The sequence below is a fragment of the Miniopterus natalensis genome, chromosome 10, assembly GCF_054644295.1.
Source record: "Miniopterus natalensis isolate mMinNat1 chromosome 10, mMinNat1.hap1, whole genome shotgun sequence".
Taxonomy (NCBI): domain Eukaryota; kingdom Metazoa; phylum Chordata; class Mammalia; order Chiroptera; family Miniopteridae; genus Miniopterus; species Miniopterus natalensis.
The window spans coordinates 55,276,677-55,564,687 of NC_142090.1; the positions used below are offsets into that span (position 1 = coordinate 55,276,677).

At 39.5% G+C, this 288,011-nt stretch overlaps 3 protein-coding genes across 5 annotated transcripts; 1 reads left to right on the plus strand and 2 right to left on the minus strand.

Moving 5' to 3' along the window:
* Positions 1-59,633: 59,633 nt before the first annotated feature.
* CROT (carnitine O-octanoyltransferase) lies at positions 59,634-108,588 on the plus strand. 3 transcript variants are annotated; one of them, XR_015715176.1, is made up of 20 exons: positions 59,634-59,694; positions 60,273-60,359; positions 61,762-61,858; positions 63,585-63,720; positions 68,468-68,592; positions 70,132-70,313; positions 70,467-70,591; positions 78,180-78,288; positions 82,950-83,043; positions 83,344-83,469; positions 84,848-84,949; positions 88,952-89,035; positions 89,119-89,226; positions 89,673-89,803; positions 95,629-95,752; positions 96,575-96,653; positions 96,740-96,833; positions 96,957-97,076; positions 106,990-107,060; positions 107,916-108,588. XR_015715176.1 is itself a non-coding variant. In XM_087821128.1 (19 exons), exons 4-19 carry the CDS (start codon positions 63,606-63,608, stop codon positions 106,991-106,993), a joined length of 1,722 nt encoding a protein of 573 aa, XP_087677254.1. In that variant the 5' UTR covers positions 59,634-59,694; positions 60,273-60,359; positions 61,762-61,858; positions 63,585-63,605; the 3' UTR covers positions 106,994-107,097. The 3 variants fall into 3 exon arrangements, 1 of the variants encoding a protein (XP_087677254.1); XM_087821128.1 differs by lacking the exon at positions 107,916-108,588 and having other exon boundaries at positions 106,990-107,097; XR_001603640.2 differs by lacking the exon at positions 59,634-59,694 and having other exon boundaries at positions 60,187-60,359.
* Positions 107,787-178,280, minus strand: ABCB4 (ATP binding cassette subfamily B member 4). Its single transcript, XM_016218867.2, has 27 exons — positions 178,190-178,280; positions 174,644-174,698; positions 171,295-171,445; positions 165,278-165,335; positions 163,879-164,070; positions 162,641-162,812; positions 160,234-160,358; positions 157,540-157,711; positions 155,312-155,425; positions 154,127-154,237; positions 152,578-152,703; positions 146,252-146,455; positions 145,629-145,799; positions 142,913-143,074; positions 139,092-139,268; positions 136,335-136,481; positions 134,393-134,497; positions 132,733-132,810; positions 130,901-130,984; positions 129,708-129,911; positions 125,789-125,889; positions 117,033-117,173; positions 114,379-114,535; positions 113,251-113,448; positions 111,559-111,765; positions 108,589-108,735; positions 107,787-108,056 (listed from the first exon to the last, which is right to left on the minus strand). Exons 1-27 carry the CDS (start codon positions 178,267-178,269, stop codon positions 107,850-107,852), a joined length of 3,846 nt encoding a protein of 1,281 aa, XP_016074353.2. The 5' UTR covers positions 178,270-178,280; the 3' UTR covers positions 107,787-107,849.
* A 26,457-nt stretch (positions 178,281-204,737) lies between these two features.
* On the minus strand, positions 204,738-284,447 carry ABCB1 (ATP binding cassette subfamily B member 1). Its single transcript, XM_087821129.1, has 28 exons — positions 284,344-284,447; positions 283,716-283,786; positions 278,111-278,162; positions 265,859-266,030; positions 256,643-256,694; positions 254,469-254,660; positions 253,868-254,039; positions 248,366-248,490; positions 240,815-240,986; positions 238,795-238,908; positions 238,540-238,650; positions 238,234-238,359; positions 237,915-238,118; positions 237,439-237,609; positions 235,101-235,262; positions 234,154-234,330; positions 233,518-233,664; positions 230,913-231,020; positions 227,547-227,624; positions 224,747-224,830; positions 222,008-222,211; positions 219,518-219,618; positions 218,185-218,325; positions 215,772-215,928; positions 214,846-215,043; positions 208,667-208,873; positions 206,132-206,278; positions 204,738-205,327 (listed from the first exon to the last, which is right to left on the minus strand). The coding sequence occupies exons 2-28, from the start codon at positions 283,778-283,780 to the stop codon at positions 205,121-205,123; spliced, it is 3,846 nt and encodes a 1,281-aa protein (XP_087677255.1). The 5' UTR covers positions 283,781-283,786; positions 284,344-284,447; the 3' UTR covers positions 204,738-205,120.
* Between the last annotated feature and the right edge of the window lie 3,564 nt (positions 284,448-288,011).

Below are 288,011 nucleotides of genomic sequence, written 5' to 3' on the forward strand. Positions count from 1 at the left end.
TTTACAGAAACGGTCGGGAGGTACTGAGTGCTAGGTACTTTTGTCCGCTCAGCCTGCTAGTGCTGGTGCTGACTAAGCATGTCTGCAGCGACGGACAACGCTTGTCTGTCCACCTCCCTCCACTTCTTAGAGCACAGAGGACCGGAGGTGGACAGGCCAAGTGGGCAACTCTGCATTTGGGGTTATTTATAAAGTATACAAAACAAGACAGCCAGGCTAGCTTCCCTGGACACCAGCTTCTAGAGTCAGGGGAGCTCTAACAGTGTCTGTGTTCAGGGAGAGCCAGGCTGGCACGTGTAGCTGCATAACACTGAAGAGTCCAAGCAAAGATTCCAGGTGGTTCCTTAACAGCTTAGGACCAGGGATTTGGACAAGGGATGGGCTAAGAACCACAGAGTTATAGATTTGGAATTTGCAACACTGAGTACAATCAGGTATTGTGCATATCTGATCTACCAGTTATGTGTTTTATAAATTATCTCTTTGTTCAGGACTTTTGGTTGTAACGGGAAGTTTGACCCAGAATCGTTCACCCAGTTCTATTATAAAGTTGATTGGCCCAACAAATTTTTTTTTTTTAACTCATCTTCAGCCACATTCATTCAACAAATACTTTTGAGAACAAACATAAGACAGGCAACCACCAGACAGGATAATACAGTGATCAAGAGACAGGCAAGATCATAGTATTGAGGCTAGAGTGGAAGGTAGACACCTGATTAAAGTCTAGAGGAAGGAGCAGGTACAACGCCTAAGAGCACAAACTTTGAAGTTGATCATGTATGTCCTCAAACGTCAATGCCACAAGCTATGTGATCTTGGGTAAGGTATCTAATCTTGAGCTCCTTCTTATGTAAAAAGGGAAGACTGATAATAAATGAAACTGGAATATCTAACTTCAACCGGATATATATGTATTCCCCCCAAAATGTATACACACTTTAACAGCTGATAGTTCAATTTTGAAAATGAAGTGTATTTTAATAAACACTGCATTTATAATTATTCTTTTTGGGGTCACCCTATATATAATACACACCACATATAATAGAGAATATTTGACACCTGGAAAATAAGTATCCAAATGGTGGTGGTTATAAATGGTGATGAATGCTAAGATCTGGACACTATGGGATGCTGTAGGTATATATGGGAGGGCACCCACAGCTTCAGGTGGCAGGGGAAGCTTTCTGGGGAGCCTTCTAAATCAAGACACACACACCCAAAAAAATGAGTGTGATTTAGCCAAAGTAAGGAGGCTGGCCAGAGAGCTTAGATGTTTGTGTAGGGTATATTTGAGGAGAAAGGTTGTGTCAGGGATAATGACCCTCTCATTCTAGAGCTGCTTAGTCTCTTGTCTCATATCAATTTTGTGCCTCTGCTCCATTTTCCCTAAGAACCGATTTCATCATAATTACTGCTCCCCAAATGTTCAATTTACATAAGACTTTACCTTGTTGTTGGTGCTAAACAGGGAAAATGGATCTTGAAGCTCCACTGCCCACCACTGCTTTGGAGGTTCCCTCTCTACTTTTTAGCTCAGATTTACACGAGAATTTTGATTGTCTGAGTCCAGATTATGAATTGGTTTCTACTTTGTGTCAGGTCTCCCCCCCCCCAACCAACCAACAGATGGGACCAGATAGAACATATCTCTGAGTCTAAGGTCCACCCCTTTCAGCAGAGCAGGGTAGAGAACTTTTAAATAGAGAACAAAGGTTGTGTGGAAGTCAATAATGGGGTTACCCGGGGTCTTGCCACTCAAAGTGTGGCTCCCAGACCACCAAATCAGCATCGCCTGGTAACTTGTTAGAAGTGCAGAGCTTCAGTCCTCCCCTCAGATCTACTGAATCATGATCTGCATTTTAATAAAATCCCCAAGGGATTTGTATGCACTTTGAAGTTTAAAAAGCACTTCTTTCACACATCTCTATTTTTACAAATTGGGTCACAGGCCATATAGATGACACACCCAAATACCATAGCTCATTTTTAGTTTTTTATTATGTTTCAGCCACTCATTTCAATGCAACATTCTGGGCTTTGTCATCATCCAGAATTGCACCATGTTGGAAATATGTCCAGAGAGACTATTTGGTATGCCTTGTCCTCCAACCCTTCCAATTCACTCACTCTCTCACTCTTATTGGTCCTTTGGCAACTTCAATGTCTCTGATCCTTTGGTGTCTTGGCTTTCTCCCCACGGGTCTACTTCCCTATTTTCACTTTCGTCCAACTTAGATTCTGTGTTCTATCACTGCAGTTGCTTTTTTTATAATATCCTGTTCCCTTGTTTCATTTATTTTATCACACTTATGCAGAAACTCCCGAGATATTAATCTGTTTGCCTTCTCAACACCTGTGACCAGGTGTCTAGTGCAGCTGGAGGGGGGAAAAAATCATTCATGCTCCTGATTAGAGTAATTTTAAATTCAGGGCAGCCAACCTCAACTGTGCCTTAAAATCAGCTGGAAATCCTGTGTTGCCTGGGCAACAAACACTTCCTTACCCTCAGCAGGTCACCAGCTCCACAGGAAAGAAACCAAAGCCATCAGGTGGGAATTCCCTCACCTCCCCAGAAACCTACACATTCACCTATATCCACCCTCATTCATTTCTCCTTCCCTCCAATTAGAATGGGAGAGATGTCTGTCCATCTCTCATGTTTTACATCCCATTGCATCCCACAATCACAGGAGTCTCACTATTATGATTATATTTTTCCTATAAAAAGCATTTAAATATGCTCAGTCCCAACCATGTGTGTTTTTTTAAAGTAAAAACTTTGCCTTAAGCTTATGTCTCCCTCTGGCTCCCACACTCTTTTTCTCCATGTCCTCTGTGGAACTCTTGGTTGTCTATATAGACATCTTTCTCCTCCCCTTCTTCCTCAAAAGCAGAGCCTACATCCTAATATAAAGGGGGTGGGGGCAAATGCCAGGTGTTCACTTGCCAAAACTCCCTTGTAGCTGGGGGAGGGGTATGTGAATGTTAAAGCCAAGGAGTCCTTAGGGAATATGTCAGGAAGGTTTGCTTCCTAACACCGCGAGAGGCACATGAGGAGAGCTATCCCTCTGGATGTTGTCATATGAGGATGGAATATTTGGAGATGCTTTTATCATCTTATGACCACAAAGGGTAGCCAAGAGTATCCCCAGAGAAGCCAACCTGTGAACCCCCCACCTCTGGACTGCTGCTTACTATATATATAGTGTGTGTGTTGAATGGGAGGGTCTCTATTGTGTAAGTCACTTTTATTTGGGTTTTCCCATGCTTACAGCTGAAAAGACATTAATACTTTTTTAAAGCCAAAATTTCCATTAAAAGGTCCATATAGATTGAGTCCACTTTCATACCTCCCACACTTGCTTCAATCACTGAAATCTGGGTTACCCACCCCACACTGCTCCACCATGTTGTCCCATGAGGGCCCCAGACAGGACTGACTGCTGAAGCCACTGGACACTTTTTCAGACTTTCTGCTACATGGCCTCTTGGTATTTTTAAATCCTGGAAAAGGCCCTCCTATAACTCTGCTGCTCCTCTGCACATCTCTTCAACATTATCTCCCAGGGCTCTGTTCTTAGCCTTTTTCCCTTCTCACTACATGCTTTGCCAGGGCCAGCTCATCTACCTCCATGGCTTCCATTTATATCTCTATGCCAGTGATTTTCAACCCTTTTCGTCTCATGGCACACATAAACCAATTACTAAAATTCTGCAGCACACCAAAAAATCTATTTTTTGCTGATCTGACAAAAAAAAAAAGGTATAATTTTGATTCATTCACACCAGATGGCTATTGATGGTTGAGTTGGCTGTTGTCATTTTTTTATTTGACAATCTAAGGAAAAAGAGGTCGGTGCCCCTGACTAAATGGTCGTGTTGCATGTTTTAAAAGTTCTTGCCACACACCGGTTGAAAGTTGCTGCCCTGTGCTAATAACTCTGAAACCTACATGACAGACTTCCACAATTTGGCAGGAGGCATATAACTTATGAAAGAAGCCATTTTTGAAGTTAAATAATATTCTCACTCATTTTGAGTAGCATTTAACTGTTTCTCCTCTTTTGTTGTCTCTATAGTAAAGCTGTCATAGAGAGCAGTACTCTCAATTTTCCCTGGACATTAAAATACTTGGGGATGTCCTGGCCAGTGTGGCTCAGATGGCTGAGCATCCTCCCAAAATGTCACCGGTTCGATGCCCAGTCAGGGCACATGCCCAGGTTACAGGCTCGATCCCCAGTAGGGGAGGTGCAGGAGGCAGCCAGTGAGTGTTTCTCTCTCACATCAATGTTCCCCCCCTTCGCCCTTCCTCTCTAAAATCAATAAAAAACATATTTTAAAAATATGGTGGCGTGCAAGAGGCAGCCGATCAATGACGACTCTCTCATCATTGATGTTTCTATCTCTCTGCCTCTCCCTTCCTCCCTCTGAAATAAAAAAAGATATATTTTTAAAAATTAAAAATAAAAATAAAAAATACTTAGGGAGATTTTTTAATATCCTGCTGCGTGGGGCTACACCCCAGACCAATTATATCAGAGCCTCTGAGGTGAGACTCAGGCAGCAGTATTTTTTAAAGCTCCTCAGATGATCCTGGTGTGCAGCCAAGCAGAGAACCACTGGTTTGTGGGAGAGTATTGGGCTACACATCTGGGCCTGGGGTTGGTGGATCCTCAGTCCATTCTCTGACAAATCAATAGCACAGACTTTGGAAGCAGCAGAACTTGATTTGAATCCTGGCTTACCTCCTCACTAGGATGCATGATTTTGAGCAAATTACTTTACACCCCTGAGCCCCAGTTTTGACTTGTGAAATGAGCAGAACAATGCCTGACCTATAGGATTCAGTGGGAATGAAATAAAGTATGTTAAACACCTGACACATAGTTAACACTCTAAATTATGAATATTAGGAATCTACTAAAATGAACATAATGAAGACTGTAGCAAAATGGAAAAAAACATGATTTAATGTTAAAGGGGATATATATATATAAAATAGAATCTCTATAGTGTAATTGTGTAAGATGTCTATGCATGTGAACCAAGCCTGGAAGGGAACATGTAAAATATAAAAACAGGGTTTTAAAAATTGATCTTTGTCTCTTTTCCTGAATGATTTTGAAGTTCTGTGCCTTTGTGAGAAGATAGGAAAACTTTGTGCCTCTTTCTTTTTCTTTCTTCTCCTTAATATATGCTGAGTAGCAACAGTGGCATCATATGATCCTTCAGTAGCCGAGGGCAGTTCTCAGAAACTGAAACTAGATGTTAGGACTGGATGAGGAGAGAGTCAGCATTCAAAGTCAGTCCAGGAAATGAGAACTTGGAAAATCAGAGTCGAATACCCACCAGTGAGGCCAGATGGAAACAATGCTGGTGACCTTTTCAGGTGTAGTTTGAATAATCATGTGATAGAAAAATTGATTCACAGATACAATGAATTTAGACATTGCAACAGACTGTACACATAGGTCTGAATGTGCTCCCAAGAGTAGATATGGTCTGTGGGCCTCCTGACAAATTTTTCTTGAACAGAAGGATGAGATTTCTACATACCTCCTGCAAATCAGGGCATGTGTTGTGAAAGAACCAGCTCAGTAATTAGGGGATCTCTGGTCTGGTCTGAGCTTACGAAAGTCAGCTTGGGCACTGGTATCGTCAGCTGTAAAAGTAAAGATTATATTCTGCCCTGTCATTTCTAAAATGCTTGTAAACTGTGGAATAGAGGTCCTCTTTTTATAATTTTTTATTTTGAAATATGTTTAGATTCACAGAAAAGTTGTAGAGAAGTACAGTTTCAGTATATACCCTTCACCTAGCTTTTCTTACACAACTATAGGGCATTTATCAAACCTAAGACATGAGCATTGGTATACTATTAACTAAACCACACACTTTATTCGGAGTTCCGTATTTTTAAATAGGCTGATGTGTAATACAGAACTACACATTCCTCTTGAGAAATCTCAGAGGTTTAGTTTTATGTGCACTAAAACATAAGGCAAACAAATTCCTCCTCGGGTTGTTGTGAGAATTGAGCTATGGTGGGTGAAGATGATTCTTATATCCTGAAGTGTTATTCATCGAATGAGCCACAACTGATCAACAGTGAACTTTAGGTGTTTTAATAACTGAGTACTGATACTAAAACAGATAAAATCGGAATAAGTGGTCTGTTGCACACAGTTGACACACTGTTCTCAATTTGAAAGTTCAAAATTTGCACAGAGAAACTAAACAAATATGCCACTTAAGCAAACCCTCTCATATAGGAGCAAATAGATTTTTGAGCAGGTAAACAGTTTACTGAAGTTCCTGCAATAACTTCTGGGTTTTAAATTATGTGTGTACACATTGTTTTTAATTAATTTCATGAATTAGAAATTTGAAAATAAAGATTCAAGGACAAGGTAAAGAATTTTTAAGTTTTGAACTATAGTACATTTCTTAAGAAAGCTCAGGGGGAAAAATGATGGGAATGACATCAGTTATTTTTTGTTACCATTTCATTCCAGATCTAGAATATTCCTGAGAACAATTTTGATAAATTGTTTGAAATTCAGGCATTTAGCTTTAGGAGGAGTATGTGCCAGCCCTGGCTTTCTCACTTATTGAGTCACATTCAGTTATTTTTTTAACACTAAGAGTTTCCATTTTCTCACTGTGGAGTAAGAATGATTGAACAGCTAGATAGCTTTGTAAAGATCTCTGGTAGTAAAATAGTGTGACTCTGGCCATAAGAGAGGGAGGCCTAAAGTTAAAGGGGAGAAAGAAAAATATAAATGCAAACGTAGTTCACAGAAGCAGTGTAGTTATATTAGCTTTTGATATAGAAACACTGAATATCTTTTGCTTTCGAGGGAGGGGGTAAGATCTTTCTCATGAAGGTATTTTCTCTGTGATAAGATATTTTTAGTTTTGTAAGCACAGAGCCACGCACACTCAAGCCTAGCCTTGCTCTGGTCCCTCTTTCCATACTACTTAAGTTGTTCTCGAAATAGACATAACAATGGGGTAATCACATGCCTTTTCTTAGAATAATGTCACTTTAATTTTTTGTAAGGGAGACTAGAAAGGAACACAACTATCTTACTGCTTAGAAATCCAGGCTCAAGGGAAAAATAAACGTCTGAAGAAGCAAGTAGTACTGCTTAACAATGTATCTTGATGTCTCTTGTTAATTAAGAAAATTCATCAATTTACCTTTTTAACTGTAAAAATACAGAAAAGTAAAAACACAAAAACAAAAAACCAATCAAGAATGAAAAAGTTAACATTTGTCATTCTTATTTCTGACTTTTTAAATAAACAAATAGAACATGACAGAATGAGGTTTGGGGAAGTTTTTTTTGCTTGTTTTTTGTTTTAGGAAAGACATTGAGAATGGGAAGAAAAATTAAATAACAATTAAGATAAATTATCTTGCAATCTGTCCATCCAACAGCACACATATTCTTCCTCCTTAGAGAGTCATTTCTCTCCTCCCCGGTATATTAGCATGACTTCCCCTTGGCTGGGTTCCTTGACAATCCCTTAGGTAAGAGCAGACGTCTGTTACTGAGCCTCTATTTAGGGACAAGATATTAACTCTCAGAATACACAAAGGAAGAAATCTCATCTATAACACCCAGTATATTTTTTTTCACCCCACCCACTAAAAGAGAGATACGAGCAGATCCTCTTACTACCTAATGTAATTAGCTTCTCCTATCGACAATGTCTTCTCTTGCCTCCTGTAGTGAGTTGAATTGTGGACTCCCTAAAGATGTGTCTACCCCCAAACCAGTGAGGCCTTATTTGGAAAAAAGGTCTCTGAAGGTGTAATTAAGGTAAGATTCTCAAGATGAAATCATCCTGGCTTAGGGAGGGCCCTAAATCCAATGGCAAGTACACTTTTAAGAGACGGCCAAGTGGAAGCACAGAGACCGAGGGCCATGTGGAGACAGAGTCATTGATTGGAGTTAAACAGCCAAGGAATGCCAAGGGTGGCTGGTGGCTACTAGAAGCTAGGAGACAGGTGTGGAATGGATTCTCCCTCACAGCCTCCAAGGCAAAACAACCCTGCTGACACTTTGATTTTGGACTTCTGACCTCCACAACAATGGCTTTCATCATTAATGTTTCTATGAAACATCTGTGAAAGAATAAATTTCTGTTGTTTTAAGCAACCCGGTTTGTGGTAATTTGTTATAACAGTCCTATGACACAAATGCTGGGAACTTCTGCTGAGGGCCACTTACTCCTTCACTGGAGATGTTACAAGAATTTATTAATATAAAGCTTTCTCCTGTGATAAGTGCCCGAGAAGAACCACTTGTCCCAAAGTGAAAAGGGTCTTAAGATAACCATGGAGTAAGAGTACAGAGAAGGAAACCTATCACCTTTCTAGGTTGAAATCTACCTATAAAATAAGGACACTGAATTTTAATAGGCACACAGAACTTTAGTGTCATCCCAAACTGTCATCCTTAGACACTACATCTAAGTAAAATTGCTGCCTTCATCATAGTTTTGAAAGATTTGTTTTGTAACTGACCTTAGAACCAATTGGCAAGTTTTATTAGTCAGGGTCCTCTAGAGAAACAAAACCAATTACTTATATATATGGAGAGAATGAGAGAAAGAGAGAGAGAGTTTGATGAAAAAGAATGGGCTCGTGCGATTATGGAGGTTGAGAAGTCCCATAACCTGGCATCTGCAAATTGGAGATCCAGTAAAGGCTGTGGTGTAATTCATTCTAAATCTAAAGGTCTGAGAACTGGGAGTGCCAAGGGCAGCTCAAGTAATCAGGCAGAAAGGGCTGAATTCTTTTTTTCCTCCACTTTTTTGTTTTATTCAGGCCCTCAACAGATTGGATGATGCCCACTCGCACTGGAGAAGACAAAATGCTTTACTAAGACCACTGATTCAAATACCAGTTGAATCCAGAAATAACCTCACAGACACACCCAGAAATAATGTTTAGCCAAATATCTAGGTACCTTGTGACCCTGTCAAATTGACACATACAATTAGCCCTCATGCACATTAGGCAGGGAAAACAATTTCATTCACTTACGGTGACCACTCCAGGTGTGATTATCTAATCCTTTTTCTTAGACAATTTAAGTTACAGTGACACAGCCCGGCCGGGCGTGGCTCAGCGGTTGAGCATCGACCTAGGATCCAGGCGATAGGGGTTTCAATTCCCGGTCAGGGCACATGCCTGGGTTGTGGGCTCAACCAATGACTCTATCATCATTGATGTTTCTGTCTCTCTCTCTCTCCCTCTCCTTTCTTCTCTCTGAAATCAATAAAGATATATTAAAAAAAAAAAAATTACAGTGACACAAACCAATATTGAACTCAAATCCACACGACTATTATTTATTATTATTGTTATTACTTTTAAGTTTTATACTTCAATTCCAGTGTACGTTTAATATTATTTTGTTTTAGTGTAAGGTGTACAGCACAGTGGTTATACAATCATATACTTTACAAAGTATTCCCCCTGATATTTCCAGTACTCACCTGGCACTATACATAGTTATTACAATAATATTGACTATATCCCCTAGGCTGTACTTTACATCCCTGTGACTATTTTGTAACTACCAATTTGTACTTCTTAATCCTTTCACCTTTTTCACCGATTCCCCCAATACCGCTCCCCTCTGGCAACCATCAGTCTGTTCCTTGTGTCTATGAGTCTGTTTCTTTAAATAATTTTTTAAAAATATGTCTTTATTGATTTCAGAGAGAGGAAGGGAGAGGGGGAGAGAGATGGAAACATCAATGATGAGAGCCATTGATTGGCTGCCTCCTGCGTGCCCTCTAATGAGGATTGAGCCTGAACCCCGAGCATGTACCCTGACAGGGAATTGAACCATGACCTCCTGGATTGTAGGTCGATGCTCAACCACTGAGTCATGCCAGCAGGTCTCTTTAAATAATTTTGTTCTTTAGATTCCACATATAAGTGAAATCATATGGTATTTGTCTTTCTCTGACTGACTTATTTCACTTAGGTCCATCTATGCTGTCAAAAATGGTAAGATTCATTCGTTTTTATGGCTGAGGAATATTCCATTGTATATATATATATACCACACGTTTCTTTACCCACTCGTCTAGTGATGGACACTTAGGTTGCTTCTATATCTTGGCTACTGTAAATAACACTGCAATGAACATAAGGGTGCATATGTTCTTTTGAATGATTCACATGACTTTTAAATTTAAATATATCCTCAAACAGTGAAGAATTTTTACTATTCATAATTTTTACACCTACCAAGTTGGCAAAAAATTAAAAGTCTGACAATACCATTTTTGGGGAAAGATATGAAACATTAAGAAATGTCATACTCTGCTACTGGTACTTCTACTATACTCATGGGATAGTAAAGGTTAAGATGCAAATACTTCCTACCCAATAATTCTAAACCTAGGTGTGTAGGAGTAACTCTTGAACAAATGCAGCAAGAGACTTGTGTGAGACAGTTCAAGGTAACATTATTTGTGATAACAAAAATGTGGAAACAGCTGAAATGTCCTTCAACAAAATAATGGATATCTAAAACTAAATCAGGAAGAATCACAAATCTGAACAGACAGATTGCAACTAGTAAAACTGAAGCAGTAATCAAAAAATGCCCAACAAACAAAAGCCCTGGACCTGATGGCTTTATAAGTGAATTTTACCAAACATTCAAAGAACTAATACCTATCCTTTTCAAACTATTCCAGAAAATTCAAGAGAAAGGAAGACTCTCAAGCTCATTTTATGAGGTCAACATTATACTAATTCCAAAACTAGATAAAGACACGACAAAGAAAGAAAATTATAGGCCAATATCTTCGATGAACAGAGATGCTAAAATCCTCAACAAAATATTAGCAAAATATTAGAATCCAGCAATACACTAAACAAATCATACATATGATCAAGTGGGATTTGTTCCAGGGATGCAAGGTTGGTACAATATCTGCAAGACAATAAACACGATATATCACATAAACAAAATGATGGATGAAAACCATATGCTCATATCAATAAATGCTGAAAAGGCATTTGATAAAATCTAGCACCCTTTTATGATAAAAATTCTCAGCAAAGTGGGAATAGAGGGAACATCCCTCAACATATTAAAGGCCATATATAAGACATGCACAGCCAACATCATACTCAATGTACAAAAACTACACGCATTCCCCTTAAGATAGGGAAAAAGAAGGGGTGTCTACTTTCACCACTCTTATTCAGCATAGGACTGGAAGTCCTGGCCCCAGCAATCAGACAAGAAGAAGAAATAAGAGGCATCCAAACTGGAAAGGAGGAAGTAAAATTGTCATTATTTAGAGATGACATGATATTGTACATAGAAAACCCTAAAGACTCCACCAAAAGCTACTAGAACTGATAAATGAATTCAGTAAAGTAGCAGGATATAAAATAAATATCCAGAAATCAATTGCATTTTCACACACCAATAATGAACTATCAGAAAGGGAAACTACAAAAGCAATCCCACTCACAATTGCTTTGAAAAGAATAAAATACATAGGAATAAATTTAACCAAAGATGCAAAAGACCTGTACTTAAAAAGTTATAAGACACTGAAGAAAGACATTGAGGAAAATATAAATAAGTAGAAGCATACACTGCGTTCATGGATTGGAAGAATTAACGTCATTAAAATGTCCATACTACCCAAAACAATCTACAGATTCAATGCTATTCCTATTAAGATACCAATGGTGTATTTCACAGAACTAGAACAAATGTTTCAAAAATTAATATGGAATCACAAGACCCCGAATAACAATAGCAATCTGGGAAAAAAAGAACAAAGTTGGAGGAATCACAATATATGCACCCCTATGTTCATTCTGCGTTGTTTACAATAGCCAAGATTTGGAAGCAGCCTAAGTGCCCATCAGTAGGTGAGTGGATAAAAAAAGCTGTGGTACGTTTACAAAAGGAAATCTTATCTTTTGCAACAGTATGGCTGGACCTAGAGAGTATTATGTAAAATAAACCAGTCAGAGAAAGACAAGTACCATATGATTTCACTCACATGTGGAATTTAATGAACAAACTGAACTAACAAGCAGCATAGAGACAGACTCATAGATAGATAGCTGGCAGACAGCCCTGGTGGTGGGGGTGGGGAGGAATTGAGCAAAAAAGAAAAAAGAGAACTCATGGACATGGACAACAGTGTGGCGATTGTTGGGGGGTGGGGGATGGATGGTGATAGAAAAAATAAAATAAAATAAAATTTTAAAGGAAGAATGGATAAATGGAGCATATTCAGACCATTCAGACCATGGCATATAGCAGTGAAAATGAATGAACCGCAGTTTTATATACCAATATGACAACATGGGTAAATCTCACAACCATAAGAGCAAGTTGTGAATGCTCGTGGAGTATGCCACAGATACTGGAAGTGCCCACTCCTATCCCCACTGGGCACAGGCCAGACCAGCCCCAGCTGTCACTCATCTCAACCCTTTGCCGGAGGGTTTCTCTGTTGGGGAAGCCTGCTCTGCCTGCACACGCAGCAGGCAAGAAGTGCAGGGAATTAACACCCTCTAGAAGCCTGCCCTCAACCAACGGTCGACAGGAGCTGCTGTAAGTACCCCAGCTCCCTCACCCCTAGGGTGGGACAATTCTAAAGTGTATATTCTGCTCTGGCTCCTCAGTGTGACTAAGATGTAGTTCTCCATGGGGGTAACCTCGTTGTTGCCTGCTTTTCCTTCCCTGTCCTAGTTCTTCACTCCCTTACTGGGTTTTTGTGGCTATGACAGTCGATTTTATGTATGAATTTAACTGAGCTAAAGGATGCCCAAATAGCTGGTAAAACACATCTGGGTGTGTTTGGGAGGCCTCCAGGGAAGAAGTTAGCATTTGAGCAGGTAGACTGAGAAAAGAAGAGCACCCTCGCCAGAGCAGGGGGCCTCATCCCATCTGTTGAGGAGCTACGCAGAACAGAAAGGCTCAGGAAGGGCGAATTGGCTCTCTCTGCGGGAGCTGAGGCACCAACCCATCTTCTCCTGTCTTAGACGCTGGCAACTCTGGTTCTCAGGCTTTCAGACCCAGACCAGGACTTACAGCATTGGGCCCTGATTCCCCGGCCTTCAGGCTGAATCGCACCACCCGCTCTCCTGGTTCTCCAGCCTGCAGACAGCAGATGGCAGGACTTTTAAGCCTCCACAACTATATGAGTCGATTCCTGTAATAAATATAAATCTCCTCAAATATATCTCTATAGGTATCCTATTAGTTCTATTTCTCTGGAGAACCCTGGCTAATACAGTGGCTCACCTTCCAAATAAACCACTTCTATTAGAATCCATATCTCAGGGTGTATTTCTAGACAAACAAAATTAAGACAGTAGGATTCTATCTGAACATGATTAAAAAATAAGTAGAACAACAATATATTGTTAAGAGCAGGTACAGTGGGTAGTTAAGGGTAGAGAAGCTAGAGTGGACTGCCTGGGTTTGAAACCAGGGTCTGCCACTTACTAGCTATGTGACTTTCATTCAGCAAGTCACTTAAACTCTCTGTGCCTCAGTTTCCTCATCTGCTGAATGGGGATGGTAACAATATTTACCTTTCATGGTTGTTGTGAAGATTAGAGTTAAATATATAAAGAATTTAGAGTAATGTCTTACAGGGAGCAAGCACAGAAAGAATGTCAGCTCTTATTATTATTAAGGATTGTTCATTTGCAATAAAACCATGAGGGAAATGTCAAACACGGAATTCAGAAGAGTGGTTACTTTTGGAAGGGAGGGAGCTTGATGGGTTCAGAGAGGGGTATGTGAGGTTCTAAAACATATTAGTCAAGTTCTATTTTTAAATTTGGGTAATGGATATATTCTTGATTTATTATTATGCTTTATAACGTATAAGTTATAGCTTTAAAAATATCTATCAAATAGTGCATCATTTTTACAAGTCTAAAACAATAGAACAATCTCCACCAAATATATTCCATTTCTGTGTCCCTTATAATCTTGGAGTGCTCTCTGCTTCAGCAGTCAGCCCCGCTCCTTTTTCTCAGTATTCCTCAAAGGCACTAGCCTCTGGGACTTTGCTCAGGGGCCCCTACGAGGAAAGTTCCTAGGACACCTGTACCTTGTAAGGCCTCTGGGGCCCAACCCAAATCACATGATCCTTCTGGAGACATTTTGCAACCTGGTACTGTTCTCTTTAAAAGTATCTTGGTTTTAAAAATTCTTTCCTTCTTTTTAATGAAAATTGCACTTAAATGCTTGTTTTAGGAAAAAAGTATTGGTGCAAAGTAAAAATATGCTCATGATATCATCACTGAGCTATAGCTGCTGTTAGTATCTTGATGTTGAAATCAAGGGTCCTTATGACTTCGATTAAATTTAGTTTTAAATCCCAGCTCTCCAGAAATCATCCCTCCCTCTCTCCCTCCCTCCTTCCTTCGGAGACCTAGCCTTTCTCCCATAATCAGCAACCCCTCAGACCAGAAGACAGTACCCTGGACCTGACTAATGATCACAAAGTCTGTACCTCCAGCAAGCTACAATTACATCTTGACCTAAGTTATGTTTCAGCTCCTGAGTCCTAAGGTGGAACAACATTTCAGCCACTTTCCCATGAACCAGATAAAGGGACAAACCTCTGAACTGTCCTCAAGACTGCAAGAAATAGTTTATTATCCTTACCTCACGTCCTACCAATCAGCTCCCAGTATGACCCCAAAGCCCTGATCCACGGTGTCTTGTGATTTTGCCCTATAGAATCTGTAACCTACATGCCATCAGGGAGTTCAGGCTTTTGAGCATTAGCTTCCCGTTCTCCTGGGTGGTGCCATTCATAATAAAATAGCCAACATTTCTCCACTGCAGTTCTCGGTGTTTAGAGTTTGGCTCTGCTACCACGGAGTGGATGAACTCTTCCTGTTCTATAACAATGTATATGCATCCAGATTTTACACTATATTACACATTTTAAAACAAAATTATGGCCCGGCCGGGCGTAGCTCAGCGGTTGAGCGTCAACCTAGGATCCAGGCGATCGGGGCTCGATTCCCGGTCAGGGCACATGCCCAGGTTGTGGGCTGCAGCCGATCAATGACTCTTATCATTGACGTTTCTGTCTGTCTCCCTCTCCTTTCCTCTCTCTGAAATCAATAAAGACAAATTAAAAAAAAGTAAAACAAAATTATGTTGTAAAGAAATGCTATTAAGTGGTATTCTTTTTTAACTTAATGTACTGGGAACATCTTTCTTTTTTGTTTTTGTTTTTTTCAATTAGGCCCCTTTATAGGAATGAAAAGAAGAGACTCAACTGCTGTGACGTGAGCAAGAGGAGGGAGGTTTTCTGTAAGGATACTCTACACTGAGGGATACCCGTATCCATGAAACTCCTAGAAAGGGAATCCACGTGGGACCAGGCCTTACAGAGCTGGGAGCTCCAGGGATGCTGGAGCAGGGGTCTGAGATCCTCCAGGGTTCCACCATTAAAGTGACTGCATTTCTACACAGGTTGCTGCTCTCTCTTCTTTCCATTGACAGGTTTCCCTGCCCTATGTATTTTTTTCAGCTTCTTATCTCTTGTTTTTTCCAGCTTCTCTTTTTTCATAACTTCAACTTACAGAAACCTTTGGCTTATTAGTGACTCATTATTACTCTTCTAGCCTCTCTTCATCTCATGGATTTTGACCTTTACTGTCAACCATTTAAATCTCTCTACAGCTTCTTAAGATTCATAAGACTGAGACTCTGATGGACCCTGATAGGCTCTGGAGGGGTGGGGCTTTTTGTGTCCGGCTTTTAGATAGGATAATGGTCACGAGATTGGCTGTCCTTGGGCCAGGTGCCCACTTCTGGTCCATTTGGTTGTGTGCTACAAAAGACGACATTCCTGCCCTCCTACTTTCCCCAGGGGGAGAGCCTTTGGTATAAAATGTGTCTGGCTAGAGTTGTGGTGCCCTCTTGTGGAAATGTCCAGTATTATAAGCATGGTAATTTTCTTCCAGAATTGTTTTCAAATTATGTGTACCTTAATTTAAGATGATGATAAAGAGTTTCCCAGGCAAGAAAAAGCTAAAGGAGTTCATCACCACCAAACCAGTATTATAACAAATGTTAAAGGTGCTTCTTTAAGAAAAAGAAGAAAAACAAGATGAAGATATTAATAACAAAATGGTAATAACTACATATCTATCAACAATTACTTTAAATATAAGTGGGTTAAATACTCCAATCAAAAGATATATGGTAGCTTAATGGATAAGAAAACAAGACCCTTAACACATGCTGTCTACAAGAGACTCATTTCATTTAGACAAATACACACAGACTGAAAGTAAAGGGATGGAAAAAGATATTTCATGAAACTGGAAACAACAACAAAAAACTGGAAGTTATGGTAACAATACTGTACCAGACAAAATAGACTTTAAAACAAAGGCTATAACAAGAGACAAAGAAGAACCCAACAATTCCACTCTATTTATCCTATGAAACCTAAAATACTAATTCAAAAAAGACATATGCATCCATGTTCATTGCAGCATTATTTACAATAGCCAACATATGGAAGAAACCTAAGTGTCTATCAGTAGATGAGTAGATAAAGAAGCGGTGCATATATACAATGGAATATGACCCAACCATAAAAAAAAGAATGAAATCTTGCCATTTACAACATGGATGGATCTAGAGAGTACTGTGCTGAGTGAAATGAGTCAGACAGAGAAAGACAAATGCCATGATTTCACTTATATGTGGAATCTAAAAAACAAAATAAATGAACAAACAAAACAAACAAACTCATAGAGAACATTTTGATGGTTGCCAGACAGAAGGGGGGTTGGGGGAGCGGGTGAAAAAGCTGAAGGGATTAAGAAGTACAAATTGGTAGTTAGAAAATGGTCATGAAGATTTAAAGTGCAATAAAGGGAATATAGTCGGTAATGTTGTAATAACTATGAATGCTGTCAGATGGGTACTAGATTTATCAGGGTGGTCACTATGTTATATAAACATCTAATCACTATGTTGTACATCTGAAACTATAATACTGTATGTCAACTGTAATTATAAAATAAAGCATTTTTAAAAATTTAGGATGATGAAATCAACTAGAGACTGACAACCAGAATTTTAAGAATGGAATAGAGTGGAATAAAATGAAACATAACGGAACAGAACAGAACAGAAAATAGAAGCATGCATCACATTACTCATATTTAGTATTATTTCATGAAACTTTTGTTTCAGATGTATGTGTGTGTGTGTAAACAATATATATAACATTCAAAAACCCGTAAGAACTGGCATGATGTAGAAATAGGCACTCGTGACAAACAAGTAGCATAGTTGTACTGTGGGAACCAGCTTACTCCCTACCTGTATGGATGTGCATGGATGTGATGCAAAAGGTTTATTGCTTAATATAGGCATATGGAAAGAGTATGAAAGACATGGTTCTAGAACACATCTCAATATAGTTGTGCATCACAACAAAAACCTTGCCGACTTGATCAGGGAATAATGACATTTATTATTATGTAAATGTGCTTGCCTCTGATTACTTGTGAGGTAGAAGAGGTTTTCAAATGCTCACTGGTCATTTACATGTGCCCCTTCAGTAGTGCCCCTTGAGAGTGTATCTCCATGTAGAGTTACTTTTACAAGTGACTCTTCCAATTAACCTGTGAGGCTCTCACTTGAATCACACACTCTGGTTGCACTCGGTCCTTCGTGCAATCGGTCCCAATACACCCTTGCTGAGTTAAGCATCACAGCCACCGCATCTGATCTCTGCAATGAATATTTGAGCAGGATTATCTGGCAGTCAGAAAAGGGAAGACAGGCTGATCTACTCTCCACTGTCTTAAAACAGCCTTGGACAAAGGGAGGCCTTTTCTTGAGCTTCTGAGAATTGTATGACTACATACAACACTTAAACCTATTCCATTTTTATTACTGCTTCTCTCTGGTGGTTATATGTTGAGATGTTCCCCTTCTCAAAGAAAAGAGACTTGTTTTCATATCTGAGACTAAACAAATACTGTAGTTCCAAATGGGACTGTCTTTCCATCATCAACAAGTATTTATAAAGCAACAACTGTGTGCCAGGCCTGGGAAAGGTGTGTGTGTGAGGGAGGAAGGGAACAGGTATGTACACAAAATATAAAATATTCTCTTCCCACAAGCATGCACGGTACTGCCCCCTTATCCTTGGGGGATACATTCTAACAACCAGTGGACACCTGAAGCCCCAGATAGTACTAAACCCTTCACAGTCTTCTGTCGATTAAGGACAGGGTACATTCTGAGAAATCAGTCGTTTGGTAATTTTGTCATTGCGAGACCATCGCAGAGTGCACTCACACAAGCCTAGATAGCCTACTACAGACCTAAGCTATCTGGTGTAGCCTATTACCCCTACTCGTGTTACTGCACTGAATACTGTAGGCCACTGTAACACAATGTAAGTATTTGTGTATCTAAACAATAGAAAAAGTACAGTAAAAATACAGTTTAAAAGATAATGTGTGCATGAGCACCTGTTGGGGGGTAGGGGGAGGGCTGTGGAGGGAGGGACTCTCTGAGGGAGAGTAGAAGTCAGGAGGGGGGAGGGGAGGGGAGGGGAGGGGAGGGGAGGGGAGGGGAGGGGAGGGGAGGGGAGGGGAGGGGAGGGGAGGGGAGGGGAGGGGAGGGGAGGGGAGGGGAGGGGAGGGGAGGGGAGGGGAAGGGGAGCAGAGACCCAGAGAGATAAAGCTTGAAAGGAGAAATAATACAGGGGAGAGGGGTAGGGCAGAGAGGGAAAGAGAGAGAATGGGAGGCAGGGAGGCAGGGCTGCAGGGAGGGAGGGAGGAATGGGACTGGGAGGAAACAAAAAGAAGAAAGGAGGGAACAGTGGCTGGGATATAAGAAAAGTCATCAACTGCCAAGATTATATGCACATTTTCTTTATTTTTACTAAACTGTGGTGGAAGCATGCCCCATATCATAGTCATGTGTTGAAATAGGAATAATGTGTCTATTTCTGCTGGACTACTAAGGAAATTTTAAATTGTTCTGGGGTGAGATTTTTTTTCCTTCAAGCAGCTATCCCCACCCCATGCCAACTCTTGTTCTGGTGGCTTCCTTTGTCCTCAGCTACTGTGTAATCTCTTTAGGCATCTGTAACAAAATACCATAGAGTGGGTGGGTGGCTTGTAAACAACAGAAATTTATTATCCACAGTTGTGGAAGCTGAAAGAATCTGAGGTTGGTTTCTGGCTAGGGCCCTCTTCCTGGCTGCAGACTTCAGACTTCTTGTATCCTCACATGGCAGAAAGATGGCAAGAGAGCTCTTTGGGGCCCCCTTATAAGGGCACTAATACAAGGAGAGGACTCCACCCTCATGACCTAATCACCCCCCTCCCAAAGGCTCCACCTTCTAGTACCATCACATTGGGAGCTAGGATTTCAACATGTGAATTTGGGGGGGAGGGAGAAACTTTCGGTCTGTTACAGGTACCACTGGAAGGTGACTGGTCCAATGGGCTGGCTGCTGACGGTCCTCACTCTGTCACAGCTGGGCACAGGATCCTCCACACGGTTCCCCGCACTTGTGATGGGCCCTCTCTCTCTTCCTCTCCAGGACTCGGGTTCTCCTCTCTTTCCTCTCCCCCCTCCTCCTAGTGTCGCTTTTCACTCATCCGTTCTATTCCCCAGCCTGAGTCTTAGCTAGTTTCTGGATTTGGAAAATTTCGCTTTACAAAATTTGTTTCTAAAAAGAGTGAGTGAGTTAGGTCTACTGATTTTTGTGGTGGTAAGAATTAAAAAGCAGAGTTCAGAAAGAGCAGGAGGGACAATAAACACACAGGACCTATGTTTACATACTTACAGACGTGAACTCACCATACAAGTATTATGCTGAAGATATTTTAAATGTGACTGTGAAAAATAGAAGTATCTTAGTTATTACCTTATCTCATAATTTGGAACTGGAAACTCTGTACTTTTTCCCTTTTCCTAGCTGTCTCACACTTAGTATAAACTTCTTGCCTTGGATTGGATTCTTTCATTGGAAGCAAAAGTTGGCATTATTTAAAATGAAAAATAGTAATTCACAAACATCGGTACTTCTGAACATGAAAATAATTCATGATTTTTGTATTTAACTATTTCAGAGATATTTAAAATGAATTTCGTCTTCCAACAACCTCCTATGAGGTTTTCACTATTGTATTGCACCACAGTTCAGTAGCTTCTGTTTTTAGCTCTTTACTCACATTATCAATATTAATTGCAAAAAAAAAAAAAGACTGAACAACGTTAGTTCATTTTCCTCAACTTTGGAACCAGAGAACTGTTCCTGAAATACATCCTTCAACCCCACAGTTTGAGGAATGCAGCTGCCTTAGAACATCACTTTCATTTCTGGGAACCAACTTCAGCGTAGAAAAGTTGGGATAAATTATTTTTGCCAAATTAGTGCCTCAAATTGTGCATTCATCCAACCATTGTTAATGCCCTGCAGAGAAATATGCTGGCTTTCATGGGAACTTCAAGCCCAAAGACTTTGGTTCATCTTTACTGGTGAACTGAGGTAGGGATTTTCTCTTGGATGACATGAAGAATCTAATTTCTTTAATTTTAATCAATAAAAAAATTACTTTGCATTTTTCTTCTGTTCTCAGTTCCCTAAAAAAGGAAGTGTGTGATAGTTACTTATGTTGTAAATCATCCTTACACAGGACGGGCTTTCATTGGCAGTTTAAACCTGGTAGAACGCAGTGTTATTGTAAATGTTTTATGTTTCTTTTTAAATGTATTCAGCCATTGCCTCAGAAGAAATACATATTCAGTCTGCCTGGCAAGTTTATCTACCAGCTCCTGCTCTTTTCTTAAAAACAGACATTTGCATTTAGATTAGTATTTTTTCCTTTGCTTATTAGTAGCTGAGCAAGGGTTTTTCCTTTTTATCTTTAACATCAAAACAGCATCCCAGATACCTTCTTCACTGTTTAGCAACATATTTGTGTGCTTAAATAGCCAGTTTTTCTAGTGTATCTGGAAATGGTGTTGTAAACCTTGTAATTTTTTTAATATAGTAAATCTACTAGAATATAAAAAGCTTCTAAGAAAAATGCCAAGTGAACATTGGAGTGCCAAACAAGGCATTTGAAACACTTGCAAATTTACTCTTGTGTTTTTATATACATTTAGTGAAAATACTTCTTAAAGTGTGTCACAAATGAAGTAATTTTTTCTAAGAGGTAAAATAAGGTTATTTTTTTGCTGCAGCTATGTCGAACCATTTCCTTCATGGTTTAGTTTCTCAGTAAGGCTGTGGAGTGTTTGATTATTGGTTCTACAGATGAAAGAAAGAGGAGAGACTCAGTCAGGCAGCAAAGAGATTAGTTGAATCCTTAGTGAAGGAAAAAGATGGGGGTATAGAATCTATCAAATAAAATCAGTAGTTAAAAGGAGAAAAAGAGGAGGCTAACATCTCAAGATGACTGAAGCTGAGAGGCGTAGGGGCTCTGCGATGTGTGCAGTTGCACAACTAAGTCCTAGCTGAAATGTGGGTTGGGGATCCCTCATTTACCTTGTTGGCCACGTACAATGGTAAGAGAGGGCTTATAGCAGGATACAAAATTCACATCCAGAAATTGATGGCATTTTTACACACCAATAATGAACTCTCAGAAAGAGACACTAAAAAAATAAAATAAAATAAAAAAATCCCATATACCATCATAAAAACAACAAAAAAGGTACCTAGGAATAAACTTAACCAAGGAGGTAAAAGACCTGTACTCGGAAAACTACAGAACATTGAGAAAAGAGATAGAAGATATAAACAAATGGAAGAATATACCATGCTCATGAATTGGTAGAATTAATACCATTAAAATGTCCATACTACCCAAAGCAATCTATAGATTCAATGCAATTCCTATTAAAATACCAACAGCATATTTCACAGAGCTAGAACAAATACCCTAAAAATTTACATGGAACCAAAAAAGACCCTGAATAGCCTCAGCAATCTGGTACTGGCACAAGAACAGTCATATAGATCAATGGAACACAACAGAGAACTCAGAAATCAACCCACACCATTAATGCTCAATTAATATTTGATAAAGGAGGCAGGAGCATATAATGGAGTAAGGACAGTCTCTTCAATAAATGGTATTGAGATAATTGGACAGGTACATGCAAAAAAATGAAACTATACCACCAACTTACACCATACACAAGAATAAACTCAAAATGGATAAAAGACTTAAATGTAAGTTGTGAAATCATAAAAATCATAGAAGAAACCATAGGCAGCAAAATATCAGACACCTCATGTAGCAGGATTTTCACTGATACAATGCCTAGGGCAAGAGAAACAAAGGAAAAAAATAAACTAATGGGACTATCTCAAAATAAAAAGCTTTTGCACAGCAAAAGAGACCAGCATCAAAACAAAAAGGGAGCCCAGTATATGGGAGAACATATCTGCCAATGATACATTTGATAAGGGGTTAATTTCCAAAATATGTAAAGTACTCATACAACTTAACAAAAAGAAGACAAACAATCCAATTAAAAAATGGGCAAAGGACCTAAATAGACACTTCTCTAAAGAGGACATACAGATGGCCAAGAGACGTAAGAAAAAATGCTCAAAGTCACTATTCATCAGAGAGATGCAAATTAAAACCACAAGGAGGTGTCACTTCACACCTGTCAGAATGGCTCCATCCACAAATCAACAAATGACAAGTGCTGGCGAGGGTGTGGAGAAAGGGGAACCCTAGCACACAGCTGGTGGGAATGCAGACTGGTGCAGCCACTATGGAAAGGAGTATGAAGTTTCCTTAAAAAATTCAAAATGGAACTGCTATTTGACCCAGTGATTCCACTCCTAGGAATATATCCTAAGAATCCTGAAACACCAGGCAGAAAGAATATATGCAGCCCTATGTTCATAGCAGCACAGTTTACAATAGCTAAGATCCGGAAACAGCCCAAGTGCCCATCAGTAGATGAGGGGATAAAAAAGTTGTGGGACATTTACACCATGGAATACTATGCAGCTGTAAAAAAGTAAGACCTCTTACCCTTTGAGGCAGCATGAAGGGACCTGGAGAGTATTATGCTGAGTGAAATAAGCCAGTTAGAGAAAGACAAGCATCACATGATCTCACATGTGGAATCTAATGAACAAAATAAACGGACGAACAAAATAGATCCACAGACATGGAAGCATGGAACAGACTGAGGGATCTCAGAAGGAAGGGACGGGACAGGGGGAAGGGAACTTATATACATATATGAATACCCCATGGACAAAGGTAACTTTTTTAAAAAAGGAAAAGAAAAATTATCATAAAAAAGACTGCAACACACACACACACACACACACACACACAAACACGAAGTAGCCTATGGATAGTTCAGGATAAAAAGGAACTAAGAAGACTAATTAGATACTGTCTTTTTAAAATGTGAAACCAACATTCATGGGAGAGTCAGTTCATTGGCAGTGGGAATAACAGATAAATAAAATATGCCATAAAAACACAGGTTGTAGAGAACCTGAGTAATGGGTCCTTACCGACCCTAGAGGCTGACTGGTCTCTGCCAGAAGCAGAGACATGTGATGAGTCACCCTAAAGGTGAAGCACATTGGAATCACCTGGGGAGCTTTCAAAACTACCCACATCCAGAGCACACAACAAATCAATTATTTCCCAGTCTCTGGCACTGAGACTCAGGCTTCAGATTTGTTTGTGGGTTGTTGTTTTTATGGCTCCCCAGTTGGTCCCATTGTGCAGACAAATTTATATTTAATTATGTCACTGGACTATAATCCAAAAGACCCTAATGTTTCTCAATGCCTAAACTACTTCACAAGCGATATTTGCTTACAGGAACCGAGACAGATGCCTGACCCCAAAGACCAAGGTGCCCGAGTGCAAAAGCTAGAATGGTGATGGGGTGTCGCGTGCAAACGGGATGCAGCGCAAGGCCTAAACAGATTGAATCACTGGGCACCACAGCCTATAAACACACACGGCTCCTCTGAGGGCAAATAAGTTTCCTTCAGCTGCAGGTGGCAATGGGCTAACCAGGTTGTTCACCGAATTCCAAATGGCCTTTCAGCTCTAAACCACATTCTGGTCACTTTAAAGCCTGGCTGAGCTGCAGTAGCTATTGTTTCAATGTGGCTTCACTTTATATTGATATCCTTTAAAAATTTCTATCTATAGCCTCACAATATCTTAAATTCATACAATATTCTATATCCTCACAATAGGCCTTTATTAACGCAGTTAACCAGCATCAGTTGCTGTCCTTATAACCCAAAGAGCACATCCAACACGATAAAAAATCTAAAGCTTTTCTTTCTTTTCACTTCCATTTTCTTTTTTCTTCTCATTTTGAATCTCTAGACCAGTGGTTCGCAAACCGGGGCCTCCCAGGCCTGCAGCATCAGCATTGCCTGAGCTGCAAATTTTCCAGCCACAGAAACTCTAGGGGTAGGGCCCTTCGATTTGTTTTTTAACAAGTCCTTCCAGTGGGCCCGATGCACTTAACATTTGGGAGCCTCTGCTCTAGAGGCACAAACTGAAGGCATTGTTAATTAGAGACAGAGCCTTGGCCTTCTCCTCGTTGAGTCTGTTTCCACATTTGCAAAATAAGACCAGAAGTGCTTGCTGACTAGGACTTTGCCAGAGTCCTATAGGGATATCATTAAAGGATGGAGGGCCTTTCACAGAGGTGGCAGGGTCTCCACCTATTGCTCCCCTCCCATCCCAAAGAGCCTGGTCTATTGTTTTTTTCCCAGATCAACTTTGAGCATCTCCTTCAGGCAGCTAGCCCCTACCCAGAGGTAGCAGTCACAAATCCTGGACCCATTTCCATCCCCACTGTGTGTTACACCTGGCTAAGGCATTCTGTCATGAGGAGTCTGGGCTCTTAGTGATGGTGTGCTCAGTCACATGGCAGGGAGCAGACAAGGACTGCTGCTGCTGTAGGTCTTGAGGTCTATTGTGGGTTTAATATTACCATTGTTACCAAACTCAAGGGCTTCACCACTTGGGATGTTCTATTGAAGAATAATTTAACAACTATTTAAATAATTCAAATTTTATCTGCCTCTCCTATAATTTGGATCTCTTCTTATGTACATAGTACCACCATGAAGACGTTTCTCTGTACTATGTGCAAACAGGGTAACTAAACAAAAGGCATTTTCAATCCTTGAAGGTATATCCAGGTTTATGACAGTAATCGTGTTTACATTTTATGGTGCCTAGTATTGACAAAATGTTAATTTATAAAAAAGAAAAAAGAATGAGATGTTCTTGTCATTAGGCAGTTTTATTTACTTGCAGCAAGTAAAGTAGATAGGTGAGTCACATCCAAAGCTCTGTCACCCTGAAAGGAAGCTTAGACATTGCTTATATACACTATTTGGTTAATGGCATGTTGATTTCTTCTTTGCAGTTGGCTACACTTATCTGGTTGGGTTCCTGACAAGCTCATCCTGTTACAGCTGCCTGTAAAATACTGTGCTACATTTTAACATTTAGCAAGAATAGCATTCAGTAAGAACTGCCCAAACCTTAAGATCCTTTTCTTATCTAACATCACCATTATGACCTGTTGGCATACCTGCACTTTAAGCGTGGAACCTACTAGAATACACACATGCATAGCTCTCATGGACACCTATTACTTTTTGGAGACGAGATTAAGAGAATAAATATTTCCTTAATATTATGGATTGAAATGTATTTCCCCCAAATTTCATATGTTCAAGTCTTAACCCCCAGTACCTCTGAATGTGACCTTATTGGAATTAAGGTCATTGCAGGTGTAATTGGTTTATATGAGGACATATTGGAGTAGGGTGGGTTCCTAACCCAATATGACTGATGTTCTTATAAAAAAAGCCATGTGAAGAGACAGACATGCACAAAGGGAGAACACTACCGAACATAAAGTATGGAAGAGATCCTGCCTTGAGCCCTAAGAACAGGGGTGGGGAACCTTTTTTCTGCCAAGGGCCATTTGGATATTTGTAACATCATTCTTGGGCCATATAAAATTATCAACTTAAAAATTAGCTATGAAAAAAGCTCCTAAATTTATTGAATTTCGAGTCTCACCTGTGGTTGCCTTGGCAGGGCCAGACCAAGTGATTTTGTGGGCGTATATGGTCCATGGGCCGGACGTTCCTCACTCCTGCCTTAGGACCCAACCTCGCAGACACCTTGACCTCAGGCTTCTGGCCTCCGGAACTGTAAGACCTTTCTGTTGGTTAGCTATCTAGTTTATAGTACTTTGTAAAAATACCCTAGCAAACCAACATGGATTCTGTTCTGGGGAATGGGGTGCTGCTCTAACATACCAGAAGTGTGGAAATGGCTTTGAGCTGGGTGATGAGTAGAAACTGGAAGAGTTTTGAGGTGCTTGATTGAAAAGCCTAGACTGCCTTGAGGAAACTGTTGGTAGAAATGTGAACAGTGAAAGCACTTCTAGTGAAGTCTTAGGCAGAAATGAGATAGCTGTTATTGGAAACTGGAGGAAAGGAGATCCACTCTACAAAGTGTCAGAGACTGTAGCTGAATTGTGTTCTTCTGTAAGGTGGAAGGTAGAACTCTAAGCAATGAACTTGGATATTTAGCTGAGCAGCTTTCTAAGCAAAATGTTGAATTTATGGCCCGGTTTCTCCTTGCTGCTTATAGTAAAATGCAACAGGAAAGAAATTAATTGAAGAAGGAATTTTCAAGCAAAAAGGAACCAGAACTTGAAGATTTGGAAAATTCTCATCCTATTCATATGGCAAAAAATGAGAAAGTGTCCTAAAGGGATTAGACATGTGGCTTGTGGATCCAATCAACTATCTCTGCAGAAACATCACAAGCTTGGACTACAAGGGATAGAGATTGGAAGGAATAATGGAAGGCTTCTGGACTTTTGAAATTCTAGAGGCAGGAAACAGAACAATAGACTTACCTGGCTGTGAACATGTGTTATTCTTTTTCAAGAAAAGGAGAGAATGTCCCTGCAGGGGCCAGCTCCTGTCATTCCAGAGGACAGGGCCACCCCCCTCCCCCCCACAGTGGCCCAGAGGACAGAGCATCCACCCAAAAATATTATTTTCAAGCTTCAAAATCTAATGAAATTTTCTGTGCTAGGTTTCTACTTGCTTGGGACCCATGGTCCCTTTTTTTCTTTCCAATTTCTCCCTTTTTTAATAATTAAAAAGTATTTTTATTGTTGAAATTTCTAAATATACTAAAAAATAAAAATAGTCTTTTTTTAATTGATTTTTTTAGAGAGCGAGGAAAGGGGGGAAATAGAGAAAAACATTGATTTCTTGTTCCACTTATTTATGCATTCATTGGTTGCTTTGCTTCTTGTGTGTGCCATGACCAGAGATTGAACCCGAAACCTTGGCGTATTGGGACGACACTCTAACCAACTGAGCTACCTGGCCAGGGCAAGAGAATTATTTTGATGGTTGCCAGGTGGGAGGGGAGTTGGGGGGATGGGTGAAAAAGATGAAGGGATTTAGAAGTAGGACTTGGTAGTTAGAATAGTCATGGGGATGTAAAGTACAGCATAGGGAATACAGTATAGTCAGTAATATTGTAGTAACTATGTATGGTGTCAGATAGGTATAAGATTTATGGGGTGACCAATATGTAAGTTATATAAATGTCCAATCATGGGATTGTACACCTGAAACTAATATAACATTATACTTTAACTGTAATTTTTAAATAAAATTTTTTTTTAAAAGAGAAAACCACAGAATGAAGCCCCATATATCCATCATCCAGCTTCTGTAATCATCAACATATGGCCAATCTTACAGTTTTTAAGATAATACTTTGTTCAAAAGAAGTTCTGATGGCACTGTTTTTGTGCATATATTTATGAGTGTGCATGTGTGTGGCAGGAGAGGGGTGTGGGGCAATAGCACTGAATTTCAAGATGCTACCTCTTTCCAAAGGAATTCAGGAATTGGAGAGTAATGAGCATTTGTATATGGATAACAGGTCAGCAAACCAAAATTTCCATCATTGAGAGAGATTGCTATAGAAACCAAGTAAGATAGAGGACATGGTCAATGTTTTCCAAACATAAATTGCTATGTGAGCAGGTATTGGTAAATGTAATGCTCAAATCCTCCCTTTTTGCATGGTAATGTCTATCCTATGCCTGTCCCTTTATTATTTTTTTGCAAGCAAGAGAACTTGGCTGGTTTCATAGGTTCACAGATGGAGAGGAATTTTCCCAGGATAAATATCTCCCTGCGTCTCACCCATATCTGATTTAGATGAGACTTTGGACTTAGAGTTGATGCTAGAATGAGTTAAGACTTTGACGAATGTTGGAATAAAGTGACTGTATTTTGCATGTGATGACATGAATTTTGGGGGACCAGGAGGCAAACTGTTAAAGGTTGAGTTGTGTCCCCCATGACCATTCATATGCTGAAGTCCTAACTCTCCAGTACCTCAAAGTGTGACCTTATTTGGAAATAGGGTCATTGCAGATGTGATGATGTAAAGTCAGGTCATACCGAGAAGGGTGTACCTCTAATCCAATATGATTAGAATCCTTGTAAAAGAACATCATGCAGAGAAACATACATGCACACAAGAACACCATCCGAACATGAAAACAAAAATTGGGCCGATGTGTCTACAAGTCCAGAAACACTAAAGATTTCCAGAAACCCACAGAAACTGGGAGAGAGGCATGGAACACATTCTTCTGCACAGCTCTTTGATGGAACCAACACTGCTGAGACCTTACCTGGTACTTCTAGCCTTCAGAGCTGTGAGACAATATATTTCTCTTATTCAAACCACCCAGTCTGTGATACTTTGTAATAGCAGCCCTAGCAAACTAATACAGCCATACATTGCAATCCTCCTCTGAAGTTAGGAGCCCCATCATTGTGTTGGGGTTTTTCCCCACTGCCTATCAGAATAATACAAGGTGTGATGCCCTTTAACGACTGGCCAGCTACCTGTGTCATCCAGGAAGGGCTCCATTGAATTTTTGTCTTATGAAGTCTTCTCTTGAGTGGGACATGGAGTGGAGAGTGTGGAGGCTATGGTCTATACTTTCCATAAATCCAGATAATTTGTGTATTTGAGGCTACTTTGTTTCTCTCTAAAAGGTAACAACTTGTAAAATAGAGAAGAGTAAATGATTAACTCTCTAACCAACACTGTCACCTACCTTTGGCGCTGTTGATGAGGCCGAACTTGGTCAGTTGACTGCACTCTTGTCTAAGGCCAACTAGAGAGAGGATTTCCTCAAAAGGGGCCAGCTAGCATGCAGTACTCCAAGTGCGCCAGAAGGTGTCGCTCCACCACAGATAGCACCTGCAGAAGGACCGAATTCACTAAATCCATTTCTTTAAATCTACAACCAAGTCATAGGTACCAGGCTGTGCCCAAGTGCTTATTTTCACCATGTTATTACCCAGAGGAAATTTATCAGGTTTTTAAATTATTTTTAACTTTTTGAAGAACTTTTTCTTTTTTAGCCAGGTATTTTAAGATTCTCAGTAAATGATATAATCACGTGCTAGGAGCTTTCTCAAAAAGGGGGTGAGGGGACAGCGTGTGCTTTGCTTTCTTACAATAAAGCCATTGTAGGAACTCTAGTCTCAATGAATAATTCTGTCAAAATGCTAAGAAGGTAAAGCCTACGCTTGGTATTAAAGGGACTGTTTTGGAGACTGGAGCCACATGGCCTGACCACCTTTGCCAGGTGGTCTGACATGGTCAAAGCAATAGTGCTCAGAGGTGGCAGGACACAGGTTCTAAAGGCACACTGGCTACTGTCTAGGTACATGGCACGTTTTGCCTCAGGTTATCATCTTCCCCTGGGGGGAAGGTTGTCACAGTGAATGGCTTTCATAAATTATACAGTAGTTATACATGCCGAAAGGAGAATACATGTCTCAACCTGGCCCTGTGTGTGTGCTCTGGACAGAGGAAAAGAATTCTGTAATCTTTAAACAGTTCATCCTCTGCTTATTGAGACTAGCATCCAAGAACTTGGTTTGGTCCAAGGGAAAAACAAACTGACAATCAGTGCTTCTGTTCAGACTCTGTATGGCTACAGGGTAGCCAACAGGATTATACTCTATATTGTTGGAAAGATGCTATAAATGGGCCTGATTTCCTTTTATAATATGAAAATATTAATAGGTTCCTGGGCAAAGTCTGGAAGCAGAGAAATGCATGAAGAGGAGCTGATACAGGTGCTCTGCAGAGTGGGGCACTGTGTCCCGAGGGAAGGGGGTCTTCTCGTGAGGCTGCATGCAGAGAAACGGTTCTCTCCCTTCATAAGGATTTAGATGCCACTGTTTCTGACTGTTTATCCTCAGAGGTGCATACGGGGGTGGGGGATGAAATCCACTAGGAGCCTGCAGGGACCATGAAGAAGCACATCCTCGGGGCTCACCTGTAGAGAATTCTCAAAGAAGAACAGAGGACTTGGGAGGTCAAAGCCGTTGAGGGGCCAACCTGACAGAGCTCCTCCCCTCACTCTGCGTTAAGGTTTGGAGAACTGTTCTATGGAAAATCGTCGTGTGCAAGATGCCGCTGGGGAAGAGACGGGGACTCGAACTTCAGCTCTGCTAAGGGGTTTTCCTGAAGGATGGGGTACAATGTACGCTGCGAGACGCTGAAGAAACTCTCTTTCCCTCTTTCTGAGGTGAGTGGACAGACACCCACACAGGGAAATGCATGGTGTCCAGGGAAGGGCTTAACTATGTTTGAAAAACCTGTAATGTGGAAATAGTTGTAATTAGTGTATGTTTTTAAGTTTTCCCTCTGCATGGAATTTTGCTCTAGTCACTCACGGCTCTTCAGCAAAGTCAGTTACAGGAGCTCTGTCTTAGGTTGGCGCTATTACCTTTGCCTCTAAAATTTGGAACAACTGAGAAATACAGCACAGGTGGAGAAGGACAGGTGGAGATCAACTATCAGCTCCATCACTAGAAAGCTGACTTGGAAACTGGGCTTCCCAGAAGGCCCCAGTCAAACCACAGGATCGTGAGAAATAACTTGTTTGTTATATTGAGCCACCAAGTGTGGGTAGTTTGTTATGCAGCAAAAAGTAACTGAGCAATTTGAGGGGGTGTGGGATGGGGAAATGAGCCTAGTTCTTGAGGCACATAAGCTAGTTTTGAAGAGAAATGGGCCTGCGCTGGACCCTGTTCTAATTTTTCTTGAAATATCCTCTTTAACAGGCAGGACACTGTGAAGACTGTCTGGTGTCATTGTTGGCTTGAGCTGATCCTGGGTCCAGTAACTGGCGAGGATCATGGGAATTTCCAGCTTTCTTTACCATGGTTCCCGGCAGGACAGGTGACAAATGACCCCTTTATAAGCGAGTTCTCCTTGGTCTCATATGGTCATTCACTTTCAACTCTCCTCGTTGTGTATGTTCACAAATAAGCGTTGAAGCACAATCCAGAACTTCCGGTTCTCAGTCAAGCTCTGCTGCTTTCAACAGCCAGGTGTAGAGCCAGGAACTGGATTCTCACTGGTTTAATATGCAGGTAGGCAGTGAGGCTACTGCTGTGTTTGTTGGTGTGAAATGAACATTGACTCTAACAATTATTCTAATATTTTTCAAAATACAAGCATAAAACTTCCTCAGATTTGTAACAGTGTATTTTAAGAAGAGTTTAAGGAATTACTTTTTTGGTTTATGTATGTTTGTTGGTTTTTTCCTAATTAAAAAGGGTCAGGGAAAATTCTGGTCTAGATTCATGTACATCACTACAACCCACCAGTAAACAGCATCATTCCTAGTTCACAGAAGATGACAGTAAATTTAAGTAAAGGGTCCCATATTTTCCATAATTCTATACCATTTTTCATTTAGAAGCTCATTTATAAGCTCTTGAAAATATCAGTTCTATAATTTAGACTGAGATCTGATTTCTAAAAATGTGTCAAATTTGGGGTTGAAGTATTTAAGGGAGGGTTTTGTTGTTTTACTGGATAACAGCCTGGGTTTAAGGAAGTAAAGTGACAGCTCTCTCCCAACCCTAATATCACTGAAATAATAAATATTTTTAAATTTTTAAAAATTTATTGATGAGAGAGAGTAACATTGATTTGTTGTTCCACTTATTTATGAATTATTTGGTTGCTTCTTGTATGTGCCCTGACCCTGAATCAAACCTGCAACCTCGGCATATCCAGACTGAGATACCAGGCCAGGGAAAATAAATATTTACATTATAGTATTATGTAACCATGTCCTCAGGGGGAAGTGCACCTGCTGGCCTTGCCTACCCAATCACTTTTCCCAGGATTAATCCTCTGACCTTGAGGATCACTTTAGGCTCCACTCACTATGGCCACTCACCCCACCCCTATTTCCAAAGACCAACCACCATCACCCTCAGCTGCTGTTATCATTTATGTCTGGGCTATTGCACAGAAATCACTTGGCGATCTTGTGAAAATGCAGATTCTGATTCAGTAGGTTTGGGGTGGGGCTTGAGAGTCTAATGAGCTCCCAGGAGACACTAGTGCTATGTGTTTCTGGACCACATGTGGAATAACATGGATCTAGACCAGAATTTTCCCTGACCCTTTTTAATTAGAAAAAACAGCAACGAACATACATAAACTGAAAAAGTAATTCCTAAACCCTTCTTAAAATACACTGCTACAAATCTGAGGAAGTTTCATGCTTGTATCAGTAATTTTCTGTGAACACTATCTTTTCAGGGCTCTCTTACGATAAAAAGTTTCGAATTTCTTATGTAAGAGTATGAATCTAATTACATTCTTTTATGCTCTTAATACAATGCTGATAATTATTTCCTGGCTTGGCACGGATTTAGGTAGGCTCCTCCTGGAGTTCTTGGCATGACAGAACACAAGTTTCATCTTGTCCTTTAACTGTTGAAGAGTTACAATAGCTGCAGCACTTGCTCCAGAATAGATTGTACTTGTTTCCTCACCAAAGAAGAATCCAAATAATAGGACCTATTCATTCATGCTGGGCCCCACTAGAGACACAGAGCTTATCCCAAGGGGTGGGGCACTTTGGAAACTGGTGAGGCGAGTGGGGACCGTTTCTGTCCAGGTAACCTCTTTAGAAGTAGGGGCCACAAGCCTAGGTGAAGAGACAAGTTTAAATCCCTGAACTTGCTTGTGCTCTCTGTTGAAGGTGGACTGGTTGCTAAGAAGCAGCAGTCACAGCCTCTAGGTCCAGTTTCCTGACAGTTGGGGACACTAGACAAAGCTATATGTCATGGGATTTGGGACAAAGCAAATTAGAGAATTTTGGTTTGATAGCTGACTTTCAGCAAGTTACTTCCTAAACCTGTACAATGGCAATCATGCTCTCTTCTGCCTTGGAATGTAGAGAATATTATTTATACAAGGTGATGTAAGTAAAAGACTCAGCGTAGCTGCTGTTTGTGTTGGTGTTAATACTCTCAGGTAGTAATAATTGGGTGCTATTTTTCATATTAGTATTCATATTATCAAGCGCTGTCTCAGCAGGGTCTGTCTCAGCAGTTACTAGCCAGGTGGCCCAGTCTCGGGTCTATACTTTACCACATTCTTCCCTTCTTGTCCATTTGGGTTTAGCACTCAGTTTCCATAGAAACCATATTTCTATATGCTTTCAGAAGCACCTTTGGAAAAATGGCCTGACTGCCTTTATTTTTAAGCTTCCTTTTGGAATGAAAATTTGTTCCAACATGGATTCTAAAGGTTCAGCAAAACTGTTCATGAATGACTAGTTTTACTTATTTTTTTTCTAGCTTTATTGAGGCATAACTGACAAATAAAGTTGTGTATATTTAGAGTGTGCAAGGGTATGATTTAATAATAGTACACATTGTGAATAATTACTACAATCAAGTTAATGGAAACGTCCATCACCTCACAGCTACCTCTTCTGTGTGTGTGTGACACTTAAAATCTACTCTCAGCAAATTTCAAGTATAAGGTACAGTATTATTATCTATAGTCAGCATGCTACATGTAAGATCCCTGGAACTTATTTACCTCATAACTGAAAGTTTCACCAGTTTTATTTTTTTCTTTCTTTTCTTTTTTCCATCACATTTATCCCCCCTACACCACCTCCCACCTCCCCCCGTCAACAATCTGTTGTTTGTGTCCATGATGAGTTCTTTTTCTTTTTCTTTCTTTTTTGCTCAGTTGCTCCAGCCCTGAAAGTTTGACTGGTATTAGAAGCATCTTCTGATGCTTCCGAGATCTCTATTAATTCATTAACTATCTCTGATCTCACGTGTTCAGTTCATGTTCAAATTCCATAAAATTACCTTATTTTTTTCTTTAAGAAACAGAGGCTGCTTTTTTCCTATTTCCTTTGTACCTCCTTTTATTTTATTATTGGAACTGCATCCTCCTATAAATCAGATTGTTTATAGATGTGACTTGATAATTAGCCACTTTCAATTTTCACTCATATTATTCTGTATTTTTAAAACTCAAAAATAAGAATGTTATAAGGAAAAGAAACAAAAATTACACAGATGGTTATATTAAAGAATCATTAATTTTTTTAATTTTAAAAAATTTAGATGTAATTTACATACCATAAAATTTACCTTCTTAATTATACAATTCAGTAGATTAAAAAATATATACATAGGGTTGTACAACCATCAACCAAAAATACAGAGCATTTGTTTTCATGCCCAAAGGAAGCCCTATACCCATTAGCAGTCATATACCATTCCACTCTCCTCCCAGCCCCTGGTAACCACAAGAGTATTTTCTGTCCCTATGGATTTGCCTGTTTTTAAAATGGAATATTTATGGAACTTTATAAATGGAATATTACTTATGTGACCTTTTGTGTTTGGCTTCTTTAACTTAGTGTAATATTTTCAAGGTCCAGCCACATAGTATCAGATACCAAAAGGTAACAAAAGCAAAAAAAATACTAAAGATGAGTTTCAATTAAAAAGCCCACAAAAGATTATAGATTTTAAATCAGACATGTAGGCTTTTACATTCTATGTAAAAGGATTTAATGTTTCAGTTAAGACAAAAATTGTCAGATTGGATCAAAAAAGCACAACTGTATACCATGTATAAGAATCACATTAAACACGCAGAATGCTGAAAGGTAGAAAAAGTTTTACTATGATTATGCTATTAGTAGTTGGCTTAACTGTAATAATATCAGATAAGTAGATCTTAAGGCAAAAAGTATTGCTAGAGAGATAAAAAGGTCACTTCAGGGAGTGACATCAAAACAGCAGAGCAGACAGCTCTAAGCTCCTACCCACCATCAAAAGTCAAGCAGTGATGATCATAACCAACCTTGTTAGAACTCTGGAAAATAGTCAGAAATGTACAGCAACCAAGCAAATGCTGAATAAAAAAGGCAACTTAAAACAATCGGAAAGCCCAGCTGGCATGGCTTGGCAGTTGAGCACCGACCTTTGATCCAGGAGATCACAGTTCGATTCCCGGACAGGGCCCATGCCCAGGTTGCAGGCTTGATCCCCAGTCGAGGGTGTGCAGGAGGCAGCCGATCAACGACTCTCTCTCATCTTTGATGTTTCTATCTCTCTCTCCCTCTCCCTTCCTCTCTCTGAAATCAATAAAGACATATTAAAAAAAAAAAATAGGAAAGCTTTGTGGTATTTTTACTTGCCCTTTCCCTTTCCCTCCCCAGGCCAGAGGTAGTCTTGAAGACAGCACCATGTGTTCCTAGGGTGGGACCTTGGTCCCTGGATCTGAGGGAGCAGAGCAGACCTTATTCAATAATTATTGTATAGTTCTGTTCTAACCTTTCTGGAGGATACCTGGAAGACTGAGGCAGATGCTTGTCTGTTTCACATAATTGGGGACTTACCCAGGCTAGAAAAACAGCAAGCACTGCTCATTAACATCAGATTGCAGGCAAACAATCTGCATGGAACAAAAGATCATGGTTGAAATATACAAAAGATCTACTAAAGACTGAGAGAAAAAGTCAGAAGAAAATTTCTTTGGGAAATTAGGGCATTTAAAAGTACTCATATATACTTAGGAATTTAGAAAGCCCACCATGCAGGGCAAACATGCTCAGAAAAGATCTGAAAAGACCTTAAGCTTTCACGTCAAGCTGATCCCTAGAGTTCAGTGCAAATGTGGCTAAGTGTTGAAGGAGTGCCCTAGCACAGAGCCCATCAGCAAAGAATGGGTTGGGTTTTGTTGTTGTTTTAGTTTTGGGAATCAAGGAATTCCACTCCTGCACATTTATCCCAGAGAAATGAAAACTTACATTCACACAAAAACCTGCATACAAATATTCATAGTAGTTTTATGTTAATATCCTAAATGTAAACAAGCAAAACATTTCTCAATAAATGAATAGTTAAATAAACTGGTACATCAGAACCTTGAAATACTACTCAGTATTAAAAAGGCATAAACTCAACAGAAAGGGAAGACGGCGGCACTCTGACAAGAAGCAGAGCACCGTTGATCCCAGCCACGGACTTCATTTAGTGCTAAAATACTGTGTTGGTTAAAATACTGTGTAACCAGCTTGGAAAAACAAGAGAAACATACCTGAGTGGACATATTTCGAGTAAGGAGCACAGAAGAAATATCACAGAGTCTGGCAAAAGAGGGGGACCATAGAAATGGGAAATCCCCCTGAAGCCTGTTCTGGGCTCTGAGGCCCAAAGGTTAGAGGCTGCAAAGCTCCCTCCCCTTGGGAGTGTGGACTGGCATCCAAAAGCAGGAATCTCAAACCCGGAGCGGAGGAGAAGGAAAGGAGTGCCAGTGCACGCATGCAGAGGGAGCCAGGGGAACAGTGTGTCTGTGAGGAGGGGATGACGCCTTCCCAACCCGTCTAATGGCAGCAGACCAGACAGGACTCTTTCACCCTGGGTGCTGACTCTGGGAAAGGCTGTCCCACAGTGTGTGGCTTCCCAATATAAAGGGGGCCAGAAGGCTGCATTGAGCAGCCACCTACAAGGACCCTCTGCTTTCCTGTAAGACATTGTGTTGAACCCCAGAAAGCATATGAACTGTGTGGCGTGGGGAAGGGGAAGTGAGCCCTCTTGCCACCAGAGAGTGACTGGAGATGCCAGAGCTGCTGGTGGGTGAGGTGGATCTGGACTCCAGCCACCAGAGAGAGATCGGACGGCCAGTGAGGCAGATTGGATCTCCAGCAGCCAGAGCTGCTGCTGCAGCAGCGAATTGGGGATCTTTGATGCGCCCTCAGGGAAGCCGGGATAGCATGCAAGAAGCTGCCCCAGCTTTACTGAGATCAGCTGTGCAGGGGAGCAGTGTGGGACTTACTTTGTGACCCCTCCTGTTTGGTTCTGAGGGCAGGGGCGACGGAACCTCGCAGGGCGGGTTCTCTGCCCGTGTATTGCTTTGTGCGTTTTTGAGTTTCTAATTGCCGAACAGGCATCCACCTTCCTGGCGTGCACTAGGGAGACAGATCAGCAAAAGCTGGGATTTGTGTCTGCATAGTGAGAGTTTAAGATAAGTGCCCTGTGGGATCAGCCAACCAGCTTGGGAAAGGAAAGGCGGAGCAGCCTACCTCTCCCACAGGCTAGAAGCACCACCCCCAACAGGAAAGGGGCTGGTTCATCTAACAGAAGCCCCAGATACCCCGGCAGGGCACAGTCCTGAGGGGGAAGGGAGAACAGCTCACAGGAGGACATTACAAGAATAAGATTCTCAAGGACTATTGTTTGGGAACTGGAGAAAAAGCTTAAAACCCTTGCTGGGGGCTGGGCAGGCAAAGGGCTCACCAGAATGTTTTTTAGTAGAACCCACTGAGCCCAGGCCACTGAAACTGCCCACATAGAAAAGGCAAGAGACTGAATTCAATCTGAAACTGTAGCAGGCCAGTTGGATGGGGAACTAGAATAGGAGGACAGGGTAGACAGAGGAGTTGGCTTTGAAGCAGAGACTAACTTCCCCACAGTGAGTGCCTGAAAGCAATACTTCTAAGTAAGGGGAGCAATATTCCAAGCTACACTAGCGAAACTGCACCCTAACGACTCCTCAGAAGACTCTGCAGTAAGACCAGGCAATCACAAGGGGGAGGCAAAATAGTTGACAAGTGGAGGTGGTCCACAGAGAGAGAAGAAAAAATTTAAAAAATTTTTAATTGTTTTTAATTTTTTAATTAATTTTTAAAACTTTGTTTTCTTTTTCTTGTTTTTGTTTTTTGCTTTGTTTTGTTTTTCTGTCCTATTATCAAGATTTTCTTGATATTCTCTGCTTAATTGCTAGGATATTATCATTATAACCAATAAGTTTACTGCTTTTCTCTATTGTTTCCCCCATATCTCTTATTGGATTCCTTCCCTGCCCTTGCTTTATTTCTCTCTTCTTGTTCCATTGACATAATTTTTTGCCTGTTTCTCTCTTTTCTTTTGCTCCCCTTTTATTCTGTCTTCCTGTTTTGTTTGTTTGTTTGTTTCTATTTGTCTCTTTATTTTTATTTTTCAACTATTTTCCTATTTCTAAGATCTACCCTTAATTTTTTGCTTGCCCTTCTTTCAGAATCTTTTCTCTGCCCTTTTTATCTCCCAGTAGCTTCTCTATTTTTTTACTTTTTATTTTATTATTATTTTGTTTGTTTACTATTAGCAATAATATCCTTCTCTCTCTCTCTCTCTCTTTGTTTTTTGCTTTAGCACTGGTGTTCTCGCTTCGCTCTCCCAATTCTATTTTCTCTTGGGATGTTTTCATTGTGATTGTCAGGATATTTTGTAAGATACTGCTTGTTTCCTGGCAGCTCGGTTTTGTTTTGTTTTGCCTTGCAAGCACCCGTACAACAGCTCAAATGACAGGGTTGGGGCTGAGCTACACAGTTAGCCAGTCTGAGAGGAGGGCCCTCCAAAGAACAGGTCAACAACAATCTAGACCAAGTCACAACAGGAGAGCCCAAAGAACCCACAAAAGAGACACTCAAAAAAAGGACACGCCTAGAGCACATAGCTCAGAAGTATAAGGAAAACACAACTATGGGCTCCACTGGACATACAGTACAAAATCCCACCCCACAAGACTGGGAGACAGCAAATATATCTAATATACAGAAATAAACACTAAGAGTCACTAAAATGGGGAGACAAAGAAACAACCTCCCCCCCCCCCCAAACTAAAGAAAAGGAAAAATCGCCAGAAAAAGACCTTGATGAGATGCATTTAAGCAACTCATCAGAAACAGAGTTCATACTAATGGTTAAAAAGATGCTCAAGGAAATTAATGAGAACAAGGCACTTAATGGAAAGCTCCAGGAACTTAGTGAAAACATGAAAAAGAGATAAATAAAATAAATAAGTATCAGGCAGAAATGAAGAATACTGTATCTGACATCAAGAATACATTGGAAGGAATTAAAAGCAGGCTCAATAAAGCAGAGGGTAGAATAAGTGACCTAGAAGATAAGGTAAAAAAAAAAAATCAGAGCCGTAAAAAGAAAAAACACTTAAAAAGCATGACAGCCCGGCTGGACGTGGCTCAGGAGTTGAGCGTCGACCTAGGATCCAGGCGATCGGGGTTCGGTTCCCAGTCAGGGCACATGCCCGGGTTGTGGGCTCGATCAATGACTCTCTCATCATTGATTTTTCTATCTCTCTCTCTCTCTCCTTTCCTCTCTCTGAAATCAATAAAGATATATTTAAAAAAAAAAAAAAGCATGACAGTCTAAGGGAGCTTTGGGACAACATGAAGCAAAACAACATTCACATCATAGTGAAACAAAGGGGGAGGAAAGTGAGCAAGGGATAGAGAACTTGATGGAGAAAATTATGACGGAAAATTTCCCTATGCTGGTGCAGTAGAAAGCCACACAAGTTCAGGAAGCACAGGGGGTTCCAAGCAAGAGAAACCCAAAGAGACCCACTCCAAGACACATCATAATTAAAATGGCAAATGCTAAAGACAATGAGAGACTATTAAGGGCTGCAAGAGAAAGACAAGCAGTGACCTACAAGGGAACCCCCATAAGGCTGACAGCAGATTTCCCAACAGAAACACTTCAGGCCAGAAGGGAGTGGCATGAAGTTCTCAAAGTAATGAAAAGCAAGAACCTGGACCAAACTGCTTTATCCAGCAATGATATCATTTAAAATTGAAGGTGAAATAAAGAGCTTCCCAAACAAAAGAAGGCTAAAGGAGTTTGGTACCACCAAACCAGCATTGCAAGAAATGCTAAAAGGACTGCTCTAAGAAGAATAATATTGAAAGGTACATTGGCATAAAGGGAGAAAATGGCATTAAATAAGTATATATCAATAGTAACTTAAATGTAAATGGAATGCTCCAATCAAAAGACATAGGGTAGCTGAATGGATAAGAAAACAGGACCCATATATATGATGTCTACAAGAGACCCACTTGAGAGCAAAAGATTCACACAGTGAATCTTAAAGTGAAGGGATGGAAAAAAATAGTCCATGGAAATGGAAGTGAAAAAAAAGCAGGAGTAGCAATACTTATTTCTGACAAAACAGACTTCAAAATAAAGACCATAACAAGAGACAAAGAAGGTCACTACATAATACTAAAGAGATCAATCCAACAGGAGGAAATAACCCTTATAAATATATATGCACCCAATATAGGAGCACCTAAATATATAAAAATTTCTTGGGGGACTTATAGGGAAAGATAGACAGCAATACAATCACAGTGGGGGACATTAACACCCCACTGTAAACACTGGACAGGTCATCAAGACAATCAATAGGGAAACACAGACCTTAAATGACTCACTAGACCCAAGGGATTTAACTGACATTTACAGAACATTTCATCCCAAAGCAGCAGAATACACATTCTTCTCAAGTGCACATGGAACATTCTCAAAAATAGACCACATGTCAGGGCACAAGGCAAGTCTCTACAAAGTCAAGAAAATTGAAATCATATCAAGCATCTTCTTGGATCACAATGGCATGAAACTAGAAATCAACCACTATAAAAAAACTCAAAAATATTCAAACACATGAGGCTAAATAGCATGTTATTAAACAATAAATGTTACAAATGAGACAAAAAAGAAATCAAACACTTCCTGAAAAAAAACACGAAAATGAACAGACAACAACCCCAAATCTATGGGACACAGTGAACGCCATCCTGAGAGTGAAGTTAATAGCAGTACAGGCATACTTCAAGAAACAAGAAGAAGCTCCACTATACCATCTAACACACTAACTAAAAGAATTAGCAGGAGAACAGCAAGAAGAGCTCCAAGGAAGTGGAAGAAAGGAAATAATAAAGATCAGAGCAGAAATTAATGACATAGAGACTAAAAACAAAACAAAACAAAACAAATCAATGAAACCAAGAGCTGGTTCTTTGAAAAGATAAATAAGATTGATGATCCTTTAGCCAGACTCACTAAGAAACACAGAGAGAGGACCCAAATAAATAAAATCAGAAATGAAAGAGGCGATATAAAAACTGACTCAACAGAAATGTAAAAGATCCAAAGAAAATACAATGAGCAACTATATGCCAACAAACTGGACAACATGGGTGAAATGGAATTTTCCTAGAAGCATACAATCTTCCAAGCTGAATCAGGATGAATCAGAAAACCTGAATAGGCCAATAACAACTAATGAAATTGAAGCAGTAATCAAAAAACTCCCAGCAAACAAAAGTCTGGGACCAGGTGGATTTATAGGCGAATTTTACCAAACATTCAAAGAAGAATGAACACCTATTCTCCTCACTCTATTCCAAAAAATTCAAGAGGAGGGAAAACTCCCAAACTTTTTATGAGGCCAGCATCATCCTAATTACAAAATCAGATAAAGACACTACAAAGAAAGAAAATTACAGGTCAATATCCCTGATGAACATAGATGCTAAAATCCTCAACATACTAGCAAACCGGATCCAGCAATATATTAAAAAGATCATACACCATGTCCAAGTGGGATTTATTCTGGGGATGCAAGGCCGGTACGATATTCACAAATCAATAAACGTGATACATCACATAAACAAAATGAAGGGCAAAAATCATATGATCATATCAATAGATGCAGAAAAAGCATTCGACAAAATCCTGCACCCATTTCTGATAAAAACTCTCAGCAAAGTGGGAATAGAGGGATCATACCTCAACATAATAAAGGCCATATACGACAGACCTATAGCCAACATCATACTCAATGGGCAAAAACTAAAACCATTTCCCTAAAAAACAGGAACAAGACAGGGATGTCCACTTTCACCACTCTTATTCAACATAGGACGGGAAGTCCTTGCCACAGCCATCAGACAGGAAGAAAACATAAAAGGTATCCAAATTGGAAAGGAGGAAGTAAAACTGTCATTATTTGCAGATGACATGATATTGTACATAGAAAACCCAAAAGACTCCATCAAAAAACTACTAGATTTAATAAATGAATTCAGCAAGGTAGCAGGATACAAAATTAACACCCAGAAATTAAAGGCATTTTTATACACCAATAATGAACTCTCAGAAAGAGAAACTAAAAAACAATCCCATTTACCATTGCAACTAAAAAAAATAAGATACCTAGGAATAAACTTAACTAAGGATGTAAAACCAACTTAACTAAGGATGGAAAACTACAGGACACTGAAACAAGAAATAGAGGAAGATTTAAACAAGTGGAAGAATATACCATGCTCATGGGTTGGAAGAATTAATATCATCAAAATGTACATACTACCCAAAGCAATCTATAAAGTCAATGCAATTCCTATTAAAATACCAACAGCCTATTTCACAGAGCTACAACAAATATTCCAAAAATTTATATGGAACCAAAAAGGACCACGAATAGCCGCAGCCATCTTGAGAAAGAACAAAGTTGGAGGGATCAATTCACCAAATATCAAATAGTACTACAAAGCCACTGTAATCAAAAGAGCCTGGTACTGGTATAACAACAGACATATAGATCAACGGAAAAGAACAGAGACCCCAAAAATAGACCCATGCTATTATGGTCAGTTAATATTTGACAAATATGCAATGGAGTAAAGACAGTCTCTTCAATAAGTGGTGCTGCAGCAAAAGAAAACAGCCTCAAAATACAAAGGAACCCCACGGTCTGGGAAAACATATTTGCCAAGGATGAATCTGATAAGGGGCTAATTTCCAAAGTGTACAAAGAACTCATAGCACTCAGCAAGAGGAAGACAAACAACCCAGTTAAGAAATGGACAAAGGACTTAAATAGACACTTCTCCAAAGAGGACATGCAGATGGCCAAGAGACACATGAGAAAATGCTCGATGTCGCTAATCATCAGAGAGATGCAAATTAAAACCACAATGAGGTATCACTTCACACCTGCCAGAATGGCTGCTATCAACAAATCAACAAACATGTGCTGGTGAGGGTGTGGAGAAAGGGGAACCCTAGTACACTGCTGGTGGGAATGCAGACTGGTGCAGCCACTATGGAAAACAGTATGGAGGTTCCTCAAAAAATTAAAAATGGAGCTGCCGTTTGACCCAGTGATTCCACTCCTAGGAATGATCCTAAGAATCCTGAAACATTCATCAGAAAGGATATATGTACCCCGATGTTCATAGCAGCACAGTTTACAATAGCTAAGATCTGGAAACAGCCCAAGTGCCCATCAGTAGATGAGTGGATAAAAAAGCTGCGGGACATTTACACCATGGAATACTACGCAGCTGTAAAGAAGAAGAATCTCGTACCCTTTGGGACAGTATGGATGGACCTGGAGAATATTATGCTAAGTGAAATAAGCCAGGCAGCGAAAGACAAATATCACATGATCTCGCTTATACGTGGAATCTAAAGAACTTAATAAACTGATGAACAGAATAGATTCAATGACATGGAAGCATAGATGAGACTGACGAATGTCAGAGGGATGGAGGAGGGCGGGTGGGTGGAGGGGGAGAGAGTAACCAAAGAATTTATGTGCATATATACACAACCCAAGGACATGGACAGTGGTGGGGAGAGGGACTGGGGAGGGGGAAGGAACGGGGTGGAATGGGTCATTGGGGAGAAAAAGGAACATCTGTAATATTTTAAACAATAATAAAATTTTAAAAAATAAATAAATAAAATTTAAAAAAGTGGTGCTGGGAAAATTGGACAGGTACATGCAAAAAAATGAAACTAGATCACTACCTTACTCTACACACAAGAATAAATTCAAAATGGATAAAAGACTTAAATATAAGTCACAAAACCACAAAAATCCTGGAAGAAAACATAGGCAGTAAAGTCACAGACATCCCACGTAGTGGAATTTTCACTGATACATCTCCTAGGGCAAGAAAAACAAAAGAAAAAATAAACAAATGGGACTACATCAAACTAAAAAGCTTCTGCACAGCAAAATAAATCAACCTCAAAATAAACGGAACCCCACAGAATGGGAGAACATATGTACCAAGGATGTACCTGATAAGGGGCTAACTTTCAAAGTGTACAAAGAACTCATACAACTCAGCAAGAGGAAGACAAACAATCCAATTAAAAAATGGGCAAAGGACCTAAATAGACACTTCTTCAAATAGGACATACAGATGGTCAAGAGACACACGAGAAAATGCTCAACATTGCTAATCATCAGAGAGATGCAAATTAAAACCACAATGAGGTATCACTTCACACCTGTCAGAATGGCTCCATCAACAAGTCAACAAATGGCAAGTGCTGGCGAGGGTGTGGAGAAAGGGGACCCTAGTACACTGCTGGTGGGAATGCAGACTTGGTGCAGCCACTATGGAAAACAGTGTAGAGGTTCCTCGAAATATTAAAAATGGAACTGCCCTTTGATCCAGTGATCCCACTTCTAGGAATATATCCTAAGAATCCTGAAACACCAGGCCAAAAGAATATATGCACCCCTAGGTTCATAGCAGCACAATTTACAATAGCTAAGGTCTGGAAACAGCCCAAGTGCCCATCAGTAGATGAGTGGATAAAAAAGCTGTGGGACATTTACACCATGGAATACTACGCAGCTGTAAAGAAGAAGGATCTCGTACCACTTGGGACAGTATGGATGGTCCTGGAGAATATTATGTTAAGCAAAATAAGCCAGGAAGAGAAAGACAAACATCACATTATCTCACTTATGTGTGGAATCTAAAGAACTTAAAAAACTGATGAACAAAATAGGTTCAGTGGAAGCAGGGATCAGACAGATGAATCTCAGAGGGAAGGTGAGGGTGGGTGGGGAAAGATTAACCAAAGAATTTATGTGCATATATGCCTAACCCAAGGACACAAACAATAGTGTGGTAAGAAGGGGCTTGGGAGAGGGCTGAGTAGGTAGGGGTAGAAGGGGTCAATGGGGAGAAAGGGGGACATCTGTAATATTTTGAACAATAAAAAAAAGCCATGAGCTCTTGATACACAGCAATTTGGATGGATATCAACAGCACTTTGGGTGAAATAAGCCAATCTCAAAATGTTACATACTGTATGATCCCATTTATATAGCATTCTTGAAATGACAATTATAGAGATGGAAACAGATTTAGTGGTTGCCAGGGGTTAGGGGATGGTAGGGAGAGGGAAGGAGAAGGGGGTAATTATAAAAGGGTAGCACAGGGGCCTTCTTTGTGGTGAAGGAATAGTTCTGTGATTACACAAATGTACATACTTGATAAAATAATTATGCACACATTGTTCCAATGTCAATTTCCTGGTGTTTATATTACTATAAAAACTATAACATGCTATAAAAACTATAACATGTTATGTTAAATGTTAACTGTTGGGGGAAATTAGAGGAAGGGTACGTGGGACCACTCTGTACTGCTTTTGCAACTTTGTGTGAATCTGTAATTATTTTAAACTAGAAAGTTTTCTTTAAAAGGCCATACCATAATGATAAAAGCTTAATTCTATTTTAAATGTATATAAAATATATTAGATGGCCTCAAGCAATAATACATAGAAAAACTACTCTAGGTCCAGAGGGCTTCTCTGATGTATTCTAGCAAAAACTCAAAGAACAAATAACATCTATTTTACTCCAACTTTTACAGAGAATAGAAAAAGAAGAAACACTGTCTATCTCATTTTATAAGGTAAGCATAATTTTAATATGAAAATCCCACAAGGACATTACTGGAAATTAAAATTTTAGGCCAATATATTAATGAATGTAAATGGAAAAATTCTGAACAATTTATCAGCAAATCAAATCAGCAACATATAAAACAAATATTAAGCACATTGTGACCCAAATTCAAGCACTACAAATAGAAAATTTCTTCTCCCCTTCATTTCTGTCCCTTTATTGTCTTCCCCTATATGGCTTAGAGAAATGTGCTTACATCCTGTCCGCTACCAGGGTTCTTTCCAGATTTCTACTCACTTGATCAGTATTTATTGTCTTTTGTGTTACAGCATAGAAATCAGGAAGACAGTCACACACGCACACAAAAAGCTGATAAAAACTATGATGTAAATAAGACAAAACAAATCAGAGATAGGGTTGGAGATGGGTCGAGGTGAAGGAGGAGAAATGGATTCAGCGGATGACAAACTGAGTCAGCGCCGGGGCCCTTCACCTCCGTAGCCTCACACTTGCCGCCGACAGTGCCCGAGTCAGGGCGGTGCTCGGCATGATTACAGCCGGACTGCGTTAGGCAGTCCTGAACAATCAGCACGCGTCCCACAAGAATCATGTGCAAGAGCAAAGGTTAATCAATTCTTATGGTCGCCAAGAAACTGATACTTTGAAAGAGATTTAATGAACATGAGGGAGATGATTTGAAAAAGTGACCTAAAATGTAGAATTTACATTTAAAAATTATTTCTTTCAAGTTTCAGATTTTATGCGACTAATGGTCCAGACATTTGTACATTTTAACTTAAATTTATATCTACTGCATCTCTTATCGGAATCAATCTTAAGACAGTTTACAACTCAAGACATGAATACTATTAATAAAACGGAGATCAGAAAAATTAGAACCAAGATGAAAAGGGTGCGGCAACAGTTAGCCTTTAAAGATGGTCATGACGAGCAGGGCGTGGCTCTGAGTGTCACCGACAGCCAGGGCATGTCCGCTCATGGGCTGGCACGTATCCCTAAGGCCCTTACTTAAATACTGCACACCCAGCCTTTTGTCTATTTCTTCGGTAGTTGAAAAGGATCTAGTATCCTATTTCTTGGGTAGCAGAGGGATCTTTCTAGCTTGCTTTCCAAAGTAACCTTTCGGATCGCCCTAACTGGACTACTTTTGAAAACTATTCTGCCATGTAAATTCCCAGGGACCATTCCACAGGGAGCTTGGCCACATCTGCCACTCATTTCAGACTTGAGCCTGCTCATTTGACTACACAGAAGGAAGCTGTTCACAGACTCAAACATATCAGAAGCTTCCACTCTTTCCCCTTCTCTCCTCTTTACTCCTTTCATTCACTCCAGTTACACACCATAAAGCTTGAACAGTGATGCGTGTGCTAAAGGTCTTTATTAAAATGTCCACGTGTGTGGCTCTGGCTGGTGTGGCTCGGTTGGTTGGAGCACCATCCTGTGCACCAAAAGGTGGCAGGTTTGAATCCCGGTCGGGGCACATACCCAGGTTTCGGGTTTGATCCCTGGACGGGGCACCTGTGGGAGGTAACGGATTAATGTTTCTCTCTCATATCCATGTTTCTCTCCCTCTCTCCCTTCCTCTCTCTGTGTGGAAAGGATGTGTGAACTTTCTGTACAGAAAGCACATCACATATTGCTAAAAGCGTAAGCACTCAAGAATTGAAAGCAAGTAGGCCACAGTGATGGCAGTAGTAGGCGAAGGGGGAAGAAGATAAGGAATGTTTGGAGAAACAATATTCCTTCTCACTCAAGATTCACTTCTGGCCTTTGTTGCCATCGGTCTTACACACCACTGACGTGGGAAATTATAATCTACAGAAGACTGGTTTGATCCCCAAGCCAACTCAAACTACTGACATATCCTTCTCTCAAATATTTTAGACTTTCAGGATAAATCTCTAACTGAAGTAACTCGACAGATTCTTCTTCCCTTATCTATGTGTAAGTCACATCCCTACTATAGCGTTTTAAGCGTGAGTTCAGGAGTCAGAGAGGGTCTAGGTTTGATTCATGATCTATCACCTCTAGTGATAGGACCTTGGGGAAGAAATCGGATATCTATTTCACATTAACTTCATATTGGTCTGGAAATGAATTACCACAAATTTAGTGGCTTAAAACAACACGTTTTTAAAAATCTTTCGTTCTGGAGATGGGAAGCTCAAAAATGGGTCTAAAATCCAGATGTTGGCAGAACTGCATTCCTTCTGGACGCTCCAGGGGATAATCTGTTTCTTGCCACTTCCAGCTTCTAGAGGAGGCAGGTCGTCTGCATTCCTTGGCCATTTTCAAACCCAGCAATCCCATGACTGATCTCTGCTTCTCTGACTCCCATCCATCTGCTTCTCTCTTACAAGGACACTTGCAATTTCATTAGGACCCCCTGAATAATCCTGGAAAACCTCCTGGCCTCAGGATCCTTAACTACATCTGCAAAATCCCTTTTGCTGTCTGGGGTAACATATTCACAGCCCAAATCTGCACCCATATTGGGTGATATTATTTTTTAAATATTAATTATATAGGTCTAAATAAAATCTTACCTTTTTATACTGTCCCAAACTGAAACATGTTGAATGCTTACAGGAATTTAGTGAGCTTGCCTAATCAAGAAAAGTTTTTGTTTGTTTATTTGTTTTATGAACTCCTGGCTGAAAAATCTTCTAGTCAGGTTATTGTAAAACAACGTTGGACAGTGTCCCTGAAAACATTGCACTCTAGCAAACTGAAGCACCCCTCTCCCAAAACACACTCAGGTAGGTTGGAATGGCTATTTAAAGCAGCAGCTGGGGCTAATATCCCTCCCTCATGCTGGTTGGGACTACGTTAAAATTTCTGCCTGAACTTGTTTCTTTCTGACCTTGTCTCTTGATATACTGCCTCTGGTTCTTGGACCTCCAGCCACATGGGCCTTCTGTGTGTTTCTTCAAAGTCTTTGAACATGATTTCCATCTACCTAGAGGGCTCTTCCAACCATCTTCACCTGGTAACAACCTGGTTACAAAGTTACACCTGGTAATTTATTCACCCTTCAGATCTCAGCTTAATGTTATCTCTTTAGAGGCAGTCCTATTTTAGCACCAAGTATAAATTAAACTATAAATTAAAATATTTTATTTCAATTAGAACTTAATTTAAAACTGAATTTCTATTTATTTATGTGTTTTATTGGCTTGATGGCTGTGTCCTCACCTAACCTTCTCCAGGCTTCTACATGCCACTCCCATAGTCTTGCTCAAGATTTTGTATGAGCCTTCAAACTGTCTTTATTTAATTATTTTCCGGTCCCACCCAGACTTGTTATTAGTATATACTTCTACTGTGCCCATCGGTCCATCTGTCCAACTCTGCCCTTTCCTCAGCTGCATGCCCCCTCCCCTCTTTCTCTTCTTGACAAACTCCCAGATTCCTAATTCTAAGATCTGTCACTGGATATTCTCCATCCTTTTGTTATTCTTACTTAGGATTTTTCATATGAGATCTATAGACCTAGGTCCTGAGATTCTCACACTTGCTATGCCCTCCATTTCCTTTGAGTGTGGGGAAGGGCTCTTGTTACAGAGGCACATTCCTGGGTCCCACTCCTGCCTCCAGTTCAGAAAGTCCCGGGCAAGGCTAGGAATCTGCAAGTCATAGAAGTGTATCAAAGTTGCCCAGTCTACTTAACCAACTTCAGTAACTCAGGCCCTCAGGGTGAAATTGCAGCTGAGAATGGTTTCCAGTTACAAAAGGGTGGACACTGGGAAAGATCTGTGAAGAAACAGGTTGTGTAGTCAGCCTGGGTGAAGACGAGAGAAGAGGAAAAGAAGACTACTAAGAAAGGGGTTTCCTACAGGAGTCTGTGTGTAAGAAAGAGGGGTGGGTAGACCTAAGAGATGGTGGAGTCATTGCGTTTTCTAAGGAAGTCTACAAGTTCCCTGTGGGGATTGCAAATCATACCACACCATGACTATTCCACCTTCCTGTGGGATTTCTATCCAGCAAGAGACATGGTCACAATGAGCCCTGCTTTGGGTCACATTATAAAGCTCATTAGGAGTTTCTCAGAACTATAAAGAAGGTAGGGACCATGGAGTTCAGAGAAGAACCATTTCCCCAAAAATGCTGGGGTCTACCTAGGGTTTAAATGATCAGCTCAAAAATACACGTCTGTTAGCAGCAGAAATAGGTTTCTAGATCTTACTTACCACGAGTACTCTGACTATACTACTCTGCCCTATCCTCACACTATCAGTATTATAATGGCCCTGCTATGGAATCTTGAGGTTCTTCAAGACTATTCTGAAATCGATTTACAATAGTTCATTGTTTATTCAAGGATATTATATTCTCATCTTCAAAATTCTATCTGGAAAAGTGATAGCCCTAAAGTATAAATGGTTCCGTGTATCAAGATAAGTCTCAGAACCCAGAAGAGAGAGGAAACAGGGCAGGCAATCTCAGTACTACACACAAAATGTATTTTCCTCAAAGCAGGAATACAATGTTGAATAAAAGTTGATACATTACTATGTAAACACTAATATGATAATGTATCTTTAACCTTAGCGCTTTAAAATTATTTTATTTTTATTGATCTAAAAGCAGCCTAGGAACATATGGTCTGTAAATCAGCCCCCACTGATGTTTCACTACAGGGCTGACCACAGTACCATTTTTGTAAACTATAGAGTAGTTTTTAAAATGAAACTAAATATTACTGGTTTCCTTTTGAGGATACATACACATCATTTCTCTTATTTTTTGGATGCTATTTGGGAAAATCTCCAGATACACATTAGCATGAATATTATGCAATATGTAGCTTATAAACCTAGTACTATTAATAAATACTCATACTGAATTTTACATTTGTGAATACTTTTTTCCTCATAACTGAGAAAGGGGAGATTTAGCTTCTTCATAGTGAAAAGAACGAAGAACACTGATACTCCCAGTTCACTAACTAGATGAGACTGGTTTCTCAGAAGTAAATGTATATGAAAAGTCAATACTTAGTTACTAAATGTCAATATTTATGCATTCTTGTGCCTCTAGCTATATTGCAAAATACTATGTCTTTGGAAATGCAAGAGTTCCAAAACAGCCAAAAAGATCTTGAAAAAGAAAAATGAAGTTGGAGGACTTGGATGTCCAGATTTTAAAACTACAAAAAAAAAATGCAGTAATCAAGGTAGTGTGGTACGGGCATGGCACACACATATATATGAATCAAACAGAGATAAGAGTGCAGAAATAAACCTCATAGTTTATGGTCCACTGACTTTTGACAAAGGGGCCAAGCCAGTTCAGTGGGGAAAGAAAGGTCTTTTCAACAAATGCTGCTGGGACAACTGGATTTCCACAGACACAAAAATGAATTTGGACCCCTACTTCACACCACACATGAAAAGTAACTTAAGGTGGATCATAGGCATAAGTATAAGGGCAAAAACTAAAACTCTTAGAAGAGAGAGATTAAAGATAGCGGTGGAGTGAGTAAAAGCTACACCAACACTCTCCGGGGACCAAACTGGAATTACAACTAAATATAGAAAAACCATCCTGAAAACCAACTAAAGACCAGCTGGAGAGCACCCTCATAACCAAGGAGGAAAAGTGGAGACCACATGGAGACTGGTAGGAACTGCGGAGGCAGGAGAGGGCTGGCCGGGCTCCCACAGGCAGCAGCTGAAGGTCTAGAGGGAGATCTCAGCTGTGGGGGGTTCCCACTGAGGAGTCTGGGGTCTAAACCCCAGGCTGGGCTTCCCAGTCAAGAGCACCATACCTGAGAAAGGCGCCCACATAACATCTGGCTGTGAAAAGCAGCAGGGTTTCTGTCTGCCAGGGAGAGACAGCTGGAAATGCAGGCACCCTCTTAAAGAGCCAATGTGCAAAGTTTCCTGTGCAGCCACTCACCTTGGGCTCCAGCAGAGGGAGGGCAGAGTGGACTGGAGCTGTGTGAGGAGAGTTTGGGATTGTGGGCTCTGGAGAGTGGTATCAGAGGGCACCTGTCTGGATTCCTGTGCTGAGCAATTCCCCTGGACTGCAGAGGACATCTCAGTCAGACAACTTACTGCTTTTGCCTGGGTGGGGAAGTAATTGCCCCATTCTGCTAGAAAGCCTCTTGCCCTACCCAGAGGAGTTTCTATAGCCTGAGTCTCATTAAGAGAATCAGATTAATCAGCCTGCAGGCAGAGGCAGACTTCAGAGTGCTTTGAGTCTGCCTGATTTGCTTCCAGACCCAGGCCTTGGAAAAGCATACTTCAGCATGCATCTTGGTTCTGTCCAACTGCACCCAACCCCAGCAGAGGAGGCCTCAAGCTGAGGGTTGTTGATAGCTCCAAACAGGGTACTCAGGGCCAGTCACAAACTACTTCTAACAATGGCCTGCACCAGATACCCTCCAACAAGATTGAGAGTCCTAGCAGGCCTACGTAATACACAGAAACAAACCCAAACAGGCAGCGAAAATGGGGAGACAAAAAAACAAGCCCCATGAAAGAAGAGAAGTCTCCAGAAAAAGAGCTAAATGAAATGGAGACAAGCAATCTATCAGATATAGAGTTTAGAATACTGATTGTAAGGATGTTCAACAGCATGAAAAAAGATATGGAAACTATGAAGGAAATTAAGAATGACACATCAGAAATAAAGAATACGTTGGAAGGAATAAACAGAAGATAAGAGGAAGCTGAGGATCGGGTCAGCAAATTAGAAGACAGAGTAGGGAAAAATCACTCAATCAGAGACTCAGAAAGAAAATACAATTAAAAACAGGAGAACAGTCTAAGAGAGCTATGGGACAACATGAAATGTAACAATATTCACATTATAGGAATACCAGAGGAGGTCAAAAGTAAGCAAGGGTTAGAGAACCTGTTTGAAGAAATAATGGCAGAAAACTTCCCTAACATGGTCAAGGAAAAAGTCACACAAGTTCAGGAGGCACAGAGTGCAAAGCAAGAAGAATCCAAAGAGGCCCGTGCCCAGACACATCATAATTAAAATGCCAAGAATTCAAGACAGAGAGAATCTTAAAGGAAGCTAGAGAAAAGCAATATGCTACCTACAGAGGAGCCCCCATAAAACTGTCAGCTGACTTCTCATCAGAGACTTTACAGGCCAGAAGGGAATGGCATGAAGTATTCAAGATAATGCAAAACAAGAATCTGAAACCAAGACTATTCTATCCAACAAGATTATCATTCAAGATAGATGGTGAAATAAAGAGCTTCCAATACAAAAAAAGGCTAAAGGAGTTTATCACCACCAAACCAGCATTGCAGGAAATGTTTGACTATATTGCTGTCAATCTCTCCCTTAAAGTCCTCTAGAAGTTTTTTTTTTACAGATTTAGGTGTTCCTATATTGGGTGCATATATGTTTATCAGGGTTATATTCTCTTGTTGGATTGATTCCTTTATTATTGTGTAATGACCTTTCTTATCTCTCGTTATGGTCTTCATTTTGAAGTCTATTTTGTCCGATATGAGTATTGCTACCCCAGCTTTTTTTTTTTCATTTCAGTTTGCATGGAAAATTTTTTTCCCACTCCTTCACTCTTATTCTGTGAGAGTATTTTGTTTAGAGGCGGGTCTCTTCACTGGATAGGTCTTCCAGGTAAAAAATCAACAAGGAAACAGTGACCCTAAATGACACACTAGATCAGATGTATTTAACTGGCATTTACAGAACATTCTACCTCAAAGCTGCAGAATATACAGTCTTCTCAAGTGCACATAGGACATTCTCACAAAGATAGACCACATGTTAGGACACAAAACAAGTCTCTATAAGTTCAAGATGATCAAAATCATATCAAGCATCTTCTTGGACCACAATGGCATGAAATTAGAAATCAACTACAATAAAAACACTAAAAAACATTCAAACACATGGAGGCTAAATAGTACGTTTTTAAACAATGAATGGGTTACCCTGCTGGTGGAAATGTAGAATGGTGCAGCCACTATGGAAAGCAGTACAGAGGTTCCTCAAAAAATTAAAAATGGAGCTGCCATTTGAACCAGTGATCCCACTTCTATGAATACATCCTAAGAAACCCAAAAAACCAGTCAGAAAGAACTTAAGCACCTCTATGTTCATAGCAGTGCAATTTACAACAGCTAAGATCTGGAACAGCCCAAGTGCCCATCAGTAGATGAGTAGATAAAAAAGTTGTGGTACATCTATACCGTGGAATACTATGCAGCTGGAAAAAAGAAAGCTCTCTTACCCTTTGGGATAGCAAGGAGGGAAGTGGAGAGTATTATGCTAAGTGAAATAAGCCAGTCAGAGAAAGACAAGTTCCATATGATCTCACTTATATGTGGAATGTAATAAACAAAATAAACTGACGAACAAAATAGATCCAGAGACATAGAAGCATGGAACAGACTGAGGGGTCTCAGAGGGAAGGTGGGGATGGAGGAGTGGGTGGGGAGAGATTAATCAAAGAACTTATATGCTTATAAGCATAACCCATGGACACTGACATTAGTATGGGGAAGGCCTGAGGGTGGGGTAGATGCGGGGTGGAGGGGATCAATGGGGGTAAAAAGGGGATATCTGTAATATTTTATCAATAAAGATTAAAAAATTACACACAAAAAAAACCTCTTAGAAGAAAACACAGGGGTAAGTCTTTAAGATCTTAACTTAGGCAATGATTTCTTAGTAAACAACACCAAAATCACAAGTGATAAAAGACACTCATAGAAACAGAGACCACAAGGGAGGCTAGGGGGGATTGGTGAAAAGGGAAAGGGGAATACAGTAATAATATTGTTATAAATTTTCACAGTGACAGATGATTACTAGAATTAGTGGGGTGATTACCACAATTAGTGGGGTGATTACATTGTAAGGTTGAAAAATATCAATCACTATACTGCATACCTGAAACTAATATACTACTGTATACCAGCTATATTTAAAATTGTTAAAAATAAATAAATTTTTTAAAAAGACAAGATTGATTAGTAGGGTATCACTAGAATGAACACCATTTGTTTTTCAAAGGATACTATCAAGAAAGTAAAAAGACAACCCACAGAAGGGGGAAAATACTTGCAAATTATATATCTGAAAGGGATATGTATCCAGAATACATAAAGAACTTTTACAACTCAACAAAAAGACAAATAACCCAATTAAAAATGAGTAAAGAATCTGAACAAACATTTCTCCAAAGAAGATATTATTAGTCTTCACAGAAATTCAAATTAAGACCACAATGAGATAACATTTCACATTTATTACGATGACTATAATAAAAATGATGGACAATAATAACATTGTTATTGTTATATTGTTATTGCTATTAGGGTGAGGAGAAATTGGAACTCTTATATGTTGCTGGTGGGAATGCAATATGCTGCAGCCACTTTGAGGAGCTCTTTGGCAGTTTCTAAAAATGTTAAACATAGAGTTACCATATGACCCAACAATCCCACTCATAGGTATATACCCAACATAACTGAAAACATATGTTCATACAAAAACTTGTACACAAATGATCAGCAGTATTATTTATATAGTCAAAATATGGAAACAATCCAAATGCCCACCCACTCATGAATGGATAAACAAAATGAGGTATATCCATACAATGTGACATGATTAACCCATGAAAAGGAATGAAGTACTGAAAAATGCTACAACATGGATGAATCTTGAAAACATTACACTAAATGAAAGAAGCCAGTTAGAAAAGACTGCATATTGTAAGGAAATAAGCCAGTCAGAGAAAGACAAGTATCACATGATGTCACTCATATGTGGAATCTAAAGAACAAAATAAACTGGTGAACAAAATAGATCCGGGGACATAGAAGCATGGAACAGACTGACGAATCTCAGAGGGAAGGCAGGGGTGGGTGGGAAGAAATTAGCCAAAGAACTTACATGCATATATGCATAACCCATGGACACAGACAATAGTGTGGTGAAGGGCTGGAGTGGAGGGAGGATGGCGGGGTCAACAGGGAAAAAAGAGGACATCTGTAATACTTTCAATAATAAAGATAAATTTTTTAAAAAGACTACATATTGTATAATCCTATTCATCTGAAATAGATTAATGGTTGCATAGGACTGGGAGGTGGGGTCAGAGGTGTGTGAGAAGTGATTGCTAATGGGTACAATGTCTTTTGTTATGGGGTGATAAAAATGTTCTAAAATTAGATTATGGTGAATACATAAGTTATGATTATAGTAAAAGCCATTGATATATACATTTTAAATGGGTGAACTTTCTGTTTGAAAATTATATTTTGATAAAGCTGTTAAATTTTTTAATAATATTATGTTCTGTAAGGAATTTTTCTGAGATATAAAAACATCATAGTTAACTCTTCCCTAGAATTTTGGTAGTCAATTTTTATATACAACAAATATCATCAAAGGCAACCAAAGCAATGATTATTTCTAAAACGAGGCCCTTTGCATGTTCATCTGCTGTTGGCAGTGGAGCTAACCTGTCAATGGCAGGTTGACCTCTTCGCATCCAGCATACTTTAAATTTGCTTTGGCTGCTTCGTAAAATGGCCACCCCTCTACTGTTCCCCCTCCCCCATTAAAAATACGGAAAGATCACATAATTATTTCTTCAATATGTTCATTTTATACATCAGAATGAAAGTAGATTAAAGATCTGTCCCATGGATTAGAGCTATTTATACTACACCTCATTACTTCATTAGAGTCATGTTTTCTGAGTAAGCTAGCTCTGCAGACCAAAATGTAAACCTCTTTTTTATACTTTTTATGGTGGAACTTAAAGAGCTACATAAGACTAAAAATGAAAGATCTTGTAGGGCCCAAAATGAAGGATCTTTTATGGCAACTTAAAAAAAAACATCACTTCTAGTACTTTCAATGTTTTCTCCAGAAAAAATATTTTGACTCCCAATCAATTTTTTCCAGTTATAAAATATTTTTATTTTATAATAAGTATCATATTTATTATGTGTATTATTTTTATAGCTACTGGGATGTAGTGTATAGCACAGGAACTGTAGTCAGTAATATTGTAATAATTTTGCACAGTGATAGATGCTTAATAGACACACCATGGCGATCACATCATATGGTATATAAATGTCAAATCACTGTTGCAGACCTGAAACTAATACAATATTGTATGCCAACTATACTTTAATAAAACAATTTAAAAAACAACAATAGAACAAAAAATTCAGTTTGTTATTTTAACTAGTCACATTTCAAGTGCTCAGAGCAACAGGTTGTTAGAGGCTATAATATTGGATAGCACAACTTTTCCATCATCACAAAAAGGCACATTACCTGGGCTTTTCACCTGGCTTGTAGCTCAATCTTGATGTTGATAAGAGAGGGTTTAGCTGTGTCTGCCAAGTATTATTACCTCAGGGATTCTTGGACTTCCGCCAGCGTTTGTACAGAATACCCTTTGCCTCCAAATGCAGTCATGCATGATGTGCTCATAATGTGAATTTGGCAGAAGACACACTGGAGAGGCCCTGAAAAAGTAGGCCATAGATAAAGAGGGGGGAAAAAAATCATATTATTCTCTGACATAATTCATGGAAAAAATTAGGCTAAACTGAAAGGTATACTTTTATATCCAACATTTAAACTAAGATGCCAGTATGCTAAACTGTCCATATATTTCATATTGTCTATACAGCAAAAACTCACAGTTTTTAACCTCGGGACAAATTATTATCATCAACGTCCTTTATGTGCCTGAAATATCTTCCTCACTAGACAATACCTCCCACTCCATTCAGATGAATGCAGACCAGTTCAAATTTACCCTGAAGAGAATACAATTTGGAATCTACTGTTAGAATGCATATTATGCATTTTGAAGAAAAACAAATCATTTATAAACATATGCTTTGGGGGACTATGGGTACATTTGCTTATTAGTATATTTTAAAAGATTACCTTTTTTTTCTCCTGCACAATCAAGTCTCTGTACAACTCATTTTCATTGTCCCAAAGTTTTTTCTTTTTCCAAGAATCCAGAAATCTTTACAGAAATAGTTTCCCTTTAAATAAATATCAAGACTAGGAGAATGACAGTGAAGCCAAGTGACCCTAAATTCTATGCCACCAACAGGCATTAAACATGCATAAACTTTTTAAGAGGTGCTAAAATTCACTAGAAAGGAGAAAAAAGTTCAATGAAGGTTTTTTGAGTAGCTTTTTATTAAGAATAAGCAAATTTTAACATTATTCACAACATAGCACTTATATACTATGAGGGAAAATTTCCTTATTGCTTCAGAAATTACTAATATAAATTAACAATCCTTTATCTGAACCTTTTTGACCTGGTATATTTCAGAATTTAGAACTTTTACTAGAAAAGTGTGTCTGCCATATATTGTGCAACACCTCCCAGCAAGGTCTGGAACTGCACTGTAATCTGTAGGAAACTTGTGAATATTCACACTGAGTGACTACTCATTTATACATAGCCTCAGTTCCATTCAGGTCAGATTTTACTAAGGGAGTTAGGAAAGATAGATGAAGGACTGGGACCTGAAATGACACGTTCATTTGAAATCTAGTTCTTTATATTTGATATCTAGTTTGGGGCCACTGTAAATTATTGTTGTTTTCTTTCACACAAAAATAAACAGTGTATTTAATATGAAAGTCAATTTTATTTCAGGAGGTAAATGTAAAACAGATTAACCGGTGAAACTAAGTTAACTGCATTACGATCTTCCTCTAGAACTTGCCGAGCTCCACTCTGGTTAAAAAGCTCAATTGTTTGGTCCGATGGAGCCCAGGCTTGAGCGTGAGCATCCCGGGGCGTCGGAGGCCTCAGGCACCTGACGACCTGCGGGAGCGCAGGGGGCCGGGGCGGCGCGGGGCGCTGCGGCGCGTCTCCGCCCGCAAACTTCAGCCTCACAGGATGAAGGTCAAGAGAGGTCAGGTGGGTACGGGCGGGGCTGCTCCCTCACCGGGACACGGGGCGACCCTAACATTCCCGTAGCAGGCGCTGGTGTAGCTTCTTGCTCCGGGGCTTCAGGAAAGGTCGCACCGGGAAGGGGAGGAGCCGCTGGCGCGCCGAGCTGGGGCCGGGGGAGGCAGGTAAACGGGGCACCGCGTCTTTAACAAGTTGGGCAAAAACGGGTCCGAGCCGCCGTTTCCCACGTCGGCCCCAGTTAGGTACCTGTGCGGGCGCAGCGCGGGGGCCCAGACCGCCGCGTCCCGGGCCCGGGCGCCGTGTTCCGCCCGCAGCACGTAGTTCCCCGCCGCCGCACCGCGTTGGGACCGTCCTCCTGGCGCCGTCCGCGCCTTTCCCGGGCCCGCGGGCTAGAGTCCAGCCGGGAGCCGCGGACGCCCGCGGGAGGCGGGGCCCGGCGCGGGCAGAACGCAGGCCCGGCCCCGCCCCGGTACCGAGTGGGGGCGGGACCTTCGCGGTGTCTATCCAATCCCCGCTCCCCGGTCGCCGCGGGGTCCCACCCTCGCCGCTTCCCGTCCAATCCGGGCTCCCCGGTGGCCGCGGGGCTGGCCTCCGCGGGTTTCTGTCCAGTTCCTCGCTCCTCGGCGGCCTTGAGGGAGCGGCTGGCGCGGCTGTCGGCGGCCGCGGAGTGGGCGAAGCTCGCGGGGTGAGGCCCCGAGACAGCGCTCCCTCCCCCCCCAACCCGTGCGGGATGGGAAAGTTAAGTCGTGTAGAGCAGAGTTAAAGAATGCGGGACGGCGGAGGCGCCGGGACTCGGGCGGGGGCTCGGGTCAGCAGCCGGGGTCGGTGGGGCATCCCGGGCGTCGGGCCGGTGGTCGCCGCGCTCGGTGGCCCCCCGGGGAGCGGAGCTGACAGCTGACCTTGGGCTGGGGGAGGAGTCTCCGCGCTTCCGTCTCTAGGGCCGAGCCTTGCACTCCGCGGCTCTGCGACAGATACTCGGGCTCGGGGCTCGGGGGTCGGGGGTCGGGGGTGGGGGGTGGGGGTGGTTCATTGTAGCCCGTGGACCTCAAGGAAGGAAGAGCGGTTGTTTGCAAGCTAGTGAACCCTATAGTAGTTTTTATCCAGCTTTCTAGCAGATGAACTTTTTGCGTGTGTTTGTTGTGCTTTCCCAAAAGTTTGCGCCTTGGGCCTCCCAACCTCTAGATTGTCTGCCACCTTTTTTCACCACCTGTTGTTAATATTACCCCCCCTGCAATTGTTAAGCTTGTTTCTTCCTTCCCACAGTTACCAGCCTAGTTCAGGCACCTGTGATCTCAAAACAGAATTGTTCCAACAGGCTCCTGGAAGTCCTAAACAATTCTTGGTGGACTGGTATGTGGCAATCAGTTTAAAAAATTTTATTTATTTATTTATTGTTCCCGATTCTCCTTTTCTCTTTGAGTTTACATCTTATTGCTCTGATTAAATCCATTGTCATCATTTTCTTAATGCATATATAGGTTCTTTTGGAATTATGTTAAATTTAATCTTTATGGTTGAGAATTCAAAACAATCCTTCATGAAAGAATCTGATAATTCATATTTTAATGTGTACCTCTTGGTTAGTTAAGACTGCAGTGGGTATGGAATTGGTACTCTTGGTCTCAGTTTCTTAATGTCTGTTAAATGGCAGGGAGGTATACAGCGAATACTTCATGTTTTCTATATATGTGTTTTAGTTTCCTATTGCTGCCGTAACAATGTATCACAAACTCAATTAAAAAACACAGATTTATTATCTCACAGTTCCTATAGATCAGAAGTCCAGGTAGATTTAGCTGGGTACTCTGCTTAGGAACTCTCAAAGCTGGAATAAATGTTTCTGTAGTCCTGGGCTCTCCTCCTGGGGGCTCTGGGGGAGAATCCACCTCCAGGAGGCTCATTGAGGTTGTTGGCAGAATTCATTTATGTGCCGTTGTAGAACTGAGGTCCCCATTTCCTTCCTGGCTCTCAGCTGAGGTCTCTCTTAGTCCCTTAAAACCACCTGCATCTTCAAAGCCAGACAACACCTTTTGTGGTTTTAATCTCTCTGACTCTTCTGTCACCAGCAGGAGAAAGCTTTCTGCTTCTAAGGGCTCAAGTGATTAGATTAGGCCCACCTGGATAATCTCCCTATTTTAAGGTCAGTTGTGTTGTGTAAAATAACAGGATCATAGTCTTGGAAATGAAAATCTCATATTCACAGGTTCTGAGGATGTGGTGGGGTGGGGGGAGTCATGGAGGTCATTCATAGAAATTCTGCCTAGCTAGCATAATGTGGTTGTCTTAACCAGATTATTTTTATAATGTGCTTATGTAGGCATTTTAAAAAACCCTAACAACAACTCTATCTGATCATATGATTATACTTTCTACAGTTAACGAAATGTAAAGTTAGTTGTCCAGGGTCACATGTCTAGAAAGTGGCCGAGTTGGTATTTGAGCCCAGATCTACATTTCAGTTAGGTCTGAAGTCATGTTTATGTATGGTTAGAGTGAAGGGCAGCCAAAGTCATCAGGAAGAAGCTGAGACATTATGAAATCTTTGTTGTATCTCATTTTTGGATTATCTCTTTATATTACTGGTTTAGGCCAAGCTCTTCTACCCTAACAAAGGAAGCCCAAAATACAATGGTATAAAAAAGATAAAAGTTTTTTGTTGATGTTTTCATAAATCTAGAGGGAAGAGTCCAGGACTAGTAGGAGGATTATTATAACCTTAATACAGGCATCCCTCATTTTATTTCACTTACAGATTTTTTTACCAATTGAAGGCAAGACCCTCTACCAGCAAAAAGTTTACAACTCACTTGATTGCAGTGGTCTGGAGTCGAACCTGCAATATCTCTGAGGTATGCCTGCACATGGCTTTCATAAATGGGTCCAAGGTTCTGTTCTAGTTGCGACTACCTGCTAGGCAGTGACAAGGAGAGAAAGCACAAGGAGAACACATGTAGTCCTTTATAAGGGCATGACCTGGAGGTGACACATACATCACAAAGCCATACTGAGCTCCAAAGGAGAGAAGGAGAGCTATAGCTGTGTGGCTGTATGCCCAGCAAAAACTCAAGATTCTGTTAAGAAAGAAAAGGAAAATTATATTGACTGAAAAGAGTCTCTGCCATACCACCTTTTTTTTTTATATAATGTTTTATTCTGTAACCTCTGAGTGGAATATTTTGTTTGTCTTTGCTATTAGTTTTAAAACATTGTATTTGAAAGGACAGGAAATTCTTAGTATTAATGTTCCTTGATTTCTCAATTGGTATTTTAATACATAATTTATAAAGACTTTTTTGAGAAATCTCATTTTTCATTTAGCCCTTGTAAAACTCATTTACATTTTGGGTTAGTTTGAATTTTCTGATGAAAATACATTTGTGGGAAATGTTCACGATTGCTTTGGGAAACTTAAAACCATTCTGTGTAGGTCTCACAGCATCTGCACAATTAGAGTACAGCAGCTTGTCATGTGATTTTATGTATTCTAATATTCTTATATATTTGCTCTCCAAAGTTCTCTGTCTGTCAGCCCATTATTCTCTTCTGTACATCTGAATTCTACCTACCCATTTACATCTACTGCAGGTCCCTTCTCCCACTATTACGTAGCCTTTGTATAGGGGGGAAGACTGGAGGCAAACACATCTGGATTTGAGTTGTTGGTTTGATCTGAGGCAAGTTACCAAATCTCTCTGAGTTTTGGTTTCTTTATTTGTAAAATGGTAGTGAATGCCACTCCGGAGATAATATGAAGACTAGGGAGATAATACGTTTTCTGTGGTACCTACTGCAGTATTTGGCAAATAGGAGGTGCTTAATAAATGATAATTATCCTAGTCCCACTGATTATTCCTTGACTTCTAGCACTTTGAGTTGTAGGGGAGGAAAAACACTTTTCCTTCTACCCTCCTAAGTTCTTCTGGTTGGTCCAGTAATCAAATTGACATGAAACAGAGTAACAGGAAAAAATAACCACATATATTACATACGTACATACGGAGGTTCTGTAAGAATGTGGGCCCCTGAGGACAGATCTGGCAGTTAAGGTTTATATGCCATCTTGAGCTAAGAAGAAGTAGGAGGTTGTGATTTGGGCCTTCAAAAGGCAGGGAGGCAATTCACATGGAGAAGGGAAAGCAAATGTTAGGTAAATAGATGGGACACAGAGAGGTCTTTGATCAGATGCTTTGCCAAGTTACTCCCTGTGTATCACATTTAGTTCTTACTAAACTTTCGATTGCTTTCTTCCTGGAGCTGGCCCTCTATCTAAATTCTTTTTGGCTGTTGGAAGGAAAGTCAAAGTTTTTCCTGAGTCTTTTGTTTCTTAAAAATAACAAGCTTAAAATAATCATTGTCCAAAAAAGGCATATTTTGGGGTGGCAAACTCTGCTTCCCCTCAGAGTATATTCTTTTTTAAAATTGGTTTTCTCTCTGACAAGTTTATGAATTTATTAAGGGCTAGCACCAAGTCCTGGATATACTGCGGTCCCTAAATATTGATTTAGTGAGTTGGACCTACCATATATAAGAATACTTATGTGGTTGAAGTTGTTAGGGTTGTCTTTTTTTCTTTAGCTTTCCTATTGTGATTGCATCATGGAAAATCAATTGGCAAAGTCAACTGAAGAACGAACATTTCAGTACCAGGATTCTCTTCCATCACTGCCTGTTCCTTCCCTTGAAGAATCATTAAAAAAATACCTTGAATCAGGTATGTTTGTAATCTTTTAGTATAACTATTGTTAGCAACTTAGAAAATTATGAAATTGTTAGAAGTCAGTGAGGGTCTAATTGCTTTTTCCTTTAGGCTCATGATATTTAAATACCCTTAAAATGTCCAAAATTTTCTCTTATGTTAATTTTTCCATAGTTTAAAAAGCCAGATAGTGTTATTAGGCTTACAATAAAAAGTAATAGTTTTTTGCCCCCACCCCCTACAAATCCCACTCTCTCAAGCAAGTATTTTCAAATAATTTATGTTTCTTGTGTTATCTCCAGGCTTAAACTATTTAAACTTCTTGTGCTACTATTTCTTGGATTTTTCAGTTGTTGCTATTATGAATTAGTTCCTAAAAATATGTGGATTTAGCTCTCTTATACCACCTAACCTTCCTCCCCCCAACATATATGCAATCCAACATATCCACATTTGCCCACTCATTCTTTCAATATAGTTGTACAAATCACCATTTGGGATTAAATTAGTATTGACCTGATTTAATTTAGGGATTCACCTAATATAAATCACTAGTTACCTGAATTGATTTGCCTGACCATTTAGGGTTTATGGTTTTGCAGTTATTCATTCACAAGAGAACCACTTGGTGCATTTTTATCACCTTTTTGTGCATCCCCCCACCCCCACTCCCATTTTTCATTTGCTTAGTTTGTTTTGTATTCACAACTGATTAACCCCCAAATATTTCAATACACTGAGAATCCTTGAATATCTTTAAATACATAAGATATTCTCTCAGTTTCATTTCTTCTTGGAGGCATCCCCCCAACGCCCTTTTTTTCTCTTGCTCCAATCAGCGTTTCTTGAGCTGATGGGGCAGCTGTTGTCCTGCGGCTTTCCTTTGGTCATCTTCCTGGTAATTCCCTTCACCCCTCCTATGTTGGATTCCCTGGTTCTTGGATTCTGTCTTCCTCTTTTTTCCTCTTCTCACATTTTAGTGCAGTACCTCTTCAGTAGTCACTTGAGAAAGGGTATCTGGGACCTAAAAGACATTTATTCTACCTTAGTACTTGATTGATTGGCTGACTATAGAATTCTGGGTTGGAAATTATATTTTTAAAGAGTTTTGAAGGCACTGTTTGTTCCTCTTAAGAAGTCTGATGCTGTTTTGATGTTTAGTCCTTTCTATGTGACCTGTGGTTTTTTACTCTCTGGATGTGTCCGGCAACCTCTTTTTTTTTATTCCTAGCATTCTGAATTTCTCAATGATGTCTCTTAGCCTGTAGGGTTTTTTTTTTTCATTTATTTCTTCGAACATGTTGCGGATTCTCTTAGTTTAAAAAGTCATGTTCTTTAGTTCTAGGACATTTTTGAAATACTGTTTCTTTGATAGTTTTCTCCTCACTTCTTTGCTTCCTGTTTCTGGAACTACTGTTACTTGGATCTGGGTCCTTCTAGGTTAAGCTTTTAATTTAAAAATGTTTCCCTTTCATTATTAGTGTGTTAATTGCTGTTAAGTGAGCTTTGACTCCTGGTGACCCTATGAATGAGTGATGTCCACAATGTCCTGTCCTCAACAGCCCTGCTCGGCTCCTGTAGAAGCCTATGGCTTCTTTTATGCAGTCAGTCCATCTGGTCTTCCTCATTTCCTGGTGTCTTCTATTTTACCCAGTTCTAGTGTCTTTTTCCAGAAAACCTGCCTTTTCATGATATGCCCAAAGTAGGACAGCTTCAGTTTTCTCCTTTTTGCCTCTAGTGATATTTCAGGCAAACTCTAGGACCTGCTTGTTTGTCTTTCTGGTGGTCCAGGTTATCCATAGAGCTCTCCTCCAACACCATGTTTCAAATGAATCAATTTTTTTTCCCTATCAACCTTCACTGTCCAACTTCTGCATCCCTATATAGTTATTGGAAATACAAGGGTGTGGATGATCTAAGCCTTGGTCTCTAATGGCACATCTTTGCTCTTGGTGATCTTTTCTAATTCTTCCATTGTTGCCCTTTCAAGTCTCAGCTTTCTCTTGATTTCTTGGCTGCAGTCTCCATTTGAAATGGTGACTGAATCAAGGTAAGCAAAACCTTAACAATGTTGCTATCTTCATTGTCTATGTTAAAGTTATGTATTTCTTCTGTAGTTATGATTTTTGTCTTGATGGTCAAATTCAGTCCTGCTTTGGCACCTTCTGTCACTTTCATCAGAAGTCATTTCAAATCATTGCAACTTTCTACCAGTAAGATGGTATCATCTGTATATCTTAAGTTATTGATATTTCTTCCACCAGTTTTCACTCCTTCCTTTGAGTCTAGTCCAGCTTTTTGTATGGTACATTCTGTGTGCAGACTAAACAAAAAGGGAGATAGAATACACCCTTGTCTGACACATTTGCTTATAGGAAACTATTCTGTCTCTCCATGTTCTGCCCTGACAGTGGCTTCCTGTCCACAATACAGGTTACATATCAGGATGATCAAATGCTGAGGCACGCCCATTTCTTTCAGAGCAATCCATGCATAGCTTTTCATGATCTGTGCACTCAAAGGCTTTACTGTCACCTATAACATATAGACTAACCTTCTGAAATTCTTTGGAGCACTCCAGTATCCAACAAATGCTTGCAGTTAGGGTGCCTCTTTCTTTTCTGAATCCAGCTTGAACAACCAGTATTTCCTAGAAGGTAAAAGCTTTTGTTGCATCGCCTTGAGTATTACTTTACTTGTGTGGGAAATTAGAGTAAAGGCCTTAGAGTTACCACACATCTTGGCATCTTCTTTCTTGAAGATTGGGATTTAGTCTTGGCTGGTGTGGCTCAGTTGGTTGGGCATCGTCCTGTGCACCAAAAGGTTGCTGGTTCCATTTCCTGGTCAGGGCACATGCCCAGTTGCAGACTCAATCCCCCAGTGGGGGGCTTGCAGGAGGCAGGCGATCAATGTTCCCCTCTCGCATCGAGGTTTCTCTCTCTCCTCCCTTCCTCTCTCTAAAAATAAATAAAAATATATTTTTAAAAAAGATTTGGATGCATATTCGTTGTTAATGCCTTCCCCTTTTTGTTCTGTTACTGTTCAGTATTACCAATCCTTTGTTCTGCTCTCTGATTCGTGAGAGGCTTTCCTCAAATATCTGGCAATCCTTAGACATTCATATTTGAGTCAGACCCTAAAAAGCTGACTAGGAGTTCTGTGTGCATGGGTCCAAGGGCTTGGTGACTAGTGAGCCTTAGAGTGAGCCTTCTAGGGTAATAGGGCAGAGAACTAGCAGTTCTATTAGGTCATACCCAAATACCAGTACTCCTTTCTCTTGTCCTGATCAGTTTCACCAGAGAAGAATCCTCTCATCATTTGGTTAAAAGACGTAAGCCTGACTGCTGGTGTTTTGGGAGCTTAATAGAGGGAAGGGACTGGAGGACTCATTGTTCTGGGTATACACTTTCGGTATAATCCATTCCTCTTTTTTCAGTTTGAGCTAGAATCCAGGTTTTCTGCTTTATCTGGTCCAACTTCTCCTGAGAGTAAACCTCCACATTTCTACTGGCATTGGGAGGAAGTTGCCTGGCTTTCTACACAGAGACAAGTGTGGATGGGGCAATTGTCTGCTGCTTCTAAAGACTTTGAAGCAATCTTCCTGTTTCCAGCCTCACTTTGCCCCCTGCCTTTGGAATTCCATGTGTCTTGAATTCTTGAACCTTTCTGGGATTATACTGTAGGAATTGGCTGGCTTCTTGGTGTGCACCTAATTCTACCCTATCTCCCGCTACCTTCCACTCTCTAGGCTTTAGATACTTTCTCCATTCTACAAAGTCAGTTGCCATTTTTCCATGTGTTTTGTAATTTGTAAAATGTTAGCTTGAGCTGTCTGCTGTCCTCTCTTTGTTCATTTTTTTTCCCTTATGGATTTATACCTTTTTAATTACTGTCATTTTAGTGATTTTCCAGAAGTAGTGGAGGTAAATCTGTATCTTAATTCACTTTACTTAACTGGAAGCCCTCTGTTGTTTTTTTAAAATTCCTTTTCTTCTTTTTTCTCATCTACTTTCATTTGGGAATTCTAGTATTTTTTAAAAAAAATTACTGATTATTCACTTTTTGATTATTCAGGTGTACTCTTTATGAATACAGATATTTAAATTTATTTTGATGTAAGATTCTGAAGAGGCAGAATAGAGCAAAAGGTAGATATTAATGTCCCAAAATTTCTAAAATTTACTTTTATCTATAGTTTAATTTTCTGAGCACTTGGTTTTAATGGATTAAGAATCCTATATCCTTTCTTTTTCTTTTCTTTTCATGCACGTGTGTGTGAAGGAAACCATTATTGGCCACATGGCACCCAACACTGCTCTGGGCAGGCTTTACACTTATATATTGCATGTTTACATGCAGAATGTTCAAGGCTCTCCTTGAACATTAGTGGAAAGATGCTTTAATTTCTCTTATTTGTGGCTAAACAGGATTTACTTTCCTATTGGACTAATAGGACTAATAGCTAGATGATACTCCTGTCTTTGTCATTTTAACTATCATCCAGAATGATTTTTAAAAAATTCTTCAGGAAATGGTTATTAGATTACATAATTTCCACTGTTTTATTTTTTTTTACAGTATTTTGTATTGTTGCTCTTAAGCTATTTTCATGTTGTAAACTCTAATTTATTGGACTGCTGTGATAATTAATATTCCATAATGGTTTTACATAACTGAGTCTCAGGATTTGTGTAAGTAATAATAATTGAGGTGAGTTTGTGGTGCTTCATGTCTAAGCACTTTAATGAATTTTTTTTTATAGTAAAGCCGTTTGCAAATGAAGAAGAATATAAGAAAACTGAAGAAATTGTCCAAAAATTTCAAAATGGTATTGGAGAAAAATTGCACCAAAAATTACTTGAAAGGGCAAAAGGAAAAAGAAATTGGGTAATTATGTTATTGTCCTTAAGATTAGAAAATTGATGATGCTTAAAAAATGAAAATGTTACATAGCTTTCATTTTAAAATTATTACTGTAAAAATTCTTACAATTATTATTGTCATTATTATTCAGAAGAATTTATGAACCTCTTAACTCCGGAGTTTTGAGTGTTATGGGTGGACAACTTTCTTATCATATGGAAAACTTGTTAAAACACAGATTTCCTGGGACCAGTCATTCTGATTCAGTATCTCTGGAATGGAACCCAGAAACCCTTATTTTAACAACTGCTCCATGTAGTTTGTAGACCAAACTTGAGAGAAACATTTTGTCCAGGTAATCGCTGCCTAAAAAGCTCGAAACACTACTAAATAGATGTGTCACATAGGTGGTGTACAAGTATTTAAACAGTGCATGTGAGAAAAAGGGCCATTACAAAAAATTGGAGTGGGGAACAGTTGTGAGTATTCTGTGTTTCAGTTAGATTAACAAGACATTGCTATAGTAATTATTAAGGATATCAATTTTCTACAAGGAGTCTGGCTTCTTCAACTTAACTACTCTACTTCTGTAGTGTAAACCAGAAGATTTAATTAAAATCATTACTTTAGTCTAGAAATAATGATGGCAATATTTGCTTTTAGTTTTAGAAATTAAAAAGCAAGCTTATCTTTTCTTCAGCCATTGATACCTATGATGGAATAATAAAATTTTATACGAATAATAAAATTTTATATTTCCAGATTCCTTTATTCTCAGTCTTGAGCTTTGAACGATTTTTTTTTTTTTTTAAATCTCAGAGAGAGGAAGGGAGGGAGAGAGGGAGAAACATTGATTGGTTACCTCCTGCACGCATCGGGACTGGGATCGAACCCGCAGCCTGGGTGTGTGCCCTGACCCGAAATCAAACTGCCACCTTCTGGTTTACCGGATGATGCTCCAACCAACTGAGCCACACCGGCCAGGGCGAGCCTTGAATGATTTTAATTAAATTAGGGTAAAGGTAAGAAGTTGTTGTTCTGCCTGTATCCTTTTTATTTGTATCTTTTTCTGAATGACTGATTATAATAGAGAACATCAATCTTTTCTAAAATAACTTAAGGTAACTTGATAAGATCTGCTTTCTTATGCATGAAATTAAAGTGCCTATAGTGAAAGAGGGACACACAGAACACTGTGAAAAACCTAAATTTTTTAAACCTACTGAAAAGCTTTTATATTTCTGATTTACTATTTCAGTTTTTGCATGGAAAAGGAAAATTGTAAATCCCTTAATTGAGGATTTATTGACTAGCTAGCGTACCCCTGGTACTCTGAGAAAACACACCTCAGTACTTTGTTGGGTATTTGTGACTTTAATATCATCTGTCTGAAAGTGCTTTTTTGTTTCATGTTTTTGATAACGTAGTTAAACTGAATAGTATTTAAGACCTTATGGCTCCAAAGGAAAGAAGAGAAAAAAATGCAAATAGACAGTAACTTTTTCTTTTTTTTTACACATTCACGTATTATCAGTAGCATTAGGCTGATGTTCTTTATTTTAGCTGGAAGAGTGGTGGCTGAATGTTGCCTACCTGGATGTCCGTATACCATCACAACTGAATGTCAACTTTGGGGGTCCTGCGCCCCATTTTGAACATTACTGGCCTCCAAAGGAAGGCACGCAATTGGAAAGAGGCAGTATAAGTCTTTGGCATAACTTGAACTACTGGCAGCTGTTAAGAAAGTAAGAATACTTATGGGAATTTATAAAGAAATTTACCCAGAGTCTCAGGTTGAGAAGCTTAATTTACTTATTTGGGGATGAATAATATAGTTATGACTATTTGGCTTATAAGTTTTATAGTGACTTCTTAATCAAAAATTTTTTTTTTAATAGAGAAAAAGTGCCTGTTGATAAAGTTGGGAATACTCCTCTAGATATGAGTCAATTCCGCATGCTGTTTTCTACCTGCAAGGTTCCAGGAATTTCTAGAGATTCAATTATGAGTTATTTTAAGACTGGTAAGTATAAAATGTGGGTATTTTCTTTGGTAAAGGCATTGGGATTGGCTAGTTTTGCTGTAGTTTCTATGACACTGTGGAATATACTCTTTTGAAAAATATTTATTGGCTTTTGACTAACCAAAGGCTTCTATGAACCTTTCAGTCATTCTGATTAGTTAAAAGTGACTTATGGGGATGGATTTTCTAAACTGTCTTACATAGTTCTATACAAATCTGATGCTAATGTTGCATCATTTGAAAGTTTAAATTTTAGTTAAAGAGTAGAGTTATGAATCAGAGTGTTAGGAAATCTGGGGAATATGATTTGGATCCTTCTGTTTCTACCCTCCTTCCTTCTTAACTGAAGTCTCTTTTTGAGTGTTTGCTTATATGTGTTCATCATATCCCTCATTGTGAATATGATTTTCTTTCCTCTTATGTGAGGTGAGAGCCTGGTATAAGTCTTCTTAAAGGCACATGAGTTCAGATTCACTCATCAAAGTCTTTGTTTTTACTGTCAGTTTAATAGCAGTGTCTGCTTGGTGGTGTCCCAGCATATCTTGCAATGGAAAATTCTGTTGTAGTAACTGCTAGTTTTGTTACTTGAGGAATTTTGGGGTTTTTATTTTTTATTTTTATTATTTTAATCTTCACCAGAGGATATTTTTTTCCATTGATTTTTAGAGAGAGTGGAAGGGAGTGGGGAGGAAAAAGAGAAACATCAACATGAGACACATCGATTGGTTGCCTCCTTCACACACCATGACCAGTGGCAGGAATTGAACCTGCAACCCAGGTACATGCCCTTGACCGGGAATCAAACCAGAGACCCTCCAGTGTGTAGGCTGATGCTCTAACCACTTAGCCAGGCTGGCCGGGGCAGGAATTTTGGAATTTTTATTTTTTATAAATTTAATGACATAGTTTATAATTACTAAAGAATGTAATTATGAATGGATATTTTTCTTATATACAATTTTATTTAAAAGTAAAATTCCTGTAGCCAACTTTGCTTGTAGTGTGAGAGGTATGAGTTTATTTCCATGTAGAATTTAACTCCTCTTTGTAAACCTCTTTAGATGCTTGAGATAATGTCCTCAAGCCTACACACATTTACCTTGATGTTGCAAGTGAAAGAATTAAGAGAAAGAATTAAGGAATCTGGTTATTTTGGCATGAAGTTTAATGCCTAAGTATGAGTGGAAAAGATGAACAGGAGAAAATTTATATGAGAGCAGCAGTAGCAAAGAGAGAGAATATGTACACCAGTTAAGAACTAATATCTGGCCCTGCTGAGCGTGGCTCAGCAGTTGAGCATTGACCTATGATCCAGGAGATCATGGTTCAATTCCTGGTCAGGGCACATGTGTGGGTTGCAGGCTCTATCCCAGTCAGGGGCATGCAGAAGGCAGATCAGTGACTCTCTCATCATTGATGTTTCTGTCTCTTTCTGTCCCTCTCCCTTCCTCTCCCTGAAATCAATTAAAATATATTAAAAAAATAACTAATATCAGTAGACCTGGTTTTGAATTTAATCTTTATCACCTAATAAAGATTTCTTTAGATAAGGTGACTCCTTTAAGTTACAGTATATAAAACGGGGATTCATTGATTTAATAATGAACTTCTTGATACAGTGGCTCAAGCTGTCACGGTCAGTATATTCTCTAACTTATGGCTATGTGAAGAGGTATAAATAGGGATAAAGCTGAGGTAATAAGTAAACATGAAAAATATCGGAGAGTTGATGACAAATACAATATAGAGAATTCAAATAACGAGTAACTGGGTGGCTATTTTAGACAAGGTGGTCAAGGAAGACCACTCTGAGGATCTGAATGATAAGATAATCCTGCACAGGTTTTTGGTGTTTTTTTGTTTTTGTTTCGTTCAGTTTGTTTCTGTTTTGTTTGGTTTGTGTTGCAGGAGTGAGGGGAATCCCCTGGGCATCATAAACTTGGCATGTTTGAAGGGCATTGTGGATGGACCAAAGTAGGTGGGGGGCGGGGCAGACTGGAAAGGTGACTAGAAGCTAGATCATACAGTACTTTGTAAACCAACTGAGGTGTTTGGCTTTATATTTAAAATGTGAATGGATACTATAAGTGGGTTTTGAGAAAGTGTGATGTCACCGGGTTAATATTTTAAAGATACTTCTATATGCTATGTGAAGAAAAGATTTTAGGAGACAGACAAGTGTAGAAGCAGGGTCAGTTGGAAAGTTGCTTTAATAGTCCAAGTGAGCCATAATAATGATTTGTACTTGGGGGGAAGCATGGACTGGTAAAAAGTGATTAGATTCTGGATATATTTTGAATTTGGGCTTAGCAGAATTATTCATAGATCGGTTATGAGATATAAGAAAAAATAGGAATTATAGATGACTTCAAGATACTTGGCTTGAATAACTAATGGGGTAGGTAGGTGTGTTGATTCACAAGGTGGAGAAAATTGAGAAGCATTTTGGGGGAGGAAAATCAAAAGTTCCCGTAGACTATGTTAAGTTTAAGATGACTTTTAGACTTCTAGTGGAAATGTTAAATAGGCAATTGGATAAAAATTGAGTGTTTGGGGAGAATTCTGGACTGCAGATAAAGATTTAGGGGTCATCATTAGCAGGCATAGAAATTCTTTTTAAAGCCATAGGAGTAGATGAGATTACTTTTGGAACACATAGATGAAGGTACCAGGGAACCAGTAAAAGTACTTGGTGATCAGAGAAGGAGCCAGCAAAAAAGACCAGGGTAGGAAGAAAACAAGGATAGTGGTCTCCCAGAATCCAAGAGAAAGAAGTATTTTATGTTACGCTTTTGAGAGGTCAAATAAGATAAAAATTAAAAGTGACCATTGGAATTGTCAACATGATGTTCACAAAGTCTGCCCTTGACAAGAGCAGCCTTAGTGGAAGTTGGGGAAGGGAGCTCCAGTGGAGGAAGTGAAGGCAGACATGTGGTGACAACATCTGGAAATAATGTTTGTGAAAAAAGTTTTGATGTGCAGTGGGAGATATTTTTGTTTATTTTTTTTAAAAGATGAGTGATATTGCCCATCTGGTGTGGCTCAGTTGGTCGAGCATCGTCCCATGCACCAAGCGGTCACTGGTTCTGTACCTGGTCGGGGCACGTGCCCGGGTTGTGGGCTCGATCTCCAGTAGAGGGCGTGTGGAGGGCAGCCGATAGATGTTTCTTATCAGTGTTTCTCTCTTTCTCTCCCTCTCCCTTCCTCTCTCTCTCAAATCAATAAAAACAGTTTTTAAAAAGATGAGTGATATTATATCATAGGAATGCATAGGAGAGAAGGAAAAATAGTCTTGCAGGGGAAGGGATAGGAGCCAAAGTCACTGAGAAGGTAAGAGCTGAGAGGGTCAAGAGCAGAGGTGGTGGAAGGATTGGTCTTTGGTCTTCAAGAGCAAGGGTGAGAGGTCATGAGGAAAGTGTGCATCTCGATGCAGGCAGATTGGCCAGTTTTGTTACAGGAAGATGTGGAGGTCCTGTGCATTCTTTGTGTTTTCCCTGGTGAAATAAGAACTGAGGTCACCACCTCAGGTGGAAGATTTAAGGAGAGAGGAGAAAGTTTGAAATAGCCACTTTGGAAAGTGGGAAAAGCAGACATGCTGTGGAAATGCGGAGTAGCTGAGCGGTGTCGAGTGACCATTTAAAATGTGTGTTTATGAATTTGAAGTTAGGCTACATGGTGTGTTGTGGTTTTTTCCTTCATCTACAATCAGGGGCAGGTGCAGAGGAGAGGGTGGGAAGGATTGAAGGGCTTTTGCAAGGGGGAGATTATAATGCTGGATGCTGGAATCTATCCTGGACAGGGTGAAAGTTGAAGAAATCGTGTGTGTGTGTGTGTGTGTGTGTGTGTGTGTGTGTGTGTCACGGGGCGGGGGGGGGTGGCATCAGAGGGCAGCATGCGAGCTGCTGTGGCTATGAGGCTAGTCTTAGTAAGGAGGCAATAGTAAGAACTGGTTTCTTTACTTATCACCTAAGAGACCATTAAGACTAATTCAGTCTTACCTCTTATCCTGTTCACCTCATTTTGCGCAAAAAGTTCAGACTTCCTGTGTCGTGTCTTGTCATCAGGATTCATGGGTTTGTTCACAGCCTAATTGATCCAAGTTCCCCACTACTGTGACCCACCCCCCTTCCCCAGACCCTTCCCCAAACCCTTTGCTGTACTTCCTGGAACTCATGGTCACAAAACCCGTTATATCCTCAACATTTTCCCTGAAAGCTCCTGTTTCCTTCTGAAAGGCACTGGTACTGAAGCCTGGTTGTCCTTTGAGCTCACTGCTTTTCATAGAACCATCTCAAGTGGGGATTTCTCTTTTCTCCTTGGGTACTAGAGGGCATGTAGGAGACCTTCCTTGTCCTCTCTATTTCCCATTGCTCTTTCCATTTTTTCTTCTTTCTTACCATTTGAGCTCTTAAAAAAAATGCACTCAGGTTATATCACCACTGCTTATCATTATTTCAGTGACTTTCCTTTTGATCATTTGCCTTAATTTATTGATTGTTTTAGTGCCATGTCACTGCCTTTCCATTATTACTTCAGTCACATTCTTGATGACTTGAGCTTCCAGCTGTAGTTGGTCAATGCTCCTTTTCTTTATTTTCTTTCTCTAGGAATCTGTATCTTCATTCCATCTTAAGCAGCCACCCACTCCTATGGTCATGCCCTAAACCGTGTTATTATCAAAAACTCTATCACCTCTGTCATCACAGTTATAAGCACCTCAGTCTGATATCCACCTTCTCTCCAAGACTCACTTCCTTTAGTTGTCCACCTCAGCTATTTCTTTGACCACATTGTGACTTGCAATTCAGTTACCCCACAGTTCCTCACAGTTCCACCCCTCCCTCCCCCACTCCGAGTCTTAACTCTGTTCTATGGTTCTTCACGGTAATCACTCCCCCGCATATACATTGAGATCTTTGCCCACCCACTTCCTCCCCACTGCCCCCCTACCATAGCAATTAAATTTCAATCTTTAGCTTTACCTCCACCTATCAGAGAGATCTACTTTAGCAATTTACTTAGCCAGAGAAAACCACAAAACCTCACTTTTCTGTCTCTCTTTTTTTTAAACTTAACTTTTCTCAGTTAAGTTTCAAGTGGACCCAGGTTACTATCTTGCCATATTCTTCTGTTAGGTTATCCTCATTTCCAGAAAAGACCATTTTATGCCATTCTCCTTCCTTATTCTCAGCTAACAAACCCTTTTCTTATTTTCAATGTAAAACCAATCTTTGCATTCTCAAATTTACCAGCCTATCTGGCAGGCAGAATTACACCACCTCCCTGCCCCACGCACAGGATGTCCACTTCCTAATCCTTGGAATCTGTTGAATGTGTTAGGTTACATGGTAAAGAGGAATTAAGGTTACAGAGGAAATTAAGGTTGCTAATAAATATAATAAACTGGCTTTTCCTGGATTACCCTGGATTTTTCAGGTGGGCCCAAAGTAATCAAGAGTTCTTATAAGTGGGAGAAAGAGGTAGAAGTGAAAACCGATGAGCTAGCAGCATGAGAAAGTCTTGATTTCCCCTCGATGAGTTGGAAGGTGGAGGAAGGGGGGGGGGGCATGAGCCCAGGAATGTGAGCAGTCTCCAGAAGCTAGAAAAGTGAAGGAGACATTCTCCCACAGGCCTCCAGAAGGAACACAGACCTGCCGACACCTTCATTTTAGCCCAGTAAGACACATTTCAGTCTTCTAAATTAGGGGGAATTTGTTACAGCAATCGTAGAAATATACTCATTTAAGTATTTTCCCATCCTACAACGCCTTTGCAGTACGTTATTGCACAATCACCTGTTTTGCCTTCCCTTCTTAAAAGTGGACAAACTGTTCTGACGCCTTAGCACAACCCCTCTATGTGGTGCACTGGGCGCCGCGGCCTCTTGCATATCAAGAACCTTGCTCAGGATGATCCTTTCTCCCTGTGCTGCATGATCAGTTTTCCCTTCTTACTGGATTCATCCAATCTGTGACATCTTCCTCTCAGAAGAAACAAAAACAAATTCACCTCTTGTCTCCTTCATGTGTCACACCCCATTCAAAGCCACCCTCACCCTCCACTTAGATCGTTTTCGCCTGGACCACTACGGTTACTTCCTAGCTGATCCTGCTGTATTTTCTCTTCTCTCTTACAGTCTCTTCTCCATAGAGCAGCTGAAGTGACCTTCTTAAAGTATTAATTAGGCCACATTGTTACTCTCCTGCTTAAAACCCATCATCCTTAAAGTGGAAAGCCCTTTCTGCAGCCAGCCTGGCCCGGCCCAACCTTGTCTTCCTCTCTGCCCCTCCCTGCCTGCTGCAGCTGCGCTGACCCTGTCTTCCTGTGAGCAGGCCGGTTCGGTTTGTCCTGACGCCTTTGTGCTTGCTGTTTCCTTCACCTGGAACTCTCTTCCCGCAGATGTTTCCATGGTTCTCTCATTCACGTCATTCAGTTCCCTGCTCGAATGTCCCCTCTTCGGCTCATCCTGAGGTGTCGCCCTCCTGTCACCCTCCTCCCAACCATTTATTATTTTTGCATTAAGCTATTTTCTTTGTTCTTTTACAGCCTTACAATTTTGACAGGTTGTGGTCAGTGGATGACAGCAACAGAAGGTCGTAGTGGTAAATGTCAGAGGGAAGGGGGGTTTGAAGGGGAAGAGAGAGGAAACGAGTTGGGAGGAGCCCTGAGGGACAAGGAAAATAACGGGCTTCACCCCCAGGACTCGAGGAAATAGGATTAAAGGAAGACCTAGGAGTCCTTTCAGGAGATGGCCCTGCCTCTTAGTTTACGAATAGAGTTCATGAGATTACCTGTGTAAAGCATTTGGCACAGTTCTTTGTACATAATTTGAACTAGTAAGTGTCCTTCCAGTGGCAGTATATGTCTTTTCTAACTTTTCTTTCACTTTCCCCCCCTTTTCTTAGAGGGAAGGAGCAGGAGTCATACAGGGAGACCCTTGTTAAAGGGACTAGTACTTGAAAAACTAGGGCTAATTCAGAATGGTCTGAGGTTTATGGTAAACAGATAGCTCTTGGGGAGCTCAGGTCTGCCACAGGCAACACAGAATCAGGTATCGGTGACTTACCAGGTAATATCAGAGCCTTAAATAACACTACAGATTGGGCAGAAGTCTTTCTCCTTGACGCTCAGGCATACAATGTCCTTCTTCTACTGAAAACTATTTTATTCAGAAATCACAGCTAGAATATCCAGCAAATAGTCAATATTAAAATAATCCGAAAGAAAAGCTTGTTAATTCAAGTAGCTCTCTTCCAGGATCTCTCTGCCACCCTTCTCTTCCCACTCCTACCCATAAATAAAACGAGAAAGCCCTGCAGTAGCTTGGAATTTATACAAGTCTCCAGGTGTACAAATATTTAGAACTCCCATGGATTTCTAGATGTTTCACATGGACAGGCTTCGAGAAAATGTTATCATAATAACTGGAGTTCTATCACCTTAAAGTTGTTTTGTTCTTATGATGTATTGGATACCTGATAAATATTGGAGTAATTTTTTCTCTCTATTGGATGTAAATATGCAACTTTACTCTTGTTTAACTTTGAGAGATTTGGTCTTTTGTTTTCTGTGTGCTTTTTTTTTCCAGAGAGAGAAGGGTATTCCCCAACTCACATTGCAGTGCTGTGTCGAGGCCGAATTTTTGTCTTTGATGTAATGCACGAAGGATGTTTGATCACCCCACCAGAGATTCTCAGGTTTTCGAACTACTTTCTTGAATCTCATTAGGTCTTAAGCTTTTGTATGAGTTAAAAACAAATGTTCAGAATTGCCTAGTTATAAGATGACAGAAAAATAAGAATTTTATAACTGCTGAATTTTAAAATATCTGTTTTTATTTTATTTTTAATTTAAATTAATTTTTAATTTTACTAGCCTTGTATGAATATATTCTACTTGGAGAAAAGGAAAACATTATAAATACTACTAATTTCATCCCCTCCCCGGAATTCATTACTGTTAACTAGTTGTGTGTGTTCTAACCTTCCATATCTATTTATATGTACATATAGATTTTAAAGTATATATATATTTCATGTATAGTATGTATTACATACATACAAAGATATTGTACCTATAGTAGTATATAGTATGTATTATAGTATTATTTTGTATGTTTGTATTTTTAAAGTGTGTTATGGAAAATTTCAAAATGTAGAGGGAATTATATAATGAAGCTCTTCCATGCACTCTTCCCCTAGCTTCAACAGTTATCAGCTTCTCGCTTCAACAGTGATAAATCCGTAGTCTCGTCTCAACTCTACCTCCTTATGACCCTCTTCTCATTCCCCCGTGGATTAGTTTAAAGAAAATCTCAAACATAATATCCTTTCACTATAAATATTTTAGTATGTCTCTCTAAAATATAGGGGCCCTTAAAAATATACACATATATAGTAGTAAGTACTATTTTCATGTTGAATGACTTGCTGCTTCTAAAAAATTAACTGTCTTTAAATGTCATTATTGTGTAATCAGTTGTTCATATTTCAGACTTATAAATGTTGAGTTGTATATATCTGTATATTTTAAAAATTATTTTTATTAAGTATTTATAACATGTACAAAAGCACACATGGAAGTATACAGCTAAATACTCATGTAACCACCCCCCTGTTCAAGACAGAACATTTTCAGTACTCCAGAAACCCCCTGGTGACACTTCCCAGTTACTGTGCTTTCCCTCCTTCCCAAGGGTAATCATTTAGATTTCTTACAGTTTTTCTTAGTACAAAAAAATGCAGCTGTGAAAATTATTTTGTAAGTCTTTTGGTGCACATATGCCTGCATTTCTGTCTGACCATACCCAGGAGAGGACTTGCTGAATGTTAGGGTATGTGCAAATTTCCTTCAGTAAATAATGCCAGTTTTCCGAAATAATTATACTAATAAGCACTTCCTCTAGTGTATGAGTATTGTAGGAGTTCTTTATTCATTTTTGTTGGTTTTATGTGTTGATATCCACGGAGTAGATGTTTATCACTGCCCTTTTGTTCTATTAAAGGTGCCTGTTTAACCAACAAGAGTTCTTAATTTGAATGTAGTCCAATTAATTAATCTTTTACATATGCATCATACTTCTCATGTCCTGGTTTTTAAAAATTTTCCCTTACCCAATGTCAAGGTATTTTCTTATATTCTGTTCTAGAGTTTTATTGTTTTGACTTTCACATTTACATTAGCATTCCCCCAGATTGATTTTTGTATGTTGCATGAGGAACGGGTAATTTTACACATTTAAAAGAATAGTTTTATTTTTGGCATTTTCTGTAGTTTGCTTCTTTTAGTCCATAATAAGACAGTGATATTTTTATATTCTTTGTAACTGTTGCATAGAATTCTTTTTAACTGTTGCATAGGATTCCATCAAATGGACATACTATAGTTTCTTTTCACCATAAACATATCCATTACTTCCAACAGTTTCCCGCCCTTTTTATTACTACTACTTTTTGTGGTAAGAACACTAACATAAAAGCTACTCTCTTAGCAAATTTTAGGTATCCAATACATTATTGTTAACTCTAGGCACGATGCTGCACAGTAGATCTCTAGGACTTATTCGTCTTGTGTAACTAAAACTTTGTATCCTTTGTATCCTTACCCCAGCCCCTGGCAACCACCATTCTACTCTAGAGCTCCTAGGAGTCTGAATATTTCAGACACCTCATATAAGTGGAACCATGTAGCATTTGTCCTTCTGTGTCTGGCTTATTTCACTTAGCGTTATGTCCTCCAACTTCTTCCATTTTCCTGCAAATGGCAGGAGTTTTTCCTTTTTAAAGCCAGAATAATATTTCATTGTATGTATATGCATTTGGTTATCCATTCATCTGTCAATGGATATGTAAGTTGTTTCCACCTCTTGGCTATTGTGAAAAATGCCGCAATGAACAACGGAGTACAGATGTCTCTTTGAGATCCTCATTTCAATTCCTTTGGATAAGTACCCAGAGCTTGAATTGCTGGAATGTAGAGTAGTTCTACGATTAACTTCTTGAAGAACCTCCGTATTGTTTTCCGTAGTGGCTGCCCCGTTGACATTCCCACCAACAGTGCACAACGGTTCCCTTTTTTCCACTTCCTCACCAACACTTATCTCTTGTCTTTTTGATTATGTAATATCACATCCGAACAGATGTGAGGCATGTACTATAGTTTTGATTTACATTTCCGTGATGATTAGTGATACTGAGCACCTTTTCACTTACCTGTTGGCCATCTGTATATCTTTTTTGGAGAAATGTCTATTCAGTTGCCCATTTAAAAAATCCGATTGTTTCTTTGCTATTAAACTGTAGGGGTTCCTTATATGATTTGGATATTAACCTCTTATCAGATATATGGTTGGCAAATATTTTCTCATAGTCTGTAGGTTGCCGTTTCATTTTGTTGTTTCCTTTACCATGCAGAAGCTGTTATTTTGATATCATCCCACTTCTTTATTTTTACTTTTTTTGTTTGTGCTTTTGTTGTCATATCCAAGAAATACTTGCCAAGTTGATGTCAGAAGCCTTTCCCCCCTTGTGTTTTTCTAGGAGTTTTATTGTTGGAGGTCTTACTGTAAACCTTTAATCCATTTTGAATTGATTTTTGTGTGTGGTATAAGATAGGGGTCCAGGTTCATTCTTTTGTATATGCAATCCAGTTTTCCCAACACCATTTATTTAAGAGACTATCCTTTCTCATTGTGTATTCTTGGCATACTTGGCAACCTCAGTTGACCATAGATAAGTGGATTTATTTGGAAGCTCTGTATGCTGTTCCACTGGTGTATATATGTCTGTTTTTATGCCAATACCATACTGTTTTGATTACTGTAGCTTTGTAATACATTTATTTTGAAATCAGGAAGTGTGATACCTCCAGCTTTGTTCTTGTTCAAAATTGCTTTGGCTATTCATAGTTTTTTTTGTGGTTTCTTGTGAGTTCTGGGATTTCTGTGAAAAATGTCGTTGGGATTTTGATAGGGATTGCATCGAATCAGTAGATTACTTTGGGCAGTATGTACTTCTTAATGGAGAAGATTTAGTTGCTATCTGACCTTTTATTATCAAACTTGTAACACATTTTCCCTAGTAATTTCTCTGTGATAATGACCACCTTATATGAGGTGGTCATTTCCCACTGAATGTGAAAATAGCCATATCAGGGAGCAGGAAAAAGTTTCATAGTCAAAACTGGTGATTTGAGCTGATGAGGGAAGAGCAGCAACCAGTACCATATGAAGAAAAAGATCGAGGTAGATTTTATTACTTTAGCATTCAGAATTCATGCTAGTTACTGTGCTTACCACATAACCACCAACTGTAGAGGCTTTGTTTGTAATTAAAGAAAAATCAGAGTTAGCAACGACAGGTAAGCAGGAAGAGGCAAGGCAAGTTGCTTCCACTGTAGATGCAGATTGTTTGGTGAAGAAGCCTCATGTGCTCCCCAGGACTCCCTTGGTGTTCAAATAAAGAGGGAGGGATTTATTTCTTCATCAGTATTACAGAAATAATTAAGGAACAGAGGAAAACATGCAAATTAAACATTTTATTTTTTCCAGTTTTGAGTGAAAAAAACACAAATAAGGGATGGCTACTAGTGGTGACTTTTGATCACTTATTAAATTACATTAGCTCACTTTCTGAGAAACACCTGGAAGCTTTTAATTGAGGCAATTTCTTAGCATGTGCCATGAGGAAGTAAGGCTGAAACTAAACCTCTCTGGATTTTTGACTGATGAAAATTTATTTACTTATGGAAGAACCCTGTTATTTACCTGCCATATGTTTAAAAATACATGAAATTCACCAAACTGGGAGTATAGAAAACTATGGGGGGAAAGAATTTATTCTTAGCTGATAGAGTCTTTAAAATATGATGATTATAAGTAACAATAACACGTGACTACATGGTACTTAATGTTTTAGGTTAAACGCACATATTAGTTGGCTATAGAGTAAGTCCTCTATTAAGTATATATGTACATAGTTTTCAGTTAGATAAGGTGTGTGTGATATTTGTGAGATTACTTACCAGAATATTACTCAAGTTCTCCATTGTGTAAGAGGTATTTACGTGAACTCCAAAAGCACATGTACATTTTGAAAGTATAAATTATATCAGCCAAACACCAAATTCATTAAGCTACTATCAAATACACTTTTGGTGTTAATTGGTCATATAATCATCTTTTTAAAAAACGATGTGGTATTGGAAATAAATCCATTGCTATTGAGATCATAATCACTTTCTTTGGATAACGTATCGAAACATTTAAACACTGGTAAACATTATGGCCTGTTAAAGGCCAGAATAGGTAGTGATGGTGCCTGTGCTCCTTTTGAATCCTCTCTCTTTAATCTTCTGTAAGGCAATTGACGTACATCCACAAAAAGTGCCATAGCGAACCTGATGGGCCTGGGATAGCAGCATTAACTAGCGAGGAGAGAACTCGATGGGCTAAGGTTAGAATTTACACTTTTTTTTTATTGAGTTGTAATTGACATATAACATTGTTTTCAGGTGTATAACATCATAATGATTCGATATTTGTATATATTGCAAAACAATCACCACAATGTCTAGTTAACCTGTCACAATAGTTACAAATTTCTTTTCTTGTGATGAGAAATTTTAAGATCTACTTCTAGCAAATTTCAAATATCCAATACATTATTATTAATTATATACTTTTCTTAATGAACCTTTTCCCTCCTGGATATATTTAATCTGTAACATTTAATCATTATATCCTTGTCCTTTAGGCACGAGACTATTTGATTAGTCTTGATCCAGAGAACTTGACTATGTTGGAAAAAATTCAGAACAGTTTACTGGTGTATTCCATAGAGGATAGCAGTCCACATGTAACACCAGAAGATTATTCGCAGGTACTCAACTATCTTGTTCTGTTATTTCTTCCCACAAATTTTTCTGGAGAGCTCTTATATATATTGAGCATGAGAAGATTTTTTTGTTATATGAAGGCTCTTAAAATGTTTTCTTAGCTATGATATATACATGTACCAAATTGAAGTTTATAGTAGATAAATAATGCTTCATTAATTCTTTCCACATTGTTCAGGTCCACTTAGATAAATCCTGTATGTTGTTTAAAGAAGTATGACTATCATTTGCATATCACATATCAGTGTTTCTCAGACTTTTTCATTGAATGCATAAACAGAAAATTTGCACAGGTCACTGTGCTAAATGAGCTTCTCGTGCCAAAGGTGACACGAGTACCTATAACCCACACCAGTGTGCCTTGACACCTTAGTTGGTGAGGTCTGTCCTAAGAATTATATCAAACTGTAAGTAATTTATTTTATCATTTGGTTTTTATTGAACAAACTGACTGTAGTGAGTTTAAGGGTAAATGTGGCCTTACTTTTCCCTCCCCAGGATATTATCATTTCCTGGGAAGTAATAAAAGGTAGTCATATTTTTAGAAGTCTCATAGTCTTTTAAAAACACTCAAATTATGTAATAATGCATTCATCTATATTAAATGATAGCAATAAAATAATATAGAATTGAGAAACCTTGTAGCTAGAAACCAACTTTTCCTCTTTTTTAGTTTTATTTTCTTTTTAGCAGAAGAATCACCAGACTTCTTGAGGAAAAATATATTTTAATGCAGTATTGTTCGAACTTTTTTACTGCAATACAGTTAGACATACATTTAGACTGTAGCCCACTACACACACAGACACACACACATACACCATGTGCTTGTGCACACACATGTATGTAATAGAAGTTTCACAAAAAAGTAATTACTTTTACTATCTGTGATGTACTCTGATGTTTATGCTTCATTTGATTCTTTCTTTTTGTAAAGAATGTTTTCTGTGATGCACTAAGTTGATTTCATGACTCACTAATGGGCCAAAACCTACCGTTTAAGAGACAGGTGTGGTGGGATCTGAATTCTTGAAATATTTTTTTCATAACTAATTTTTAATGGCTGAACTTATTAAGGCCTCTTAACACTATTCAAGTTGCAAAAGCCTTGTCCTTTCAATTGTATTGTATGCTCTGTAAACATTTACGCATGTTGTACCAGCATTCTCTTTTATGGAGGATTTCTCGAGATTTTTAAGAAATATCTAAAGTCAGGACCCGAATTACTGTCTCTTGAGTATAATTTATCATTTATTAAATTTGGTTTACCTGAAGGGGAAAAGTGAGAATATATATATCGTATAAATACTTAAAAATAAATGTTAAAATCATTTTAATTTGGAAATATTAAATTTATTTTAGGCAATAGCAATGGTCCTCACTGGAGACCCAACAGTACGCTGGGGTGACAAATCCTATAACTTGATTTCCTTTTCTAATGGAGTATTTGGCTGTAATTGTGATGTAAGTAGAATACTGAAGTTATTTGTTTCTTTTAATCTTTTAGGTTGATTTAAAGGCATAAGCTACAAGACTTATGCTGTGCAGTGGTAGTATGAGTAAATACTTAGTTTTATGGCATCATCATAAAAGGTTTGGTTATGAGTTCTCAGTGAAAGTAGAATGTAGGACAAGTTATTTTCATCTGTGATAAAGCTAATAGTTTGGTGTGTCTGCAAAGGGGAATTTGCATATATTTTCATGTAATATAAGCTCTTTAAAATTCTCTGTTGAAAATTACAACCTATTTAAAAATGTATACATTATGTATATGTTTTATGCACAGAGAAATATATATGGATATATTTCTAGATTTACCTAGTAATTTTGTAACTATTTTCCTAAAATGACCCATGCTCTTTGGAACATTATTTATTTACACTGTGGATATTAAAGTGTCTGGTATTTAATACCATTTTTACCTTCTTTATAAAAAACAACAACAAAAATCTTTTCTTGTTTCTTTTCTGTTCTGCCATGGTCTCTCTCATTAGCTCCACCTTGCCATTTTCTGGTGGACATTCAGGAGGTCTATGGATGAATAAAATTTAAAAATCAACCTAAGTCAAATTTGCAATACATGCTTGTAATCTCATTATAACACTTTTGATAAAGTATGTAATTTGGTAGAAAGAAGTATGAGGTAGATTTTTTTGTTAGTGTTTGGTGGCCTTCCCCTAAAAGCATTTAGTGACTGTAAAATACTAAAAAGACTGTTATGTTGATCTGGGTCCAATGGTTGTATTAATCAGTATTTATTCAGTTTTAGGTGATACAAACCTAAATCAAACTGGCATTAGCTTAAGAAGATATTTGTTGGCATAGGGGTGCAGCTAAATTTGGGTAAGGGTGACTTCCAGTGTTCAAACGCTTCCATTAAAAATTACCCTCTCCATTTTTTGGTGCTACTTTTCTGTTTGGTTCTGTTTTCCACAACCTCGTGTCTTCACAACTCTCCTCACAGATTAGTGTTCCCCATGGAAATAGCGAGCTTTTCCCCCCCAGTGGTCCCATCATAAGTCCTGGGAATAACGCTCATCGGTTGTGATTGGTGTGTGTGAATCATGTGCCCATTCCAGGGAAGCGGGCACCCTTATTTGCTTGGTCTGGGTCACATGACAAACCTTGGAACCGAGGGGTAGAATCACTCTTATTCAAACCACCACAAAGATGTGGTGGTTGCCTAAAGAAAAATAAAGTTGTTATTGTCACATGAAGAGGTGGAGTGGGGGACAAGCAGGTGATGAAACCAGCCGCCTGGTATAGTAGCTCGTTGGGTGAAAGGTTACCGTGAGTCATTTTGAAGTTTTGTTGTCTTTGCTCTTCCTTGGAGTCCAGTGTTGACAAAATATTTCTCGTTAATTTCCTCCGTTTTCTTCCCTTCAAGCTCCTCCTCTGATTCTTCTTCACCTCCGAAGTCTGGTTTATAGCCTCACTGGTCCCTGGGGACTGTCCTTTGTAAAGTAGCTGTCGCCTGGCCTGTGCCTTCCGTTTCTCCCTTACCTGCCTGCAGCAGTTGGTCACCTCTTCACAGGCTCAGACCCTGCCTCCCTCCTCTTCCCAGTCGTTCCCTCTCTGTCTGTTCGAAAACTGACCTTAATATTTGTCATGCTTTTCCCCTGTGCTGCTCTCTTCCCTGGTTTAATACTTCCATTGGCCATTTTTATATAGGTGGCTTGCAGTTAGTTATACTTTTCTGGTTTTTACCTATTCTCATTTTCAGAGTTTTGTTTCACTGTATGTTAAATTGTTCAGACTGGATGTTATATCGTTACATGGGGCTGAGTTTCTCTCATCATCAAGAAGAAATCATCATCTTGGTTTTCTTCCCCTTCCCCTCCCCCCAAAAAACACCCTTGCACTACTTTGATTTTTACCAATAGCACCAACATCCTGCTGTTTGCTCAAATTCACGGTGAAAATAATTTTAATGATCTTTTCTATCTCTGAATAAAGACTATTGGTCCCATTATGAATGTGCATCTCAACACTATTGCAGTGCTTTCCTGTAGTAGGTGTAGACGTGTTTATGTGTGTGCATTAACACACATATATTCATAAAATCAGTCTGATTATCTCTATGATAATTTGCTTTTAAAATTCCATGTAGGTTTCCCTTATAACCTAAGATGTTACAGAAAATGCAATCTAACCTATGCAAAACATCATTAATAAGTATATATACTGTAAAATAAAGCTGTCTTAATTCAAAGCCATGCTGCTGTTTTCTTCCATTAGTGCTTGAGTACATACTTTTGTGATTATGCTAATTAATCACATTTCCCTCTTAGGATTTAAAATCCTGCGTCAACGAGTTTTGTTTTCTCAGCATAGGCTTTGTTACAGGGCTTTGTGAAGGGTACAGAAGAAGCATGTAATAAGCATTAGTTGTTCCTAATCACAGTAGTTACTAATTATTGCTGTGAGCTAGGTTCCGTAGTGAGCACTATATAAGCCTTATTAAAATCGTTTTTCACAGCAGCTGAATGAGAATGGGGATTATTATCCCCACTAACAGATGAGGCGATTTACTTAAAGAATTAAATAAGTTTCTCACAATTGCACAGCCAGCAGATAGTGAGGTTTGGAATCAGAACCAGTCCACATTTTAAACAGTATGTTACACATACTGCCTTCATATAAATGAAATAAAAATGGTCAAACTTATGTGAACAAATAAAGCATCAGGAAAGCATTAGAATTTTTCATATTTTTCTAATTTTTTAAATTGATTATTAGCTTTTTACCAGGAGATGGGTGGGTAGAATTATAAGTTGAGCAGAATTATATCCATCACTCTTGCTCTTTCTAACAGGTTCCAGTAAGAGTTAGAGATTAATACTGTTGTTGTAAATGAAACAATGAATAAGATATCTGTGAAAATTTTTTGTAAAGCCATAAAACACTACACAGTTGTTACAGTTGGAAAAGGGGTTTGTCAGTTACCCATGAGTCTGGTTACATGTGCTGCTGCTGACAGGTGGCAGCAGCTGCTTGGGCATCCTGTGCTGACCTCCCTCCTGAGCCTTTCCTGACACTGTGGCTGCTCCTTTGACAACAGCACACTGTGCTCCTAGGCTCCACTGCGCCATGATACAGGGCACGCGGAGCTGTGTGGCGTTAAGGTGATATTTTAGACACCTACTTACTCCTGAGCCAGGCCCAAGTGGCTGGGTTTATATGCTAAGCATCCCTTCTTTCTCCCCAAGGCTAGCAAGTCACATTCAGTTCACGAATGATAACTTTGTTTAATGTAAAGTAGTAGCAACAACACAGAGAAAAAAGCCATCTAATGTAATTATCATCAAAGGGACATGGGGGAAAATAAGGCAAAAAATTTGTCTTTCAGAATAAACGATGGAAAAATTCACTAGCCTCGATTCCTTTCTCTGAATATAGCTTTCAGACCTATAACACTCTGTTACTCAGCCCATCTTTCCCACACTCCTAAAACCTGAGAATTATTTCTGCCACTTCTGAGCACTTTTGTAGATAAGTGCACAAAGTTGTTATGCTTTTTAATGCTCATCTCGTGGGCCTCTGTCTTTACCTAAAGTTCATACCCATTCTCTATTTAGCCTTCAGAGAGTCTGCCGTCCCCATCTGCTTTTGCACAGTGCTCTTGCAGTTCCAGAGCATCTTAGCACTGCATCCATATGCCTGCTCTGACTTCCAGTACAAATAGCAATTATTTTCTCTAGATGGTTCATGTTTACTTCAGACCCTCCCCATTACCTCAAGAGCCCTGATTAGGTGCTTCCAACTTTAAATATTCTTTCTCAGAAAATAAAATATAGCAATTACTGTGCTGCACAATATCCACCATCTCGGACATTAGGAGGTAAGGGCATTTGAGAATTCTGCACTTTATCATGTGTTAAGAATGGAGGAAAAGTGAAGATAAAATATTGGGTCAGGTTTCAACTTGATATAAGGTATTCAAAATATTGTGTATTTTCGTTTTAGCATGCTCCTTTTGATGCCATGGTTATGGTAAGCATCAGCTATTACGTTGATGAGAAGATTCTGGAGAATGAAGGGAGATGGAAGGTATGCTGCCAGAACAAATACCTCATCCTTTGTTCTCCTCATTTTTTATAAATATAATATTCTTCATCCTTATGTATTTTCAGGGTTCAGAAAAAGTACGGGATATACCACTTCCAGAGGAGCTTGTTTTCACTGTGGATGAGAAAGTATTAAGTGACATCGACCAAGCTAAAGCCCAGCATCTCAAGCAGGCAGGTTTTTCACTTTTCTCCTAGATGGTTGTTATGCTTTCAATCTCTCTCTCTCTAGCCTCACCCAAGGATATATTTTTTATTAATTTTTTTAAAGAGAGGAAGGGAGGGGGGGAGGGAGAATATCATCGATCAGTTGCCTCCCGCGTGTGCCCCAACCAGGCACTGCACCGCAGCCTAGAAGTGCCCTGCCCAGGAGTCAAACCCGCAGCCTTTTGTGCACGAGACGACGCTCCAGCCAACTGAGCCGCCTGGCCAGGGCATGCTGTCTCTTTTAACTACTATATGTAAAGACTTGGGCAGCATCTGAGTGTGACAGCATGAAACACTGAAATTATAGCTGTAATACCTTTAATTATTACTCTGATGCAAATGATAATCTGGTGATCTTTGGGATATTCTCCTTAGGTGATTTTTCACTGTTCCCATTTAATTCTTTTTGTTAGGCATCTGATCTTCAGATTGTGGCATATTCCTTTACACCTTTTGGCAAAAAGCTAACCAAGAAGAAGATGCTTCACCCTGATACATTTATTCAGCTTGCACTTCAGCTGGCCTATTACAGACTTCACGGACGGTGAGGATCGTTCATTTTCCATCGTTGACTCTTGAACTCCAAGGGTATATCTTTATCATAGCTACTTCATTCTAACTCCCAGTGTTTTTTCCTACTTTTTTCCCCAATTGGCACCATGTCCAAATTTGTACTTTCATCAGCAGTAATTGCAAAGAATGACAAACTTTGATCTGTGACAATTTCGTAGTCTTTCCTTGGTTTCCATTTCTTTAATACTTCTAAGAGGTGTTTTGCCATTCTTTGGAATCCAGATCATTTGGTTTTCTTGCAGCCTCAGTTTTCTGATGGGTTCATGAAAAGCTATGATTTGTAGATTATCTTAGTCTTTACTCATTTTTAGGAAAGGAGAGGAGGTATGTTGTGACTTTCTACATCCTAAGCAGAAGTGGAAGCTCCTTGATCTTGCTTGTTTTAATCCAGTCTGAAAATATCTGTCTTTAAACGGGATATTTAATCATTTACATCTAATTATCGGTGTGGTTGGGTTTATGTTTATCACCTTGCTGTATATTTTCTCTTTATTCATCTGTTTTTGTTCCTTCTTTTTTATCTTCTTTTGAATTCATAGCATTTTTTAAATTTTTTCCATTTTATCTCCATAGTCAGCTGTACTTTTTTTTTAGTAATTTACAAAATACATCTTATTTATCTCAGTCTACCTTCATATAATATTTTTTACTTCAAGTATAACATAAGAACCTTAAAATGCTTCAATTTCACTTTTCCATTTTTTAAATTGATTGATTTGAGAGAGAGGAAGGGGGAGAGAGAAACATCAATTTGTTGTTCCATTTATTAATTCATTGGTTGATTCCTTTTTTTAAAATTGATTTTAGAGAGAAGGGAAGGGAGAGGGATTAAAAGATAGAAACAGTGATGAGAGAGAAACATTGATCAGCTACCTCCTGCCAGCCCCCTACTGGGGATGGAGCCCGAAACCTGGGCATGTGCCCTGACCTGGAATCGAACTGGTGACCTCTTGGTGCATGGGACGGCACTCGGCCACGCCAGCTGAGCCGGTGGTTGCTTCTTGGATGTGCCCTCACCAGAGATCAAACCCACAACCTTGGTGTATGGAACGCAGCTCTAACTGACTGAGCCACCCAGGCAGCCAGGGCCACTTCCCCGCTCTTTGTGCTGTTGTTACACATTACACTTCTACATTTGTTATAAACCTCACAATGTACTGTTACCATTTTTGCCTTAAGCAGTTATCTTTTTTTTATTATGGTAAAATATGTATAAAATAAAACTTGCCATTTTAACCATTTTTAAGTGTATAATCCAGTGGCATTAACTACATTCACAATGTTGTGCCACCATCACCACTGTGTATTTCTAAAATTTTTCATCGCCCCAAACAGAATCTGTACCCATTAAGTAATAACTTCCCATTCTACCATCTGTCCCAGGCCCTGCTCATCTCTAATCTACCTTTTGTCGCTATGAATTTGCCTGTTCTAGATATTTCCGATAAGTGGAATTATATATTTGTCCTGTTGTGTCTGGCTTATTTCAGTTGGGTAAGTTTTGAAATCTGGAAGTGTGAGTCCTTCACCTTTGTTCTTCTTTTCAAGATTGTTTTTATTATTCTGGGTCCCTTGAAATTTCATAAGAATTTTAGGATGGGTTTTTTCATTTTTGCAAAACTGTCATTAGGATTTTGATAGAGATTACATTGAATATGGAATTGCTTTGGGTAATACTGTTAACAGTGTTAATCTTCCAGTTCATGAACACATGGTCTCTTTCCATTTATTTAACTCTTTAAATTTCTTTTAGTAATGGTTTTCAATGTACAAGTCTTTTCACCTCCTTGGTTAAGTTTAATCATGAATATTTTATTCTTTTTGATGCTATTGTAAACGGAATTGTTTTTTTGAATTTTCTTTTCAGATTGCTCATTGCTAATATATAGAAATGAAACTGATTTCTGGGTATTTATTTTGTATCTTGAGACTTTGCCAAATTGGTTTATCAGTTTTAACAGCTTTTTTGTGGACTCTTTAGCATTTTCTAAATACAAGATCAGGTATCTGTGATTAGAGATAGTTTTCTTTTTTCTTTCCAATTTTTGGATGCCTTTTACTTCTTTTCCCGCTAGAATAACCAGTACCTTGTTGAGTGGCAGTGGCAAAAGCAGGCATCCTTTCTTATTCATCTAAGGTGGAAAGTTTCAGTCTTTCACCACTGACTGGTGTTAGCTGTGGGTTTTTTCTAAATGCCCTTTGTCATGTTGAGGAAGTTCCCTTCTCTTTGTAGTTTATTGAGTGTTTTTATTATGGGAACAGTGTTGGATTTTGTCACATGCTTTTTCGGTATCAGTTGAGATTATCACATAGATCTTTTCCTTCATTCTGTTAATGTGGTATATTACATTGATTGAATTTCACTTGTTGAACCACGGTTGCATTTCTGGGTTAAATCCCACATGGTGATGCTGTATCATCCTTTTAATGTGCTGCTGAATTCAGTTTGCCAATAATTTGTAGAGGATTTTTCAATCTATATTCATAAGGAATATTGGTTTATAGTGCCTTATCTTGTAGTGTCTGACTGGTTTTGATATCAGAGTAATGCTTGCCTCAATATGAGTTAGGAAATGTTCCCTCCTCTTCTGTTTTTTTTGTTGTTGGAAGAGTTTGAGAAGAATTGATGTTACTTGTTCAAGTGTTAAAATTCACCAAGGAAGCCATCTGGTCTCGCACTTTTCTTTATTGGGAGGTTTTTGATTACCTAGTCATCTTCTTACTTGTTGTAGGTTCAGTCAGATTTCTATTTTTTCTTGAGTCCTATTTGATAGTTTGCAAGGTTCTCAGAATATGTCCATTTCTTTCAGGTTGTCCATCTTTTTAGTATACAGCTGTTCATTGTGTTAATTTACAATCTTTTGTATTCCTGTAAAGTCAGTAGTAATGCTCTCTTTCTTAGCTAATTTTAGTAATTGGAGTCTGCTCTCTTTTTTTCTTAGTCATGTAGCTAAAGGTTTGTCAATTTTGTTGATCTTTTCAAAGAACCAACTTTAGGTTTAGTTAACTTTCTCTATTTTTTTATTTCTGTATTTTATCTTTACTCTGTCAGTTTCTTCTCTTTGCTAACTTTGGATCTAGTTTTCTCTTTTTTTCTAATCTCTTAAGGCGTGCAGTTAGTTTATAGATCTGAGATTTTTTTTTTAACATAGGTGTTTACAACTATAAATTTTCCTCTGAATACTACTTTTGCTTGATCCAGTAAGTTTTGGCATGTTGTGTGTTGTGTTTTCCTTTTCATTTATCTCAGGGTATTTTCTGATTTACCTTGTGATTTCTCCCTGACCAATCAGTTACTTAGGAGTGTGTGATTTAATTTCTACATATTTGTGAATTTTCCAGTTTTCCTTCTTCTATTGATTTCTGGCTTCATTTCATTGTCACTGAAGATGTTACTTGGTATGATTTGAATCTTTTAAAATTTATTGAGACTTATGTGGCCTAATTTATAGTCTGTCCTGGAGAATGTTCCATGTGCACTTGAGAAGAATTTTTATTTTGCTGTTATTGAGTGCCATGTTCTATATATGTCTGTTAGGTCTAGAGGTTTATAGTGTTGTTCAAGCCCTCTGTTTCCTTATTGATCTTCTGTCTGCATGTTCTATCCATTGTTGAAAGTTGGGTATTAAAGCCTCCAACTGTGGCTGTAGAGCAACTGTCAATGTTTGCTTCATATAATTTAGGGTAATGTTGTTTGGTGCATATCTTTTTATAATGCTGTATCTTCTTGATGAATTAAACCCTTTATATACTGTTTTATTTGCCTTTTTTTAACCTTTTGACTTAAAATCTATTTTTCTGACAATAAGATAGTAATCCAACTCTTTTTGTTACTATTTTCATGGAATATCTCTTTTCATTCCTTTACTTTTAACCTCTTAACATCTTTATATCTAAAGTGAATCCCTTGTAGACAGCATATAGTTAGACCATGTTTTTTTAATCCATTCGGCCAATCTGTCTTTGAAGAGTTCAATCTATATACATTTAAAATAATTTTTGATAAGGGTCTTGCTTCTGCCACAAAGCTGTGTTTTCTGCAAGTGTTACATGTTTTTTGTTCCTCAATTCCTCCATTATTGCCCTTTTTGTGTATTTAATTGATTTTTTGCAGTCTACCATTTTGATTGCCTTTTTCTTTCTTTTTCTCTGTATTCTTTAGCTATTTTCTTTGTGGTTATCTTGGAGATTACAGTTACCATAACAAATTTATAACAACCAGCTGAGTTTCAGCAGTATACAAATACTCTGCTTCTGTATATCTCTGTACCGTCCTCTTTTATTGTCACAGATTATATCTTTGTACACTGTGTGCCCATTAATATAAATTTATATTATTGCTTTATGCATTTGCCTTTTAAGTAAAAAACACAGTTAAACATGTTGCTCGGTCTCCTGTGTTTTCTATAACCTGGTAGTTAGATCTAGAGACTTGAGAATAATAATCAGTATTTTTGTTTTTGTTTTTACAACAATAAATCAAATAGTCAGTGTTACTAATTTTCTCTTTTATCATTTCAAATTGAGAGTGGGTTCAGTTGTCGCCAATATCCATTATAAAGCTTCCTCTCTGAGTTTTTTACTTGGTTTTTAGTAGCCATTGATGATCATTACCAAGATCTGTTATTTCATTAGAGGTTGCAGAGTAGTGATATTTTGTCAGTCATTCTTATTACTGCTTTTTATTTTTCATCTGTTTTTAAAATAATGTTATTTTAGTGGTGTTTTAAATTTTTATTTATACTCTCCGGCACATTTTGAAAGGATACGATTTCACCCCAGAGAGACAGCCTTACAGAAACACAGAAGAGGTTCAGTTACTCTGTTTGAGCCCTTGCAGTTGCCCGTGTTCCAACCTTCTACCCTCACTCCACTTGTCTCTTTAACTCTAAATTCCGACCACCAGGAAAGTAAGAGAGCTTTGTATCTAAAATTGTTATGTCATCCTCCAACCCAGGAAAACAGGCATCACTCTGGGGAACTCCTTAAATCATGTTTTTACTTAATTCTACAGTCATTCATGTTCTATATGAAGGAGCTAAAGGCCAAGGACTCTATATTATTACTGCTGTGTAACAAGTTACCCCAAAACTTAGTGGCTTAAAACAACAAACATTTATCATCTTACATTTTCTGTCCATCAGGAATCCAGTTGCATCTCTGACTTCAGGTCTGTTGGGAGGTTGTAGTCAGGGTGTCAGCCAGGACTGTATTCTCATCTGAAGGTACTCTTCAGAGAGGATCTGCTTCCACATGGTTATTAGTGGGGTTCAGTTCCTCCCAAGCTGTTGTCTAAAGGCATCCCTCAGTTTTTCGCCACTTGGGCCTCTCTATAGGGCAACTGGCTTTCCTCAGAGCAAGGTAGTAAGGGCAAGAGAGAGCTCTCTTTGTAACCTAATTTCAGAAGTGACATCCCACCACTTGTCATATATTTCTCATTAGAAGTCATCAAGTCCATCCCAGTTTCAAAGTGAGGGGCATAAATAGCAAGAGGCAAGGATCACTGGGGGGCAGTCATCATAGCGACCACCTACCACAGACTCCAGTGTATGTAACCTGACAGCAGCCAGGCCTTAGAAATATCCCATATCACACCAGGCCCTGTGTGCCAGGGTGGTTTTTGTTCTTTGACATCAGAAATAGCATCTTTGCTGTTGAAAGTCTCAACTGTAGTCTGTATTAATAGAGCTTAGTCTCTGACCAAAGCCAGCTTTATTAGGTAAACTCTCTTTGTAATAACATTAGAGCATTTCCTTTATTATGACACATTCTCTTGTTTTCATTGTTTTCTTGTAGCCCTGGTTGCTGCTACGAAACAGCTATGACAAGGTTTTTTTATCATGGCCGTACAGAGACTGTGCGATCATGTACAGCAGAAGCAGTCAGGTGGTGCCTGTCCATGCAGGATCCTTCTACCAGTGTGAGTATTTGAAAAGAAAAAGTAGCAGAATTTGTCTGTTCTAAGGGAACCTTGGCCCTTAAATAACTAGCTCCTTTATCTCCGTTCCCCTGGATCAGTAAAATACTGTCAGACATTTTTTCCTGAAGTTTTCAAAACATTTATTTGTTCATTTGCCAGTGAAGTACGTCCAGTACTTGAAAAGAATAGGAAACGGGGACCCCCGAGAAGAAGCCCATCGATGTCCTTTTCCAGGCAGAGTACCTTGAGTATTTCACTGCTGCTGTTCTGCCTTCAGAATAACACCAGTAAAATGCAGACATGCCCAGAGTGCCTTGAAAAGGAGGTTTTCCTAATGTGGTGGAATGTTTTTCAAATCACAGATTCTTAACAGTTTTATATGTTTTGTTTTACTTTTTTTTGGAAGCATTTAGGCAACAAGGTAGTTCCTTCCCACGGCTATTTTGGTATTGTATTTGTTTCTTTACTTTTGATAGATATAGTGTATCTTAATTTATTTTAATTTCATAGAACTGCATCACTACCATTTTTGTGTAACTATTCTTTAGTTCTTTCCTTACACTTGATAATGTCACTTCAGTGCTGCCCACAAGTTCTTGTTTACCTGTCCCAGGAAAGACATAACCAAGATGCAGGGCATATAGGAAAGAAAAGGCAGTGGGAGAAGAGATGAACAGACACAGGAGCACATGTCTCAGTGTCTTCCTAGGAAAGCTTTTCTCTCCCAAACTTCCCGAATCCTAATTTCTCTGAGCTCAGGTTTTTTATCTGTTTGTTTTCTGTACAATTGGTTATTGAAGTATCTCTTGATTTTTAACACAGCTTCTTGAGCGGCAGCAAAAGATGTTAGAAGCTTTTGCAAAACATAATAAAATGATGAAAGATTGTTCAACTGGAAAAGGTACTTACGTTGTAATTATTCTGACTTAAAACAGTTCTCTCATGCTGAAAATTTTTCCTAACTTCAGACTTGGGGTTTCGTTGCAGGATTTGACCGCCATCTTTTAGGTCTTTTACTCATAGCAAGAGAGAACGGCCTCCCTATTCCAGAACTCTTTACGGATCCACTTTTCTCCAGAAGGTAATGCAGTGTAGTATCTTACAAGTTTACCAATGAGTTTCTTTTTTCCTGAATGTTAAAAGCTCTTCAGAACAATGTAAACTTCTGTAACTAATATAATGTCTGTTCTTTGTGCCACCACAGCGGAGGAGGTGGAAACTTTGTTCTCTCAACAAGTCTGATTGGCTATTTAAGAGTCCAGGGCGTGGTGGTTCCCATGGTACACAATGGCTACGGATTTTTCTACCACATCAGAGACGACAGGTGAGGCCGCTGTTTTTATTCTTCCTGGGCTGTAGAGTAAGAAAGCTGTCACTTTTGTTGTTTGAATGTCTTTCTGATTGTGTTGTCATCTGTCACTTGCTAATGAGTAATTGTTTTTACCACTTAAATGTTGAATGCATTTGTTTCTCTATCCTGCTTTTGAGGCACTTGTCAAATTGGCCCATTAGGTGTTCTGTGCAGAATACCGTTTAAGGTTGACTCCGTGATTCTGGCATCCTCCTCAAAAGCCAGTACACATGTAAACCTAGGTGTTCCACCCAAAGCATTTATGGGAGTTCAGATAAAATGTGAGCCCGTAAACATGCGGTGGTTCATGTCGTCATAGACAGTACCCATGAGACCAAGACAGGAGACTGCATAAATTAACTTATAATAAAAAATAAGCTTTGCCAATTCAGATGCATTTCATTTGGGTGGTATGGGGGTTTGAGTTAAGTTTGTGGAAAGAGTAAGAAAGAAACTAATAAAAACCTGGCAGGGGAAAGACATTGGGAACAAGGTAACGTGGAATTGACAGAAAGGCTTGAAGGTCCTTGTGCGCACAGTCTGGCAGTTTCTTCACAGGGATCTTTCCAAGCATGGGGGGCTTTATAAAAGATAATGTAGCCACAGGTAGCACCTAAATAAGTGAGCAGGCTTGGAGGCACTTCAGGTGGAATGTAAACATTTGGAATGATAATACATGTGACATTTCAGTTTCTACTATATGTTTTTATACTTGTGTAAAGAATTTACAGTCAGCGTTTTTTTTTTCAAAATTTTATCATCTGCTTTCGTGCCAAGTATGATAGTCTGTTATGCCAGTGATATGAGAATTTGTTGATATCTAAATCCTTGGATTATGTAGTCTCATAGTATTCAATTTGTGTACATGAATCTACCAATTAAAGGTTGAATGATAAAGGTTAAACATGGATCTTATTGTCAGAATAAAGGGTCAGAGGTCTAAAATTTCATCACCATATACAGAGAATAAGCATTCTCACACATCTCCTGACGAGCAGTGGATTTCATATTGCATGCAATCATAAGAGAGTTTTGGTCGTGGGCTCTCTGACTTTTCAAAAAATATATTTTTAATGATCCTGGGGTAGAACTTTGATTTTGTCACTCAAAAATATTTAGTGAGAACTTAGAGTGTGCCAAAGACTGTTTTTGGTGCTGAGAACACAAGACAGACAAGATCCCCTCTCTTACAGATTTTATTTTCTATTTGGGAAAGGGGGGGAAAAACAAATAAATGAGCAGGATAGCTTCCAGTAGTACTGAGCGCTGTGGAGGAAGTAAGCAAGGTGCGGTGGTAACAGGCTCACTGGCAGGGAGATGGGACCCCGCTTTTAGACGGGGTGGGGCAAAGGCAGGTGTACAGTTGTGAGTTTGACAGCTCTTGTATTTGTGAATTACTGTATTATTTTCCATACACACAACTGCACACCTGCCTTTGCCCCACCCTGTAGTATGGTCAGGGACGTCGTCTGGGGAGTGACAGGGAAGCTGAGATGTTAAGGAGAAGGACTTACTCACCTGAAGAGCCGAGGAGGCAGCTCTCCAGGACCCGATCGCGGCTCTGTCAGCAGTGCTGTCGCTCCAGCTGAACTCTCCTCTCCACTTAGCTTATTGCAGCAGGTTCCTATGTGGTCTTCTTGCTTCCACCTTCCCTTCCCTGCAGGTCATTCTCTACCCAGCAGTCCCAATGGTCATTTTAAAACTGTAACTGAAGTCATACCATTCTACTCAAAACCCCCCAAAGGCTTCTCGTTTTACCCACAGTAAACTCCGAAGTCCTCCTGTGAGACCCTGCACGGTCTAGCTCTCACTTACCTCTCTGACTTTATGTCCTGCCACTCTCCTATGTCACCCAGCCACATTGGCCTCCTTGTACCTTGAACATACCAAGCAAGCTCCCTTCCCAAGGCATGCACAGTCATGATTTCCTCGGCCTGGTACTCTCTTCCTTGAAGTATGTGCAAGAATCACTCCCTTACTTCATACAGATATTTGCTGTCACTGAGAGGCCTTCCCTGACCATCTAAAATAGCACTTCCCCCTCCCCCCCCATGTACCTGCTGCATTTTAACACTTAAAACCACCCAGATTGTGTGTGTGCCTTATACATGTTAAAATCTCCCTTCCTAGAATATACACCCACAAGATTTGTCTGCTGTTGTGTCCCCAGCTCTGAAACAATGACTTGAAAATGTGGTGCACTTGGGAATGTTTTCACAGGACAGGCTGAACATAAGTAAACAAGTCCTGGGGTAGGAGGGAAGAGCTTGGCCATTTATAAGGAAAAGGCAGAGGCAGTATTGCTCTGAATTAGCAAGCAAGTGGGAGTGTGGTAGAAGCTGGAGAGAGGCAACAAGAGCTGAATCTTGTAGGGCAGTGTTCTCAGTCTTGAGAGCACATTAGAATCACCTAGAGAGCTTTAAAAACACGGCTCCCGGAGAGACTGATTTGGTCGGGGTGGTCAGTTGGTGTAGGGCCTTGTAACATGGTAAGGAGTTTGGATTTTCTCCTAAGAATAATGGGAAGCATTTTATCAGTGTTAAGCATGAATGTTACATGTTTTATTTACATGTGAAAAGGACCATCGGCTGTTATATGGAATATAAGTTAGGTAGACAGGGGCAAGAGTGAGGTGAGAGCAGTCGGTTAGGAAGCACAGAGGATAAGTCGAACCATGCAGTGGTAATAATGAAGGTGAAGAGAAGTGGAGGGATTTGAGACATGTTTGGAAGTAGAACTAGTAGGACTTACTGATGGGTTGCTGATTCTGATGGTGGCATTTAATGGGATGGACAAAATTAAGGGACAAATGGGTTTGGGAACATGTTAGGGTAGAATCCAAGAATTTTGTTTTGTACATGTTGACTTTGAGATCTCTGCTAATACAGGAATTTATTATATTTATATCCTAGAGAATATGGGTCTATAGGCCATTGGACATACGAGTGTGGAACTCAGAAAAGAGGTCAGGGATAGAGGTCTACACTTATGAGTCATTACTGTGCGTACACCCAAAATAGTTTTCAAATGAAATGCATGGAAACTGTCTGGAAGGTATTTTTTCATTGATTATTAAATGTGAAAATTGTATGAATTAAAGAAAATTGGTTTATTTTTGAAATAGCATTTTGTTTTAAATGTACTACATGCTTATTATAAAAATTTTATAAACTATTGAAAAATTTAGATCACATTATAAATATTTTCATGTCCTTTGTGTGAATTTTAGTCTCAATATTATTTCAAGCAACTTCCAGCACCATTAAATATGCTTTGAGCTATCTTAATGGTTGAATAATGTCTAGTCTTAGGGATTCCTATAATCTAACCTCTTACCTACAATTTCCAGTTTTTCATTATTACAAATAATGATAATATATCCTTCCTTATTTCATCACAGCATTGCTGACTCTGAGCATTATAAAACATTCTTTACCAATTTGTAGGGGAAAATAATACAACTTGAATTCTTTACTTATGAACAAAACATTTTTTCTTTGTTACTGAAACCTATGTACATTCTTTTGTGAAGATAGTTATTTCTTTCCTTAATTTAGAAAGATAACTGAATTTTTGAAAAATTTGACACTTAAATAGGAATTGTTGATCTTTGCAAAGGAATATATTTAGATGTTGATAAGTATTTGAGAATTACATGCAGTGTAGCATGAAAATGACAAGTTATGTGAAATCACTGGGTGAAACAAGGCCTTCCTGTAGGGTCCTGTGTATCTTTCAGCAAATATAATCCACTCAAAGATTACTTCATCATTGTATCCTGGGCCAGAGCATGTTTTTACTTCATTCTGCGTATCTAAAGTACATGTCAAAGATACATAATATACTGAGAATTGCATGGTTGTCTGCAGCTTTACATTACACAATGCTTTGGTTTTTACTTGAGCTTTATGTATGTTTTGCTATAGAAAATTTGAGTGTCTGGAAAGGAGAAGGCTAGTTCCAAGGGAGTTCATAGCCCAGTTTCTGCTCTGAGCCCACGGGAAGCCCAGCTTCTTTCCTATTTCCTTCAGCTTTCAGGGCCACCTACCAGACTGGGATTTCTTCATCAAGAGGACCTACAAGGAGATGGTGGAAGATGGTCCCAAGAGAGTTTCTCCCTGGCTTTCCTAAAATAGCTTTTTTCTCCTCTTATACTTCTCTATTTTATTTTATTTTTTTGCTCTCTTCAAGTGCTATATTCTTCTTTAAAAATAGTTCAAAGTTTCATTGCAAACAATGGCATGAATTCATATTCCACCTCATTCCATTCAGAGCACACTTGGGAAGGTCTATTTTAGGGAGAGGTGGGCTTGTTTCTTTAATACAGTAAGACCTTGCTCCCACCACTCTGACCTCTGGCCAGTGTTTTGTTCCCTTTTGTCCTTAGTCTCCAGTCACATAGTGAATTCAGTGTTCCCAGCATTATGTATAAGTATGCTCCTACTTTCCATGTGTCAGGTTACATTTACCTAATGTCAGCCAGAATTCATGCTTCATATATTAACAGCCAGATAGATAAAGGTCATCATCATTTGGTGCCTTTTGCTTAGTACTTAATCATTTATTGTGCTCCACAGGTTTGTTGTGGCCTGTTCAGCCTGGAAGTCATGTCCAGAGACTGACGCAGAGAAGCTCGTTCGGCAGATTTTCCAGGCTTTCCATGATATGATGCGGCTGATGAACCTTGCTCATTTCTAGAGACTAATTATTGACTAAGCCCTTACCAAAATTTATCATTTAACCTGGGTGCTGGGATTGGGCTGGAGAAGTGAGATAGGAAGGAGTGTTGACTTGAAGGAAATGTAGACATTAATAGAATCATGCTCTCTAAATTTATTCTCACACAGAAAGTAGAAATATTATTTTTAAGCTTCCTCTGATGCAGCAGCAATGCAAATTTTGATATAATGAATTTAGAACTATGCAAAGTTTAAGATAAGCCTCAGCAATGCAAATCTACAAATTTTAACAATGCAAGTCTTACTTTAACTTCTAAATGTCTTGATTGGTACCTGTATAGGTTATAAATTCTCTCCCTGAACATCATTGTAGAGCAGTGTTTTTCAACCCTTTTCATCTCATGGCACACATAAATGAATTACTAAAATTCTGTGGCACACCAAAAAATGTATTTTTTGCCAATCTGACAAAAAACCAAAAAGGTATAATTTTGATTGACTCACGCCAGACAGCTACTGTTGTATTGGCTGTTGTCGTGTTTTTATGTGACAGTCTAAGGGAAAAGAGGTCAGTGCCCATCACTAAATAGTCAGGTATTCCATGTTTTAAAAATTCTTGTGTCATGCCAGTGTGCTGAGCCACACAGATTGAAAATCACTGTTGTAGAGTCTTATCTTTCAAGCACTTTAACATTTTCTAGTTGCCAAATGGTATGAAATGCGTGACTGGATGCTCATTTCCCTGAAATCAGTGTCTTTTACATTCACCACAGAGATACAAGCTTACCATATTTGGGAAAGACCACTACAATTTAATGGTGATCTAACAAAAGTAGTTTCTGTTGCTCTGGCTGGGTCGGCTTAGTTGTTGGCGCATCATCCTGTGCACCTAGAAGGTGTGGGTCTGATTACCAGTCAGGGCCCATGCTTAGGTGTGGGTACCATCCCAGGTTGGGGCACGTACGGAAGTCAAGCCAATCAATGTTCTCTCTCACCATGTTTCTCTCTCTCTCTCCCTCCCTCCCTCCCCCCTCCCTCCCCCTCTCTATAAAATCCGTGAGCGTATCCTTGGGTGAGGATTAAAAGATAAAAGCTTCTGTTAAACTGTCGAAGAAAATTGTAGTAGGGAGACTTACACCCTCTGACACACATGAAAACCCTAAAAAATGAATAGTATATTGTTGTAATTAGTTTTCTGAATATAAAATTAAAGCACTTATATTTAAAATTAGTTGTCAGAATTAATGACTTTAAAAGGATTAAATATTGAATCACATTCTCAGAATTTTACAGTTTTTTCTCTCCTTGGTTCAGTTTTGTAGTTTCTACCCTCAGAAAATAAAACTCGAAATCATATAGCTTCTGGTTTTGTTTGAGTATTTTATTCCTGTTTGACCTTATACTTTCTTTATGTTTTAATTTCTTTTTATTGTTGAAAGTATTACAGATGTCCCCTTTCCTCCCCCCCCCCCCCCCCCCCCCCCCGTTGATCCCCTCAACCCTGCAACCCCCCTCCTGGCCTTCACCACAATGTTGTCTGTGTCCATGGGTTATGCATAGAAGTTCTTAGGTTAATCTCTCTCCACCCACCACCCACCCCTGCCTTCTCCCTGAGATTTGTCAGTCTGTTCCATGCTTCTATGTCTCTGGATCTATTTTGTTCATTAGATTCCACATATGAGTAAGATCATGAGATACTTGTCTTTCTCTAACTGGCTCATTTTGCTTAGCATAATACTCTACATGTCCCACAGTGTTGCCTCAAAGGGTAAGGGATCCTTCTTTTTCACAGCTGCATAGAATTCCATAGTGTAAATATTTGAGAATATGCTTGATATGATTTCAGTCTTTTGAACTTGTAGAAACTTGTTTGTGTCCTAACATGTGGTCTGTCTTTGAGAATGTCCCATGTATATTTGAGGAGAATGCATATTCTGCAGCTTTGGAGTGAATTGTTCTGTAAATGTCAATTAAGTCCATCTGATCTAGTGTGTCATTTAGACTCACTGTTTCCTTGTTGATTTTTTGTCTGGAAGATCTATCCAGTAAAGTCAGTGGGGTGTTAAAGTCCCCTACTATGACTGTATTGCTGTCGATCTGTCCCTTAAAGTCCTCCAGAAGTTTGTTTTTCCGCCTGTGGGAGTCCTTTGTTCTGAGGTGGTCTCTTGTAGACAGCATATATTTGGGTGTGGTTTTCTTATCCATTCAGCTACTCTTAACCTTTTGATTGGACCATTTAACCCATTTTTATTTAAGGTTATTATTGATAGGTCTTTATTTATTGCCATTTTAATTCTTTATGCCAATATTTCTCTATTCTTTTTATTACAGCAGTCCCTTTAACATTTCCTTCAGTGCTGGTTTGGTGGTGATAAATTCCTTTAGCCTTTTTGTGTGTGTCTGGGAAGCTCTTTATTTCACCATCTATTTTGAATGGTAGCCTTGCTGGATAGAATATTCTTGGTTTCAGATCCTTGCTTTTCATTACCTTGAACACTTCATGCTGTTTCCTTCTAGCCTGTAGAGTGTCTGATGAGAAATCAGCTGATAGCCTTATGGGAGCTCCTTTGTAGATAACAGATTGCTTTTCTTTTGCTGCCTTTAAGATTCTCTCTTTGTCTTGAATTTTTGGCATTTATCATGATGTGTCTGGGCATGGGCCTCTTTGGGTTCTTCTTGCTCGGGACTCTCTGTGCCTCCTGAACATGTGTTTTTTCCTTCACCAAATTAGGGAAGTTTTCTGCCATTATTTCTTCAAACAGGCTCTCTAACCCTTCTTTTCTACATCTTCTGGCACTCCTAAGATATGAATATTGTTACATTTCATCTTGTCCCGTAGCACCTTTAAACTGTTTTTTAATTGTTTTTTCTTTTTGGTTCTCTGATTTTTTTTTTCCTACCCTCTCTTCTAATTCACTGATCCAATCCTCAGCTTCCCCTTATCTGCTGTTTATTCCTTCCAGTGTTTTTCTTATTTCTGCTATGTCATTAATTTACTTCATAGTTTCCATTTATTTTCTCATGCTGTTGAGCATCCTTATGATCAGTATTCTGAACTCTGTATCTGATAGATTATTTATCTCCATTTCATTTAGTTCTTCTGGAGAATTCTTTTGTTCTTTCATTTGGGGCTTGTTTTTTTGTCTCCTCATTTTGGCTGCCTGTTTGGATTTGTTTCTGTGTATTAGGTTTATCTACTAGGACTCCCATCTTGGGTGGTCTCTTGTGCAGGCCAATGTCAGATGCTGTTTGTGACCAGCCTTGAGTACCCTGTTTGAAGCTTTCCCCATTCCACAACTTGTGGTTCCCTCTGTTGGGGCTGGGTGCATTTGGAAAGGACCAAGATGGGTACCAAGGTCTGCTTTCCTAAGCAAACCCTGGGTCCAGGCAAAGACTCAAAGCACCCAGAGGCTGTTATTCAGTCTTAATGAGCCTCAGGCTGTAGAAACTCCACTGGGAAGGGGAGAGGTTTTCTAGCAAGGTGGGGCAATTGCTTCTCCCTCAGGCAAAAGCTGCTTGGAAGGTAAATGTCTGCCTCTGCAGTATGGGTGAATGACTCACCACAGAAATCCAGAGGGGTGCCGTCTGAGCTCTATTTCCAGAGCCAACACACCTGGATTGTCCTCACACAGCTCCAGTGTACTGTGCCCTCCCTCCGCTGGAGGCCAAGGTGAGTGGCTTCCCACGAAACTTGATGTATTAGAGCATCGGCCTTTCCAACTGTCTCTTCCTGACAGAAATTCTGCTGCTTTTCACAGCCAGATGTTATGTGGGCACCTTTCTCAGTTCTGGTGCTCTGGGTTGAGCAGCCTAGCTTGGGGTTTAGGCCCCAGAATTCTCTGTGGGAACCCTTCACAGCTGAGATCTCCCTCAGGAACTTCAGCTCTCGAACCTCCACACTTCCTACCAACCTCTATGTGGTCTCAGCTTTACGTCCTGGGTTATGAGGGTGCTCTCCAGCTCATCTTCAGTTGCAGTTGATTATTCAGGATGGTTCTCCTATATTTTAGTTGTAATTCCAGTTTGTTTCTGAGAAAGTGTCAGTGTAGCTTCCACTCAGTCCGTTGCCATTTTGGTATCCCCCCGACCTTACACTTTCTGATCTGTTATATATCGTTATGTAATAAAGTGCCCCAAACTTACTGTCTTCCAACAATATATTATCCTCGATTGTGTCCATTGACCGTGCCCATTTGGAGGCTATGCTTCTGTCTTGCCCAAGTCATTTATGTAGCTGCAGCCACAAGGCTGCTGGACTGTAGCTGGTAAGTCTGAGATAGCTTCACCCACTCTCTGGGGACTGGTGGCTGCGACTCTCTCTCCATAAGGTGTCTGATCATTCAGTATTTAGCTTGGCAGTGGGTGTTCTAAGAGGGAAAGATAGAAATTGCAGGGCCTCTTGAGCCTAGGTTCTGAAGTCACATTGAAGTTGCGTGATGTCACATCTTTTGTATTCTGTTGGTTAAAACAAGTTACAAGGGCAGTCCAGATTTAATGAGTATGGGAAAGTCTCATCTCTAGACAAGAGCAACAAAGTCATTTTGTAAATTACTATAAATGTAAATAAGTGGGCACAGAGGGGACATGATTAATTGGGGCCATTGTAGCAATCTATATCACACAAAGATGACAATGTATTTAGTATACTGGTTGGATGTCCTTTTAGTTCTTATATTTTCATGTCCTGAATTTGATAAAATCGGTATATTTTTGTGTGTGTGAAAACATTCAGAGTTGGCTTCTATAGTATTTGATATCTGAACTGTGGACATTTTCTCACTAGTACAATTTTGCAGATTAAATTTCCAGGGATTTTAGATTCATTTGGTTGATTTTAGATATTATTTAAAAACAAAGTTGAGTATTTCAGAAACCGATCACCTCCTGGAGAGAAGCCTCTTCTTACCCATGCTTTAACACAATTCCCTACATTTCCTAAAGTTAAAAATCACCTGGATTGCTTTTTACAGAAAGGTTCTTGGGCCTCAACCCAGACCAACTGAATGAAAGTTTCCAGGGCAGATGCCCCATGACCCTCATTGGGCAACTTTGGGAATAATTACACAATGGTAGTTTGAATTCTGCTCATGTTGAGTCACTGCTAGTACCCCTTCCCCATTCTTCTCTGGGTTAATCTGAAATTGTCTACTGATACACATGGTCATATCTGTAATATCTTTGGTAATATAGTATATGGTTTATTACAGATAGAAGAACTTGGTTTGAATACTTGACTGACTTAAACAACTTGTCACAGCAATGAACTGATATTGCTGCAGTAAGTTATGGGAAAAACATTTCAATGTGGTTAGTTTCCAAAGGTTGCCTGGGATATTTTTTTGCTCTTCATCTATATATACTTCCTTCTTGTTAGGAGAAGTGGATTGACATTCTGGGAATATTAGAATTACTTGTAAAAAGTAATGCAGTTGCTATAGAAATAGCATTTTATATCTCCAAGGTTACAAATTGCATTAATAGATAGGTGCAATAATTCATGAATTTTAAATTCTTCTTTAAAATACTTAATGATATGTCTCTTTTTGACTTATCAAATGAATGTGTACCTGCAGAGTCACCTTGTCTAAGGGAAATTTCATTTTCTCTTGGACTATCATAAAGCTGGGGATACATTCATTTTTAAAAATCTCAGTGCCCCAATAAGATAATTTGGAAACCTACCAAATTATATGTTTTTGAACAATTTATATTTTCTTTGTACTTGGGAAAACTGTTCCCAAAACATCCTGTCATCTACCCAACTATTCAAGATCATAAGGATTGTCCCTATGTCTCTGGCTTCTACTAATTCTACAGCTTTATATACCTGAACTTTGCTCCTTTTTTCTCTGTTTCTGATAACTCAGGAAGAGCTAAGCTGTTTTCATATTTCATCAAGAAATGTGTCTTAATGATTTATAACTCCAAAGTTTTAAATGCTATAATATCAACCCCCAAATTGGATGTACCTATCTATATTTTACAATGACATTGAAATTTATTTTACAAGTCAGCAAAAGTTGTAGAAGGATTTGAGTTTATTTTTAAGAGATACTATAACAAGAGTTCATAAGTTCTGTGTCCCAGCCTGGACACTGACCATGGAATAATAGATGCCTTTCTGTGCAAGCAGCTGCTGGTGTGTGCCGTGCTCCCGGATTTTGCCGTTCTGAAACACCACTATTAAATCTGCATTCTGGATGGTGGACAGGCGGTGAGCGATCACAATGCAGGTGCGACCTTCTCTGGCTTTGTCCAGGGCTTCTTGGACAATCTAGTGATAAATCAGAACAGAAGCCTTACCTTAAAATTTTTATAAATGGATTTTAGCATTAAAAGAAATTTAAAAATTTTACCATCCAAAAATTGTTCTTATCTCTTTGAATCTTTGCCTTTATTCATGTGCATTTATATAATTTGACATTATATAATAATGGATTCTCGCACTGTAAATAATCTTCACAAGTAGGTAAAATTTCTAACTAGTCACAATATTTTTTACTTAACTAGTTCTCTTTTATTAAGTATTATGTTTTCCAGTTTTTCCATTTGTTAATGTGCTAAAAACTATTTCTGCAGCCTTTTCTTTTGAATGCTTTACTTTTAGTGTGTTCCTAAAACGAAATGATCATTTTAGAAAAATTGGAAAATACTGAAAGGAGTAAGAATATATCCTACCTCAAAATAACCACTGTCTGAATTTATATTTACTTATTTCTGTGCTTACATATTTTTTTTTTCATAGTTAACGGCACAAAAAACTTCTGTTTTATAAATTAAATGGGATGTGAGGTGGGAGGACATACTTTTTCACTTTCAGTGTCCAGAGCTGATGTAGCTTCATCCAGCAGTAGGATTCGAGGTTGTCTGATGAGGGCTCGGGCAATGGCGATCCTCTGCTTTTGACCTCCTGAGAGCTGAGTCCCCTTATCTCCCACTCTTGTGTCATATTTCTGCAAGTCAGTCATTAATAAAATTAATACAGTTCTAACCCAGAAAAATGCTATACTGAATAAACTTTTACTTTAACATATGACAGTGCTACTTATAAGGAAAAAATATTTGGAATCAATATAAAGTTTCTGTAGCAGCTACATAGTTGTCCATTTAATGCATTCCCCCCCCCCCCCATTTAACAAAATGTTTGTTTTCAAAATCAAAATAGAAAACTAATGACTTTAGTTCTCAATTTGTGGTATTCTACAACAAATTCTCGAATTCCCACCATTATCATAATGTCATCTGATGTCACTGGAGTCCTAAAAAGGTTAAATGTTAAGGTTTAATTTTTTTTTTTTAATTTGATGTAGTCATATTACCCACAAGGAACCAAATTTATTCTCTTTTAAACTCATTCGTTTACTTAAATATGCCCAGAACTGTGGGAAATGTAAAAATGACTTTAGATTTTGATTCCTTCAGGGTAGGAATAAAGCTGAAGAGAAAAGAATACATATTCAGCATTCAATGTAAGGCCAAGTAAGCACCAAATGAGTAGTATGCACAACATGCTGTGAAAGATCACAGAGGGAAAGAGAAATTGTGGACATAAGGTGGGAGAGGGGAAAGGGGAGGTAAATTAAAGGTAGCTTTGTAGAGAAGTTGGGAGGCTTGATATTGAGAGAACATTCTAAGCCAAAAAAGCAGAGAATGAATAAAAGTACAGATTGAGTCGGTTCCGTTGACAGTGAACTGAATTCAGTGTACATCATGTGAATTCACGTCCTAAAGTCCCATGTCAGTTAGATAAACGCTGAAGCTTCGTTTTTCTGTTCAGTCACATCCAATACTTGAGGTCAGTGGCTGTGTGTAAAGGGTTGCTGAGGCTACCCAACATGGAGGTTTAAATTTTATTTGTGAATGTGCTTTAGTAATCACAGCAGAATATAACAGTACAAATAAGCTGTACTTCAGTTTAATCCAATGAACCCTCGGGTGCTAGCTGAATGACCCCTGCCCTCAGGTTTAGGGATTTCCAGTCATCTTTCCAGGACTACTCATGTTCACCAGCTGCTGAAATTTTTCACTGAACTCTTACCTCACATATTTTTCAAGTACATGTTGCTAACATTGCACTTTGGCTACATTTATAGCAGCTATAATGAGGTAATAGGGGGCTTAGGGGACCATGGAAATGGGAGAGTACATGTCCTTGCCAAAGGCACAGAATGAATCATTAAAGAAAACAACCTTATACCAAAATTAACTAAAATGGAGCTTGGACTTAAATGTAAAATGTGAAACCATAATGTTTAGGTGGGGCAAAGGTGGAGAAAATCTTTAGGACCTGGGGCTAGACAAAGAATTCTTAGACTTGACACCAAAAGCACAATCTGTAAAAGGAAAAATTGATGAACTGCACCTCATCAAAATTAAAAACTGGCTCCACATAAGACCATGTTTAAAGGGTGAAAAAAAGCAACGGACTGGGAGAAAATATTTGCAAACTGCATATCTGACAGAGGACTAATAACTAGAATATATAAAAATCTATCAAAGCTCAACAGTAGGAAAACAATCAAATTAGGAAATGGGCAAAGGACATGAAGAGACACCTCACCAAAGAGGAGATATAGACGGCAAATAAGCATATAAAAAGATGCTGAGCATCACTTGCCATTAGGAAATGCAAGCTAAAACCACAGTGAGGTATCATTATCCACCTATCAAAACTTGGTAAAAAAAGAAAAGAAAAAGTAACAACAGCAAACACTGGCAAAGATACAGAGAAACTATTACTTATACTTGCTGGTAGGAATGTAAAGCGGCACAGCCACTTTGGAAAACAGTTTAGCAGTTTCTTATACAATTAAACATGCAATTGCCATATGCCTAACAACTGCACTCCTAAGCATTGCTCCCAGAGAAATAAAAAGTTCACACTAAAACTAGCACACAAATATTTATAGCAGCTTTATTTTTAATAGCCCCAAACTGGAAACAGGTGAATGGTTAAACAAGGCACATCCATACCATAGAACACTACTCAGCAATAAAAAGGAATGAACTATAGATAACACACAGCTTCAGGGAATGAGGCTGGGTGAGAAAGAAAAGCTAATCTCAAAAGGTTACTTACTGTATGTTTATATAATATTCTAAAAGTAGAAGTTTACAGAAGTGGACAGTTGGTGGCTGACGGAGGTTGAGGGCCGTGAGGGCAGGAAGAAGGGGCTATAAAAGGGCAGCGTGAGGGATCTCGTGGTGCTAGAAGTTCTGTATCTTGACTGTGATAGTGGAGACATGAATCTACACATGGAGTAAAACTGCAGAGAACTAAACACAGATACAGATGTGTAAACACATGCAAATGCATATACATAAAACTGGGGAAGTCAAAATAAGATCCATGGATTGTATCAATGTCAGCATCATGGTTTTGTTATTTTGTCATTGGAAGAAACTAGGTACATAAAATCTCTCTATTCCTCACAACTGCATGTGAACCTATAATTATCTCAAAGTATTTAATTTTAAAAAAAGTACCGTAAGGGATACTTGGCCACAGTCTGAATGCGGCCCACCAGTTTGCAACCTGAGATATGGTGCATTAACTTAATATCACCTTATTTGCTCCCCACTATATCTGTATGAGGTAGGCATGACATCAGGAAACTTGGTATCATGAAGTTCAGAGACTTGTCCAAGGTCAGAGAGCTGGAAGTAGACACATTCTGATACACGACTGTTCGAGTATGACTTCAGGAACTGTTTTGGGGAGGAAAACAGGGTAGAGGTGATTCTGGTTTCATCCAAGAAGTTGCCAGTTAACTTACATGGGGTAAGGTCTCGATGAAAGGATGTATGTTGGCTGCTTTGGCTGCACTCACAATCTCATCCTGCGATACAACCCGGCTGTTGTCTCCGTAAGCAATATTCTCGGCAATGCTATAGTCAAACAGTACGGGCTCCTGGGACACAATTCCGAGTTGGGCTCTGAGCCATTGGATGTTGAGTTTCTTTGCTTCTTGACCATCTAGGAGCTGAAAACCAAAGTCCACAAACTATAAGAAGGGCTTGAAAAGAAAAAAAAATAACTAAGCAGTAAGTCAGTAAGTTACTAGATAAACCATTGGGAGGATGTTGGGGCATGTGGGCATCAGCAGTCTGTGAAATACCCAGCCTCACAGCCTCGAAGCACTTACACTTTGGGAGGCCAACGTAGGCAACAAAATGATTTTGATGATGGTAATGCCATCCCTTTCTTGGTCTAACTGGCAAATGGTGGCACATTTCGTCCTTTCACATTCCTCTCTTTGTCCTATCTGCCCTCCTCCAGGCAAGTGTACCATCCCCTGCCTTTGGGAAGCCTGAAATTAGGTATTCTACTCATATCTGCCGTCCCCTGAATGACTCCAGCCTTTCAACTTGACTTTATTTCCCTCCTGCAGGCACACCAGAACAAAATGCACATTCTGAAAGTTCGTTACCTCCTGGCCTACTTCCACTCCTCTATCCCCTGAGAACTACCAGCCTCAAACTTTTCCTTTTTTGACAGCACTAAGGACAAAAGTTCAAGGGAAAGTGAACCAAGCTCAAAGGGCAGTGTCCTTGGGAGAATGGTTTTGTTGGTGGTAGTTTTGATTATTTTATTTGTTTGCTGTAAGCAGGAGGCATGATGCTGCTTCTACAGCCTTGTGATATAGTAACTGAAAATGCAGCTTCCTGCGAGGTAACTGACCAGTGAAGGGACAGACGCAAGTCCAATTAGCCTTGACCTCCCAATAAAGAAATTCCCGCCACAGTATTAGCACAGCACACCTACAGGGTGTTGAGCTGATTTGCCTATATTTATAACTGCAGAGTAACTGTAATAGTGGAAGCAGAAGATTTTCCAAAAATAAACAGCTAAACAAGGTTTGACACTTCGGTGACTGTCTAAATGGGGGTGGGCTCCCAGGGCTAGGTCAGTGGGTGCCACCCAAGGCAATGGAAAAGGCAGGCATTATCAGAGCCAAGGCTTCACTTACAGAAGAGAGCCAGGGGCTAGATACCAGAAATCAGTGATGAAAGCCAAACATGAAAGGGCTGAAGATGAGGCTCCAAGTCAGAGCGCCTAGAGTTCAGGGGTGGAGAGAAGGCAAAGCGGAAGGAGGTGGGGAGGAAATCAGCAGGCACTGGCCTGTCCTGGCAGCCTACTTAGAATTCTGGCAGGAGTTTGTACGTACCTTTATAAACCAGGAATTGAGGGTTTATTTAGGAGGGTAAGTCTGGCTCAAAAGGCCCATGGCAGGCAGAGGTCAACTTCAATATTTTCTGAACGACACTAAATTCCAGACATTCTACCCAATTGTCCCAATGTATCTGTCCGACTGTGGGTGCCAGTTTAGGGTTTATAGAATGTGGCCATTGTAGCAAATAGGATTGTGGGTCTTTACTTGTCCAGTTTTTCCCATTTTGGGAATATCGGTTTAGCCACTTGAAATATTGCCTTCAGTCAGGTGACTAATTTAAGGAAGTGTGCTCACCACTGTTCCGGCCATTGGGTCGTAGAACCGCTCAAGGAGCTGGACCACCGTGCTCTTCCCACAGCCGCTGCTGCCCACCAGGGCCAGCGTCTGGCCCTTCTTCACCTCCAGGCTCAGCCCCTGAAGCACGGGCACATCGGGCCGGGTCGGATAGTTGAACACGACTTCATTAAATGTCACATTTCCTTCAAACTTATCCTAAAAGAATGTTTTTAATGTTGCTATTATAATTGGTCTGATAATTATTGTAATAAAAAGTATTATTTCAAGGAAACTTTACCAAAGACTGTAGTAGAAAAACATAGAAGTCATATTCAGTACAAGTGCTAGCACTAGTTAATATTGATAGAAAATTGTTATATAAAATGAAGATGGGAGACGGGGGTACAGGTTACATTAAATAGTCATATTACAAACAGTTGTCTAAACTCAATTGCTGGTTCCTTCAAGACAAATATTAAGCTTTCTCAAAAGGCAGTTTGGAGGCTGGAGCCAACCCGTGGCTAAGGGTTCAAAGACATGAGGATTTAAGGCAGTTTCTACCTGCAGCCTCAGTGGACAGCCCCGTCACAGCAATTTTCTCAGACCATGAAATACCTGGTAAAGTCTGGAAGAGACTAGTTCCTATCTCTTTGCCCACATTGCTTCTCGTGCACTAAAATGGACAGCAGCTTTGTCATGCAAAGAGCCCTCCGATCTAAGTTTGAGTTAACTTTGGAAACAGTGAAGTCTAGGGTCACTCTGAATAAAGCTGCCTTCTTACAAACTGTAATTCAGTCATTACAAGATGTGTTTAAAGCCACATGGCGAATTACATTTACATACAGAATTATACACATACACCTTCATGCAGAAAGGACTAACAGTGTTCATAAAAATTACCTAGTTCTAGTACACCTGGATGTTTGGTGTTTTACTTTTGATTTGCTAAACTTCAGAATCCTTGAAACCCCCTATGAAATTTTAAAATGCCAGGAAAGTTGGCCAGCTATTAACTCTGTAAATATCACCAAGATAAATAAATGTCAGTGTAATCACTACAAATGTACCCTGTGATTACAATCTAGCAGACAGAAAAGTTTTAGGGAAAAAATTAAGCAAGCACTCATGAGGCAACAGGGAACTCACAGGCCTCAGGCCTTCTTCACTGTAGCTGTCAATCAAAGGTTGTCTTTCAAACAGCATGAACAGGTGGGCCGCAGACAGCTTGGCTTTGGCATAGTCTGGAGCAAAGGAACTAGCATGTCCTAGGGCCACTGCGCCAAACACAATTGCTGAAAACACCCTAGACCCGGAACAAGAGGGATTAAAACATTAGCCTGTTTTATTAGCTCCATGATGTTTAAAAGCCCAAAGACATACTGCTCACCGGTACTGATATTTGTTTACTCCCTTACGCCCCCACCCTAGCCCTATGCACACACATTCCCATGAAATTCCAGTAACAAAGGAAATCTAGAGGTGAGGCAGATCACCGTGGAGGGTTTCTTTTTCCTTAGGAGTCTCTAATTTCCTAGAGTTAATGTAACTTCCCAAAGTTCTTCTCTTTTTGGAAGTGGCTCATAACTGAAGCTGATCTGTGATCTCAGGTGATTTTAATAACTAGTTGTACCCTTTTCAGAGTTGAGGGAACTGAAGCAGAGTGCTTATTAAGGGCGTGGTCAGCACCAGCAAGAAGTGATGTTTCCTATTGAATCTACAGCCCTGACTTCCAGTGTGTGATTTCTTCTGTACTTCTACACGAACAATAACCACCGAGTTAAAGATTTTTTATTAGGAAAAGTAAGACTTTACTAGAATTAGCTTTCCTTTTAAAATTAAAATAATTATTGATACTACCCTGAAAAAGGAGTTGTCCTAAGCTAAAGGTCTATTTTCTAATTAACTAGTCTTTAAAGAACGGATATGGATTATAACAACGTTTATGAAGGGCTAACAATTCTGAGGATCTCCATCTCTACAAAGCCATGTATTTCTGACACCAGAGTTCCCCAGAGAGAGGGCAGGGGAAGAAAATCTCTCTCTAGTAATAATGGAGAACTTAATTTTTTTTCTTCTGCCAAGCTTTTAAATCTAAGATATTAAAATGTGTTTTAAATACATGGGGACTGGAATGGTGGGTGTAGTAAGGCTCTGCCTTAAATATGTGGTAAGTTTACCAAAAATTAAGTTTTAAAATAGTGATGAACTCACATGTAGTTGCCTATCTTTCTTATACACCTGTAATCTAGCTTTAGCATGAAAGATTAAAAACTCAATTCCAATTACCCAAAATTTAACATTTTGATGGTAAAAAAAAGAAACAACAAAAAAGCAGGAACAATTTTCTCAGGGATTTTTCTACACAATAAAAATACAACAAGTTGTAAATCCTAGAGTTGAACTGCAAATTTCCATTTAATCTTCCAGAACCACTTTCTATGCTCTACCCGTCTCTATTTTGTACCATCCGGGTCTGTCAGGCTTACTGTTCATGGACTGCACCAATAGGTGTTCTTGTGCTCTGGCGTCTGATGGGGTTTGGCAATGAAGGGGACGAGCAGGGGATGTGAGGGCTGGAGGAGAGTGAGGCCAGGGTATTTGGTTGGTTGCTTTCTTGTTGGATTGTTGTGCTGTTGGTGTCCCCTGACCAAAGAAGGCCCCCACACTGGGTTCTGATAGTCGTCCCCTTCTCTTGCCCCATAGACTTAGGGTTTTAGCAGTCTTAAAATGGGAACCAAGAGGTGTTAACAGCTCCCCTGGGCTCTGTTTTCTTTAACACTTCTCACACCTTTGTAAATAGGCCCTTAATTACTCCATTTGCAGTGTAATTTTTTCCTGCTGGGATCCTGATTGGTGGTACAAAGATTATGTACTTTTTCATGGTTATTTTAATTTTGGATGAAAATAAAAGAACAGCTTTTTAAACACTTTCACTTTCCTTGTTTTTTGACTTTTTTTTTTTTTTTTTTAAAAAAAAGTTTGTTCACTAGTGCTTTAAAATCATTCAGTCAAAGCAGAAATTTGCCAAATGATGTTAAAGAGAATGGCTTCCCTTTGGCCAGACTAGACAGTAACCTAATTAAATGTATTTAGCATATTTTGAAAAGAGGAATGCATCAATTGGAAGGACCATTGGTTATTCTTGGAAACCAAGAAAATAGGAGAGAGAGTAAGGGGCAAATGTTGACAGGGTCACCCCGAATCCTGTTAGGGGACAGAGCCTTTGCCAGACTTCAGTCAAGCATTCCCATCTCACTGACAAGGCCATCTTCGGTGGCTGATAAAGAGCAAGCTATTTAACCCTCTGTTTCAGTCTATGGTCACCAGCAACTTTTTAATTATGATTTCTATCTGCCTACATTATACAATGAGAAAATGTGCTATCCTCCTGTGTGGAGTTCTATGTATTCCTAAAACTCTGGTTTGTGATGATTTTCATAAGCTTGGTTCGTGTTTTGTTTTGTTTTTTAATTTATCTTTATTGTTGAAAGTATTACAGATGTTCCCTTTCCCCCGATTGATCCATTCTACCTCGCCCCCGCCCCTGAGGCCTTCACTGCACTATTGTCTGTGTCCTTAGGTTATGCATATAAGTTATTTGGTTAATCTCTTCCTGCTTCGTTGGTTTTTGCCCAATCCAATGATTAAACTGTCCTTATAGTATTGACAAGATCAGATTTCTGTAGTTGATCCAACTCTCCAACCTCATCTTAGAACAAGAGAATTTTTCTCCTACTGTACACTTTTGCATAGACCTATTGAAACCTTATTATAGAATAATCTTATTTTAAGTTACTTACAGAATAACATCTCTGAAGAGCATATGTCCATTCACGATGAGATAGGCACCAAATCGAAAACAACCGGCATAGGAAAAATACATAAATGCTTGTGAAATACTAAAAGTAATTCCATAGATGTGTGCCTTCCGTATAGAATTTCTGAAAAGCAAATTAGAGTGTTCATAACCATCTCTTCAACAACTCTTAGCACTGTATTGTGGAAAGAGCACAGCTTCTAAGTCTAGTTGACCTGGGTTTAAATTCTGCCTCCAGTTACATTAGTTTAAGTAAGTGACTTAACCTTTTTAGTATCAGTTTTCTGATTTGTACATGGGGATAAGCAATATGATGCAGAACTGTTTTGAGAACTAAACACACAATATAAATGCCTAGCGTAATACCAGCTCTTAGTGGTTGCTCACATGATAGTTGCTGCTACTGCATGTTAATATCTGATGGCCCAGATATTCAACCCCTATGATGTAAACATGATTTTTGGTTTAAAAATGTTGAGGATGTTAAAGTTAGGACTAAAGTTTGAATTGTCTGAATGTGATTTAATATTATTATCTTGTTTTCTGTGACTAGTTATCATCTCTTACGTCAAAATTCATGTTTCAGACTCAGAAAAGTAGGGTCACTGGTTTATATAGAAACACATCAGACAGTCTTTCCTCAGCTAGATCCCACCAGCCCCAATACAGCTTTTGGTACCATTTCTGATTAAATCCCATCCTTGGTATAGCTCCTTAATTATTCTAAATCCTCCAAAAGAACAACTTACTTTTAGAGTAGAAGGAAGATTAGATTTGCCAAGAGGGAAATTCAAAGTATTACTGATTCGGACGAACTTATTTATGTTCTGTGAGCAAGGCCTTACAATACTTAATATTACTGAAAAATTTACAGTGCTGTTGAATCTTTAAATTATAATCCAGTTAGGAATTATTTCCAGCGTTCTATTATTCCTTAATTCTCCTGAAGTTTAAAATAAACCATAAAGTCATAAATAATGGCACATATATATGTCAAATATCAAACAGGCAGAAAAATGTGACTGCATGAAGTACACATAACTAAGGAGATGGAATAAACTAAGAATTTCAAATATCCCTTTGCAAATCTGGAAGTGTTCAAACTATTATAGTCTACAGAGTTGTAACCTAAGTTGTATTCAATTTTGTTAGTGTTAAAATATATTCATTTATAAAAACAGGTCATGGTTGGAAACAAGTGGCGAAAAGTGCCATAGGGAATTTCCTGAATTGTTCAAGTATAAATGAGTGAAACAGGATGTGTGTCTCTGTCCTTAGAGTACCCGAACCCCTGGGAGCTGCATTGAAGAGACAAGTCTCCACAACATCTGACTTAGAAAACCAGTGGGGCTGATGTTGACATTGAAGAGACCCAAAGTGCTCAGGGAAACTGAGACTCCCCATCTAAAGGACCCATGTGCAGTTATACTCAACCTGAGACCCAGCAAAAACTAAACAACAACAACAACAAAACAGTAGTTAAAAAAGCACCCAGACTACATGGGAAAGATTCACTTGCTAACCTAAAACCACTGACTCTCCAGCCAGTTGAAAAGCTCCCCAGAGGCAGAGAAGCTGGTGGAAGCCATTATTTCACTTCCTACCTAACCTGCTAATTCAGTGGGCAAGTGGTCAGAGTCCCAACTGCCTTCCTAAAACCAGATAAAAGTAGGAGTCATTTTGGAACACTTCCCTCCTGCCTGGAAGGGGCAGGTGATTTGGGACCTTCAGCATTCTCCTGCTCCTTAGCTAAAGTCTGCAAGTGCCAGCCCTTGCAAAATCACCCTGCTCCCTGTCAGGGCTGGCAAGCAGTTGCAGCATTCTCCCACCTCCTGCCTAAAGCCTGTGGGCACACAAATAGAGCACTCACCAGCTGTACCACTGTCACCCAAGAGCATGGGTAGTTAAGACACTTTCCCACGCCTTCCTGAAACCAGCTAGTGAGCCCCACTCCTTACATACTACAGCTATCTTGTTAAAGCCAGAGAGTGTACTCAATCCACACAAGGGACACCCCTTGAGGCTTCATCCTGGTGGCCTGAGGGCTGGCATAAATCTCCAAGGGACTGTTAAAATACAAAAGACAGTTTCTTGGCAGGTTGCTACCCCCAGGGCACTGCACAAACAGCAGTGAAAAGGCCTATTTATTTAGCCTGGAGCTTCAGCCTGCAAGACAGGCCTTGGTTTCCTGCATACTTAGAGACTAAGGAGGTGCTCTGAGGGAATGAAAGCAGGAGACTCCATCCTTGCACACGTTCTTGGCCTCACTATGGCTCCAATGAGACTTCCAAGAAAAGCTTAAATGCTAGTCTGGAGTCCCAGTTTTGGCAACTGTCACCCAGGTGTCCTGGTCTGGAGGCCAGCAGGGACAATGATTGCAGTCCCACAGGACTGTATACAGTTGCAAAGTATAAAAGCAGCTGCCTGAGAGTCTGACTTCCAATAAGCCTGAAATGAGGTGCTAAATGAGATTCCTCCCCTTGGAACACTGATGGGGGAGGGCATATCAAGAATAACTCAGGCAGACTAGACAATCACAAAAATTTAAGAGACAAGCAAGAGGTAAATGAGAAGGATCATCACCTACACAAGGCCACTTCTTGAAGACTGAGAAAAGTAGCTGTTTTACCTAATACATAAAAATAAACAGAGAGTCAAGCAAAATGAGAACACTGAGGAATATGTTTCAAATAAGAGAACAAGAAGAAAAACCAGAAAAAGACCTTAAGGATATAGAGATAAGTAATCTACCTGATAAAGAATTCAAAATCATGGTCATAAAGATGCTCACTGATCTCAGGAGAAGAATGAATGCAGAGAAATTTTAACAAAGAGATAGAAATATAAGAAAGTACTAAATAGCCCTAGCTGGTTTGGCTCAGTAGTTAGAGTGTCGGCCCAGGGACTGAAGGGTCCCAGGTTTGATTCCAGCTCAAACGTGCCTTGGTTACAGGCTCAATCCCCAGCCCCAGTTGGGGCAAGTGCAGGAGGCAACCAATTGATGTGTCTCTCTCACATCGATGTTTCTCTCTCTGTCCCCCCCCCCCCCCCCCGGTCCACCCTCTGTAAAGCAATGGAAAAAATATCCTTGGGTGAAGATTTTTAAAAAATGAAAGTACCAAACAGAAGTTATAACTAAACTAAAGAATACACTGGGCGGGGATAGGTCAACAGCAGAATGGATGAAATAGAAGCACAAATCAGTGAGCTGGAAGACAAAGCAATGGGAAACAAACACCCAGACTAAACAGCAAAATTAAAAAATAACTTTAAAAAGTGAAAATCCCTAAGAGCCTCTGGAACAACATCAAGCAGAATAATATTAGCATTATAGGGGTTCTAGAAGAAGAAAGGAAGGGCCAGAAAAATTATTTGAAGAAATAATGACTGAAAACTTCCCTAATATGAGGAAGGAAACAGGCATCCAGGTCCATGAATCCCAGAGAGTTACAAATAAGGTGAACCAAAACAGATACACACAGAGACACATTATAATTAAAGTGGTAAAGTTAAGGATAAACAGAGGATCTTAGAAGCAGCAAGAGTGAAACAACTTATTGCAAACAAAGGAAACCCAAAAAGGCAATTGGGATTTTTCCTTAGAAATGTCACAAGCCAAAAAGGAATGGCATAATATACTCAAAGTGCTAAAAGGAAAAAAATTGCCAACCAAGAAATCTCAACCTAGCAAGATTATTATTCAGAACTGCAGGAGAGAGGAGAAGTTTCCCAGGTAGGCAAAAGTTAAAGGAGTTCATGACCATTAAACCAGCAATGTTAAAGGTAGTTCTCTAAGCTAAAAAGAAAAGGCATTAATTAATAATAAGAAAACATGCAAAAGAAAAGACCACACAGGAAAAACTAAATAAATAATAAAGGTAGTGGGTCAATCACTTGTAAACCAAGTACGAAGAGTAAACAATAAAAGTCATAAAATTAATTTAAAAATACAATTAGTTAAGAGATACATAAAATGATAAGATATAAATGTGTCATAAATATATAAAATATGGGGGGAGGAGTAAAAATGTAAAGCATTAGAATGTGTTCAAGTTACTATCAAAAGACACTGTTATATATGTAGAATGTTATATGTGAACCTCACAGTAACCACAAAGAAAAAACTTACAGTAAATACACAAAAGGAAGTGAAAAAGGAATCAAACATAATACTAAAGAAACCCATCAAACCACAAGGGAAGAAATAAAGAGAAGATAAAAGTAACAGAGAAGAACTACATTAACATCCAGCAAAGACACACAGACTAAAAGTGAAGGGATGGGAAAAGATATTCCATGAAAATGGAAGTGAAAAGAAAGATGGGGTAGCAATGCTTACATCAGAAAAAAAACCCCACAAAAAAAACCTTTAAAACAAAGACCAACAAAAAACAAAGAAAAGCATTACACAATGGTAGTGGAATCAATCGAAGAGGATATAACATCTGTAAATATTTATGCACCCAACATAGGAACACCTAAATATAATGTTTGGCAAAAGTAGGTTTACAGTTGTGAGTACGTGAAACACAGAGTTTATTCTTTTATTATTGTTTATTAATTATTGTATTATGTTCCACAGGAACAACTGTAAACCTACTTTTGCTCCACCCTGTATATAAAGCAAGGAAACATTGGCCTTACACAAAACAATAGATCACATGTATTTAATTGATATATAAAGAACAGTCTATCAAAAACCAGCAGAATACACATTCTTGTCAAGTGTACATTGAACATTTTCCAGGAAGATCACATAACATGTCTCAATATATTGAGACATGGCCACAAAACAAGTCTCAATATATTTAAGAAGATGAAATAATGTCAAGTATTTTTTCAACAACAATGAATGGTTGTGAAATTGGAAATCATTTATAAGAAGAAACCTGGAAAAGATACAAACACATGGAGACTAAACAACATGCTATTAACCAATGGGTCAACGGAGAAATCAAAGAGAAATTTTTAAAAATATCTTGAGACAAATGAAAGTGGAAACACAACTTTCTAAAATCTTTGGCATGCAGCAAAAGCAGTTCCAAGAGGGAAATTCATAACAACACAGGCCTACCTCAAGGAACAAGAGAAAGCTAAATCAATCTAATGTTATAAGTAAAGGAACTAGAAAAAGAAGAAACAACAAAGCCTAAATTTAGTAGAAAAAAGGAAATTATAAAGATCAGAGTAGAAATAAATGAATTAGAGGCTAAAAAATACACAAGAAAATATCAATAAACATAGGAACTGATTCTTTGAAAAGGTAAACAAAATTGATGAACTCTTCGGAGGACTCATCAAAAAAAAAAAAAGAGAGGCCAAATAAAATCAGAAATGAAAAAGGGAAAATGACAAAGGATATCACAGAAATACAAAAGATAAGAGAATACTATCAACAATTATATGGCAACAAATTGGACAATCTAGAAGAAATGAATAAATTTCTAGAAACATACAATCTTCCAAGACTGAATCATGAAGAAACAGAAAATCTATGTAGACCAATTACTAGTAATGAAATTGAATCAGTAATCAAAAAACTCCCAACAAACAAAAGTTCAGGTCCACATGGCTTCACAGATGAATTCTACCAAACATCTAAAGAAGAGTTACTACCTAGCCTTCTCAAATTATTCCAAAAAAATGAAGAGGAAGAAGCACTTCCAACTCATTTTACAAGGTCAGCATTACCCTGATACTAAAAGCAGATGAAGATACTACAAAAAAAATTACAGTCCAGTATCACTGATGAACATTGATAATAAAAATCCTCAACAAAATATTACAAATCTAATTAAAACAATACATAAAAGCATCATTCACCATGATCAAGTGAGATTTATTCCAGGGATGGCTTAACATCCACAAATGAATCAATGTGATACACCACATTAACAGAATGAAGGATGGAAACCATATGATTGTCTCAATCAATGTAGGAAAAGCATTGGACAAAATTCAACATCCGTTACTGATAAAAACTCTCAATAAAGTGTATATAGAAGGAACATACCTCAACGTAATAAAGGCTACATATGACAAACCCGCAGCTAGAATCATAGTCAATGGTAAAAAGCTGAAAGCTGTAAGATCAGGAACAAGACATGTATCCCACTCTTGCCTCTTTTATTCAACAGGTCCTAGCCACAGAAATTAGGCAAGAAGAGAAAATCAAAGCCATTCATATTGGAAAGAAAAAAGTGGAACTGTCATTATTTGCAGATGGCATGATACTGTACGTACACAATCCTAAAGACTCCACCAAAATATCCCTAGAACTAATAAATGAATTCAGTACAGTTGCAGTATAAAATATTAATATACAGAAATATGTTGCATTTCTAGACACTAATAACAAATGAAGAAAGAAATTAAGAAAGCATTCCCATTTACAACTTCATCAATAAAACCAAAATACTTAAGAATAAATTTAACCAAGGAGGTGAAAGACCTATACTCTGAAAACTGTAAAACATTGAAGAAATGGAAGATGACAAATAAATGGACGGATATTCTGTGCTCATGGATTGGAAGAATTAATATTGTCAAAAATGACTATACTACTCAAAGCTATAAACAAATTCAAAGCAATACCTATCATAACACTAATGGCATTTTTTACAAATAATCTAGAACAAATAATCCTAAAATTTATATAGACCCACAAAAAACACTGCATAGCCAAAGCAACATTGAGAAAGAACAAAGCTGGAGGTATCATGCTCCCTGGTTTCAAACTGTACTACAAAACCATAATAATCGAAACTATGCTACTAGCCCCAAAACAGACACATAGATCAATAGAATGGAATAGAGAGTCCAGAAATAAACCCACACATATACAGTCAATCTACAACAAAGGAGGCAAGGGCACACAAAGGGGAGAAGACAGTCTCTTCACAAATGTTCGCAAACTGAATACGTGAAAGAATGAAACTGGACCACTATCTTACACCATATACAAAAATAAACTCAAAATGGATTAAAGATTTGAATATAAGACCTGAATCCATAAAAATTCTAGAAGAACACATTGGAAATAAGCTTTTGACATCCCTCTTAGCAGTATCATTTTGGATATATCTCCTCAAGGAAAGGGCAACAAAAGCAAAAATAAACCATTGGGACTACATCAAACTCAAAAGCTTTTGCACAGCAAAGAAAAACATCAATAAAATGAAAAAGCAACCTACCAAATGGAAGAAGACATTTGCAAATGATTCATCCAATAAGTGGTTAATATCCAAATATGTAAAGAACTTATACAACTAAATATCAGAAAAACAAATAAGTTTGTTAAAAAATGGGCAGAGGACTTGAATAGACACTTTTCCAAAGAGGACACACAGGTGGGCAACAGGCGCATGAAAGGATGCTCAGCATCACTAATCATCACGGAAATACAAATCAAAACCACAATGAGACACCACCTCGCACCAGTCAGAATGGCTATTACCAAAAAGTCAGAAAATAGCAAATGTTGGTGACAATGTAGAGAAAAAGGAACCCTCATACACTGTTGGTGGGAAGGTAAACTGGTGCAGCAATTGTGTAAAACAGTATGGAAGTTCCTCAAAAACTTAAAAATAGAGCTACCAACCATGTGACCAAGCAATTCTATTTCTGGGTATTTATCTGAAGAAAATGAAAACACTAATTTGAAAAGACCTATGCATCCCTACGTTCATTAGAGCATTATTTACAACAGCCAAGATATGGAAGCAACTTAAGTGTCCATCAGTAGATGAATGGATAAAGAAGATGGGATACACACACAGAGGAATATTACTTAGCTATAAAAAATGAAATCTTGCCATTTGCTACAACATGGATAGAACTGGAGGGTATTATGCTAAGTGAAATAAGTAAGGGAAAGACAAATACCATATTATTTCACTTCCGTGTGAAATATAAAAACAAACAAAATAGGAAGAGACTCATAGATATAGAGAACAAAGTGGTGGTTGCCAGAGGGACACGATATGAGTAGGGAGCTGGGTGAAATAGGTGAAGGGGGTTAAAGGGAACAAATTTGCAGTTATAAAATAAATGAGTCATGGGGATATAACAAACAGCACGTAAAATAGAGTCAATAATGCTATAATAACTTTGTATGGTGTCAGAAGGTAACTAGACTTATGGCAATCATTTCATAATATATGCAAATATCAAATCACTATGTTTTACATCTGAAATTAATATAACATTGTAATTCAATTATACTTCAATACACAATAAAATAAAACTTATAAATTGTTTATTTCTGGAATTTTCCATGTAGCATTTCAACCGTGTTTGCCTGGGCTACTGAAACTAGGGAAGGTGAAACTGGATAAGTGGGGACTACTGTACTTTAATTAACTAAATAACAAATCTCTTCTTTGGTTCAGCCTACACAATCCAAAGAAAATAAATATTCGAGCAATTCCCTAAAAGAATGTTTATCCTGAATCATGCAGATGGCTTATGTTGCCTGCACTGGTGAACAAAAACTTACACAGTCCTCTGTATCATCCAGTTCTTGGAAGCCCAATCTATTGTTTTTACAGAAAATATGAAAATTCAATCCTGTGGCCCAGCAGCATCTAAAAGCTACTTATTTTCAGTGAGATAATTAGCGAAAATGTCATCCTTCCTGTCACAGTGTTTGGAGCAGCAGAGTTTTTTTTAATCTTTTGGGAACCATAACTCAGCCTCAGGAAGGCACTAGGTGCTTAGTGACAATCACATGCTCATTACCTGTAAGCTCCATATAATTTTTCGACGTACATTGATTCAAATTTTTTTTCCTGGGTCAAGGACACAACTGTCCTAATATTTTCTATTGCCTCTGTTGCAATCTGCAATGTAGAACAGATCTTGATTAGAAATGGGGCTTTTCCTTCCAAAATAATGAAAAATATAAACCTTAGGGCACTCTCAAAAGAATCCTGAAGGGTTTTAAATTCCTTCGGTTTTGAAAGCAAAAGCATAATAATGTGTTCTTTACGACAAGCCCTATGACACAACTGACCATCTTGAAAGCACATCTGGCCCGCTGGGCGTGGCTCAGCAGCTGAGCATCGACCTAAGATCCGGGGGATCACGGTTCGATTCCCGGTCAGGGCATGTGCCTGGTTGCAGGCTTGACCCCCGGTTAGGGGTGGGCAGGAGGCGGCTGATTGATGACTCTCATCATTGATGTTTCTCTCTCTCTCCCTCTCCCTTCCTCTCTCTCGAATCAATAAAGATATATTAAAAAAAAAAAACACCTCTGGTTGTACCAAGTATAATGGGCAGGTTTTTGTATTTATTCCCAGGGAAACTGACAAGCTTAGGGCAAGAATGGTGGCCTGAGCACCAGAGCCTGACTCTATTCCCAGCCCTGCCACAGGGCAACTACTTGACTGGCTTTAGTCATACCCCTCTGTGGCTTTGCTTCCTCCAGAGGGTCGAGTCCTAGAGAGTTAGGCTAAGTGGTTTCTAAGGGCCCACTAGAGGTGTCAATCATTTCCTCCATGAGCATATCCCACATAGAGGAACCGCTCACCCATACTTGGAGAGAACATCCAAATTGTAAACAACATGATGCTAACGTAAGTCCCCAATTAAACCAGAGACAGACACCTGACTGATGCAGGTCAATCAGATTCTGTTTCCCGGACTTGGAGGCAACTGCTTGAACTGAGAAGTCCTTGGAGTCTGAGGCTAAGGTCACCAGGGTATGTACAGGAAGCTGGTCTGAATAATATACAGCAATTGAGGAGGGGAGCAAATGTGTAGGGAGCCTCAAAGACAATGGAGCTTATGGCTCTAAACGCGTAGTGGCTGGTGACCTTACAGTAACATAAACCAGGGGTGTTCCCTGAACTGCTGTGTGTCCTTACATCACACCCCTTTCACCCAAACCAGCTACAGCAGTTTTCTGATGACAGCCAAACCACCCTTGACCAATGTTCATTGCCTGTGATAGCTTATCAGTCTAAATCGTAGATCTACAGCTGTCATCTAAATCATTAGCACAAGGGACCTACGATTATAATTTTAGGTTTTTGTTTTACTAGTTTTACAACTTTTACCTCAGTTCTCAGCTTCTGTAACCAGATGAAAACAAGATATTTAATACTTCAGACTGAATAACCTTATATCTCTATTATAAATGAAAAAGTCAATAGTAATAATGGCTGGAGTAGAGAATACTTATTGAACTTTTACTATGTGCCAGGTATTATTACCTCATTGAACTGACATGATGCCATTTAGTCTCACAATAACCCTGTGAGGTAAATATTATTATTCCTGTTTTCACAGGTGAGGAGCTGATGCACAGAGAAGTTACATGACTTGCCTAAAGCTCTCGAGTTGAGTAGGCAAGCAAAGATCCGCATCAGTCTACCTGAGGCCATGCCCATGTTCTTAACCCATTATGCTATTTGGCTCCCTGCTTTGTCATTTACACCAGGAGGAACCAGTTGTTAATGACTAGGTATACTCAACTCTTGATTTTCTGGTCATGGATTAACTGCTTAGAGGGTTATTTCTGATTCAGCAGGTCCCTAAACTTAGTAATCAGGCAGGACCTGAGTTAAGAGGGTTACTATTCAGCCTCCTTTGTCCCTACCGAGCCCAGCAATCAACACCCTCATACCAAGCCCTTTATCAAAAATGAAAATGGAAAGATATCCCAAGTTCCAATGTACTTTAACCAGGAATAATCTGCACCCAGATAAATGGGTGCAGATTTTCATTTTGAAAAAACAGTGATGGAGTTTTCAAAGACATCTTTCTAACCCTCATTCTGTGTTAATCAAGAGTTGACTAAGTAAACAAAATTGAACTATTATTAAATTGCTGATAATAAACATTTAAAATTTCCAACTCTCATATTTTCTTTAAAAAAAAAAACCTATTAGGTTAAAGTAACTGCTAAAAATAATTTCAGATTGGTCATTGTGAGTTATTCATTCTCTTTTCCCTAGAATGATAGAGTATTTATTAGCTGAAAGAAACTTGGAACATTATCTGGTACAATTTCTCATTTCATAAAAGTGGAGAGTGAAGACCGGATGAGTTGGGGACCTTCTCCAGTATCACACACTGTGAGCAGCAAGGCCAAGACCACTGAGCCCAGGTGCTGTGTTTTGTTTGCCATACTGCTCAATCCTAACTGCCCTACGCCTGCCCGAATTCTAGCAACTTTCAGTGTTTTTAGCCATTTATAACAGAGTCAAGACTATTAACTAGATTCAATATGTTTTCTTTCATGTAACTAGTCTAAGAAAAATGTACCTTCATTCTACCTACTGGCAATTTTCCCTTCTGAAATGTGAAAGGAAACAGGGTTCCAAAGGAGGAAGGAAACAGAACTACCTGCAGGGTGTTTTTCAGCAATTAGCTATGGCAACAGGAGTCAAGGAAATGATGCCCTAAAGGACCCACAGCCAGCGGCCAAGAGGATCTTCAAGAACTTTGGACACCCTGGGCTTCCTAAGTTTGAAAACCATGCACAGTGCTAGAGATCTGACTCCTGGAGAGACTGCAGGATGAACAGGAGAAGGAAGCATTCTGATGAGAACCTGGGGGTGAGGCCAATGCTGCTTGGATCTCAGCTGATGCCGGTTATGAGAGAAAGGGCAAGGGTTTCATTGGATAGAATTGGTTTAGTGGAAATACGCTTGGATGGAATCCTAATCTCACCCCTTACATGCCACACATCTGGAGCAAGTCACTGGACCTCTGAATGCTTTCTTCCCTGTGGAGTGGAGACACTATCTGCCCCACCTCACATAACCGTAGCCAAGGCCGGTTGCAATAATGTTTGTGAAAGTGCTGTAGAAACTATCACAGTTTATATTCATGACCTGCTTCACCTCCTAACGTTTCAATAAAGGATAATACTTATATAAATAAGAGTAAAAAAAAAATCCTGACTGTAATCTCCATTTAAATATTTAAATGTATGTGCCTGTAAATAAAATGTTTATATGTAGATTTAGGTACACTGAAACACCTATAAAGGGGCTGTGTAATAAAGAGCTTCGAAATTAGACCCGGATGTGAATCCCAGCTATGCCTTTAACTTGTCTGATTCTCAGGTTCCACGTCTGTAAAATTGGGGCAACACTAGTACCTGCCTCATAGGATTATTGTGAGGATATAATGAGCTGGTGCACATAAATACAAACTTAGAATACATAGTAAAGACCGAGGGTTTGCTCAGTTGCCATTATAGTTAGAACGCAAATCGAAGCATTACTGCCATCTGGTGGCGGCCCACCCCAATTACAGCCAAGAAGAAACAGGTCTTGAACAATTCACTTACATTCTGTTTTAAGGACTACTTATCTGTAAAATAGGGGTGACATTTGTCCTAAAAATGGCATCAGGATATGAAGTAAAAGGTAAAATAAACTTTGAAAATTCATAAATTCTTTCTAATTACAGGCTAAAAGCTTTTCATTATTCCAAGTTCCAGTTCTGGGCATTCTTAAAACAGTAAACTATTTCACGTACCATGCTGACAATTATTAGTTGTAGTGAGGACAAACTTTTAATTAAACATTCATATTGTAATAAATAATTCAAATAAGACATGTCAAAAAACAATACTTATACTAACAAATAAAATATATGTCATAAAACAATACTTATATACTAACTGAAGCCTTATTTGACTCACCTTTCCAGCAGTTTCCAGTTCCTTTTTATCTCTTTTGGCATTTCCAGCCAGCATTTTCATTTCAACAATTCCTGACACAGCAATAATTGGAACAACCGATAACAGCAGAAGAGTTAGTTGCCAACCATAGATAAATGATATGATAATGCCAGTCCCAAGGTTGGCTGTGTTCTGTGCAATTAAAGCCAACCTGGTCCCAGTGGCCTGGAAGGAGAGAAGCAGTTGGGTTTTAAGTTGCAAATCCAAGAGCTGCAGCCTTGGCTTCCTGGTCAGAATGATGACAGGGTTTTGCGCCTGTGCTAACATTTGCTCCCTTTCATTACAATAAATCCAAGCCACCTGTGCTTAACTGATGAGGCTCTGCAGGTTTTTCTCTGTTCATGCCTTTCAACTCTCATTCCTCTCCTGCCCACACGAGTCCAGCGCTACAGCACCGAGTCATCAGCTGCTCTGCTTTGGGGATGGGCTGCCGGGCACACACAGTTCTCCATGAGGGCTATGTTTATCGAGGAAGCTAACCCCAGTGTACTCTGGTCATTTTAAAGACTATTTGCTTTAAATGTGTAAGCGGGAAATTTATATACTTTGAGAGACCACCTGTTACAAAGTGTGCACATCCTAAGAGACCATCCACTGAAGAGCAGACACAGAAGTGAATTACTGTTTGTACTGCTCAGGAAGCAGGGCTGACTCTCCCCACTCTCCTGAGCTATGCGGACACAGTGAGCTTCACAGTGACAGACCTCAGCTCCAGGGCTGGGGACCCAGAGAGAGTTACTGGTTCAGGGTCCGGTGTTTGACCCAAATTAGCCCAAATCATATTAAGGGAAGGGTGTTTGGTGGTTGAGGTACAGGTGTGCGCTCTTTTGCTTGGTGGGAAACAAGGAAGCTTGTTGCCCTGAGTCCTACTGGCAGCCATCCTCAGGCCGTGAGGGACAGAGCCATAGGATGAAGTCAATGCTGAGGACCGAGAGCCACTCAGAGCCACACAAAGGGAACGTGGGTCCTTCGTGACATGTTTGAGCCAGTGGCTCAATCAACCCTGAAGTCAACTTTCCTCTTTATTGTTCAGGCCAGTTTAAGCTGAGTTTTCTATTAATTTCAGCTGACAGCAACTTAACAGATGCAGCTATGCCATGTGTTTATTCAAAACTACGTTAAAGAAAAATAATATTAGAGTTCAGTCTACATACTCCTTGTACTTGGGAGGCGTCGGTTGCGAGTCTTGTAGAAAGTGCACCAGTGCTATTTTTATGATCATCAAACCAGCTCATGTCCTACGGCACAAAATACACCTTTAAATTAGTTTGAGATTAAAACAAGCGAAGAAAATCAGATGAAATACTGCAAACCTTCAATGCTGAGGCAAGATCCACACTTATCTTGGGTACTGGAGTTCAGGGGAGCCTCACATGCAGCAGAGCCCTGGTCCCTGCCCTGGGCACACACCCTGAGCCCGCTCTGCTGTGACAGGAATGGCACCACTGATGGGGCAGGTGTGTGTGCGGACTTATCCAGATGGCAGGGGTGCTCCCTGCCAGCTTCACCTGAGGTGCAGGTGCTGTGGGTGGTCCATCACCCAATGCTCACAACTAGCACTACGAACACTTCCTCCTATGGTGTCTCTCAGAAAGGTTCCCAGCTGAGCTGGGCTGGACATGGCTTTCCTGTAAATTCTAGGCATGAGAAAATCAGCCCTGGTTTCTCACCATCTTTTTTTTTTTAAGACCTCTCTCTCTTTTTTTCTCCTCACCTGATGATATGTTTTTTTAAAAATTGCTTTTTGGAGAGAGAGGAAAGGAGAGAGAGAGAGAGAGACACTGATTGGTTGCCTCCTATACTCAGCCTGAAGGGGAATTGAACCTGCCCCCCTTTTGGTGTTCAGGTTGACGCTCCAAGCCACCGAGCCACCCAGCCAGGGCTTGTTTTTGTTTCTTTAAAGACAAAAAATAGTGTATCTTAGATATGATTTTAATGATAAGCTACTCATCCTCAGCATCTTTTAGTTTCATATAAAATAATTTTCCCACCTGGCCAGGCATGGCTCAGCGGTTGAGCACCGACCTAGGATTCAGGAGATTGGGGTTCGATTCCTGGTCGGGGCACTTGCCTGGGTTGCAGGCTCGATCCCCAGTTGGCGGTGTGCAGGAGGCAGCCGATCAGTGACTCTCTCATCATTGATGTTTCTATCTCTCCCTCTCCCTTCCTCTCTCTGAAATCAATAAAGACATTTTTAAAATAATAATAATAATTTTCCCTATATAGTAACAGTTTAAAACACACTGAAGAAAGGTTTGTAAACTCAAATTTGCTAAAATAAGATTCATGCTATATGCCCTTTTATGAATAGGAAGGTAATTAGTAACCAATTTCTGTCAATTGAATTAATAATATTCTGGCCCTCTCCTAAGACTTTTTTATAAAAATAGAGAATTTGTGTTCACATTTTCCCACATGTCCTGCCTGCCCTGGACTGTGAACTCCCCAAGAGGGCAGATCATGCATGTAGTCCCAGCTACCAGCACACCGTCTGGGACAGAGTAGGTAATAGTTTAGTGAATTAACGAGTGAACTAATATGAATACAGAGTTTAAATAAGACAGAAACAAAAGAATTACCAACATTTGGGGAAACCTATAGTTAGTATGGTCGATTGTGGTGCATGAATTCTACCAACCTCTTTTCCTTTGCTTAAAGGTGTCCTGGAGTCTCAAATGACTCACCAGGGCTTATGTAGAATCCAGAGAAGAGATACAGGTCCTTGAAATGACAGTATCCTCATGGATAGAGATAGTTACAAAATAAGCCAGAAAAGCTCCCTAAAGTAAGCCTACTCCAGTGAAAACCCTGAGAGGTCTTTGGGTATTGAAGGATCAGGACAATTTGCAGGACCCTAGCCAGTCCTTGTATGAACACCCAGTTGCGGGGGGGGGGGGGGCGGGGGAGCACAAAATGAAATAAGAACAGGAAAAGAAGCTGAACAGAGGAAACTGAACAGAAGGCATTCTCCAGGGCACATGCCTACCTGTCTCAGCATCGCCTTAAAAGCCATTGACCGCAGCCTGGTGGTAAGGATCTCGCCAGCTTTCCCAAACGTGAAGCCCTGGTTGAGGGGGAAAAAAAGGCTCCTGTCCATTTTGATCATCAGTGGTATTCTGACACAAGTAGGTAAATGCTCATTGATTTTTATATTACTTATATAGCAGGTAAATGCTCATTGATTTTTACATTACTTATATATAGCAGTCAATGATTCAATTAACAAAAATCTGTGACCAAATATTAACTCAAAGTCCCAACTTAAAATTCATGTACTGCTAAATCATTACTATGTAATTGAGGTGAAAAACCTTAAAAGTGTCTAGTTCTGGCTTCTGAACCATTCTAAACAGGTTTCCTTTTCAAAACTCTCAAGGACAACATCTCAGTGAGAACAATACTATGTTTAGTAACAACTTTCAGTGTGTTCCTAATACTTTAAACAAAACAGTCAAAATAGAAGTCACAAAATTCTGTGCAGGTACACATTTGGGTCACGTAGGGTGGAGGGAGGGAGGAGGCCTGTAGCAAGATGCTCCAGATGAGCTTGCTGGTTCTTGGCCACATCTCCGCCTGCTCTCAGATTGAGGAACAGGCCCTTCTTCCTCCCCAAGCATGCTTGCCAGACAATTTCCACTTTTCTAATCATATCATGTCCAGTGTCCACAGACGGGCCTGATTCTGGGGTGCCTGGGTGGGTGGAGCCTCCAGGCACACTGAGCACTGCTGCAGGCATGTGCAGGGGCCTCCTGGGAGGACACTAAGCCAGGAGGGTGGTGTCCAGGACTAGACTGCCCTGATCTCCTCCCTTTGCTGGGAGATTGCTCAAAGCCACTGTGGGCACCACAGTTCTATCCATCAGCCCACTGCTGGTGCAGCCTCCAAAACACATTTATGTAACTAGCTCCACTCCCTAACATACCAGGGCTAGCAGCTGGGTGGGACCACTGATTTCTAAATAAATGATTTCTAAATAAAAATCTTGGCTTACTTTTACCACTGGTTCAACAATGATAACCGAGAAGCATGTTGGACCTGACTAGGAAACTTTTGCTGACTTAATGGATTGCATTGGAAAGGCCTGTGTGGTGCTCACTGAGCTAAAGAGACAAAAGATATTTGGTAAAAATCTAGGTAGAAGAAATACAATCAGAGTAATGTTTGCTAGTTCATTCTGGCCAAATCTATAATATCTAAATGCAGTATAATGGATGTTCTTTTAAAGAGTTCAACAATTAAGGAGGAAAAGCTCAGAGATGTCATTGATATTGTGTAAAGAGTGGCAACAAAAAAGAGAATGCTACTGTACTGGACTTTTCCAGTTTTTAACAGGTTGAGTTTAACTGGTTCTTATGTCCTCCTGTGAACTCGGCTGTCTTTTCCCTTGGTAGTGAATGTTTGCTGAGGGCAAACCTATTACATGACCTAATTTAGCACATGGGGAAGTCACGATTCCTCCTGCTAAGGTCTCTCCTCTAAAAACACCGGTGCCAACTGTGTTTGCCATTCATTTCAGTCTAAGATTTGGAAACTCCATTAGGTCTTAATTAATTGATAGTTAATCAATCTATATTAATAAATGGTCAACATCTAATAATGAATCAATATCCTAGACTCTATGAGAAGACCAAATCATAGGTACCCACCTGGAGAAAGAAGGTAAAAAAAGAAGTAATGCCCAGACCTAAAAACAGCAGCGCGATCATGTTGCACTTCTGCTGCTTCACATCGTTGTCGCCCGGCCCAAAAATCTACGAGAGAACATTTAAAATACCCACCTGGGTTACAGGGCCCTTGTTTGTTCCTCCCATAAACAGTGGCTAGAGCATCACATTTTAAAAACTAGGCTTTGAACTATGGGGTTTTTTTATTGTGGTAAAATATGCATCCCATACAATGTAGCATTCCACCAGTTTTATGTGTACAATTCAGTGGCACTAAGTACAGTCAGTGTTGTGCAACCTTTGCCCCTATCGGTTTCCAGAACTTATTCATCATCGCAAATGGAGACGCTGTCCCCGTTAAACAATAACCCCCCTTCCCCTCTCCCTAGACCCCTGGGAACAGACTTCTACTTTCTGTCTCTCTGGATTTGAGGAATATGTGGTTATTAACATGGGTTGGAACGCTGCACCTGGATCGTGTGTGGCGGCACATTTTGGTCGTTGTTCCTCTTACTCTTCGCTTGCTGTTCCCTCGGGCCCAGCCCTCCACCCCTCACGTCACAGGGCCTCTGCCCAGAGAGGCCTCTCCTGACCAGCCTACGGGAAACAGTAACCCTATCTCCAGCCCCTCCACTGCCAGGTCCTACTTTTAAAACACTCGTCATCCCTTGACACATTATGTATCTTGTTTTGTTTTGCATATATAATAAGCTGTTTGAGATCAGGTCTTGGCTAATTTTGTTTCCTGCTATATCTCCAGTGCCTCAGAGAGACCCCAAAACAGAGATACAGTCCACATAGCTCTTGAATTGCAAGAGACTTGGGGGTTGCTTTATTGTTAATATAAAAACATTTGGAGGGTCCTTTCTCATGTATTTATTTTTTGGCTTGAGGTCTTAATTGTAGACCAACATCCAATGTCACAAGCATAACGAACTTAACACGATGGAGAATAATTCATCTTTAACAAAAAAGTTTCTCCAAAAATGTTAGTGGTTGACTGAGGTTATACAACATAAATCCTGGCATGGAGCCTTAGATATTTCTGACAACTTCCTATAAATATCTCCTTAGTGAAATTAACAGTTGGATAGTATGAGTTTTCTTTTTTTAGTCTCAGACTCCCCAGGCCTTGGAAGGATTGCTAAAATAATGATGTGGTGGCTATCACTTTTTTTTATTGATTTGACAGAGAGAGAGACACATCGATTTGTTGTTCCACTCATTTATGCATTTGTTGGTTGATTCTTATATGTGCCGTGACCAAGGATCAAAGCCACAACCTTACTGTATCAGGATGACACTCCAACCAACTGGGCTACCTGGTGGCCAGGGCCGGTGGCTATCACTTTTTAAATACTTACTATGAGGCAGACACTTTTAAATGATTTCCATATAGTTACTTATATAATAATCTCTTTTCATCCTCAGCTATCTTATGTGGTGAATTTATTTTATGGATGAAGAAACTGAGGTACAGAGAGGGAAAGCATCTTGTCCAAGTTTGCACAGCTATTATGTGATGAGGCCGGTCTGTGCCCAGAGCCTGGCATCTTAAATGCTATGGCTTGAACTCTGCCCTCCTCCAGCCCCTCCCAGCCTTCCCTGTGAGACCTGCGTCTCCTTCCCACAGATGGGATGGAGATCATTGCCAGACACCAGTTTGACCGAAATGAGGAGAGCTCATTAGAATGCCTCTTTCATGGATTTTACAGTTTATAATTTCATTAATATCATAACTTGGAATGGTTCATACTTTTTCTTTGGCCTCACATTCTTCCTCAAAAGGGAATTAAAAATTTTGGCTTAGTTTAATTTGAGGCCGCTTTATTCCAAAATGGACCCAGGGGTAAGGCTGGCATGAGCACAGATTTAATGCTACAGTGATTTAATTCAAGTTATTAAGTGATGTTTTCAAACTTACTGTTATCATCTCTGAGAATATGACCGAAAATGCCGGCTGAAGCGCTCCGTTAGCAATGGCACACAGTGTTCCCACCACGAAGTAGGGCCATTCTGTTTTATTCAGTTTCAGGACCTTCAGAAAAGATACTGGTGGCACGTTTTCATCCTAGAATATATCAAGATAGACTGGTGATCACACAGCAGCTATCAGAGTTTGCAGACATAGAAAAGGCAGCATTGCCCTTAAGGAACTTGCAAACTAGGTGTAGAGAACCACTGTCTACAGCAAACAGTGTGCTAGAGCATAGGACAGCGTGTTGTAAATGTCAACAGTGTTCACTGATGACACAGCATAAGCTCGGTATGAGCTGTCCACCCAAGAAGCAACCTTCATGCTGTGATCAGTCCATTTCTATTCCAGCCTCAGCACAGTGCGCAGAAGCAGGGTCTGCGCACAAAATGCCCTAGAATTCAAGTCCCAACTCAACTCAGGGGTGATGCTGGGGCCAAGTGAGACAACACCTGTGACTAGAAGGATAAACATCCACACAAATGTAGGGCACCATGATGAACTGGAGAACCTGGGCCTGCTCTCCTCACCCCCAGAACCCAGCCCAGTGCTGCCTTTTCTGTGACACGTTCCCAACTCACAAAACCGAATTCATTACGCCCCTTTTCTCTCACCACTGTTCCCTGGGCAGACTTCTCATAGCTTAGCTTGTGTTTGTTTGTGGTGGGGGGTGGGGGAGGGGGGTGTTTTTCTTTTGTTTGCTTTCATGTCTCCTTTTCTTTTTTTTCTTTTTTTTTCTTTTCAGACCTACCCTGTAGGATTGTTGTGAGGATTAATCTGTGCATGAAATTAAAGTGTCTGCCCCCCATTAGTAGCCATGTAAACAGAAGTCATGTCTCCTTTTCTATGTGAACTTTTTAAAGGTGAAGACTAGGTCTTCATAATCCCAGAAGAGACTAGCCCCATGCCTGGCACATGTCAGGTTCTCAGTAAACACTGAACTTAAGGTCTGGTCAAGCATGAAGGATTTAGGTCACATAAAGGAGAATATTCTGACTATAGAGGTAGTTTAACATTGAACTAGGTACTAAAGCTGCCTATGGAATCCCACAGCCTTATGTTTAAATAGGTCATGTTGGTCTCTATGAAACAGAATGTAGGAGTCAGTTCTATCAACCACCATAGGAGTAGGTTCTAGCAGCTCTCTTTTTTCAAACCACCCATTTTCTCATTTTCGTGTTTAGTTTTCCTTCCTAGTTAACATTACTTTCAAGTCCTGGTCTCTAGCCTGAAAAATGAGCCATTTTCTCAGGTTGCCATTCAACACAAACAGGTCTTCCAAGGTCCCTGTAATCAGACTTAATTTCTCCCTCCCCTGGGACACACTGTCTATCCCACTATGATGGTACTTGTGAAAATCTTATTGACTGTGGCATTTTGTCTCCCCTCTGAGTATTTCTCCAGGAGAAGTTCTAATCTATAATACCAGACTCCAAAAACTGTTTATCTTACTTGTGATAATTTAGCTCTACAATAGCACAATTGTTATTCTTCTTTCTATAAACACACCAAGATCAAGGCCTCTAGAGAGCCCTTGAAATTTCTGCAGTAAATAATATGTGGGCAGAGAAAGCCAGATGCAATGAGCTCTCAGTAGGCTTAATTTCTTCAGGCCAACACTAGAGTAAAAATAAACTCATCCTTCATCAAGAATAACATTGAAATGTATTCTCAAACCATTTCTTGAAATAAGAAAATATCTTTCTTAGGAATGAATTCCCTCACTATTATAAAAGTTTCTGTTAACTTGAATTAATAATATCCCAAGTCTACAGATGAGAGATGTTAAAGAATGCACAGTTTTGCTATTTCTGGCCATGCTCCCCATTTTCTTTGTAAGAGAAACCCAATCTAATTCAGAGTGGCAATACATGTATAGCAAAAAGATGCAACTTTCTACCCTTCCTTGCAGCTAGGTATGAAAGTGTAATTAAGTTACTGCCAATGGCAGGTAAGTAAAAGTACTGTGTGGAACTTTTGGAAATTCTTTGTTTCTTCCTGCTGCTTGGAATTCGGATGAAATGGCTGGAGCTTCAGGAGCCATGTTACATCATTGAAGATGAAAGCCAATGCGAGGACAATGAAGGAAAAGATGAAAGGACCCTGAATCCACGGTACCTGTGGAGCCACCGTTCTAGCCCTGGGTTTTATTTTTTTAATGTGCAAAAGAAAGAACTCTTAACTTGCTTAACTGGTGCTATTCTGGATTCCCTAGTACAGGTAATCAAGTGTGATCCTGCCTCATAGAGTATGCAACTGCTGGGCCTTACTCCAAACTAGCCTTACAGGCAGACTTCATTTTATTGTACTTCACAGATGTTGTGTGTTTTTTTACAAATTGAAGGCAAAACCCTCCCCCCCACAAAAGATTACTACTTGCTTTATTGTGGTGACCTGGAACCAAACCTGCAATATCTCTGAGGTAGGCCTATATTTATCCCTATAACTCAAAGATGAATGGAATATCTGATTTTAATTTTAAGCATTTAAGCACAAATTAACGGGTGTTTTTTTTCCCATCGGAAGTTCATTTTTCATTGGAATTGATTTCAATTCATTGTTGAATACATTTAACATCTGAAATTTCCTTTTTTCAGGAAGAGCATGTCTCATAGTAGGAATCATCTGTGCCTGCACTGTGTGTGCAATGCTAAGAATTTCCCCAGCAAAACTACACAGTGAAAGGCTGAAGTGAAACCAACTTACGAGTTCATTGGCTTCCACATCAAGGCCATTCTGATACCTTCGTGAGTTCCTAAGGCTTTTATGAGTAGAGTTCCTAAGCGTGCGAGATTTCCAGCCATTTGGGGCCATACCCGTGGCAGCCTTTTCATCGGCTAGTTCAACTTCAAATTCTTCTGACTGGACCTGGCTTCCTGATGTCTGAAAGAACAAAATGTTAAATTGTGTGTGTGTGTGTGTGTGTGTGTGTGTGCACGCCCAAACCTATGTAACCTCCAAGTTTAGAACCATAAAGACATTTTCAATACTACTTGTGTCAAGATAGATTCTGTAACAGCTTCACAATTGGCAGGAAAACTGTAAAGAAGTGTATTAATGCATGGAAGTTAAAAAGGTTAAAAGGACAGAAAAGCTAAATTCAACTTGACCAATATGAAACTTGGAGTATACAAGTATCTTCTAAGAACTAAGAGGCACATTTTTCATCATCCAGCAGGTATGTAGGAATTTCCTCAATATGTAAGAATCCAGAGGACAGGGCACAACCACCACGAGAGGGAAGGAAATAAAGAGAAACATTACCAAGGGCTGACTTTTAAAGCCACAGACAAGGGAAAGCTGGTCACGCTCTCACATGAGGTTATTAAACAGTTTTCCTTGACTGGCTGAGTGCAATCAGCTCTCTTCCTCACAGTCCTGCTCAGCATCACAGCTCACCCCAGGTGACCCAACCTGCAGGCTTTGGGATTAATTCTCTCCTTAAAGGGGCGAGGAGGGGGTTAGATAAGGACCCTTATCTACCCTTAATGCCAGGTGAGAGAACATCAAGCCAACCTTGCCAGCGCCTACTAACTCTGGCCTGGCTCCCTGTTTGCTTCCTCCCTGCCCGAGTAGCCCAAATACACATCTTCATGGTTTGTCCATGGTTTGACTAGGTGATAAAAAGTATATTTAAAACCAACAGCCCTGCCCGGCCGGGCGTGGCTCAGCGATTGATCGTCGACCTAGGATCCAGGAGATCGAGGTTCGATTCCCACTCAGGGCACACACCAAGGCTGCGGGCTCAACCCCCAACGACTCTCATCATTGATGTTTCTCTCTCTCTCTCTCCCTCTCCCTTCCTCTCTCTAAAATCAGTAAAGACATATTTAAAAATAAAAATAATAAAACAAATAGCCCTCATTTCTTACACCTGAATATGCTTCAGCTGGCTCAAATATTTAATTGTAAAAAGCAAGACAGCAGTCTGGCTGGGTGGCTCAGTTGGTTGGAGAGTCGTCCCATACACCAAAAGGTTGTGGGTTCGATTTGAAAACATGCTCAATCTCATGAATAACTGAGGAAATATGGAGTTACTATTTAGCTCTTTTAGGCTACCAAGATGAAAAATAAATACCAAATAGCTGTCAGCAGAAGTTTGGGTTATGGGGGACTTCCAAATTTCTAAGATACTCATGTTGGAATTTTTTTAAATGCTTGGATTTAAAAAAAATAAGAATGCATTACATTTATAATTTGAAAAATTAAGGTACAGTTAAAAGAAACAACTAAGAACCAACAGCCTACCCAATAGAAAAGCATGGTTATTCTAGTTAGAAACAAAACCAAGACAAGGATGTATTCACACTCGGTTGGTCTTTGGGGCTTGAGGAAAAGAAAGCAGCGTTAGTGGGAACAGTTAGTAAATCCTCAGGCTCACCGTGGCTCTTTCCTCCATCTCTCCAACAGCACCAACAAGTCAAAGGTAAGGCAAACCCAAGAAGTGGGAAAGGTGTGGATGTCATGGTGGGAAAGTTCAAAGGGCCTGAGAGTTGCAGAATGCCAGAGCCGGTCATCAACGGTCATCTCAGTGCAGGCTCTGCTCATTTAACAAGTGCAGACACCAAAACCCAAGGACTTGCCCTAGCCATTGCTTAGTTGGTGGCAGGCCTTTTCAGTCACATCAGGCTACTATTCAGGCGTGGATCATATGACTTTTCCTAGGAAAGAAAGCTTAGGGAATATGATATAGAAAGGTCCGAGCTGTCCTATTCTTTTGGCTCCCAGCCTAAGTCCTGGTGGGAGTGGAGGGCCATCCTTTCAGGAACACAGAAATAAGCCAGCCAGAGGAGAAAGGGGTTATCAGCAATGAGCAAAGACACCATGATTAATCCCTTCCTGCTGGAGAACATTCTCTGGCAAAATGAAGCAAGAGTTATAAAACTTTGTCATTTCACTGGATATTTTCACTTTCGGGGACTTTATAAATTTCAGTAACTATCATTTCTCATGCATCTATTTTGTGTCAGGTGCTTCTTTTAAACAATTAAATAACAGCCTAATTGAGACATAATTTACATACCATAAAATTCATCCTACTACTTCAAGTAGTTTTTTATAGTATATTCAGGTGCTTATTTCTTAACCTTATAACAATGTTGCATGGTAGGTTTAGTGTTTCAAATGTGGAAACAGGCTCAGAGGAGTTGAGTTACTTGTCAGAAAACAAAGCAAATTTTTGACTTTTTTTTTTAAACATATCTTTATTGATTTCAGAGAGAGGAAAGGAAGGGGCAGAGAGAGGAATAGAAACATCAATGATGAGAGAGTCATTGATCGGCTGCCTAGCCTGCAACCCGGGCATGTGCCCTGACCGGGAATCGAACCCTGATCGCCTGGATCCTAGGTCGATGCTCAACCTCTGAGTCACGCCCGGCCAGGCTTGACTTAACTTTTTTGACCCACATGCTTCAAGGGCAATATTTAGAACAGAGAAATACTGGAAACAAAGCAAGTATCCAGCTTTCGAGAAATGACTAAGCAATTAATTTAATGGACTGCTAAGTACACATTAAAATGACAGTATTTGGATGATGTATATATGAAATGCAAGGAAAAGGAACAAAAATATGTATGTGCATGCTAGTCCCAGTTATAGCAAAGCAAATGCATGTACTTTGACAAATTTAAAAATCATGTTTATAAGATAAAATATTTTTAGGGTATTTATTTTGCAAAGTTGCTCAAGTGAGGAAGCACAAGAAAATGTCTTGTTCAATAAGACAAACCAGTAATTACCAATATCATCTGTTTTAGGACTCAGAGTGAATTTTTTTTTAACAAAAAAAACTACAGGCATAAATCATTTCATCACACTTCACTTTATTGTGCTTCACAAATGGTGCATTTTTTTTTTTACAAATTGAAAGCAAACAGGTTATGATCCTTTCTTTGTGATACTCTCTACATCGCTGGTGTGGAACTAAACCCTCAAATCTCTGAGGTATGCCTGTATTCACTTCCTAGAGATATGAATCTTGCTATCAGTTTTATTAGGATCATCTGGGAAGCATTTAAAAATATGTTTTTATTGCTTTTTCGAGAGTGAGTAAGGAAGGAGAAAGAAACACCCGTCGGCTGCCTCCTGCACGCCCCCTACTGGGGATCGAGCCCGAAACCCAGGCGTGTGCCCTGACCTGGAGTCAAACCTGCAGCCTCTCAGTTCATGGGACAACGCTCAACCTACTGAGCCACACTGGCCAGGGCGGGGAAGCATTTTAAAATCACGAAAGACGCCCCTCACAACCACTAGAGATCCTGACGCTGCCCTGTTACTCCTCCCACCGCAATGAGCCTCCCTAATCTTATGGCGGAAAGGACCTGTTAGTTTGAGCACAGTCCCCAGGCAACTAAGAACCTCTGTCCTAAGGAATAAGTTCAAAATGTTTTGGGCATTTTCCCTTATGTTCTTCCTCCCTCCCCTTTCTCTCATTCCTCAGTGTGGCACTGGCTCTGTGATGTCTCAATCACGTAGGAATACTATGCTGAGGAGCAAGCAGCAGAAACGGTTCGTGGGGAGCAGGTACCTGCATGTTAACAAGCTTGAAGTACAGCCCCTCCTTCTTCATCAGCTCGCTGTGGCTTCCTTGCTCCACGATGACCCCATCCTCAAACCCGGCGATGACATCTGCATTTCGGATCGTGGACAGTCGGTGTGCGATCACAATGGTGGTCCGGCCCTCTCTGGCCTGAAAGGGAAATATTATTGCTCCGTAAGAAGGAATGATAGTCTGGTGCATGTTTCAACAGGGATGGCCTTGCAAACATGATGCTAAGTGAAAAAAGCTAGTCAAAAAGATCACACATTGTATGATCCCATTTATATGAAATGTCAACAATAGGCAAATCCATAGAGACAGAAAGTAGATTAGTGGTTGCCAAAGGCTAGGGTGAGCGTGGAATGGTGGCTGCTAATGGGTACAAGGTTTCCTTTTGGGATGATGAATATATTCCGCAATTAGACAGTGATGAAGGTTGCAAAATCTTGCGAATATACTAAAATCCAATGAATTGCACATATTAAGAGGGTGAACTTTATGGTGTATGAATTATATTTCAAATTTTTAAAAAAGAGCAGCCATGAAAATACTGAAAAATTTTCCTGACAAGGGAATATCTCTACCAGATATTAAAACATAAAAAGCTACAGTGATTAAAATAGTAAAATACAGGGGAACCTATCACATGAATAGGCAATTTAATCAACGGAACATATTAGAGTCCAGAAATAGATATAAAACATGTAAGAATTAGCATATGATAAATATGGCATCATCTATCAATAGGGAAAAGATGGGTTATAAAATAAATGGTATTCAGCCAATTGTGTAGCCATCTGGAAAAAAAGTAATGTGATCTTTCTACTTCAGTCCTTACTCTAAAATAACTAGGTAAATCAACTGTGTTTAAATAAATATAAAAGAGTTAAACCGTAAAAAAAGAGAGACTAGAGCACAGCTCTACTGGACAATGTTTTAGAGATGATTCTTTGATTTTTTGTAATATAGGTCCCAAAGAGGCATTCATAAATACCCGGTGTCCAAAAAAATGTATACACATTTTGAATAACTATAAAGACAGAATACATTTCATTTTCAAAATGTAATAGAATCTACAGCTATCAGCTGTTAAAGTGTGTATACATTTTTAGGGGGACACTCTGTATTTACTGATGCAGAAGTTGCATGGCTTGGTCCACGCATCATAAGGCATATAGGAAATAACTTGATCATTCTAATTATATTCATGATACTAATAGTGATGAGTAAATGTCTAACAGTGGCTACGTTATCATTATGATAACAATAGGTTGATGCTATGTCAATACAAAGAAACACACAGAGAAATTGGAATCAGAATTGTAAGTGACTGACTGGCGTGCAGGAGAAACAAAGCATTTATTTGTGAATTTAAAAGTTAGTAACTGTCACCCTTGACCAAGAAATTTTGGTCAGAGTAGAGATGTGACACAAAGAGATTTTTTTTCAGGCTTCTCAGACACACCAATGATGACAAGGCACTGGCAAATAAACATCCTAGAGTCAAAGACACTAACTATTAAGAAATTTGGACCTTGTACTAGTTTGGGATGTGCAGGGATGAAAGGCAGGCCCACACAAAGGGAGTACTATCCATTAACCTTTCTGGAACTTCTGGAAAAAAAGTATCAAATGAAACCTTTTGGAATCATTTCATAAAACCACCGTGGAGGCAAACTTTTAGTTATTTTCATGTCTGTCTGTATGGTAACGCTATGAGCAGGAGAATGCATGTAGGTACGAAACGTTATGATTATTGACTTACTTTTTAAAAATCAAGATATCAAATCTGCTTTTGTATTCTTTAAAATCGTGTATTGAAAAACCTATTATTTATTTTAACAGATAGTTGCTATCCATTGAGTCAAAAGCTGATATGGCCATGAAATTTTTTTACTGTAAACATGTATTGTCTCAATGAGCTGGACCATGATAATATTCACTTAGGCTCTACAATGTGCAAAGCACTGGATGAACAGTTATAGAGATACAAATATGAACCATTTACTAATGCTGCCTCTTAAGGGGTTTATTCTTTCTGGGAGAGAGAAAGCATATAAATAAACAGCTAACTATAATAAGTTGGTGCCACACAAATCTGACTCTGGTTTTTACACTGTGCTGTTATTACCAACGACATCAGCACTGATGCCAAAAGTGTCCTAAGATAAGGTTCTCTTTGTGAAGCTTCAGCTTAAAGATGACAGTGGAAAACTTAGAATATCCGAGCCAGAAACATGATTCAGTATCCTTAAGATGTATTGCTTATTTATTTGCTTAAACAAATCGAAGTTGAACTTTATTTCCAGGAAATCATCTATTTGCCTTCGTGAATAGATAAAGATGATGTTACTACTTATGAAATAAGGCAAGTATTTTGACTGTTTTTCAGCTGGACCAGTGTCTAGGTAACCAGATTTGTTTGTAGATTTTTACACAACTACTTTGACCTCTGTCCAAGTAAAAAACAAAGATGAGTAGCTCATTGCCTAGGCCTGGATTTCAGCTCACTGTACTTGGTCAAAGCAAGCCAGATAATGGGCCATCCACCTCTGCAATGGGACCTGACAGAAAGGGGAAGTCAGTAAAGCCTGATGAGAGGACTTCACTTGCCCTCATGTTTTTCAATCTCAACTTGCAAAACAGCAAGAATTTTCAAAAAGTTTCAATTTGCTGGTCCTTCAGGTGTTCGGTGTCTACCCACCTTATCCAGAGCCGCCTGCACCTCAGCTTCGCTTTCCGTGTCCAAGGCCGAGGTGGCCTCATCCAGCAGCAGGATCTTGGGGTTGCGAACCAGGGCCCGAGCGATGGCGATTCTCTGTTTCTGTCCGCCACTCAGCTGCGCCCCTCTATCTCCAACCAGAGTGTTAAATTTCTACACCAGAAAACGTGGAGGAGCTGTTAAAGCTTTTGTTTTTCTTTTACAGAATTTTTATAAGAATTTATTTGAGGCAAACTGACATGCACTGGGCAGCAAGATCTCAAATGTTCCCTGAGTATTTTAAGTAGGAAAGGCCATGGAGTCTAGAAATTCTTGAAGACAACATGGAGCTTCATTTTGACTATTGCAATGAGTCATAAATTATAATAAAACAAATGGACACTGAATCCTAAAAACTACTAATAAATGCTTTGTATAAAGTTTTATATGAGCTGTGTACCGGGCTATACTCCTTAAACCTCCAACTGAATAATTCCAGGGACTTACCTAGCAAAGTTGGACAACCTAGTATCTCAAACGTTATTAGCATATCCTTTGAAGAAAGAACTCAGGTGCATGAGGTGAGGCTCTAATTTTGAGGACAACTACATTAACAGAGCCTTTACCTGTGGTAATTTCATGATAAACTCATAGGCGTTGGCTTCTTTGACAGCTTTCTCTATCTCATCCATGGTGACATTTCCACGGCCATAGCGGATATTCTCAGCAATTGTGGTAGAAAACAGCACTGGCTCCTGACTCACCACTCCAATCATTTCCCTCAGATACCTTACATTAAAGGTCCTGATATCTTTCCCATCAATGTTAATCTGAAAAAAAGGAACATTTTCATTAAATATTTTGAACCATTTATGGTATCTAAAACATCAAGACTCTTTCATTTGTTAGCTAATATTGAACTTATTTCAGTGGTTAGAAATGAGACTGGAAATAAAGAGCAATGTGCAAGAATAAAAATAAAAAGTATCTGCTCTCTTTTGATATTTATCACCTTCCATATATAGTTGTTGTTTTTCACAGATGGATAATTCTCCATAAACGATTTGGGTTAGATATTTTTGGCATACTATTATTTTTGCTTACCACTGTTAAATTTGAATTAAAATGTCCACTTTCCTACCCAGCCTACATATCATTTTGATGGCATTATGATGTTTTGCTAGATGTGATACACCATAATTTTCTTTAGCATTTCCCACCTGCTGGACATTTGGTTTCCTTCAGGGAACACTGAAGGACAATCATTGTAGAAGCAGGGAATTACCAGGCTGAAGAGTATGACTTATTTTTTCCTCTCTAACAACAACTGCTTACCTGTACAATTAGGAGTGTATGTTGGACATTTATTATTTGCTGAATAAAGGTTGAACAAACAAGCCTCTAAAAGGATTTTAGGAGAAGGATGGTGTCTGTGCTGTGGGAGAGGGACTCAGCACAGGGGTCCTGGCGGCTGTCCCTGGGCTCTCTCCTCAGAGCCACAGGCCCCGGTCTCTTCTCACATGGCTCCAGTCCCCTCTGCCCTCCCTCCACCAGAGCCTGGGTATTAGCAGCTGAAGGTCAATCTTTTTCAGGTGCTTCTGCAGTTTCCCTGGGACCTCATCTGAAACCCCATGTGTAACTTGATAACAGAATCAGCCCCACAGCCTCCACAAGAGCAAGCAGTTCATGCAGAGAGCAACGAGAAATTTTCTGATCTGATCAAAACATTCCTTGTCTAAGCATGCAAACACCATCATGTACTGAAAAGTCTAATGAAGCTGCATATAAAATGAGTATGTGGTAGTTGTGAATAGCTTTTGAAGACAGGAACAATGAGCCTGATTTAAACCTGATATCCTCTAACTTACTAATTAAAAAGGAGGAAAGTTTAGTAAATGTAGAATAAAGATGATAGTCCCTAATGAATTGTAAAGCAAATATTAATTGAACCACTCCCTCTATTGTTATCTAGATATTATTTGCTAGATAATGTTGCTACAGTTAAAGATATTTTCAAGTACTGGACAACGTATTTGCTAAAACTTGCCTTTTTCAAATTGTTGATTGGTTGGTATAAAAAGTGTAAATGAATACAAATCTCTTTCCTAGTGTAACACATTTAATGAAGGAAATTAAAGAAGACAGGTAAATGGAAGGATATTCTTGTTTATGTCCTGGAGGAATTAATATTTTTAAAATATCCATATTACTAAACATGTTCTAGAGATTCAATGCAATCCCTGTTAAAATTCCAACGGCATTTTTCACAGAAATAGAAAAAAAAATCCTAAAATTCATATGGAATCATAAAAGACCCTGAATAGTCACAGCAATCTTGAGAAAGGCAAGCAAAACTGAAGGCATTATATTTCTTGACTTCAAAGTGATACTGTTGTAATTAAGCTAGTTATTAATAATAGGAAAGGAGCAAAGGGAAAGCCAAATATTATAGGCATGTCATTTGGGCAGTTTTGCCAGGAAGCTGCAGCTTTATACATCCCAGGGAGCCACCCCTCTATTCCCCACAGGTTGCTGGGGGAAGAGACTGGACAGGGAGGAATAGGGGCATGCCCAGTAAAGTTGAGGGGACTCGTAAAGGTGCTTGCTGTCAGTCACACCTGAGAACAGAGGTCATTGGCCAGAATGGGAGTGGCCACTGCAAGCACAGGAAGATTTGGGATGCTTAGTTCCCTGAACAAAGGAATTCACTCTCTTGGTTCCTCTTGGTTAACTCCTGGCTTGCGGGGCTCTCGCTCCTGCTTCCCTGCATTCATCCACACAATGGACTAATGGACTGCAACTAGCCTGATGCTGAACTGGACCTGGCTCCAACATGGAAAGGAAACCCTGGACACTGGCTTTGCTTTTAGCTCTACTGAATCCGCAGTTGCACTTCTTCCAAGACTGGACTAAGGGAAATGGGACTTTGGAAACCCAGGGATATAATTCCACAAAAGTAAAAATCACTCATCCTCCTGTGCAAGTCTCAGAAAATTCTTTTCTCAAGATATCACAAGGAATCCACCTCCAGCATTCAGTGGGGAAAGGGATACCTCAACTTCCCTGATGTCAAAAGTATATTACAAAGCTGTAGTAATCAAAACAGTATGGTACTGGTATAAAAACACACATAGCAATAAGACTGGAAAACAACCCCCAAAACAGACACATAGACCAATGTAACAGAATAGAGATCCCAGAAATAAACACACAAACATGCTCAACTAGTATTTGATATGGGTGCCATGAATACACAATGGGGAAAGGATAATCTCTCCAAAAAAATGGTTTTTGGGAAAAGAAAACTGCATATTCTTGCAAAAGAATAAACTTGGAACCTTATTTTATATCATACACAAAAATTAACTTGAAATGAATTGAAGACTTACATATAGATCCTGATACTATAAAACTCCTAGAATAAAACATAGGGAGAAAGCTCCTTCACACTGATCTTGGTAATAACTTTTTTGGATCTGACACCAATAGCACCAGCAACAAAAGGAAAAATAAACAAGTAGGACTATATTAAACCATGAAGCTTTTGCACATAAAAGGAAATCATTAAAAAATAAAACAACCTTATGGAATAGAAGAAAATATTTGCAAATCACATATTGCTAAGGAGTTCAAATCCAAAATATATATGGAACTCAAACAATTCAATAGAAAAATAAACAATCTGATTAAAAAATCAACAGAGAAACTAAATAATCCCCTCCCCCAAAGAAGACATTCAAAAGATCAACAGGTACATGAAAAGTTACTCAATATCACACTAATCATCAAGGAAATGCAAATCAATACCACAATGAGATATTGCCTCACATCTGTTAGGATGTTTATTATGAAAAAGACAAGAGATAACAAGTGTTGGTGAGGGTGTGGAGAAAAGGCTATTCTTACACGCTGTTGACTGGAATGTAAATTGGTACTGCCATTAAGAAAAATAGTATGAAGTTTCTTCAAAAAATTAAACCTAGAACTACTATATGATCCAGCAATTCTCCTTCTAAATAATATCTAAAATAAATAAAATCAGGAGCTCAAAGAGATATCTGCACCTCACCCCCATGTTTAGTGCAGTATTATTCACAATAGACAAGACATTGAAATGAACTAAGTGTCCATGAATGGAAGAGCTAGTAATGTGGTATACATGTAGAACAGAATATTACTCAGCCATTAAAAAAGGAAATCCTGCCACTTGTGACAACATGAATGAACCTGGAGGACATTCTGCCAAATGAAATACGTATGAGCTCATTTAGACATGGAATCTAAAAACGTTGAACTCATGGAAGCAGAGGGTAGAACGGTGTTTGCCTAGGGCTTGGGTGTAGGGGGAAGTGGTATGTGTTGGTCAAAGGGTACAAACTTTCAGTGATAAGATGAATACATTCTCAAGATGTAATGTTCAGCATAGTGACTATAGCTAATAATATTGTATTGTATACTTAAAATTTGCCAAAAGAGTAGATCTTAAGTATTCTTACCACAAACAAAAAAATTGTGAGGTGACAGATATGTTAATTAACTTGATTGTGGTAATCATTTCACAATGTCTATAATATCAAATCATCATATTGTACTGTTTAAACATACCCAGTTTTTGTCATTTGTACTTCAATAAAGCTGAAAAAATATGAAAAAAGATTTTAATAATTTATAATGTTGGCAGGAATATATAAATATATCTGCTTCATTACAGTTTACTAACCCTGGGTTTTATCACTTTAATCTGTTTTTTCTAATTAATGGATATGAGGTGTAGCCCATACTTGTTTAAACTTGTATATATTTATATTCAAGGCTTACCATTTCTGAAACTTTTTACAAATTTATGTTTATTCTAGAAAGATTTGCATGTTCACATCCTATTTTAGATTCTTATTATTACAGTTGGCCCTTGAACAATGTGGGAGTTAGGGGAACCGATCCCCCATGCAGTCGAAAGTCTGCCTATAACTTTTGACTCCCCAAAACCTTAACTACTAATAGTCTCCGGCTGACCAGAAGCCTTACCCATTCATAAACAGTTGATTAACACGTATTTTGTATGTTATGTGTATTATATACTGTATTCTTACAATAAAGCAAGCTAGAAAAATAAATTACTAGGAAAATTATAAGAAAGAGAAAATACATTTATCAGTATTTATTGAAAGTTATCTGCATACAAATGAACCTACATAGGTCAAACCTGTGTTGTTCAAAGGTCAACTGTAATTTCTTAAATATTAAATAAAATATTTTCCCATATATATCATAGATCAATTGTTCCAATGTGTTGCTTTATTTTATTAAAGTTTTACTGATTTTTATTGGAGAGAGCTTTAAGGAAAAATTAAATTTATCAGCTATAACACTGCACATTTCTTCTATTGTTTTAATAGTAGAAAGTTAATATCTCTGAGTTACTGAATTTCCGAAGACTTCTTTTTCCTGCTGACATGTATATTTTCTTAAAAAAATACGTAACACTCCAGGAATAGTTTAAAAAATAAGATATTTTCAAATGTTTATCCTCAAAGGTTAGCATTTTGCTAGATTATTTTTTGAATATAAAGAAAAATGTTTACACTTGAACCAACTTAGTTTGCTTTAGTAAATGAGGCTGGGCCTATGTTCCTCCTTAGTAATATCAGATATTTCCAGGAACATTTATTACTTTTATTAAATAAATAAATAATTCGTGTAACCTGGAAAACTTCGTATTCATCCCTATGATCTCTGTTCTACCTCCATGCTTTTTTAAAAAATATTTTTCTTTGTAATTTGCAGTCTTCTGTTTTCATAATAATACTCTAATATTAAGTAAACCCAATGTATTACAGTTGGTACAACTGAGGAAATTGTAATATATACTGTGGGCTAGTATTATATTAGTGTTAAATTACTGATTTTGACTATTGTTTTGCAGTTGTGTAAAAGAATGTACTCCCTCTTATAAAATAGATTCTGAAGTATGAAGGGGTCAGGGAGCATCATGCCCTTACCTTCCTTTCAAAGGTTCAGAAAAGAAAATGCATGTGTATGTGTGTATATGTGTGTGTGTCTTACATACACATACATGCAAAGAGAGAAAGGGCAATAAAGCAAGTGGGTCAAAATATAAACAATTAGTAAATCTGGGTGAAGGATATAGTGAGTTCTCTGCTTACGACTTTTCTGTAAGTTTGAATTTATAACACAATTTTTAAGAGGCAAAAAGATACATGCCCTAGGCTATTACTGTAACCCATATCCCCAGAAGTTCTTTAAGAGACTATCCCATTTTCCCCTTCAGATATTCCAACATTTAAGAAAACTCAACTATCTTTGATAAATTTAATTACTATCCTAAGATTTCTTGTGACCCTGATTACCAAATTGTTAATAATTGTGATATAAATTTTTTAAATTCTATTTTAAAAAATTTTTTTTATTGATTTCAAAGAGAGGAAGGAAGAGGAAGAGAAAGAGACATAGAAACATCAATGATGAGAGAAAATCATTGATCAGTTACCTCCTGTACGCCCCCTCCTGGGGGATCGAGCCCAAAACCCAGGCATGCGCCCTGACGGGGAATGGAACTGTGACCTCCTGGTTCATGGGTCCACACTCAACCACTGAGTCACACCAGCCAGGCATGATATGAAATATTTTTGACCAAATCCAATAATTCATTGAAAATAATTACCTCAGTGGTTTGGATGACTGTTTCTAGTGATTTAGTGGGTTATGAAGAGCATAGTTGGAACTGAAAAGAATGTTGTCTAGCTTCCTTGGCTTTTATCATCTTGAATACTTTTGTTAAACCAGCCCAAAAGTTTGAATGCATTTTCCAGATACACTGCAATTCCCTTTTAGCAAAATTGCATTCACATGCAAATTTGTTACTGAAAATAACTTCAAAGGGCTAATTGGTACCCAGCTTCCCACTTTGGAGAACTAGGCTCTTCCCACTCACCATGCCCTCATCGGGGTCGTAGAGCCTCTGCATCAGCTGGACGGTCGTGCTCTTCCCACAACCGCTGTTCCCAACCAGGGCCACAGTCTGCCCACTCTGAACCTGCAGGTTGAGGCCCTTCAAGATCTTGAGGAAAGAGAGAAAAAGAGCACACTTCACAACAAAATCCTAATAGAGGAGTAATTTGATTCAATTTTAAATCTGAAAAACTATCAAATAGGTCTCACTCCCTCCAGGCCTGAGGAGCTGGGCTGCCACCTGCCAGGCGCCCTGCTCTGAGCAGCACAGAGCCTTCAGACTGTGGCCCTGGGGCCTGAGGGTGGGTGCCATCAGGAGGCTGTGCACCTGCCCCAGTCTGCTCTCAGTGAACAGCATGAATGGATACACAAGTGGATGACTACAGAGAATGGTGTCGGAACAGTGGGAATCAGCAGTTTTGCACAGGAAGCTTTGGGAGATGTTGTTTACAGTAGTCTGCCTGAAATTGGGACAAAATTGAGCAAACAAGATGAATGTGGTGCTTTGGAAAGTGTGAAAGCCGCTAGTGATCTCTCTTCTCCTCTATCAGGAGAAGTAACTGAAATTAATGAAGCTCTTGCAGAAGATCCAGGACTTGTCAGCAAATTTTGTCATGAAGATGGTTGGCTGACCAAGATGACACTGAGTAACCCTGCAGAACTAGATGAACTATGAGTGAAGAAGCAGATGAGAGATGCCTCAAACCTACTGAAGAGTGGAAATGGAACCCCCCCGGAATCTAATATAGTTGGCTTAAATTAGTGGTAGACAGAAGATTTAAAATAGCAACTTTTAGAGATACCAATGGAAAAAGAAACTACTTACAACAATGCTACTGGAAGAAAATACCCCTTAACTTTCTAATAATTGCAGATAAACACAGAACTCACTTTTTCCCAACACCCTATGATTTTTAGGCTAGGTTACCGTTACAATATTCAGAACTCCTGAAATTATCTGTGGTAAAAATCTAGCCATAAAAATTATAATTCAAAGATAACACTGTTATCTTAAGCCTTATATAACATAGGGTAGGGCAAAAGTAGATTTCCAGTTGTTCGTGTGGCAACTAATACAATAATTAGTAAATAATAATACAAGAATAAACTCTGTGTTTGTCATACTCACAACTGTAAACTTACTTTTGTCCCACCTTGTATTGTAACTTGTTTGCATCTGTGTCTGGATTTGGGGCAAAATACTTAATGATCCATCCATTGGAAATAACTGGCAGTGGAGAAGTTTTGGTTAGTTGTTACAGTGTCAGATGATGAGCGACACTATCTTAATTTTGCAATATACCATGCTCACTGGTGCTATTTTTATACAGTGATACAACAGCCTTGCAGGAAAACAAGAAACAGTTTAATAATAAAACTTGCAACTTCTTCATTAAAAAAACTATCAAATAAAGGAATATAACTCCCAAAAGAATAAGCACATAAATATCAAAATCTTAGAGGCTTTAGGTTCTTTAAGATGATTAAACAATCGGTCTGTTAGGAATTCCTATAGATACTATGCACAGTACCTTGACATTAGCGCGAGCTGGATAAGAAAAATGAACATCATTGAACTCCAAATCCCCTTTGATGTTGTCTGGTTTGTGTCCTCTCTCTGAAAAACTGTCAATTTTAGGATTCTAAATAAAACAAAATTCAATGACTGTTCTATCATACAATAAACAATTGCACTTTTAAGGAATATAATTCAGCAAATTCTAAAAATAAGACCTGGAATAGCACAGTCTCCCTCACCCGAGACAGAACCCAAGGGAGAGAGTGTGTGTGCTAAAGGAAATATTCATTCTCAAAAAACAGACATTTCCTTAAGAGAACATAGGGATATACTCATTTTATTTTGTACAATATTTCACTTTCAGAATTTGGCACACCCTTATAAATTTTCTAAATGGTCAGATTTGCCTGTTTATACAACTGCATTAACAAAAACATACTATAATTGATATAGCCAGGTATTTCATTTAGTGAAAATCAGCTTACTCCTAAATAATAAGTGTAATGGATGGGGCTGAGAAGACTGACTGAACAATTGGTTAGAGCCAAGCTATTTAGGGACAATGTAAGCTTTCAATCTATTTGGAAGCTGAGCAATTTTCTCATGACTTAGATCAATGAAACAGGAGGAATTGCTTGGATTAAATGATCAAATTTCAGTCACCTTCTTTGCATTTTACTTGTGTATAAACAGTGACACATTTTAATATGTCAAAACTATTTTCTTTATTCTACTGCAATCAGTACAACTTATTCAACATAGTTGATTCAAAATTATATCAAACATGCAGTGGTCATTTTTTTGTGTGTGAAGGGGGCAACCCAGCAAAACATACTGTGAATTTTGGTCCCACCAATAATTTTTCCACCCATTCATCCTATATTGAAATCATAATATTCTCAGTCTGGCAACAAAATTTAAGAGCATAAGAGGAAAAGCCAGGGAGACAAACATCTTTGCTCTAATCTCTAATAATAACACAGGGGCAGTTATACTTTTCCAAAATAAAATCAGGGTTATTATTTTATTTAAAGATAAACTTTTAGAAATATTAATGAGAAGCATTTTGTTTCACTCATTACGAAGAAGAGCTTGTTAATTTTACATAATTAATTTTCACATGACATTTTCCCTAAAGCCACATTTAATGACCCGCTCTTCAAGGAACTTTTCAGCATCAAAATAATAAATGACTCACATTATCTATAATATCAAAGATCACATATGCTGCTCCTCTGGCATTGGCAAAAGCATCGATACATGGAGCAGCCTGTCCAACGCTGAAAGCTCCAATCAGAATTGAAAAGAAGACCTGAGTGAAAGAACATGAGAAACAGTTATAAGCCCCATTCTGGGGTCCATTATCTCAAATATGATTTGTGTGAAACACACACTATACAAAGGGTTGAGCTTAGGTTTATCCTATATCATTGTTTTAGCAAAAGAGAAAAATGTACAAGGTTACTACAGCATTTCATTGCACAAATGGGTTTCTTCAACTGCAAAAATATTTGTCTAGCTCATCAAACGATTTATTGCTCTTCTCCTGAACTTATACAAAAATCCAAAAAATTTTTCAAACCTATTTCTTTGACTCTGAAGCAAATACCACCAAAGGGAAGCATTTTCCATCAGTATTATTATTCTGATTTTCTCTAACTAAATATATTCTCTAACTAACTATATGTAACTAGTTAGTTAGTTAGTCTGTATAATATATATACAGAATTTTCAAGATGAAACCTGGTAGATTTGGACCCCATGGAATTTTCCTTTAAAAGTACCATTTTACATACATATTTTAATATGATTTTCAATATAAGAATTAGTTCACACATAATGAAATACTAAATCACACCTGTGTGCATGGATTAATAATTCCTTTGCATAATCATTCTATACTATACCACACAAAACTTAACACATTTTCCTTTATATATTTTTTACTAAATAAATTGATATAGAAAAGCCAAGAATATAGCTTTAGGAATCCAAGTTATTAGCATAGCTCAACTGAGGAAAACACAAATGAATAGAACTTACTCTTTCTCTCTGGGCATGGTGAAATTTCTACACATATTTCTGCTTTTCTTGGGAGACAAGAACAATCACACTTCATACAACCTGAACTCAAACATCCCTCACTGTCTCTCCATAGTCTGTAGTCCAGATAAGGACCAGTAAGAAAGCAAAGGTGTTTCTACCAAAATAGGTGTTATAAAGTTAATCCAATAGAGCCCCTTACACAGGGCTCCCTGTACCATGGGCAGATACTACTCTCCAGCCCCACTGGGAGCTGTCACTGTCCCCGAACTACAAACCAGAAGACAAGGCCGGAGAGACACACTCATCACAGAAGGTGAATTGGAAAGTCAAGATTCAGTCTCCCTTCTTCATAAAATTTAGCAAGCAAGGAACTGAAGCAAAGTGGAGAGCTTCTAAGCTAACAATCAGAGAGGAGATCAAAATGAGAAAAAAGTTTCAAAAAGGCATAGCAATTATGAAAGTTCATCCAGCCAAACAGCCTCAGTGGAGCCTGAAGATACCACTCTAGAAAACATTTTGAAGTGATGAATTTTCAAAATGGCCCTAAGTCATCCACAAAGGGACAAATTATGTTCAGCATTTTTTTGTTTAGAAAGATAGGGAAGTTCAGGTCTTCAAAGATCACTACTTGGATGGTTACATGTTGTTCTGATTGTCACTGACATGGAAAGATGGTCACAAAATTATTTCTGGTTTAAAAAATGGTTACAGAATGATATCCATAACACAATACCAGTTTTGAAAGAAAAAAAAAACGTGTATATATAGAAAATGATCTGGAAGATATATACCAAAAGCTATCTTTAAATGCACATGGGTTTTTAGATTACAAGTAATTCTAAGAAATTCTTAATTTTTAAAATTCTATATTCTAATCCTTTCATTAACTAGTATACACTATTTTTATAATCCTAAAATAAAGCTATTTTTCATTTTGAAAAAAAGAAACTAAAATAACTTTTCATCTCATATTCCAGATAACTGCTGTTTTATATTATATAAATTTAACATTCCCTCACTATATGACCTATCTATAATAATGTTTACTTTCTTATATAGTGAAAATCAAGGGCAGAATGAGGGTGGCTCCAATCTATATCTGTTCATTCATAAATTTATTCAATTTTTATTTCCTTTTACACATTGTATATGTTTCTCAATTGGTCTTACTACATGCTATTTTCTTGCCCCCATTCATAATTATACCTTGTGTATTCTAGAAGGTCAACTCTGCCCACAGGACAGACCAGAGATTCACCAAAAGATAAAAGCCTATAATCATGGCTCATCCTTCACAATGGAAGAATATGAAAGTAAAGAAAAGGTAGATGGAGAAACAATATTTTTAGAGTCTTCATCAATATCGGGAAAACCACTTACTGTCATTGCATTTCCCAGAGTATATTCTTTTGCTATGACCAGAGTGGATCCATACCAGAAGGCCAGGGCATACGATGCATATATTAGCAGGAAGGCAATGCCCATGGAAATGTTTGCTGAGATGGCTTTTTTAATTCCAATCTTTTTGGCATTTTCTAGATGTTTCTGATACCTACCAGAAATGAGGGGGAAACATTATAATAAGTAAACAATCCATAATCTGAGCGGTATTCACCTCCTGAATAGTTGGAGGTTTAAGAATCAAAACCATCAGAGTAAGAAATCCCTGGGGAGACCCAGCTTCCTGGAAACTGAATCAACTCAGGACCAGCCAGATAGGGACAGAGAGGGCTGGAACCTATCTGAGCCTTCTCTTTACTGGCCTGGACCTGTCACCCTTGGTCTTCACCAGTCCAACCAATGTTCCCGTAGCTGTCCCAGAATCAATCTCTCACCCCGGGATATGGGAGAGCTTTATCATCACCTTCATGGCCAGCATCACAAGTCAAGGTTAAGGTGGAAGGAGAGAAACCAAGCCAATCAAGAATGACACCAAAATGTAAATATTATTCAGGACTCTTAAAATAGATTCTTAACACAGCTTAATTTCTCTTCTCTAGAGAAAAGAAAATCCTTCCTCTATTGCCCCACTGGGTGAGGGAGAGGAATTTTACATGTTCTTATATTTAGGCCTTTGCTTTTTGGTTGTTGTTGCTTTGTTTCTTGTTAGTTTGTTTTTTTGATCAATTGACCTTCAACTGTCAAGACAAGGTACAGGTTATAAAGTGGTCAGTACTTGTGGGATTTGGGTTCTTCCTCAATTTTTCTAGATTTTAGTTTCATCATCTGTAAAATGAAATTAATAATGCCTACCTCGCAAGATGATTGTGAGGCTGACCAATACATATAGAAAATAGTTAGTACACGGTGCTGGCACACAGCTGGCAAAACCTGACAATTTCTATTCCCACTATTACTACTATTGCTCTTGAGTTTAATCGCTTTCTGAATATTGCTCATTCTATTATTATCATATTTTTGAATAGTAATTAAAATTCATATTACTGGCTTCTAGCATTGACAGAAAAGTACAAATGTCTAGAATGGTTCTGATAAATTGCAATTTTTTTTTTTACATCAATTTAAATTAAACCTACCTTTCTACGCTAGACACAGAGAGCATATAAATTTTAATTTTGGCTCCTTAAATTTAGGAGAAGAAAAAAACAATGGATATACAATGAGACTTTGGACAAAATAGCATGTAAAATAGGGCATTTCTGTTTCTAACAAAAGACAAACATCATATTTTTTTAGTTTAACCCTATGAGATGTTGAGAATTTATTAGTTTGTAAAGAATGTATGCTGCCACCAAAAAGTGTTTGTCTTTTTAATTATTTGGAGCACCCAGCTCTTCAGTGTACTTTCCGCAGTGCTGGGAGCTGCACTCACATAGCAGAGCTGGGTCCCTGGGGAGACAGCAGCAGGCCAGGTCCAGCACCGGGATTAGTCATGGGCTGGGCCTTGAGGCCTGTGCAGAAGATTTACATTGGCCCCAATGTGACACATTGTGACACGGTGACACTGGTGGACATGCTGTAGTTACCTTAGCTTAGGCGGCTTGCTTACTGCAGCTAATGGAGCAGCATTGATTACACTCACATCCTGAGGTCCAACTGAGGGTTAGTGTGGTCTGTGTGGGCTATTGTGTACAGGAAGCAGCAGTAAGAGAGAAAAAGGAAGAAGTTAGAGAACCAAAAACGTGGTGCTTTGGAAGAGGGCTTAAGGAATAGAAAAACTGAAAATGAGATGGAGGAAATTAGGGAAACTTGGCTTTTAATGCTGGAGAATTTCCAAAAACTTCTGTCTCAGAGTTGTGGGTATCATGAGTCCCACAGAACGACAAAAGAAAATACTTTACACAGAATTACAATTTGGCTATATTAGGGGATATTATTATTTAGAGAAAACTGGTTGGGGGCATTTAAATAAAGTGGAAGGAGTACCCTTCATCAGTGGGCTTTGTTCTGACATTTAGATGTTTTATACATCAAGTTCCTTTAGAGCAGGAATACTTGACCTGGGATCCAAGGTCAAGGAGCTTGAAAGGGGGAAGAATTACATATTTATTTTCACTAATCTCTAACTGAAATTTAGCATTTCCTTTCATGATCAATGCAGGCAACAAACCACGGTAGTATTAGCAGTAACTGTGACTCTGTTGCCAATAGAAATCCCAGATCATTTTCACATCATATCACAATTGCTACAAATATCTTTAAATATCTTTTACTCACATCCCTACTTCGGAACTACAGTAGCTAGAAGACCACAGTTAGCTCTTATTATTTAATATGTTAACAAAAGAGACAATATCACAATTTAAAAATACTCTGATCATTGGACTTCGGTATAATTGGTTTCCTCTGTTATTCTATGTATTTTATTTTATGCCTTTGAAATCATTATTCTAAGGAGGGAGTCCATGGGCTTCGTCCGACTGGGACCTAACAGGGTAAGAACCCTGTTTTAGAGTCTGATGTTCAACTCTAGCCATCAGTGAAGGGTGCTTATATTTTGTGAGGGAGTTTTAATATTAGGAAAAGGAAAGCAGTGAACACACATCACAGAAGAATGAGCAACAAAATGTAAAAGTGGGTTCTTTTAACCAGTGGACAAAGAAACTTCCTGACCTTTCCAGCTCTTTGTTCTGGCCCCCAAAAGCTATCACGGTCCGGATGGCGCCCAGAGCCTCTTCTGCCACAGCGCCTGCTTTCGCATATGCAGCTAGCTCTTTGTCAGTAAATGCCGAGAGTATCTGTACAGAAGAGAAACATTCGTGACTTCTGCATGGGGAGGAAAGTTAAAAGGCAGTCTGGTCAACCCTTAAAGTTACTTTTTCTCCCCCTTAGTACAGCCCTTTCCTGTGCTAAACATGGAAGTCACGCAGCAAGCGACACTGGGCGTGCCAGCTCCGGCGGCTGCCTCCACGCTGCACAGGCTACCTCGGATCCACCTTCGGGACACGCTCCCCGAGAGCAGCCAGGAAAAGGGAATCCGCGCATAATTCCCTAAATGCCGTTTTGGGGAACAGTTTAAGTTCCACATCTACTCTTTTTCTCTGTTGATTGCAAAATAAACAAAAATAAAACCTTACTGCTTTGAAAGGATTGCCCAGCCTTTTATTTATTTGTTTGTTTGTTTATTTATCCTCACCTGAAGATATGTTTTCCATTGATTTTTCAGAGAGTGGAGGGGAAGGGAAGAGGGAGAGAGAGAAAGAGAGAGAGAGGGAGACATCGATGTGATAGACACATTCATTGGTTGCCTCCCGCAGGGGCCCCAGGGCCAGGGATCGAGCCTGCAACCAAGGTAAGTGCTCTTGACCAGACAGGGCTTTTTTAAAAATTTATTCTCATTGGAGGATATTTTTTCCATTGCTTTTCAAAGAGAGTAAAAGGGAAAGAGAGAGAGAGAAACATCAATCGTTTGGTTGCCTCCCACCCGTGCCCCAGGGCCAGGGATCGAGCATGCAACCAAGGTACATGCCTTTGGCCAGAATCGAACCCAGGACCCTACAGTCCACAGGCTGATGCCCTAACCACTGAGGCAAACTGGCTAGGGCCCTTTCTTTTATTGTGTCATTTTTAATTACTATGAAAGATTTTTAATTACTATGAAAGAATACTTCCAGATCTGCTGAGGGCCTTCTACTAAATAATAAGATGCTGCGGGAGAAAGGTAAAGGAAGGTCAAAACAAGATACAAGCAATTTATAAACTTAAGCATCAACCCTGGAGTGAGCAAAAATTGCCAGTAAAATTTCTCAACTCTACAGTGTTGGCTGAAGTAGAGCAGGTTATGTGAATTTTCCTGTGAGGCAAAACTGGCAGAGTGCCACTCAACTGTCAAAGTAACAATTAAAAATAAATAGAATAAATCCAAACTTTAAAAAAATGTGTATTCACACAATAGCTTGGAAGAGTGCTGTATTTTAAAAACTGTGTTTCCTTAAATAAGGATATAACCGTATACAGGGTGTCCCAAAAACATGGATACACACTTTGACAGCTGATAGCTCAATTGATGTTTCTTTCTTTTCAGTCAGACTAAGCTTTGAACAAAGGAAATTCACCCTAAAATGCCAATGGAAGTTTGAAAATGCAGTTGACGTACAAACACTGCCATTATAATTATTCAAAGTGCATATACATGTATGCATACTTTAACAGCTGATAACTCACTTAATTTTCACTCTTTTTCAGGCTTAACTGATTTGGAATAATGGATGAAGCTAGACTAAGCTTTGAACAAAGAAAATTTATCCACTAGACTTTTTAATGGGTGTATATATAAAAGATAAAATTTACCTTTCAAAACTGGTAACAGTTGACCAGTGAGCACAAATTGAGGGAGCACAAATACCGACTGAAACGATTCTTGGTGTTAGAGATCTCATTGCTTCAGGTTATCAGCAGTGCTTGGACCAGAACGGTCATCGGTTTGAAAACAGGTGTTGATAAAAAAAATGAGTCATTTCTGTAGATTCTTTTAAATTTTGAAAATGAACTGTACTTTATAATCCTTCAAGGTGTGTATACATTTTTGGGGGACACCCTATATATAATTTAAACTATTACATCAGAAGATTTACCCAAAGAAATAGCAGTGTAAAAAAATCTATAATTGAGGTAATAACTGTGCCTTTTTAAATTTTAATCTTCACCCAGGGATATTGCTTCTATTGGTTTTGAGAGAGAGAGAGAAAGAGAGAGACATTAATCGTTAGCCTCCAAACATGCCCCAACTGAGGATCAAAACCTCAACCTAGGTATGTGCTCTGACCAGCAATCAAACCCACAACCTTTCGGTGTAAGAGATGACCGTCCAATGGACTAAGTCACCTGGCCAGGGCAACTGTGACATTTTCATCACATTTAAAGTAAATTTCCTCATTAACCATATTAACAACATGCTTCTAAGTGTGGTTTCAACTGGCACTTAACACCTATCTGCACAATTACAGGTACTAGGACCCTGCATCTTCAGAACAGCTCTGTGTATGTGGTTAGCACATGAAGATGCCCCAGTTTCACGCACCTTTGCCCAAACAGCTGCAGAGAGTCCCAGGATAGGGCTGATGGCCATTATCACAAGGGTGAGCTTCCATCCTCTCATGAACCCCACTATGAATCCTGCAAAAAACGTGGCTACTGCTTGAAAGAACATTCCAACCTTGTCACCAATTCCTTCACTGATTTTGGAGATGTCACTAAAAAAGATCACACCTAAGTGGTTACAGGCAGGAGGTCTTCAGTTAGAAAGGTGAAGCAGACATCTAACGAGACACAGACTTGTTCACACACGGCAAGCCTCTCTCAGAGTCTTTGCCTCTTGAATGGTATTTCCCCCACCTAAATACAGTACAAAGGAAGAAATTCAGGATTAGTTCATGCTTCTAAGAAGTTAATATCATTAAAGTTCATGCTATTAAATTCATTAATCCTATTAGCGAAGCATTAACATTTTGAAGTTGAGTCCATTTGTCTGTGAGCAGAAGCTACGCAGGGCATGACAACCACAACAGGGAAGCGCTCCTTCCTCTACCGTTGGCCCTGCTTTCACTCCACTTTATTCTCAATGCAGCAGCCTGAGTGATCCTTTGAAAATGCAAGTCTGAACCAGGCCACTCCTCAGATCAAAAAATGCGTCATCACTGCCAATCTCACTCAGAGGGAACAGTGAAGTCCTTATGGAGGCCAACCAGGTCCTAAATGCCTTGCCCTTGCCCCTTTTTTGACCTCATTTGCTCACTACACTCTTGCCAGGACCTCAGGTAAGAAAAAGTTTATCATCTATCTCCCCCTGTTGGAATGTACTCAACAAGACGACAGAGATCTCTGTTTTGGTCACTGGTATGTCACAAACATCTAGACCAGTGCTTGGCACATCATAAGCCCTCAATCTGATGAATAAATGAAGAGTCAGCAATTACTAAGGCAAGTCTCTTTGTGAATTCATTCACTCATGGATTCATTCATTCAACCATCTTAACATCTGCCAGGCCTGTGGTAAGACCCATGAGAGATAAACAAGTAGGTAAGACGTGAGCTCAGTTCTCAAATAAACCTGCTATCTCACTGAGGAGGAAACCTAACAGAGAAGGAAAACACGCTGTGGCACAGGCTGCAAGTGCTAGAAATCGCTGTCAGATCATCTATTCTTGATACATATCAAATGCTTAATGTAGTAACTTGTTTCATTTAAAATCTTCCCGTGACAAATTTCAGTTAGTGGTTAATTTCTTTAAGCAAGTGTAATACTAACAATACACTTACTCTGTTAGCCGTGTGTTGAGTTCCGTGGTGTCGTTGACGTCAAACCAGCCTATTTCTTGTCGGAGAACAGCATGGAAAAACTCTTTCCTAATTTTCCTAATCTGTCGGCCGGCTGCCAAAGTCCAAAATGAAACTTGTATATAGGCAGCAATGAGCACCCCAGCACCTAGTCCTGAGTAATAGTATGCATATCTGGAAAATAGAGGGTTTCTTTTACATATTGTTCCTTATTCATCTCTTTCAGGGATAATCTTCAGAAGTGGGAATAAATAAGCTTATTGAACTGATCATAAAGATTGTGGAGAACATTATAACAAATATACATTAAAATTTTTTCTCTTTTTTTTTAAATTTATCTTTATTGTTGAAAGTATTACACATGTCCCCCTTTTTCCCCCATTGACCCCCTCCACCTGCACCCCCCCAGGCCTTCCCCACACTATTGTCTGCGTCCATGGGTTATGCATATATGCATATAAATTCTTTGGTGAATCTCTTCCCCTCCACACCCCCTCACATCCCCTCACACCCTGTTACTTGAATTATCAGCCAAAGAAAACAGATACATTTTTGTGGCTAACTGCAAAAAATAGTGGTGTTAACGAATCATATTTTAAACTGATATTGACAATTTGTACATACAATTTGAATCTTCTTTCATAATTAATATTCTAGACTTGCATATCTTACACTGAAAAAGTTTACCATTATTCATCATATTGCAAATGTAAGAATAAACAAATTGAATATGTTAAATGTTTCTTAGTTACGTTTTCTCATATTGTTTACACAAAGAACCAAAAAAACCCTCTTCCTATTTGTCAGAATTTGAAAAAAAAAATTAATAGTATGCTAAAATGTTATGAATTCAAACTAATTTGGAGTGAGGGCTTAACTAAATTAGATGAAAGTTAGTATCTTTAAAAGTAATACATTCTGTTTCAATACTTTCAAGTATACTTTTTATATACTTTTACAAGCTTCCAGACAGAAGCCGTTCAGGCCTGCTATAGCGTACAGGCAGTTCTCATTTATATCAGCAACATTAATTTCTATGTAAACACACAAACATTATGTTATAGGCTTTTGAGATTTCCATTAAGAAGGCTAAAGTAGGGAGGAAATGCCATAAATGACATTATTGGATCAGTTGACAAAATTGGAATACAGGTGGTAAGTTAGATCAGAGTAGTGTATCAATATTCAATTGACTTAAGTTGATAACTGTACTGTGGTTATGAAGAAAATATCCTACTCTTAAGAACCACACTGAAGTATTTATTAGTAAAGGGCCCTGATGTATGCTACCTACTTCAAATGGCAGGGTGGGGGTGGTATAAATTATAACAATATGTTAAAGAATATAACAAAAGGTAGAGTACATATATTAGCCAATTACCTAGTCATTTCTTCTTCCAGAATTCTGCCTGGATTTAACATTGACAATGAAAAATTCACTAAACAAAAACAAAACAAAACAAAAATAAGACATTTTTGAAAGGTTGAACTATTAATAGATATTGCAAGTTTTAAAAAATCTTCTCTCTTTTCTTTCCACTTTCGAGTGCATTCTTTTCACTTTACTCAAGTAAAGAGCCCAAGGGTTCAGGTGCAAACATTGAGGGTCCAGATGGGGGACAATAAGGTCCTTCCCCCATCCTATCAGCCTGGGCCTTAAGCAAAGCAGCTTCCGAAGGCAGTAGAGAGGGGCTACAGAAGGCAGAGGAGGAAAGAAGAAATGGTCCAGACAGCAAATGCAGGATTTAAGGGGCACTCTTTTTCTTAGTGGCTCAAAACACTTGACAGATACTTGCTTCTGTACATTATATTTTAATATATGTATGTTTTCCCTGACATGCTTCCTTACGACCTAAGTAACAGAAAGGCTGAATTACACCCATTGTAAAGGAAGGAAAATTAAAGATGAAGAAGATAATTGAGTTGCTCAGAGGGAGGTTGGTGGATCACTGTGTTCCATGTCTTGTTTACTAGCAAAACTGTACTCTGGCATTTTTAAAGCAGTATTAATTGGAAGGAAATATATTATCTATTAATTTGAGCTAATTTGATAAAAATGTCAGTGTGCCTTTCCTGGTTTTCATTATAGCTAGCATTTATTAAGAACACTTCACATGTATTCATTTAATTTTCACAAGCCTATGAGGTAGGACTTTTCAGAAACCCCCATTTTAGAGATGAGGAAATTGAGGCACAGAGAGATAAAGTAACTTACCCAAAGTCACACAGCTAGCAAATGACTGAGAATCCTAACACTATACTATACAGCTCCTAACGCTGTAATATAATGATTCTTCATGTGGTAATCACCTATTCTCACTTTTTTAAAAAACAGAAAGTGAAAAAATAAAAAGGAAACAGCCCATATCTACTGCATTCATAAAATAATAGGGTGAGGTATCCTCACAGTATTTGTGAGAAAACATAGCAGGGTAGGCATTTCCCATTTACTGTGATGCTAGGAGAGAGACTAGTTAATCTTTGGTCCTTTATCACATGCAAATAACCCAGAGGTCATGTTTTCTGAGTGCCGTGTGTCCTCTTTATCTTCTTCCAAAGGGAGATAAGATTGACATTTATTTAAAACTTGAACTACTAAAAGGATTGATTACCAGGCATAATTTTCCCTCCAGTTTGTAATTTCTACTGATGCTCACAGTAAAGTGCTTATGAATCGAGCTCTTCACCAGCTCTCAGATTTAGCTATCAGATATTTGAGGAATCATAGCCTATTTTACGTCCATTCTTACAGTTCAGCTCTGTGTGTGCTCATTTCCTTCTGAGTTCTTACATGTTCACTTTTGATATGCCAAATTGGAACTGTGTTTGGAATTAGAGGCAGACGAGCTATCCTAAAGCTGTGCTATTTGTAGAAATTCATCGTTCAAAACCCTGGGAAACCTCCAGCTATATGTGCACAGGGCTAGTGTTTCTCTTGAACTCAGAAACCTTAAATGAGTTTCACTCTCCTCCAACACCTCCCTCAAACTTTTAAATTCTCTCAAAGAGGATATTATAATTCGGATTGATTCTCCCTCTTAGGAAAGAAGAATTTACGCACATGCCAAATTTGCTCCTTTCTCAGAGTCCCAGGCCAAGAATGGCAATCGAGTTCTGGGTGAGTAACCCAAGGAGCTCCAGAACCCCCAGGAAACCAAGAGTTTCAGCTGCCTGGGGACAAAGGTGGGACAAATGTGTGTCGCCTGTGTTCATGAGACTCTAGACCTGGAATTCTAGATCTGGAATATGGGGCTCTAGATATGGAAACATGGGGTTCGAGATCTGGTATTCTAGATCTAAAATTCTCATGGGATTCTAGATCTAGAAAGGGCGTAAACTGGTCTTCTCAGATGCTACCTATTATACTTCAGTCTCATAAATAATCTCCCAATATTCTCTGGTTTGGGAGTTCTTAGTGCTATCTGCCTGTTAGAATCACAGGGGGAGCTTGAAAAAACACAGATGCCCAGGTTCCACCCAACACCATGCATCAGAACCTTTGACTGAGTCTAGAGATCATATGTCTAAAAATACCCCCGCTTGATTCGAATGCACCATGAGAGAAAACTCTCACTCCATCTTCCTGAATGCCTCCCATAACAAGGAAACGGGGAGTTCTTGAAGCTGCCTGTTCATCCGGGAGAGCTCCCAGAGAATTCATCCATCTGACAGATGAACAAACAGAATTTTAGAGTTGTCGTTTCATTTCCAAGTTCTCATGGCTAGTTTTCCCCAAGATTTACTGATTATTTACTACGTTCCAGACACTTTACATAAATCATCTCATTTAACAGTTTACATAAAACATCTCATTTAATTCTCTCTGTAAATCTATGATTACCTTAAAAGAGGGGAACAGTAAGAATTCTAGAGGTTAGGTAACTTTCCCACGGTCGTACAGCTGGTGAGTGAAGGGTCTAAATAATGACTGTATACTTTAAGGATTACTCAAGGAGACATTACATAGGAGTCCTGACTGTCACTTTTGAGTCTCACAGTAAATCAATGTCTGTCTTCCTCAATTCTGCCTAAAATTTCTTTTGTCACATGGAAATATTCAGCACAAAACAAAGAGGTGCTATTTGTCCAGGTAGCTTAGGCAGCATGAGCAGCTAATTAAGGGGACAAGGGCTCAAAAATGCATTTTCCTCTCAATCCCAAGGCAATGCAAGGACATGCAGGGTATATAGATTTCCCCACAGAATAGCCTAAATTATTACTGTCACATAGACTTGGCATAAAATACATGAAGTTCTTGATACTCTGCAGAAAAACTGTTTCTTATGACTCTGTCCTTAAGGTTTTGGATGCAGAATGTTTTATGCACAGTTTCTGCACAACTGAGTCATTGTGAGGGAATGACCTTGTCACGGAGTGGCTTCATTCAGTTGACAAGGACAGGTTCTGTGCACAATAAATCATTGTCAGACCCTCTTGTAACTTAAACCATTTTTTCTTCTAACATTCCCTTCTCATTTGGCTGTCCAAGAATCCAACAATTCTAAAGAATGGACTCTAAATAAACATGATCTCTATGGGATGAGCTAGAGAGCTCAGCTAAGTACAGCTATGGACTCTGTCTTCTCTCAGCTTCCATGATTGCTGCTAAACTCTATGACTCTAAACATTAAGAAGTTTCCTGCAGTACTAACACACCAATGATCTCTCTGGATTTAGAATGAGTATAAAATTTAAATATTTCATTTTCTCCAAAGAAGAATGAGAATCTTACTTTTACAAACTACAAAAGAGTGGACATTGGAAATTAATAACATTGGAGGACATCCCCTTCCAAGTCCTCTAAGACAGCCAATAGGCCTAATGACAAACGTGGCTCTAGAAGACCAAGGGTCATATCATTTGGAGGCTACTGAAAATAAGTTGCCAACTCTGGTGAGTTTAGCACTCCAGCAATCACAAGTGTGTAAGTGACTTGCTTGTGACATTCCCCAGAGAGACCTTGAATTTGGCCCTGGGCACAGCACTTGGCACCTGTCTGCCACGTCCAGCTTCAAAGCAATCCAGTTGCATAATTAGAAACAACTAAAAAAACAAGCAAACTGCTTCAAGCAAAAAAGGTGTAGAATTATTCTGGTACTCTAAAGACAAGCCTAATAAAATTGGTACAAATGCTAACTTCTCTGTGATGAGTGTGTTGCGTTGTTTTAATCTGATGTTTTTAAAGTTTAATTATGATAAAATACACACAATATAAAATTAACCATCTTAATCATCTTTGAGTGTACAATTCAATAGTGTTAAGTATATTCACATGGTTGTACAACCAATCTCCAGAACTTCTCATGTTCCAAAACTGAAACTCTATGAGTTAAACAACAACTCCCCATTTCCTCCTTCCCGCAGTGCCTGGCAACCACTATTCTACTTTTTGTTTCAATGAATTTGACTACTCTATATACCTCATATGAATGAAATCATACAACATTTGTCTTTTTGTTACTGGCTTATTTCACTTAGCATAATGTCTTCAAGGTTCATTCACGTTGTAGCATGTGCCAGAATTTCCTTCCTTTTTAAGGCTGAATATTATTCCACTGCATGGTATACCACATTTTGTTTATCCATTTGATCTACTAATATTATTTTTAAAACCCTGTATTGAAACCAATTTTTGATTAATGTACTTGAATATGGGCATCATATACATATATATAACCAATGCATAATAGATCTATAGAATTTCTTTAAAAAGTAATAAATAAATAAGTAAGTAAATAAATAAATAAAGCCCAAATAGAAAACTTCTACCACTTAAAGACTTTTAAAACTATCCTATATTACTCCAATTTTACCTTTCTGGTATTTATGTTAAGATTTTGGTCACTGGTTGAACATGAGTAATTCATTTAACTTTCACAAACACATTTCTTTTTAAAAGAGAAAGAAAATTATTTACGTTGGCAGTATAATGTATTTATATGGACATGAGCATGGTTTGGATGGCAGAAAGACCTGGATTCGAATTCTGTCCTAATGCTCACCAGCTATGTAACTTTGACAAATTAGCCTCTCTAAGCCTCAGTTGCCTCATATGTCACAGAGGATAATATTACCTACTTTGTAGGATCGTTCTTGTGAGGGTTAAATGAAATAGGACCTAGTAGATAAGAAATACAATAAAAGATTGCTATTATTGTTATTTATATTATAAAGAGGTTCTTCTCAGAGACAACAGGGTAGAATACTTGAGAACAAATAAATAAACTGGTTTTGTAGGAGCTTTTTCTTTTTTTAATTCAAAGGACACTTTTGCTTTTGAAAAGGCATTCATGTTTATCAGTATTTACGTAAATAGATCCTATTATATAAATCAAGCAATCACATTCTCTTAGGTAATTACACTTGGGTCCTACAGTGCTAACCAAGTGTGTAGTGCTCAATCAGGGGACACTGAAAACTCTTACTGAATATTTTCTAATGATAGGGTCCACTTTTTCTCAGGTATCTTTGCTATGAAAGCTACCTTCCCTTTACCAGTATGTTGTCCTTATATTCTACCATCTGTGTATCAATGAAGCGCCATTCCATCTTCTCCAGTCGTGCCCACAAGGTCTCTTAGGAGGAACTGAGTCTCAGGCTTGGAACAAAGCATGGAACTCTTCCTTTCCATGTGGAATTTGGTTAATACAAAAATGACTATGTCCACTGGAACCTCACTCCAATGCTGTTGCCACAGCCCCTGTTTAGATGACATGAACTTATGGGACGCCTCTGGCTCTTCAGTAATTGCCGTCCTTTGGGTGCATTCGCACCATTCTCCTATTGAATCCATTCACCCTTCAGTGAAGTGTCATATCAAGTTCCAGCCAACCTGGCTGATCCAAAACTTATACACAAAAAAATGCCTGTAATTTTAACAAAAAGGGTGGGGAAGAGACTAAAGAAAAGCAGAAACAGATCTGCAAGCCGAGCACAGCTAAGAAGTATTGCCGTGCTAACTGGTGTATCCTGAAGTTCACGAGTGACCACTAACGGGATGGATGCGCACAGACATACTCTGTTACAGTTCCATGGTCCTCAAGTATAAGGTGTTCCCAAAAAGGTATACACACACTTATAAAGGCAGTGCTTATTAAAATACATTTCATTTTCAAAATTATGCTATTAGCTGTTAAAGTGTATATACTTGTTTTGGGGGCACCCTGTAGAGTCACTGCCCTACTTTGTTTAGAGGCAAAGCTTTCTGTATATTTCCTTATCTTTTCAAACAGCATACACCTACTTCTTAAAATTTAAATGAGTACTTGATATCTAAAGTCACCCAGAGGGCTATGTCATTAAACAAACACACAATGAATAGCAAAGTCAACCTCTAATCCTTCACCTACTCAAAGGAGCACAATGCATTAAAACAAAAAAAAGTAGAGAAATGCTTACCTGGAAAGGAGAAGTTTCCTGCAGTATTAACAAATCTGTCAGTCATTTCTCCAAATACTATCATCATGAGGGGGAGACCTGATCCGTGAGCTATGGCCATGATTGTGCCCAGGGACATAAATAATTTATCCTGCCAATCGGAGTACCGAAACTAAAAAAGAAAAGAGAGATAAATAAAATAATACTTATTTTACTTTGTGGGTTAGAATTTCTCTTTTTAGCAATTACATGTTTTTTGGATTTTTTTTTTTTAAAGGTTGATATGTTTGTAATAGCTGCAAGTAAATGTAATAGGGAAGGAGAATTTCAATCCAAATCATTGACAGATTAATTTAATAATTCTATTTATTTTGTATTCTGTGAAGAAATCAATCTGATTCTGTTTAATCAATACCTTATTTGGTTGAGTGACTGCAATATAATCAGAAAGGATAAAGGTTTGGTTCTACTTCCAGAACTCCTGAGGTAGTGAATTAAGAATAGCTAGGAGTAGGCATTAAGTAAACACACACACACACACACACCACATCCTTTAAAATGTCATTCAGAATATTTCAGAGAGAGAATTACAAACAGGAGGGAACTAGACCCTCTGAGTTTTGAGGATAAGATCCCTTTCAGAGGTTTAAGTTAGCTTTTAAAAGGCACTTCGTAGTGAAGTGCAGCATACATCATGGGGTGCCTGTCTGTGTATTTGGGGAAGTCTTGCTCATGGAAATAATGCTCATTTTGCAAGATCGTGAAGGATAAGGAGGAGGGTAGCTGAAGAAGAATTGGAGATTCAGAGAAAATAGGGGACCTTTAGGCCTAGAACAGCAAGGTGACTCGAAACTGCATGAAGTGCTCAGGTAGCTCCAGGGAGTAGAAGCCCTGAAGGACTCAGTGCCAAACGTGGGAGATGACATTGGAGAGCGGGAGAAAGGCCACAGGCCACGCCAAGGACCCTGGTCTTCCTACTATCCACGTACAGGGTACTTAGTACTATCACTTAGAGGGGTGGCACCACTTGTCACAGTGGAGTGCACAACCCCCGAGAACTAAGCCTAGTCAGTGTCATAACACTCCAAAGGCTTTCCCCTCTGTCTCTTTAGCCCTCTCCAGTTCCTCAACTTTTCTCCCCGTTTTGGATCCACTCTTCCATGGCTCACTCTTTATTCTTCTCTCCTCTTCTGCCTTCCAGGCTACCTCTTGGTTCTCTTATTTTTCCATTTCTATACCTTCCCTCTGTCCCTTGCATCTCCCCCCCACTTTTAAATCTTTTCCTTCTACCCATTTTCTTCATCCCACCCTCCCCTTTGGGGGACCAGGAACAGTCACTGGGAGAATGGATGCTGAGGCAGATCTGGCAGAATGGGGTCCTTGAGAGTTGAGTCAGAGACAGACAGGGTCAATACGATGGGCTGGCTGAGGTCAGGCACACACGGTGGGGAGAAGGGGGTGGGTGCAAAATGTTCTCCGAGAGTTCCCGAAGCTCAGTGTTGGAAGGCCAAATTCCATCACCAAACACACAGACAAGCAAGAGTGCCAACAGAGGCAAAGGGTCAGAGCCAGGTGGAGCCTGGAGCGGAACCAGGGAGGAGGTAAAGTCAAGAGCAAATGGGGAAGGGGCCCTAAAATTGCTACAAGAGGGGCCCATGTCCCCAAGGTTCTCTTTAGTGGCTCCTGGGGAGGGAGATAGAGCACCTGGATCTATGAGCTACAGTTACAAGCCCAGGATGGGGTTGTGGTGTAATATGTTTTCTTTACTGAACATTTATATGACATTGAAGAGCGGTGTAAGTGCTTTTCAAATTACTAAATAAAATTTTTTTGCCCTTAAGCTTAAATTTAAAATAACATGAATTTCATAGCAACATCCTAAGTAAACCTAGATTTTTTTTTTCCAGTGATTTTCAACAAAACAATGCATTTCGGACGCCTTTAGAGTACAGTTTTGTGAATGTCTAGTCGCTATGTTGTACAACTGAAACTAATATAATATTGTATGTCAATTGTAATTGAAAAATAAAAGAGAGAGAGAGAGGGAAAAGAACACCATTCTGACCTTGGCCTCTTTCAGCACAAAAAAAATATCTATTCAGAGTTTGAAAAAGATTACATTTAAATTTAATTTCAATTTTAATTTTTAAATTCAGGTGAAATTTTCCATGTTTCCGCTTTAAGGTTTTAGGTATTCTATTTTCTGTAGGAGGCAGATTTAAAACCTGTGCATTAAAACCAGATCTAGTTTTACAATTTATTCTCTAATGCACTAAATTAAAAAAACCCAAAAAACTCTTACTGAGACTTTTAAACAAAAACGTCATGAGAATAAGGAGGAGAGAATGAATAGGGGCTTTGTACATGAGAAATCTGCAGCGAGGCTCAAAACCTAGGATGTTTTGATATCTTTTTGCCATTTACTTATTAAGGTGGAGATTTCAGCTGATGCCACTTAATACCAACTTCTTTGTTAACAAATAATGGTTGTCATAGTTTGAAACACATATTTACCAAAAGCGGGCAAACATTTTCTTGGGCTGCTTCTCTGAGACATGGTACAAATGGAAAACAGAATAGACTTCTTCCAAAAACATGTTGGCTTGCTTTGTGCCAGCAGAAAACCACTAAGAATTGTGTTGCACATAATCTAAATCCCTAATAGTTACTCTATATTTAATCAGTTTTCTTGGATGCCAAATGTGAACACAGATTTCTAATAACTTTAAATTTCTATGATTAGCAATCACTCTTATGCAAGCCTATTTAAGCTAAAGTTGTGGGGGTTTGTGAAACAAAAGTAGAGATTTTTTTCCCCCTGAAATTGGTTAGTTTGTCTGGTCCTACAAACACAAGTCCTTTTCAGTTTCCCTGTGAATCAGCTCTGCTCTATTTCACAGCCGGCCTATCCCTGCCTTTTTTGTCATCCACCTTGAGAATGTGGGCCATGACTGCAATGAACCAACCTAAGACAGCACAGGTGCAGCAGGGTAAATCTATCCCTGCCTGCAGACAATATTTATTTATTTTTTAAATTATTATTTTTTTAATCCTCACCAGAGAATATTTTTTCCATTGCTTTTTCAGAGAGAGTGGAAGGAAGAGAGAGAGAAACATTGATGTGAGAGAGAGACATTGAGTGGTTGCCTCCTGCTGGCGACCCTGGTCGGGGCCAAGCCTGCAACCAAGGTACGTGCCCTTGGCTGGAATCGAACCCAGGACCCTTCGGTCCATGGGCCGATGCTCTAACCATTGAGCCAAACTGGCTAGGGCTGCAGACAATCTTAAAGTCCTGGCTCGGTAACTATTGCTTCAAGAACCAAATCTGAATAAAGGATAGAATGATCACATTTACTATTTCGCAGCTTACCAATGTTAATGGTCCAATTAAATTCACTTTCTTCATTTTTTCCTTGTCTTGGTTGCTGAAAAAAAATATAATTGTTTGAATTTAAAACCGTTGCAAAATGTTTCACAGTCAATGAATATAAATTTGAGTAGTTATCATATTCAACTATTACAATATTTCAAATATAAAACAGTGATGTCCACAAATTGTCAAAAATCTCCAGTTTAACAAAGACGGCAAGGTGAATCGCCCTTTTAACTAAGGTAACTGTCCAAGGTACTACAGGGATAACTGGATAAACATAAATGGTCGCCTGCCTTGCAGAGCTCATGCACAGGGGGGATGAGAATGTCAACAACATCTGCCAAATCAACTGCGACAGTCGCCCCTCCCTGTCCACAGTTTTGCTATCTGCAGTGTCAGTTACTCGCAGCCAACTGTGAACTGAAAATATTAAATAGAAAATTCCAGAAATAAAGAATTCATAAGTTTTCCATTGTAAACTTATGAGTAGTGTGACGAAATCTCACGCTGTCCCACTGCTTCCTGCCCAGGACGAGAATCATCACTTTGTCCGGTGTATCTACACTATAGATAGTACCCACCTGTTAGTCACTTAGCAGTCGTCTCAGTTACCAAATTGACTGTCGATATCACAGTGCTTGTGTTCAAGTAACCCTTATTTTACTTAATAACGGCCCCAAGAGCAAGAGTAGTGATGCTGGCAATTTGAATATACCAAAGAGAAGCTGTAAAGTGATTCCTTTAAGTGAAAAGGTGAAAGCTCTTGACTTAATTTGGCATTTAATCTTATCACATCATCACAAGAAGGGGAAAGGCAAGTACAGTACAATAAGATATTTTGACAGAGAGAGAGAGATACTGAAAGAGACAGAGAGAGACAGAGACAGAGACAGAGTGAGATCACTACTAGGGTGGGGGGCAAAAGTAGGTTTACAGTTGTGAGTACTCAAAACACAGTTTATTCTTGTATTATTATTTATTAATTATTGTATTATTTTCCATATAAAAACGATAAACCTACTTTTGCTCTACCCTGTATAACTTTCATTACAGTATATTGTTATAATTGTTCTATTTTATTATTAGTTACTGTGCCTAATTTATAAATTAAACTTTATCATAGGTATGTATATAGAGAAAAAAAGCATAATATATATAGGGTTTAGAACTATCTGAGGTTTTAGGCATACACTGGAGGGTCTTGGAACATATTCCTTGTGGATAAAGGGGGACTACTATAAACTCTTCTTTGGCTAAAAAATAGTATTTATCTAAAAATAATAAAGGCCATTCTTCGGAAGGATTGTGGAAAGTGGTGTCAGGAAATCTTGCTTGTTCTACATTCAAAATGCATCTAGAATTCAACCACTGCTCACCACTTTTATTGCTATCCCATTAGCCCAGGAGAACGCCTGCCTAGTCTCTCTACTTCCAAGTATGCCCACTTTAGTGGATCCTCAACATAGCAGTCAAAGCAGTCATTTAAAAACTCAAGTCACACCATGCTGCTCCTCTGCTCAAAAGCCTACAGTGGCTCCCACTTTTCTCAAGTATAAAATCCAAAACCCTACATTGGCCTCTAGGGCCCTACGCGATCAGTTTCCTGTTGCCTCTCTGGCCACACTTCCCACCACCACCTGTTTCCTCTGCTCCAACCACCCTGGCCCCTCTGCTGTTCTGTGAACACAGCAAACATTATCCCATCGCAGGGTCTTTACACTGTCAGATAATTCTGCCAGGAATGCTCTCTTCAGACACCCACACTGCCCTCTCCTCTCATTTCTTTCACATCTGTGTTCAAATATTGCCTTCTAAATAAGACCTACCTTAACCACTGTCTTTAAAATTGCAAACTGACTTCCTTAGCCATAATTAGTGGTTTTTTCCCTGTAGCATTCATCACCTTCTAAAGTTTGCTGTAGTTTACTTATTTAGCATGTGTATTGCTTATGTCTGTCGGCCATACAATAATGTAAATTCTGTGAGGGTGGAGATTTTCTTTTTTAACCTAAAATTCACTTACTTAGCTTAAATTTCCAGGTAGATGATAAAGTTAATTCATAAAACTTGATCTCAAATTATTTAGCTAAAATCAAAGGACAGACATCCCCCACTCAATATGTCTAAAAGAATGTGCCACAGGCAATAGCATGATTGGAAGAAGCATATAACTAAGTTTCCATTTCCCCTAGAAAACTGAGGTGAGCTTAACTTCCTCCGCATGTAGGAGCTTTGGTCTGCCTTTTATAAAAATTAGTCTCATTACATTTAATCTCAGAATCTTACAGTCTTATTGTATAATTAACTTTCTGTATTTCTCTTCTGCATAGTTTTCCGCAAACCCCATTTCTGAGAACCTCCTTAGGTTCCCGAGCGTTACTGCATTTTTTATTTTTTGCGTTTTTTGCAGGGACAGCTCCTTTGTACACGTATCAGATGTTCAGCCAAGGCAACACATAAATAGCCTTCCTGGCGAGAACGCCGTCTATTTATAGATTCACAGTCGGTCCCAGGCTAAACTGCGGGCTGGTGAACACCACGCCTTTGGGGAGAAATCCCCGCGCCCCTGGGCTCCCCACTCCGCGGCCGGCTAAGCCGTCTGCGAAGGAGCGTCACGGTGCTCACAGGGAGCGGGGCGGCGTCACCGTAGGCAGCTAACGGGCTGACACTCGCTCGGGTTTCAGCATCAGATAGGCGCCTTTCCGTTGGCTAATCAGGCCCCGGACAGCTGGAGGGCAGCGCGGGGCCTGATAAATCTGCCCGGGCGATGGCTCCGCGGCGCGGGGCAGTTCCTTCTGGGCGGCCCGGCGTGAACTCAGAGGCCGCAGAAACCCCACCGGCTACACATGTGAGGCTGAGGGGAAATGATTCACTGTCCCCGCAGGGAAAGAGGAAGCAAAGGCGGGACCCGCCGACTGCCCGCTTCGGCCCCCGCGAAGGCCCGTGCGGGGCGCGTAACAGGCCCCGGGGGCCACGGCGCGGCAGAAGGACCCCGAGCGCCCCCTTGCACCGGAGCCGAGCACGGACCGGGAGGCGCAGGTTGCGGGGAATGAGGCTGCGCAGGCCCCCGCCCCGAGCTGCGAGCGCCGAGCCCGCCGGCCCCGGGAGGAGGGGGAGGGGCGGGACGGGAGCAGCCGGCGCCGCGCGGGGAGGGAGCCGCCGCCCAGCCCCGCTCCCGGGCACCGCCGCCCGCCGCAAATGCCCGATGCTCCCGGCGTGAAGAGCCAGGCGGCGTTCGGGAAAGTAGTTTGTAAAAGTTTTGAGTTATATAACACAAGGAACGTTATACAACCCAGATATTCACCGAATCGCCCTGCACAAAAGGAAGCGGCCACTTTTAAGGACCCCCCACCCCCCCAGCCTGCTGCAAAGGGAGCCTCCGCGACATTCCTTGAGAAAGGTCAGAGCCTCAGCCAGACCCTCCAACGTAGCCGCAGAACAAAGGCCAGAGGCATCAAGCAGATTTTCTCAGCCTCTGCCCGAGGCCGGCTGTGGCGCGGCGGGTTCGCGAGTAACGGAAAAGCGCTGCCCGCGGGGAGGTACCTGCTGCCGCTCAGCTCAAAGTCGCCTTCTGGTCGCCTGGGGCGCCGGGCCGTCCCGTTCCTTCCCGCCTCCAGATCCATCTCAGCCTGCGGAGAAACCACAGCTTCAGGTCCAAGCGCGCCCGCGCCGGCTCGGGGAGGACGGCCAGCCTCCCCGCAGCCCCGCCCGAGGCGCCCGAGCCGAGCGCGCGGGTCGCGGGGCCCGGGGCGCCGGCCGGAGGTCCCGCCGCCCCGCTCGCGCCCGCAGCCCCGGGTTTCCCCGCGCGCCGGGGCCTCCCTCACCTCGGACCTCGCGCGTCTCGGGTCCAGCCGCCGGGCGCGCGGGGCGCTGCGACCCAGGGGCCTGGACTTTGCTCGCGCGACTTGGCCCCCGCCCCCCGCGCGCGTCCCGGCCCAGCGACGCCTCCCGCCGCCGCCGGGGCTAAGGCCCCGGCCCGCAGGAGCAGCTCCCGCCGCCCGCCGCGCGCAACGCCGGCCGGGCGCGGGTGCGGGGCGCAGAGCGCCGCCCTGGTCGCCGGGGGCCGGGCGCCGCCGCCACCCACCCGGGCGAGCCGCCAGCCCCTGGCGGCCCCGCCAGCTGCGGGCGATAAGCCCGGGGGCAGCCTGGTGCCGCCCGGTGCCCCGAGAGCCGCGCCTGCGGGCCGCCGGCGCCCCGAAAAGTGACTCGCTCTCTCTCGGCGCTCGGTTTCCCTGTTAGACCCACGAGGGGACCCTTTATGGAGGCTCCACAACCACGGGGAGGGGCAGGGCGAGGACCAGGAGAGCCCCGGACTTGCCTCCCATTTCTGCGCCTCCGGGTCTGGCCCCCCTGGCACCGAGCCCAACCATCTCCAGGCGCCGCGGGGTGCACAGGGCCCGACGCATCCAGTGACGGTCCTTGGAGAAGAGGGACGTTCTGGTTCCCCTTTGAATACGGAGAGAGGCAGAACTTTAGGGTTGCAAGGGACTTCAGAGATCGTCCGATCAAAACCCGCATTTTTTTTCTCCCCAGGAAGAGACTGATGCCCAGAGAGATTAAGTCCTGCCTGAGGCAGCGTCAGCGGGCCCAGGGCCCAGGCTCCAGTGCCATCCCCTGGCGCCCTGCTCTGAGCTTGGACTTCCTATCCTAAATTGTCTCTACACCGAGCGCCCACTCGAGTCCCCTGAATGGCTTTCTTGTCCCTTCTGATTAATTTCTCTGCGCTCATCTGAAAAGGAAGGGTCTAACACACCGAGCAGTGCGTGACGGAGGCCATGACGCCAGTGGGATTCAAACTCAGGCCTTTACTTATTAGCTCTGTGGCCTTGGACACTAAGCTCACTTCTGAAGGCCTCAGTTCCCTCATATGTAAAAATAGGGTAAAAACACCTCCCTTGTTAGGTGATTTTGAGGAATAAATGAATTAAGAAGGTTCAAGGACCTAGTACTGTGTCTAAAATATAGTAGGTGCTCAACAAAATATGGCTTTCCTTCCTAATCAAGCAAGGGGATTGCTTGCTGGTCCTTGCTCCTGCTATGTCTTACTAACACAGAAGTCATCCCAAGGTTTTCTTGGGTTTCCAGAAAACCTGAAAGCAGAGCATGGTATAAGAGCAGATGTTGTTGGGCAGGCCCTGGGATGAATCTCACCTCTGCCATCCATTAGCTGTCTGGCTTGGGGCAGTTTATTTAATTCTCACTTGAGTCTCTGAAAACCAGGGGTGTTATTAAGATTAGATATAATGTGTGTACAGTGCCCGGCACACAAGAGGCACTTAATAAATGATAACTAGAATTATAGTTAAAAGATCAGAAGAAGCGATGAGGAAAGACTAGAATAGGAGCCATTTACTCTTAAATGTGCCACATATCTCCATCCACCCCACCCATTACCTTGAGCTAGGCCGAACCTGACTTGAAGAATATGCAGGGAGTTGATTGAAACTATGGCATGATCTGGAATTCTGTGATAGAAATGAATTTACTTAAGTATTTTTCTTCAAAATGCTTTTCTTCTCCAGTCTACCATAACCATGAGGGTTGTCTCCTCTGATCAACCAGAATTCCTCCTCCTCACGAGTCTAGCAGGTGGTCAGGGACTGAAGATACTCTGGGATTAAAGCAGCTGGAATTGTTTAGTTTGAAAAAAGGCTTGGTGAGTGGAAGACATAATAAAACTCAGTAGCCTGTAAGGAGATGACAGCCTCCACAGTTTCTATAAAAGAAATCTTGGGAGACTAAAAAGACAGATACTTGAGGAAGTAGGAAGCTTCTGAACTAAAAACAAAAACAAACAAAAAGCATCCAGAAATAGGACATGTTTGCCTATCTGTCTGTCTAAGTCAATTCACAGAGATGTCCCTCTGACCAGTGCTGGTGTTTTCTGCATCTGAGGGCAGAAGAGTGTCCGACAGGCAGGTGCTGGTGGAGAGAGAGGAGCCATGCCTACATGACTGTGTGTGTGTGTTTCCCCGTGTTAGAGACAAATCAAGGGGCCCCTTTATATGTTTGACAACAACGAAGCAGCTCTATCAGTTATTCCTTCATTCAGGAAGCAATATGTAAGCCACCCTGGATTTCTTGATGACATTCTGTAAGAAATCTTAGCTTTCTCTTTGGGGTGGGATACCGGGATATTCTGTTGTTGTTGTTCTCATTGACGTAGAGTTAATATTTCCACCACTGTGTTATCTTAACTTTTTCTATTTCTTCCATTAGTTCTATCTTTCGTTTTTAATTTTAACTTTTGCCTTTTGGGGGGCTCAATCAAATATTTTTATTATGTAGGTTTCCTTCCTCTTAACTTACTAAGTATACATTCTTTTACTATCTACTTAATAGTTAACTCCTTATTAGAGATTGACTAATCACTGGTACTGATTTCTCTTCCAGGACAATGCAAGGATTTTAAAACTTTCAAATCACACTTACCCACCTGACTTATATAGTATTGTCATGCACAGCAGCGCTTTAATTTTCTCTATTTATGACCCTTATCGTAATATTATTACTTTATGGAGTTGATATTCATTTAGATTTATCTCTATATTTATCACCTTATTGCTCTTTATTTTTTCCTACATCTCAGAGCCCAATATCTTGGATCATTTTCCTGTTAGAGGAAGAACACTCCTTTGCGTTTCCTTTAGTTGGTGACTAATTTTATCAGCTTTTTTTCCCCTGAAAATTTATTTCATCTTTATTTTGAAAAATTATTTGGATTCACCTTACTGGTTATCAAGATTTTTATTATGAAACTATAGTAATTAAGGCAATGTGTTTTGCACAGGGATAAACAAAATTAAAATGGAACAGAATAGAGAACTCATAAGGGACAGAGCTGGAGATCTAATGCAAGCAGTGTTCTTAGCCACCACCTTAAATAGGCCGGAAAGTAGGGGTAGGGAACATGGGTCAACTGTCTCAGATGGTTAGATACAGTCATCCCCAGCCATTGATCTTACTACCTTTTAACTCTTCTTCACCTCCTTGATGTGCTCTCTTCCTTTATGACCCATCTTGCAAACATCTGCAACCCCCTTGCCCTCTCTCTTTATCAGGCTCACTTGGTAAAACCACAACCCTGGCTAATTTAAATTACCCAGCCACTGCAAGCCTACATCACGTAGTACAACATGGTTAAAGAAAAACACCAAACCATCTGACTGGTCTCACCATGAAGTTAAATGGCCCTTGACTATACACTTAATGTAATAAGTATGCTTATTGTTTATTGTCTACTCTGTGGGATGCAAGGCTCATAAGCATAAAGATTTTTTTTCTGGTGCATCCCAACATTTGCTGCCCAGGAGTCATAGGTGTTTCCTTAGTTCATTCACTCTTCCAATTTCCCAGATAATTACTTTATACCTTCTCTCTCCTCAAACTTTGATAATTCTTTCCCAATCTTCACATTCTGCTGAAATATTGTGCTTCTGTTTTCACTGATAAGATGGAAATTTCCAGAAGGGAACTGCCATAACCTCCTGCTGTGACATTTGCCCACTTACCAGCATCTGCAACCAGCACTCTGCCTTCCCACCTGTTTCTCTAAATGAACTATCCATACCCCTATTTGCAGCCAGTTCTGTTTGTACTTCTATATTACGGATCCCTCCCCTGCAAATAACTTCTAAAGGAGCCGTTATTTTCTGTCTTCTGCTGCAGCAACTCCTTTGTCCCCGCTGGTTCGTTCCTGTTGGCATACATACATGCTGTATTTCTTCCATCTTAACAACAACAAAAACCTCTCTTGACTCACTCCCTCCACCAACTACCATCCTTTTTGCAGCTAAATGTCATAAAAGAATTATCTCTCTACTTTCTTCATTTCCTGTCCTCCTGTTCTCCCTTAAACACACTCTAATCAGGAGTTTGACCCTTTCGCACCACCCAAACTGCTCCTGTAAGGGTCACTGATACCCAAAGGTCTGTTCTTTGTCCGTATCATATGTGGCAAATTCAAGCGGTGGACAAATTTACTTCCTTTCATACACTTTCTCCTTGGATTCCAGGACACCACATTTCTTGGATTTTCTTATACTTTAATGGTCACTATTTCTCAGTTTCCTTCGATGTTCTTCCTCTTCTGAATTTCAGCTTCATAATGTTTGAGTGCCCCCGGCTCACTCATTGGACTCTTCTGCCAATTCTCACTCCCTCCGTAACCTCAGCCAGTCTCGTGGCTTTAAATACCATCCATATGCAACAATTTGTACATTCTTATTTCTAGCCTCGACCTTCTTCCTGAATTCCCAACCAATATATACAATTGCATCCTGACATCTCTGTTTGGATGTTTAATGTGCCCAACCATGACGCCTGGCCTTTTCCCCAAAACGGCCCCTCCAGCAGGCCTCCCCTTCTCAGCTGGCAGCCCCAGCCTTCCAATTGTTCAGGGTCATCGGCATTCTTCTCTGTCTTCCTTACCCCGTGCTCAGTCTGGCAGGAAATCCTGTTGGCTCTACCTTCAAAATATATCCAGAACCTGACCACTTCTGTCTCCAGTTCCACCACTGTCCTGCAAGCCACTGTCATCTCTCACCTGAATTACTACAATAGCTCCTCAGCAGCCTGTCTGCTTCTGCCTTTGTCCCCTCTCCTGCGTTGTTCACTCTCAAAGCAGCAGCGAGAGTGAAGCCAGATCCTTTCAGCCCTCCCCTCGCCATTCCCCAGTGGCCCCCAATTCATCCTGAGCCGTGGCCTGCAGTGGTTCGCCCTCTCCGCGACCTGACCTTGTTTTCTGCTTCTCTCCCTGCCTCACTCCACACCAGCCACACTAGCTTCTTGGGTGCTCCTCAGACGAGAGAGGCAGAGCTAGTTGTCCCTCTGCCCTAAATTCTCTTTCCCCAAACATCCACATGGCTGAAACCCTCATGCCTACAAGTCTCTCTTTAATTACCATCTTTTCAATGAAACCGACCCTGAACTCCTTTTTAAAAATCGCATCCCATGCCCTCTCACTCTCAGTTCCCCTCGTTCTACTTTGATTTTTCTTCCCGCAGCATTTACCAACTCCTAGTGTACTATATAATGTATGAATTTACAACGCTTGTTTACTGTCACCCCCACCTTTGCCTCCTTTCTGCTGAAAGACCCTGTCCTTTAGGTCTCACTCTTCTTTTGCTCATCATGAAATTCATCTAATTAATTTGGATCCAGCACATTGGAAGGCATTCAGAGTATGTAAGACCCATGACAGCAAATATATTTTTCTGCTTTATTCACTGAGCTATCCAGCATTTGCTGCCCAGACTTCCTATGTGCCAGACCCTGTGTTAGGGTTTGTGGATATAAAGAAAACAGGATATAGTTTCTGTCTCATGATGGACTAAGAATAAACCAGTACAAAAATCACTCCGAAATATATAGTGCTTTATAAAGTTACAGAGCCCATCACACACATATGCCATTCTCTTCCACCCCCAAAACAAGAAGCACGTCTAAGGTAAACAAGCGAGGAGCTATTATTCTCAGTTGAAAGGTGTGGAAATTGGGATTCCTGAAGAGTCAGTTTCCACAAAGCTAGGACACAATGGAATTAGGGCTCCAATCCTGGCTGTGTGACTCCTGGATGCTCCTTCAGTATCCCTGGGGAAGACTATTGCCAGGCAGAGGCCATGCTTATCTATATTTCTAGTCCCCACAGCACTAGAAGTCTCATTAAATGTGTATTGAGTAGATCAATATTTGTAATCTATAGGATAAAAAATTAATATTGTTAAAAAGTTTCCTATAAGCGCCAAAGGGAAAAACAAACTCCATCTATCAAAGTAGTTAAAATATAGTATATATTTAATATAATATTATAATTATAGTTAATATATTATATTTCAATATAAATTAATTTGCAGCAGTTTTCCCAGAAGAGAGATTAACAGGCTCAGCTCTCACTCCAGTTGGTCTTTAGCTGGATGATAATATGCTTTGTGGTCTTTTCCCATTATATCGTACTCATGGCTAACAATTCTTCAACTTTTTATCTCTGAAGATAGGCAGTTAGATGCTATCTTCTACAATTTGTGCATGGCCACACCTAGATTCTGTTCCCAAATTTTCCGCTACCAATACTTTTCAACCTCTGCCTGAATGTTCCATCTTCTCAGAGTTTATAAATCTTGATTTCTCCTGTCTTTACTTCTTTCAAATCATGTAATCTCTTAAACTTTTCTCCCAAAATTCTTTTTTAAATACTTCTCACTGCTTGAAAAACAAAACAAAAATCCCTCTCCACCTTTGACCTCTTTTTTCCTAAAAAATCACTTCCTTTTGGTCTCCCTCCTCTTTTGCTCCTTATAAAATTCATGTAACTAATCTGGCCCCAGCACTTGGCAGGCATTCATAAAACATTGACGATGAGGGTAGTGCTGATTCAGCACTCTCTTTTCCAATGATCTCTTTCTTATATCCTTTTAAACCAGGGTGGGCTTGGAAAGGTGCCATGGCCAAATTTAAAGAAGCAGTTGGGAAGAGTTTGCTATCAATCACAGTGTCATATCCTTTCCACCAGCATAGACTAATGACACATTGAGAGTTCAAAAGTCACATTGCCTAATGGAACTTTTGTGCTCCATGAGGGTCATGGGAACTGTAGGGTAGACAGGGAGGGCTTCAGGGTGCCAAGGTCAGAGATTAAGCAAGGGCTAGGGTCACTGTGCTTTAGGTCATTCATGTTGACTTACTCTTAAGGTTCTATTTTTCTCCAAATTAAAATACTAGTTTTATTCAATTTTCAACTTTGGATGATTGCAAAGAACACTCTTTTTTTTTTTTTTCTCCAATTTTATTTTGTACTGGTTTCAGGTGTGCAGTTTAGTGGTTAGATAATCATATACTTTTATAGTGTTCCCCTCAATATTTCCAGTACCCACTTGGTACCACACATAGTTATTGCAATATTATTGACTATATTTTCTATGCTTTACCTGCATCCTCGTGACTATTTTGTAACTACCAATTTGTGCTTATTAATCCCTTCACCTTAAGACTATTCTAAAATCATAACTTTTCAAAATATTGTACTTTACTTTGCTACAGATTTAAATATTTGCTAACGCCATATCGAAGTATCTTTAAATAATATAACACAAAAGAACAGTAATATCAGGTTTGCATTTGATGTCAGTTCTGAGTTACTCATAGTACTATTTCTTAGCCCTAGAATTGTGGCATCCTAAGAGTCCTTCACATACAAGGGTGTTGTTAAATGTTCAGGAATCTACTGAAGCAAAATTAACTTGGTTTTATAATCATCTGTTTTGAAACTCTACTAATATAGATAAAATTTATGAGTCTCTTTATCTCCCTTCTTTGCTGTCTTTATTTTTTAATTAAATGTTTTCTTTTGAGGCACTTATAATTTACATACAGTTAAAAGAGTAATTCAGTAATGCCTGTATCCTTTACTTAGTGTCTCCACTGCTAACATATTGTATTTGTGTCTAAATTCTAGGTCTTTTGCCTTTCCATGTAAACTTTAGGATCAGTTTGTCTATATCTACAAAATAATTTGTTACTGCCTATTACAACCGTGTAGTTACTGTTGGGATTTTTACTGGGATTGCATTGAATCTATTGATCAAGTTGGGAAGAACTGACATCTTGACATTATTGAACCTTCCTATCATGAACATGGAATAGCTCTCCATTTATTTAGTTATTCTTTGATGCCATTCATCTGAATTTTATAGTTTTCCTCATACAGACCTTGTACATATTTTGTTAGACTTATATCTAAATATTTCATTTTGTAGGATGCTAATGTACATGTTACTGTGTTTTTAAGTTCATATTTCATTTGTTCATTCTGCTCTATTAACCTTGTATCGATCTCTTTTTTTTAATTTGTATTTATTGTTGAAAGTATTACAGGTGTCCCATTTTCCCCCCTAATTGACCCCCTCCACCTTGCTCCCACCTCCTCTCCATGCCTTCACCCCATTATTGACTGTGTCCATGGATTATGCATATATGCATATAACTTCTTTGGTTAATTTCTTCCCACCCTCCATCCCCCTTCCCTCTTTCCTCTGAAATATGATCATCTGTTGCATGCGTCATTGTCTCTGGATCTATTTAGTTTGTCAGATTCTTTTGTTCATTAGCTTCTTCTTAAAGAAGACCCTTCAACATTTCCTATAGTGCTGGTCTGGTGGTGATGAACTCCTTTAGCTTTTTCTTCTCTGTGAAGCTCTTTATCTGGCCTTCAGTTCTAAATGATAGCTTTGCTGGGTAGAGCAATCTTGGTTGTAGGTCCTTGTTTTTCATCACTTTGAATATTTCTTGCCACTCCCTTCTGGCCTGCAAAGTTTCTGTTGAGAAATCAGCTGACAGTCATATGGGTGCTCCCTTGTAGGTAACTAATTGCTTTTCTTTTGCTGCTTTTAAGATTCTCTCTTTGTCTTTAACCTTTGGCATTTTAATTATGATGTGTCTTGGTGTGGGCCTCTTTGGGTTCCTCTTGTTTGGGACCCTCTGTGCTTCCTGGACTTGTAAATCTATTTCTTTCCTCAGGTAGGGGAAGTTTTCTGTAATTATTTTTCAAATAGGTTTTCAATTTCTTGCTCTCTTTTTTCTCCTTCTGGAACCCCAAGAATATGAATGTTGGGCCTCTTGAAGTTGTCCCAGAGGCTCCTTATACTACCTTTATGTTTCTAGATTCTCTTTTCTTTTTGCTCTTCTGGTTGGGTGTTTTTTGTTACTTCCTGTTCCAAATTGCTGATTTGATTCTCAGCATCCTCTACTCTACTTTTGATTCCCTGTAAATTATTCTTCCTTTCGGTTCATGTAATCTTCATTTCAAATTGGTACTTTATTATGTCATTGATGGTCTCAGCTGTTTTTGTAATACTCTTACTAATATGGTTGAGCATCCTTATAAACAAAATTCTGAACTCTGTATCTGTTAGCTTGCTTGGTTCTATTTCAGTTCCTCTTCTAGAGATTTCTTCTGTTCTTTCCTTTGTGACATGTTTCTTTGCCTCCACATTTTGGCTGCTTCCAGGTGTTTGTATTAGGTAGAGCTGCTATGTCTCCTGGAATTGGTAGAGTGGCTTTTTGTAGTAGGTGTCTGGTAGGGTCCAGTGGCTCAGCCTCCCCAGTCACCTGAGCTGGGCCTTCTAGGTGCTCCCCTGTGTGGGCTGTGTGCACTGACCTGTCGTAGTTGAGCCTTGGTTGCTGTTGGCGTCCCTGGGAGGAATTGACCCCCAGACCAATCAGCTGTGAGGACCAGCTGCAACTACAGCCAGAGAGCTGCTGTGCTGGAGACACCCCTATGGAGCAGGATTTACTTCAGTGGAGCTTTGGTGTTCACCAAGTGCACCCCTTGAGTGTGTCACTCGTGGATGTGGTAGGGTTGTAATCCAGCATGGTCGAGTCTGACCACCAGGTGCACTGTCTCTGGGGCCTCCTGAGAGGTGCAAAGTTAGCCTCTGCCAGTGCCTTGCCCAGGGCCACCCAGCATGAGCTACACAGTAAACCATAGGTGGCTGCTCCTTGTGCTGGGCTTGGAGGTGCCCAGGAGAGGCCAAGCTATGAGCCAATGCAGGCTGTGGCCAGTGCCAGGCATGGGGCCGCTTATCAAGACATATGGGGCCCGCTGCTGCTTGTTTGAGAGATTTTAGGAAAGTCCTAAGCATGAGGCTGGAGAGGCCACTTGCATAGAAAAGCCCCTGGAAATGGCCTGGATGAGCTGCAGGTGGGGGGGGGCGGGGCCTCCAGGAATCACAGGGCGGGGCCAAAGGTGTGGGTCAGGTGCTGGCGATTCAAACATGGCGCCTGCCTGCCGGCTGTGTGCGGGGAGGACTCGCCAAGGGAGCCACGGCCTCTGCCAGCCCTTCTGCCTGGGAGGAAGCCGCCCCTCCGCCTCTCGCCCGGATTCCAGGCAGGTTAGTTCCCCCCGAGTGTCCCGGGTCCTTTCAAGCTGCTGCCCGGTGCTGGGCTCAGAGGAGCGTGTCTGAGTGAGTCCGTGCCGGGCCCTTTAGGAGGAGCTGCTGGGGCTCCTGCAGCCCCCCGGAGCCCCCTCAGAGATAGACCCCGCTGGTTTCACAGCCCGGAGTTGTGGGGATTTCTCCTCCCGGCCCCGGAGCCCTGGGCTGGGGGCCTGCAGTGGCGCTGGGCCCCCTCTCTCCTCCGGGAAACCCCCACCCCTGAGATGTCCTCCCGGGTTTCAACCTCGGCACCGGGTGTGGGCCTGCGGCTGTGTCTCCAAGATTCAGCCCCAATCCGCCCGCGTCCCCGCCCCTCCTCCCGGTCTCGGTGCTCCTTCAGCTCCCGGGTTGTGGGGCTTCTGTTCAGCCGGATCTCAGGAGGCTCTGAGTGACGGTGGTTCTGTATTTTAGTTGTGATTTTGATGTGGTTGCGGAGGCGGCGGGGACAGCTGTTACTACGCCACCATCTTGCTTCCTCTCCAACCTTGTATCAATCTTGTTATAATCACTTATTAGCTCCAGGAGTTTGCGGGGGGATGTGTATGTGTCGTTTCTTTAGGATTTTCTACATGTACCATTATATCTGTGAACAAAAACAGTGTATTTCTTCTTTCCAAATTTGTCTACCTTTTTAATCTTATTTCATTAGCTAGGACTTCCAGCATAATGCTAAAAAGGAGTGGTGAGGGGAGATATCTTTGCCTTGTTCCAAAACTTAAAAGCTTCATGTTTCTCACCATTAAGTATGTGCAAGCTGTAGAGGTTTCTTTGTAGATATTCCTTATCAAGTTGAGGACGTTCCCTTCTATTCCCAGTTTATTTTGGAGTTTTTATCATGAATGGGTGTTGGATTTTGTCAAATGCTTTTTCTGCATCCATTGATCTGATCATATGATTTTTTATTTGTATCCTGTTCATGTAATGGATCACATTAATTGATTTTTGAATGTTGAAACAGCCTTACATACCTGGGCTAAGTCCCATTTGGTCATAGTGCATAATTCTTGATCACAGTGTTGGATTTGCTTTGCTAATATTTTGCTGAGGATTTTTGCATTTATTTCACAAGAGCGATTGGTCTGCAGTTTTCTTTTCTTCTAATGTCTCTGTCTGGTTTTAGTATTAGAGAAATGCTACCCTCACAGAATGAGTTAGGAAGAATTCTCTCTGCTTCTATTCTCAAAAGAGATTGTAGAGAATTGATACAATTTTTTTCTTAATGTTTTGTAGAATTCACCAGTGAACCCAGCTGGTCCTGGTGCTTTCTGTTTACAAGGTTATAAATTATTGATTCAATTTATTTGTATTTAGTTTTCAGAAGTCTGGTTATAATTTGTCTTAGCATGAATTTCTTTAGGTTTATTTTGTTTGGGGTTTGCTTATGTTCTTGAATGTGTAACTTTGTGTGTTTTGCCAAATTTAGGACGTTTTCAGCCATTATTTCTTCAAATACTTTTTCAGATCTACTCTATTCCTCCTCTCATTATGGCACTCTGATGTCACTAGTGTTAAGTCTTTGTTGTAGTTCCACAGATACCTGAGGCCCTGTTAAATTTTTTTTTCAGCCTGTTATCCTCACTGTTATTCAGATTGGGCATTTTCTATTGTTCTGTCTTCCATTCTGCTGTTGAGCCCATCCACTGAGTTCATTTCAGTAATTGTATTTTTGAGTTCAAAAATTTCCATTTGGTCCATCGTTATAAGTTCTATTTATCTGTTAATATTTTCTATGTTTTTCATTTGTTTCAAGCATGCTCATAATTGTTCTTTGAAGGCTTTTTACAATAGTAGCTTTGAAACTTTTGTCAGATAATTCTAACATCTCTGTCATCTTGGTGCTGGCATCTATGAATTGCCTTTTTTTCCCCATTTAATTTGAGATCCTCCCAGTTCTTGGTCTGTTGAGTGACATTGGTTGAAAATAGGACATTTGAGGTATTATGTTATGAGATTCTGGATCTTATTTAAACCTCTGTTTTCCTTGATTTTTGGACATTGCTCTAGCAGGGAAAGGGGTGTCATTATCGGCTTATTGCTGCAAGTTGGGGTAGAAGTCCAGGTTCCCCACTTGGTCTCTATTGACACCTGAGGTAGAAGGGGGTCCTTGTTCCTGCTGGGCAGAGGCAGGAGTTCTGACTCCCACTAAGCTTCTACTGATACCTTCCTGGATGGGAGGAGTAGGAGTGTATCATTACCACTCTCCACATGGTCTCCACCAACACCACACGGGTCCGAGGTGGCCCTGTTACTGCTGTGCAGTGGTGAAAGTCCTGATTCTCCACTAAGCCCCCTCTTACACCCTTCTGGAGGTGAGGGAGAAAGCTGCCTCATTCCTAACGGTTGGGGATGAAAAGACAGCCCCCTAGTTAGCTTCCTCTGACACCACCCTGGTGGGAGGAAGACAGTGAGGTTGGGGTGCCTTGTTACAACCTAGCAAATGTGTAAGTCAAGGCTTGCCATGCAGCTTTTGCGCATGGGCCTGGGTGGTGCCACAGTCTTTTTGTGTTGCTGCTGCTGTTGTCTTGTGTGGGTTTTTTGTTTGTTTGTTTGTTTGATAATGTTTGGCTAGAGTAGAGAAGCTGTTTTCTAACCACTGACTATCTTGCTAGGTGTCCCTTCCTGGTTTTTTTGCTTGTTTGCTTTTTGTTTTGTTTGTTTGTTTGGCTAGAGAGAGCGAGGTTTTGCCTGGGCTCCTTTTCATCTGTGTACACTGACATTTCTGGGTTTTTGCCTTCTGCAGCTCCAAGCCTGAGGTGTATGAGGCAAGAATACAGCAGCACAAAGCAAAGGCAAAGGCACAAATGGGAGACTCACCACTGTCATTTTCTGGGTTCCCAGGTCCTTCGCTCGTTTGGCTATCTCCACTTTTCAATCTTCTTATGCTTGTTTTATACATAATGTTCAGTGTTTTTAGCTGCACTGAGCAGGAGGAATGGGAAAAAAATGTATCTATTCCAGTGTATCTATTCCATCTTCTTGGAAGTTGGTGCTTGATTTTTCATGTCCATCTCCTCTAAGAGGTGCAGAGGCAGAGGAAGGAGATTCTAAAACCCAATTAGCTAATCTTTATTCGTCAATGGAAGACAAAAAGGTTTCTCTAACTTATTTGCTCATTTCCCTCCTCCACACTCTCCCACTTTCTTAGTAACATCCAGTCCATTATGACTACTTGTAAAAATCTGTATATTTTTCTACGTAATACACGAGGGTAAGTGGACATTGTCTCTGTCCGGCATTAAGCTTACTCCATAATAAAAAACAAAGTCAAATGCCAATAATTATAGACCTTGCCACAAAAGAGTATGAGGCAGCATTAAAGAAACCGAAGTACAAGCTAGTTATTCATGTAGCCTTACGTTGTTTGTTATGTTACATTATATTAATTACATTTATTTTTATATCTTTTCCTACCCTCTAGACTATGAGCTCCTTCAGGAATGGGGATGATCCAAATATAGTACCTGCCACGTTGCAAGCACCTGATAAATACTAGTCTCCCTTTCTTCCCCACTCCTTTCCACCGCCAGCTAGTTCAGGAATCAAGGCAGGCAGTCCAGAGGAGAAACAGCTCCTACAATTAATCCAGGCTTAAAGGGTTGGAGAAAACCTCTGAATCAATAGCCAGGTACTATCAATCAGTGCCTCAGACTAGATCTTGCGGGAAGTCCTGGCCACCCCCCATGCCACCCCACACATCTCTGAAGATGCTGACACAGCAGGCACCAAGGGATTCAAAGGAAGGGGTTGTGGGACCCTGTCTTCTACTTCTCTTCTCTTCTCTGAGTCCTGACCAATGTTGTTAATATTTTTTCATTTGTTCAATAAGTATTTAAGAAGGAAGAGAAGGATGGAGTTAAAAGTACACTCCTAGAGCAAGGTTTTCCAAACTGTGCCCTCAGGAATGCCAGCAGGTGCTTGGTAGATACCGAGGGTTCTGTGGTCAAAAAAGTTTTTGAAATGCTGGTTACCACGCTGCTCTCTCAGAGGGTCACAATGCACAAGATGCATTTTGAGAGTTCTACAGTAAAAAATCATTTAACTTTGCTTACCCATGTTTCCTCCCTACCCTCTCCCCACAATACCCATTGAAAACACAATGTTCGTATTCTCTTTAACCTTATACAGGAAGCTACTTTCAAGAGAAGTAATTCTAAAAGTTCCAAGAGCAGGAAAATAGTGCAAAAAACAGACTGGAGTGAAGAGTGGAGCCCTGGAATAAACATATGATCTTAATTTGACTGAGGCATAAGGCAGATAAAAATGTGGTGGGATATGTAAGAGGTTTTAAACATTAAGTAGGAATTTAGATGTACAGAGTTTGTTGAGAGGTTTTTAGAAAGCAATCACTACACTTGTCAAGAATGGTGGATTCCTTTTGAAATAATTTGAACTGTCTTTTGTCACTCAAAGTCCCAGAAGGAGAGAAATGTCACACTGAAATTAGGATATTCAAGAGGATTTATGCAAAAGTATGGGCAGACCATAAGGTATAGTGTCTATCCAGTGAAGTATGTTGGGGCCACAAAAATGTGGGGCCATTGCTTTCCCTAGGCCTATATGGTGAGGGGAGAAAGCAGTTAGCAGGACCCATATTGAGTGTCACATAGAGCAAATTGCTTTGAGAAGGACAGGGATCCCCTCCAACTGTCTCCCAGGCTCCCCTCAGCTGAACCCACAGAAGTCAACCTCCTAGAACATACAGCAATGTGGAGAGAAATGTAATGAGTAAACATGGAAGGGCAAAAGGAAGATATTTGGCACCTGTCTCAAGGTGGAAAAATCTGGAAACTGGCAAAAGAGATTTTAACTCCACCATTTCTTGCCTCGTTGTGTCTGTTCCTGATTCCTGAAACACTTTTGAAGAGAACACCTACTGTGTCAAGATATTGCATAAAGACTATATGATAGAGATCCCACCTTCAGGTATGCAAAATAGCTATAAACAGAGAGAAAGTTAACAAATAATTAGAATACAGTGTGAAACATAAACATGAACTGTAGAGCATATGGGAGTTTGGTGCAAAGAATTTGTGTAGCTAACTTATGACCTTAGCTTTGATATGCAATACTAGTATGTAAAACAGTTAGCTAAAGTAGCCTTTCTGGTATAAATGTAAATTTTGAGAATTTAAAATGCACTTGCAATTTAATTTCATCTATTAATAGCCAGTAATAACCCATAATAAAAATTTAGCTGCACAAAAATTTAGTTTCAGAATAGAAGTATATGCAAAAGACTAATTTATGAATCCTAAGTTTTGTGAAATGCCCAGCATTTTATATTTAACCTTCAACACTTTTTTTATTACAATATTATTGACTATATTCCTTCTGCTGTACTTTTTTCTTTTCTTTTTCCCCCAATTACGTCTGACATTCAATATTGTATTAGTTTCAGGTGTATGGTATTGTGGTTAGGCACATATAATTTACAAAGTGATCACCCCTGTAAGTGTGGTACCCATCTGGCACCATGCATAGTTATTACAATATTATTGTCTCTGTTCCCTATGCTGTACTTTATATCCCTGTGACTATTTTGTAACTGCCAGTTTGTGCTTCTTAATCCCTTCACCCTTTTCACCCAGCCCCCCAAACCCATTCCCATCTGGCAACCATCAGTTTGTTCACTGTATCTATAAGTCTGTTTCTGTTTCTGTTTTGTTTATTTTGTTTTTTATATTCCATATATAAGTGAAATCATATAGTATTTGTCTCCCTTAGTCTGATTTATTTCACTTAGCATAATATTCTCTAGGTCCATCCATGTTATTCCAAATGGTAAGACTGCATTCTTTATGATGGAGTAATATTCCATTGTATATATGTACCACTCTTTCTTTCTCCCTCTTTCTCTCTCCCTTTCTCTCTCTATGTATGTGTGTGTGTGTGTGTGTGTGTGTGTGTGTGTGTGTGTATTTCAGAGAGAGGAAGGGAGAGGAAGAGAGATAGAAACATCAGTGATGAGAGTCATTGATCCGCTGCCTCCTGCACGCCCCCTGCTGGGGATCGAGCCTGCAACTGGGGCAACTGAACTGTAATCTCCTGGATCATAGGTCAATGCTAAACTGCTGAGCCACAGCACTCCGGCTGTGCTGTACCACTCTTCTGTATCCAACTGTTTATTGATGGACACTTATGTTGCTTCCATATCTTGGCTATTGTAAATAATGCTGGCATGAACATAGAGATACATGTATCTTTTTGAATTAGTGTTTTGGATTTTTCCATATAAATACCCAGAAGTGGAATTGCTGGGTCATAAAATAGTTCTGTTTTTAATTTTTTTAGGAACCTCCATACTGTTTCATAGGGGCTGCACCAATTTGCACTCCCACCAACAGTGCATGAGGGTTCCCTTTTCTCCATATCCTTGCCAACAAGTTCTTTGCTGATTTATTGATAGTAGCCATTCTGACAAATGTGAGGGGATATCTCACTGTGGTCTTAATTTGCATTTCTCTGATGCTTAGTGACTTTGAACATCTTTTCATATGTCTATTTAGCCTTCAACAGTCTTAAATACCCTTTTAGGTAGTTGTTCTCATAGAGGAAATCCATAATTTTTTTTTTCCACTTTAACCCAACCATTGCCATTTTGGCATATTTCTCTTCAGGTTTTGTCTATATGCACATGTTCCAGGCAGACCTGGGCTCCGTGACCCCAAAGAATTTTACATCTTTTTTTGTTTAGGGAGGTAGAATATTGTGGCCATAGGATTTTTCAAACAATTTAGGTAGTCTCAGCCATACTTGAGGTGGAACTGGTGCTTTCCTAAAGCAAAGTAATGTAGAAAATCCATGGATAAATCCTGTCTGAGTCACCTATTTAAACTCTAAAGAGTGGGAGCAATGAGGCCATTGCCCACTCTGATAGACATATTTTGCATAAGAGAGAATTGAAGAGGGACAATGAACTCTTTTGGAAGTGAAGAAATTGTCATATTCAAATTCCGATAGAATAAGAAAGCCACAACTGCAAACTGATTATAGAAACAAAATATGAGAATTATGCCCTTGATAATATAGTTTAGTTTTCTCTTTCTATCTCTTGACTGAAAAAATCCTCCTTCCCTCACCTTGCCTTTTCCCCTCATCGCCCCAAAAAAGAGTAATTTCCTGCCTAAGATGATAGGATACTGTGTGTCTCGCTCAGGGTTGAAATGCAATAGCCACTGAAACTCTCTTGTGGGTTACCCACAGGCTTGGGAGTTGCAAGGAAGGTTTCTAAACTGTTCTAGTCTTCCTTTACTTATGGAGCTTGTAGAAGGGTTATATTTTTATCTTTATAATGAACATTAAAATTTTAAATGTGGTTTCTTTTATAAAATCTCACTGCACATATACCTTTTTAGGAATGTGGACATTCTTGGGTAAGGTATATCTCAACACTCACTATTTCAAATAAACAGCTGCAAGAATGAAAACAAATCTATTCTAGTACACCAGGCCTTTTAGGCCCAGGTCCTACTCGGCCTCCCAGGTTCGTTACTGTGGTGGCCACCACCCAATTCTCCCCATATCCAACACCTGAAACTCAAACCACCCTGAGTCACTTCCGATTCTAGCCTTCCAGGCTCTTCTATACCGTTCTCCACATTCATACCCTTTCTCTACTGCCCATCTGACAAGTAGATACTCAGTTCTCCAGGAAGTTTTTTTTAACCCTTAAACTGCTCTCAGAAGTGATGGATATCTTCTTGATTCCCCAAGAAGTCTCACATCATGGCACCAGTACACATTACTAAAAGTATTTCCTGTCTCCTAAACTGTGAGCTTCTTGTCTTATCATCAGGCTCCCAGTATCTAGTCCAGTAGGCACTTAAGATAATTGTTAAATGAATAAATACAAAATAAAACTTTCTTTTCATGCAAGAGAATTGGTGGCCTAGAAGAGCAAGAAAAACATGGAGTGAAGGCAATCAACATTTTTCTTTGCTTATGTTCTGTGTATTGAGAAGCATCCTAAAAACTTTATTATAATATTTAGTACTCAAGTAATCCAAAGAGGAAGTAAAGTCTTAAAGAAAATAAGTAACTTGCCCAAAGAATCATACATGCTAGCAAACCCAAACCAAAAAGAGAAACCCAGGCTCTTCTGATTGGAGAACCTAGGTGCTTCTCCCCACACCAAGTGGCAATCAGTAAGTTACCTTCAAGTGGCTGCCCAGTGGAGAGTGAAAACGTTGGCTTTCCAACTCAAAGGCCACTTTTCCTTGTAACTCAAACTGATCCTTTTGAAAGAATACAGGTGAAAATCATACAGGATATCTTTGCCTCTTGCACATATCTGTATGCATTCCTGCTTTTCTCTTTGATAGTCTGATTACTCCAGAATCCAAGGGCAGAGGCCTTTCACCTTGGTGTTAGACGTTCCATGTGAAACAGAGGAAGTCAGTTGCAGAAGGTGCTCCCTGACATCCTTTGTTTGATCTTTTTAAAAGAGCAACAAACCCCTTTTTTCCCATTTAACATATGTTTTTATTGAGGACTTTCAATGTGCTAGGAATGGATAGAGGTATTGGAGTACAACGGTGAACCAGTGCCCACCGAGATACTGCAGCCTAAGGGAATGCTTTGAAGACCAAGAGTGTTTTAAGGTAAGTGAAAGCCCATTATAGGCTCTGAAACTAAGAAGGGCTATTGCCTGTTCTAGTTATCAATTGGCTTAAAGCAATGGTGTTTAGGATCTTGCACAGTTCTGTGGATTCTCTGGACTCAGCTGAGGGATGAGAGCACAGGCAGATGCTGACTGGAACTGGAACTGACTGAAAGCTGATTGGGCTGGATGTCTGGGGTACCCACTCATATGGCTGGCACTTGATGCTGGTTGTGAGATGGGGGCGAGACTCAGTTGAGCCAAGTCGCATGGGCTTCCCCATGTGTTGAGAGAAAGAAACACGGATGTGAAAGAGAAACATCGATCAGTTGCCTCCCACACACATCCCGAGCAGGGATCTAACCCACAACCTGGATATGTGCCCTGACCGGGAATTGAACCCGCCACCTTTTGGTGTACAGGATGATGCTCCCCCCAACTGAGCCACACCATCCAGGGTATGTTGGGCTTCTTATGGCATGGTGGCTGGGTTCTGAGAGAGAAGAGTGATTGTAGCTCAGGATCTGGTGCTCAGGTTAAAACTCTCCCAAACTCCATTTTGTCAGGATGGCTCTCAGAGGAAAGCAGGCATCTCCACTTTCCCCACCAGCTGTCTCAGCCACTATTCCTTGCTCAGCCGGGCCCAACCACAACTTCTTTCTGTATTTCAAATGCTCTTTCAAATCTATTTCCTATACCTGAAATGCTGTCCCTCCTTCCCTTATAGCCTGTCTTCTCCATTCCCACAACTTCCTGGATAACTCCCTCTCATTTGTCAGATTTCAGCCCAAATTATCCTTTCAAGGGAAGCAAATATTTCAGTAAAGTTTAACATTCTATTCTCCTATTTCTTTTTTTCTTAATGCTTTGTTGTGAGATAATATACACTCACAGGAAACTGCAAAAATTGTAGTCGTATGTACCCTTCCTCCAGCTTCCCTGAATGATAGGAGGTAGTAACTGCAGTACAGTATCAAACCTAGGACACTGACATTGGTACAATACTCTTACCAGACTACTCTAATTTCTTAAAAACATACTTTTTTCTTTTACAAAATTATGAATATAATTCCCTAAGGCTTTCCCTTTTATTTTGTTGAGTAGGTAAAGCTGGGTCACAGGTCTTATGGTAATGATGGGTACATAAAATTATATGGCCTTACATAAGGATCACTTTAATGTACCATATTAACAAAAGACTTTTCAGATGTTAATTTGTGATAAGACAAAACTGACCCAGAAGAAGGTACATACTAGATCAAAAACTGGGCAAAAGAGTAAACACTTATTGAATCTCTGCTATATGTTAAGGACTTTGCCAAACATAAGAACAAAGTGATGCAAAGACATAGTCCTTTGCTCAAATGGTTCACAGATGGGAGCAAGCATCTGAAACAGAGATGTGAGTAAGGAAAATGAATAAAAAAGACATTATTGAAACCTGGGAACAAATGGCTGCTTTGTGTGTTGCAAAATAGGTTGAAACACATTTTGGCTAAATTCAGAAGTTGATTCTTGTGAACCAAAGAGAAAGGTCATCATTGTTTAGAATTGGATATAGCCAAATAATCGTAGGATGGAACTAAGAAAATAAAAGAGAGTTGAACTCAAGCAAACAGCACACACTGGGACCCATCTGTGTTTGGTTAGTACCTGAGGCCACACTTTAAAATGCCTTCTACTATAATGTCACCGTCAAGCCATATAAACAAATCACCTCCCTCCTAAAACCGTTCATCTCCATCATGTCAGAGAATTTTACTACCAATTTTAACCATCCCTCCACCTTTCATGTCTAAGCTTTGGATGTTTCTCACAGACACTTGTTCAGCCCAACTCAGGGCCTCATTACCCTCACACCTAACAAAAAATAAAAGCATCTCATTTAGCTTCCCTGATTTGAGGCTTGTGTCAGTTTCCCAAAGGCTATTGTAACAAATTACCATAAAATTGGTGGCTTAACGTTATGGAAAACAGAATAGAGGTTATAGATCCAAAGGAAACTAAATTAGCAACACCATGTTCATTGCAGCATTACTCACAATAGCCAAGATATGCAAACAACCTGTGTTCATTGACAGATGAATGCATAAAGAAAATGTGATACACACACACTGGAATAATATTCATCCATAAAAAAGAAGGAAATTCTCCCATTTGTGACAATACAGATGAATCTGGAGGACATGGTACTAAGTGAAATAAGCCAGACAGAGCGCACACACACACACACACACACACACACACACACACACACACACACACACACACACACACACACAATTAGCATTGGCAAAGATAATTTTACTTCTTCCTTTCTGGTTGTGACGCTTTTTCTTTTTCTTGCCTGGTTGTTCCAGCTATGATTCCAGCACTAGGTTGACTAGAACTGGTGAGAGCAAGAACCCTTGTCTTGTTCCTGATCATACAGGAGAATCTTCCAACCTCTCACCATTGAGGATGACGTTAGCTGTGGGCTTGTCTACATGGGCTTTATTGTGTTGAAGTATGTTCCCTCTATACCCAATTTGTTGTTTTCATCATGAAAGGATGTTGTATCTTTGTGAACTGCTTTTTCTGTATCTATTAAGGTCATGTGATTTCTATCTTTCAATCTATTAATATGGTATTTCACATTTGTCGATTTGCATATGTTGAACCACCCTTACATCCCAGGAATACACCCCCTTAATCGTAGTGTATGATACAATGTGCTTTAAATTCAGTCTGCTAGCATTCTTTTGAGAATTTTTACACCTATATTCATTAGAGATACTGGTCTGCAGTTTCCTTGTACTGTCTTTATCTGGCGTGGGTACCAGGACAAGACTGGCCTCTTAAAATGAGTTTGGGAGTGTTCTCTCCTCTTCAATTTTTTGGAAGTGTGAGGATTGGCATTAATTCTTCTTTAAATGGTAGAATTCACCAGTGAAATAATCTGTTCCTGGGCTTTTCTTTGTTAGGAGGTTTTTGATTACTGAGTCAATCTCCTTACTCATTTTGGTCTATTCAGATTTTATATTTCTTCGTGTGTCAGCCTTGGTAGGGTGTATGTGTAATCTTATTTAAAATTATATAATGACCTTTTTTTTGTCTCCTTAACCATTTTTTTAATCCTTACCTGAGGATATGTTTCTATTGATTTGAGAGAGAGAGAGAGAAACATTTTTCGGTTGCCTCCTCTACATGCCCTGATCGGGGCTTGAACCCGAAACCTAGGTATGTGCCCTGACCAGGAATTGAACCCACAACCTTTTCGTGTATGGGACAGTGCTCCAACCAACTGAGCCATCCAGCCAGGGCTATCCTTAACCACTTTTGACTTAAAGTCTATTTTGTCTAATATAAGCATTGCTGCCCTTGCTCTCTTTGGGTTTCCATTCGCGTGGAATATCTTTTTCCACCCCTTGACTTTGAGCCTATGTGTGTACTTAAAGCTGAAGTGAGTCTCTTGTAGGCAGCATATAGCTGGGCCTTGCTTTGTTACCCATCCTATGTCTTTAGAGAATTTAATAATTTCCATTTAGAGTAAGTATTGATAGGTAAGGACTTACTAGTGTCATCTGATTCATAGTTCTTTGGCTATTTTACAGTTCCCTTGTTCCTTTCTTCCTCTCTCGCTGCCTTTCCTTCATGAATTGATGATACTCTGTAGTTTTATACTTTGATTCTCTTTTTATTTTGTGAATCGACTGTCAGTTTTTGCTTTGTGGTTACGATGAAGGTTACATAAAACATTTTACTGATTTTACAGTCTATTTTACACTGATAAAAACTTCAATTTCATACAAAAACTGTAACCTTTTACATCTTTCTTTTTTTGATGTCACAATTTACCTTTTATATTGTGTATTTATTAACAAATTATTATAGTTATATTTATTTTTAATACTTTTGTCCTTTAAACTTTAGTTAAATGATTAATATACCATCATATTACAGTATTCTGGATTTGACTATGTACTTAGCTTTACCAGTTGTATATTTTCCTATGTCGTAATGTTACTAATTAGCACCCTTCCATTTCAGCTTGCAGAACTCCTTTTGGCATTTCTTGGAAGGCAGGTCTAGTGGTGATGAATGCCCTCAGCTTTTGTTCTTCATTTCTCTTTTCATTCCTGAAGGACAACTTTGCCAAACAGATTTCTTGGTTGGCAGTTTTCTTCTCCTTCAGCACTTTAAATATATCATCCCACCCTCTCTTGGCCTGTAAGGTTTCTGCAGAGAAATCCACTGATATCTTTATGGGGGTTGCCCTGTAAGTTATATGCTTTCCTCCCATGTGTTGCTTTTAAGACTCCTTGTCTTTAATTTTTGACAGTTTTATTATAATGTGTGTTGAAGAGGAGCGCTCTAAGTTGATTTTGTTTGGTGACTTATGAGCTTCATGAACTTGGATATCCAAATCTCCCTCCATGTTTGGGATCTTCTCAGCTGTTAAAAATAAATAAATAACCATTCTGCCCTCTCTTCTCCTTCTGGAACTCTAATAATTCACAAATTGGTTCTTCTGATGGTATTCCATAAATCACATAGGCTTTCTTGACTATTTTCCATTCTTTTTCTTTTGTTTTCCTCAGGTTTCTGTCTTCAGATTGATCTCTTCTGCTGTTGATGCTATTACACTTTTCATTTCATTCATTGTATTCTTCAGCTCTAGAATTTTTTTTTTATATTTTCCATCTCTTTATTAAACTTCTCATTTTGTTTCCCTGATTTTGTTGAATTTTCTTTCTATGTCTTCTTGTAGCTCACTGAGTTTCCTTAAAACAGCTATTTTAAATTATTTATCAAATAAATCACAGGTCTCCATGTCTTGAGGTTGGATACTGGAAGATTATTGTGATCCTTTGGTAGTATCACGTGTCATTGATTTATCATGTTCCTTGAAGTTTTGCATTGCTGTTGAATCATTTGAAGTAACAGTCATCTCCTTCTGGCTTTAACAACTGGCTTCTGGAGAGAAATATTTTCCATCACCCTACTACTGATCATGAGGTTTCCCAGGACTATGGGTACACCTGATCCACGCTTCTTACTTCTTGTGGCAGAATCCTCAAGCTTGTATGCCTTCTCTTGATCCCACTGTGCACCAGGCCATGTACTGACTGCTTCCCTTTTATTTTTCCAAATTTGGTATTAAAGCTTAAGTTTGTGATCTCTTCCTGGCCTGCAGACTTGGGATCGCTTCCTGTGAATGCTCACTAACTGTCTGCTAGATCTTGCTCTTGCTACCACCATTGGGAGCACACACAGAGATCCAGTCACAGGGTCAGAAGTGTGTGTGGGTGAGGCACACTGAGCACTGGGGGTTCCCGTGGGTCAGCTGGGAAGATCTACAGGTAAGGTGTTCTCAGCAGCTTGTGGATAGGCTTCTAGATAAGAGTCCACAATGTAGTTAGTAGGCTCCACATAGCTTTAATGCCCTCTAAGAGATCTATCTGCCACTCTCCCAGTTTTTCCCTGCCCCTCCCAGTCATACAACTCACAAATCAGTACTCTAGGTGGGGTGAGAGAACAATGAGCTTCTTTTTTTAAAAAATATGTCTTTACTGATTTCAGAGAGAGGAAGGGAGAGATAGAGAGATAGAAATATCAGTGATGAGAGTAATTGACTGGCTGCCTCCTGCATGCCCCCTAATAGTGATCAAGCCTGCAACACGGGCATGTGCCCTGACCAGGAATAGAATTGCAGTGTCCAGGATCATAGGTTGATGCTCAACCACTGAGCCACACCGGCAGGGCACAACTGAGCTGCTTTAGCAGTGTCCCCCACAGTTGGGGAGGCCAGGTGCTCACTTACACACTTGTACTTTCCCCCATGAGGGCAATCACAGACTGAGATCTCTTTTGGCTCTAAGCTGTGTCACCTTAAGGGAGGAGTGATGTAAGTCAAACAGTTTCTCTTACCCTCTCCTGTTTTTCTGCTCCAGTGATAAGCTGGAGCTTCTCTTCTGAAACTTGGACTTCTACAAACACTCTCATCCGTGGGTGATTTTCTAAGACAGTGAATTTCAGGGACTCCTGGAGCTAGGCCAAGAGGGGCTGAAGGCAGTTCATAGGCCACAACAGGGTCCACAGCCAGGGCCAAGGTCTATATGCCGATTACCTGACACACATCGGGTAAGACTCCTCTCAGGTGCCTCAGCATATGGTACCAGATCCCACAATTCCCCCAAAGGCACTTTTGTCTGTGGAGGATGCCCAATTATTGTTGTTAAGGGTAAAACAAGGGATATCTTATTCTATCATGAGGCTGACGTTACTTCTAAAGGATATGTCGTTTTAATCTGCATTTCTTTGAGATTGTGCACATATTTTTTGGTCATGTATTTCTTCTTTGGGAATAAGCTGACCATGTTCTTTGTCCATTTTTCCATGAGATGATGGCACTTTTCCTTTTAAAATTCTTCATATATTAAGGATATCAACTGTTTATAATAAATAGGGCAAATATTGCTCCCAGATTCTGCTCTCCAATCTTGTTTATACTGCTTTTTGGCTTTTCTTTCTTTTTTTTTTTTTTTGTAGTCAGAGTATCATTCTTTGATATTTTATTTTTTCATCATGTTTGCATGATAATGTATTTAAACTTATGAGACCTTTTATTTTTTTATTACTATTTTTTTTTTTCAGAGAAAGGGGAAAGGGGAGAGAAAGAGAGAGAAACAATAGGAGAGAGAAACATTGATCGATTGCCTCCAGTATGCTCCCCCACTAGGGATTGAACCCACCACCTAGGTATGTGCCTCGACCAGGAATCAAACCAGCAACCTTTTGGTCCACGGGAAGGCGTTCCAACCAACTGAATCACACTGGCTAGGGCTTATGCAACATTTTAAACATCTGCCATCAAAAGATCAACTTTGGGAGAGACCAACTACTGGGAAAAGTGATTAATTATTGAAACAGAAAGAGTAATTGTATTTTTTTAAGTACAAAAATATTAAAATCCTGTAAGAGTCCTTTATAAGAGCAATGCAAAATACTTAATGTACATCAGAGTATACATGTCATAATTGTACATCCTCTGCTCCACCCGAGGCCCAAATCTTTATTGATCTGTGTGTTTAGTTTGAGAGCCCTCCATTATGTGGAAATGCAAGAATCAGCAGGGTCAATTTCAAGAAGAATGAAGGGAGATGGTTCTTTAGGACTCAATGTGAAAAGACATATAGAGCCCAGCCGGTGTGGCTCAGTGGTTGAGCATCAACCTATGAACCAGGAGATCAGGGTTCGATTCCCAGTCAGGGCACATGCCCAGGTGCAGGCTCGATCCCCAGTGGGAGGCGTGCAGGAGGCAGCAGATCAATGACTCTCTCATCACTGATGTCTCTCTCTCTCCCTCTCTCCTTTCCCCTCTCTGAAATCAATAAAGATATATTTTAAAAAAACAAAAAACGGGCATGTAGAATAGGAATTATTTGCATTATTTAACCATTATCACAAAATTTAATGGAAATTTTTAAAGGACTCTTTTTAAGAAAATACTGATGGGGTCTTCAATATTCCAAATGGGAGATAATAAATATATTTACAAGTGTTTTAGACAAGATGACTCCAGTCATATAAAAGCTTAGTTTTATTATAGGCACTTTATGCAAACAGTCAACAGTTTTTGCTTCTTCTATAATAATTATAGCAAGGCAGTCAGTTACAGTCCAAATAAGAAAATATAAACAAAAGTTACACGTTTTATTAACAAAATCTACTTTGAATTATATAAATTCCTAATGCAATTAAAACCATCACTTTATTCTATCTGATGATGTTTCTTCCAATTCTTTTAATTATAAAGTCTTTGACGACTGAACTTGGTGGAATGATCTTGCGTCAGGAAATATTAAACAGCTAACTCTACATAGTTTTTCCACTTTTTAACTTTGATTAAATGCCATATTTTAACACAAACATTAGAAAATATTTAACAGCTTATCTGGGCACAGTTCACTGGCGCTTGGCACCAGCCTGGACACTGACCATGGAATAATAGATGCCTTTCTGTGCAAGCAGCTGTTGATGTGTGCCATGCTCCTGGATTTTGCCGTTCTGAAACACCACTATTAAATCTGCATTCTGGATGGTGGACAGGCGGTGAGCGATCACAATGCAGGTGCGGCCTTCTCTGGCTTTGTCCAGGGCTTCTTGGACAACCTATTCAATAATCATGTAAATTAATTCTGGTAATACAGTCCTCTCCTTTTAATTCTTCTTCCATAATCTCAAATTTAATTTATCCAAAAATAGTCCTTCTTTAACAACGGTATCAGTGAAATATAACAGATTTTACAAAGCACGGGATTTGGCATATCAGAAGGTAATTGAATACTAGTTTGGATTAGTTCTGAGGCTACAAGTGATCTATTCTCAAAGTTATGATGATAAATACAGCCCATTCGATCATTTAAAAACGTTTACTGCTGTGCATGGCCACACAACATCCTTCAAAGCAGCCCTCTGGTCCAGCTCTCCAGCAAATTCAGGAAGACTGAGCATGAAGACAGCTTCCTTGCATTTGGTATTTTTAAGACAGGAAACATTAACTTGTCTTCCAGGTGCCTGAATACTCAACTTTTCTCAAGCTGAAAATGATTACTAATTTCATCTTAAGGTACCATCAACTTTTAACATTGTAGTGCTCTCCCACTTCTTTTTATAGTTGCTGAGGAAATGCTGCCAGTGGAAACAAAAATATGTCTTCTGAATGAAGCTTCTTAGGTCAGTACAAAGTGATCCAGGGCTTTTTTTGGAACATAAGCATGAAGAGACTAATTTGCCTGGTTTTATCTTAGTTCTCTTTAATAAAAGCTACAGAAAGCGTTTAAATTCCACTGAAAGGTAACATAAGTATCAATCAATATATGTGGCTGAATTTTGTTCTCTACTGTGGAAGTTAGCATAAATTATATCTTACATACAATAGATACAAGTGTAAATAAGTCCAATTTAAAGTCTTACCTTTTCACTTTCTGTATCCAGAGCTGATGTAGCTTCATCCAGAAGCAAAATCCGAGGCTGTCTAACGAGGGCACGTGCTATTGCAATGCGCTGTTTCTGGCCACCAGAGAGCTGAGTTCCTTTGTCTCCTACTTTGGTGTCATATTTCTGTAAATAGGGTTGAGTTATTATGAAAAGTAGAACTGAGATTCTAAAAAAAAAGTTTGCTTACAGAAAATAAGATAACCATTCCCATATGTACAAAAAAGTTTAGGTTCAGAATAAGAATGGGTTACTAGAGAATTAAACAAAGACAGGCACAGCTCTAAATGGCAGGTTTGATCTCTCTTCTTGAAAACAGACTTGTGTCTTAAAAAATACGTTTTAGTATAAACAGGTCAGCACGTTTAGGGGAGAATATTGCCACAATGTTCGTCTTTTCCAGTCTTCTGATTTCATTATATTTGGGACAAAGATTGGTAGGAGGAAGGAAATTTGATTTCAATGGGCTGTGAATAAAATAACTGAAACTCATTTTATTTGTAACCAGCAGGTGACGCTCTCTGCATTATTTTAATGTGAGGAAAGGAAGAAATTCTTGGGATGCTAGCCTTTTGGTGTCTGTTTTTATAAAACTATTTCCAATGTTTCAGTAATTTTAATGGATGCTAAGGAATTCTATTTTGATACCTAACTCTGAAAGCTGAAATCTCCTTTTTTAATTTTTGTTTTTAGAATTCTCCCCAAATTTTTCACATATTTATTGCCCATATTAGATAACTGTCACTATTTAATATGATGATAGGGTTAGGAGTTAGAAGGGTACATAGAGCAGAGCCAAAACAGGATGTGATAGCATGTGTAAGCTAGAAAACAATACTATCTTACTGTTTACAGGCCCTCGCCAGGCTAAAATTTTAGTCAGACTGTAGGCTCTGATTCTGACACCCAGAGTATGTTCTATATAGCATTTCCTATTTTTATTTGCTATATCTGGCACCCCTACTCAGAACGAGGACTCTACCTGCAGATGGAATAAGACTCCAGGTGAGGTTCCGGCAGATGCTTGGGGCTGGCTCCACCCCAGGGCTACATCTGCCTGACAGGCAGGAGCACTGTGTCCCATGTGAATGTAGGGGTGAGCAGGTTGTACTGATAAAGTATTGAGCCTGTTGAGGCAGGTAAAACCTGAAGGAAGGAGGTAATTAAACCAGCCTCCCGCAGGGCGAGGTAAATCCTAGTACAAATCACTCGGGGACAAGTGCTCCTTAGACAGCGGACTTAAGGGATTTGCCTTCTCCTTCCTTGTCTGATACAAAGAATCATACGGTCCACAGGTGCGCTCAGTGTGACAGATGGAGCCCAGGAGCCTGGAAAGGTGGGGTCCTAGTGGCAAGCTAAGTAATAGCTACTCTCTGTGTTTGTCTTTGTCAATCCCTAGCCCAGTGGTTCCCAAACTTGAGCCTGCATCAGTATTACCTGGGCTACTAAAACACTGATGGCAGGACTCCACCTTCAGAGTTTTTGACTCAGCAGGTCTGGGTTAGGGCCTGAAAAATCTTCATTTCTTACAAGTTCCCAGGGGATGCTGATGTGCTGGTCCATGCCCATAATGTTGAGAACCCTGACCTTGTCATTAGTAAAGGGGATTGAAACTATATTTTAAAATGTGCAAGCCTTGGAATGGGCCAATTATTCACAGCTGGGCTAGAAGGTTAAAGGCTGGAAGGGAGATAATGCCCCTTCCTGGGGTCTATGATGTGGTGGCAGCAGTTATCCAAAGAGCCTCAGGAAAAGAAAATCTTGGGAAAGAGGGCCACCTGGTATTGCCATCCTTCCCCATGAAGAGACTGCCTTCTCTGATGGTTTGAGGCTACTGAGCATTAATTTTTAGGGGATACTTCCTTACAGTAAAGAGGGAGGAGGGTGAGATGAGTTACATCAAGATGCACTTTAAAATATAGGACGTAAGGGGCTTAAAGAGGGTGAGAAGTTCTGTTTATCTAGCTTCCTAGGAGGAATTCAGACAACAGTCATAGGACAACAGCCCAGGGGAGGTTGCAGTAAGCAACCCTATAAGCAGAGCTTGGGGCCCATGAAATGTGCAATGGTGAGAGATTACAAGACACCGCTGCCATCCCAATGGTTCAGCCCTATTCAGAGAGAACCTTCTTTCTGGCGTGGGTCCTGTTCCCTAGTCTGACTCCACAGGGAGGCTTGAGGCTTGGGAAGAGCTTCAAGGAGGCCGAAGGAAGGCTGGGAGAGGAGTGGGGAAGGAGGGTCATGCCTGCTTCTTTGGGCACTGCACTTAGACTTGAAGGAAAAGGCCTCCCAGACATATGTACTCAGGCTTGTTCACAGGGAAAGTCAGGAGGTGATCCAGTTAATGTAACATCGAATGGGGATAGGAAGTGTGGCCAGATGCTTGTATATAGGTGTGTGTGTTACAGTTGTTCATTTTTCTTCACTTTTGTGAAACCAGCCCTTTAGAAATCAAACTATAGGTCAGGGAGGCTACCACAGGCTCCTGGAAGCCTACTTCAGAGGGAGACTTACATCAGGCAGTGTCTCAATGAAGTGGTGGATGTTGGCCTCCTTGGCGGCCTGCACAATCTCTTCCTGTGACACGACCCGGCTGTTGTCTCCGTAGGCAATGTTCTCACCGATGCTGCAGTCGAACAGCACAGGCTCCTGGGACACGATGCCCATTTGTGCTCGGAGCCACTGGACATTCAGCTGCTTTACTTCTTTGCTGTCAATGAGCTGAAATCAGGAGTTCACAGATCAACTTCAGGGCCAGCACATTTTGAATTTAGCAAAATTAGTATCATTACTTCACATATTAAAATGGCCAAATTACTGAGACTAAATTTTTGTTGTTGTTTTTTGGATTACCAAGGATAATTAAGGTCATAATTGTATGCTTTGAGGAGCTGTCATGTTCTGTTTTAACCCTAGTAATGATACACGCATGTGGTAGGTAAAATAATGCCCCCTCCCCCAAACTCCCAGGATCCTGATGCTCTAATCCATGAAACCTGTGAATGTTGTCACAAGGCAAAGGGGAACTATATAAGGTTGCTCATCAGCTGATCTCAAAATAAAGAAATTATCTTGGATTATCCAGGTGGGCCTAATGTCACCATAAGGGTCCCTAACTATGGAAGAGGGAGGCAGGAGAGTGTCAGAGTGATGCAACAGGAGAAAGACTCGGTCATTGTTGGCTTTGAAGATGCGGAAGGGGCCAGGAGCTAGAAAGGTTAGAAAAAGATTCCCCCTTAGAGCCTCCAGAAGGAGCCCAGCCCTTCTGACCCCTTGATTTTATTAGCCCAGTGAGGTCCACTTTGGACGTCTGACCTCCAGAATTTGTAAGATAATAAATTTGTGTTGTTTTTACACCATTAAATTTGCTGAAACTTGCTACAGCAGTCACAGGAAACTAACACAATGCTTTATATTTCTGGAATGTTTCCTGGCATCTTTACTCTTAAAGTATCAATTTTTCATAGGAAAGTAGCTGAGATTATATTGGAAATAAATAACTACTATGACCACATAATAGGTTTGCAGGTCAGGTTCTGATCTGCACTGAGTTCATTAGGATCAGGTTTTTGAGGAATGGGCTGCAGCAGTTAAATGGAGTAGAAGTGAGTGTGGGAGGAGGGTGGCTGCTATACTTAGTAGTTGTTGATGTTGCGAAGATGATGTAATTTCTTGAGAGTTTCCTTGTGGGTAAAACTGGAATTGTTATAATTCTTAAGCTCATAGAATTAAGGATTAAACAAGATCATGTATGGACCCGTTAGCACAGTTGCTGGGCACAGAGGATGCACACAAGGACTGCCAGCATTTGTGTCTCTGTGTGTGTGTTGTACTTGGAACTACAAAGGATGGGTAGACGGCTGATAGATCAAAGGATGGACGGACATCTACAATGTTGAGCCAAAGGAGCAGGAGAGAGAAGCTGGCCTTTCTCTAGTCACTTGGCTCCCTGAATTATGCTGCAGGAGCCCAGGGTGGTGCCCCTTACAGCTTTGCTGATAAAAATCCTTACTCTCTGATGTGGATATGTCTGCGCAGAAGATCTACTTTGCAAGAGAATTCTGGCATTCAAGTGAGAGAACTGTTCATCCCTCTGAAGAAGACATGAGTGACTCAGCTTCAAGCTTTTCTATTAACGGTGGTGAGTGTATACCGAGCCATCTATACTCTGTATCCTGTGTGCCTGGGTGGGTGCCTCTTGCAGACCAGGGTAGGCTACAATCTCTGCTGCAGGAAGACAGCTTCTGTTTGTGAAGCGTGCAGATGCAGAATGGAAAACAGCCATGACCTTATTGGTACCAAGCCCAGTTGCCATGGAGACTATTCCGAGCATCTATGCCCCAGGCTTCCTTATAGTGGGAAGTAAAGGTGGAGAAAGGCAGGAAAAACCATACAAACGTGTGGTGAAACAGCAGATGTTGTTAAACGGAACACTGTACTCGAGAAATGGAAACCTAAGGAAAGAAGGGGTAGTTGTGTTTATTTAAAAAAATTTTTCCAGGTGCATGCCCCTGGAAGGAAAATAGACACTGCCCAGTATAATCAGACAAATCTGAACAATCCCAGCAAGCTTAAATGAACACAATAACACTCTTGTGCCTCCCCCTCCCCACACGATACACCAGAATTGCAAACTATTTAAAATCTGTGTTAGCTGAAGAATCCTTTTTTAAGGAAAACATGTTTAGAAGCCCAAATGTACAACAGATGAATGTGGAGCTTCTTTGGCTGAGGTCTGGGTGGAGGTCTCAGGGAAGACCAAGGAATTCTGGGAAATCAGTGAGCACTGTTCAAAAGATACTGTTTTAAATAAAAACTTAATTAGGACATTAAACACAATGGTAATAATGATGTAAGGCCAAACTAAAATGACTGGCTATCTCTATTTAGATTGTTAAATCTACTGCTTGCTTTCATTAGCACAAATAATTAAATTTTAAATATGTATTATTCCGCTATATGTATTTACTCTGAAATAACAATTATAGATAAAATATTGACCACTGACTATACTATCGGTCCTGTTTAATAAGCATGTCTCATGAATTCTCATTTAATCTTCACAACAACCCTTGCAAGGGAGGTGTCATTTTAAGCCCCATTTTATGGACAAAGAAATGAGCAAAGTTAAGTAACTTGTGCAAGGTCACATAGTAATTGAGGGAGCTAGGATTGGAATATACATACTACAGGTTGGGTTTTGGTAATACAAGTGTCTCATAATTAAAAGACATTTCTGTCCTGCCTCAAAAGAAGAATACCCCCCATCTTAGCCCAGGCACCCACTGGGTAATACCCAATGACAACAGGCTTCTAACTGTATCCTAAGAAGTATAGAGGACTCAGATGGGGGTCTGTGGGATGGACCAGAAAGGAAAGGAAAGGTGAGGGGAAGACACAAACCAGAGGCAATTTAATAGTGAAGCTAATGAACTTAAGCTTCAAAGGCCCTCAACTGTAGGTAAATGCTGGGTCTTGAACAGTGCTCTGGGTGGGAGGAAGGCCAGGCTATAGTCAGGAAGCTCTTCCAGGTAAATATTGTATTTATGATAACTTGCCTAAAGAAGGTACCAGAATCTTTAAGTTTTTAGTATTTTATTGTGATTTTTTTCATTTCAAACAAATATTCACCTCTGTGCCTAATTTTGTATTCATAACTTTGTATTCTTTTAAGAAGAGTCCATAAAATTGTATAACCTTCAGGCTTCACAGAACAATTCTGTAGCTTCATTATTCAACACTCCACAATTTAACCAAAATCTTTCAAATGCATCAGTTCAGTGGTTCTCAAACTGTAATTGGCATTTGGGAATTATTTGGGAAAATTGTAAAAATTAAAAGGCCAGGCCCTAACTTACTTCAATGAGCTGTGTTCTTTATTAGCTCTCTAGGCCATTCTGATACACACCAGTTTGAGAACCACCACTCAGGTCAATGTTTCTCAAAATATAATACAATGCCCACTGATGGTAATGAGGATTTCCTGATCTCAGGGTCAAGGCTTTCTTCAGCTCTATGATCAAATGATGCTTAAATTCACATATGCATTTTTACATAGTAATAAGAGCTAATTACTAGGAACCTACTAACTGAGTTATTAAGGGTTACTAATTGATATTCATAAGTAAAGCTTGGCACGTTTACTAGTGTTTACTGGTGACACTTCCACTAAGTCTGGCTGTTATGCACCACTTGGCAGTATTTCAAAGTTCTAGTGCAAATGCATAGGAGCAGATAATAGCATCCCTACAATAGATGAGGACACTTTGCTTTCATTGCATTATCAGTGTCATCTTGAGATGGCTACTGTCTTACGCACTCAGCATTCATTGCCATATTATTCTGTGTCTGCCCTTCCATAAATCAAGGGACTGGAAGGCTAAAAATTATTTCCCAGACTCTCTTCTGGCTCTGGAAGTAACTGAGGTTCTACCATTGAGGTGCCCTGTGCAAAATCTGGAAGGCAGAGACCAATTCTCTTTAGCAGCAGTGGTAAGCTAACACATGTGTTCCAGCAGACGCGAGTTTTTGCAAAACCCACACTCTGATCTTATGTCTTCCAGTTTAGAGTAGCTGTGACATTGGCACCATTTGTACAACTTCCTGGCCACATGATCCCAGCTGCAGTGCTGTGATTTGACTGTCTTAGAGCACTTACTTACTTTCACTTTTTATTTATACTCTTCCAGCCCTTCCAATGATTTTATAAGCACCCAATTCCCTTTATGAAATATTTATCTGCTTGAAATACCTAAAGCAGTTTCTGTTTCCTACACTGAATCATCACTGATACGGTCCATGTTTGTAATTATGCTCCCTTTTGTTTCTGTATGTGTAGAATAATTATTAATGTCTTTACTTTCTTCTTATTTAACTATTGTACTGTTTACCATAATTGTTGTTTTCAACTCAACTCTGTTATCAAGTGCTTCTTCCACTACAGTGACTATAAGTGCAGTGCTAAGGCCATGAGAATTTCTGTCCTTCCTAAATGGATTATAATTTTAAAAAGTATGAGAATCACAACTCTGGTTAAATCCACTATTTTAGCCAAACTGGCCTATACGGGCGTTGGGAACAAATCCCTTATCAACCACAGCTCACACAATCTCTTGCACCAAGTGGCATCTGACGGACAGCTCACCCCCACACTGATATGCAACCAGCTCTACTTATCCCTTAAGAACCAGCTCAAACCTATCTCCTCCTTTAATCTACCTCAGGGGAGAATATGCCCCATTTTTGCAGCTGAGGGCAGACACCATATACTATAACTCGTTAGAGCTCAACATTTAACACACTGCTGAATGAACGTCCATTAATGGCCATAATCAGTGTCTGCTAGCTAGCAATCCCTCCTCCGATTGCCTCATTTGTCAGCTAGGTCTTCATTTAGAGTCCTTTGTTCAACTTTAACCACAGAATTGAAGCACAAAGTCAGAATTCACAAAAAACATAAAACAAGGTAGTAAAAATAAGAAACAAGGCTTATGGGGCTGTGAAAGAATAGACTAAATAAAGGCATACCTGTCTTTGAATACAAAACATATTATTGAGTAACCATGAATGCTGTGGGGAAGTAAAAATGCCCTGGACTACAGGTTGAAAATTCTGTTTTCATGTCAGTCATTAATACAAGTAGGGCCCATATGGGGCTGATGGGCATCAATCTGACTGCATGGAACAGGTGTCCATTCTGGTTGGTCAGTGCCATGCCATCCCAGTTGTTAAGTATTTTTAATATCACCTCTGAGTGCAACCAATAATTAAATGCCTACATAATGAACATTTCTTGGCTATAAATTCTATTCCTCCCTAATCTGATTCATTTCCTATTCTCCATTATAATCTTTTAAAATTTTACTACTCTCTTCAAGACCTCTATCTCATTCTCGGTACCTAAGATAGTCCCTGACAGGTACTCAGTAAGGTTTGATGAATGTTGAATAAGTAAATATGATTATTCACTTATTCTTATAGTTCAGGAAACAAAAGGGAATCCCTTTATCCTCTTTATCCATATCCAGAATCTTACCTTTTTTTTTCCCCCTTAGAAAATGCTTCAATGCTCTTTCTCCATCAACGGCTTTATTTCACCCTCAGTCATAAAAATGCTGAAGATTCCCCCTCACCATTTTCCCTGGACTCTGCCTCCCCACTCAAGCTGCCATTCCTACTTGCCCTTCCTTTATCTTTGATCTTCTTGATAGTCTCTGTTTCCCCTCCCAACCATACCCCAGCCCTGCTCAACTGCCTTCTAGCACCACCTCTTCAAGGAGAATACCTTAGGTCAGAAGTAGCCCATTGATCGCCAAATCCTTACCCTACCTCCCCATCATCTTTGTCATTGCTGACTACCTTCCTCTTCTTGAAACACTCCCCATCCTTGGCTCCCACCTTGTCTCTCCTAGCACCCCTCCTCTCTCTTTATAGCACCTTAAATTGTTGCTGGATCTTCTCATGTAAGCTGAAACCTAATTGAGGGAAGGGAGAGGGGCAGTGTTGACAGAGAGGCTGGAGATGTTGGTTGGGGCAGATGACACAGCTTGGAGACTGTATCTAGGATGTCAGAATTTAAGTGGGGCTGTTGTTTAAAGGTTTGAAAAACCATGGCTTACAGTGAAGAATTAAATACATCCAGGCTTTTAGATGATGAAAAACTTCAAGTGAGCTGAATACAGAAGTGTACTTACCACTGTTCCGGCCATTGGGTCGTAGAACCGCTCAAGGAGCTGGACCACCGTGCTCTTCCCACAGCCGCTGCTGCCCACCAGGGCCAGCGTCTGGCCCTTCTTCACCTCCAGGCTCAGCCCTTGAAGCACGGGCACATCGGGCCGGGTCGGATAGTTGAACATGACTTCATTAAATGTCACATTTCCTTCCAGTGTGTTCTAAAATCAGAACAATACCAATAAACTTGATTGCTGTGATCCTGGAAACACATTGTATAGCCAACCCCCTCTAGCCCAGGTGTCAAAGGTAGTGAACTTGTATTATAATTTGGTTTTATTTGTAACTGCTAGAATTTAACAAACAAAATCTCCAAGGGTCAGTGTTTTTATAACCTGTACTGTTAACACAATACAAATGTGACAACTCAATCTGCTCCCCAGGAATAACCTACATATAATAAAAACTGATTAACAGGGTTTGCTTATAAAGTGGGCAGTATTCCTATCTCCCTGCAACTTTGTCATACAAAGTACTGGATGTTAATATATATTGTTAACATTTATTAAAATGAACCCATGATCTAGAAAGTTTCATTTTATCATCGGCAAATTTTAAAACGCACAGATTTTATTAAATTTCCTCTTAGAATACTTTCTTTTTTATTTTTTAATCCTCACCTGCTAACTGATTTTAGATAGAGAGGAAGCGGGAGGGAGAGAGAAAGAGAGAGAGAGAGATAAACATCAATCAGTTGCCTCCTGTACCACCCTTGACCTGGAATTGAACCTGCAGCCTAGGTATGTGCCCTGACTGGCAATTGAACCCGCAACCTTTTGGTGTACAGGACAACGCTCCAATTAACTGGGTCACACAGGCCAGGGCTCCTCTCAGAATACTTTCATTTATCAGTTAGGCACAGATCATATAATCAAAACATCAAACTCACCAGCTTTAGGCCTTCTGTGCTATAGCTGTCAATCAGAGGGGTTTTTTCAATGATCATGATGACGTGGGCTGCTGACACTTTGGCTTTGGCATAATCAGGAGCAAATGAACTGACCTGCCCCACGGCCATGGCACCAAAGACAATAGCTGAGAATACCCTATAAAAAAACAAAGACAAAATGTGTGCAAATAATTATAACTGCAAAGCTCGAAAGCTGGCACTTCTACAACCAGAGAGCATTCCATCAAAACATTACAAACAGAAGTTAAAAACCCACTTTTCTTTGTAAGTTCATGTAAGTGTAACAGACTGACTGTAATAAAACAGCCCCATTTTCCATCTCTTTCTGTACCCTCATCTTGCAACGTGACTTTGCAGCTCCATTTAAGAAGTCAAATTTGTTTTCCTACCCTTTAAATCTGGGTTGGGCTTATGACTTACTTTGGTCAACAGGATGTGGTGGAAGTGACTGTTACCAGTTCCAAGCCTATGACTCAGGGAGCCTTGTATGTCTGTTTGTCTGTCTGTCTCTCTCCCCATTTCTCTCCCCATCTCTCCCTCTGAACTCTGCCACTACCACAAGCCCAGCTAGCTTGTTGGAGGAGAAGGCGCAGATGAAGGGAAGCATGTAGGTCCTGGCCAACTAGCTCACTATAAACATGAGTGAGCCTAGCTGAGCTCTGTCATGCCCAATGTAGATCAGCAAAACTGCAAAGCTGGCTCATAGACTTGTGGGAGAAAATAAATGGCTATCATTGTACACCACTGTAATGGTTGGTTGGTATGCAGCATTACTGTGGCAGTCAATAATGGATATAGGCAGTGATGCTGGAATAATATCAGTCTTAGAAAACCTATGAGCTGTACAGTAAAGAAAGAGTTCCTTCCAGACCCAGATATCATGCTGCTCCCAAATGCATCAACCTTCTTCATCTATGACATGGGAATCACAACAGCTTCAAGTTCAGGAGGACTTGGCAGAATATCAAGTCCAGCTCTCAATGTTTATGCCCAAGCACTTCCCCTAAATTGATTTCTGTCCTCTGCTTTAACAAGTAGCAAGTCTGATTAAGTCTACTGTTAAAAAGTTCAAATTGAAGAAAAATCCATATCCTTTTGCTTAAGACAGTCCTTCAAGTATTAGAATATTGTGAAAAAGAAGAGCAGTAAAAGGTAAGAGCTGGAGAATTTTAGAAAATGACAAGGGAAAGCCAGATTGGGATTTCTGCTACAACACAGGTACAGTGTAGACAATCTGCTTCTTTGATAACTCCTTTCACTCTCAACATCCCAGCTGCCTTCCTCTGGACACATTTATCAACATGCCTTTTTAAACAGCGTGCCTGAACTGACCTAAAACTTGGGAAGTGATGGGCTCACAGATTAATACAGTGAGCCATCACTGCCTCTCCTCCAGAGTCCAGCCTCTATGCCTGTGTTACTGTAGTACACGGCATCTTTTTTTATAATAGCTCTAAATAAATCACACAGATGGTTAATCGTAGGCTTGTTCTCATTTAGACCTGAGGATCTTTTCAAAATGGCCTGCTCTCTGATCAGACAGGTCTCCCTTTCCCTTTACTTGGGAGACAGATTTTATGAATCTAAAAGCACAAGTGTTAGCAACTTTCATCAATTCAATGCCTTACTGTGAAGTAAAGCAATATGTCAAATGATTATCTAATCAAAGCCCCAATGCCAATGATGCCTCTCCTGGTCATGGTCATAAATAGCACCGGCATATCATTTGCCTGATGGAAATTTTGAATCTTCTATTGGGGTCATCCTAAGAAAACTATACACTCAGAAAGACACACACTTTTCAATACCAAACTGCATATCTGAGTAATTTAGAAGTTTAATGAAGTTCAGGCCCATATCCTCTGACCGAGGTACAATTTTCTACATTCAGAGAGAGGTAGCAGAAATCCCAGTCTAGCTTTCCTTTGTCTTTTCTGAAATTCTCCAGCTCTTACCTTCTAACTTCTCTTCTGTATCAAAGACAGCAAATTTACCCTGGAGCGTGCGAGGGCTAGCAGGACTCAGCGCTCCACAGCTGTTCTTTAGCTGCCCTGTTCAGAGTCCTTTCAAAGGAGCCAGATCCTTGGTTCAGGGTTAGGTTTCTTCCCAAATGCCAAGGTCTCTGAACAGCCCTTGTTGAATCACCACCCCAACTAGCCACAGAAAAGGTCAAATGTGTGAGTCAGCACTGTGGTGAGGGGAAGTCATGATTCCCCAAATGAAACGGTGCTTCAGTGACAATACATGGAGACCCAGAGGCAAAATGACACCTCCCGAATCACTCAAATCTCATCCTGAAGCTTCACAGTAAAGGTTTTCCATGCAGGCATGAAGCATGCTCACCTCAGCTTTATTTCTAGAGTTTATGTGTAAATATTAATCCAATACTTACAATAGAACATCCTCAAAGTCCATCACCCTATGTGCCACCAAATAGGCACCAAACCGGAAACAGGCAGCATAGGAAAAATACATCATTGCCTGGGTGAAGGAAAACGTGATTCCAAAGATGTGTGCTTTCCTCAAGGCGTTTCTGAAAAGAAGACATTTGGAAACTTACTTGGCTTTCATTTCTCAGTCCTTAAAACATAATCTTTGGTAAGTTAGTGGTGGGGCATGAAGCACAGCAGGCAAAAATGGGTTTAGTCTCCAGAAAACTAACTTTGGTCCTCACTTTACCACTTGTGAGAATTTAGGAAACTGCCTAATCCCAGATCCTCAGTGTCTTTATCTTTAATGAAGGATTAACCACACTTTCAAGTATTGAGGAAAAGTTGAAATAGGCCAAGGACCTGTTAGGGATTCATAAATGGAAGTCCCTTCCCTTTCCCCCCACTCTTGGACATATAACATATGTACACTATGGTAAACATTCACACAACACACATTTATCCAACACCTACAAGCTGCAGGGACCATGTGGGCAACCAGGCATGTTCTTGCCCTCAGAGACCCAGGAGTCGGTTGGATTAGAGTTTATGCAATAGAGGTACCTTATGAATAACATGTTATGGGCAGTTAGACGTTTCACAAAGGAGTTAACATTTTCTGAACCACCTGGAACTGGGCAATGGTAACAGCAGGCTGAGAAGTGGACAGCCCTCTGGGCCTCCCACTCCTGCTTCAACCAGATCAACTCTGCTTTTATCTACTTCATATATTGGGATATCAAATGAAACTTTTTCCACAAAAAAAGGCTCTCCTATTGTAAAAGAAAAGTTTGAAAACCCATTGATAAGGTCGAGGTCTCTCCTTTTACCATAGAAGAAACTGAGACTCAGAAGGTGGGCTTACTTATGCTTAGATGGCTCTTAGAGCTCTCACTGGATGAGCTCATTAGAGGAAGAACAGACGCTTCCCCTGGAGCAGAGTAAAGAGAAAAAAAGGCCTCCTTCAGGAAGCACCACCTGGATACTTCAAATTTCATGTTCCTCAAAGAATGAATTTCCAACGAGAGCAAATAGTATCCAAACTTGGCATCAGACAGTCATTCTCAATATCCTCCCTCCCACCCCTTTGCATCAGTCATCTGTTCTTACAGCTTCTACCTCAGAGATGCAAGTCTTAGGTCAGGGTCTTGTGATTTCTCTCCTGGGTAATTACAAGTACTTCCCAAATGGATCCCTTCTAGTAGCTTCTCTACTTGTTCCCTACCTTTGGCCAAAGTAATCCTCCTGAAAACCACTCTGATGATTGAAAAATTCCCACTCTTCAGTGGCTATTACCTGTATGGTACCTGCAAACTCTGTGCATACATATATTCAAACTTCTGCTCCCGAGTCAAAGAAACAACAGTTCGGAAGTTTTCAATTGCTTCGGTAGCGATCTGTAACAGAGAGCACCCAGTCACCAAGGGGCACAAAGACAAACGATGGCAAATAGTTTGAATTCCATAAAAGAGATAAAGAATATGTGATAATAAAATTACCATTATTAACTTATTATGACCTATGAGCTTCTTTGCTGTGGAAAAGGAAACTAAATTTATCAGACTGGGTTTTAGATCTGGAAGACAGGTCCACTAATTCAATCTCCTTTTTACAGAAAGACAGGCTAAGGCTTAAACAGATAAAGGCATTTACCTAAAGCCACATAGTTTTACAGTGACAAAATTAATCTGAGAACTCAGTATTTTACACCTATTGCAGTGCCATTTCTTCTATGATGGTCACATTTTAAGTTTATAGTAATTTTATATTTTTTTAAATGTGAAGTTCATATTTTTCTCTTTATATTTATCATTCAGGACAACTGAATATTTGGAAAATATTAAAAAGGCATAGAAATAATACAAAGTTACATATTGGTGTCTTTTACATATCAGCTTACAGGTTTTTTTCCTAAGCATATACATATTTAATAAAATTGGGATATAATTCTATATTTGGTCTTATAGCATTATTTTTTACCTTAACAAATATCAAGAGCAGTTTCTAAGGTCATTAAATATACATTAATAGTAGGATATGTAAAGGGCCACTTAATATCCCAGCCACTTAAGAATTTTTTACTATTGAACAAGGTTTTCTATATATTTTTTAAAAGTAAAAATAATGCTGTGATAATCATCCTTGTACATAAATGTTTGTCCATGATTATTTTCTTCAAAGTGAAATTCCTAGGTCAAAGAGAATAAACTAATTTGTAAGAAACATGGCGCATATTATCAATTTGTTTTCCAGAGAGTTTCTATCATTTTATTATTTAAAAAATTTTTTTAAATTAATTATAGGTGACATACAACATTATATTAGTTTCAGGTGTATAACATAGTGATTAGATATTTATATAACTTACTAAGTGATCACCCTAAGTCTAGTACCCACCTGGCACCATACATAGTTATTACAATATTATTGACTATGTTCCCCATGCTATACTTTACATCCCATTGACTATATTTATAACTGGCAATTTGTACTTCTTAATTCCTTTACCCTTTTCACTCATTCCCCCACCCCCCTCCCATCTGGCAACCATCAGTTTATTCTCTGTATCTGTGAGTTTGTTTTTCTTTTGTTTGTTCATTTGTTTTGTTTCTTTGATTCCACATATAAGTGAAATCATATGTATTTGACTTATTTCACTTAGCATAACAACCTCTATGGCCATCCATGCTGTCACAAATGGCAAGATTTCATTTTTTGCCCGGCTGGTGTGGCTCAGTAGTTGAGCATCGACCTATGAACCAGGGAGTCACAGTTCAATTCCCAGTCAGGGCACATGGCTCGGGTTTTGGGCTCAATCCCCAGTATGGGGCATGCAGGAGGCAGCCGATCAGGAAGCCGATCAATGACGACTGTCTCATCATTGATGTTTCTATCTCTCTCTCTCCCTCTCCCTTCCTCTCTCTGAAATCAATAAAAACATCTTTGTTTTAAAACAAAGTTTTCTTTCTTTTTTTTTATGGCTGAGTAATGTTCTATTGTAAATGTGTACCACCTCTTCTTTATCCCATCATCTATCAATAACTAGTTAAGTGCTTCCATATCTTGGCTGTTATAAATAATGCTGCAATGAACATATGAATGCATATATCTTTTTGAATTAGTGTTTTGGATTTCTTTGGCTAAATAACCAGAAGTGGAATTACTGGGTCAGATGGGAGTCCTATTTTTAACTTGTTGAGAACCCTCCACACTGCTTTCCATAGTGGATGCACCACTTTACATTGCCTTCAGCAGTGAAGAGGCTAACAGGTATAAGGTGATATCTCATTTTGTGGTTCAATTTGCATTTCCCTGGTGATTAGTGATGTTGAGCATCTTTTCATGTCTATTGGTCATCTGTACGTCCTCTTTGGAGAAATGTCTTTTCATGTCCTCTGCCCATTAAAACAAATTTGTTTTAATCCCCACCTGAGGATATGGTTTTATGGATTTTGAGAGAGAAACTAAAGGGGGAAGGAGAGAGAGAGAGAGAGAGAAACACCGACTGGTTACCAAATTTGCAATACAGGTATGTACCCTAACAGGGAATTGAACCCACAACCTTTTGTGTGTAGGACGACTCTCCAATCAACTGAGCCACCCAGCCAGGACCCTCTGTCCATATTGTTGTTGTTTTTTTGTTATTGAGAGTTATAGGATTGCTTTGAGGAATGCTTATAAAAACATTCTTTGAGCTTATAAGTAGTAATGAGTTATAGTAACAGAATAACACTGATTAGAATATTTTACTCTACTTAGGTAGGCAATTAACTTAGTTGGACTCACCTTCCCAGAACCTTCTAGCTCTTTCTTATCTTTTAGTGCATGTCCAGATAACATTTTCATTTCAATAACTCCTGCTATTGCGATGATGGGTACAATTGCTAAGAGTAAAAGCGTCAATTGCCAGCCATAGATTAAGGAAATAATAATGCCTGTCCCAAGATTTGCTATGTTCTGGGCAATTATAGCGAGTCTGGAACCTGTTGCCTGCAAAACAAACAAAATAAATTAGATGGACACTTACATTATCTTTAAAATTCATGCTTACATTTTCATTAGGAGTGTGACAATTCGGCCTCATGAAAACCTATAATTATCTTCTCAGTAATAGAATAAAAAATTTAAGGTTTACTTGTAAGTTTATTTGGTTTGTAAAATGAAGATTTTCATGACTTCAGAATAAATACTGAAAGTACAAGGTCAATAATGCAGGATTCAATTGCATATTTCTATTTCCTCTGATTTTTTAATACCAATAAAGTTTTCATGAATCAAATCATGATCACTAAAGCGAGCTCTGCAAATTAACAAGATAAAGGAGCCTAACAATTACATCAACCTGGGAATGTTGGAAATTTCCAATGTTAGATGCAGAATTACTTATAATTTAAGCCTAACATTTGTCATTGAGGATATTCAAATGTACGTCAGCATACCTGGGATGCTTACTGTGTTCAATTTAATTTGCATTTGATTTGGAAAAAATAAAGAGAGATGAAAGTTATGGAATTCAATTCAGGATATTAGGCAGGCATCAGATCCTTCTACTTGAATGCCAGAGGGGGCCTGAAGCATGACTTTCAGTAGCATGCAGTGATTTCCAACTCTCAAACCAGAAGACAAACTGGAAAGCCAGTTCAGTCCACCCCTCCATACTTCTCTTCCTCTGCCCGGGAAACAACCCGTGCCCTCCAGCCATTCCAAATTCCTCCTCTGGCCCCCAGATCTGCTTTGTCCGGAAAGGGCCCATGCTCTTTCCCACTCCCAGAATTCCATCTGCTTGAGTGGGGCTGGTCTCAGGTAAAAATTATGGTGGAGTACAGTCCAGGGTGGTCACCGCCACCTCTGTGACTTTGGACAACTTTCTCCCTACCCCGAAGTGAGCAGGTACATTGGTTAATAACTAAAGCTTCTCTCAGCTGTGAATCTAGGACAGAATCCTTTGCAGCACCCCCTTCCCCAATACTGGCCCTCTAAATTCATTCGACACTTATGTGATATAAACAATAGACCAGTAATTTGGGGGAAACGGTGCTACAACTACCAAGCAGCCTCTACTCATTAAACTCCACACCAGGGAACTGCTCCAGGGGTGCAAGAGACAGCATAAATAATAGAACATTTATTTGTATTTGATGCAGTCATTGAGCTTCCAGCAAAGGGGTGCTTAGATAAATTTGGCGTAAGTCAGAGTGGAGTGGCCTTCAAAGCCAGCTCTCTGTATTTACACATTTTTGCTTTGCAAGTCAAAAGTTCCAACCCGGAGAGAGCCTGCAGCACAGGGAGGATGTGGATTGCTCCTGTTCTCAGTATCTGCAGGTCCTACTCGGAACTCATTCCCACAGCAACTGACTGAGAGGAGCACTCAGATGATCCCCCAAGTTCAGGGCCAATGAGTTATCTGGGCATATAACCTTTCACACATACCAATATTTAGCTTTGGATATTAGTCAAGGCCACAGAAATAAGTAAAATGGATCAAAGATGATGAAGTCGTCTGTTATGCACATGAAAGACGAAGTAAAAGATCTAGATCCTTCAGTTGGGAAAGATGGGGGGAGATTGAGCCCCTTGGCCTAATTTAATTTAATTTCAAAACGCACGGCTGAGAGGAGGCAACACTCTGGACACCACAGCCCAAGTGTGAAGCAAGGGAAGACAAAAATGCTTGACCACTTGAAACCCACAGACCCCTCACAATCTCTCCACTGTGCTTACTACATGTATTTGTATCTCACTTCCTCTCCTTATTTTTCTCCTCACCTTTCCCTGTTTTTCCCTCTCCTGATTGATATTTATTTCCTCCTCAAAACACCATCGTATTGCTTGCAATCCAGTTTTAAAATATTTGTGCTTACTGAATAAAAGCATATTTTTGCTATAAACAGTTATAGATGTAAAAGAAGAAATTGTCACTTCATCCATAAATCAAAACGTCCTGGTTCAAGTTTCTAGTTATGTCAATTAAAGAGATTCATACAGTAGCAAAATTTAGCTTTATAATCTGTTAATGTTGTTTCTTCTATCCTTGCTTTCATTTTTTAATGTGCTTCCAATTCATTTGTTTCAACCTTTTTTAAGGTTTTCTTCCCTGCCCTCTGAACTATAGTGCCCCTAAATTTTCTTACAGCAACTACACACATTCCTTTTTTTTTCCTGGAGGCAATTAAAATTTTGTTGATTAACTGAACATTAAAACAGACTGATCCTGCGTGACATGCTGATAAATACTTCCTTTGCTAAATAATTATCTTTCCACAGGTACACTGTTAATAGCATAAACAAGATAGCAAATAACAAAAGAAAGCTTGTAAGTTATCAATACACTAAACAATATATGATATTTAAATAGTTAGCATTCTTGCTATAAGGCACATGATATACAGTACTGTGTAGGTTATATGGTTATGTAACACTTCCTTAAATATAATAGGAACTAACACCTGTAATGAGAAAATTAGTTTCACGCTAAGATTTAAAATGGACAATTAAGACAAACACTAACAGAAAGAAGGCACTTACCCCTTTAACTTGAGCAGCGTCATTGGCCAGCCTGGTCGTCAATGCTCCAGTGGTGTTTTTGGGGTCATCAAACCAGCTCACATCCTGTGGCACCAAAAATGATATTATTACCTTAAACCCCTATTTATAAGACTCTTAGCTCCAAAGACAATGAGAGGGTCAGTTCTGTTTATCATTTATATCTCCTGTACTAAGCACTCAGGATTTGACACTCAACAGAGAAGGGGCTTGATAGACAAACACATAAATTTGTCAGATTTTTTTTGAATGCCCCATTTGCTCCAAACATGATTTCTAAGTGTTCAATCCATACAATAGTGAACAAAAAAAGACAAAGTTGCTGCTTTCATGAAGCCTGGGTGCTAGAGATGAAAGCCACAAATAAATAAATACAAACCATGCCAGGTGGTAATAATACTATGAAGAAAAATAGAGCAAGGTAAGAAGAATAAAAATGAGGAAAGGTGCTATTTTATAGACTAGGGAGGCAACAGAGAAGGCCTCTCTAAGGTGACATTTGAGAATAGATTTGAATAAACAGAAGAATGAGAATATCTGAGAGAATGGACAACTGACATGTGCAAAGGCCCTGTGGCAAGGACATACTTTATCTGTTCATGCACTAGCAAGAAAGTCTTAAGGGCAGCCACTGGCCTTAAAAGCACCTTTGTGTGAATTTGTACAAGTTGCCACTTCCTCTAGACAGATTTCCTTTCTCATTTGTCTCTCTGAGACCCTCCTCTACTCTCTCATACCTTTGTTCAGAGAGTCAGTGCTTTATTAACTATGTAGCAAAAAATAGGAGAAGCTGTGGGTGATGAGGTCTGAGAGGTAAGGGGGTGAGGCAGGGAGGATGACACCATGTGTGACCTTACAGGCAACTATAAAGATTCCACATTTTTATCCTGAGAGATATGGATAGCTTTCCAGTAGGTTGGGGCAGAAGGCTGTGACCTGACTTTCATTTTAGAAGAATGACTCTGGCTCTTGGGAGGTGAACCTACTGGGTTGCAATAAGAATGTGTGAAAGCAGTTAGGAGGCTATTGTAATGTTAAACAGAAAGATAGGAGTCAAGGATGATTCTGAGGTTTTTAGCCTAAACAACTGGTGGAATGAAGATGCTATTTACTAACATGGAGGAAGACTAGACAAGGAATGGACCCTGTGGGGAGGGGAGAGTCTGAAGTTCAATTCTGGAAATAAGTATGAAACGTTTATTAGACATCCAAATAGAGAACTGCTATTCAGCTAGATAACTGTAATTCAGGGCAGAACAAATGAATTGGGTCTTTAAAAACGCAACAAAAGAAGTCTAGAGTAAAAATTCACATTCAACATAAGATTTTCTTTGTAAAACCACGTTTTAAAATACACAAATATTAAAGTAATTGTATGTTTGAGGTATGCATTTATGTCTGTAACAAAAATAACTATGGTCTTAAGAAGTTATCTGAACTGGTGATTTGTATTAAAGCAGTATCTATCATTTTCCCCCAAAATATTTAAGAAAAAAAACACAGCATTATAACATTATAACATGTATCAATTTGCTTTTTAAAACTATTAAGTCCCTAAGTGCCTCCCTCACTGGAATATAACTTCTTTGAAGACAGGATCCACTTGTGTTTGAATGACTTATAATCCTACGTATTGTAAGCAGAGGCACTTAAATGTATGATATCTGGATTTAATCATTTATGGATAGGGCTTTACACAAACTATCTGCTCAGCTTCCAAACTGTAATGGACCTAGGAGTAGGCCTGGGGGCTGGTGGGGTAATGTGGCACTTGGCCCTAGACCAAGGTCAGCCTCGTGCCTAAGAGGAATCTCAGCTATCAAAATCTGACTGAGAGCCCTAGGTCAGGGCCCTCCTTCGAATAGTGTTCTGTCACTCATTAGATTCAGCCCTGGCTCTGTTGGTCACTAACTAACAATTCCGATAACTGTGTCTTTTTAAGCAGCATTGAGTGGTAGGAGTGGGAGAGGACTGAGGAACCCGAGGCAGCTGGGAAAATGTGAATGTCATCCAGAGATACTAACACAGCAAACGGATGCTTCTCAGCCAGGGTTCAAGTGCCCCGGCATGTCTGGGGCATCCTTTGCAGCATCATTTTATTTACTGACAACGATCAGTGGGAAATTATATTACAAAGTCAGGTACAAAATTTTTATGACTGTTAAAGAAACTTTCCTGTTTGAACTGGGCGCTTTGGGCTACATTCCCTGAATCTCCTGTCCCCGTTTCCTCAGGAAAACAGCGCACCTGTCTGTGAGGGTTTTGAAGATGTAAAATGCGAGCAGCATTAAATTAAGTCACTGTCAGCTAGTAACACTCAGCTTAAATTAGTCTTATCAGTCTAGCCCCAGCAAACAAACTGGGCAGTGAATAAATGGGCTGTGGCGATGCATTTTTATTTGTGGAAAGAAAGGTCAAAGAGGGCATCATCCGTTGGTGGGAAGAAACACCAGTATCCTGGGTTTCCCAGGGGAAAGGAGGAAAGAAAGAGAGGAAAGGGATGAAGGGTACCGATGGTCACCTCTGCCCACTCTGCTTACAGCTGCTTACAGCTGACTAAGGCTGGAGGCGAGTGTGCCCTGGAGACCGTCCCACCGCCACCCTGTGCCCACCCACAGCAGACAGGGGCACGGCCTCTGCGCATTCAGCCTCATCTTTGCGATGAGGCCCAGGGGAGAGCAACGCAGGAGCTTCTCTGAGAAGCCTGGCGTCGCTCCCAGCCCTGGGTCCACAGAGCCCGGGTGTCCTGCACATCCCGGGGCACAGTCCTCAATAGAAATACCTGTCTCAGCATGGAACTGAAAACCATGTAGCGAAGCCGCTTGGTGAGGATCTCTCCAGCCTTGCCAAATGTGAATCCCTGTGAAGAATGAGAACACACCGTAAGGAAGGGGACTCGTCAGAGCCTGAGGCACCCGTTACACAAAAGGAGGGGGACTGGATGTCACTGCTACAGAGGACACGCGGCAAAGACAGACAGCCTGACTTCAAGAGCTGACTATGGCTCGGCCGGCGTGGCTCAGCGGTTGAGCATCGGCCTGGGATCCAGCAGATCGCTGTTTGACTCCCCATCAGGGCACATGCCCGGTTGTGGGCTCCATCCCCAGTGGGGGGCGTGCAGGAGGCAGCGGATCAATGACTCTCTCATCATTGATGTTTCTCTCTCTCTCTCTCTCCCTCTCCCTTCCTCTCTCTGAAATAAAAAAAGATACATTTTTTAACAAAAATTTTTTAAATAAAAAATTAAAAAGTAAAGAGTTGGCTATGTTTTGAGTACTGTATACTATGATGGCACCGCCAGGGGAGCCCAGTTTTGAAGTTGACACTGCGCTCCCCAGCTAGCTGGCAGGCCACCCCTGCTTCTTTCTCCCAGTGAACCGGGGTCTGTCACTCAGGAAGCTGGAGTTGTTCCCAAGGTAGGGGCACTCTAAACAGGGTGGCTATATAATGTATCATCCAAACCAGGACACTTTTGAGAGTGAAAAGGGGTACTGTTAATAATTAAACCAGGACCTGAGGTGTAAAAAGGGAATATAAGGTCATCCCAGCCATAAAGGATGCAGAAAATAAAGATATCAAATTCAAATTCTTGGTTTCTAAGTTTAAAAAAGTCAAAGCCTTGGAGAAAAATAGGTTGGGGAAGAAGCCTTACTGAGAATTTTCTATACTATTCTTCTGCATTCCCCAAAAATATAAGCTTCTGTATCTGGGAAGAAGGAAGGAAGTTACTGGGAGAGAATAGAGTAAGCTGTGACTGTGCAGCCATGCTGGGCCACATCTGGGGGCAGGGCAACAGAACTCTCACCCCAATGAGTTTGGGGGTACAGGACTAAAAGGAGGCAGTGCTCCCCTGTCTTTCTGGAGTGCTGGGAAGTGGCAGGTTACAGATGACGCCTGCCACATGATGGCATGGCGAAAGCAGAGTGCAAATGGCTGGATGGGGCATCAGGAGAGGAGAGGCCCTACTAACAGCCCGTATCGCCTGCAGAATTAGAAAAGTGGAGGAAGGCAACCACGTCTCCACTGTGCTCCCAAGTAGCGTTTTGGACACTATTGAGGGAGAGGGAAGAAACAGATGCAAAGAACACAAGCGAAGAAAGAACCAATTCTTCTAAGTGGTCCTGATGAAGGGGACAGCCAGGCTGGGCCGTGTAACTGAAGGACAGATGGGGCCATGCACCCCTCCGGCTCGCAGCCTGAAGCAGGCCATTGCCCTCCACCCTGCGCTGCGATGTTGCATGACCCCTCTGCCAGCAGATGCCAACCCAGGGAGAAGGAGGGTAGGGAGAATTAGGTTATTTGAATGTAAGCCTGAAGTTACTAAAATGGTTACATTTACTTGGAAATGAGCAGGGTAAGGTTTCTGCTATGAGACTGAGTGAACTGTGAAATGCCTCACCCACCACAGGAACATCACTTTTCTCACATGGAGACAATATAACAACGGAGAGTAGCTGTTGTTAAGTGCTTCCTCCAACACTATGCATGTTACCTCATTAAGTTCTCATGACAACCCTATAATCACCACCTTACAGAAGCAGCTGAGATTTAGAGAGGCTGCTTAATTGCCAGAGGCCACAGTTCTAAGGTGGAACAGTGACATCTGAATCGGGGTCTACGAGAATCCTTACCAGAGTGGGAACCAGAGCCTGAGATTTCATCACCCACGGAGCTCCTCCTCATGTTTCTAAATGGGTGGGCATTCTAACATTATGCTTGGCGCCATATCTACAATTCTGAGGCCCTATAATTCAGAGCCTCATTCCCGTCTTGGTTTGCCAGGCAAGCCAGGCTCGTTTCCCCATGCATCATAATGTTACAAAGGTACTGCTTCAACTGCCTTGGTTTCGCTGATCCCAATCTCTCATGTTTAAGGCATCAAAGCCTACCTCCCTCCAAATTCCTTAACCAACTTCACTCCCAGCAATCTTTACCTTCTCCCTACTCCTATGGCATTAAGACTTGCTATGGCAATCTTGCATATAGCCAGAATGTCACATCTACGTATAGCATGGTCGAATTCCTCAGTGAGACTCGAAGTACTTAGCAATGACAGAGTTCGGTCTTTTTTTCATACCCCCGACACAATGTCCAGAACAATGTTCTATTAAAAATATCAATACAGCCCAACTGGCGTGGCTCGGTGGTTGAGCATCGACCTGTGATCCAGGAGATCAAGGTCTGATTCCAGGGCAGGGCACATGCCCGGGTTGCGGGCTCGATTCCCACTAGGGGACGTGCAGGAGGCAGCCGATCAATGACTCTCTCATCATTGATGTTGCTATCTGTCTCTCTCCTTCTCCCTTCCTCTCTCTGAAAATCAATAAAGACATATTAATATATATATATATATATATATATATATATATCAATACAGGCTTACAACATGTTAAATAAAGAGACCTATTCAAAATTCCGTCTTTAAAAAGTCACATGTGTTGCCCGGCCGGGCATGGCTCAGCGGTTGAGCATCGACCTGGGATCCAGGCGATCGGGGTTTGATTCCCGGTCAGGGCACATGCCCAGGTTGAGGGCTCGATCAATGACTCTCTCATCAGTGATGTTTCTATCTCTCTCTCTCCCTCTCCTTTCCTCCTCTGAAATCAATAAAGATATATGTTTAAAAAATAAATTAATTAAAAAAAATAAAAAGTCACATGCGGCTAATAATTTATTCATTCAACAAGTGATTTGAGTGTTTGCAAGTGCCTCACACAGGCCTGGGCACTTAGTCACATTATCTCTTTTAATCATCTACAGGCAGATAATGATCCCTATTTTACAGATGGGGAATGTTTTAATTACTTATTTGCCCAAGGATACAAAATTAAAAACTGGTTCAACTTGTACTCGACCTAGGTCTAACACGAAAACCCGTAACGCCTTACCACACTAATCTCTCAGAGCATCTAATTCCTCTGCCCTGTTCCCTCTGATTTCACTAACATCCCAGCTGAAGAGGTAAGCACGAGAGCCAGAAGAAGCAAAACATTTTTTAAAAAATATCCAACGAAATTTGGCTGCTAATAGCCCAGTTAATATAGGAGCAATTCTACTAAAAAGGAAATTACAGAGATGTTTATAAATTCCTACAGTGGAATCGTGATGCATTTCTCAAAATCAATAAAGTAAAAATATAAACATTTACCTGAAGGAAAAATGTAATAAAAGAAATAATTCCAAGGACTAGAAACAACAGCGAGAACAAGTTACTGTTCTGTCGTTTTGTTATAGGATCACCGTCTCTGGTAAAAATCTGTTAAGAAAATAATTAAAGGGTTTTGAAGTCAATCGCTGAAGAAGTGATTCGGGGTCAGACCCATTTCCCATCTAGCACACTATTCAGGGGTCAAGACAGCCTCCGTATAATGGAGGTCGGGTTGGCTTCTTAACCCCTAGCTTAAAGGTGTAAGTAGATTCCCTTCCTGAGGCTGATAATGGGGCTGCCATTCCCGAAGGGACCCAACACTCCCTGCTCACGCTCCCTCTTGGAGCAATGAGTGCCACACCCACTAGGTCAAGGAGAACCCATCACAAACACTCTGTTCCTCCTTCGGTGGGAAACGACACTGTACTGCAGTTCACTGCTTTCCAATTTGGACATTTCAAATTGTCCCAAGGTGTCTGGAGACAAGTCTGCTGATGGGATTTTGATACAACCAGAGAAAAGTGGTCATTCACTCAGCACAAAAACAGAGAGGTACCGCCCTGGCCGGTTTGGCTCAGTGGTTTGAGCATTGGCCTTCGGACTAAAGGGTCCCAGGTTTGATTCCAGCCTCAGTTGCAGGCAAGATCCCTGGCCCTGGGGCACATGCAGGAGGCAACCAATCGATTTCTCTCTCTCTCCCCTTATCTCCCTTCCACTGTCTCTGAAAAGCAATGGAAAAAATATCCTCATGTGAGAATTTAAAAAAAAAAAGAGAGGTGCTTCCTTGACCCAGCCTTCTTCGTCGGATGGCTAGTTAGAAAGCCTGTGGGGAACTACAGCCAGCTGACCCAACACCACACACGGAGACATTTCCAGAGATGGTCAGAAGAGCTACTAGGATGTATCGGGCTCTAGGAACACAGAATAACCGCTCCATGGGGAAAGAAAGCCAACCACCCTAAACAGTGAGCTGAAACCAGTGTTGTAACAGTCACATTCCTAAGCCAACCCAGACAACTTTACCCTTTGTAAAGACAAAAGCTTTTTAGAAAAAATTAATTTTTCTTGATTAGTCATTCCAACAAAAATAACAGCTACCAATCAGTGAGCTCTTACTCTGTGCCAGGTACTATTCTAAGCAAAGCCATGTATACTATTCCTTTTATCCTCACAACCATCTCTTGAAGTTTGTCTTATTATCACTATTTTACACAGAGGAAGACTGAAGCACAGAGAGGTTAATTACCTTGTTCAAGGTAACACAGCCAAGCAAGTGACGATCCAAGGCTATAAACCCAAGCAATCTAACTCTGAGCCTACAACCTTAAATTCTGTGTTACAAACCTTCAATGAGGCAGATGGCTGGTTCCCTACCTAATATCTAGGAGCTAATGTGTCAATCCTGGACCACCTGCTTTTAGATCTATTGTTATGTAAGGAATGAGAGAAACAAAAAAATTCTGAAGTTGAGTTTTTGTTATGCACAGCTAAACCCATTCCTGACTAATCCAATTTCATTTTTTCCTAATGATGCCACTGTCTCCCTCTCAGCCTGCAAGACAATGTTAGAAGAGGAATTGGCAAAATGTGGGCCACCAGCCAAATGTTTATGTAACGTTTTAACATGATTACTTTTGCATTACAATGACAAGGTTGAGTATTTGCCACAGAGACCACATGGCCTACAAAGCCTAAAATATTCACTCTCTTATCCTTTATAGAAAATATTTGCTAACCCCTGACCTAGAACATATGCTCCATGCAACTGGACACTATCTCCTTCCTGCTACTTTTTCAGCCCCTAGAACAGTAGCTGGCACAAGGCTGACACTGAAAAAATATTTTTTGAATGAATATATTAAACATATGAATATCAACCAGGCAGGGGTAAACCTGAATATTTTTGGTGTTTTGTGATTCAATCAAAAGTTAGTGTTTTGGCCTATGTTTTACGTAGTGATTAATCTCTTTTCCCACAGTATTTCTAGAAGTTAGGGGAAGGGTATCCTCAGCTTGAGGTTTGAATATCTGTCACTAAACAGAAAGCATTCCTGCCTGGACTGTAACTTTATTGTTGAAAATGCCGTCATTAAAAGCAGGTGCAACCAATGTATGTCAATCTCAATCTTTAGGAAGCCCGTTCCATTTGTTTGCATCTTAACAAGTGAGATGGGCAGCTTATGAGGCAGCAAGCTAGGCCTGCTCACGTCCTGATAAGTGGGTATGTGGGAGAAGAGCTCCCTCTCAAGCCAGTATGACAAATACACAAGGAACTCTCTCTGCACAGTGGTGATATGACAGCTCATGAGGTTTACTCAGAGCCTAGTGATGGCAGGTAAGGGACAGTCACCTAGGCAGTTTCACTGACTCTTTCAGGGATCTGGTCTCCTGGGCCCTAGTAGAAACCGACTGCCAGAACAAAGGGAGATTAAAAAAATGAGCTTTCCTATCCCAAACCAGTCTTCTATTCTTACATCTCCAAGCTGCTTAGTTTCATATGAAGGTACATGTTTTTTGTGGCTTTTGTATACCGTTACAAACACAAACAATTCATTCTTTTGTCAGGACTCACAAGTAAATCCAGAAAGTAAATGTAAACACTCACCCCTATGATCTTTGAAAATATTATTGAAAATGATGGTTGCAGGCCTCCATTTACAATGGCACAAAATATACCCACCACAAAATAAGGCCATTCAGTAGCATTCAGCTTCAGAATCCTCCAAAAGGAAACTGGAGGGACATCTTCACCCTGGCAAACACAAAACATTACAACAGGCTTGTTGGAAAAAGAATTGATACTTAATTGATTTAATGATGAACAGTTCTCCCATATGCAAAAAAAAAAAAAAAAATTTTTAATGAATATATCTAATTCTTATCAATTGATGGCTCTTTAGCTTTAAAAAATAATAATAAAACACCAAAAGATTCTGCTACATTACTCCTCTATTTTTAAAGAAATAAATGATATTTCCACAAAAATGACAAAAATATTTGCAAGTAGGGATAAAAGAATAGATTTATATTTGAAGACCGGTTATAATCTGTTTCTTCACATTATAAATTTTAATTCTATAATTCTTGACCAATAAATTATCATTCATAAATTCTAACCCAAGTCTAAAATGCTGAGATTTTCGTTTGTGGAATGCTCTGGGGGATAGGACAGGAGAATTCTGGATAACCTTTTCTTGTTCTCACTCCTACCCCAGTCCTAGCCCTCAATCCCGCTCCGTACCAAGGCCTCTTTTTCACTAAGTTTTCTGTCTTGGCTTTTTGGTGCACTGATACTCTTGCAAGATGATCTTCTTCTTATTAGACTGGATCCTGAATCTTTTGGAGACATTTCCAAGGCATCCATTTCACCTTTGGATTCACTAATTTCATTTTCTAATTCAATTTCATTTCCTCCTGTCTAAAATAAACAAGGTACATGCATAAGCTGGTTAGGCTCAGTTAACCAATGAAAATTAATCACTGACTATCAGACATCAAGGAAAATGGTAATCTGAGTAAATATGCAGGAAAGGATGAAGTTAAACTGCTATTTTTTTTTTTTTGTAATATAGTATATTTGAAAATTAAAACCACTAAATAAGAAGGATTCCCACTAAACATGCTGAAATAACATGACATCCACTCCACGTAGCTGATCTAGTGCTGTCAACAGTAACACACTACAAGCCATACTGTGAACCACAGTTGTCATTTAAAATTTTCTCAGTGGCCACATTAAAAATAAAATCAAATTTAATTATCTATTTTACCTAATGTATCCAAGACATCAGCATTTTAACATGTAATTGATGAAAAAGTTTACTGAGATATTTTGCATTCTTTTCTGGTACTGTCTTCAGAATCTGGTATGCATTTCCTACTAACAAACACTTCAATTCAGATTAACCACTGTTCTGCTCAATAGCCACATGTGGCCACCACAGCGTATGGCTCACCTTTAAACCTTTTAAAACTTTTCTTTAACTTTCTTTAATTATCCTTCTTCATTTCCCCTCCTTTAAAGAGAAAATAAAATATCCACAACAGTGGTCTAATCCTGAATCCCTCAAGTATTTTTTTCCCACTTCTCAAGATAATCAAGTAAACTAACATTTATTTATAGTACTAAACACAGCAAAATTAGTGTATACCTGAGATGCTTTAGGAAAATCCAGAGTTAAACTATACCTGCATTGTGACAAGTTTGAAGTAAATGCCTTTCTCTTTCATGAGTTCATCATGGTTTCCTTTTTCCACAATGACTCCATTATCAAAACCAGCAATGACGTCAGCATTACGAACTGTAGACAACCGATGAGCTATCACAATGGTGGTCCGGCCTCTTCTGGCCTAAAGGGAGAAAAATCTGACTTTTGAACACATGAATAATTGAATGCAAAAATTCATTCATTCAACTTGTATTTACGGAGTATCAATGCCTTGGGCATTGTAAAACCATCTAAGCTACATAAAGTAGTCTCTGGCTTTAATAAATATTCAACTGATAATAGTTTAAATGCTATTTTATTATATTAAAGGTAAGTACAAATATGACAGTCACTATTATGTACACCTCTAAGCATTTCACTTAACCTCTATCAATCTAAGTTTACAGTAATAATCAGGGGCTTATACAAAGTGAAAAACCTTAGAGCCCAGGCACTGGCCAGTCAGAGCAGACACAGGCCAGTGTGACACACTGGCGCACAGTAGCTGTTTCACAGGATATTTGAATGATCAAGACAGACAGACAGTAGGGGGCAGCACAGTCCAGACAGGCTCCAGCAGCACATTAATCTTAGTTCTGGCATTTATGAATTCCAGGGTTGTATCTTTTAACCAGTGTGAGGCTCAATTTATTCAAACATAAAATGGTACAAAGTAAAAAACCTTAGAGCCCAGGCATTGGCCAAATGAGTATAACAATAGTACTTATTTCTTTGAGTAACTGTGATGACCAAATAAAATAATGCACAGGAAGCATTGTGCCGTACGCACAGGAAGTACTAAATAAATGGCACTTTGCCTAGGTGAAGAGCTATATCAATGTTTTTCAATGCCAATCTCATTTTTATTTTAATATGAAACACACCCAGATAACCAGAACTTGTCGGAAAGCTCTTTAGGCTCTGTAACTTTCCCAAGGCTTATGGTTTTTGTTATTCCATATTTTTCTCCAGGAACTAGCAATACAATTCTCAAAACAAACAAATAAAAGAAGGTATCAGAAGCAATATGAGAAAAAGTGGAAAACTCTACGGGAAAAAAATACATGTAGAAAAATTAGCAGGTGGCAACTAGAAAGCAGAGAAGACAATGGCTCAGTTCTTTCGATGCTTTCAAGAAAAAGATAACGAAAAGTATTTTTAAATGCACCCTTTTAAAATAGTTTTTATTTATAATTTAATACATAGTTCTATTGTAGACTAATAAGAAAACACAGATGTGAAATTACAGATAAGCATAGTGAAGGAGGAAAACGCCACAATTTTGGATCACACGATTTTTATAACCTTTTTCCTCCCTCAACAATCTATTAAGCACAATGACAGGATGTTTAAAGGAACACGCAGTGTTGTTTTATTATTAGACAGGGGAAGACTTGGAACAAATATGAGTTCATCTTTGAATTCCACTGTGACACTTCAACTCAGAGCACTTTCGGGTTAAAAGGTCTCCACGTTCCTGGTCCTCACAGAGCTGGCCTGGTTACCATCATATGCCAGGGACGCAGCACCTGGTGCCCCGGCACAGAAAAAGTGCTCAAATCTGATTTGGTGAATGAGTCGCATGGACTCAGAATTGCAAGAAGGTCAAACCCTGTTGATAGTTAAGGACATTTCATGGCCCCTCTCCTGGGGATAAGCGGTTTCTCATGTCCCAGAGTCTTCAACAGGTGTTTAACATCTTAGAAATTAAATGTGAACCTTCAGATTATATTTTCCTCTTGTCAACAAAAGTAAAAACTCACAAAACCTCAAGAGAGGGGTTGGTTATCTGTAAAGCTATGTTTTCAAGGTTACAATGAAGACGAATTTTCCTTTGAGTCTATATGTCTCATTGTTTAATTTTAAAAATTTGCAAGTAACCTTTCAATGAAAGTTTATTCATCTCTACTTAAAAAAAAAAAAAGAAATAAACGGAACTTAAACAAACAGATCCAGAGGCTTGATTATTTTATTTTGATAGTGGAAGGAATCACTTTAGAAGAGACTGGAAATTTCCTTTTTTTAAAATAATACTAAGGCCCTGGCTGGGTTGCTCAGTTGGTTAGAGCATCGTCTTGATAAAGCCAAGGTTATGGGTTCAATCCCCAGTCAGGGCACATGAAAGAATCAACCAATGAATGCATAAATAAGTGGAACAACAAATCGATGTTTTTTTGTCTTTCTCTCTCTCCCCCTTGTTCTCTCTCTCAAAAAAACAAAAACAAAAAACAAAACAATAAAAGTAATACTAGGAACAATTTATGGTGCAATGTTCTCATGCTTATAAATCACGTTGGTTTGAATAGAGGCTCACAGACCTTATCCAGGGCCACCTGAACCACTGCTTCGCTTTCCGTGTCCAAGGCTGAGGTGGCCTCATCCAGCAGCAGGATCTTGGGGTTGCGAACCAGGGCCCGAGCGATGGCGATTCTCTGTTTCTGTCCCCCACTCAGCTGCGCCCCTCTCTCTCCAACCAGAGTGTCAAATTTCTACAACAGAAAACATAGGAGGGTTTAGTGAAAGAAACGCTATCTCAGCTCCCATGTAAAGATGGGAAGGAATCCCCTAAACAATGCCACCCTTACGAGTAATATGATCCAAGTTCCTTAAAGCTTAGCAAAAACCAACTCTAATTTTTAAAAATATGATTGCAGCTATAGCTTAAAAATTTGAAGTAATCTAGATTTCCCTTCTTCGGGGCTTTCTCTAGTTTCAAGTTTCCTGACTTGTTATGCCTTAGATCAGCATTCTATTCTCTGAACCTCTAGCATGGCAAAGATCAAGAAGGACTTACATTAGGCAGTTTCATGATAAAGTCATAGGCGTTGGCTTCCTTGACAGCTTTCTCAATCTCATCCATGGTGACATTTTCACGGCCATAGCGAATATTTTCAGCTATCGTGGTGGCAAACAGCACAGGTTCCTGACTCACCACTCCAATAATTTCCCGCAGATACCTTACGTTTATGGTCCTGATGTCCTGTCCGTCAATACTGACCTGAAATAAAAAGTAAGTGTGAATCTCATACACTGCGGAGCTGCAGTGTGTCTGCAATGGCACTGCGGGTGACTGCGGGTCCCTGCAGCGTCTAGGTCAGCAAGCGCCCTCTCACCATGCCCTCTGTGGGGTCATAGAGCCTCTGCATCAGCTGGACGGTCGTGCTCTTCCCACAGCCGCTGTTCCCAACCAGGGCCACCGTCTGCCCACTCTGAACCTGCAGGTTGAGGCCGTTCAAGACCTACCAGGATGAATGAGAAAGAAACTTAAAAGCAATGCACAGATCCTGGGGCTATGAAATGGCAGCTGAATTCAAAGCAGGGTTTAAATAACCATATTCTTTCACAGTTGCTAAAGGAAAGTATCAGAAACTCTTTGTCCAATACATCGTTGAATCGTTGATTAACCATTTATCATGTACCTTAACTTCTTTTCGAGATGGGTAACTGAAGTGAACATCTGTGAATTCCAAATTTCCCTTAATGTTATCTGGTTTGTGGCCGTTCTTCGAATAGCTGTCAATGCTTGGCTTCTAAACAGAATAAAATTTCAGAAGATTACTAGGTTACAACTACTTTCAGTGATGTTTGTAGAAAGCTGGAACAAGTAATAAAGAAATCTACTTTAAACTAGAAAAACTTTTAGGCAGCTGAATAAATAGCCAGCTTAGACTTACATTATCAATGATCTTGAAGATTTCATATGCTGCTCCTCTTGCATTAGCAAATGCTTCAATGCTTGGAGATGCCTGTCCAATACTAAAAGCCCCAATTAATACAGAGAAGAAGACCTGAGGAATGTGAAGGAAACCATCTAGTTATTAAGGTAGTGTTTAATACAATTGTTTCATACTTCTTTTTCTTTTAATAAAACTGATTAAATTTTAAAATGGCAAGGCAACATATGAATACTGGGTGTTAAAAATATTTTTAAAAATTTAAGTACTTTTCCACTTAGAATGCAAAATTAGTCTTATTTCCTCAGTGAAACAATGTTGCAAGTTCTACAGGACCAAACTACTATAACAAAATATCAGCAGAGGATAGTGGAAATAAACCCTAGTAGGAGACACAGAAGGTCCAGGTCTGAATCCTGGATTAAGCCCTAACTGGCTATATGTCTTCAGGTAATTCTTCTAGAGTTTCTGGGCTTTAATTTCTCTATTTGCAAAAACAGGCAAGATTCTGCTTTCCCTACCCAGCAACCTTAGAGGTGGTGTATCAAGTGGAACAGTACATATAACAATATTTTGTAAATTATAAAGCACATACCCCTAAAGCTTATTTTCCTTTATCAGGTTGTCTTTTTATCCCTTCTACCAAACTGTGTTCTCTTTGAGGTCTGATAAACAGGTTTTTATTTTTTTCATTTTGCCCAAATCAGTTTCTTATTGATAAAAGATTTGGTTTTCACTTTGTTTCTCATCTGGGTTAGAGAGAACTAATGTCACTATTCTTTCCTGTCTAAACCACACAGTCATTTTAGAACCCAGTAATTTACATAAAAGGAATTTTGCTAAGTGATTCTATATTCATTTTTATCAACATGAATATAGTCCTTACAACACTGCCATTTCTATTTGGTAAAAAAGGTATGACCGCTTGAAAAGTCTAGATGGCCACCGTCCCAAATCATGCAGATAAAAGCTGTGCGGCTGGAATTTGGACCAGGTAGGCCTGATATCAAACCCTGTGCTTGTTCACTCACTATTCTGGATGCTTCCCGTATGTAGGGCAGATCTGAGCTCAGTGAACGCTGGATTTAAAACTGCTTATCTACGTCATGGTTAAGCAGAATACTTCTCTTATCACAACCTAGGTTCACCCACAGTATCACTATCCTAATAAAAGCTTTTTGATTAAAACCATTCGTAACATAAATAAACAAACAAACAAATAAATAAAACCATTCGTAACTAAATAGCCCCATACATTGTGGGTGAGGCAACAGTCTGAAAAAACAAGAGACACAATGCTCGGACCCACACTACCAATCTCTTTCCTGAAAAAGGAAACTGTTTTAAGGGACTCAACCAAATACGGCTTGTCATTAACTGAATATACTTAAGCTTGGCCTATGATAGAGGAACCGAGTGACACTTCTGACAATAGGTACTTTATTAGATCAAGATGTAGACTGAGCTTGATTAGTGAATTATGTCCTTGTATTTAAATACGAAAGGACAGCATCAAATGGCAAGCCTTCTATACTTGTACAAAGACCTATCAGGCAGAAAACCTCCAAACAGCACATTCTTTTAGGAGGAGAAGCACTTTAACGCTTCCATAAATTGGTGAGGTGTACTAGGTGTCATTCAAAAGATTTTGAAAAGAAGTTAAAGCGGACTTTGCCATTTATTGTTATGAATAGTAAATCAGAAAATAAAAGTAATATGCTCAGCATAGTGTCTGGCACAAAGAAATAATCACAACTAATGAAAAGTTGACACTATAGAGCCTGGTGATGTTAATATTATTTAGGCCACAGGATAAATGTTGCAAGGGGGATTATAAAAAAGACAAAAACTAGTTGCTGCATACATCTAATTTCCTTACCACTTTTTAACCTAGTAATGCATGTCTCTTTGTTATTCATTCATTCTTCAAAATACATTCTCCAACAGTCAAGCCAACACCATACTGTGATTTCATTGGCGTTTTTAATAGTGATTCTTTTCTTAATATAATATCACTTACAGTGAGTACTTTTCCAATTGAATACTGTCCTGAGAGCACCAAGGAGGTCCCATACCAGAATGCCAGAGCATATGATGCATAGATCAGCAGGAAAGCGGCACCCATGGAAATGTTGGCCGTGATAGCTTTCCTTATCCCAATTCTTTTAGCTTCTTCTAAATTTTTGTTGTACCTGGGAGGAGTAACAAAAATTATCACATGTACTCATAAACTTGTGAAATGGGTCAATACAGCATGATGCTTACTGAGGACTTACAATGTGCCCAGCCCCATGGTAGGTGTTTTACACATATTTTCTCCTTTTGTTCATACACTGACCCTATGACGTTAGTACTATTTAATCCCTTCCTGTAGAACAAGAAACTGAGGCTTACAGAGATTAAGTAAAAGCCTCTTCTCTGGCCTCAGCAATAGTGAAATAAGTGGAGTAATATTTAGCAAACTTCTAAAACTGGCATTGTTTCATACACAAGACAAAATAGATGCTATGAACACTATGCTTTCCCTTTAAAAACTGCATGCTTTTTAAATTTATTAATAAAACAAAGGTATAATGCTAGAAAGTGTCCAACATAGATAAGTCCTTTAAATTTCGGAATATTCCAGAAGCTTTGGAGACAGTGTGCACCCCGTCCTGCATCCCTCTGGGACTACTGGAAGGATCAGCTGAAAGGAGACAAGTGAGGAAAAGAGTGAAGTAACAATGGAGTCACTATGGTCAAGCTGCTAAATTACTGAAATCAAGTAGGCTGAGGCTTCAGGAAATGCTTCTGTTCTTGCTTTAACTAGCTGGGAAACTTAAACTTTTGAACTTCCCAGTCTTGCATCAATGCCCAGACATTTATTTACCTGTAGGTAACCCTGTGACTATCCCCTAAAGAACTCAAGCCATGACCAGACCTCCTGGTGCCAATCCTCCACACCAGCTGGCATCCATCATCCACACCCCTGACATCTGACTGATAACCGTTCTGGAACAATCCTAGGGCTAAGAATGCAGGACTGCCCGGCCGGGCCTGGCTCAGCGGTGGAGCGTCAATCTAGGATCCAGGAGATCATGGCTCGATTCCCGGTTGGGGCACATGTCCGGGTTGCGGGCTCCATCCCCAGTTGCGGGTGTGCAGGAGGCAGCCGATCAATGACACTCTCATCATTGATGTTTCTATCTCTCTCTCTCCCTCTTCCTCTTTCTGAAATCAATAAAGATATATTAAAAAAAAAAGAAAAAAAGAATGCAGGACTGATTATCCTCAAGCATGTGACTTTTATTTTAAGAACCCTTAACTTTTCTTTCCTCTTCAGAACACTTCTGGTTTTTTGCCTAGCTGTGTTTCTAGTTTGCATACTCTAAGACCCTTGAGTAAATCTTTGTCATTTATTTCTAGTAAAGCCCCCCGACTCTTTGAGTTGGTTCAACCCATGTGTAAGAGCGTTTTGAGAGCTGTGAATTGCTATGTAATACAATTTACATTTAAATACACTGTATAGTTTATCTTATTTCCATAGACATTTATTTTAAATATCACTGACCTGAAAAAATTATCAGGCTTAAAAATATACAATAATCCCTCATTATGTCTCAGTGTCCCCTTCCTTAGTCTCGCCACACATTGCCTACATCCTGTTCCCTCTGTCAGTGTCTCCAACGTGGTCACGTAACGCTGCCCACTGCTGGAGGAAGGGGCTCTGGCCACCCAAGGCTTTCTGGCTGCCTCAAGAACTGAGAAAATAAAAATCTCAGCACTTCTAGAACCCTGTAACCTGCTCACAGCACAAAGGTCTCTACTATATTAGCCAAACTTGGAGAATACCTATTAATACTTCTCACAGAAAATACAGCAAATTTCAAGTCAGTGACTTTTAAAATAAATATCTATGGAAATAAGATAAACTATACAGTTTCTTTCGATGTAAAAAGTGTTACATAGCACTTCAAATTACATAAAAGGGAGCAAAAACAAGGAAGCAAACAAAAAACTAAAGCAATGTTGGGGTCCACTAACAGATTTTCTCTCTCCAGTTCTAATGACTTAAAGCTCACTCCCAAATGTTAATTCCAGTACTTTTTAAACCCTCGGAGAGCAATTCATTTCTGATGCTGAAGTTAAAGGACATGGTGTCTGTAACTTTATCTTTATTTGAAAGGAACACAGAAGGCAATTTTGCTCAAGAAGACAGATGTAGAGATAAGATAATGGGACGAAATTTAAAGAAAAAGAAGGATCTTTGGAAATACAGAATCAAGGTAATATTAGGGAAATAGGACAAATTATAATTACGTTTTAAATCTGTCTTCATCCTCTTAATCACAGAACCTTATAGAACTTAGAACATTGCCTTATAGAAAGTTGTTCATAATTGTTGAGATAAAAGAGCTTACTTCCATTTAAAATTCATATTTTGAGGTCTTTAAACCACAAAACACGACTATATAAATATTATATTAATATTCTTTGGAGGTTTGTTCTATTAGTATGTACAGCAGAGTTCAAGCCCCGCTCAGATGTGAGCACGCATTCCTTTCTGGCTTCATGACTTTTTTTAACTAGCTACTTTAGGGTTCTAGAAGTGCTGAGATTTACATGAAATTTACATGAATCCCATATTTGCTGAAGACCAAACTTAAACAGAACTTTATAGTGATAAAATAGTAACATATTATTAGAGTTTTTTTCCTCCAAAGTTGTCAATCTCCAACTTGCCAGTTATAATCTTTGAAAAATTAGTTTTGAGAAACATGTTTCAATGGTTAAATATATATATATATATATATATATATATATATAATTTCCCACTTCATGAGTTGATCTGAGGTACTACTAGGCATAAATTACACATGATTACATTTAAGGAACTTGAACAGTTATGACTCAAACCCTGTTATCTCCTTTATTTCAGTTCTTGCTTACCGAGACTAATGTAGAAATCATTTCACTGACAAGCTGTTGTCCCATGCAGCCAGAGGAAACATTTGCACAGGAAGAAGCAACAAGGAGGAAAATCATTTAGAACCAGAAAAGATAAATGAAGAAAAGAAGGGCGTAAAGAGGGGGAAATATGAACAATACTGCTTTTACTTTTTGATTAGCATTTCCATAAAAATGTCACAGTACAAAATCATCTATTAAATTCACTAAAAGCATTAGTATGAAAGTGGTAATTAAAGTAGGAGTTCCTAAAATGGACTAATGTCACATAACAAAAACATTGATATTTAGAAAATTATTCTTCATAAATATTACAAAAGTATTTATCAGTGATGCAACTGCCATTTCCAAGAGCAAGGAACAATTTTAATTAAGCAAATAAAAATCAATACCAATAGGTAAACATTTACAAGACTCACAGAAAATTTTTAATTAAGGAGAATAACATACTCTATTATTAATTAAATTCACTTTAAATTCTGGTTAATTTTCATTTTAAGAAAGCCAGTTTCCTCATGCACCTGCTAATCTGAAGAGAAAGACTGAGAGACCTTAAATGTTGCTCTCTTTGGAAGTAGAGAATGGAAGGGGAAGGAGCTGGAAAGAAAACTGAAGGGTTATATTTGGTCTCACAATAGTTTTTTCAATTCTACTTCCAAATTCTCTCCCAAATCTATGTACTTGTCACCCATCTCCTGCCAGCAGCCTGGACCAGGCCACAATAAGCCCTCTCACCTGGACACTACTGCAGCCTGTCTCTAACTGCTCTCATCTACTCACCAGACCAATTACAGACAGAGAAATAATCTTAAACATAATGTGGACACTTATTCCCTTATTTAAGATCCTCAACCCCTTCCCTATGCCCTTGGAATAAAATTCCAACTCCTCACCATAGCCTGCAATTCCCCCCACGTGACAGCCCGACCCACCTTCAACAGCCTCTCTTCACCTCAATCTCACCTCACTCAGGCCTTATACTTCCTAGAACATACCAAAGTCATTGCCACCTCAGGAAATCCAGAAGACTCTTCTATCCCTCCCTGCACCCTGGAAGGCCATTTCTCATCCCTCAAGTCTCAGCCTAGATGAAACCTCCTTAGTTACTTGTATATTTGAAAGCAGAGAGGAAAGGGAAGGTGCCTTCCTCACCTTCACCAGCACACTCTTTGATTCTTTCATAGTATGTTTTAAAAATCTATAATTTAATTCATTTCTTTGATGTCTTTCTTAAATTTTTCTTACTTTCCTCCCTTCCCTCTTCCAGTTTTTTCTACCTTACTATTTTGATTAAGGATTACACGAGGGCAAATATCCTCTATTTCTGATTTACAGAGAATCCAAAGGCTAGCACAGTGCTTGTCATATGGTAGATGCTGGCTAAATTTGTTGAATAAATGAAACTTCCAGAAATGGCCAAGGTGGAAAGAACCTTAAGCCTTCAGGTTGCAGTCCTAAGTCAACTCTTAATCTCCAGGCAAAACTAATTTCCAATTTTCCAGGGGAGAGTGTCCTCTCAGATACATTTCAGGGACTGTTATCTTCTGAGGAAATGATTCCACACATAAAATAAATCTTTGAATAGAGCTATGTAGGCCCACTTGTTTATTCTTATAATAAAAAGTTGATCACCACCTTCTCTAGGAAAAAATCATTCTGTACCTACAAATTAAAGCACTCCATTTAAAAAATATCTTGCCTGGCTGGCGTGGCTCAGTGGTTGAGCATTGACCTATGAACCAGGAGGTCACGGTTCGATTCCCAGTCAGGGCACATGCCTGGGTTTCGGGCTCGATCCCCAGGAAGGGGGAGTGCAGGAGGCAGCCCATCAATGACTCTCTCTCATCATTGATGTTTCTATCTCTCTCTCCCTCTTTCTTCCTCTCTCTGAAATCAACTAAAACATATTTAAAATAATTTTTAAAAATATCTTAATTCCTTTATACTTTTAGTGAACTAAAATGATCAGATTCATTTAATTTCTAAATATTGGACTTGACTCCCATAATGCCCTTTCCCTTCTACCCAGGTTACGTCCCATATCTCGTTATAGTTTTGTTGCTAATAATAATATCTTTCAGAAGTATCATACTTCTCAAATTTAGGATGTCATTAATTGTAAGAAGTATTGTTATTCTGTGATTTTATGTACCATCAAGAAAGGATTTTAATAGGACACTTCTTACACAGCTGGGACCCAAAGGGCTGGAGCCTCAGAGTAATTGGCATATGCCCCATGGAAAGTGACAGCAGGAGAACATGTGTGTCTCAGCCTTGGCACCAGGTAAAGGCTGGAAAAAACAACCTCCCCTGGGAATTTGAACCATAAGGCAGTATCCATGCAGGTAGTATGCATTCATACTACCAGTGTAGACATAGAATTTAATGGAAGGTGGTCTCAGGTTAGTAGTGCTTCCAGTGAATGGTGCAAACCCAAATCCCACCTGGAAGAATTGGCTTCCATCCAGATCGATAGCAATTGTAAGAAGGCACTGCTTGTAGGATGTATCTCAATGTCAGAGATGAGTTGTAACAGAAAAATGTGCACCTTGGAACTGATGCAATACTATCTATTTCCTAATTGGTCACTGCTGGTTCACAGGAATGCCATTTTTTCTGAATCATGACCAGGTACTCAGATCTTGTGTTACGTTGTTAGTCTGCTGAGTCTACAGGAATTCCAATGCCTACAATCATATCATCTGTGAATAATGAAAATTTTGCTTCTTATTTTCCAACCATTATAGATTTTATTTCTTTTATTTTTGTTTATTATTCTCTCTTTATTTGTTTCCTTGGCCTGCAGAGTACTACAAATTCAGACCCGAACTGCACATAAGGCATAGGCCTCAGATTTTGATTTCTATGGGAGATGCTTTCCCCCAGCTCAGAAACTAGGTAGAAGCAGGTAAGCGATGCTTGCCTCCCTAGGTTGGTGGACATTATTTTTCTGGTCCATCTTTCCATTGAGAAAAACTGGAAAGAATCCCAAGTCTAAAACTTCACTCTGTGCCTGCTGAAGCAATGATTAATCAGAAAGGACTTTCTGAATAATATCTCTACATAGAATTCCCTATAACTCTAAAAAAGTATTTTATTTCCCAATAATATTTACCCCACCTAGTATGTTAGGTATTTTGTTTTCTGTGGTTGTCTATGCCTTTCCACTGCCCCTGTTAGAATTTAAGCTCCAAGAGAGGCGGATGTTTGCCTGGTCATTAAGGAAGACTTCTTAGATTAGTAGTCAGACATATTTTAAGGGAAGAGCAAAAACCTTAACAAAAAAATCAAGATACGTCTTCCCTTTGGACTATAGTATATCATCATCACAAATCATTCACAGAAGACATCTCTGTGGGGTAAAATATAGCATATGAACAAAAGAGTGCTCCAAACACATATGTACAGTTTAAAAGATAATTATATAGTGAACAACCATGTAACCATGACTGTGGTCAAGAAATGAAACACCTCCAGCTCTGCAGAAACTCCCTGCTCTGTTCCCACTCATAACCCACAATTCTTCATCTCCTGAACAGGTAATCATTATTCTGGCTTACAAAAATTCCCTTGTTTTTCTTTACAGCTTTACCAAACAATGTATAATCTCCCTAACAATATAGTTTAGTTTTTCCTATTTTCAAAAAAATATATATTTATAACCTAAAATACTATAATATCAGATGTTATTTTAAGTAAATTCTGTTGCTGCTCAGAAATCAATGGATCTGATATTACAAATTTCAACAAATTACTATCTATACTCACGGAAATCTAATAAAGGAAATAGCTGCAAGGAAAATATTAAACAACACACAGTAAAAAAGATTCTGAGCTTCTGCACAAATATGCTTTTTAGTTATATTTTTATTTTCTAAATCATGGAGCATAACTACCGATTAGGGGTCAGGCAAGAGGGGAAATGAACCACAGATTAACATGTCCCCATAGATCTTACGCAAAATACTCCTTCAATCTGAGAGAATCAAGGATGGTATATGTCAATTATAGCTAATAAATAAATAAATAATTTACTTGATGGAAAAATTATCATCAGGGATATAAAATATGTTTCAGCACTACGAAACTATTTTTATGTCACTACCCACCTAGAAAACTCTAGAAAATGCTTTGAATTAGCAGATATAAGAGACTCATAGATACAGAGAACAGACTGATGGTTGCCAGAGGGAAGGAGGTAACAGAACAGTCACAGGGATGTAAATTACAGCACAGGGAATATAGTCAGTAATACTGTAATAACTATGCGTGGCGCCAGGTGGGTACTTAAAGTCTCGGGAGAAACACTTATAACGTATATAATTGTCTAACCGCTATCCTGTATGCCTGAAACTAATACAGAATAATACTGAATGCAAACTGCAACTGAAAATTTTTTTAAATGGTCAAAAAAGCCCAAGTGCATGACATTAACAAAAAAAAGAACAGTACAACTGGAGTTACAGCTTCTCCAGAATACTAGACATGCTGTAACGTGCATGAAGCTATTTAGAGAAACACATATATTGGAGAAAGCCCTTATAATCAACACTGTCAACCTGAAGGGCATAAGAGAGGACACAGAACTTAATGTTTCTATCAAGTTAAAAACAGAGAGTCAAACCTTTCAAGTTCTTTCTTTTGCCCTCCAAAAGCAATCACAGTTCGAATGGCTGCTAAGACCTCCTCAGCCACTGCTCCGGCTTTTGCGTACGCCAAGAGTTCTTTATCAGTAAATGAGGACAGTATCTGTTGAAAAATGCAATTTCAGATCGTGTAAATTTTGCACCAAGTTAACTTTATCCTTTGTAAAACAAAAATAAATATATACACAAATGCTGCTTGTATGTTAATATATGCATAGAACAAAATCTTTTACTTGTTTTTGGTCATGATGTTCTGATTTTTAGCATATATATATATATGTATGTGTGTGTGTGTATATATATATATATTTTTTTTTTTCACTCTGTAAGCTGCTTCACTTCTTTTGGACTGAACTGACAGATAATAAATTCAATCAAAAATTTTATTTTCTCACCCTGACCTGTGTGGCTCAGTTGGTTGAGCATCATCCTGTGCACTGAAAGGTCACAGGTTGGGTTCCCAGTGGGGGCACTTGCCTGAGTTTTGGGCAGGGCAAGTGCAGGAGGCAACAGATCTGTTTCTTTCATATGGATGTTTCTCTCTCTCCCTTCCTCTCTCTCTCAAATCAATAAAAACATATTAATTTTTTTCTTTATTTTCTCACTGAATGCTTCATGGATCCTCATCTGAATAAATAAAACTAGGAGCTTTGGGAGATCTTAAATTACACAAAAGAAGGTATATACTATAAACAAATGTAGAAAAAAGGCATTATGCCAAGGAAACACAGCAATTGCTCATGCTACTCTGGTCCAGAAGTGTCAACGTGGAAGCCAGAAAAATGCTGAGGACGAAGTGCTGTGCGGTGAAAGTACATCAGGAAAGTTGCACATGTCAGGGGAAGCTGGAGCTGCTGAGCAAAACAATACACGCAGCCACCAGGGAGGGCTTTGTTTTCTGAATATTCTTTGATCCTTCTGTCTGGTTCCTGAGCATTTTTCTGCAGGAGAAACAGTACTGGGCACTTTATATACACAGGATCTCATTTATTCTTCTCAACTGCACAGTGAAGTAGGTACTATTTCCCCCACTTTATATGTGAGAAAATGGAGAGATGAAGAGGTTACATAATTTTACAAATAAATAAAATATCCAGGATTCGAGCCTGATTCCATATGGCTTCAAAGCCTGAATTAACAGCCACTGGAGGGATTCTCTCTGAAATCAGCCACTGACAAGTGAACTCTGGTCCCAGAGGGCACTATGATGAAAATCAAATCACCTGGCACGGGCATAAAACTAAGGTTACTCTTTATACCTGGAATGCCTCAGTAGTCAACCATCTAACTAAAGATTACACACAAGCAGTTCATAATACAATACTGATTAACCACATTACACTGTTTCATAAATAATTTACAGGCACTTGTGGACTCACTTGCGTAAGTACTATTAGTCTACTCCTTCTTGTCATAAAGAGCTCAAAGTTGTTTTCATTTTAACAATGCACTTCTTCCTTTGCTGTGTGTCGGAGTTAAAGGAGAGCTGCCCACTGCACCTGCCTGAATCATTCACAACACTGGGTCTGAGCCAGGGTGCTCACTGCCGTCCCCGAACAAACACGTCTGCATAATATGAGAGGTACGAGCAATCTGCTTCAGCTCTTTCTCTCTGCTTTTCTTAAAATATCATTCCACAACAATCATCCACACCTGACACAGCCATCAACAGGAAGATTACCAGAAATATTTTTGAATTAGGAGTTTCAAAATATGCTATTTTAAGACACTGTTAAATATATCAAGTACCATATCAAATTCAATAAACTTGGCTCTTTTTCCCCCTCTATGACCTTCCATAATTATAAGCATATGTGTAGGCAAAACTATGGTAGAATTTTCATTAAGTGCTTTGTTTTTTAAGTAACCATGTCTGTTAAAAGAAAAAAAAAAATCCTACCAAACTATTCTTAGGGATATGAAAAGGCAACTTCTCCACTGTTAGTCTAAAGTAATAAAATGGTGATAATTCCAATTACCCACATAAACTATACGAAGAATCACTAGCCCATCCCTTCTTCCAAAGGCTGACGGTTTCTTAACAAACCTTAATTGGTATTAGTTTGACACATATGAAATTGTTATTTCTGTAAGTTAAAAACTGTCTAATATAGGCAGTTTTATATTACTCAAACTAATATATTTGAAAGCAATATTTTCTTTCCACTGTGGATAGTCTGACTTCATTTTTGTTCCATTTCTCAATGAAGGTTTTCATTTTGAGATAATTTATACATTTTTTTTTTTTACCTTTTCTTTTTTTTTTTTTTTTAAGATAACTATAGATTCACATGCAGTAAGAATAAGACAGTGGCCTGGCCGGGCGTGGCTCAGTGGTTGAGCGTCGACCTAGGATCCAGGCGATCGGGGTTCGATTCCCAGTCAGGGCACATGCCCGGGTTGTGGGCTAGGCAGCCGATCAATGACTCTCTCATCATGGATGTTTCTATCTCTCTCCTTCCCTCTCCCTTCCTCTCTCTGAAATCAATAAAGATATATTTTAAAAAAAGAAAGAATAAGACAGTGAAATTCCATGTGCCCTTCACCTAGTGCCCCTAATAATAACATCTGGAAAACTACAGAACAATGTCCCAACTAGGAATTTAACATTGATATTAGCCACCACTGTTATTCAGATTTACCAGTTTTACATGCATTTGTGTGTGTGTGTGTATGTATTTAGATCTAAGCAATGGTATCACCTGTGTAGATTCATGTGACTACAGCCCTGACACAGAACAATTTCATTACAAGGATCCCTTACCCTAGTTTTTATAGCCATAGCCACCGCTTAGCCTACCCCTTACCTCTCCTCCTCTCCCCCATCATCTCTGACCCCAAGAAACCACTAATCTGTTCTCTGTCTATAATTGTGTCATTCCACGAATGCTACAAAAATGGAATCAAGTGGTATGCAACTTGTTTTGATTGGCTTTTTTCACACAGTATAATTCTCTGGAGATTCATCTGGGTGGTTAAGTACATCAAGAGTTCTTTCCATTTTATTGATCGGTAGTAATCCAAGGTTTCCATGCACCATAGTTTGTTTAACAATCAGTTTTTGAAGGATAGCCTGCTGTTGTTGGGTAGACATTTTCAGCCATTATTTCTTCCAATACTCCTTCAGTCCCACTCTCTTTCTCCTCTTTTGCGGGGACTCCAAAGGTAACAAACGTTACTGTCTTTTGGATCTTGTTATTGTCCCACAGGTCCCCGCGTCTTTTTATTTTCTCTGTTTCAGAATACATGAATTCTACTGTTCTGTCTCCAGACATGCAGATCCTGCCCTATTATCTCCACCCACTGAGATAGAGCTGTCGTATCTTTCAGTTCTCTAATGTCATTTTCTTTTTTCAAAACTATTCCATCGCTGATGTTTTCTATTTTTTCTGTTTCAAGGGAATTTGTAACGGCTTAGTGAAGCATTTTTCTGATAGCTTTTTTCAAATTCATGTCAAATCATTCTAGCATATGATTTATATCAATATTGGTGTCAGTTAATTGGTCTTTCACTCAAGTTGTGGTTTTCTTGGTCCTTAGAGTGACAAGTACATTTTTATTGTATCCTGAACATTTTGTCTACTATTATAGGAGACTCTGAGTCCTATTTAAACCTTTATTTTACCAAACAGTAACCATCTTTGGGTTTAGCATGCAACTTTTGACCTACTATTTGTAAAAAGAACTTTCAATTGCAGTTCACATTCATCATTATTTCGTATTAGTTTTGGCCTACTTTTGTGAGCTGTGGTTCTAATGGCAGTTTAATATGCAGAGCCTTTGTGGTATTATTTTGGTCAACGTGGTTTATCTGGAGGTGCTGGGGCTCCTATGGGCCTCTGCTTCTGCTACCTAAGGGAGTGAAAGTGGCTTATCAAGGTCACACCACCAGGTATCTCTTGCTGGGGGCAGAGTATGGTGATGCTCCTACCTTTGCCCTCCAGCTGCTCCAGTGTCTCTGGGCGGGGAAAAGAGTTGCCAGCGCCCATCTAAAAGGCTTCCTGGACCAGAAAGTTTGCTGTGACTGGGTCCCTTCCTATTCTGCTTCTTGCCCTGGTGTCTCTGGGTTGAGTAGGAGAGCTTCAGGCTCACAGGGACAAAGAGGCTTCCCAGACTGGACCACATTTCTTTTAAAGTGGGTGACAACCAGAGAATTTAAGAAATTTGTTTGAAATCACATCAAAGTTTATGTGAGGATGAAAGCTTATGTCTCCAGGAATAAGCCTAGGGCTCCATTTATCAAATAAATAGTATCTGAAGCAATGCATAAGTAAGTAATAAATATGAACTTACTGTTGGTTTCCCAACTTAACTGGAATGGAAATCAATACATTTTAAACAGTTTATCAACAAACGCTGATATGAAGAATTGGCCACCTGACTTGCTTGATATTCTAATACATAAAAAATTAATTAATTAATGGAAAGCTTTTGCCAAATATTTCAGCTGACTGATACAGAGGTGCAATTTCACCACCAAGAACACCATTTAAACCCTGTGGTACTCTGAGCAACAAATTAACAGAATCCTCAAAACTTCCATTTCTTCCTCTGTAAAATGACCTAATAATAGCTATACCTCAGAAAAGATAACACATGCATTTGCCTGACGTAGTACATGCCCAATAAATGGTAGTTACTGTTTGCAATAACAAAACAATATCCATCCTACAGAATAAAAATCTAAAACTTCTTAATGCTTACAGCCTGATTAATTTTGTTAGCCTCAGCTTTGTTTGGCTCCCCTCTTTGATATCCTTTTGCCACACAAATTTGTAATATCTTCTTTAACTTGTGTTGAACCCAACAGAAATTACATACTGGGCCAGTCTCTCCACCAAAACCCTCTCTTACATCTAATCAGTTTAAAACAAATACCACGCCCAGCCTTCAAAGGGAAAATAAGTTTTATTCTGCCCTTGATTGGAAGAGAGAACTGCAGTTTTAGGATTTGTATGCAGGTGGGACTAGGAAGTATTTTTTAAAACCATTTTCATACCAATGGTTTAAATATATATAAACATAGAACCATTTAGAATGCTGATAAAACCGTAAAACTGATTTACAAATTAAACAAAAATCTACAAAACCAAAAACATTAAAACCAATCAGGCTAATTGAGTGGGACATGTGGGTGGTTCACTGAACTTGGGTCTCTATTTGCTGTGTGATTATAAGATTGTCAACTAGAGAACACAGCTCTTTAAGAGTTGAGCATGCCTTTTCATAGAAGGCAGAGGGTGAGATATGAGAGTTACTCCTTTCTTTCTCAGCTCTTCCCCAAATAACCCTATGGCTCAGGACAGCATGGAGTCCTGGCAGGGGTAGAACTCAATGAGTTGGCACCTGCTGTTTCCCACTGGTTTTAAACAGAAGATTTAAAACCAAGTATCAAGTACAGAGTCAGGGTAAAAACAGCCTTCCACAGGTAGGGGTGGGGCAGGAACAGTCAAGGGTCAGGATTCACAGGCTTCACCTACCTTTGCCCAGATGGCTGCTGAGAGTCCAAGAACAGGACTGACGGCCAAAATCACAAGAGTTAGCTCCCAACCACGTGTAAATCCTACTATAAAGCCAGTGATAAACGCTGCTATTGACTGAAAGAACATTCCAATTTTGTCACCGATTCCTTCATTAATTTTGGAGACATCACTAAAAGAACAAATAGTGTTAGAGAGAAACATTAGAACTGTGAACACAGAATTTTTCTCCTGAATCCAGTTGTTTGTTCGTTTGTCTGGACGGGGGGTAAACTAGTTTACATCTAGGATCTTGCTCAGCTGTATCTCCAGGAAGTACCATGCTCTGATCTACTGAACGCTCTCAGAGGACTTTTTGTCTCTGAGGCAGTGCAGTTCCTCATTCAGCGCCAGTCAAGCAGGTCCCCCTCATGTCCTACCTCATGTGCTGGGAACAAAAAAGATGCACAAGCCATGGTCGCTGCTCAGAAGGAATTTAGTCTCCTAATTACTTCTAAGTGATGTTCTAACATCTCCTAACAGAGCTCATGACATTTCTTTCATCCTCATAAGAATAAGAACCATGTCTGAGTCTGAGTTCAACATAAAACTAGGTACTTACTCTGTGAGCCGAGTGTTGAGCTCCCCAACGTCATGCACATCAAACCAGCCTATCTCCTGTCGCATGATAGCGTGAAAAAATTGTTTTCTAATTTTAAATATTTGTCTTCCAGCTGCCAGGCACCAGAATGAAACCTGAATGTAAGCAGCAATGAGCACTCCAGCCCCAATTCCGCTGTAATAATAGGCATACCTGAAAAGCAACAAAAATGCTGCAGATACTGTTTTCTGATTAATGCATCTTTCCCAAACATACCACTCATTTTTACTTTTTCAGCTATCTGGCTATCTTGCCATCCTTAAAAAATAAGAAGGGGCTGTAAAGAGCAGAGTGGATGGTCGACACCCAACTATGTTTGTGCCAGTACAGTGCGGGATGGTTAAGAGTGTGCTTTCTGCTTTGGCCCCAATTCCAGCTCTTCACTTACCTGATGTGTAATCTTAGGTGAGCTGCTTCACCTTCCTAAGTCTCAGTTTTCTAATTGGTAAAATGGAGATAAGAACAGTAATGCAGTAATGCATGTGATATACTTGGGCGGGTGCTGGGCACATAGTAGGCACATAGAGTGTGAGAGACTCGTGTGGCACCCTGGAGCATCACAGCATCAGGTAAGATCTCCCATGGTTGTCCTATCTGCTTGTATTACCTCAGTATCAATCGATGAGCACGCTGAGGTGCTGTTTTCTGCACACTGGCAAATGGAAAGAAGTGACAGAGCTTGCCAGAAAGTGAAATCAAGAGATGGAAATGGTCCCCTGGCCTTTTTGCTATTAATCTGGCAGGGCTAGGATGCCAAGAGACAACTGAAAATAAATATTTTTACATCATCTGCCCAACTGGCCTTCATGAGTTATCCTAAAATGCTTAATGAATGAAACGGTAGTCCTTCCAGTTTAAACTCTAACAATAAAAACCATGAGCATCTTCTAAAGCCAGGCCCTTGAACGTCTAAAAATGCTGAAGTTATGGTTCCTCAGTTTGAGTCTTCCTGTTTAAGAATGCAAATAACTATTGGGTTTTACCAAGCAATTCATTTTTGTCAAAGAAAAGCATTCTAAAATGAAATATAACAATATTCCCATCTTTTTAAAGTTCATTACTTGCCTTCTTCAAATAAACATGTTTGTTTGAACCATACGAAAGGTATAAAAATGGTTATATAATAACCAGATACTCTCTGATTGCACTGTTCACAACTCAGCAGGAATCCTGGTAAACAGATCTTCACAGAGCTACACCTTGTCATTTACAACGTTTATCAGGGAAGATGTAATTGGAGTATTAAATTTCAGTTAATAGATAACTCAATAATTAATCATTATCCAAGTGTTAACGACCTAGCAAGACACAGCTAAAAAGAAATCCTATTTAACAAGTAGAACTCATGATTTGAAAATCAATGAATATATTTTTAACCATCAGTCTATGATTACTGAAAACATATTTATGTTTAAGCATTTATAAGATGATTATAGGACAGTTTTATTTTCCCCAATATTAAATTTTTTAAAAGCATTTCCATATAAATATTGGAAGTACTTGCTTCTCATTTTTCAAAAACTGATCAAGTGTCTCCATTCTCTTCAAATCTATAGGATAATGTGGAATTAGTCTCTTCTGATTCGCCAACTCATACTTTGGACATTTTCTATAAACTATTCTTGGGTACAAACTTCAAGATACGTAAGTCATTACCGAAAGCTTCCCTGAGGTGAGTTAAGGTTAGAGTGACTATATTTATTCTGGGATGCTTTGTTTCATTGTTTAGAATTACATGCTGTGTTTAAAAAAATCCTGTTGACTGATCTCATTTTCGAAATCATTATTGAAAACATCCAGGAAGCAAACTAATAATTACAAAGCCATTGAAAATACTGTGATCCTTCATTAATTCTACAGTTTAAAAGACCACTTTGAAATCTAATTTCCCTGTATCTGATATTCTGTATTTACCAATGCATACACAAATCTAACCTAGACTTAACCCTAACTTAAGTACATCTCTATGCAGCACATTATTTTCTTTAAAAAATTCTACGTTCTATCTTCCTAGAAAACAACAGTATTGTTCTCCTCAAAACTTTAAATCTTTATTACATGCAAAATTTTAAACATTGCCACAATCAATCTAGATACAGAAAAGCTTAAGAACAGTAAGGAAAATGTCAAATTACGTGGTCATGTCCTCCTCCAGCTTTTTGAAGGGATCTGTGATGTTGATCAGACCTAGAACACCACACACAAAAAAAATAGACCATTATGTCTCTTTGTTCTCCATTAAAAATAAGCATACAGAAATGGATCACATTTGTGTCACTTAACAATTTACATAGAAATAGCTCAAACTGATTCAGTTTTAACTGTGTGTAAACATTACAGCATCCATTCAAATCCTTCACTGCTGGCCATGTGCAATCAACCACACACACACTAAATTCCATGGAGCTTATTTACAAGAAGAAACCCACATTTACTTAGAAGCAGTCTGTTGGCAGGAATATCGATATCCTTGAATTAAAGTATTTTATGAAATATCACTCAAAGATGACTGGGAAAAATCTTTTCCAGGGTCTCTGTCCTGATAAATATCAGTGCATACTTGACACTAAAGCACTTAGTATTTAAAATCTAACAATGCATTTCTCCAGTTTTCATTTTTATTCAAAATATATATAATACAAAGGATAATGTAATAAACACCAGAGAGCTTATCACATAGTATTAGCAAATGTGAACATTGTTGGATAAAGTACATTAAACCTTTAATACTCCTTCATCAACACACATGATAATCACTGTTCAATATTTTGATGTATAGTTTTTCATATTTCCTTTTCTGCATACATGTATACAAATACACAAATACATATTCATGCTTATTTTTAAAAATAGAATTACAGTCCATATTCAGTGGCCAATTTTTCATGTCAGTATATGTGTTTATATGTGTACTCTATTTTTTCAAAATTACATCTATTTCAGTTGGTTCCAATATTTTACTGTTACAAACAATGCTGCACTAAACACACCTTATATACACATATAAGAATATATGGTAAATATTTTTATAGACTAAATTATCATAATCAAGTTTGCTGGAACACTGGGGAGGCACACTTTTAATCTTTAATCATTTAAAAAGTTATGTTATAATATAATATGAGGGCCTAGTTCTGATGAGTCTGATTTTGACAGGTGTGGGAAAGGGGGAGAAAACTTTTTCTGGCAAAGGGAACACCACAGACAAAAGTCCACAGCAAGTGTAAAGAGTGAGTGAGCCAGTTCAGCTGGGGTGTGAACTGTGTTGTGAGGGTGGGAAGAGGTGGATATGTAGCTAGAAAGATAATCTAGGCCCCACAGGTATGGTGTTTAAAAACTAGTACACAGTCATTTAGCGGTCGGTCTGAGCAGGAAAAAACAAAATCACAGGTGTGGTCTCAGATGACTTAGCTGCCAGCAAGGTATAAGATTAACTAAAACAGGGAGAGACTGAGAGGCTTGAGCTACTGCAATTACGTAAGGAAAGCGGATCTAAGTGACAACAGAAAAGACAGATAGTGCCCATAAGATTTACAGAGGGAGATGTTACAGGTCCTAGCAACTGACAGAAGTTGAGAGTAAAAACAAAAACCAATCAAGACCTCAAACGGGAACATCTGGAGAGTGGTGATGTCACAGTGGGAAGTCAGTCAGTCAAAACAGCAGGTCTGCTCAGATGTTAGTTTTGAAGATTTTTACTCTGTGGTCCCTGGGCCATTCAACTGAAGACTTCCAATAAGTAGGCATAAAGACTTAGGAGGAGTCATGTGCTAGTGGCCATAGCTAAATTTCGGGGCGGGGGGAGCTATCCCTCCATAATTACCAGTGAGGGCAGGATGACAGGTAAGGAGAAAATGGCAACCAAGCACAGGACCCTGGGGAAAGCCACACTTAGGGTAATACAGAAAGTAAGGAACTAACAAAGAGACACAGAGACAGCAAATGCTGCAAAGGAACTTGACTGCTTCATGTTATGTCAATGCAACAATAAATGTGTCTAGATTCATTTTTTTCTTTACCAGTTATGAGGCTATTTCTGCTCCATATTTTTAAAAATAAAACAGGATATGAAGTACCTGGGTAAGGATTTTTCTTCTAATGAGTCCTGGAAGATCTCTCATTAGGGATTTCCTATCTTGTCTAGCTAGCCAGGAAGTGTTTCTAAATGGTATTGTCACTAGTGTGTATCACTACCAAATCAAGACAAACTTGTTATTTGTTGATTTGCTGGTTAACAAACCAGCACTTATTTGATTTATTGACAGTAGCCATTCTGACAGATGTGAGGTGATATCTCATTGTGGTTTTAGTTTGCATTTTCCTGATTAGTGATGTTGAACATCTTTTCATATGTCTGTTGGCCTTGTATATGTTCTCTTTGGAGAAATGTTTATTCAGGTCCTCTGCCCATTTTTAAAATAAGATTGGTTTTTTTTGGTGCTAAGTTGTATAAATTCCTTATATATTTTGGATATTAACTTCTTATGGAATGTATCGTTGGCGAATATCTTCTCCCATTGAGTAGGTTGTCTTTTTATTTTGTTGATAGTTTCCTTTGCTGTGCAAAACCTTTATAGGTTGATGTAGTCCCATTTGTTTATTTTTTCTTTTGTTTTCCTTGCCCAAGGAGACATATCCAAAAAGATATTGCTAAGAGTAATATCTTAGAGTTTATTGCCTATGTTTTCTTCTAGGAGTTTTATGGTTTCAGGTCTTACATTTAAGTCTTTAATCCCTTTTGAGTTCGTTTTTGCATAGGGTGTAAGAAAGTGGTGCAACTTTTTTTTTTTTTTCATTATCTCTCCAGTTTTCCCAGCACCGCTTATTGAAGAGACTATCTTTAGCCCTTGTATATCCTTGCCTAACCTGTCATAAATTAATTGACCATATAAGCGAGGATTTATTCCTGGGCTCTCTATTATATTCCATTGATCTATACATCTGTTTTTATGCCAGGACCATACTACACTGCTTTATTGTAGCTTTACAGTATAGTTTGATGTCAGGGATCACGATATCTCTGACTTTGTTCCTTTGCAAAATTACTTTGGCTATTCAGGGTCTTTTGTGGTTCCATATAAATTTTAAGATTAGTTGTTCTAATTCTGAGAAGAATGTCACTTGTATTTTAATAGCAATCACATTGAATCTTTAGGTAGTAAGGACATTTCAACAATATTAATCCTTCCAATCCATGAGCAAGTTACATCCTTCCATTTATTTGCATCTTCTTCAATTTATTTCTTCAGTGTCTTATAGTTTTCAAAATACAGGTCTTTTACCTCTTTCTAAGTTCCAATCTTTTAGACTAAAAATATTTTCCACATACTGAGAAGAGATGCAGTAGAGAACTGATGAGAACTTTCTTCCTCCAAGCCTTTATTCATTCTGCTGTCTCCACCTGGAGTGCCTCTACCGTATTTTTCTCCTGGAAAACACTCCTCCTTCCATGAAGGGGCTCAAATATGACCTCCTCTCAAATGGCTTACCCCTGGCAGAAGGACTAACCTTGTCACAGAATTCCATCGTAACTGACACATGACTCAACTTACTAAGTCAATACTAGAAGTATGATGGTTTATATCTATCTCCTCCTTCCACTCCCATAGCCTGCTCTCTCTGCTGTAACCTAGCCTGTCCCAAAGATTTACAAGTGGTTTCACAGAGCCACTACACATGTAGACCATATATCAAAATATTTGTATATAAGTGTCTCACATATTTTAAGACTGAAAAAAAAAAAGATACAGTAGACCACTACCTTACTACCTGATAAGGAAAGCCTTTTCTAAAACCAAGCAAGACTTCAAAGAAACTACTAAACAGTGCCCATCACTATGACTAAGACTCCATACCATTTATGGATCACATTACATTACATTTTTATATGGCCCAAACACTTCAGTTTAGTAGTTTTAACTACTAAATCAGTAGTTTTACTGATTTCCTAATCAGATTATATTATAAACGTGGCTTTCAAACCATCTTTCACATAGCCTTCGTGCTAGGAACTGTTCTGGGCAGTGGGGATACAACCTAATTTTTTCTAATACCATTGGTTTCAGGCCCCAAACCTTATGTACAAGGTACCACTGCTGAAATACCTAAAATAGTTTTCCCCAGGAACTTCTCTTTTTCCCCCTTATGCCTTTCTGCCTATTTGAGAAGCTACAATAAACACGTAAACCAATAAATTAATAAGGTCATTTTCGCGTAATAACTCTTAGTAAGTAAACAACGATGCTAGAGTGACTCTGGGGTTGGTTGGGGCAAAAGGTCTTCTTTCTGAGGGAGAAGTGAATGATAAGAAGCCATTACTGCAAGACAGGGCAGGTTGTGCATGGCCCCAAGGCAGGAAGGAGAAGGGAGTGTTCATGGAACGGAAAGGAGGCCAGTGTGGAGAGGGACTGGGGAGGGGGAGGGAACGGGGTGGAATGGGTCATTGGGGAGAAAATGGGACATCTGTAATATTTTAAACAAAAATTTTAAAAAATAATAATAATAAAAAGGAGCCCAGTGTGAGTGGGGCTGTACTGAGTGCCTATTAAACAATGCAAGTGACAGGATGGGGGGAGGCCACGTGGGCCACATAGGCCAAAGCAAGGAATTTGTATTCATTCCACACTATGAAATGTGACCTGACTTGCTTGTAAATGCTCAGTGGGACAGTGTGTGGAGAAATGGATACAGGTGGGCAAGAGTGGAAGCAGAGAGAAGACTTAGGAATTAAAGTTGTGTAGGCAAGACATGAGGATGGCCCTAGGCGCAGGTGTAGCCAAGGACATAAGTGGTGGCTACCTGAGGAGTGGCCTTGGCACTGCCAGCTGGCAGGAGAGACACTATCAGTGAATATTTTTGCTCTAGGCTCCCCTCTACCACTTTCAACCAAGGAAGCCTCTCTTTCAGCTATTTACCTGGTGAGCTTCCATGACAAGCATTATTTACATAGGGTGGTTCTCTGATTAAAGAAGATAGTAAACCCCTGACTTTTCAATCTACAAGGTCCGTTCTAACTCAGGAATATTATGATTCCAATTTTTCCAGTCTTCCTGTGCAGGAATTTAGACCGTTTGCCTAGATGAGCAATCCTGGTGGCATTTGCTCAGGCTAGTGCCTGACACTCAGTGTGGCTGGGCCTACCGCAGGTGGCAAACATGACTCCAGAAGCCACGATCTCCTCGTGTGTGTTGCTTCACACCTCTGGCCTGAGGAACTGTGCCCCAGGGCTGACCTACCCGATTTACTAATAAGCAGATCTACCTAAGTCAGGACGGCATCTCAGGGAGAGGAAAGACCGAGTGAAAATGCTAATGTCTGCTACAATTTTAGGCCGAGTTTGAAACCAATAGTAGAGTAGAAAAAAAAAAAACAGACTAAAAGGGAAGATTTCCTGGCCCAGGAACTCAGCTCTGTCAACGAGCAGGCAATTCCATCGTGGCCACATTGTTTCAAGTTCCTGGACATCAGTTTCTACATCAAAAAATTCTGGATTTGGGCCAGATCATTTCTAGGCTCTTTTTCACCTACAAAATTCTATAATTCAGGCATTATTCATCCCACTTTTAAGCACCTGGAATGAATCTGGTTCTACTGCTTTTATTTTTTTGATGTTTTTATAATGTACTAAAGAGATTATGTTGTAACTACTCTACTTTTTGGCTGAAAAAGCATTCTCTCAATAGCAACCAAAAAAGAAAATCTGACTATATTATACTGATTCTAGAAAAATCAGCCATATTTTAAGTTTTAACTCAAACTTAAATTCTAGTTTGGAGCATACTTGTAATGCTGGCCTTGAGGGCACACAGGGCAATGTTTTCTTTGTTTCCAACACCAAAGTCCTGAAATACACATTCAAGATCTGCACTCGATCTATGCACTCACAGTTTAAGCAGCAAAATATAAATGATATTTTGAGAAATGGCATTTTACGAATAGTTTTCATGTTCCTCATGTGAGTTTTAGACCAGCTAGAGTAGGAATTGTAAGTATAATAATAAATATAAAAATAGATTCTTTCCACTCTATCCCTTTTTATCGGAATTATTAACTCATATTAAAATCTGAGTCTCTCAGTTTCTCCTTTTCTCAGCCCACAGTCTGGTAGGAGACTGAACAGAAACAACCATAATATAGTTATGGATTAAGAAAGGCCATCAATGTGGATGTGCCAGAAACTGAATCATTAGAGAAAATAAATAATCAAGAACTTATGTAAAGAGTATCCCTGACTGCTAACCACTATGAGACTTGGCAAATCTCCCCCATCTCCTTTAATTTCTGGATTAGCATGTTATCCTCAGTGTCCACCTTTGCTCAGTGTCCACCTGTCCCTCTGCTTCCTTCAGTGTATACACCTGGGGCAAGTCTGCATGGGTTCAAATACTGACTAATTGCTAACTCTATGAACTCAGGCAATTTAAATGTACTCAACCCCTTGGGCCCAGTTTCCTCACATGTAAAGAACAGATAATAGTATCAACCTCCTGAACATGAAAGGAATAAAGGAGGTAATAGATGTAAAGCACTAAAAACAGTGCTCAGCCCATATTTAATGCTCAGTAAATGTCAGCTGTAGTTACTGTTAACTGAGTTTTTCCTCAAGGCTTAGGGCTCCCATTCCTTCTACTTTTCTCCATATCCTATCCCAGGAGATTTAATATCCCTTCAACTCAAATATCGCCAAATCTCTAGTCCTACTCTTTATACCAAGATTCAGTCCTATTTCTTTAACTGCCTGAATGTCATTTACACTTGTATCCAACCTGTCACCTTGAACACAAAATGCCTAAAATCACTATCACCTTTATTTTGGCTCATTTCCAGTTAGTGGACAGTCTCATAAGGAAGACAAGAGTCCTACAGAAATTCAACAGTGGTTACTTTCCGTTCACACAAGTGCAGTTCCCTAGGCCCAAGTCATCAGAGATTTTAAGGCAAAGGCAAATGCTAGAAACAGACAGAAACAGTTGGGAGTCAGGTATCAGGAAATCAGGTCCACAACAAAAAGAGCAGGAAAAACGCTGGTGTCTGATAGTGTGAGGCATTAGAGCAAGCTAAGGGGGGGCCTAGTGCACAGCAAAGGAGGATCTGCTATCAAAAAGATTTTAGAGCTGTCTAGTTAAATCCTATGTTTAGCTTAAAACTCTCAGACTCTCATGAGCCTTAGCAAATCCAAATTTCCTTAAGAAGGAATACTTCTTGTCCAACAAGGAGGCTCTGGTACCTAGTCTACCCTCCACAGATAAGTTATAAGGTCCCACCTAGGGAAGGTCAAGAAGAAAAAAGGTCTGAGAGTGCCTGGGGCGCCAGTAGACTGATTCTCCCTCCAGAAGCATCAGAGAATTCATTTGCCCTCATCTCTAGGACCAGCATCAAATCTTTGATGCCATCCCTGCCTTTTGGTGAAAGGAAACGTGCCAGTTCAAAGGTGGCACAATTCTTTTGGCAGGTCCCTTTGGATTCTATGAAGGGATGTAATAAATAAGGATTTTACATAGCTCAACATGCAATAAAGCTTTCTGGCCTAACTCATTACCTGCATTCACAAAATTGAAGTAGTCCTGCTTTAGGGTAAACAATGCGCTCTTCAGGATCACAAAGAAGGGGTTCTTAGGATATACAGACAGGTATCAAAGGATCCATAAATACCCCAAATTGTTATAAATATTATGTGCTTGTTTCTGGGGAAAGGATTCATGACATTCATCAGCGACTTAAAGATTGAAAGGTTGAAGGGTCACTATAAAAGCTACTTGGTATCACTGTATTCTCAAGTGTATTTTCAAACACCCATTTTCAACATTTCTACCACTTAAGTGCACACCAGGTTTTAAACCTTTGGGTAGCTTAGTTTAAATTAATCTATTCTTGACCAAAGTTGAAGTGGAAGCTCAGAGCTATCAACAAGCTCCTCCTCAATCAAGTGTGAGAGAGTGTATCTGTTGACACCCAAAGTATCCTAACAATCTCATTCACTTTCCCAGTCTCCTAGAGCAGTGATTTTCAACCTTTTTCATCTCAACGCACACATAAACTAATTACTAAAATTCTGTGGCACACCCAAAAATATACTTTTTGCCAATCCGACCAAAAAATAGGGATAATTTTGATTTACAAAAAATAAATAATAGTAATTACCTATTCTTTTTGTTCCAAAGTGACTTTTTAAAAAATCAGGTGCCTATACTTGTATATAAGGATTTCTGGTACCAATAATTAATCTATCAGACGCAACCTTTTTATGCGACATGACCAATAAGATGCAACTTTACTATATGACCTATATATTTATGGTTCAAGACAGGACATTCATACCAGATGGCTATTGCTGTGTTGGCTGTTGTCATTTTTTATTTGACAATCTACGGAAAAAGAGGTCAGTGTCCCTGACTCAAGTCATGTTTTACATGTTTTAAAAATTCTTGTGGCACATCGGTTGAAAATTACTGTCTTAGAAGATTGTCTTAGATCTCCTTTCTTTATCAGCCAAATGCCTTGCTTCTTACCTCACTGAGCAAAGTGAATTTGTTCACAGATTCTCACCTCCTCACCTACCCAACCTTTAGGCACTGGCACTCAAATACTCTCTCTTCCCACCTAGTATTGTAGATGAGCTACCTGTGCTCCTACCTAAAGCAAATACTTCTTGAGCACTAGATCCCATCCTTTCTCATGGATATCACTGAAGCAAGCAAATCTCTTCCCTCTCTCTCAAAGCATCACACTCTCCTCTCTTTGAAGTCATTTCCATTAGCACACAAACGAGCTATTATTTCTCCCATCCCAAATACACAAACACACACACACACACACACACACACACACCTTCTCTTGGCTCCATTTCTCCATTTTAGCATGTTTCCAAAGAACCCAATCTGTGACAATGTCTTAAGTTAAATTTCTGTTATTTACTGCCCAAACCTACTCTCCCCCTACCTTCTTCATCGTAGTTGATGGTAACTGCATCCAGTTTATCAGGCTATAAACTTTAGAACCATCCTGGACTCCTGTCTCTTACACCCATAACCAATATGTCAGAGAATTTTACTGATTCTTAATTATCACTCAAGGTCCAGATTAGGTTCCTATACCTCTTCCTGAAACTTCCTGGCATATTCCTGACTTCAGAGAACTCTCTCTTTTTCTACACAGCTCTGCCAGCACTTCCACTGTGCATTCTAATGCTCATGAATATTACCTTACCAAACTCATTACAAATATGAACTACAGCTCAGACCCCTCCACCTCTCACTACACTAAACACACTAGTGCATATTTAGTAATATCATTCCAAGTGATTGATTTTTTTCCAAGCTTCCAATAAAACCAGTACCACAAATAATACTTACTTAGATTAGTTATGTTTTCAAAAGTTATGTTTTCAAACCTTCCTACGTTTGCAAAGCTATCCGTCATCTCTCCAAAAATCAGCATCAGGAGGGGGAGTGCAGCTCCGTGGATGACGGCGGCCGTAGTTCCCAGCAACATATACAATATATCAAGCCAATTTGAGTAGCGAAACTAAAAAAAGAGAAAATGTAGAGAATAAGAACAACTAGCAGTTTCACCGATGGTTGGTTTTGCTTTCCATACATACCCAAATCCAAACATTTTTCATACTACTACTGCTACAACCCTGGTCCAAGCCAAACTATTGCAATAGCCTAATTAGAAATGGGTGTTTGTGCCCCGGCCAGGGTTGCTCAGTGCTTAGAGCATTGGCCCAAACACCAAAGGGTCACAGGTTTGATTCCCGGTCAAGGGCACATACCTGGGTTGCAGATTTGATCTCAGGCCCCTGTTGGGGTGCGTGTGGGACCAATCTATGTGTCTCTCTTACATCAATGTTTCTCTATGTTTCTCTCTCCTCCCTCTCTTTTTCTCTCTCTCCCCACCTCTTCCCTCCCTTCCACTCTCTCTAAAAATCAATGGAAAAAATATCCTCGGGTGAGGATTAATAAAAAAAAAAGAAAAAAAAGAAATGGGCACTTGATTCTTCTATTGAGCTCTGACCTACTTCTTCATATTGAATTCAGTATGTCTTCTTTTCTTATGCATGAAGTTTGATGAGAGGGATGGGACATTCCTCTGGGAAGTTGTAAAAATTTTTAATGGTATAGTAATAGACATATAGTATTTGTTGCTCTGATTTCCATGAATAGAAGCCATTTTTTTAACTCAAATTTTTTTACTCAAGAAAAATCTTGACTGCCAAAGGTCCCTCTGAGGGCCCCATTGAGCAAACACTTTTTTTGCTCTAAGAAAGTGGCTTGGGTCACAGACCTGCTGCATAATAGCATTAGCATAAATGCAAAAATGATTTTAATGTAATTAGGCCTCAATAGTGAGGAAAAAGAGGGAAATAATGAATTAAAATGTATGCCTGTCAAAGAACAGATTTCTTGAGAAGACAAAACATGGCCATAATGACTGACAAGCGTAGACCTGCACAATCTCTTTAATTGTAGGCCAGTCACAAGAAGAAAAGAAAGACTTCTCTGGATCTAAAAAGTGACAAAAAGAGGGCACAGTAAGGGAAATGGGCTCGGGGCTCTTTGAACGGCCCACTTGGGAAACAATTAATATTTCAGCTGCATAATTCAAGGAACTAGTTAAGGACCGAAAGAAAACCAAGTGAAAGAAAATGAAAACAGAAACAGGAGGAAACCAGCTGTGGGCGTTCGTGGCGGGTGGTGGTTGTGCGGATTCAGGTTGTAGATATAATTATCAGGTTTGTAGGGTGGAAACAGAGTAAAAAGTCATAGGTCTAGGCAGGTCATATAAACCAAAAGAAAGATCAAGATCAAGATCGAGATAAAAGACACAGCATCAGAAACTGAAATTTTAGAACTCACATATACTCCACAAAGAAACAGAAACCAATCCTAAAGTTAACTACCAAGAACCTTACAGTAGCTAGAAATGGGAATAAGTATTGAATTGGTAAGTGGAGAAATAAAGAGCAGAATAGTTCTTGGAGATAGTGAATGGCAGTCCATAAAGCAGAAAAGAAAAAGTGAAGCTGAGTTATAAAATCAGGCAAAACTGAAGTCTAGGGTAAGAATATTCAACATATACTTAGGTATTCACATTTAAAATTCTTCTAGCTCTTAAAAATGTAATCGAGTGAGGTTAAGTTTGGATTAATGACATATACTCTATATAATCTAAAAACGGCATCTGCTTTACAAATTAAAACCTTTAAAGGAGATTGTTTTGAGCATTTTTTCATATTTCTTTGAAACATAGGCTACATTTTACCATTATTTACTTTGTCTTAACTAAGCATTCATCCACCTCCTTAAATAAATTAAAAAACACAAACAAGGAGGAAGCAATGGGCAGAAGCCACGAATCTTTTCTCAGTGGCTTTATTAAAGTGGATAAAATATTAAACTCCTCAGTAGAGGAAGGCAAGATGGTTGCCATGCAAGGATTTCTCTCACCACCGCCCCCACAAGACATTTTACCTCCAAAACTATCACTGGCCATAATAAAAACAAGCAGGCCATGAATATAAACATTTACTAAATGCCTGCTCAGTGACTGATAAAAGCCAGAGATAAAGAGAAAAGATAGAACTCTCGCCTTCGGTGTTCAAACAGAAGGAGGAAGGCAAAGAAAAAAGTAAATACAGCCCAGCCGGGCGTGGCTCAGTGTTGAACATTAACCTAGGATCCAGGAGATCTCGGTTCGATTCCCGGTCAGGGCACATGCCCGGGTTACTGGCTCGATCCCCAGTAGGGGGCATGCAGGAGGCAGGCGATCCATGACTCTCCCATCATTGATGTTTCTCTCTCTCTCTTCCTCCCTCTTCCTCTCTCTGAAATCAATAAAACTATAAAAAATAAAATAAAAAAAGTAAACACAGTATATCTTGCCCATGCTTCAACAGCACGGTATACAGAGCAGAGCAGACACAAAATTAAGAAAATAGTCATTTCCTCCTTTGTGGAGAAGCTACTTCCTCCCAGCTTTGAAAGTTCAGCAAGTGTTTCAAAGCAATAAAGGAGGCACTCCAGCCAGAAAGAACATCAAGCAGAGCAGGAACAATAACAGTGTGCTTTGAGAGGATTGTGGTCTCCTAAACTTGGGGTGTGAAGAGTGAAAGCAGCAAGAAAAAGCTGACAGGCACCCTTCACTGAATCAGGGCAAATCAGAAGAGGCAGGGTTTAGGGGGAAAGAGGGCAGAGAAATCTCAGTCGGTCCTGTTTGATTGCCCAAGCTGGAAGTTATGTCTAGCAAGTGTGACGGAGAGAATTCAGAGTCTGAGGTATAGTTCTGTGACGCTACTATATGTATGTAAAAGAAATCATGGGAGTAGATAAAATCATCCAGGAAGAGATTAAGAGTGAGTGGGATTAAGAGTAATTTGAGAATAAAGTAAGAGAGAGAGAGCATGTTGAATGTCCTTTTGATGATCTTGGGGGGAAAGGAAGAAGAGAGAGGATGGTTACTAGAGGGAGATGCAATGTCCAGGGATATCTATTTGAGTTACTATATTTATAGGTAAATCACCCAAAGAGATGATTGGTGAAAATACAGGAAGGAAACTGAGATGGACCAATGTCCTGGAGAATAAAGGAAACAATTGTTTCAAGAACCTGCGGTGAGGGATCATCAGTGGATTCTAAAACTATTAAGTGAAACAAGATATCCTGTTTCAAATTCCCTCACAGGTGCAAGGAGATAAGAGATTCTTCTACAATGGAGAGATCCAATCTGTCATCACCTAAACTAAGTGATCAAACTCAGTATCATAAAAAAATAGAATTCCCCGAAATTTGGTGTTTTTAGATGTGATGAGACATGAAGTAAACAGCATCCCTTAGGCAATTTTCTTAACCAAAATATTTACCATGAATGTCTTAAAATCTTTAGAACTAACTTTCAGGATATAAGAAATGCAAGGCATGGAAGAACAAGATAAATGACTCCATAAAGAACCAATAAAAATAGTCCAGAAGGTGAAACGGTCTACAGGACAACTAGTACAGTCTTTTCAACATATCAATGACACTTAAAAAGAGGAGAAAACTGTCTAGACTCAGAAGACACAATATCCAAATGTCATCAATGACTGGATCTTGTTTTGAACAAATTAACTGTAAGACATGTTGGGGGATAAAACTGAAAAAATTTGCATATGAACTGAACATTACATAATATTAAGGAGTTATGTATATTTTGTTAACTATGATCATTTATTATGTTTTATACGAAAATGTTTTGAAGGAAATTTTTTGAGAGCTATAAACTGAGGTAGTTATGTATGAAACATCATGAAATCTATAAATTCAGGTGAAATGTGTAGCAAAATGTTAATAAGTATTTGATACAGACAATAGGCATATGAATGTGAATTTTACTATTCTACCTTTCTATATGTTTAGAAATTTTCATAATAAGACTTAGTAAAGGGAGGATGGTTCTCAAATAGGCAAAGGTATATCTCTCCATCTCAAGCTAGAAGGAACAAGCTAAGAAGGAGCACAGATACAAACAAGTTTCAAGAATTTTAGAAATTCTGAACAAAGCTAAGGGAGTTCAGAACCTCATATTTATTTGTGACTTGAGGCAAGACTGGTGTCTGGAGAGAAAGTGATAAGATTTGAGGAAAGTGGTAACATAATGCTGAGTAGGACAAAAGCCTCAGTGGAATGTTCTAGCTCTATCACTTACAAGGAAGGAGACTTTGGAGGGAAAAAAATCTCTTAATAACCTTCAGCCTCAGTTTCTACATTTGAGGACAACATTCATATGCACAGTAAGCTTCAGACAGTTGTTATGAGGATAAAAATAAGACTTAAACTTTAATTAGGCATATAATATAATAACATACAATATAAGCAAGTACTGTTATTGGTTTTAGAAATGTAAAAGTTAATAAGATTTTTCAGGGGGGCTTACAGTGAAGGAGCAGGTAGATTTAAAAAAAGTTGTAACATAGGTGAAATGTAAGACAGAGGTATAAACTAATTATAATCTGAGCCCTTTAAATACAAGGAAATGGAAAATGTTTGGTTAGATGCTGATCAGGAAGATAGGGGGGTTGACCCAGAACCACACAGGAGGAAGGTTGATCAGCACTGAAAGACAAGGGTTGGGCTTCCCAGGGGCAAAAAAAAATTAGAAAGTGCTGGCAGGAGACTGGCTTAGGTAATATTCAGCAGCCTAGATGGCAAATATGTCCTTGCCATGTGCCTGGGTTGGAGAGGGTGAATCCATACATTCACTCACTCATTTAACATTCAAAAAGGTACTTATTAAGCACCTAAGAAGGGTCATGTTTGGTTCTAGGTACTGGCAACAGTGAATAAGACAAGATACCTACCATCATAAACCTTGCATTCTAGTGAGGTAAAATATCCAAGTACTTATTAAAGTTCCAGGCACTGTTCTAGGCACTTAGGGTATATCAATGAAGAACACATACAAAACCCCTGCCTTCATGGAGCTTGGACCACAGTGATAGCCACTGGCTTAGACTGGTTGATCAGGGACATCTCTCTGAGAAGGCAACATCTGAGCTGAGACCTCAGTGACAGGAAGGATATAGTTAGTCATTTGACAATCTGGAGACAGCATTCCAGGCAGAAAGAGCAAATGCAAAGCTTTGTCCTGGGATGAATATAAGTTTGGTGTGTTTCAAGGACCAAAGATAATTATCACTGTGTGACAAGAGCAGAGTGAAGGAAAAGAGTCCATAGTGAAATCAGAGATGCAACAGAGGTCAGATGGAGGGCCTTTTATAGTCACAGGAAGGAGCTCAGGTCCTACTCTAAACTTCCCATCTAAGTGTAAAGAGAAGACATTAGAGCATTTTAAAGATGGAACTGAGGTGATCTGATGTGGTTCTATGGATGAAATAGTTTTTAGAACAGCAGAAATGGAAGAGGGAGACTAGCAGTAAAGAGAGTGGTTAAGAGAGCAAACAAAGTCTTGACCAGGTGTGGGATGCAGAATAATGCCCTCCTCCCCCCAAACATGTCCACATCTTCACCCCAGGAACCTGGGAATATGTTTCCTTACATGGGAAAAGGAACTTTGCAGATGTAAGGATCTTGAGATTGGCAGGTTATCCTGGATTATCCAAGTGGTCCTAATGCAATCACAAAGGTCCTTATAAGAGGGGCCAAGGAGGTCAAAGTCAGTAGAAAGAGAAATGAATGATGACTGAAGTTAAGAGGCTGGAGTGATCCAAGGAAGGGGCCATGAGTTTAGAAATGTAGGCAGCCTCTAGAAGCTGCAAAAGGGAAGGAAACAGATTCTCTCTTAGAGCCTGCAGAAGGAAGTCAGCCTTGCTGGCACCTTGATTTTAGCCCAGTAGAACTTCTGGCCCCAGAACTCTAAGGCAATGAATGTGTGTTGTTTAAAGTCACAACATTAGTGGCATTTTGTTCCAGCAGCATTAGGAAGTGAATGCACAATGTTGAAGAGAAAAAGGATAATGAGGAATGGCTAAGCTAGAAGGAATCAGGGTGAAGACACCCACTTGAGTTTACAGCTTCAGAGATGGGAGTCCGCCCCAGTGATAAATCCATGGTTCTTGTCCACAAGTGTAAATTACTAAAGCAGAGTAGAGGTGGAGGTTGTTGGAACTGAAGAAGTCAAAGAATGTTGAGCCTGGGAGTCATTAACAAGGTTACCACAATAGAAGAATAATGAGAGCACAAGTAAACGAACAAGTAGGGGCAACCAAGTGCCAATGTTCTCCAAGGAGGAACACAGTAACCAGAAATCAGTAGGACACCACTGGAAATGGATAGAAGATACTATAATTGTGCAGGAGTTCTGCATGAAAACAATCAGGAAATAGCTGTGTGAAACTAGAGAAATGCCAACACCATCCCTGACTCCTGGGATAAGGGGTTGAGGAACTCTTAACTTCACAGGCAAAGATGACACAAGAAAAAATTGAAGAGCAGAGAGGAAAAATCAGCAGACTGCAGCCTTAGAGAAGCAAACCAAAGAAAGAATATGGTGGACAGTGTTAAGTGCTTACAGGTCAGGACAGAATCAAATCATGTCCACAGAATCCGGTGAGTGGTGGAGACGAAGCCAAATTATGTTAAGAAGTGACTGTAAGGTGAAACTGAAACAGAAAGTAAAAGCAACTTTTGTGTAGAAAGCAAGCAAGAGTGGAATGATGATTAAAATCCACTGAGATACATTAAAAAGATCATACACCATGATTAAGTGGTATTTATTCCAGAGGTGCAAGGTTGGTACAACATCTGCAAATCAATAAACATGATACATCACAAACAAAATGAAGGATAAAAACCACTTGATCATATCAATAGATGCAGAAAAAGCATCTGATAAAATCCAGCACTCATTTATGATAAAATCTCTCAGCAGAGTGGGACTAGAAGGAACATACCTCAACATAATAAAGGCTATATATGACAAACCCACAGCCAACATCATACTCAATGGGCAAAAACTAAAAGTGCTTCCCTTAAAATCAGGCACAAAGAGGGATGTCCGCTTTCACCACTCTTCTTCAACATAGTACTGGAATTCTTAGCCACAGCAATCAGACAACAGGAAGAAATAAAAGGCATCAAATTGTAAAGGAAGAAGTAAAACTGTCATTATTCGCAGATGAAATGACATTGTACATAGAAAACCCTAAAGGCTCCACCACAAAAACTACTAGATCTAATAAATGAATTTGGCAAAGTAGCAGAATACAAAATTAATATTCACAAATTGGTGGCATTTCTATACACCAATAATGAACTATCAGAAAGAGAAATTAAGAAAACAATCCCATTTACTATTGCAAAAATATATGTAAGATATCTAGGAATAAATTTAACCAAGGAGGTAAAAGATCTGTATTTGTAAAACTACAGGACATTGAAGAAAGAAATTGAGGAAGATACAAATAAATGGAAGCAGATACCATGTTTATGGACTGGAATAACTAACATCATTAAAATGTCCATACTACCCAAAGCAATCCATAGATTGAACTCAATTCCTATTAAACTACCAATGGCATATTTCACAGATCTAGAACAAATATTCCAAAAATTTATATGAAACTAAAAAAGACCCCAGATAGCCTCAGCAATCTTGAGAAAGAAGGACAAAGTTGGAAGGATCATGATATCAAATATCAGACTATACTACAAGGCCATTGTAATCAAAACAGCCTGGTACTGGCATAAGAAAAGGCATACAGATCAGTGGAACAGAGAGCCCAGAAATCAACCCACACCATATGGTCAATTAATATTTGACAAAGGAGGCAAGAGCATACAATGAGATAAAGAAGTCCTTTCAGTAAATGGTGTTGGGAAAATTGGACAGGTACATGCAAAAAAATGAAACTAGACCACCAACTTACACCATACGCAAGAATAAACTCAAAGTGGATAAAAGACTTAAATGTAAGTCATGAAAAGCATAAAAATCCTAGAAAACATAGGCAGAAAAATATCAGACATTTCTCGTAGCAATATTTTTGCCAATGTCTCCTAGGGCAAGGGAAACAAAGGGGAAAATAAACAAATGGGACTATATCAAACTATAAAGCTTCTGCACATCAAAGGGAACCATCCACACAATGAAAAGGGAACCTACTCTATAAAAGAACACATTTGCCAATGATACATCTGATAAGGGATTAATTTCCAAAATATATAAAGAACTTCTACAACTCAACACCAGGAAGACAAACAATCCAATTTAAAAATGGGCAAAGGACCTGAATAGACATTTCTCCAAAGAGGACATCCAGATGGCCAATAGACATATAACAAAATGCTCAACATCACTAATCATCAGAGAGATGTAAATTAAAACCACAATGAGATATCACCTTATACCTGCCAGAATGGCTACCATCAAGAAATCAACAAACAAGTGCTAGCTAGGATGTGCACTGTTGGTGGGAATGCATACTGGTGCAGCCACTGTGGAAAACAGTGTGAAGTTTCCTCAAAAAAATTTAAAATGGAACTGCCTTTTGACTCAGCAATCCCACTTCTGGGAATATATCCTAAGAATTCCAAAACACCAATCAGAAAGAATATATGCACCCCTATGTTCATAGCGGCATTATTTACAATAGCCAAGATCTGAAAACAGTCAAAATGCCCATCAGTAAATGAGTGGATAAAAAAGCTATGGTACATTCACACAATGGAATACTACTTGGCCACAAAAAGAAAAAAAATCTTACCTTTTGCAACAGCATGGATGGACCTGAAGATTATTACGCTGAGTGAAATAAGCCGCTCAGAGAAAGCCAAATACCATATGATCTCATTTATATGTGGAATATAATGAACAAAATAAACTGACAAACAAAATAGAAATAGGGGCATGGATACATGGAACAGAATGACAGCTGTCAGAGGGGAAGGGGGAGGAGGGACTGGATGAAAGAAGGTGAACAGATTAGCCAAAGGACACATATGCATAACCCATAAACACAGACAATAGTGTGATGATAGCCAGAGGGAAGGGGATGAGGGGACTGGGTGGAGGCAGGCAAAGGTAGAGAAAATGGGAACATCTGTAATAGTGTCAACAATAAAAATAAACAATCCATTGAGGAGGGCACTAATAAAATTAAAGACACCTGATGTGTAAATGCCAATGGAAAAGACCCAGTTGAGAGGGAGAGATTGAAGATACAGAAAAGAAATAATAATAAATAATATAAGGTTCTTGAGAAGGCAGAGGATATGGGAGCCCAAGTTCAAGTGAGTAGTGAGTTTTAAGGACCAGATGCTTCCTCTGTTATAACAGGGGGGTGAAGGAAGAGGGACCAGGTAGGTATGTCTGTAGATTGGAAGAGAAGAGCTGAGAAACTTCTGTCATGTGGCTTCCATTTTGTCTGTGAAATAAAAGAAGAGGTTATCCACCAAGGATGAGAGGAGGTGTTGAGGATGAGGGAGGAAGAACTGGAAATTGGAAGAGTAGAGGTTTGACATGATGAAAAGAACAGGAGAAAAACAGTGCCCAGTCGGTGCTGGGTACATCCTGTTGGGATATTTTCTCCAGCACCCATCAGATGTAGGGGTTCAGGCACCAAGAAAGCAGATGGCTGAGTTTGCCTGGGCTGTATACGACAAACGACAGGTAAAAGGAGGTTTATAGTTCGGGCAGGAGAATAACTAGAATCATTACTTTAAGCTGGGTAAGAAAAAAGGCAGGAAGGGGCTGAGAGAAACTGATGGGTCAGTGGACTCAAGATCCAGAGAGAACAGGGAGCAGATTGAAAAGAGAGGAGATGGCTGGCTAATTCAAGCTGGCTGCTTCAGTGGGTCACTTTGGAGATAGAACAGTTTCAAATAACAAAATCCAGGATGTGAGTATATGAGTGGATGGCTGGGGTGAAGGGGAGGAAAAGATTATTGCAGCTGTGACAGTCGAGGAGTGGTTATCCATAACACCATAAGGGTCACCCAAGCTAGTAGGGGCACCAGGGGTGAAAAGGAAGACACTAAGCCAGGTGGTCTTCAATGACTGAGAAATGACCAGGTGATCAGAAGATAACAGTATCAACAAAGGACTCTTTAATTCTAGGCAGATAATAGTTTACCCAGTGATAAACTATCATAAATAATTAAAGTTGTTAAAAGCTCTGACTCTAGTGTATGGAGATCTGGGCAAAATTCTAGTCTTGCCCCCTTACTAGCTTTGTGATTTTGAATGTATTGCTTAACCTTTCTGAGTCTGTGTCATCATTGGGAGCATAAGGGTAACACAAGCGCCTACATCATCAAGTTACTTTGAGGATTAAATAAAATTATATGGAGTGCTTCACAAATGCCTAGCAGAGAGGAAACACTTAACATTGTTAGCTATGAGCTATTTAGAAAGGCCTGCATACAAGATTGGCCCTTAGCTGGCATCTAAAACTTGGATTTGGGGAGGGTTATGACCACCCTAACTGATAAAGAGGCCAGAACTATTTGTACAATGTGGTGTATCCTGAAAATCTTCCTTCCTTCTGTGAGTTTGGAATTTTAGTATGTGTTGTGCCTCCAGGATCAGCCCCCAGTAAAAATCTTGCTCACTGAGTCTCTGAGTTTCTCTGATAGACAGCCTTTCACATGTGTTGTCACAACTCATTGCTGGGGGAATGAAGTGTGACTCCACTGGGAGAGGACTGTGGGAGCTTGTGCCTGGTTTCTCCTAGATGTCACTCTATGTGCCTTTTCCCACGGCTGATTCTGCTTTGTATCCTGCGGTAATAAATCTTAACCATGAGTATAACTATATCCTGAGTCCTGTGAATTCTTCTAGAGAATCATCAAACCTGGGGTTCTTGGAAACCCCCTGACACACATGAGTTTTTGTCTTAGCTGGACACTGTTATTAATAAGCAAGGGCAATAACATCAGCATTTTACTGTTAAACTTTCTTAATGTGTCGTTGTGTTTATAGGTTTTACATACAAGTTAAGTTTGCAGTTTTCATGTCAACTCTTCAGGAAAAAGACAGAAGAAAACATCACATTAGTAGTATAGCACTTTGTCCAAAGGCTTAGAATACATTCTTTCTATGCCATCCTGAGTACTGATTTAGAACATGAATTTCCCAGGTCTGAATCCTGGCCCTACTATGTATTCCTTGGGCAAGTTAATATGTCTGGCCTCAGTTTCTTCATCTGTCGAATTAGAATAATAATAATATCTAGCTCAAAAGAACAGTATCTATCTCTGTAAGGAAGAAATGAGGTTATATATAAAGTGCTTAGGAAAATACATGGCATATAGAGCTTTATGTGTGTTATTATTATTACCTCACATTGAAATTCTACATTTTTATTCTTTTGTGGCTTGAATTGTATTGATAGTGTTACCTCTGTGTATTAGGTCTGTTAAATTTTCTAAAATGTAAGATTTATTCTAAAACTTAAGCTACAAATAATAAAAACTAAACTACAAAAGACAGAAATGTTTTGGTCTCAAAATGAACTTAATTTCAATTCAGGTAAAGAGAGACCATCAACCAGCCATATCTATAAAACCCGTCTTATTCCCAATTGATGAAAAAAGAGTTTCTAAGCAACCACTGTGCAACCAGAAAATGAGACAAAGAATTATATTAAGGTTTCCAAATTCTAGAATTGTCAGCTGTTCAGAACAGAGGAATGACTACATGTACTAAGTCACAGTAATAAACAATTCATTGTAAGCTTTTATTATTTGAGTACCTGGGACTTTGACCTCAAACCTGCCAGGATTCTGACCAGAGCCAATGATGACAGGGAATCTTGTGTCCTATCTGAATCATACTCTATGTGGCTGGTCTCACCCAGGTAGTTGAGAGATCTGCTATCTATGGCAAGCACCTCTCCCAGTGCTCACCGAAGATAACAATCACTGGTGACATAACTAAGTAAGAGAATACTGAAATCTAGGACTAGAGGGGTGGCTATTGAGGCTCAACTCACATGGCAAGTCATGATCGGCATTATCCTGAAAATAAGCTAAATTAAACCAATACATTTTACCTCTCCATTAAAATACTCTCCAAGAAATAATTATACAAGGTAAAATATTTCTTCTCCAGGTAAGGAGAAGTCAATTTCCTAAGTATTCTGAATAGTAAATAAATTCAAAACTCACCATTGCAAATACACTGACAGTTGGTTTCTTTTCTTTCTTCTCTTTTTTTTTACTGAAAAACATAGCAATAGAATTACACAAAACTTTTAAAATTATATAAATTTTAAGTTACTAAATTAGCATAGAGCTTATAACGTGTCTACAATATATTATTCAGTAAAAAATCAGGTTAATAGTATGATCCCATTTATGAAGTTTAAACATGTTTATATGTATCTTAGAAATCTATATGTGTGGTTACCACTGGCTGTTGAGATATTTATCAATATATTTTCTTCCTTATACCTTTGGTATTTCCTAATTTTCTATGATAAACACATACACAGACACAGAACTTTTGCAACTAGAAAAAAAATACTGAAAAAGGAGAGCTTCCTATTTTTACTCTAATTAGAAAATTGTTCATGCTCTCCCAAGCTAATCCCCTTAATTATCATCTAAGTGATTCTACAAGTAGATATTCTATCTACTTAATCATTCTCTCTACTAATGGAGGATAGTGGGAATCAGATGCAGGGTATAAAATAACCTAAAAAGAAAAGTAATTAAATCACCATGAGCAAATCTAATTCTGAAAGGATATCTGGAGCCCTAAATGGACCATTATGGCAATAAATACAACCTAGAAAACTACAGTCAAGGTCAAGGAAGATAGTTTGTAAACTGAAAAAAAAAAAAAAAAAAAAAATCTGCCTTCTCCTTAGGCATAATAAGAAAGTCAATTATTATCTTGAGCCTAGATTCAAATGAATCTAACTGCAACCCATTTCCCACTCTACATAACTGCCACCCAGGACATGCAGGCAAACACACCATCACCAGCCACTGCATCTATATTTTCAAATGTACAAAAGAAAGACTATTTCAGAGAAGAATGGCATTATTTTTACACAGAGTTTCATGGTCAAAAAGAAAATTCATCTTTGTCTTTGTACTTTACACTAAGCAAGGTCAAAGACTGGAAGAGGTTTCTAAAGAAAAAAATCTTCTAAAGAAAAAATTCCCCTAATTTGGCTTTGGAGTGATGTTAGACAGACATAAACAGACAAAATACACAAACATAACTCTTCCAATGTGGTCCCACGCTATTCCCAGTAGACGCCCAGTTTCAGTAACCCTGGAACCAGGATGAGAGGAAAAAAGTAGCCACACATAATTGAATTTGAGCTCTTAGCTTTTAACTTTTATTTTTACCTCTCTAAAACTGCTGCTGCTTTGAAGAAGTTACAGAATAATGTTCCTGAGGCTCTGGCTAAGTAAACACTTCCCATCCATAATCTTATTTAATATATTTTTTAATTGTATTAAACTTATTGGGGTGACATTGGTTAATAAAATTATACAGGTTTCAGCATACAATTTTATAACACGTTATCTGTATATTGCATTGCGTGCTCACCATCCAAAGTCATTTAATTTTAATCTGTCAGGCAGGCACATTTTTGTCCTTTTAAAGATAAGGAAACTGTAGGTGAGAGGAGTTAACTAGCTTGTCCAAGGTCACAGGGCTAGAACAAATCCAAGATTTAAACTGAAAAGTCTAGCCCCTCAACACCAGATATTCAGTGCAACCTCAGCCTTCTGAGTTACTGCATTGCGAGGACATGTAATTCCACGATGATTCTCACCACTACCAGATTGCTCAACTTGAAACACAGTGCTGACCAAAGGCAGATCACTCATCAAACCTCATTTTAATGAAGAATCTTTATAAATACAGATATTCCAAATGGTACGATCTACCAAGCGTTATACCTACTAACAAAGCTACAAGCTTCTTTTTCATTACAAATTAGAATATATAGTTTAAAAGAAACAAAAACCCAAACTCAGAAAAAGAGATCAGATTTGTAGTTACAGGGTGGGGAGTAGGGTTAGAAAGGTGGCCCAAAGATACAAACTTCGCGTTGTAAGATGAAGTACCAGGGGTGTAGTATACAATACAATGACTATAGTTAACAATGATACTTAGAAAAGTTGTTAAGAAAGTAGGTCCTAAGAGTCAAAAGAAAAACTGTATGTTTTGCTTTTTCTTTTCATTGCACCTGTATGAGATGATGGATGTTAATTAAACTTATAAATTTATTGTGGTAATCATTTCATAATATATGTAAGTTAAACCATTATGTTGTACAACTTAAATTTATACAGTGCTGTATGTCAATTACATCTCAATAAAACTAGGGAAAAAGAATATAATTTTATTAAGGACATATTCCTATCAATGATGATGAGCATAATTTAGCTAAAAACAAAAATCTAGTTTGAAAAAAAGTCTGTAGGCCTATAATAAGAACCAATAATAACATGAAGGCATGTGCAGGCCTGAACCAATTTCTTTGCCATTTCTCTCCACATACCCTCAGTATTTCTTACTCCAATATTCTTGTTTGTGTCATAAGTCCTTTAAAGTACCAAGTTTGTTTTTTTTTTAAAAAGTTAAAAGCAAAAGGAAAATATCTACTTCCCACTCTATGGAGACTTTTTTCTTTTTGTTTATATGAATTTTTTTTATTCAAAAATTTTTTAAGTAGAAAAACTGAACTATAATAATGACTACCCACATAACATTCACCTAGATTCAATAACTGTTAACATTTTGACCATATTTTCCTTATATATTATTATTAATTTTTTTTTTAATCCTCACTCAAGGATATGTTTTTATTGACTTTAGAGAGAGGAAGAGGGATGAGAGGGAGAGGGAGGGAGGGGGAGGGAGAGAGAGAAACTTCGATCATTTGCCTCCCACCCTGCAGCCTAAGTATGTGTCCTCACTGGGAATCAAACTTGCAGCCTTTTGGTGCATGGGACAAAGCTCCAGTCAACTGAGCTACTCAGCCAGGACTCATTGTTAATATTTTGTTGAACCATTTTAAAGGAAATTGCCAAAATCATGGCCCTTCACATGCTTTCCTACTATTATCACCTCTAAAAAAATGAACAGCAAGTTTTCTATAGGTTTTTCCTTTTATGAAACTGATTCACACATAACAATAACATGTGGTGGTTTTTGTCTCTTTAGTCTCTTTTTCTAAATCTGGAAATCCTTCTGCTCCTCACCCTCACCCCAATGACTTTTTGTAGGAACAAGAACCGGTATCTCATAGAATGTCCCACATCTTGGATATGTCTGTTTCAAACTGAATTCAAATTGATATGTGGTTAAGTATAAAATACACAGCAGATTTGAATATTTAATAGTCCCCCCCATATCTGTGGTTTTGCTTTCCATGGTTTCAGTTACCTGTGGTCAACTGTGGTCCAAAAGTAATAAATGGAAAATTCCAGAAATAAATAATTTATAAGTTCTAAATTGTGCGCCACTTTGAATAGAGGGGTGAAATTTAGCTCCCACCCACTGTAGAAATGAATCATCCCTTTGTCCAGAGTCCCCAAACTGTGTTGCTACCTGCCTGTTAGTTATTTAGTAGCTGTCTATCAGATCAACTGTCATGGTAACCCTTATTTTATTTAATAATGGTTGCAAAGCCATTCATACAACTCTTATTAGAGTATTATTATTATAATTGTTCTATCTTATTATTAGTTATTGTTAATCTCTTACTGTGCTTAATTTATACATTAAACTTTATCACAGGTATGTATGTATAGGAAAAAATATGGTATGGTTGACCCCTAAACTCAGGAGGCTTAAAGACGCCAACTGCCTGAGCAGAATCTGCATATAACTTTAGTCAGCCCTCTGCATACTTGGATTACAATCATCAGTTGACCCTTAAACAACACAGGTTTGAACTGTGTGGGTCAACAGAAAAAATAATGAGTATAAGTAGAACTGTGTAGCTCAAACCTGCGCTGTTCAAGGATCACTGTATATATAGGATTAGGTACTATCCTTGGTTTCAGGCATCCAGCAGGGGTCTTGGAACATATCCCCTGCAGTTAAGAGGAGACTAGTGTATGAAAAAGAGAATGTAAATTATCTAATTAATAATTCTGATTATAGGTTGAAATGATAATATTTTGGATATACGGGGTACCTTAAAATATATTTTCAAAATTAAGTTCACCTGTTCCTTTTTACTTTTCTCAATGTTGCTATTAGAAATAGTAACAAATGTGGCTCACATTATATTTCTATTGGACAACATCAGTCCAGAAGCTTGATGGGACTCAGACTAAATGTTTTTGCTAACATACTTCCTAGGTGGTATCTTGTCACTAACACAGTGTATTCCGCCATGAGTGATATCAGGCCTGATTAGTTGGTTCAAGAACAAACTACAAACTTTCCCCACTAGAAAAGCACACTTTTCTTTTTCCAATTAGTAAGAATTTTGGATAATTCTTAGATACAACTTTTCTCTAATGGTTTAGGATCCATTAACAATCCTTGCCTGAATCAATTATAATAATGCAGGTTCAAAACTGATCACTGGCATTTTTCTGTAAAGAATGTTCCTTTATTCTCTATACCTCTCTCATCCTTTTAGCATTCCTCCTCCTCTCAGAATTTTATTAAGGATTCATGGACCCTACTCAGTATTTCACAATCAAGTTCAGTCATTATTCTTTTTGCTTCCCATGCTGTCCCCTATTTGGCCATTGGAAGCCCCTTCACGCCAACTCCTGTGCCTTTGACAACTTAAACTCCATTTCCTTGTTTTGGCATAGCACAAGATACTCCAGGCCCCCTAATTCCTTCCCCACACCTGGTTGGAATTAGCCATTTTCCTATGGGGTTCCCAGTCCTTTTAGTGAGGAATGATATTTAGAAACCAAGATCTGGCACTCAGTGTGCTCACTGCTAGTGTCCCAGAAATTGAACTATTAAAAAAAACCATGAGCTAATACTGAAGCTTTCAACTGCAATTTAACATTCTTTTTAAAAAAATGTATTTGATGTCCACATTTGTATTTCTTTTCTCTTACACTAAAAATCTCATTTTCTAATAATAATACATTTACTAATTTGTTTTATTTTACAATTTACTACTAACAATGAGCCTATTGTGTGAGGTTTAACATTTCCTGCGTAGACGCTGCACTTCGACCAAAACTTACTTAATTTCCCTGAGTGGTTACATTGCCAGTTTTATATAGATCAGGATAATTTCACACCATGCCAGTAGCTTCTTTGGTACTGCCGTCTTCTCCTCTCACAATTTCTTCTACAAGCGTCAGATACTCATTTGCTTTTAAACAACAACACTAACACCTAAATGTAGTTTTGGCCTTCTGTGCCACCTGCCATGCCACCAACCATGCAAAAGCTTGTGACTTTTACCAGAAGCAAGGGACAGGACCACGGAGCAGAGCACAAGCGGCGCAACATTCAGGCACTGAGACGATCAACATGGCCGAGCAGCATGGCTTGTAAAGCAGAAGGTTATAAAACACAGAAAAAGGTGTGAGCCTTGTCCTAAAGCCCAAATGGTGAGGAAGGAGCTCACCGGGGCCGACGGGGAAACGCAAACGCGGCGCTCAGCTCTGCCAGGGAACTTCTGCAGAGCGATCGCCGGCGTTTAAGATTAAAATCAGCATCATCACCACCTCTTCAGATTCCAGCGCTAGAGGCTACGAGCAGATCGCCCAAATCTCTCGGGCCATGTAAACTATGAAACTGAAACAAAATAGCTACCTTTTTTTGTCCATTTTCAAGAAGTTCTTCCCTGCTCCTCCATTGCTGCCCTCTTCAACATCCATCGCGACCTGCGGAGAAACCACAGCCCCGATGAGCCCCAGCGGTGACCCGCGGGGCGCGGAGGCGAGGCTGAGCCCCGCGCGCGGAGCCGGCGAGCGGGAGGGCGGTGGCCCGCGCCCAGGCGATCGGGGCGCTCCGGGCGCTGCGGGGGAGCTGCCCGCGCGCCCCCTCCAGCCTCCGCGGGCGAGCAGAGCTGGAGGGCAGCGAGTGGCGCGTCCCGGACTTTGCCCGCCACCGAGGAGGATCTCCCTGCAGGTTCCCCTTGCCGCCGACAATGCTCCTCGGTCCACCCGCCCGGGGCTCGCACACCCGCCTCTGCGCGCTCGGAACGACGGCGTCCAGGACGCGTGGCTAGCGCCGAAAACTTCGGCCGGGGCTGCTCCAGGAGCTCCCCGAGCGACTCTAGGTCTCACCCCCGACTGGGTCTCCTCGGGCTTCCCAATTGGGATCACCCCTCCATCCCCTCGAAGCCCTTCTCCCACTGGAACGAAACTCAAGAAAATTGGAGAGCCCTACCCTTCCAGCGAACTGTCCCCATCCAGTCCCCAACCTCGCACGCCCCTACCTCGGGCTTTCCAGGATCGTCCGCCAAGACGTGAATTTGGGTAGGAAAGGGGCCGACTTTAGCGGAAAGCCCAGGCTGATGAGAACAGGAACCCGGGCTTCCGCGAGCTAGGAGGAGCCAAAGCTCGACTGCGCCCCGGCGTCCGGCGGCGAAGGGAGCGCGGCGGCCCGAGCGCGCGGCCTGTACCCCGGGGCTCTCCCGCCCAGCCAATCAGCGGGCCCAGCGAGGACGGCTCCCCGCCCGGCGCGGGGAACGGGCCCGCGCGACGCGTTATGAAACAGGTTAAATTTCCCGGAGGAATGTCCTTGCTGCCCGTGCCCCTCCTCAGAAGGGCAAGAAGAGAACCGCCTACCCGCTGAGTCATGGGGCGCTTACGTTTAGAGTTATGTCCCTACAGGTCCAGAAAAGTCTCCATATCCGCAGAAATAGATGAAGATATTGATAGATAGATGATAGATGATAGATAGATATAGATAGATGATAGATGATAGATAGATGATAGATAGATAGATAGATAGATAGATAGATAGATAGATAGATAGATAGATAGATAGATAGATAGATGATAGATAGATAGATGATAGATGATAGATAGATATAGATAGATGATAGATGATGATAGATAGATAGATAGATAGATAGATAGATAGATAGATAGATGATAGATAGATAGATAGATGATAGATAGATAGATGATAGGTAGATAGATAGATAGATAGATAGATAGATAGATAGATAGATAGATAGATAGATAGATAGATGATAGATAGATAGATAGATGATAGATAGATAGATAGATAGATAGATGATAGATAGATAGATGATAGGTAGATAGATAGATAGGTAGATAGATAGATAGATAGATAGATAGATAGATAGATAGATAGATAGATGATAGATGATAGATAGATAGATAGATAGATAGATAGATAGATAGATGATAGATAGATAGATGATAGGTAGATAGATAGATAGATAGATAGATAGATAGATAGATAGATGATAGATAGATAGATAGATAGATAGATAGATAGATAGATAGATAGATAGATAGATAGATGATAGGTAGATGATAGGTAGATGATAGGTAGATGATAGATAGATAGATGATAGATAGATGATGATAGATAGATAGATAGATAGATAGATGATAGATAGATATAGATAGATGATAGATGATAGATAGATAGATAGATAGATGATAGATAGATAGATAGATGATAGATAGATAGATAGATGATAGATAGATAGATAGATAGATAGATAGATAGATAGATAGATAGATAGATAGATAGATAGATGATAGAGAGAGAGAGAGAGAGATGATAAATATAGATATGCACTTGGCTCCCCGTGTCTCGAGTTGATAAAGGAAACTTTCTTTGGCATCGCATGTAATACAGTTAATAAAACAATCTCCGACCTCGCTCATTTTGTAGTTAAAACGAGTTAAACTTTCCTTCCTAGGAACACCTTTAAAAAGTCAGGTGAAATTTTTTTCCAGGAGTCTTTCTTCAGTAGGTTTGACAGTTTCTGAGATTATCTGTTCACCCATCTTTTATTTGAAGATAAAGGAAAGGAAATAAATAGGGAAAAGTTTTAATATGTAAATTGAAACGGAGATTTTAGGATAGAAATGGTACTTAAAAAGTATGTAATATTTTCAGTCATCAAATCAATGGCCTTGTTTTTCCTAAGGGGTTTCAAAACTCTTACATTTTAAATACTTTAGCATATTACTTCAGTTGTAATTGAATTCCATGTTTACTGCTACCATTTTACTATTTTTCTTGTCCACTATCTTCCTCAAGTTGATAAAAAGTAAGTGCAATCTTCACAGTTCAAATTCAGAAAGCAGTGTTTACTCACATCAGAGTTTTTCATACTTCTTATAAACCTAGGGGAAATAAGTGTTTTAGTGACCTTTAGTCTGCACTCTCTGCCTTACACCTGTTGCCTCTCAGCTCAGCACAAAAGTTTAAAAGAAAACCCTTTTATTTCTTATTGCATAGTGTATTTCCCTGCTTCTTTAAGTCATACTTCAAAGCCATAATTTTCTTTCCATTCTTTACTCCAAATTTTCCTTGATTTTTATTTATTTTTATTTGTAGCCATTCAACCTGGTTTCTTTCTTTACAAACTGTTAATTCGACTTTCTAACAAGCCACTAATTTTCTCTGTGTTCTAATTGGATACACATGTGTACAGCTGCGGTTCACCGCTTAAAGGCTTAACGCCAACCCTGTGGTCCACCTGGAGCAAATGGGGAAAGCTTTCCTCTTCATCACATGGATTTTTAATCTGATTTATGCCTCTGCTCTGTTTCCACTTCTGTTTTACTTTGTGCCACTTTTAGTTTGTGATCTTGTTATATTTTATGTATGCTTGTAAACTGCCTTAAGTCCTCCCTGAAACAATGCAAGATATTTTAAAAGTATAATATTGTGCTGCTTATACTATGCCTACAGGCTTGAGCTTCAGGTGAAAATCTCTGTCAAGGACATACATAGTTTAAGGATCAGAACAGCTCAGAGTTTTCAATAAAGCTCTGTTTTTCTATTACATATTTTTTAGTTTCTTTGCTCCACTGTCATGAAAATATGGATATAAAATATGATGGACCTAAAATAATGGACAGTGCTAGCTACTTCCAAGCCACAGTCCTTGACCTTTAAACACTGAGTCCTGTCTCACATTACTGCCCACCACTTCTGGTAATACATTACCGCTACACTTAGCAGTTCATCAGGGGAACCCAAGCTGTCCCTTTCCAAGTTTCATTCAAGTGGCTATTTTCCCTTTTTGAAGTGTGCTTCTTCATAACTCTGCATCTTCCTGTCTTCCACCAGCATGCAGTCCTTTCACAAACTTGTATGTACTCTCCCAGTACTCAAGATTTGCATCCCTGCTGCAGTCTATCCTATACTTATCTGTAGGAATAATCATCATAATAATAAACATTTACTAAGCACTGGCCATGTACCAGAAACTGTCTCAAGCACTTGAAAGAGATGAATTTATTTAATCCTCACAAGAACTCCATAAAGTAGGTATTATTATTCTTACGCCCATTTTATAGTGGAAGAAACTGAGGTTTACATTATTTGCCTAAAGTCACATGGTGGGTAAGTAGCTGAAAGCTCTCTTAATGATTAGCCTACACTATAGTATATATTATAGTACACTTTACTACGCTGCCTTTTCAAGCCCCATGAAATATTTTGACTCCATCTTAGAAAAACTGCAACAGCTCCCTACCACCAGCTGTATCAGATTTAAGATTGTCCACTTAATTTTTAAGGACTACAACACATTACTTCACTGACCATCTTCACCCACCTCCCTTCTTTATGTTCCCCTCCTCTTGCCCCCCCCCAAAATACATACATGTTCATTCCATTTCAGCCAAACTCACCTCTCAGATGATTCACTCTTTTTTTTCACTCTATGCCTTTCCACGTGTAAATCTTTTTTTTTTTTTTTTTTTAATATATCTTTATTGATTTCAGAGAGAGGAAAGGAGAGGGAGAGAGAGAGATAGAAACATCAATGATGAGTCATTGATCCGCTGCCTCCCGCATGCCCTCGACTGGAGATCAAGCCTGCAACCCGGGCATGTGCCCTGACCTGGAATCGAACCCCAATCGCCTGGACCCTAGGTTGACGCT

What these genes read in the sequence shown, in the direction of transcription:
- CROT (XM_087821128.1), top strand. Translation starts at nt 63,606, where the DNA reads ATGGAAAATCAATTGGCAAAGTCAACTGAAGAACGAACATTTCAGTAC. An exon ending in TATGAGTTATTTTAAGACTG is followed by an intron (nt 70,592 to 78,179) that starts GTAAGTATAAAA and finishes TTTTTTTTCCAG; the next exon opens with AGAGAGAAGGGTATTCCCCA. An exon ending in TGCAGGATCCTTCTACCAGT is followed by an intron (nt 95,753 to 96,574) that starts GTGAGTATTTGA and finishes TTTTTAACACAG; the next exon opens with CTTCTTGAGCGGCAGCAAAA.
- ABCB4 (XM_016218867.2), bottom strand. Translation starts at nt 178,269, where the DNA reads ATGGATCTGGAGGCGGGAAGGAACGGGACGGCCCGGCGCCCCAGGCGA. An exon ending in TTAAGGCGATGCTGAGACAG is followed by an intron (nt 130,985 to 132,732) that starts GTAGGCATGTGC and finishes TTTGTGCCGTAG; the next exon opens with GACATGAGCTGGTTTGATGA. An exon ending in AAATTATATGGAGCTTACAG is followed by an intron (nt 117,174 to 125,788) that starts GTAATGAGCATG and finishes TTTGCTTTTCAG; the next exon opens with AAATTCTATACGGAAGGCAC.
- ABCB1 (XM_087821129.1), bottom strand. Translation starts at nt 283,780, where the DNA reads ATGGATGTTGAAGAGGGCAGCAATGGAGGAGCAGGGAAGAACTTCTTG. An exon ending in GCACAGAAGGCCTAAAGCTG is followed by an intron (nt 215,044 to 215,771) that starts GTGAGTTTGATG and finishes TTCTGATTTTAG; the next exon opens with AACACACTGGAAGGAAATGT. An exon ending in ACCCAATGGCCGGAACAGTG is followed by an intron (nt 208,874 to 214,845) that starts GTAAGTACACTT and finishes TCCTGATTTCAG; the next exon opens with CTCATTGACAGCAAAGAAGT.